Source organism: Pelobates fuscus, chromosome 1 (assembly GCF_036172605.1).
Source record: "Pelobates fuscus isolate aPelFus1 chromosome 1, aPelFus1.pri, whole genome shotgun sequence".
NCBI lineage: Eukaryota > Metazoa > Chordata > Amphibia > Anura > Pelobatidae > Pelobates > Pelobates fuscus.
In genome coordinates, this window is record NC_086317.1 from 66,775,731 (window position 1) to 67,022,327 (window position 246,597).

The following is a 246,597-nucleotide window of genomic DNA, read 5'->3' on the forward strand; positions in this document are numbered from 1 at the left end:
GAACAGTTCACTAGAGGGCTGGTAGCAATGGCCCTGAATATTTGTACACATTTAGAACATTCTTTATTCAGGTTCGTCTACTGTTTAATAATAATAATAATAATAATAATAATATTATTAATAATATATATATATATATACCTTCTTGAAAATTACTTTTTGGTTTTGTGCATTCAGGTTGGGGTATTTCAATTGATTTATTTATAAATTACAGTTTTATAATGGGTTAAATACACATTTTTAAACTGAATACGTTTCTTGCTCTTTGCTCAAATCGTTCTAATTTACTTTCATACTAATGAGGGCTCATTTGACCTGTAGGATGCAGGATTATTTTTGTTCTGTACATTGAATCTAATTTTCCCTGTTGAACAAATGTATTCAATTCCCTCTTTGAATATTCCAACCTCTCTGCATATCAATACAAACAATAATGTGCTATTAAAAGCTCTTCCAAGGACACAATGGTGAAAATTTGATAGAAGTAATAAAAAAATATCCTCTTGAAATCACAGATCCATGGTCGCCGTATCATATTAAAAATTCGAATTTTATTATTAAAAATAAATAGTCATGACAAGATTAAAGCCAGAGAATAAAATAACTGCAAAAACGTTAAAAAAAAGTTTTCAAGAAATTAAACATTATGTTTACACTACACTCAACAGCAGAAGTGGTCACGCTCATATGGCATATGCAAAAATATATGTATTAAAGTGTTTTATATAATGAAGAAATTTTGATCATTACGTTGATAATAGGTTTGGAAGGATGTCTACCAGACTCTGCAATTTTATACAGATTAGCAGTCCTTCCTGATTTATAATCCATTACGCCATCGTTTATCCTTTCCAGGGATCAGATGATGTTTGCTTTGTTCCTTCATGCATTTATCTGTAGATAATATCATTATATGTGCAAACTAGTGTGTTTCTCAGATGCTCTTAGTCCTGCATTGCAGAATATGGTTCCCATTGTATATTTTATTTGTGGTGGGGGGGGAGGGGGGGGATGCTGAAGCTGTATCATTCAGGCTACCACCATCAAACTTAGAGTTTGTTTCGATTCCCCACCATCCACAGTCAAGCTGCTTTATCAGGCAATCCACTGATATGGAGTAACATAGAAGCAGGTTCCTTGCTTGGCATGAAGGATGATGTGAATTGTAGTCCATTAACATTTATGGTTCTTTTATGCCTTGGGTGACTTGACATTGTGTTTTTTTGGGGTGTTTTTTTTTTTTAAATGAAGATGGTTGTATACAATATTTAAAAAGCAAAGGGTTCAACTAACTGGCATTGTAACAATACTCCAATATATGGTATGTTTCAAATAAATAATTTGTTGTTAGAGATCTGTGTTTTCCTTGTTACAGTAAACCTACATATCCGAAGTATAGAGGATGGCGATAGTAATCTAGGTGGTCAGAACCGCTTTCATGGTCAAATCATCGCTGGGTTCTTGTTCAGCTTTCGTTTCTGTGATGGTTTGCAGCGGTTCCCCAGCTTCATCTGGGACTTTCGCTCTGTCCGTTTTGAAAGAAACCAATGTCTTCCATTTCCTCGCTAAAATATAGCAAAACAGTTAATTACATGTATACTTTTGCCAACAAAGCAATAATGATAAAGAATTAAACGTATATGAGCAAAGGTAATCAAAAGAAAGGCACTGAAATTAGATATTTACTTATATTGTGCCTCCCAATCGTCAAGATGTCAGCGGGACAGTCACGATTTGAAACAGTGCTTCCTGTAGGGTCGGCTCTAAATGGGCCGGCTAAAATTATTGGCCGGCAGCCTAGTTTTCATAGTATTCATAGTATTCACACCAGGCCGACGTGCCACTAACTCCAGCATTCCCACCCTTTTTCCGGGACACAATCGCGTTTCAGGCCCACCCCCTTACATGCCCTATTCTCAAGATGTCGGAGTTGGGAGGTGTTACTTATATGTATGCATTTGCGAAATAATACACAAAGAGGTTGTACTATATTTAGCCTTTTATTTTCAGTAATAAATTATGATGACAGTTCTTCGTGACAGTATCATCTATTTGCTTTACTTTTATCTCCCGTCAATGAGGTCTATATATAATGTATGGCCAGCAAGGCAGAGGGCATTAAAATGCCACATTTTAAAGAAAAATGACAAAAAATTATTGACTATTTGACTCTATAGTTACTGGAAAATAACAGATTCAACATTCCTAGGTAATTTAATTACTACATCTAAGGAAATATTTGGTTTACTTTGAAGTATTGTAAGGCTTTAACATTTAATTCCTTTATATAATTAGCCACCATTTTGTACAGTCTAAGTAAATTGTGCACACCAATGATATGTCCAAGAACCAAATGTTAGGAAGTGCGTTTCCTGTTCTACATTCCTACAGCAAATACAGGGTGTTTACATTCAGTAGATTAGTAATAATAAACACGCAGCCTTCAGCAAATCATGTAACAGAGCCATAGATACTTACTTCTACCCCGACGGAATGAAGAACTCAAGACACGTTTAATTCCTTCACAGTTTCCAGGGTCCTCGTTGATTATCCCTAAGTTAGTGTTCCACTTGGTCCAGTTCACCTCATCGACCCTGCAGAGAAAGTTACTAATTATTTTAAATACTGTACATAAAACGATTCCCTGGGTCCTTTAAAACCGTCTGTTATAATGTTGGAATCTATTCTAGAGCTTTGAAAGCTATGGAGCCCAGGCTATTATAATACAGAACAGAAGTGTAACTAAGAACTTCTGGTAGGCTTTGAAAAGAATCCAAGAAAGGTCCTCTTGAGGGCCCCTGAGCAATACACCTGAGTGGGATGTGTGTGGTGGCTGTGTGTGGTTATGTGGGGGGGTGGCTGAATGTGATTGTGTGTGGGGCTTTGCTGAGTGTAATTGTGGTAGCTAGTTGAGTACACGTGCATTAAATTCCAGAATCACTCTGGATATCAAGAGTACTTGGCTGAAAACACAAAACAAAACACAGGCTTAAAGCATTAGTAATGATATCATCTGTCACAACATCAATGCTTAGAACAACCAATAAAGTTGGTTCAAGTATCACGCTGCAGTTGGAATGAGGTCACGTAAACAAACATGTCAACAACTGCATTACTGCTATGGAATTGTATTCACCTTGCAGATATTTACATCATAGAACCTTATTATTTAAGAAAACTGAAAATCTCAACATTCTTATTACATAAATACATTATCAATGTGGCCTGCGGTATCCACTGTGATATTGTATAATACGTTTATAGCAACGTATAGTTAATAATATAATAATAATAATAATAATAATAAGATAAACATAGTGTTTACTACTCTGTTCCATACCATATTATTAGTGAGCAAATACTTTTTTTTCTTCCAAGAGGGAAACAATGCAAGTTGTTTAATTCTTTTAACTGGCTCCATAGAAATTCATAAAACATTGTGTATGATAATATTATGTATTTATGTATTATGATGATACAAAGATAAAATATGTATAATTACAATATGATGTGCACTGTGTTTGCAATGTTAAAGGGACACTATAGTCACCCAGACCACTTCAGCTCAATTAAGTGGTCTGGGTGCCAGGTCCCCCAGGTTTTAACACTTCAGATGTAAACATAGCAGTTTCAGACAAACTATGTTTACATAGCAGGGTTAATCCAACCTCTAGTGGCTTCCAAACCTAGTCTGTCTTCCTGACAGACGCTAGAGGCGCTTCTGCGACGCTGGATGCGAAATTCACATCCAGCGTGCAGAACGTCCATACGAAATGCTTTCCTATGGACTGTTTGAATCCGCGCGCGGCTCTTGCCATGCATGCGCATTCCGCTCCACTCGGGAGCCGATGTCAGAGTGGGAGGAGTGGTCACCAGCACTGAGGGAGCCCAGCGCTGGATTAAGATAAGCAACTGAAGGAGTTTTAACCCCTTCAGCGCCATGGGAGGGGGGCCCTGAGGGTGGGGGGTCCTAAGGATGCTATAGTGTCAGGAAAACGAGTTTGTTTTCCTGACACTATAGTGATCCTTTAAATAATTTTTATTTATTTATTTTCACCTCTATTTTTGCTTACTATTTATATCCCCCATACATCCACATATACGTATCAGGTTACCTGAAGCACCACCTATAATCTTCCTTCCCGTCAGGTGTCAGTCCCACCAGCACAGATTTCCCTGATCTGAATGTGTTCCTCAAGCAGTTCATGAAGCTTTTCTCTATGTCCAATATAGTAATAGCTCTCTAGCAGACAAAAAAAAAAGAACTGTCACTCTGTACAATTAATAACATATTCTTTATTACAATGGGAATTTTACATTCTGGGTGATGTTCCTCTCATATCCTTTACCTGACTGACTTCTCATTGTTGCCTATGAATAATTTTTCATCTCTAACTAAACCATTGCACACAGCATCAGAGCAAACATAAAGTCTGCAGGTGATGATTTGCATTCATAATGTGTCTGGTCAGTAAACAAGATAAAATATGTGAATGGACTTTATGGGCCTTGATCAATGCGGTCCATACAGCCGTGAGCTGGATCCCTCCATCAGTACTGGCCCAGTAATTGCTTAGACCAGGCTTCCCCAAACTCCGGCCCTCCAGATGTTGCTGAACTACAACTCCCATGATTCTATGAATGACAAAGATAAACTGAGAATCATGGGAGTTGTAGTTCAGCAACATCTGGAGGGCTGGAGTTTGGGGAAGCCTAGCTTAGACTATAGAGCAGAGTTGTATTTCTGGAGGGACAAAGGTTTAAAAATAATATCAGGAAGTATGACTACTGAGAGGATAGTGGATGCATGGAATAGCCTTCCAGCTAAGGTGGTAGAGGTTAACACAATAAAGGAGTTTAAGCATGCGTGGGATAGGCGTAAGGCTATCCTAGCTATAAGATAAGGCCAGGGACTAATGAAAGTATTTAGAAAATTGGGCAGACTAGATGTGCTGAATGGTTCTTATCTGCCGTCCAATTCTATGATTCTATTTCTAACACAGCTATGAATATAATCATTGACAACCCATGCTATAGAGGATAAAGTACACTTATCACCAGCGTAGACTTACCTGCAATTTCCAGATACTTTTACTCTCCTGAGCAATCTTACTGACCGTTTCTCCCATCAGAGCTATCAACATGTTAAGTAGGAGGATGTAGGTAAGAATAACATATGTGATCAGAAGCAGGATAAATATGGGCTTATATTTGTAATTGTCAGTGAATTCCAAGTCTCCCATTCCGATTGCAAACTTAAACAGCTCCTGGCAGGTGTAGTACAAGTTGTTGTATGAGGACGGGCCAATTTTGCAAGGTCGTTTTGCAATAGTTTCTTCCTTGATTTCTCCATCTTCAATAAGTGTCACCAAAGCTGTAACGTAGCACAGAAATGTGTTAAACACATCATCCAAATCTAATATGGTAATAGAGTTGAATTACGCCCATTCATGTCAGATTATCTGTTCAAACAGCTTCCTGCCCGCCCACCCCTTGTAGTATTAGTTAGTCACAGCGAGCCCGGGGTATGTCCTTGCCAATTAAGTTTGAGGGGTTATGTTTGGAGTAAGTTTCATTATGTTTGCAGGTCTCAACCTCCCCTGCTTCAAAGGTTTAACATTAGGTTGCCTGAGGTGTCGTGCCCATCGAGCGTGGATAAGGTCGGCTGATGGCGGGCATTGGAAGGATATGATTTATGACGAAGGGGGAGGTGAGAGGAAGTGGTGATTAGGAACCACTGTATGTTTATTGGCAAGGACGGCTGGGTCACTGTATAACACTATGTGTTGAGTAATATATGCATATATGTTCATTTATGATTATTTATTTCTAACAATTTGGTTACAGAAAAGAAGAGTTTTAATAAATAAAGTTATGGATGTGTTATGCAGTAATTTATTTATGTTAAAATAAATGCTGTGGCCTGTTCATCCATACTAAGTTGTCTGTTGTTATTGGGGGGTTGAATGGGGTTAGTTATGTTTATGCTGCATCGTAATTCCCCACTACATACATACAAGGCTAGTGCGGTTAGACTATGTGTTAGCTGAGTGTTTAGAAAAGGCACAAAGACACTTGTCAAAATCCGGCCAGGCACTTGCGTCTGAACTTATATCATCAAACTTAGCTACCTAGGCAAGTAACATCAGACTAGAGAATGCTAAGAAGGTGTGTTTATGAGTAGACAAGCTAGTTAAACCGTGAGTATGCTATCAAACTTGCAAGCATTGTAACCGTAATATATACCACTGGTGCCCTCCGACATAACACTGTACATAATGTAGTCTACATGACTAGCTAAATAACATGACTAAGTACATTATATTTAAGCTGGGACTAGTGAATTAGCCACTGGTATCGGTTTCTGCGTTTGTTGAACTACTGCAAGTCATATGGTTATGGCAGCTGCAGGTGGATCACTTCCAGAAGGTCAGTTTAGTTAGAGAGCTTCATTACCCTCAGGTCTTCAGTTAGATCCAAACAGGCGGCTTCTGTGGGTGTCATGGAGTCCTGAGTACTGAGTGCCGGCCCCTGTGACGGTGAGCAGGTTCACGTTTAGCTCACTCCTGTAATTGGGAGGTTTAGGTGGTCCATGTGGTGGTCAAGGCATGCAGGTGGGCGGCTGGCTTGCGAGCTCCCCCGACTCCTGGCCTTAGTAAAAGCCAACGTCTGTAGTCCACGGGCTTGGTACCTTTGTGTGGCCAAGTCCATTCCCCCAAAGGGGCAGGTGGAAGGTCGAGGTGATGTCTGCCGCCAGCGGCGTGTGATCTTCCTCCTGTGTGGTTGACATCTTGAGGTCATGCCTCTGGTTGCTTTCGTCCTAGGCAGGCGATGGGTTGCGTAGTGGGTCATTTGGGTAGGCGCTTTGCCCTGGGGTACCTTTTCCGCCTTCCCTTGCGAGCCCTTCTCCGTCCCTTGTGCGGGTCGATTGGTGCTGGAACGTGCTTGCAGATTGTCCCAGAAGGCCTTGAATAATGCCTTTATCCTGGTGTCGAAGGAGTTGAAGTGTGCCTCATTTGTCAGGCTGGAGGTTTGCGAGTTCAGTGAAGGGGCCTCTGCCATCTTGTGCGGCCTGGGTGCCGCCTCGTGTCTGCTGTGCACGGTGTGCGGTAGGGTGGGAGCTGGGCCTCCAGTGGGGACCGGGATAACCCACACCGGTCCAAAGGGGGGGTAGGAGACCCTCAGTGTCGATTGTTGGGTCTGGCGCCAGGGAGAGCAGCCGCCTCCCCCAGCTCCATTTCCAGTAGGCCGCACGTGGTGTCCCGGTTCCCTGGCTTCGACCGGCTTCTGTGAGGCATCAAACGATTCAGAGGTGCACTTCCAGTGTGGGTAGTGCACCCCGGTAAGGCCGCCGATATTACCGCCGATATTACCCCAAATTTTGCCCGCTCGGTCGGAGCTCATGCCACTCGTGTCTGTTCAGCTCCGAGGTCAGGCTCCGCCCCCTACAGTGACATTTTTAAGTAAAAAAAATACAATGAGGTTGAGAGCAAAATTGTCAGAAAAAGTCAGAGATACAGCAATTTTTTTTGTATAAAACAGGAAAAACAATGATAAAAACTATACAATGCGTAGCGGTGATAATGAAAGAGGTTATGTTAAAGCAAATACATTTCCTAGGCACTGATATTGATTGTCACCAATAATGACAAGCTTAGTCAGAGTAAATAACTAGATAATGAGAATTAAGCTAAATAAAATCATGAGATAAGAACAAGTATGATTACCACTGGGTGTCAGCCGCAGGATTGTGTGTCACAGAAGAGAAAACGATAGGCAGAACTGCCCTAAAATAGTACACCAGAGAGGCTAAACCGAGGCATGGAAGCTGTTCCTGAATAGACAGGTGAATTAGCCTATGCCTGACAATTCATGTGTGCTGCCCCAACTGCAGTATAGCCCCAAGTCCCGCACCTCTGTACCCCGGCCAGCCCTGGGCTGCCATATAGTCCAATGTGCTGGAGCCACAAGTCCCTTCCTGAGCTTTGTCCAGGGTTTGGTCTCGGAGCCCTCCAAGATGTTGGTTCTGCTTACAGTGGTTGAGGAAGCCCAGAAGGTATGGGAATTGTGCAGAGAAGTGTCCCAATTTGGACCATGGTCTAGGAGGGTGGCAGTTCATGGGAGCACTGAGCTGCCTGTGTCAAAGTTCAGGATCACGAGCCCCTGGGTTCTCCGGAATCTGGTTGCCTTCCTGGGTGCGTGGACGGCGGTGCAGCAGATGGGGATCCGGCTCAGAACAAGGGCGAGTGGTCTGGACCACAGCATAGCTCATTTGCGCTGCAAAAGGTGATGGTAAGTGGTGGTTTTGCACCAAACTGGTCTCTGATTTGGAGGTGAGACAGGCTGCGTGGTAATTTGTTGTGAGCACTTGTATTTCATGAGGTGTATGTGGTTGCAGCAGCCTTGTACGGGATTCAACCCGGTGCCAGAAAGCTGTGCAGTTCTCGTCAAAAGCAGCTAGGAACTTGCTCCCAACTCCCATTGTGTCACAAATGACTCCATCTGAGTGTCGGCCATTTTGCCCATGCCATGAGGAACTGCTGCAGCTTGATAGGCTGTCATGGTAGTGCGAGGAGCATCTGCCCCACCGGTCCAGAGCGGGGGAATGGGGCAGATACTTCACACCTGTAGTTCCAGGCAGGGAGATCAGCCATTTCTCCCCTCCTTGGTGCACACAAGGTGAGTAGACCTTAGTAGCTATGTTAGGCTTGAAAGTGTGGCTCCAGAATTGCATCAAAGGGCTCCCCAACAGTCAGAGTCAGGCTAGTAGTCGCTTGGGTAGGTCTGTGGGATACCACTTCGCTTGAAAAGTTTGGATTACTCGGATTATGTGAGGAGCTCTCATGAAACACAGCCGTCGGCCATGATGGTTAGCCCCCACCCCTCTGGACACTCCAGATTTTTAGGGCTCCATCTCCACTGATGCTTTGGCAACATTAGAACTGTAAGAGCATTGTGGGAGATGTAGTCCAAAATATCTGGGGTGCTGAGAGAATCACATTTAGGATAGGTGTGGCTAGAGATGCATAAACAAAATTGTTTAACTCCTAAATGTCAGAGCACTGAGACTACAGGGACATTATCTATACTTCAAACCATTTAATCAAGCTAAAGTTGTTTTGGGGCTTAGAGTGTCCCTTTTATTTCTCACTGCTAAAGTTTAGTAATACTCAGGTTTCATACAGGTGTTTTATGCTGCCCTTCTCTGATTTTATCTAATATTGAACTTGAAACATATTCGGATACTTGAAAAGTTGGAAGAGGATCCAAGACAGTTGGAGGTCAGTTGGTTAAAGAGTGCTGCTGTGTGATGTAAATCCTATTTTAAGGTTCTAGTACAGCCCAACTTCCTACATGTCAATATTCCTGGAACCACTCCAACTTTGAAACATTTTTGTTGTTGTTGAGGAGTTGTTTTTTTATATAATAAAAGATATTCTGCTTTGAGATTACCTGCTGCAAATCCCACAAGAAATAGGATGTAGACAAACATAAATCTCAGCATGTCTCTTATGATCATCTGTAATGATAGCAAAAAAAAAGAGCTAATTACATGTAACACAAATTTGATTCAGATTATCAACTCTCGGATTAACCAAAACCAAAGACACATTTACAAATCAACATCATAAATAGAATGAATCACTGCAATTCTGAACGTGGCCATTAGACCGCCTTGCTGAGTCATTTTATTGCCGTCATATCTAGGGATGTGCATGGGCAAAAAATTTGGTTCGTTTTGGCACTTCGAAATTCGGGACTTCGGCAATTCAGCACTTCCGAAATTCGGGACTTCGGGAATTCTGCACTTTGGGACTTCGGGAATTTGGCACTTCGGGACTTTGGCACTTCAAGAAATCTAGACTTCAGCAACTCCCTAACATTACCCATAACCCTACCTCTAACCCTAACCCTAACCCCACCCGATAACCCTAACCCTAACCCTAACCCTACCCCTAACTCTATGCCTAACCCTACCTCTACTCCTAACCCTACCCCTACCTCTATCCTTAACCCTAACCCTACCTCTACCTCTAACCCTACGCCTTACCCTAACCCTAACCCTAACCCTACCTCTATTCTTAACCCTAACCCTATCTCTACCCTTAACCCTACCCCTAACCCTATCTCTCTACCTACCGCTACCTCTACTCCTAACCCTACCCCTATCCTTAACCCTAACCCTACCTCTACCCCATGCTCCATACCCTAACCCTAACCCTACCCCTAACCCAACTAAGGTTAGGATAAGGGTAGGGTTAAGTATAGGGTAAGGGTAGGTTTAGAGGAAGGTTGGGGTAAGGCTTAGGGCTAGGGTTAGATTCCTGTCATCATTCCCTTAATTTTACCTCCCTCTCCTGTTTTGCCCCTTTTCAGAAATCCGAAGCACTTCGGCACTTCTGAAATTCGGCACTTCGGCAATTCAGTTCGGAACTTCCAGAATTCGGGACTTCGTCAATTCGGTTCGGTTCGGTTCGGCACTTTGGCACTTCCGAAATTCAGGCAATTCAGACATTCGGAAGCATCCGAATGTCCGAATTGCAGAAATTCAGCCGAATCTAAATTCGTACCGAAACGAATTGCACATGTCTAGTCATATCTGAAGTTTAATTCTAGCTAGCTATCATGGACTAAGTAGAAGTTCTTTGGTCAATTTTTTTCTTTTTAATTGATGTTGCCTTACTCCAATTCTTTTTGTTTTAAATTCTTTATTTTTATTGTGCAAAGGTTAACATACATGCTTGATAGGCCACGATAGCTGTAGCAAGACGAGAGTACACAAGCATACATAGGTCAGGATCATGGCATACATAGTGACTGCGCATTTGTTTTGTTAGTGAGGTCACTGATTGGGTACCATAACTTGGATTCATAAATGTCGGTCAGCAAGTAAAACATGTCGATGTGGTATGCAAGCTATATTGACTGACCGGGTCTGGATTACTAAACTACTAACAGGCAGGCATGTAATTGTCTACATATTCGTGGGCAGTGTAGAAGTTAGCTGTAGAGTGTGAGATATATCATGTGTTTACTGCCTGACTGATAGTGCCACTAGCTCCTTGCGACGACCTCCCCCTGCTTCCAACTCGTCTCCTCCTCCTCTCTGTCTCCCCATCTGAACTTTCGCCCTGTTCTTCTTCTTGCCGAGCGGGCACCCACGTGACATCCATGGACGCATCATCATCATCAACTGCTTCACTTGTATCTGACAACTCAGCAAAGGAAGCAGCAGCGGGTACAACATCATCATCATCACACCGTACGTCCATGTGTGTAATGCTGCCTGACTGAGACATATCCATGTTATCTACATCCTCTGGCAATAATGGTTGCGCATCACTCATTTCTTCAAACGGATGTGTAAATAACTCCTCTGACAGATAATGTGAAGTGGCTGTGGTGCTAGTGTTGGTGGTGGCGGCAGCCGGGTGAGTGGTATCTTGAGAGGTGCCCGAAGCTAAGCTGGAGGAGGATGGTGCGTCAAGGTTCCGAGCGGAAGCTGTAGAAGATTGGGTGTCCTGTGTTAGCCAGTCAACTATGTCCTCAGAACTTTTCAAGTTCAGGGTACGTGGCCTCTGAAAACTGGACATTATTCTAGGGCAAAAGGGAATCACAGCACCACGACCACGATGACCCCTGCGGGGTGGCCTGCCTCTGCCTGTCATTTTTTTTTAGATTAGTGGTACTATGCGTGCAAGCTACTGTGAGACCAGATATGAGTGGCACTGTGCAGTGGCAGAAGTTGGCAGAGTACACGCTGTAGGCTTGACACACCCGCTTGAAGACAACTAACTACTATTCAATCTATAACAGTGAAAACATTTTTTGGTTTTAAATGCACGCTATTGTGACACCAGATATGAGTGGCAATGTGCACTGGCAGAGGTTGGCAGAGTACACGCTGTAGGCCTGACACACACGCTTGAAGACAACTAACTGCTATTCAATCTATAACAGTGTAAAAAAAAATTCGGTTTTAAATGCACGCTATTGTGACACCAGATATGAGTGGCAATGTGCACTGGCAGAGGTTGGCAGAGTATCCGCTGTAGGCCTGACACCCGCTTGAAGACAACTAACTGCTATTCAATCTATAACAGTGAAAAAAAAATTTTGTTTTTAAATGCAAGCTATTGTGACACCAGATATGAGTGGTGGCACTGGGCAAGTGGGCACAGTATCCACTGTGAGCCTGACAGAGAAGCTGGCAGGCAGGCAACTGCAATTAGATTACACAGGAAAAAAAAGCAGACTGATGTTCTAGACCTAAAAAGGGCTTTTTGGGGTGCTGTCCTTACAGCAGAGATCAGATGAGTCCTTCAGGACTGTAGTGGACACTGAATACACTAGCCTAGCTATCAATTTCCCTATTAACCCCTTAAGGACCAAACTTCTGGAATAAAAGGGAATCATGACATGTCACACATGTCATGTGTCCTTAAGGGGTTAAATAAGCAGCAGCTACACTGTCCTTCCTCTCACTAAGAATGCAGCTTCAGAATGAATCCAAAATGGATGCTGTACAGGAGGTGGGAGGGTCTGGAAGGGAGGGTCTGCTGCTGATTGGCTGGAATGTGTCTGCTGACTGTGAGGCACAGGGTCAAAGTTTACTCAATGATGACGAATAGGGGGCGGATCGAACCGCGCATATGTTTGCCCGCCGTTCCGTACATCACTAGTGATACGGCAGCTGTATATACCAAATTATGATAAGCAGCAAGTAGAGAAGTGCACCTTCAGGATTGTGTAAATAGATTGTGCCGATATAGGCAGGCTGAGGCGACAAGATAAAAATGGTGTTGAATGCTAAACAATAATAAACTGTAAATCAGCAGTATCTCTGTTACTTAGCTGCTGGGTACTAAGCGCCCTGTGGTGAGCAAATGTCCCCGCAGCGGTAGGGTAGGACGTTTCAGGGTAGTCTTTCATTCGATCCCACAGGTGGGCCAGCGGAGGCCAGCCGACTTCTTGTCCGGCAGGTGTGTGTCACTCAGAGGCAGGAGAGGATGTGTGCTGAGCCCGGTTCTCTGCTTGTGGGCCCTAGTAAGTGTGCCAAGTTGGGTTGTTACTGGGTGGGTCCCATTGTAGCCCCTCTGGCAGGTACTCCTATGTTCCCTGCCCCTGTCCGAGTGGCAAGTAGTGTGATGATGTGGAAACGAGGTGTCAGTCCTGCCCAGGGGTCTTGGAGGAGTTGGTACCTCTTGGTGGTGACCTTCTGGGGTCTGTGATCTTCCCGTTTGGGTGGGCATTGCATGCTCTCGGTTTAGGATGTCGTGTATATGTTGCAGCCCTCTGTGGGGGTAGTTTGTACTTGCCGATTAGGGCACTCTCCGCCCGGGTGGGTAGCATCTACTTGTTGTATGAGCTTGGGACATCTTCCCGCCTTCCAGGGGTTTCCCGCGCCTCATCCTGCCGTCTTTGCGTTCACCCGTGGATAACTCTTGTGTAGATGCAGTTTGCTCTGCCCTGTGTGACAGCTTTTCCCAAAATTTGTTAAAGATCTCCTCAATTGTGTCGGTCGCATTGGAATTAGGGCCTGCTGCCTCAGATTGCAATATTTGCATGCCGTGTGTAGTGGAGTTCGGCATGTCCGCCATCTTGGGTGCCGCCGCTCTTGTTCTGCCTGAGTGTGTTACCGCTTCCACTGATTTTTTCAGGGCCGCGGTCTCCCAAATCGGCAGGAACCGGGATATCCCCCACCGGTCCACAGGGGGGGGGAGGCGATGTGAGAGTGCTCCCTCTTCAGCCAGAGAACCGGGAGAGCGGCCGTCTCTCCTCAGCTCACACCCGTGTAGGCCGCAGGCTTCGATGTGGATGGTTCAGCCACGGGGGGTCTCAAATCTGGTATCCCCCAATGCAGCATCGCCTCCTGGTCTGGAATAACGTTGTCCACAGCTGGTACGCTCGGGTGGTCGGGCGTTAAAAACGAATCTTGGCCTCAGGCTCGGGAGCTCTTAACAGGCATGTCTGGTTTGCTTGGCAGGTAAGCCCAGCCCCCTTCCAATTATTTTTGCATAATCAGCATGTTTGGTATATTCAGGCACTTATTGGAGACACATGAGATTTAAGATGTGGTTTATAGACCCCAGCACTAATACAATTAAATTAAATTTGATCTTTCTTTATTAATGTTCACAAAGAATCAGTAAGCTTGTTTGAGCAGGATCCTCATCAACCTATTGTTCTTGTCAAAGTTTGTATTGGTTTCTGTGAGAAAACCCACCGGGAGTTCGGGGTTTTCTCTGAGCATTCGTCTGTTTGGTTTATTCGTTTAGTTTATGCCACCCTCCTGGCTCATTGACTTAAAGGATCCCGTCAATTAAGTTCTCTCTCAGGGTGTCCGCCATTTGTATATACGAATGCCACATGGCGGAGAAAACGGCGGCCATCTTGTTTGTTCTGGACAAAGGCAGCGAGACTTGGTTGTTGAGTGTCTGGAACTAAAATTGGACACTCGACTTCCCGAACACCGGTCTCAAACATACGAACGATGGAACTGTATTTCCCGAACAGCTAGGAGAGCGCTTTTCAGTATTTTGATGTATTCATATGAGGGGAACAATCGATCCTATGAGCCAGAAGGCTCTGTTCGTGGATTATGAAGTTATTTGACATTTTCAGAATTGACCGACCGCACACGCTGAATTCGTGGAACTATTTTGGGCAAGAGCTTCGTGTGTGGTTGGTAACTTAAGACTTCCACACTTTTTAAAAAACCCTGAACCGATCTGGGTGAAATTTGAATATGTTGTTCCCCCAGATCGGGGCTATTAGGGGATGTGACATTTGTGGGGATACCTTTAGCATAAAGGGGTGTTCTGAGTTTTTGGGAAAATGTGTGCACTTCGTCTGGAGATAATTGGGTTATTCCTTAACTTATCTCATTATCTCACAGGCGGAGACAGGGAGTGTTTAAGTGTAACTGTACCTTATGATTGGCTATTTGGTTTGTGTGCTGTGGGAGTTCCTCCTGCAAGGGAACCTCCATAAAAGCCTGTGTGGTCTCAATTAACATCAGTCTTGTTACACCCTTTATCATGTTTCGGCTGGTGTTTGGGTACCTGATTACTACTTGGGGAAAGCTGTACTAGAGGATTTCGTTTCTTTGGACTTTAACTACCAACCAGAAGAACCGAACGGCGAGCTATATTCACTCTGGCTCTCAGCCATTCGGCTCAAGTCATACAAACCCAGAGCTACCACTTCAGGGTTCATTACAGTTTCTATCATTTGTTGTTAAAGTCCCCTTAAAGGGACACTATGGGCAAACAGACCACCTCAGCTAATTGAAGAGGTTTGAGTACAGTGTCGTTATTGCACTTAAAGCGGCACTGTCATGCTGAACTTACCTTTCCCCAATCGATTCCTCTTCTCTACCTCTTTCAGGATCTGTTCTTCATTTCTTTAAAATCAAAAGACAAAATAGGGACTATTTGTCTTATGAAGGTTTGCTACGACTGACCAGCTATGACCAGCAAAGGGGCAAAGTGTGCTTCAATTCCGGTGATCAAAGCAATTTTCCCACAAATCTCACCTTTCCTCCATGATCTCACAATGCTTCCTGTCAGTATCGCCTAACGTCCTGTCATTTAGACAGGACGCCGGCGAAACTACCGAATTGCGTCTCCATTCGTGTTAGGACACAATTCGGGACTTTGTTCATATTCTAATGAATGAAACTCTTATCCTATTCGTGCCGTGGCTGCATCTTGCAGCCACTTAGTAGATAGCTCCCTAATTCAAATGGTATCAGGGAGCTATCTACCAAAAGAGTAAAGATTACTTAGTATTAGTAAATTCTGCCCCTACTCGCTATGCCTGTGACTGCTCACTGTTAAAAAAATAAAATAATAACCTGGTGTCACCCACCCGAGCCCCCACCCATGCCGCGCAAGTGGGGGCTATTAAACTGAAAGGGGGACCTATTGTCCCCCTCTGGCCCCCACTCCTGAGCGGCAGGTTGAAGCCCTAAATGACAATGGGGTGGACCTATTGTCCTTCACCCCGGTTCCCCCCCTATTTTCATTTTGGACCCCCACCCACCGCTCAGGGGTGTGGGCAGAGGGAGGGCAATAGGTCCCCTGTTCAGTTTAATAGCCCCCACTCGCCGGGCAAGGGTGGGTACTCGGAAGGGGAACACTAGGGTTTGTTTTGTTTTTTAATAGTGAGCAGCCACAGGCTGCTCACTGTTTAGTAGACATGCCCCTAATCGCGATATAGCAAGTAGGGGCAGAATTTACTAATACTAAGTAATCTTTACTTAGTATTAGTAAATTTGCCTGAAAGACCAATTTTAGTCTTTCAGCCTTTTGGTAGATAACTCCCTGATACCGTGGGAATTAGGGAGCTATCTACTAAGCGGCTGCAAGATGCAGCCGTGGCACGAATAGGATCAGAGTTTCATTCATTAGAATAAAATTCCGATATGAACAAAGTTCCAAATTGCGTCCTAACACGAATGGAAAAACTGTTCTCATTCTGTTAGGACGCAATTCGGTAGTTTCGACGGCATTCTGTCTAAATGACAGGACGTTCGGGAATACTGACAGGAAGCATCGCAAGATCACGGAGGAAAGGTGAGAATTGTGGGGTATTTGCTCTGACCACAGGAAATGAAGCACACTTTTCTCCTCCGCTGGTCATAGCTGGTCTGACGCAGGAAACCTCCATAAGACAAATAGTCCCTACTTTGTCTTATGATTTTAAAGAAAACTAGAGCAGACAGGAAGAAATGAAGAACAGAGAATCGAGAGAAGAGGAATCGATTGGGGTAAGTTCGGTATGACAGTGCCGCTTCAATTCTGCAATGTAAAACCGAGAAAGTTTTACTGAAGGCGCTTCCTGCGTCCGGTAACTGACGCTGGACGTCCTCATGCTCTGCATGAGGACATCCAGCGGCAGATTTTTCCCCATAGGAAATCATTGATTCAATGTTTTTCCTACGGGGAGGTCTAACCCACTCGTCGCAGGATGTAGGAAGAGGTAGAGTCGCTACACAGCACCGAGGGACACCGGCTATGGGATAAGGTAAGTAAATAAAGGATTTTTAACCCTTTATTCACCGGAGGGGGGGGGGGGCGAGGGAGTCAGGGGGAGCTGCCAGGAATATTGCTTTGTATGGCACTTATAGTATCCTTTTGTAAGGTATTCTGAGCAATAGCTGCCTCTTGAATTCAGTGCAAATAAGCTAACAAAACCAGGAAGTATTGGGACCTGTTGCTTACTTGTAAAGCCAGGGGATGTAACCGGTATAATTTATAAAAGTGTCACTTTCTACTAAAAACTGCACTTTTTCCAAAAAGCTTTACACACATAAAGCTTTTCAGCAAGCTAAAGTGTTTTAGGGGTCTGGTCCCTTTAAGTCAGCTATGCTTCCAGATCAGCAAATTTAGAATAAAAATTAAAATTCACTTTAAATTCACGCTGAATTCAAAACTTGCTTCTTCCTTCTGTACCAAAACTCCCTTTTTTTTTATAGGAACACACATTAAATAGAAGATAATCAAATAATGTTAAAGTTCAGTCACAAAGATAAGAGCACAACTCAGAAGTTATATGACCCATAATCATGTTTCCATTTAACCTTTAAAAGAACGCTATAAGTAAATATTAGCTGTAAACACACTAAAGCATTGTCAACATGGCAAAGCAGTTCTGACCTTCTCAATCATCACAGCGTAGATACCCATTTGTTGAAATCCTCGCGTGTAATACAGCACATTAACCCAGCTCATTGCTAAACATATCACCATAAAGGCCACATATTCGTTCCTTCCAGCGAAATACAGAATAGTAGATAAGAGCAGAAACAGGGACTGGGTGAAGCTGAAAATAAAGAGGGCATCTCTTAGGATAGACGAATTTGTAATTATCACTGCAAAAGTTAAGAAATTCTGAAAAAATAAAGAAATATTTTTTAACAAGTACTTAAGTACCACAGAATTCACCTTCATGAATGATTAATTATGTCTCTTTAAATAATTCTTGCTCAAGAAATCACTAACAGCACATGTAATGTGTGGGCACATATAGATGCATACCTCCCAACATTTCAAATACATAAATAGGGACACTTTAATTTTAGGGGTGTGATGGGGTGTGTGGTCGGGGGGGGGGGGGCTGTTTTGAAAAATGTAGGCAACTAAAATGTAATTTAGAACAATAACAAAGTATCACATCTACACAGACTGATTTTTTAAACACATTTATTGTATTTTAATTGCCTTTTATTGTATTACTTGGAGTATTATGGCTGTGGAGCTCTGTCGTACTCAGACTCACCAACAATGCTGAGCTCCTAGAAAAGAGTGACATTAGGACAGGAAAGAGAGACAGAGGGATTTGGGCTCAAAACAGGGCCTGTCCCTCTTAACTAGGGACACTCGCGAGGTATGTATATAGGGGGCATACCCAGAACATATTTCTGAGCAGCGGTGCTGCCGTAAAGTCCACAGTTTACACAAAATACAGATTAAGGAAGAGCACAAACAAGAATACAGTTTTAATCTTTACAAGGCTACTTTAAATCGCCTATGTCAGCAAACAAATATGGAGATTCAGTTCGACCATATGGCCAGATTGTGTTAAGCCCACCACTACGTCACAGTACCCCAATATCGAGTTCTACAATAATTTTAACATGGGAGACAAACGACAACTTAAATAGTACTAAATGAACATAACTTAAACTAAAGTGCATTTAATTAATCTATGGATTAATCTGTATTTTGTAATATTGGATTGGCTAATATTAACATTTAATACTTACAACAGAACCTCACTGTAGCTGTCGACAAGTATTGTCTTCAGAGATGGATGTCTCTGCATAAAATACTGAATCTAGAACAACCATAGAAACATTTTTAAGGCATATTATTTTCCTGTAACTCAAACTTAAAACTGTGGAATGACATTGAAAGGTGACATAATTTTTAACAAATTTATAAATTAATTAAAAAACAGTAAGTATTCATTAAAAATAAGAATTAAGCTAGTATCACAAAAATAAACCTACCATTCCCCCCCCTCCCCCCCCCCCCCCCGAAAATAAGCCTTAGCTGATATTCAGGGGATGCTTGTAATATAAGCACTATCCCGAAAATAAGCCCTTGCTAAGATCGTAGCATGTTCGCTAATCAACGTTCGGGGAATTTTCCCCGAACATAAATTCACAGGATTCCATGTGCTAGTACCTAATCTATGTTCGGGGAGGTTTCCCCAAACATAGATTTGCAGGATTCCATGTGCTAGTAAGGTAAGCTAATCTAAGTTTTCCCGATGCGCTAGTGAACTGGTCTATATTTGGGGGAATTACCTCGAATGTAGACCTGCTTTCTTGCACATGCTTTCTAGTGCATCCTCACATACCAGCGAATTCGCTTTATGACCGCGTCATAAGAACGGAATCCGGTCGGTAAGTGAGGACCACCTGTAATACATAAAAACAAGACATTCCCTGAAAATAAGCCCTAGTGCGTTTTTTGGAGCAAAAAATAATATAAGATCCGGTCTTATTTTCGGGGGAAACGGTATTATTATGAAAATCAAGCAACTATGGACCATATAATCCAGAGCAGTAAACAGAAACCCTGGTGCAGTATTTTGTGAAAACAAAATTTTAAGTACAATATAACAGAAACTTCAAACAGAAACTGGCTGTCAAAACAGAACCAGAATCTCATATGCTTGAAAATGTATTTAGATAAAGAGCAATGAGTTCAAGACATACAACTAAAGATTAATGTGTATTAAGGCACATCGACATCTGACTTTTCCTATTTTTTCTTTTTTAAAAGATTCCAGCTGTTTTATTTTCATATGTTACTCAGATAAAATGTAGCAATTCATATTAAGGAGATATTTTCTTTTTTAGCATTGCTATCTGGTATAAATATGTTTCAACCCCATGTACAATTGGTATTAATACAGAAATCCTCTGACTTTCTCTTCTTTTCAAAACATTTTGCATTAGTGAGGCCTCAAGTACAAAAATGTCTGAGAAAGCATGCCAACTTGTGTTAATCTGGAAATTAATATATTTTAGCAAATTTCTTGATGTGATCGCTCTTAGGCCAGTTCAGCTTGGTGTCACGCCCCACTTCCTAAAACTGCATTGAAGAAACCGGATGCCAGTTTGGACAGGGAGATCTGGCACTAGAGAGCCACCTTTCCTTCAGGTAAGAAAGCAGCAGGGACCTCGGGCACCATAACAACTTCACTTTCATGAGTCCCTATACAATTCCTTTAAAAACTTATAAACATTGTTCACATGGTCGGAGAGCAGTCAGCAAGACCACAAAATCTTTGTTATCTATAAAAACTAGTGAGTTTTGATAGGACGAAAATGTGAGGTGTATATAATACATTGATACTAAATGATACATTAAAATGTACGTACCCCTCTAAAAAAGAAATATATTCCTCCAAAAACAGTAAAAAGCTCCCCAGTGGATCGAAGGTAACTGTCACTCGTCAACGGAAAGGGAGGCTAAAAAGCATATAAAAACATAGATTATAATTTGGAATAACTGTATTACTTACAGTAATTCTATACACATTTGATCTTGTAGTACTTTTTTTTTTTACTCAATGTATACAATTTTGTGAAACTAGTGCATTACTGTGAGGTGTGATCTTTCATGAACAGTTAAAAGTCCATTCGATAACAATGCCCATAAACTAGATGTACAGATGCATGTGAAGAAGAGGCTTCGTCGAAAAAACACTTTGGTTAATTTTTTGTGCAACTGCAGTATATTCAGTTCTGATCTTCCATGAATCTCAATTAGCAAAAAAAGGTCAAATATCACACATTGAGTAAAATGTATTTAGAGGGATTTGAAGGACTTTTAGGATAATCGTAGTATATCCTTCCTTCTTTGCCGTACAGTTTTTTTTATATGCCTTAAGGATTGGATTTGTGAGGCTTCTGAATTGTTTTATGGATAAATGTTTTTTTCCTTTAGTGTTTTTCTAGATTAGGTAATAGAACGTTACCAAACATGCCTGAACAGACTTACCTCTTTTTAGAGCATCAGGGTTATTTACTAAAGTGAGAATTCAAAGTGAATTCAATGTGAATTTCACATTTTAGGCCAGATTAGTTGAACTGAAAGAATAGTTGGCTTGAAGAACTTTTCCAGTTCAGCTACTTTCATCTTAATTTGGAAATTCACCTTAAATTCACACTTTAGTGAATAACCATCTCCATGTCTCAGTATAAAAGTGACTCAAGGACTGTTGTTAGGCACATACAAAACTTTAACATGCAATACATTTGGTACATTTAGAGAATATGCACTGCTAAGTAAGCCAATGGTTGATGCAGCCACAGAATGGTTCTACAACATTTGGGGATCTATCTTTGGCTACCCGAGCATTAGTGGATAAATTCTGTGGACATTGGTTCCTTCCTACCAGGAAAAGCAACGTTTTAATCTTGTGGCTTGGGGTTTGACTCAGTAAAAATCAAAGGCATCATATAACAGATATAAGGAAGCCAATAATGCATGCAAAAAAATCGATTAGATTTGCTAAACTACAAAATGAGAAAATGATAGCTGAGGAGAGCAAAACCAACCCCAAAGTATTTTTTTTAAGTACATAAATTCTAAAAAGAAATACAAAGATTAAAGTGTAGGTACACTGACAGCTGGGATGGGGGTGTTAGTTAATGAAGACCAGGAAAAAGCAGAGATTTTAAACAACTATTTCTCCTCAGTATATATTAAGGAAGAACCTATGGCTGGAGATATAAAAAATGATTGCTGCAAAAAACTCACAGAAAATTTGTAATTGGATGACTCAAGACAAGGTGCTGCAGCAACTAAAGAAAGTTAATGTAAACAAATCTTCAGGACCTGATGGTATTCATCCATGAATACTTAAGGAACTAAGTGTGCAAATAAGTGAACCTCTGTTTTTAATCCTTCAAGATTCTTTTCTTTCAGGAATTATACTGGAGGATTGGAGGAAAGCAAAAAGGGTTCAAAATCCTTGCATGGAAATTATAGACCAGTGAGCTTAACTTCTGTGGCTGGAAAAGTATTTGAAAGGTTATTAAGGGATATTTTTTTTAGGAATTCATTAAGAAAAAAACATTATTAGCAAAAATTTGCATGGGTTTATGAAACTTAGGTGATACTATTTAACATATTTATAAATGATCTTGAAATAAGCATTGCAAGTCATGTTTCAGTGTTTGTAGGTTACACAAAACTCTGTAAAGTAATACAAAGTGAGCAAGATATTACTTTGCTGCAGAGGGATTTAAATAGATTAGGGGAAATTTAATGTAGAAAAATGCAAAGTTATGCACTTCAGGATAAAGAATGCACACGCAAACACAGCAGTAGTTAAGGCCAGTAAGGTATTGTGATGTATAAAAAGGGGCATTCATTCTCAGATGAGAACATAATTTTGCCTCTTTATAAATCACTGGTATGACCACATCTTGAATGTGCTGTGCAATTTTGGCACCTGTTCTAAAGAAGGATATTATGGCACTAGAAAAAGTGCAGAGGCAGGCTACAAAATTAACAAAAGGAATGGAATGTTTTAGTTATGAAGAAAGGTTAACAAATTGTAACCTTTTTCATTTAGAAAAACGGCACTTTAGAGGGGAGATGATAGCATTATACAAATATATCCGGGGACAATACAAACCATTGTCTCAATATCCATTCACAAATAGAACTATACATAGGAGACAAGGTCACACATTTAGACTGGAAGAAAGAGATTTAGTCTAAGGCATAGGAGAGGTTTTTTTTTACAGTAAGAACAATAAGGATGTGGAATTATCTAGCCCGAAGAAGTGGTTTTATCAGATTCTGTACAGATGTTTAAATAGCAACTAGGTGCATATGTGCAAAAAAATAATATTCAATTATATTATTTTTAAATTGGGGGTATTACCTTCTTGATCCAGGATAGACCTGACTGCCATTCTGGAGTCAAGAAGGAATTTATTCCTAGTTTGATGTAAAATCTGCAGAGCAAACAGTGGCTGATCGACAATTTTTTTATTTTTTTTTATTTAGTAAAATCAATAGACAATTTCCCATAAATAGTTAAATGGACCTACATTTCCATCCACTGGTCGGTAGTAGGCAGCTACAGTAAAGATGACAACATGTGCTACGTATGCCACAAAGTTGAAGTAGAAGACTCGTTTAGCAAAACGGTCCCATTTGTCTTGTAACAGTCTGTTGAGGGGCTCCACCAAAAGCATATCATGACGGTTCTGTGGAAGAAAAGAATATTCAGTCACTGTGAATAACTTGTGCTTTTATGTGTTGTACTTTAAATTATTACAATAAAAAAATATATTATTTATTGCTGTTAAATGTGTCAATGCAAAAAAACAACAACTGGATTTATTATAAAGAACCTGGGGTAGAGAAGACCACTCAGAATAAATCGAGGAATATAAAGACTCCCGATATCCGTAAAGAACGTAATATTGGAAATAACTTTTCATTTATTCGGCTTGAAAAATACCTTTGTACAGTTTGGTTATTAAGAGCTCCATTGCACAATACATGTTTTTTTTTTTCTATGTATGGACTTATTTTCAAGCATAGGGGCTTAAGAATTTTGAACTTCGGTGAAAATTATGAAAACAAAATAAGCAGGAAGCACAGATATAATTTTACTTTAATTTCTGGGAATCTGAGGCCAAGATAAACAGTTTATTTATTGATTAGGTTGCTTGGGGACCCATGATCCTATATGTAGATGGATGGGTAACATTTAAGATCCAATGACTAAGCTCATCCAATATGAATGGAGAGGAGATCAAAATTATAGGGCAGGTATATTGTATAGAGGAGAGTAGGACTGGCATTGTATCATCCTTTCATTTACAGCTAGAGGTGTAAGGGATTTCTAAACCTCGAAATGTATAGTACCCTCATACTAGTTATATACTGTCATGCCTTAATTATGGTATCCTCTTACTTCCTGGTTCCACGGAGCTTAGCCACACCTCTTTATGACACGGTCTCCCTATTTAATCCGACCGCACCAGCTGATCGACGCTGGATTATTGAACTACGTTCCGTACTCACGAACCGGCTGCAACATCGTTGTGAAAGCCCTCTGTTACCGGACCGGACTGGAAGACTTCAAGTTCCCTTCACCTTTCCTCATCCACGACTAAAGCTGAACTCTCTCCATTCAGGATAAACCGCCTCTGAGGAGATCTCGGGAACCAGTGTTCTATGTGCCGGAAGCTAAGTAAAACCTCTGTGATAAGCGTTGCATCTCAAAGCTGTTATTTCCTGTCTCCAAGGTCCTTCGTTAAAACAAACCCGTTACAGCTAACTTCAACTCATACTTTGTCTCAGTTAGCTGCATCTGTCTTGCTTCAGTTAAAGTCTATGGAACAGCTATTGTAACTTCTTTCACCTAAATCATTAATACTACTAAAGGACTCTTTCTGATTCAGTGCCTATAATTGTGGACTTCAGTTATCATTTACTACTTAAAGCTACAGTGCCTATAATTGTGGACTTCAGTTATCGTTTACTACTTAAAGCTACAGTGCCTATAATTGTGGACTTCAGTTATCGTTTACTACTTAAAGCTACAGTGCTTATAATTGTGGACTTCAGTTATCGTTTACTACTTAAAGCTACAGTGCCTATAATTGTGGACTTCAGTTATCATTTACTACTTAAAGCTACAGTGCCTATAATTGTGGACTTCAGTTATCGTTTATTACTTAAAGCTACAGTACCTGTAAATTGGAATTAAAGTCAATACCTTTTACTTTTTATAATAAATATTCAAACTATAAGAAATCTGCAGTTGTGTTCCTTCATAACAAATGTTTAGACGTGACAGAATAATCCAGCCATTGTAATGGATCCAGCAGATTTTGATTCTACTATAACTACGCTGAATCAAAGAGTTGATACACTAGCCCAAGGTGTGCAAGACCTGCAAGTTACTAACGAAAGAATTCTCACTTATGTCAGAGATCTACAAACTCATACTCCTCATACTATTCTGCACTCGGCTAGTGATCCTGCTGTATGTAACCCTGAAAAGTTCTCTGGAGATCGTTCAAAATACAGGGAGTTCCTCAACACCTGCAAATTATTAATTGCTTTGAAACCTAGATCTTATCCTACAGAAAGAACTAAAGTTTGTTCGGTTATTTCCTTTCTAAGAGGTGAACCTATGTCATGGGCCCATTCCTTTCTGGAAAACGATGACCCCATCTTAGACTCACTGGATGAATTTTTTGTAGCCATGTCTCTTCTCTATGAAGATCCTAACAAACAAGCTACAGCTGATTTAACAATCAGAACTCTACAACAAAGAAATAGACCCGTTGAAGATTACATTGCTGAATTTAAAAGATGGGCAGTAGAAACGCAATGGAATTACATCACATTGCGCAACCAATTTCGAATTGGTTTATCTGAAGCTGTAAAAGATGAACTATCTAGAACAGAACTCCCTACTACTTTGAACGCTCTAATTCACTTATCAATCAGCATTGACAGAAGATTAAGAGAAAGAAAGGCCGAAAAAGCCTTTTTACATTCTAAAGACCGTAAACCTTTTACTCCCTCAAAAGTTCCATAAAAAACTTCCTTACCAAGTGAACCTATGGAAATAGGGGTAATAAGAAGTCCTCTCACTCCTGCAGAGAAGAACCGAAGACGTCAATTAAACCTATGCATGTATTGTGCCTCTCAAGATCATCTGGTTTCTGATTGTCCCTTATTAAAACGGACAAAGGCCGGTAGGCAAGCCTATACCTCTGCGATCTTCAGTGCACTCCCCTCAACACCGACCACTCCGTTCACACCTATATCCCTTGTATTACAGTGGGATAAGGTGAGAATTGTTACTGAAGCTATCATCGATTCAGGTGCAAATGGAGTATTCATCGATTCAACCTTTGTAACAAAGAATAAAATTCCTTGTGTTCGAAAAACCATTTCTGTTCCTATTAAAGTGATTGACGGCTCCTTTATCTCCTCGGGACCGATTCTTCATGAAACCATCCCTCTAAAGGTAACCACCAATCATATTCATACTGAATTTCTAGTATTTGATGTTATTCCATCACCTCTCTATCCCGTTATAATAGGGATCAACTGGTTAAGGAACCACAACCCTCAAATTTCTTGGTCTCCTTTCTCTCTCACCTTTAACTCACATTATTGTAAAGAAACATGTTTACAGCAAATTCCTATTCTTCAGATCTCCAAAGAACCAACCATACCTTCTTGTTATTCAGACTTTTCAGATGTCTTCAGTAAAAAAGAAGCTGAAACGCTCCCACCTCATCGTTCCTACGATTGTCCTATAGACCTCATACCTGGTGCCCCAGTACCTTTTGGGCACATCTACCCTCTCTCTGAGGCTGAATTGCAAATTCTCAAAGAATATCTAGATGAAAATCTACGGAAAGGGTTCATTAGACCCTCTAGTTCACCTGCTGCCTCAAGTATGTTTTTTGTAAGAAACAAAGACCAGACTATACGTCCTATCATTGATTACAGAGCCTTAAACAAAATAACAGTTAAAAATCGTTATCCTCTTCCCCTCATCAATGAACTGGTTGAACGATTGAAAACTGCTACCATCTACACTAAGCTTGACCTTCGCGGGGCATATAATCTCATCAGGATAAAGGCTAATGATGAATGGAAAACTGCTTTCCGAACAAGATATGGCCTCTTCGAATATCTGGTGATGCCTTTTGGCCTCTGCAAAGCCCCTGCAACTTTTCAACATTTCATAAATGATATCTTTAGAGACCTATTGGACGTCTGTGTCATCATTTATTTAGATGATATTCTCATATACTCCAACACTCCTGAGGAACATAGAAAACATGTCAGATGGGTGTTATCCAGACTCAGAACTCACAAATTATTCGCTAAACCCGAAAAATGTATTTTTCACGTCAAAGAAATAACCTTCTTAGGTTATGTTATCTCCCCTCATTCAATAGGTATGGATAATTCAAAAGTCGATTGTATCATCAACTGGCCTGTTCCCTCTACAGTAAAAGAATTACAGCGATTTCTAGGGTTCGCCAACTTCTACAGAAAATTTATTAAAAACTATTCTGAGATAGCTCACCCACTCAATCAACTCAACAGTAAAAAACATCCCTTCGATTGGAACGAGAAGGCTCAAACTGCCTTCAATGAATTAAAGAGAAGGTTTACAACAGCTCCTATTCTTCAACTTCCAAATCCTTCATATCTTTATGTCCTTGAAACGGATGCTTCGGAAATTGCAATTGGAGCTGTCCTTTCTCAACACAAAACTCCTCAAGAACCTCTTCATCCTGTCGCCTTCTTCTCACGATCATTATCTCCTGCCGAAAAGAATTATCCTACAGGAGAAAAAGAATTATTAAGTATCAAAGTGGCTTTAGAAACCTGGAGACACCTTCTTGAAGGCGCTCAGAACTCTTTAATCATATATACTGACCATAAAAATCTCGAATATCTTCACTCCAATAAAACACTGTCTGCTCGACAAGTAAGATGGAATCTTTTTTTTTCCCGGTTCAACTTCCAAATCGTCTTTAGACCTGGGTCTAGAAACAAAAAGGCTGATGCCCTTTCCAGGATCCATAAAGACACTAAAATTGAACCTCCTTCGCCTAAAGTCATTGGAATCTTATCTTCTCTTATTGATGACATTAAAGATCTCAGTGAAGATGCTCTTGAACTTCCTAAATCAATTAAATTATCCAAGAAAAACGGTCTCTACTATTTTAAAGACCGGATTTATGTACCTCCCTCTTTCAGAATTAAAGTACTCGAATTTATTCATGATTCTCCTCTGGCAGGTCATCCAGGTATAAAAAAGACCCTTGAATTGTCTAAAAGATACTATTGGTGGCCTCGTCAAGACCAAACTATTGAATCGTATGTCAAATCTTGTTCTGTATGCCAAAGATCAAAACATGTCCATCATCAACCATTCGGTCAATTATTGAATTTACCAATTCCTGAACGACCTTGGCAATCCATTTCTATGGATTTCTTGGTAGAATTACCTCCTTCTCATCATCATACCACCATTTTAGTGGTAGTAGACCGCTTCACGAAAATGTCTCATTTCATTCCTTTAAAGAAGTTACCCTCATCCTCTGAACTTTCGAAAATATTTCTTGATAACATAGTTAAACTTCACGGACTGCCAGACGAAATCATTTCAGACCGAGGAACTCAATTTACCTCCAAATTCTGGAATGCATTATGTGCCACTCTTCATATCCAACGTAAACTATCATCTGCATATCATCCTCAAACAGATGGACAAACTGAAAGAGTCAACCAATGCTTAGAACAATATCTACGATGTTATTGCTCTCACTTACAAGACGATTGGATAACTTGGTTACCTATGGCAGAATTCGCATACAATAACTCTTTTCATACCAGCAGTAAAATGACTCCATTTCTATCCAATTATGGATTTCATCCTTCCTCATTTCCTGCTCAGACAGTTTCTTCATCTAATCTCTCCGATTCGAATCAAATCTCTCATATGTCCTCTTTATTCAAGAAATTGCATGAGAATCTAGAATTGGCCTCCTCCAATCAAAAGAAGTTTTTTGATACAAAAAGACAACCTTCACCCTCTTATAAAATCGGTGATCTTGTCTGGCTTTCCTCAAAGAACATCTCTACAAATCGTCCATCAAAGAAGTTAAGTTCTCTTTTTCTTGGTCCATTTCCAATAATATCAGTTATCAACCGTAATGTTGTTAAATTGAAACTTCCACCAACTTTAAAGCTACATCCTGTTTTTCATGTGTCCTTGTTGAAGCCTCATCATCCTGACCCTTTCCAAAGAAATGTCACTACTTCTCCTGATCCCATATTGGTCCAGGGTGAAGAAGAATACGAAATTCAAAGTATACTGGATTCAAGGATCCATCGTGGCTCCTTACAATACCTCATCAGATGGAAAGGATATGGAATTGATGAAGATACATGGGAAAACTCCTCTGTCGTTCATGCTGACAAATTGATTTCCAAATTTCACAAGCGTTACCCTTCTAAGCCAAGTCAATAGCACCCAGAGGTTGCTCATTAAGGAGGGGATACTGTCATGCCTTAATTATGGTATCCTCTTACTTCCTGGTTCCACGGAGCTTAGCCACACCTCTTTATGACACGGTCTCCCTATTTAATCCGACCGCACCAGCTGATCGACGCTGGATTATTGAACTACGTTCCGTACTCACGAACCGGCTGCAACATCGTTGTGAAAGCCCTCTGTTACCGGACCGGACTGGAAGACTTCAAGTTCCCTTCACCTTTCCTCATCCACGACTAAAGCTGAACTCTCTCCATTCAGGATAAACCGCCTCTGAGGAGATCTCGGGAACCAGTGTTCTATGTGCCGGAAGCTAAGTAAAACCTCTGTGATAAGCGTTGCATCTCAAAGCTGTTATTTCCTGTCTCCAAGGTCCTTCGTTAAAACAAACCCGTTACAGCTAACTTCAACTCATACTTTGTCTCAGTTAGCTGCATCTGTCTTGCTTCAGTTAAAGTCTATGGAACAGCTATTGTAACTTCTTTCACCTAAATCATTAATACTACTAAAGGACTCTTTCTGATTCAGTGCCTATAATTGTGGACTTCAGTTATCGTTTACTACTTAAAGCTACAGTGCCTATAATTGTGGACTTCAGTTATCGTTTACTACTTAAAGCTACAGTGCCTATAATTGTGGACTTCAGTTATCGTTTACTACTTAAAGCTACAGTGCTTATAATTGTGGACTTCAGTTATCGTTTACTACTTAAAGCTACAGTGCCTATAATTGTGGACTTCAGTTATCATTTACTACTTAAAGCTACAGTGCCTATAATTGTGGACTTCAGTTATCGTTTATTACTTAAAGCCACAGTACCTGTAAATTGGAATTAAAGTCAATACCTTTTACTTTTTATAATAAATATTCAAACTATAAGAAATCTGCAGTTGTGTTCCTTCATAACAAATGTTTAGACGTGACATATACATGTGGAAGAAAGTTAGAGGTATCTTCATACTACACATTCGGGACTTCGTCAATTCGGTCGGCACTTCTGAAATTCGGGACTTCGGCAATTCGCGAATTCGGCACTTCGGCAATTCCCTAACTCTACCCTTAACCCTAACCCTACCTCTACCACTACTCTTAACTCTAACCTTAACCCTAACCCTACCCCTAACTCTAACCTTAACCCTACCCCTAACCCTAACCCTATCCTTAAGGGGTAGTGTTAGGGGTAGGGTTAGATTCCTGTCAATATTCCCTTAATTTTCCCTCCCTCTTCTGTTTTGCCACTTTTCAGAAATCCGAAGCACTTCGGCACTTCCGAAATTCGGCACTTCGAGACTTCGGCAATTCGGCACTTCTGCAATTCGGTTCGGTTCAGCACTTCCGGAATTCGACACTTAGAAAATTCTGCAATTCGGACATTCGGAAGCATCCGAATGTCCGAATTGCCAAATATCGTCTGAATTTACAATCGGACCGAAACGAATTGCACCTGTCTATTGTTCCCTGTTCATTCAATGATTGGTCAGTCACTGGTCGATGCTGGTTATATGGGTCTGTTAGGACATGTAGCTGGAGTCCCTCTCAACAGAACAAATGTTTGATGTAACTATGGTCAAAATAGTCCTTTGAAGGGCACAGGTACAAGAGGTGATGCATGCCTGATCTTGAGGCCACATTTGAGGGCTGGTCAAATAGGGACTAAATATTCTGTAATTTCACAATATAGTGGTTTGTAAATTTTCCAAAGTACGAAAAATATACACAAAAACAAAATACGGTTCTAAAAAAACTATTACTCACTGGTGTCTCACTGCTGTAAGCGAGGATTTCAAGAACTGAGTTTTTATCAATGGTGTCCACACCAGAGAGATCATACAAAGAAGAATGCACTGGTCCATACGCCCATTCAGTAAACTTTCGTGAAAGATGTCTGCACTCTGGATTTTTAATCTCCCTCCTGAGGATATAGGCAAAAACCTCCAAGTAAAGAAAAGAAAAAATAATTGTGTAAAAGTTTTAATTTCTGCTTGTAGCAAAGTAACGTTAACAGTAGTACAGTGCATCTCCAGGCTACTTAGGGGGAGGAGATGGTGCCCCCAGGCGGCCTTTGGCAGGGAGTGTTAGGAAACAGAACTTTGCTGCATACCCATCTATTAGGTAGGGGAATGATTACATTGTGTATCTGACTGTACAGCACATGCTTCTTTCTGGCTGTGCTTTCATTGAGATCCTGGAGAGCTGGAGAGCAGTCTGTTCATGGGCAGCGGGCATGGGACGTGACATAAAAAGGAAGGGAAGCATCATATTTCCACCTCCCTGTTAGTGTAGGGGTCATTGCGTTTGCCTTTTACTATTTTCTCTTCCCTTTTTGTTCATTGTGTATAGCTTTAGATTTTTACAGCAGAACACAATGCGGGAGGGGTAAGGTAGTCTATAGTACGTTAACTAATATAATAAAACATATATCAACTTCTTCTTACAATGCACAAACTGTATATTTTGAGCAGGTGCATTGCTGGGGTGGGGAATTAGGGGGGTCGCCAGCCCTGAATAAATAGCTCTCTAGCCCCCAATCTTCTTCTGGTGTGGGAATGCATAGACCCAGACTATATAAATTTAAAAATTTTTGCATCTACAAGGTTAGGGTATGCTCAGGGGTGGAAAGTGGACAGCAGCCAATTAACTTGCTGAATCTCAGCTGGGGGCAGAAGTACCACAATAGAGCAGTTTACATAGAGATCCCAGGAATATGAAATTCGTACCATGTTACCGCATCTCTATCACTGAGCTGCTACAGCTCTCATCTGAGAGTAACAAGGACACCAGGAGAGAGAATAGCAAGGAGGCACACATATGGTGCCTGGAAGTGCAGGGCCACCTCTACAAAAGTTGTCTGTAAGTAATCACTTGTGAGTTTGTGTCTTTATATATGTATCTATGAGTGTTTCAAGACACATTTATTGCAATTGCTAAGAGGTGGAATTTGTGAGTTGTGGGGCTTTGAGGTGGTTTCACCGAATTCCAGTATTTTAACCTTAGCATCCTAATCTAAGAGGGCAACATAATTCTTATTTCAATTTATCATAATTTTCTTTAATCGACATTCCCTAAGAGGAAGTCATAACCCTGTATTTGCGTATTTAATATCTAATCCCCCATTTAAGCATTAAGACCAGATGAAAAAATAATATATCTAAATTGCTCTATCGCTAATCAAAACATTTCTACATTTATTTTATCATCTGCCCTAAATCAGAGATGTGTCTTGTCCCATGCAAACTGTTTCCCAAAGGTGGCAGGTTATGTGGAGAGGTAGCTGTCAAAAGCAACACATATACCTTAATAAAGATCTGAGAAGCATCTGTTTGGATTTATATGGAATTTGAGCCCAATCCATACAACAAGCAAATGAGGTTGTATAGCAGGATGAGTACTGGATGCAGGCCCGGACTGGCCATCGGGCACAGCAGGCATTGGTGGGCCGTGATGGCCATAGGCCAAGGCCAACAAGGGAGATCAAGAGATCTCCCCTCATAGGCGTGCACAGCCTATTGCATAAGGATGTGCACCGTAAAGCACAAACACACACACCGCGTGTGTATATATATATATATATAAATATATGCATACTCAGAGACACATACACTGCTGTGTGCATGCGTGTGTGAGGGTGCTGTGTGTGGGTGCTGTGTGTGGGTGTGGGTGTTATGTGTGTGTGGGCACTGTGTGTGTGTGTGTGAGGTCGCCGTGTGTGTGAGGGTGCAGTGTGTGTGTTTGTGAGGGTGGTGTGTGTGTGAGGGTGCTGCTAGTGTGTGTGTGAGGGAACTGTGTGTGTGTGAGGGTGCTGTTAGTGTGTGTGTATGTGTAAGGGTGCTGTGTGTGAGGGTGCTGTGTGTGTGTGTTTGTTAGGGTGGTGTGTGTAAGGGTGCTGTGTGTGTGTGAGGGTGCTGTTACTATGTGTGTGAGGGAACTGTGAGTGTGAGGGTGCTGTTAGTGTGTGTGTATATGTGTAAGGGTGCTGTGTGTGTGTGTATTTGTGAAGGTTGGTGTGTGTGTGTAAGGGTGCTGTGTGTGTGGGGGGGTGGGGCACTGTGAGTGTGTGAGGGTGCTGTTAGTGTGTGTGTAAGTGTAAGGGTGCTGTGTGTAAGGGTGATGTGTGTGTAAGGGTGCTATGTGTGTGAGGGTGCTGTTAGTGTGAGGGGCTGTTACAATGAGGGTGATGTTAGTGTGTGTGTGCTGTGTGTGTATGGGTGATGTATGTGTGTGGGTGCTGTATGTGTGAGGGTGCTGTTAGTGTGAGGGTGCTGTTAGTGTGTGTGTGCTGTGTAAGGGTGCTGTGTGGGTGCTGTTTGTGTGTATTGTGTGGGGGTGTGGGGACTGTTAATAGCCCCCCCTCCCTTCTTACCTTTTGTAGAGAGGGGGAACCGTGTTGCTGCCATCCCTGGTGGTCCAGTGGTGAGTAAACTCTAGCCTGCGGGGCTAGAGTTCACTCTCGCGAGATCTGAGCATTGCCATGGCTAGAGCTCCCCGGGTCCTCTCCTGCCTTCCTCCTTGCCTGTGGGCCGGTGAAGGAGATATTTGATCTCCCTTACCGGCCCATGGAGGCACATAGTGTGGGCCGCGGGGATTAGGGTGTGCTCAGGCACACCCGGCACACCCTGTGGGCACGCCTATGTCTCCCCTGCTGGCCCATGCAGAGCCGGCACTATCCAAGCGTCAGCCCTGCTGTTAACCTGCATGGGCCGGTGGGGAGGGAGTGTCCCACACAGGCACTGAGAGGCGGCCGTTGGCTGTGGAGGGAGGGAGACAGGAGAGGACCTGTAGGAGCTCTATCTTGCAGCTCCGTAGGGTTCCTCTCGCGACATTTGGAGCATTGCCGTGGTTATCATGGCAACGCTCCAATCTCGCGAGAGTGAACTCTAGCCCCGTGAGAGTTCACTCACCACTAGCACCATCAGGGATGGCAGCACGGTCCCCCCTCCCAGGCTAAAGGTAAGAAGGGAGGGGGGATATAATGCTTGTTTTGTTACTATTTATTTTTTTATTTAAAATGAATACATTCTTATATAGAGGCATTAATCTGCCTCCCCCAATAAACAATCACTCCTAACATATATACACACACACACACAACCCCCTCTCCCCCTGGCATTCCCGCTGAGGCTGGGGAGGGTCAACACCCTCTTCTCCCAGGCTCTCACCAGGCTGTTGTGGAGAAGGACCACCTATATCCTCCTCCGGTACTGCATCCGGCTGTTGGGGATCTGGGATGGCTGCCCAGCATCCTGTAGGTCTGGTGCAGAGACCTTGGTCACATCTGCACCATTCGTGTCAGATGTCCTGTCCCCGCATAACAGGCACCGCCGCTGGAGAGGGGAACCGGCTGTCCCCCCTCCAATGAGCTCCTACTGTGGTTTGGGAAAGTACCAGCTGTCTCCTCTCCCAGTATCTCCGGCTGCTGCTGGGAAAAGAGATTGGTTGTCTCCTTTCCCTGCAAGGTGCTGTTGCTGAGGAGTAGGACTGACTGTCCACACTCCTGGTATCTCCAACTGTGGTTAGGGAGAGGAGCCGGCGGTGTGCTATACTGGAAAGTCTCTCCTCCTGCCGAAGCTGGGCCCCCTCCAGGGCATCGTACCAGCGTTCCTTCCGGGCTACATCTTTCCATTCCAGGTCACTCTGCTCCTTGAATGGGAGCGCTGCCCGGGCCTAGCCTGTTCCATTCTCCAGAGTGCCTCGCCAGTCCTGCTTACTGCTGCTCCACTCTGGATCCAAGGAAGGGGACTATCCCACCGCTGCCACCAGATGTGGCGGTATACCTTCCTAAAGATGGGTTAATACCACGTGTGGTCACCTCTTCTAGTTGTGATCAGCTCCAGAGTGATTATAGCTGCTAAAGAGTGATTATAGTTACTGTCGAAGGGTAACCGCAGTAGCACCCAAACACTAGTCGAGATTGAGTGAAGGGTGAAGTAGATCTGTTTATTACCAGCCAACTGGCTCACATTTATACAGAATCTGGTACAGTAGACCCTCCCCAAAAACACGCAGGGCCGGCCTTAGGGGTGTGCGAGCTGTGCGGCCGCACAGGGCGCCATGGAGCAGGGGGCGCCGTGCGGCCGCACAGCCGGCCGGGATTTAAAAAAAAAAAATATATTTTTTTTTAATTTGCAGCGGGGGCGGAGCTTACCGTGCGGCGGGGGCGGAGCTAAAAGCGCCGGAAAACTGCTGCAGGGGAAGCAGGAAGGAGTCCCTGCTTCCCCACCAGTCACCAGGAGCTGCACTGCCTCCACAATGAACTCCACAGGTAACTGTGTGCTTGTCAGGTGAGTGTGACTCTCTGCCTGTGTGTATTACTGTCTGTGTGTGTGTGTGTATATGACTGTCTGCCTCTGTGTGTCTGTGTGTATTACTGTCTGTGTGTGTTTGTGTATATGACTCTCTGCCTGTGTGTGTGTATTACTGTCTGTGTATGTGTGTGTGTGTGACTGTCTGCCTCTGTGTGTCTGTGTGTATGACTGTCTGCCTGTGTGTGTGTATTACTGTCTGTGTATGTGTGTGTGTGACTGTCTGCCTCTGTGTGTCTGTGTATATGACTGTCTGCCTCTGTGTGTCTGTGTGTATGACTGTCTGCCTGTGTGTGTGTATTACTGTCTGTGTGTGTGTGTGTGTGTGTGTGTGACTGTCTGCCTCTGTGTGTCTGTGTGTGTGACTTTCTGCCTCTGTGTGTCTGTGTGTATGACTGTCTGCCTCTGTGTGTCTGTGTGTATGACTGTCTGCCTCTGTGTGTGTATTACTGCCTCTGTGTGTGTGTATTACTGTCTGTGTGTGTATTACTGTCTGTGTGTGTGTGTATGACTGTCTGCCTCTGTGTGTCTGTATGTATGACTGTCTGCCTGTGTGTGTGTGTTTGTGTGTATTACTGTCTGTGTGTGTGTATGACTGTCTGCCTCTGTGTGTGTCTGTGTGTATGACTGTGTGTGTCTGTGTGTATTACTGTCTGCCTCTGTGTGTGTCTGTGTGTATGACTGACTGTCTGCCTGTGTGTGTCTGTGTGTGTGTGTGATACTGTCTGCCTTTGTGTGTCTGTCTGTGTGTATGTGTATGACTGTCTGCCTGTGTGTGTGTGTGGATGTCTTCCTGTGTGTGTGTATGGCCGTCTGACTCTGTGTGTGTGTGTGTGTCACATACAACCAATAACATATCACACACTGTTAATACACCCATTACAAATATCACACGTAGCATACATATCACACACAGTCATCACACCTACTATCACATACACAGACAACACAAACATTACAGCATACATGGATGACGGGGGGGGGGGGCTGGGAAGATTTTTCGCACAGGGCGTCTAAATGCCTAAGGCCGGCCCTGAAAACACGCCTATGTTTGGACCATTTCACCATACATGTGTGTGCTCCGGGCAGGAGAGGAAATGGAGGCGGAGGGAGGGTTTTTAAAAACAAAACAAAAAAAAAACAATGAGCATGGAAAGAGAATGGACAGAGCGCAGTGTAGGAGGGAGGGTGAGACGGGAGAGCTTGCAAGGGGAGGTGCTCTGCAATGGGAAGATTTTCATGTCTGTTGTCAGTGTGTAGTGTGTGCTGACAACAGGCTTAATTTATGTACAGAATTGACTTGAATTGAATTAAGCATTCAATATCTCAGGATGTTTCCAGATGAAACACTGCACATCCAGACTCCTACCACAATGATCACTTCTAATCACTGAAGTGATCCCTGTGGTTGGAGTAATCCTTCAATCTGTAATTGTTTTGGTGCTTGGAGTATCTCTTTAAAGTGAAATACATATCGTCCACAAGTACAGCACTGACACTCTCGTGGAACACTTCTAAAACTGGCACTGACTGCATATCTATACATTTTAACACACTTACCCCAATTTTGCCAGTTTTTGCTGCGAGTGTCAGAGGAGTCAGACCTTTCTTGTTGCCTATATCTTCCAGTCTAAGTGAAGGTTCAATCTGAGCGCCCAAAACTAATATCTCGCTATACATCTTGGTCACAAACTTTGTGTTCTCCTGAGTGTTGTCCGCGATGTCTACCAGAGCATGCAGCACTGTATTTCCATAGCTATCCTGAGCAGCAATGTTGGCTGCAGAGTACTGGTTCTGTAGAAGGTATCGGACTATCTCAATTTGATTAGTGCAAGCTGCAAGGGACAGCGGCAGCTCACCTGTGTAGATTTATAGAATAGAAAATACACTAAATGTTATATTCGTTTTATTTTTTTTATCATTATCAATTATTATTTTATCATTTAACATGTCCGTGGACAGACATACTTCCCATTTCTGAATTTTCTTGCCTAAGAGACTCTCTCACCAAAATAGAATCCAGGTCTTCCTTTTGCTTTCCTGAAGAATTCCCCGTCTGCTCGTGCATGGACATCTGCTCCATGTTGTAACAACAGTTCAACAAGGTCCATGTTCCTTCTTTCAATAGCAATATGAAGAGCAGTCTGACCTTGGGAATGCAAGAGAACATATTCAATTTGGTTTCCAGTTAGCCACATTTTTTACAGTTAGTATCCTGGAGTGCCACTCGGCTTCATAGGAGTTTTTGCAACCATTCAATGTATTTTTGCTTTGTTCTGAGAGTAATTTGCATGAAACTTTAGGGAGGGAATTTGTGCCAGACTGTTATAGACGTATATGTACTCTATGACAGCGGTTCACAAAATGTGACAGGCACACAGGGGAGCCGCAAGACATTTTCACGGTGCTATGATCATAGCAACGGGAACTGTGGTCTCCCCTGCCGGCTCTGCAGGACTGGAGGGGAGATCGGAGATATCCCTCTCCGGCCAGCTAGAAATTTGCTGACAGCCGGCAGGGGAGGGAGAGAGGACCCAGGGGAGCTCTAACATGCAGCTCCGCCGGGTTCTCCTCTCGCGAGCTCGGAGCGTTGCAGCAGTTACCACGGCAATGCTCCAAACCTCCCAGGCAAAGGTAAACAGTGAGGGGGGATATCATTTTTATCTTTAATGAAAAAATAAATAAAAGTATATATTTATTAATTTGCACTCCAACCTCCACAGACCCCACACCACACAATAGCTCCCCTATACACACACACTGCCCCCATACACACACACACACTGCCCCCATACACACACACACTATCCCCCATACACACACACTACCCTCCCCATACACACAATTACCCCCATACACACACATTGCCCCCATACACACTCACTACCCCATACACACAATTACCCTCATACACACAATTACCCCATATACAAACTCTGCCCCCCCATACACACACACGGTACCCCTCACACACACTGCACCCCCCCACACACACACTGCACCCCCACACACACACACACTGTAGCCCTCACACAACCTGCCCCCCTCACAGACACACTGTACCCCTCATGCACAAACTTCCCCACATACACACACACTGCACCCCTCCCTCACACACACACACACACACAAACTACATCCTTCACAAACACAATGCACCCCTGTACATACACTGAACCCCTAACACACACACGCACACTGCACACCTGTACTCACACACACACCCCTCACACACACGCACTCTGCAACCTCCACACACACACTTCACCACTCACACACACATATTGCACCCCTCACACACACATATTGCCCCCCACACACACATGCACACACTACAGCCCCTATCCTGGCAGACCCCAGGTAAGTTGTCAAACTGTTCTTAAACAGTTTGACTACTTACCCTGGGAGGGCACTATGGCACTACTGGTACCATAACCACTACAACGTAATGTAGTGGTTATTGTGCCTGGATTGTTTCTTTTAATAATCTATCAGTGCCCCTCCCAAGATTAGGGGCCCAGTATATGCAACGCTGTACATATATACAACCTAGAAAATTGCTTTGACTTGGGGTGCCTTGGAGAAATATTGAAATATTAAGGGCACCTTGAACCTAAAAGTTTGGGAACAACTGCTCAAATTGTATTGAGTTGAAATCGACATGGTGTAATCAAGGATTACAAGGTTACAACTTGGCTACTTTAACCTGAATCTGGCAATTTGGGTTTCAGTTTGCTAAACTTGAGAGTTTAGTGAATAGTGTCCTCTCCTCCGTGTCTGAACAATTTCCTGACAAACAAGTTTTAGGTGAGTTTGAAGGAGTTCCCTGAGGAGCAATATGCAATTGTGTTTCTATTAGAGAATGCTCATTTTGCCATAAAAAACAAACAAACAAACAAACATAAAGCGTGGACAGGCTTACTGAACAAAATTCTCAGTGGACCACACCAGCCTGGGGCCATCTTGTGCTGCTTCTACTGAAACCTTCCTTTAATTTAAAAAAAAAAATAATTCTGGCCAATGGCAGGGTATGGCTGGCTATTTTTCCCGGGGGCAATTACAGACAGACCAAATCATCACTGTCCCACCACAATCCACTCCCTTTCTTGATTTTATATTAATATTTTATGCTAACACTGCATGTACTAGAATTCACAAATGGTAAAAGAATACAATATATTATAATTTTTTTTTGTAATGCAGCAGCCCCCAATCCTATCTATTCTAGTGGCCCAGGGGTAATTCCCAGCCCACCCCCCCGGATGGAAAAGTGTGAGGCAATGTATTGCAATGTATTGTGGCCGGTGGGCTACATGACATCATATCCAGGCATCACACTGTCATGAGAAAACTGAAACAGCTCAAGCTAAATCGCGAGACGTGATGCTCGTCCTGTAAGGGACTTGGACAGTGGATGGAAGAGTTTAATGAGAAATGAATACAAACCACAGCATAGTTATCAAATAGGTTAATTCATGTATTTTTCACAAAAACTCAGAAAAAAAAATCTATAAATGTTAATGGAACTTGTGTGGCCCTGCATGGGTTGTGTGGGCAGGGGGGAATATATCTTAATGCAGATGAGACATGGACAGGGGAACTCCTTGCACCATTACCACAGAAAACAGCACATGTACTTATGGTGTTTGGCACGTTCCATGTAAGGCAGTATTCATCTTGTACATGCTACAGTTGGATTTTCACAGAAGTAATTCAATAGGACCACATTAGTCTACTTACCTCTGTAGTAGGTGTCTGTGTAACATGAATTAATGAATTCTTTCAAATTACCGGTCTTCTCTGCGATCTCCAGTAACAGTTGGATAGTGCTATTTTTTCCGTTACTCAGATTTAACATAGCTTTAAGGAGGCACGTCTTGCCCGTTTCTGGTTCTGAGCAACACAGAAAATGTAACATCTTTGTAATGTCTGATTAGAATGAGGTAGCAAAGCACATAACACATGAGTCCTGCAGCTGTGACGACAACTGGTGACAGCGTGCATTAGAACAACAATACATCACATCCTTTATATTTATATATTTTTGTATACCAGTGCAGTAAGCCGCTAAGGATTCTGATCAAAGACACATATGAATATTAGGTGATTAGGCTGGTTATAAAACTGCTAATATTACTGTTTATAAATACTGTTATAGATAACATAAAAAATAAATAATTTATTGTAATCTTTATTCGAAAATGATGCACAAGTTAGTACGATAGATAAAGTCCAAAAGATATGTCTTCAGTAGATCCACAAGTGTCAGGATTTAGCAACAGTCCATGTTACAATTAGTTTTCATCTTTTACTGTGATATGTTAAAAGAACTACAATGGTTACTACTCAAACATAGATGTGCCCTTCACTTTCTCATACTTCCCAACATAGGGAAGTAAATAAATTGGCATGGCATGAGTACCCCTAAAAGTGGCAGACCAGTGATGCAATCTGCACTGCTGACACCCAAAGGTCGAGTCTGCCTGAGGAAGGGGTATGTCAGCCTAGCATGAATGCTAGCCAGCCCATTAGGGGCAGATCATATTGAGAGTACTGTTACAGTGCTCCCTGCATTGTCCTAATTCCGTTGGAGTAGTACATGTATGCCTAACCGCACTCTTCTGTTGCGCATTCTGGGGACACTTTTGGGGACATCAGGGAACAAACCCGGGGTGGTGGGACAAGAGTCTGAAACATGCACTGTCCCAACAAAATCGGGACAGTTGGGAGACCTGCTTATTTTTCCTGGTTCATAGACACTTCTCCAATAAGCTTCCTCACAGAGGACCAGCCCTGCTCTCCAGATAGTCTCCAGATCGCCCCTATTGTCTATGGTCTTCTCGCTACTCCCTTTTATATATCTCCATTATAACAATGAGCTCTGCAGCCATGGAATAAACTACCGCAAAGCATCAAATGTTCAACAAGTCTGCAATCTCTGATAATACCGGTAACAATTTTTCTCTCTCTATCTCCAATCACACCAAACCCATAACATCTACTAATTATTATGTTTTCCAAACATTGTACTATCTGAGTGTCCCAGGAGATGCTTGAAAATATAAAAAATCTTAATGTTTCCATCCTGGTAAAACATTTCTAAATAAATGAATGTGAACATTTTTAATGCAGAGTGGAATAAATTGAAATTTGTTGTGGTTGTTGCAATGTTTCTAATGGTTCTTAAAGAAGCACAACGTTAGAAATAAAAAAGATGTATTCCTAAAGCTAATGTGTTTTAATAACAATTTCGATTTTTCCACCCTCTCCCCCATAAAAAAAAAAAAACCTCTAAATGAAAGCATATTTACTAACCTACTATCCGCCGACACCGTGGCAATAACTTGTATCAAGGCTGAGGTGATCATTACAGATGATCTCAGCAAATCCATTGCTTTCCCATAGGGAAGCATTAAGAGAACGATGTACATGCATGTGATAATAAACGGTATCAACCTTATTTAAAGTCACATATAGACCACTTGTCTCACCCTAAAATAAAAACATTCCAATTGTGACCTAAAAACTCTGATAAGACAGAGAAACTGGCTGATCACCTTTGAACTCTTGATTAGTGAGGCGTTTGTGGGTTCTAAGCAAATACATCTGTAGATCATCAAGCTCATCACAGTCCCCGTAAGCTGCAGCTTCAAAAATCCTGTTCCGATCATACAGCTTAAATGTTCTGTCCTTGCAACTTGTGGTGGATTCCACGGAAGAACTTTGTCTGTCATATTAGCAAAAGAAAAAATAAATATGTTCAAGCTGTATATAAATAAACAGGGACTTCAAAATTATATCTACAAACAGAATCAACTACTAATGTGAGAATTAGTAGTGGCGATATAGTTGCCATGGTGCTTTGAGTGTTCGTTTAAGGCCGAAGTAGTCAATGTGGAAACATAACTGGCTTGCAGATTTTTTCCAGTTCAGCTATTATGATCTACTTGGGACTGTGAAAGATATGACATAGTTTTAAAATGTATGATCATGAGAAGGAGGAATGTTACAATGAAAGATCTACATTATAATGCTCATCTCGTCTTACATTCTATCGAGATCATGCTCTACAGTGTTTTCGACACATGGGTTTCTCGCTATTCACGTATGACTTTCTATCAATACAACAATGTTGAAACTAAACACACAAATACAACCTTCCTTCTTTGATTTTCACCCAGGGTTTTGGTCCACTTGACAAACATAATCTCAGTATGTATGGTGGAATGATGGATACTTCAGCCAAAATAACATTTTGCATCCTTCTTTTCTATCACTTGCCATACATTCTTTAATTTAAAGAGCAATTCTAAAGGGATACTATAGTCACCAAAACAAATTTACCTTAATGAAGCCGTCTTGGTGTATGGATCATGTACCTGCAGTCTTATTGCTCAGTTCTCTGTCATTTGGGAGTTAAATCACTTTGTTCATGCAGCCCTAGCCACATCTCCCTGCATGTGATTTGCACTGCATTCCTAAACACTTCCTGTTAAGAGTCATCTAATGTTTACACTTCCTTAATTGCAAATTCAGTTTAATTTTGAATTTCTTATCTCCTGCTATGTTAATAGTTTGTGAGACCCTGCAGGAGCCTTAAGTGTGTGATTCACAGAGCAGGAGATAAAAACTTTTAAAATAATTTGCATCTGATTTACAGTGAAACCAGGGCCGGCGCATCCATAAGGCGGCACAGGCGGCCGCCTTAGGGCGCAACAAGAGGGGGGGGCGCAAAATCCGAATCCTGGGCCCTTTGCCTGTGACTCACATTTTAAAAATATTTCCTGCTCCTGATTTGCTGCCCGGTTCCCAGTGCTGCTCTGATATGTCAGAGTAGTATGATGGGCGGGGCTTCCTCCTCCCTGCATTCCAACTCCCCGGCGGTCTCAGCTGAACGGAACTCAGGCCCAGTGTGCAGCTTCCCTGCATTGAGTCACTGCTGCACCTGGACAGGACACACACAGAGCTGTTGATGGGCCTGGCAGCATCACCAGTGAGCAGGTAAGGAGAGCAGCATGTAAATTTTTTAAATTAACCCCCTCATTACCCCATTCCTCTAGCTGTGTGTCACTTTGATCCCCTATAGCTCTGACAGGGGATTAGGGGGAAATGTGAGACAGAGTGAGGTTAGAGTCTTTAATTCCCTGTCATTGTTTGCCTAAGCCCTGTTTCAGTCTGTCCCAATAATTCCCTGACCACTAGCCCTGTGTCACTGTACCCCTAATCCCCTTAGCACTGTGTCACAGCCCCACTAATCCCCTGCCATGTGTCACTCTGCCCCCCCAGTCCTGTGTAACTATGCCCCCCTGCCCCCTAGGCACTGCCCCACTAATCCCCTGCCCCCTAGGCCTGTGTCTCTGTCCCCCTAGCCCTGTATCACTCTGTCCCCCTAGCCCTGTGTCACTATGTCCCCCTGCCCCCTAGGCCTGTGTCACTGCCCACTAATCCCCTGCCCCTAGGCCTGTATCACTCTGTCCCCCTAGCCCTGTATCACTCTGTCCCCCTAGCCCTGTGTCACTATGTCCCCCTGCCCCCTAGGCCTGTGTCACTGCCGACTAATCCCCTGCCCCTAGGCCTGTGTCACTGTCCCACTAATCCCCTGCCACCTAGCCCTGTGTCACTGTCCCCCTAGCCCTGTATCACTATGCCCCCCTTCTCCCTGGCCCTGTGTCACTGTCCCCCTGCCCCCTAGGCATGTGTCACTGCCCCACTAATCCCATGCCCCCTAGCTCTGTGTCACTCTGTACCCCTGCCCTTTAGCCCTGTGTCACCCCTAGCCCTGTGTCCTCCCTGCCCCCTAGGCCTGTGTCACTGTGTCACACTGTCCCCCTAGCCCTGTGTCACTATATCCCCCTGCACCCTAGGCCTGTGACCTCCCCACCAAACCCCTGCCTCCTAGCCCTATGTCACTATGTCCCCTTGCCCTCTAGGTCTGTGTAACTGCCCCACTAAACCCCTGCACTCTAGCCCTTTGTCACTATATCCCCCAGCCCCCTAGACCTGTGTCACTGGCCCACTAATCCCCTAACCCTGTGTCACTCTGTCCCCCTGCCCCCTAGCCCTGTGTCACTCTGTCCCCCTAATCCCTGCCCCATATTACTATTTCACTGTCCCCCAATCCCTACCCCCATAATCCCCTGCCCCCGTAGCCCTGTGTCACTCTGTCACCCTAGCCCTGTGTCATTGTAGCCATAATTCCCTGCCCTAGCCATGGGTCACTGTCTCCCTGCCCCCTAGCCCTGTGTCACTCTTTCTCCTAATCTCCTGCCCAATAAACCCTGTGTCACTCTATCCTCCTAATACACTGCTTCCCTAGACATGTATCACTTTGTCCCCCTAGCCCTGTGTCACTCTGTCCCCCTGATCCCCTGTCCGCATAGCCCTGTGCTAATCTGTCCCCCTAATACCCTGCCCCCTAGTCTTGTGTCACTCTGTCTCCCTAATCCCTTGTCCGCTTAGCCCTGTCACTCTGTCCCCCTAATCCCCAACCCTGCTATCACTTTTCCCCATAATTCCCTGTTACTCTCTGTCCCCCAACTTTGAGTTACTCTGTCCCAGTAACTTTGTTACTCTCCCTTGTGTCATTGTAATGCCCCGTCTCTCTAGCATTTTGTTCCCTTTGTTTAAATTTTTTTTTTCAATATATTACAAGATCAACAATTTAATAAATAAAAATTTAATTCCTTGTGAGCCGTAGGTGGAGTGCATGGTATGCACCTGTGTCTGGTGCAGACTATTATAATTACTGTCTCATGGTTTTGGTGCCCAGTTATAGAGTCAATGCACTCACACTGGGATTCCTAGCCTGAACTTTGACTCATAACAAGCACCAGACTAGAAGGAGGGGTCTGCAGTGCACCAGTCATAAGTACAGGACATGCGTTTTACCACCAGGCCACCAGGGAATTTAGTTCCCTCAATACAAAAAAAAGTAAACAGGAGTAGAGGTAAAACATATTTTTATTATATGAATTAAACACCCACTACACACAGCCAACACATAAAACATATTACACACAAACCAAACACAGCCATCACACATTACATTACATTATTATGAGGTTTATTATAGTGGAGCTCTGTGATAGTGTTATACAAAATGCACATTCATTTTTATAGGTGTGGAGCTCCGATTTGTGATACACTCAAAAAATACATTTTAGTTTTTTTTTGCTGTGGATCTCTGGGATTAACTCATACACAACACACAATACTGTGAATGTTAATGCCCAGGATCAAGGTAAATGAGGAATACCCAGTCCAAAGCAATAATCTTTGTGTTTGTAAGTGGCGCCTCTGTATACATCAAGGGAGTGATGGGGCGGCAAAATGCATCTCCGCCTGTGTACCTAAAAATTCTTGCACCGGCCCTGAGTGAAACCATTTTGTTTTCATGCAGGCTGTGTCAGTCACAGCCAGGAAAGGTGTGTCTAGGGCTGCATAAACAGAAACAAAAGTGATTTAACTCCTAAGTTGTAGAGATTTGAGCAGTTAAACTAAAGAGGCATGGTCTATACACGAAAACTGCTTCATTAAGCTAGAGTTGTTAAGGTGACTATAGTGTCCCTTTAAAAGAATACTAGAGTGCAAGGAATACAAAGCTTTATTCCTGGCACTACAGCTTCCTCTGACTCCCCCCTCCCTTGCACCACCGCTCTCCAGTAAATAAAGGGTTAAAAAACTGTTATTTACTTACCTGATCCCAGCGCCGATGTCCCTGGGCGTGGGTCGAAGCTCTTTTTCCTCCTCTTTCAAGTGATGAGAGGGCTCTAATGCATTGAATAAATGCTTTCCTATGGAGAAAAATCTGATGCTGGATTCAGAGAGTGAGAATGTTCAGCGTCACATACCGGACCAAAGGTCCGTTTCAAACCAGGAAGCCCTCTACTGGCTGTCTGGTAGAGAGCCACTATAAGCTGATTTTAGTGCTGCAATGTAAACATCGCAGTTTCTCTGGAACTGCAATGTTTAACATTGCAACACTAAGTGCAAAAGGGACACTGTACCCAGACCACTTCAATGAGATGAAGTGGTCTGGGTGCCTACAGTGTCCCTTTAACCACAAAATGTGTTCATAAAACGTATCTTATGTTTTAAAAAAAAAAAAACTGCTTCAAAACTACCTGTAATCTTTCAAAGTACCACAACGGAAAACAAGTTTTTGTTTTTTTTTTTACTTAAATTTGAGTTTAATCTCAAATCTGCTTATCAGATCATTACTGACGTTCCCTTTATTTCTTTGTATTTGTTATGTCAAAATGAGCCTTTTTTCAAAAAAGAAACAAAAAAACAATTTGACCCATCAACATGGATCATTGCCATATTCAGGCACATGTACAAGAGTACAGCAGTTATGTCATTTCTTGGTAGAAGAAGCGGTAGGAGCAGAAGACAACCAGACGGAAGAAAATTTCGGCACACTCTAGGAATAGGTTCAGGTACGTAAAACATCCAGGACACTGGACCCCCTGTGGCAATGTTACCACCTGGGATCTTTAGAAATGATAGAACGTCTCTAGACGGTGACAGATCCACTTTACAACCTCGGAACATCTAATGTTAATGAAACATTAAAGAGTTCCATTGAGAAGCAATAATCAAGGACAAGTGCTGGATACTGCTATGCAAGCCTGGAATGTAATATTATTATACCTGCATATATTAGTGTGACTTGAAGAAGATCACAATAAATAACCTAGTTCATGCACACACATTTCCAAATTGTTTAGCAAATGGACATTATGCAAATTGATTAACAAAAGACATGAAAAAAAAAAAGTGCTCTATGAATAAATATATATTCTCCTCACTCTTTCATCAAACAATTGTCGATTAAGTCACCATGTACTTACGTAATATTCTCATATTTTCCAAGTCATTGAGGCCAGTTGGTGCCATACTGGACACATGCTTAACCATCAAAAGCGGAATCAAATTTTTAGGTTTTATAAATGCAATCACTAATTTTAAAATAGGTCCAACTTGTAGCATACTAATAGGGGATAGGGTTTGACCCTTGTGCTTCTGTCTGATGTGCATTTAGAGATAGAAAGTAGTAATGTGAGTGGAGGTGGGGGAGATTTGACCGACGGCTGTATCCCTGATCTCTGGCATCCCACTGCACGTCTTTCCCATCAAATCAGGAAAAGCAACATGCCCATCTTTATCCTCTCCTGTTGTCCAGTCCATGGCCACTTTACACTTTAATGGTAGGATGAGGGTAGGGGGTACAAGGTTTCAGATGGAGGTTAAGAGGGACACCTGGGTGATAAAGACGAGGTTTAGAGACACACAGGGTAAGAGCTGATAAGAGACACACTAAGAGTAGGGTGTTAGGACACACACAATAAGGTAAGAAGGGTTAGACACATCCAAGAGGGTGAGGAGGTATAGAGACACACAACTGTAAAGTGGGTGCCAGCAGATCTTGCCAACCCAGGCGTTAAATAATTTCAGCATGCCTCGGGATCCAATAATAATGATTGGCATTCAGAACTAGTCCCTCTTACTAGGTTTGACTAGTAATTCCTGAGATCATCTATAGACGAGTTAAAATTTATAGTGATGTCTAGTGAAGCCGAAATAAGAATCAGGTTATGTTTTTTATTACCTATTATCTTCAAGCTCTGCACATCACTATCTTAAAACAATTATTTTCCTTAGGTTCTTCCTAATCCAGAACCCTCAAAGATATTTGTTATGTAATTAAGAAATGAACTAATTAATTCATTGTATGAGTATTGATGCGCCTTATTTATGATGATAAAATATTAAAGTGTATTAAATTAACACATAATACATTACAAACATTAAGTTTAAAAAAAAAGCAATACATCAAACATTATTAATATGTTGTTTTGTGGTCCTTGGGAAACCATTCCATTGAATGTCTTTACTCAACTAACCACACATAGATCAGGCAAGATCCAGATAACACTGGATATTTCTAAAAAAAAAAAAAAAAACACGAGTTTCTGAAGTGTTGATTATTTCTTTTTAATTTCACACCAGGAATTAATTACATTTACATACCTCATACTGCAGCACTTTTAAACCCTACTCTACAGAAAATTGAATTAATTGGCTTTGTGCAATGTTTTACTCATTCTTCTTGACGAAATTGCTCCAGCACGGTCAAGCTGAATGGGGACTATTGGCGATCAACATTTCTTTCTCAATAGTTTTTCCACAAATTGTCAATCCAATTAAGGTCTGGGCTTTTCTGACATGTAGACCCTTGGGTTTTAATATACCTCCCAACAACCCCAGATTTCGCAAAACAGTCTCGGTTTGGGGCACCCATCCTTCCATCCTTGCTTAGCCCTCGTTTTAATGTATCTGGAGACAACAGAGATCAGGCCATCTGAAAGCATAGTGCTCACGTCATTAGACTCACATATGCTGTTCAGAGTAAGCTCAGGGCATTGTGTCCCTGCGCGAGAGGACTTTAGAAGCTGTCTTCATTCAAGGCCGACACAGCTCATTTTGGAGTGGCCATCCCTCATGTCAATTCCTTGGTCTTCATGATGCTATTTGTTTATGTCTGTTTCTAACAAACCCTGAGCCTTTCAGAATAATGTGTATTTATTCATTTATGGCAGACGTACTTCATACAATGAATTATATGATGTCTGAAGGTAACTTGTGGCACCAGATTGTATACAGGAGATTTCATAGCACCAGGGCTAAAATATATATTCAGCCATACCTTTTTTATGATTGAGCCTTTGTATAACAAAAAATAATAATTTCTCACCTTCAGAGTGTTACGTAGGTCATGTAAATCTAATAGTAAAAGTTTCAATCAATTCTACTTTGTATAACAGATTGTAAAACTACAAAATGTGAAAACGTCCAATGGGATAAGGGTGAGTATACTTATGCAAGAGACTGTCTGACGGGTTGCCTACCATTTGTCTTTGGACACTTTATATCTGTGCTGAGCTTGTTACATGATTTGCTTTATTTCACTCAAATTATATAAAAGGCGTCAGGAATAATTCCAGCACCAGTTATTACCCCTTTCTTGGTGTTTGCAATATCAAAGGAGTGTCAGTTGTGGGTGAGTGGCATCCCTTTTTCTTCTCTGCTTCAGTACTAAAAAAATACACAATTTGTTATGTTTTTAACATGAACAATTGGAACATTGTAATCATGCTACCATCACCATCCACCCATCGGCCCATTCCAGCTCAAGAAGTGGTGACAAAGACAAATTTAATTTCCATACATCAATATAAGATCGATGAGGTCCAGAACTACCCACTAGAGGTTATTATTTACAAAACTGAGGAAAGTCGCTTAATCTGGAACATTATTGAACCTTTTTTCAGGTTAAGCTTAATAATCTTTCAAAATGATTTAATACTTTTCGATATACTTTCCAAATGGTTTATCTACAAAAATCCCCATATAATTTAATAATGAGTTCTGTAGATAAGGCATTTGAAAAGTTTTTTGTAAAAATATTGAATAATTTTAAGGATCCTGGTGTTTTAGATACCGGTACTTAATTCTGCCATTATTTTGTATTGCCATTGCCAACACTAATTGAGCTTTTCTTTGAACTAAAATGTACATTATCCTACTAGTTAGCAATTTGCAAGTTTCAGTTTTAAGTACCTCATGGGATGGACCTGCAGCTGAGGACTTTAATACGCCAAATTATATGTGATATAAACTGGAAATGGTGACCATATAAAAACTCCACATCAGGTACTTACTAGATTAGAACTACCAGATCATCAGTTGATTTATTTGGAAAACTATATAAAAAAAAAGTATACTTCAGTGATGTATTTAAATCACTGGTACCTTAAAGTATGCATTTTTACAGACCCCACTATATCAAATCATGATCTGGCTACCCTAATCTAGGTGTAACAAGCATAAACATGCATATATTAAATGGACAATGCAGCCATGTGTTAAATAATTTAATCATGCTTATTTTAACTTGGCATTGCAGAGATTAGGCCGTTATTAGGTGCTAGTAAAAACTGGCTATTTCAACCGTCTATAAAACCAAGTCCACATGCTTATATAAACTGGTTGATGCAAGCATTCCGGAACTTTGTATTGTAGTCACATGTAAAATCTGATGGAACCAATCAGATACAGTTGAAAACACAGCACACACAGTTGAGAATGCAGACGACTGTCTCATACACAACATTCAGTGCTGGCATGGTCAGGAGAGATTTTCTAATATCCCCACCTGGCCCCTGATTTTGTGCCACTTGGGGTGATAGTTGGTGCAGCACATTACACTCAAAGAAAAACACCATCTAAACTTAACTTTTAAAATACTAATTTACAAAATGAGGTATAAAGTAATATTTTTTCCTCATAACAAGGTTATGATTTTTTTCTACAAAATCAGTAGGATAACACAGATGCACACAAAGATGCCCGTAGATACCTAAACCCAGGAAAGGGAGGACAATTCATCTCTGCCTTATAATGTACCTAAGCACACCAAACATGTCCCTTGCGCACACATATGGCTGCGGACCAGCAGGAATGCTCATCTGAAGAGTTATCTCTCCCCTTCTCATAATGAAGTAGAGGAAATGGTGGAATGTTATCAGAGAACCAACTGCCACATACATGTTGCAGTATACAGCCGCCCAGAAAATGTGCAACTAGCCAATGTACAACTAACTAACACCCTCCTCAATGTACAGTAGTGAAGTAGATATTATGATACAGGGTACAGTACATACTTTGATATTAGGGTAGGGTATAATGGGAGTGGGAAGCATAAAAGTACAACCAGAGGACATAAATACAGTTCATGACAGCTCTGATAATGAATCCCATACTATGCATCTTTTCATGTAATTGTTTTAGTTATGGAGGATTGAGACATAGTGAATGCTGAGTGCGAGGCTTTAATGAGGGACATAGCCTAAGATTTGGAATGAAACACGGGACGGAAGGGAGTTAGAGTTGGAGGTAAAAAAGGAAATGTTTAATAAATGCAGGACGATATGGGAAGCAATGGGTAGATATTAGGGAAGCCATTATCGTGATGTAAGAAGTGCTCAGATAATGTATTGTCTGGAAGACAGAAAGAATGTTCTAGTGAGTGAGCAAAGAATGGATTGAAGAGGATACACATGAAAATCAGGTAAACAAAAAGTTAAAAAGATTCAGTACTCACAGGTTTGGCTTCAAAGCAAAAGGAAAATGGCAGATTTTTTTTTTTAAACTTATTTTTTTGCAATATCATATTTATTTATTAATATTTTGCAACATATACAATAAAGCAAAACTTTATTTTGCTAGTTCATGAATACCAGTATTAAAAGAAAGAAATTATTCCAGGTGTAGCCCTGGGTGCATAGTATAGATCTCTGTTATAGAATAATACTCTGTCTGTTATACATAAAAACTCAAACCATAGATAAAACATATTGCAAAGATCTACATGTTCTGGAGGGACCATTTTCCTCCAGATGTATTGAGATTGGCCTATTGAGTCATTAAGAATAAGCTTCCCTGGTAACCTTCCAGAACCAGATATTATAAGATTCCATTGGAATTTTGGACAAACACACCTGACTACTGTATCTAGATGGCAGCCAACCGGGCTGAAACAAATGTGGTTTCATTCAGTTCTTTATAAATAAATACAGACATAAACACACCAGAAAGAATCCACTAATAAGTAAAACTAGAGGTGAATGGACTATGCTGCACTGTATTTTTCAACTCCATGTCAATAAATGGGAGTCCAAAAACAGACATGCAGGGGTCCTTACAATTGAATCTTAAGGGGGTGACAATGGACCATGGATTGGAAAGGAGGCAGAGTTAGTATTTAGCATGGAGGTTATCTATCAGTACATTACATATCTGAAGGGAAGAGTAGGTATTTTAATGGCATAGTGGATTGTGTATAATTCGGTCTAGGTTACTCAATCACATGCCACCAAACCATCATAAACTGAAAAAATTCAAAACGTTAATAAATACTCTACATACACTACAGAGTCCAGAAAAGCAAAACCATGTCAGCAGGCAGAAAAACGTAGTCAAGGCAATCAGGGTTGTAGTGCACTTTGTTAATCAGACTAAGGACAGGTTTAAAAGAAAGCAGAGTAACAAACAGCAAGCAAGTCAAGCAAATGTCAGAATCAAGCTTGGACAAGCAGAAGAATTTATAATTATTCATAATCAGGAACAGAGAGGAATAAATAGTAAACTATTGATAGAAATTAGCTCTAGTTAGGGTAATTATTCAACACCTACCTGACCAACTGGTTACCATATTTCCCTCTATCAGAACTTATCTGGAACTTAATGGTTGGAGACATTTTGCTTTCTGTTTGGTACACAGAGTCCATAGGAGCCATATCTCTTTCGGTGTCTATTTTGCCAAAACGGCGTCCCTTGGGTTTTGGTGAGCTGAAGAAGGTATACTTGACATGTCGGTGCTTTGAATATTGAGATCCTTCCAGAGTTCCCAGATTGTTGTCATCACTGTGTGAGTCATCAGCTGATACAGTCTCCTCAGTGGGATCAGTTTCATCAATCTCAGAGGAACTTCCCATCTTTTTCATTTTTTTGGTCTGTGGCAAGAGACAGTGGGGATAGCTAGTACATGTCAAGTAAAATAACTGTGTTAAATACATTTTGGGACATATGGGACACTGAGGCTTCACAGTTAATACACTTTACATTTAATAGAATGTTGGGGAACACGCATGTTCCATCTATAAACTTATACACACACTTCAACACAGAAAAACTAGACAAGGAGATCTGTGATCCTGTTTAAATTTACAGGGAAAATCACACCAATATTTTTATTAATTTTGCATTTCATGGATCATAACACAGGATGAAAATTTGGTTCATGCCCATTATTTGAATGATTGGGCATTCCCTTGTAGTTTTACGATAAAGGTTGTAACTAAAATTGGGACACCAGAGAATCCCAATGTTTGTGTGGTGTATCTATGTGAGTTTGTGTGTGTGTGTGTGTGTGTGTTTGTATGTGTTATGGGATGAGAGGTGTTTTGTGGAAGTCTCAAACAATGAATGCTTTACTGAAAAGCTGAGTTTGTGTTTCCTATGCGATTGATTTCATGTCCATGTATATTTCATCAGGAGCCACAGGAAATGTTGCCATTACTAGGTATGAGCTCTGTCAATATGGATTTGAGTTTATGAAAGAACTTAGCTTAAGTAATATGTACGTAGTATTTACATTACTTTATTTTGATGGAGGTTCTTTTCCTGTTGCCTTTTTATTCTTTTCTTGAATGAGTGTACTGCTTGGTTTGCATCTGGCAATTGATCATTCCCAAAGCTTTGTCTACTAACATAACATAATATAATATTTCGTAGACAAGCACTGCCGAACCATCCACCTATTGATCTGCAGCTAGATCAAACAATTTAGTTGGTCACATAACAATGTTTATCACCCTACACCTTGCTGCTGAGATGTTTTCAGTTTTATAGAGTGAGCATGCATTTCATACCATGCCACACAAGAACATATATGAATAATGTGATGGGGAGATTTCCTCATCATGATGGTGCAAGTAGAAGGATTCCTCAATTCTGTCAATGTAAAACGCGTTTACAAAAACCTGTGGACAGAAGTTTCAAAGTACCATAAACCCTATATATACGTCTTTCAAGAAGAAAAATAGTGGTGATGTTGTTTGAAGTATCCTTTAAAATAAAAAAAAGTGACTTCTACAAGTACCTGGCTACTTTAATACACGTTGGAACCTTTTTTTAGTGATTTGGCAGAAAAACTGTGTATTCCCCAGTACTGTAAGCCCATTACATCTGTGGGGTTCTCTTCCTAATTATGCTTACACAATATATGCACAGCATGAGCATACATTATATGCCCATGTGAGCTCTGGGATATAAGAAAGTTTGCCACATTAAATCGGCACAGCCAAATTGTTGTTGACCTTTTCAAAGGGATCCCTTACTTGAAAATTATTTCGTAAAAATACTGAACTTCACCCGTAGAATCTGAGCACCATTACCGTTATATTAAGCTGTAGTGGCTATTCTATTTTTTTTTTTTTTTTTAATTCTTTATTTTTGTTCGTGCATACGGGTAACAGGCGAATTTGTACTGCCACAATAGCTGGTACAGTCAAGTTTGCATACAGTCTTAATCACATGGCATTAATGACATTGCACTTTTTTTTTTTTTTAAGTAGTTTTGTAAACAAGATAATATCGTAAGCTTAGTAGTGATAGCAAATTAAAGACTTAGACATAGACATAGACATAGACATAGAGAAACAGTTATGTGTCCTATTAACTTTGCACAGTTTTATGAGTTAATACAGGAATGTAGGAGCATGCTAAGTCTATTGAGGCTATGGAGTGTTATGCAGGCTGAACATTGTTATTATACATAGCCCTATAGAGTGTGTAGAGGTTGTGCTTTGTTAAAAGTTTGGCACATGTTTATACTAGTGTTGTTAGTCAATAGGCATACAAGAGAATTGCAGTGGGTTAGCGTGTGAGTTGCAGAGCATAGCATATGAGCATGAGAGTAACACTATATTTCTCAGGGGAACAAGAAAATGTCCTTAGTAGCAGGTAGGGACTTTATGAGGCATAGGGTGAATGACTCATCTGTGTTGTCAAATGTCCCGGTCAGCCAACACCTGCCAGGGGTATGTCACAGCCATATGTTTTGCCGCCTCTCGGGGGAGCGAGTGGACCAAACACTCCCGTTCGTTGGGCAGTGAGTTGGCTCCATGCTCCCTCTAGGCTTCCTGGTGGCTTGGAGTGCTGAGTGTTTGGGAGTCCTGTGTGTGCCTTTAGACCCGGAGGGTTGCTGTTCTGAGACGGAACCTGCCTGAGTGTGCTAGGCCGGTTCTTAGAGAGGCCTTTTTGTGGGTGAGAGGGGTGGTGTTGGGGCAGCCCTGGAGATCTTCTCCGTTGAGGCTTTGGGCAACTCACCAGCGCTGGGGCTTTCGGCGTTTCTTCCGCCTCTCACTCCCTGCTGTCTCGATCTTTCTCGGGTTCCGCACCGGAGCTGCAGGCTGCTGTGTAATTTCCTTTGTGGCTAATGCCGGTGGGACTTGTGTCCGGGTGTCTCTGCGGCTAGTGAGTTTGGCCCAAAAATCGCTGAATAGGCGGTCTAGCCGCTCCGACAGTGGAGGCAAGCTGGGCTTGGATGCTGAGATCCACGTGGTCTCCGCAATGTCGTGAGTCGGCGGTCCAGCGGTGCAAGGTGGCTGAGCTCGGTTTCTCCATCCTGATCCACATGCTCTGGTTGCCGGGATATCCCTTACCGGCAGGGGGGGGGGGGAGAGAGTGTTCAGGGGAGACCTCCTTTGTTACAGGCTGCGGTCGGCTGAGGGATCGGCCGTCTCCCCCATGCTTCCTGAGTAGGCCTCAGGTAGGCCTCAGGTCCATCCCCTGGAATCGGTCGCATTTTGTGGTCCCAGGCTCGGTTATGCATTGTCTAGATATTAAGCCCCAGTGTCTGGGGTGTAAAGGCATTGAATTTGCAGGTTTTGCAGCGATTTTGCTAGTTTTTCAGGCTATTTAGACAGGAGCTCTGCTGAGGTGCGACCACTCAGCTTGGCTGTCAAGCTCCGCCCCCCCGTGGCTATTCTATTTGTATTTACCATTTAACTATCTATTGAAGGGAATGTGATATACATGTTCATTACAAGGGATATTAAAGCTTTACTTTATAACTTTCAAAACATATACCCATGTTTGTCTTGAAATCAAAACATAAAAACACAGCCTGTAGAAACAACATAGAAAAATATATTTCACATGTAAAGTACTCACAAACATCTGCCAAGTAATAACACGTCCCCACATGTGACCCTCTGAGTAACACTAATCAAGATCCGTAGCTAAATTAGGGGCTATGATTTGGCCATTGGAAGCAAATATTGAAGTCAGAGGTGGTACGGTTGGTTTAACCAAACTAAATCCAATGGATAAAAACCAGAATCTGTAGGATATAAACAAAATATGTTAGAAGAAAATGGTGTAAACAAACATAAGGGGACATTTATATTTCTTCACAATCAGTGCGTAGTTATGCAACATGCTTATTGGTAATTTAAGAATGGATTTGTTATAAAGAGAAAAAAACAAAACAAAAAAAACTTTACTCAGCTTGCATAGAAACAATGAATCCAACATAAACTGGTCAACACGGTGCAGAGAAACAATGTGTGCCTAATTTAAACTGGGACAATGTATTTTTTAAAAGTATTTTCAATGTTTCAAGAGCACTGCTCAAATGGATTGTAGATTTTTGATGGTTTTTTTTTATATATGTAAATCAATGAAAGTATTGAAGAGCCACTTTATAGTGAATTTTCATTATACATTTCTTTATAAAAGCAATCAAAACCTATATTCTCTTTTAATCTTTTTTTTCCCATTCGTCCCAGTAGTGTCTAAGGTTATCTAACTGCAAAGAAGGTTGTCTGAGATTTTTGATATTTGTCATCCATTTTGGAATTTACATCCCCTTTTGTGAGGAAGGAGTATTTTGAGGTTCGTGGTGAGAATGAGCAAAAAACGGGTGTGTGAAGGAGGAAAGGAGGCATCTACTTCACATATTTTTAAAGTTTTATTCCTACTGAGGAGTTCCTCACTGGGCTACAAACATTAAATCAATGTGGAGATGGAACGTTTGTAAGTAAAGAAAGACTTGAGGAATCATGGCTTGGAAAAAAAAATGCATGCATCGGGTAGTCAACACTCAGCAATAGTCAGCCATTTTAAATGATGTGAAAATAGTGTGCTTATGTAGTAGACAGGGAAGAGTGTGTAGATGCTGACTCTGTCTGTAGACTAAGTAACTGCAATAACAAACATCAGCAGAGATACATTTTACATTCCATAGAACATTGTATGAAATGTCTAAACATAATCATGGTCAGAGTGAGCACGTTCACGGTAAAGACTTCTCTCAAACAAGCACCCAGGAATACGCACACTACTCTAGGATATTTAGAATGAAAAATCTGGCCTCTGAAAATATCACACCACCTTTACTGATGTCTGAACGGTACATTAGCTGATCCAATTTCTCTAGTTTAAATACTATAAATATTGATTCGGTCTTTTATATATTGTGCGCACTGCAGATTTCAACTGTATCATGTAGGAAGGATTTGAAAAAGGAGACAATGAGCCAGCAGTCAGGTAAAGAGGTGAAATGATTTCCTGATTTCTATTATTATTATTATTATTATTATTATATTATTTATAGAGTGCTTTACAATGGGTGGACGAACAGACATGTAGTTGTTACCAGACAAGTTGGACACACAGGAACAGAGGGGTTGAGGGCCCTGCTCAATGAGCTTACATGCTAGAGGGAGTGGGGTAAAATGACACAAAAGGTAAGGATCGTATTAGACTAGTGACAGTTGCAGAAGAGGAATCATTTGGGAGCTATTAAGAGTTTAATTGATACGCTTTTATGAAGAAGTGGGTTTTTAATGATTTTTTGAAGGAGTGGAGACTGGGTGAGCATCTAACGGAGGAGGGAAGCGAGTTCCACAGGAACGGTGCAGCCCTCGAGAAGTCTTGAAGGCGAGCATCAGAGGTGGGAGTATGGACAGAAGATAGACGTAAGTCTTCAGCAGATCGTAAGGGCCTAGACGGGACATACTTGTGTATAAGGGAGTATAGATAGGTGGGAGCAGCATTATGTAGAAATTTGAAAGCAAGAACCAGAATTTTAAATTGAGCTCTATATTTCATAGGAAGCCAATGTAGGGACTGACAGAAGGGTGAGGCATGGGAGGTGTGGGCGGACAGGAAGATGAGCCTCGCCGCCGCATTCATTATGGACTGTAACGGCGCAAGTTGGGATCACGTAAGACCACTGAGAAGCGGATTACAGTAGTCAAGGCGAGAAAGTACAGTGGAATGGACCAACACCTTAGTCGCATCTGGCGTTAAGTAGGGGCGGATGCGCGCAATGTTTTTGAGATGGAAATGACAGGATTTGGCGATAGAGTGAACATGAGGCTTGAAGGAGAGGTCAGAGTCAAAGAGAACACTTAGGCAACAAGCCTGCGTGGTGGAGCTGATGGTAGCACCATTGACTTGGAGGGAGACAGACACAGGAGTAACAACACTTGAGGGAGGAAAGACCAGAATTTCAGTTTTGGTCAAGTTTAGTTTAAGGAAGTGGGCAGCCATCCAGTTAGAAACAGCAGAGAGGCAGTCAGAGACACTAGTCAAGATGGACGGGGAGAGATCAGGAGAGGACAGGTAGATTTGCGTGTCATCTGCATTGAAATGATATTGGAAGCCAAAGGAGCTAATGAGTTTACCAAGAGAGGCAGTATAGATGGAGAACAGTAGGGGACCAAGGACTGAACCTTGAGGGACACCAACAGAGAGGAGTTGGGGAGAAGAAGCAGAGCCAGAGAAAGAAACACTGAAAGAGCGCTGGGAGAGGTAGGAGGAGCACCAGGAGAGAGCAATATCTTGTAGACCGATATTGCTAAGGATGAGAAGAAGCTGTTGATGATCAACAGTGTCAAAAGCCGCAGACAGGACAAGGAGAATTAGGATAGAGTAGTGACCACGAGATTTTGCAGTGAGTAGATCATTGGATACTTTGGTCAGTGCCGTTTCCACAGAGTGCTTAGCGCGGAAACCAGACTGAAGCGGGTCTAGCAGAGAGTTTGATTAGGGGAAGTCTGTCAATCTCGCATACACAATTCTTTCAAGGATCTTGGATGCAAAAGGCAGTAGCGAGATGGGACGATAGTTGGATGGGGAGTTAGGGTCAAGATTGGGCTTCTTTAGAATTGGGGTTACAGTTGTATGTTTGAAGGGCGATGGAAATATACCAGAGGAGAGAGAGAGATTGAGAATTTTAGTGAGAGGTGGAGAAAGAGAAGAAGACAGAGTATTGATGAGATGCGAGGGAATTGGATCTAGGGAGCAGGTGGTGGGTTGGGAGGACTGGAGCAGAGCAGAAACCTCTTCCAATGTAGCGGGTGCGAATGAACATAGAACAGCAGAGGGAGTGACGTTAGGGGAAGTTTTGCAAGGGGGAGGAGAAAGATGAGAGATCTCTTCTCTGATTGTAGAGATCTTGTCAGTGAAGTGAGTTGCAAAGTCTGAGGCAGTCAAGTTAGTAGGTGGAGGAGGTACAGCAGGGCGAAGAAGAAAGTTAAATGTGTGAAATAGTTGTTTGGGTTCGGGGGAGAGTGTGGTTATGAGGGTATTGAAGTAATTAACTTTTGCAGAGGAAAGAGCCAAGCTGTATGAGCTCAGCATAAATTTATAGTGGAGAAAGTCAGATGTTTGAAACACACAAGTCTATTGTTGTGAATATTGGTATTATAGAATATATTATAATATTATTAAAATTTTATATTATTACTTGATAAATATAAGTCAATATTTATCGGAACCCGAAATACTTTAAACTCTGCTAAAAAGTTTTATGGTCTTTAGTAATTCAAAACACTTTACAGAACACATAAACTGTACGGGGTAAATACGTACAAAAGCAATACAATACGTTTGTGAATTTTTTTATATCTGCGGTCCGCTTGTGTGTTAATGTGTCCCATTCTCATATGAGCAGTGTTGTGTATTCATTAATGATGGTCATTGTATTGGGTATACCACATTTCTGGTGGATTTAGGCTTAACATCACCCTTCACTATAATCCAGAATTTCTGCTACAAATCCCATGTTCCACTACACCCTGTGAGATCTCTTGGAGTGAGATCTAGAAACTGTGCTGTCCACTGGCATGAACAAGTAACTATCCTGGTTATCAAACCTACTTGAGATGATGCTGTCTTTGGGATACATTGGCATCCTGTAAAGTGAGACGGCAGTAGTCGGGGCAAGATCACTTGTGCCGCTCGATCGGGCAGACCTGCTCAGAAAGGGGACTGGTCTGTCTGAAGAAAAGATAGGCCTATCACGCATGTTGGACTATGAACTATCTCTGCAGAGTTCTAGTTCCCTGGACATAGTATGCGTCTATTGATGCATTCTTGCTAGGCTTTTTGAGGACTGTTCCCTGGTTGCCTGAAAAGCAGGACAGCAGGGGAGAAAGTCAGGATGGGGAAACAGAACTCTGAAATAGGGACTGACTGTCCCACCAAAATTGGGACAACCATGAAACTTAGATTTAGTGCATTATGCAGTAACCATTTAATTTTTGGATGGCAGGAACATGTATGGTCAGTAACAATGCTTTGTTATGAAATAATTCAAATAATGAATGCCTTGTTTTAAAGGAAATAGATTTCCCCAAACCATTACATAACCCAAACCAGCCTCTCCCGTAGGATGGATCCAAGGGCAGTTTATTTCTGGGCATTTCTGTTGTTATGATTGGTTATTTAAGTGGTTGTGGCTTTTTTCAATTCAAACAAGTCATGCTATTATCTTGTGACTCTTGTATCGAGATGTTTTTGCCATAAAACTTGCCAATGGGATTCACACGAAATCACTTATGTATACTTTAAGTCTTCTCCTTTCTAGTTTCAACAACACTTCAAAGTCTTGACCATGCCGCCATTCTTCATATATTGTGCTAGAGTCACATGATTCACTAATTACATATTTGCCTTAACAAACAAGTACATTTTATAAAGCGGTAATGGATTCATGTATTATTTATATATATATATATATAGCTTGTACCTTTAAAAAGGTTATTAGCCCACCCATTACTATGCATTATGTATGGCTTTGGATTTACATCCATGCTGGATGCATTATATGTCATGTAATAATAGAATTATAACAGAGTGCACTCCATAAAATAGCTATTAGTACTATATAATGTATATGTGGAACATTATAAATATGTGACATTTTCAGTTTTCTCTGCAGCTTAGGCTTTATGCTCACGTTTATTACCAAATGATTTTATATAATAACTTTGGTTCAATTTAAAATACTTAAATTTACTTTCAGAATATATATTTTCTCTGTATTAGTTATCGATAAATACAAGTTTTCACTCTACATATGAGATTTGATATTTATTCAGAATGATACATAAAAGAACACCAGGTTGTGATTTAAAAAAGGCTATCCTCTGCAAATGTACATTTAAAAAAAACATTTTTTGTTTTACTTAAAAGAACTATAATTATACAGATTTTTGTGTTACAGGCGAGGTCATCTAATCTATAATTTTACACAAAATTTCAGATTTAAATTGCAGATTTGCTGGTGATAGAATCTTTGATAACCATCCATTTATTATTAATGCAGTAACCTTTAAAAAAAAGTTTAAATGTTATGTTTCATACCATACATGTTAATCACTGTGTTCTTGTATTCATCATACATTGTGATATCTTCTGTATACAATTGCATTTTAGTTTTTATTAATATAAAGTACCTATATCTAAAAAGCCATAAACAGTCATATATTGCTCCTGTGTTCAATTAATTAAACGAATCACAGGCAAGGCTTATGCAATAAAACATTTAAAGTATTCTAATAGTCTTTTAAAATCAAACACACAGACAAATATTGAACATTGTAAAAATATTTCATAATATTTTTCTTTATACCGGCTTACTGTTTTCTTGTCTTCAAATAATATATTTCATATTTAACCTATAACATAGGATTTTTTTCAACCGATACAATATGTATGTCTGACATATGACAGTAATGTAATGCTTTTATCACAATTGTCATTTAAAAAAGAATGTGTTCTCAAATTAAATGTGCAATAACTCTGAACGACAGTGGGTGATATTGTCTAAACAAACATGCGAATATAGAAATATATTTACCTTTTTTTTTTTAATTCTTCTCAGTTTTTCTCACAAGCAAAACCTTAGGATCCCAGATAGAAGTTAATGTAAGATGTTGCCTATGATGTTTCAAAACCAACAGAAGATTCTTGGCCGTATTCAATCAGTTTCGATAACAGTTTTGCTACTTATCAATGGTCCAAGGCTGTATCAGTGATGCGGTTAGAGCTGATATCTAATGACTTTTTATTGCTCAGTCTGATTATAGAGGCAGGGCAGTGCTTGCCAGGATGACTTGTTAGCATATAAAGATGCTTGGCGTGAGCAGCAGATATGCTCAGCAAAATAATAATATGATGAGTGAAGAATATCCTGGAGAGAATGGAATTCCCAGGGGTAATCAAAGCTTTTAGCTGGAGCTCTGTCCATGTGAAATCTACATTTAGTAACATGGGTCTCTGTTAAAACTCCATGTTTAGATGATTACAACAAAGAAGTATATTGTAAGCCTTATGGGAACTCTTCTACTGGTTTCACGCAAATTAAAAATATTACCATCACCACTGAAGATTGCATGTCAATTACAGAACAAACATGATATTTAACCCTTTCTTTCTTCTTCTAGAAGGGAGAAAAAGTGCTTCACAGAGCAAAAGGTTGGACAAATCCTGTTATAGGATATAAGATTTTTTTTCTTCTTGTTTTCTGGATTCTATTTTGCTGTTAATAATGTATTTAAATGATTGGGTTATTATTTAAACAACTAATGAGATGTGTGCTCATTAAAGTTAAAGGAGAAAAAAACAGAAGTTAATAGTGGGGAAATAAGTGTCCTACTTTTATTATCCCAGTAAATGCCTTTGAAGTGTATATTGGGTTGAGATATGCTGAGAAATTAAAGGGTTACTCCAAGCCCACCGTGAGGGTTGTGAAGTGAGGAGTATCCTTGCCCTGTTTCTAGGTATTGGAGCAAACTATTGCTCTCTTACCACTGGGTGCTGAGGATCCTATAAGGCCATAGATGTTAGTTATTATTATTATTTTATTATTTATATAGCGCCATCAGATTCCATAGCGCTGTACAATGGGTGGACTAACAGACATGTAGGTGTAACCAGACAACTGGACGTATAGGACGTATGAGGGCCCTGATCAATGAGCTTACATGCTAGAGGGAGTGGGGTATAGTGACACAAAGGGTAAAAATAGAGGTATGAAGTAGGTTGTGAGAAAAGTATTTATTGAGGGCTTAGTAGGTCATTTTTGACAGTTGCAGTAGAGGAATCGTGGGGGTGGGGGGTAAAAACCTGCTAACAGTTTAATTGATATGATTTCTTGAAGAAGTGAGTTTTCAATGATTTTTTTGAATGAGTGTAGACTGGGTCCTGCTTCTCTAGAGCTGCAGGAGCCAGATGCCAATCTGCTCGGCCATTTATTGGCTAAGAGTGCCAGCTGACCACGCTCAGCCAATAAATGGCCCTAAGTGAATAACACTATGCACAGAACTGACATTAGCAGCCTGGAAATCTTGTTCCGGGCTGGTTAATGGCGCTTCATTGATAATGCCAGAGGTAGAGTTACATTTTATAACAACACTGCATGTACAGACTCCAGGCAGACTCCAGGCACTATGATCACTTGCAGTTACCCCTTAAATGTAAATAAATGTATTCCTGGGTATTGGTATCCATGTCAATATGCACTGCACACACGCACAATCATAAATAAAACTGTTTTTTTTTCTTAATAATTTTAAAAAATAAAATAAAGACAGCCTGTCGGTCCAGATGCTAGTAAAGTAATTAATTTGGGGAAAAAAGTCTTGAAGTGTAACATTTTGGTTTAGAAAGTCTACTCATGTCAGAAACCTTTCTCTCACAAGGCTGTATTTATGCATGCTGGACATTCATCCCTAGATGTTTATAGTATATGTATAATTTACTGAATTTACATGCACAACATTATGAGACTCCAGTTATTTACATAGTATGCCAGGCTGTGCCTTAACATCCTCACATGTGATTTTTATTAAAATAAAAAAATGAGATTACATTAGGAAAAATGCCCAAACTAAAACCTACTGCTACTTAGCTATTAGGTTGTGTGAAAGAGACATTAAACACAAACAGTATTAAAATGAACTATTTCATAATGTAGCATTGTCTTTGTGTTGCTGAATATAATGTTCTGCTGGCCTCATCTCCTGTTTGTGAATAAATATACATAATGCTATCCCCACACTTTCACCCCAGTTGAGATTTGGCAGACGTTCTACACTTAATTATGAAGTCATTACAATCATAGAGTTCTCAGGATATTACTGGACCCAATGAGCAGGCAATTGTGTATACCTCCATAAATAAGACGTTAATAATAACAAAAATAGTCTTTATTGGCACAGGCTGAGTCTTTGCAATATTGCAAACCTCATTAATAATTAGAGAACGTTAAGAAGACTCTTGGGGCCACACATTTTTCCTTCAATTGGCTTCTATGGTATAGCTCCAAAGAGATACCCAGCTAAACTCACTAATTAATTGTTGAAATGCTAAACTTAACAATAATAATAAAAGTGCTAAATGCTAAATTCGACAATATAGTGTAATCCTCACACCCTCGATATTTGTAAACTACAATTCCCATGATGCTCAGAAAGCCAAAAACATTAAGGCTTTTCAACAGAGTGCTGCATAAATAGAATTTGTGATCAAACCACATTTCTGGGGGGGAATGAAAGAGAAATATAAGAGAATTGCCGCTGACCAAATTCTTGGTCACGGGAAAAAAAATCAAAACATCTTTAGCATCAAATCATGTGACGACCAACAGTAATTGTGGTTGCTAAGTGCCTTTTAAGGTTCTGCAATCAATGAGGGGGGAGTTGAGTGGTACAGTATTTTTTTTCCCTTTTAAATTACAATAATATTAGTGGCGAAATGTTTCTTTCCAACAAATGGGATGTATCCAGTTGGTTTACAGGCCAGAAAATGAATCATTATAAATACAATAGTAGATTTTGCAACATTTAATACTCTACTACGCAATGACCAGATTAGATTATGCTAGATACAGTATGTTGGAAAATCATGATCTCCTGTTGTGTTTCTGAAAGCATAGTTTACTGTATACACCAATAGTTATTCTGATCATTTTGTTAACGTTTTATTCACTCATCAAACCAATATCTGCGCAACCATTCAGTGTCTTTCGCAAGTCATTTGGTGCACATAGAGTCCTGGCAAAGCACAAATTAAACACCTTATCGCAGGGTAAATTTTTTCTTGACTTTTTAACCAAAAATATAATATTTAATTTGTCTCCCATGTTAGAATTAGTGTAGGACCCACCAATATTGTGGTACTGTGAAGTAGTTATGGGCTTCACACGATATAACTATATGGTGGAACTGAGTCCCCATACTTGTTTGCTGAGAAAGGTGATTTTAAGTAGCCCTTAAAGAATTTAACACTGTATTATTATTGGTGCGCTGTTTCTTAATCTGTATATTGTATCTGCATGCGTGCCGGTGTGTGTATCAGTATCTATATATGTGTCAGTGTTTATGTCTGTATCTGCATTTGTCAACGTTTGTATATGGGTGTGTCTGTATGAGCATGTGTGTCAGTGTGTGTATCTATATCTATATGTGTGTCAGTGTTTATGTCTGTATCTGCATGTGTCAACGTTTGTATATGTGTGTGTCTGTATGAGCATGTGTGTCAGTGTGTGTATCTGTATCTATATGTGTGTCAGTGTTTATGTCTGTATTTGCATGTGTCAATGTTTGTATATGTGTGTGTCTGTATGAGCATGTGTAATAATATGCATGGGGCTGGTTTAAAAAAAACAATACTATAAATTCTGAGTGAGTGCTGTTTTGGATTGTGAACTATGCAGCCTAACAACATATGCATGTAATACAATTTTTTATTGAATACGTTAACTAGTTAGAATATTTTATTTTTAATCATTATCTTGCAACACAACTTCTTCATGTACAACAAATGCTAGAAAAAAAAAGTAGAGAATCAGATTTAATTATTGGATCTCTATTCCCTGAATGGTAGATCTAAATAAGCAGCATTAGTGTCCATAACTGTAGTGATTGATGAAACTGCATCTAGATTGCAGGTAAAGGACACTCCACTTAACATGATGAACGAGTTTTGTCATAAAGGCCAAATCCTTCTAGGGTAGAGCTGGAGTTATCTCAGGTACAAAGCAGCTCCAATGTGTGGAAATATTACTTTGGGCAAATGAGTATCTACAGGTCAGCAAAGCACAATGTGTGATATAATTCTACGACAGCTGGAGATCTATATTTTGACCTGCTGTTCAGTGTAGACGTCTGCAAAATACTGCCATCCTGTGGTGACCAGTGACGGTCCCAATAGGTAATCAAATGTTTTAGAATTACAGAAACCCATTTCTAGTCATTTGTTTCATGTTGTGAATTTTATAATTACAAGGGAACAAAAACAGAACGGGGCTTTGAGCCCTTGGAATGATTAGAATTGCCTGTATGGAGTCTGACAACACATTAACAGTATATAAATAGTCCATACTTCCAAATGTAATACTTTAGACTAGTGTAGCCCACCATGCTTTTGGTGAACAAATTCTACGGACTAGACCTGGTGTAGATCTGCTGACTTGTAAAGGAACACAATAAGTCTCTAGAACCAAAGGAAAAATAAACAATTTTATTGATAGAAGGATTTGCATTTTTATGAAGAAAAAAAATATCACTAGCCTATGTTCTTTTATTCAAATCAGTTGATCATTTAGTAGAGAAAGGAGGCTTCAAATTAGTAGGGATTTGTGTAGGTAGTAAAGATTTGCTGCCTTGCACTGACGTACAGCTACAATAATAACATGTAGAACAATATATACTATAAATAATATAGCATATATAAGACAGAAGTGACTAATGACTAAGTGATTGAAAGCTCTTTGAACAAAATTATGCAACATGTAACAGATTACAAGATGCATTTGTATTTCAAATCTGCCCCCTTAAAGTGCTTGCAAACTTACTTTGATAACACTATTCCCGCTCATGCCCACCATCTCCCTGTCCATTTTGCAATAATATCCCAAATGCCAATTTCTTTAAAAAAAACAAAAATACAATGCCCCAGCTACCTGCACTTTATCATCACCATAGCTACACCTACAGCTGAATCTACATCATTTCCATATACCACGGGGAATGGAAATATCCTTTCTACTTCCTGCCTTAACACATCATTCCTTGCTAGAGCACTGCCACTTCCGATCAGTCTTGTCACCCCAGACTCCCGAAGCCGATGGGCAGAAAGCATAGTGTGCAAGTTCTCGATGATCCCTCTGCAAAGTGCTCTAGTCACATGGCCCAAGGAAAGCTCAGAGGCTGTGATGTTTGATACAGAAGCCAGTGCGTCAGGAATGTGTCTTTCACCAAACAGTATGGGGCAAACTGTAAGACCACTCTCACTATGAGACAAGGCCGCTTTTATCACCTGGGTATATAGGCTGGAGTCGGAAATGTCAAGTCCTACAATAATGAAAAGAAAATGAAAAAAAAACGACTGGTTACACACTTTCATTACATGGAACGAAATTCATGAAATATATCAAGAGAAGACAAGCAATATATCTAAAACAAAAAGGTGGTGTAGCCTGGTTATACAATCAGGAGGAGCATATAAACATACTATCCCAGATCTCCGGGTCTGGTGTCATTGCATCGCAGGCAATGGCAGTCAGCACATAAACACAGACTAGGACAGGGGTGTGACAGATATTGCAGATATCAATTGTTTAACAAGTTGTAGAAAAATCTAAATGTAGGCAATGTTAGGATGCCTTAAATGTAACTGGTCATCTGATTTTGAAATCGACTCACTGTGAATAGCTCTGTAGATTACCTAGAGGTGGACATGTATAGCGCATTTTGCATTGTTCTAACGCACTGTCAACAGAGGACATTTTATCTCTATTAGAAAGTGTGTAGGTAGGCTGTGTGAGTCTCAGGGGAGCATGGCTAGGTTTGCCTAGATAAAGTAATTGAAAGGGACACTATAGTCACCAGAACAACTATAGCTTAATGGCGTTGTTCTGGTGTCTACTGCCCATCCCTGCAGGCTTTTCAGCTGTAAAAACTGCCTTTTCAGAGAAAAGGCAGTGTTTACATGGCTCCCTAGGTACACATTTAGTGGTAGTAACTCAGACAGCCACTAGAGGCACTTCTTGGGTTAATGCTGGAAAACGTGCGGCACTGACGTTCAGCATCTCCACGCTCTGCATGGAGACACTAAACTTTCCTAATTAAGATGCATTAAATCAATGGAGATGCTGATTGGCCAGCACAGTGTTTGGCTCCGCCCCAATAGGAAAGCATTGGATTGGCTGAGTTCGCCAATTCTGATGATCTCAACCAAAGGGCGGATTGGAGCAGGGCCAGCACTGGCAGACCCGCAAGGCACTGGAATAAAGGTAGTTTTTTAACTTCGTTAAGGGGGGCAAGATGTGGCCAACCACCTAAAAAGTGTTTTTAACACTATGAGGTCAGGAATACATGTTTGTGTGCCTGACCCTATAGTGTTCCTTTAACCTATAATGTTCCTTTAATTAGAAAAAAGTTGTTTTGGTGCATAGAGTTTCACTTTCAAAACACTTTATAAAACAGTTTAACCCCTTAAGGACCAACCTTCTGGAATAAAAGGGAATCATGACATGTCACACACGTCATGTGTCCTTAAGGGGTTAAAATCTTAATTAAGTGAAATATTCTGGTTTTCATCAGAATAAGAATTAAATATTTTATTTTAAACATGTTTGCTGAATTGTTTTGCCAGAAACATTTCTGAAAAAAAAAAATCAGAATACATGCTACTGTTAAAACATACATATAAGTAGCTGTGTAGTTTAGTAACATTTTCTGGTGAATACTTAGAATGGTCTTCCACGATAAAGCTGATACTTTTACAATACAGTAATTACAAGTGTACTCAATGTTTTAATTGGTGTTGTGTGCATGTATTTGCTTATATGAAGATATTTTGTATCTCACGCTCACGAGAAGCTGAGTGAAGCTACCAAAGAGATTAACTCCCATCAATCTGGAGCATGCCAGGACTCTTTCATTGCACAGTGCTGATCACACTATGTATTACTGTACTGATTTAATACACGTCACATTATCCAGTATCTAAAAATATGAACTGCTGTTAAAAGAAAAACCTGATCATGAAATATTTACAGCTATGAATCTCTCTATATACTGTACACCACACACCGTTTCACCTCCTTATCTTAGCCTCTCTAACTTACACTAATAGTTTCCACACTGATTTCTACTAATGAGTCCTTTTTTTCAGAAAAGCAAATGAAGCTGGAAAATTAAAAGGAGATAACACAATTAGATAAGTGCAGGCTCAACTCAAGGCATCTGTCATTTCCTGAAATCATTAGCTGATGTGTGGCACAGACAACAACTATACTCTATTCCTCTCATTTTTTATGGTAAAATGAAAAAATAAAAAAAAAATTCCCTTGGGCTTACTTGTTGCAGAGAAATCTGACTCTTAAAAACTGTGGATTTTTGTAAATCTACATTGTTTTTTTCTTTTTTGGCTTTTTTTGTATTTTTATTATGCACAGGTTTTAAATATTGACTGGAAGTACTCCTTATTTTTATTTTTTTTAAAGCTATAGGCTGTATCACCGGATACTCTACAATTTCCAAATTAATTAACAGAGGCTTATGATCACATATGTAATTTAGCAGATGTACAGATTCCTTCTGCAGTCCATTATTTACCCAAGAGCTCTGTAATACACTGTGCTGTTAACCATTTGACATTGAAAGATTAAAGGAACTCCTCAAACTCAATAAATCCTAGAAATAGTTATATTAGATATAGTTCTAGGAAGCGGTCTTTGAAACTGCGCCTTTTAAATATTTTGTGAGAAAATATCAAGAACTGACAAAAACAGGAAGGATATTTATAGTTTTTACTTCTAGATCACATTCTCTATAGAAATTAAGAAAAGAAAAAAAACAAAAAAACACGTTTCTCTGCTCTCTAAATATTATCTATCTATCTATCTATATATATATATATGGCTTTTTAATGGGCATTTGGTCCAGATGTCACCATAATGAATCTGGAAAAATCATCCTCTCTTGCAGTTCACCTGTTTATTAGCAGTCATGGCTTAAAGGACCACAAACTCGTTTTCCTGGCACTATAGTGTTACTAGGTCCCCCCCAACCTCATGGCCACCCTCCCGCCGTGCTCTGGGGGGAGGCTGGGGACTCTCCTCCCTCTTCTGCCGAATGCGCATGCATTCAGCCAGTCCATAGGAAAGCATTCTCAATGCTTTCCTATGGACGCTGGCGTCCTCTCACTGTGAAAATCACAGTGAGAAGCGCGGAAGTGCCTCTAGCGGCTGTCAATGAGACAGGCACTAGAGGCTGGATTAACCCATATGTAAACATAGCAGTTTCTGGTCCTTTAACCAAGTTTATTTTATTATCATGGACACAGGAATTAGAGTGCTGGATAAGACAAACATCCCTGTGCTTGTCCTTATTGGAATCCATAGGGACTCTTACCTAGTTCAGAGACCCATTGAGACAACATTGCAACAAATGAAGCAAACACGTTCCCTCCATTCAAAGAGGCTGCCACGGCAAGGTAACGTTCATTGAAGTATGGAAAGTACACCACTGCTTCTCCAGGGCTTGGATGGTCTTGTGGCTTGAAACCCTCTGGCATGGAAAATGTCAGCTGTGCCGACGTGCTGATATTAAGGACTTTCAAAAACATAGAGAATATAAGTTAAATTGTGGTAAAAAAACAACTGGACAGCTGCTAAATATATCTATGAAAAGTGTTGCAAATTGACGGGCTTCTTTCAAACGATGTGACATATTACTATGAGTTGGTAGCAGAGCATTCCTGGCACCATAACCACTACAGTGGGCTGTAGAATTTACGATACTTGGAGTGTTCCTTTAAAACTAGCTATGCTAGAATGATTCCTGCACTTCTTGCTTCACAGGTGAACTTAGAGAAAGCTACTTCATAGGTGATCTTGCTTAAAGGGACTCTATAGTCACCATATAAAAGCAAGAAAGACAGGTCCCCCAGCCTTCCTTCTTGCTTTTATATGAACTTTCATTCATTATTTCATTCAAAAAAAAAATTCGGTGTTTTTATATTAAAAACTTACCTCCGTTCCAGCGCCGAGCTCCCCGCTCGGCCGCGCCCCCCTTTTCGTCAAAATGACGAAATCGCGGGGCCCAATGGGACGGCTTCGCGCTGCACCAATCGCATTGAATGCCGCCCTATGAAGAACCTGAGCGCTTTACCGCACCCCTGTGCGGCGGGTGGGGGCCCTAAAATTATCAATGAGGGGGGGGACCTACTGCCCCCCCCGGCCCCCACCCCTGAGCGGCGGGTGGGGGCCCTAAAATTATCAATAAGGGGGGGACCTACTGTCCCCCCCCCGGCCCCCACCCCTGTGCGGCGGGTGGGGGCCCTAAAATTATCAATGAGGGGGGGACCTACTGTCCCCCCCCGGCCCCCACCCCTGAGCGGCGGGTGGGGGCCCTACAATTATCAATAAGGGGGGGACCTACTGTCCCCCCCGGCCCCCACCCCTGTGCGGCGGGTGGGGGCCCTAAAATTATCAATGAGGGGGGGGACTTACTGCCCCCCCCCCGGCCCCCACCCCCGAGCGGCGGGTGGGGGCCCTAAAATGATCAATGAGGGGGGGACCTACTGTCCCCCCCCGGCCCCCACCCCTGAGCGGCGGGTGGGGGCCCTACAATTATCAATAAGGGGGGGGACTTACTGTCCCCCCCCCCGGCCCCCACCCCTTAGCGGCAGGTGGGGGCCCTAAAATGATCAATGAGGGGGGGACCTACTGTCCCCCCCGGCCCCCACCCCTGAGCGGCGGGTGGGGGCCCTACAATTATCAATAAGGGGGGGACCTACTGTCCCCCCCGGCCCCCACCCCTGTGCGGCGGGTGGGGGCCCTAAAATTATCAATGAGGGGGGGGACTTACTGTCCCCCCCCCCTGAGCGGCGGGTGGGGGCCCTAAAATTATCAATGAGGGGGGGACCTACTGTCCCCCCCCGGCCCCCACCCCTGAGCGGCGGGTGGGGGCCCTACAATTATCAATAAGGGGGGGGACCTACTGTCCCCCCCCCGGCCCCCACCCCTGAGCGGCGGGTGGGGGCCCTACAATTATCAATAAGGGGGGGACCTACTGTCCCCCCCGGCCCCCACCCCTGTGCGGCGGGTGGGGGCCCTAAAATTATCAATGAGGGGGGGGGACTTACTGTCCCCCCCCCCCGGCCCCCACCCCTGAGCGGTGGGTGGGGGCCCTAAAATTATCAATAAGGGGGGGGGACCTACTGTCCCCCCCCGGCCCCCACCCCTGAGCGGCGGGTGGGGGCCCTAAAATTATCAATAAGGGGGGGGACCTATTGTCCCCCCCGGCCCCCACCCCTGAGCGGTGGGTGGGGGCCCTAAATACAAAGGGGGGGGGACCCTAGTTAACCCTCCCCCCCCCAAAAAAAAAATATCTCCCTACCTACCCCCCTCACCCTAAAAATAATGAGGAGGGACCATTAACTAAAAACCTGTAAAAAAGAAAAAATGAGATAAAATCAACTTACCATTCGATGTTTTCTTTCTTCTAAAATCTTCTTTCTTCAGCCCCAAAAAAGGCCAAATAAAAATCCATAATAACCAACGCAATTAAAAAAAAAAAAAAAAAAACGAGCGCAAAAAAAAATAATCCATCTTCACCCATGGAGGGCTCCGCGCAGACTGAGCTCCGCAGGGCGGGGGAAGGCTTATAAAGCCTTGCCCCGCCCTGCAATTATGCTAAGAACACTCTGATTGGTGGGTTTAAGCCAATCAGAGTGCTCTTTGTCATTTTACAAGCGTGGGAAAGTTCTTTGGAATTTTCCCACGCTTGTAAAATGACACAGAGCACTGTGATTGGATGGATTTCAAGCCATCCAATCACAGTGCTCTGTGTCATTTTACAAGCGTGGGAAAGTTCTTTGGAATTTTCCCACGCTTGTAAAATGACACAGAGCACTGTGATTGGATGGATTTCAAGCCATCCAATCACAGTGCTCTGTGTCATTTTACAAGCGTGGGAAAGTTCTTTGGAATTTTCCCACGCTTGTAAAATGACACAGAGCACTGTGATTGGATGGATTTCAAGCCATCCAATCACAGTGCTCTTTGTCATTTTACAAGCGTGGGAAAGTTCTTTGGAATTTTCCCACGCTTGTAAAATGACACAGAGCACTGTGATTGGATGGCTTTAAATCCATCCAATCACAGTGCTCTGTGTCATTTTACAAGCGTGGGAAAATTCCAAAGAACTTTCCCACGCTTGTAAAATGACAAAGAGCACTCTGATTGGTTTAAACCCACCAATCAGAGTGTTCTTAGCCTAATTGCAGGGCGGGGCAAGGCTTTATAAGCCTTCCCCACCCTGCGGAGCTCAGTCTGCGCGGAGCCCTCCATGGGTGAAGATGGATTATTTTTTTTGCGCTCGTTTTTTTTTTTTTTTTTTTATTGCGTCGGTTATTATGGATTTTTATTTGGCCTTTTTTGGGCTGAAGAAAGAAGATTTTAGAAGAAAGAAAACATCGAATGGTAAGTTTTTTTTTATCTCTTTTTTTTTTTTACAGGTTTTTAGTTAATGTTCCCCCCCTCATTATTTTTAGGGTGAGGGGGGTAGGTAGGGAGATAATTTTTTTTTAGGGGGGGGGGGGGGGGTTAACTAGGGTCCCCCCCCCTTTGTATTTAGGGCCCGCTCAGGGGTGGGGGCCGGGGGGGACAGTAGGTCCCCCCTTATTGATAATTTTAGGGCCCCCACCCGCCGCTCAGGGGTGGGGGCCGGGGGGGACAATAGGTCCCCCCCTTATTGATAATTTTAGGGCCCCCACCCGCCGCACAGGGGTGGGGGCCGGGGGGGGGGGACAGTAGGTGCCCCCCCTTATCGATAATTTTAGGGCCCCCACCCACCGCTCAGGGGTGGGGGCCGGGGGGGGACAATAGGTCCCCCCTTATTGATAATTTTAGGGCCCCCACCCGCCGCACAGGGGTGGGGGCCGGGGGTGGACAGTAGGCCCCCCCCCTTATTGATAATTTTAGGACCCCCACCCGCCGCACAGGGGTGGGGGCCGGGGGGGGGACAGTAGGTCCCCCCCCTTATCGATAATTTTAGGGCCCCCACCCACCGCTCAGGGGTGGGGACAATAGGTCCCCCCCTTATTGATAATTTTAGGGCCCCCACCCTTCAACCACTATTGTGGACCGTAAGCGTCCCTGTGGGTTCGGGCTTCAGCTGTCAGCTGAAGCTGAAGCTGTCAGCTGAAGCCACGCCCACAGCAGTGCTGACAGCCTCAGCACACAAAGCGCGTTCACAGTGCTTTGTGTGCTGATAGCCCGTCTGATGCATTCACCCAGAATGCATCGGACGAGAGGCCTTTTTAGGGCCTCTGAACTCGGAAGTCCCTCTGGTGGCCGTCTGATTGACTGCAACAAGAGGTGTTCCAAGCTTCCAATGTAAACACTGCATTTTCTCAGAAAATACAGTGCTTACAAGAAAAAGGCTCAGGGTAGCTGTAGCACTCACCTGAACAACCTCATTAAGCTGAAGTTGTTCAGGTGACTATAGTGTCCCTTTAAAGCAAAAAAAAAAAAAAAAAAATCCTTTAGATGTGAAACTTACATATTAAAGGACCACTATAGGCATCCAGACAACTTCAGCTCAATGAAGTGGTCTGGATGCCAGGCCCCCTAGTTTTAATCCTGCAGCTGAAAATGTTTACACTGCAGGGTTTATCCAGCCTCTAGTGTCTCCCTGACAGCCACTAGAGGTGCTTCCGCTATTTACACTGAGTAAATCGCAATTTGACGCTGGATGTCCTCACAGAGCCCAGCATCAAATAAGATTGAGTAATGCTTTCCTGTGGGCGGGTTTGAATGCGTGCCCCCCTCTGGCCGTGCATGCGCATTCGGCTCCACTCAAGAGCTGGCATCGGTGGGGGAGGAGAGGTCACCAGCGTCAGGCTCCACTGAATTAAGGTTAGTGGCTGAAGGGGTTTTAACCCCTTCAGTGCCGAGGGAGGGGGCACTCCAAGAGTCTATAGTGCCAGGAAAACGGGTTTGTTTTCCTGGCACTATAGGATCCCTTTAAGCATTTCCTGGATAACACACCTTTTTGTGTCTGCATATGTTGAGCACAATTGTAAACTTTATAGTCAGTAGGTTTCACAGTTCAATATTCTGGGAGCTTCAGAACCTCTAGTAGATATTTTATTTTATTGCATAATAATACAAAATATCCCTTTAAAAACAAATTGTAATAATTTTCAATCCTTTTAGGTTTATTGGAAAGATTTAGGACAAGTGATTTGACTTAATATTTTTAAAAAATATACCCATTACAATGGGCTAAACATATGATGCGTACCAGCATCCGTATTCTCAGTCATAGAAGAGTAAACAGAACACTGAAAGTCTCCCAGTGCAACTCCAACTTCAGTCCCTTGTGGAATGCCACACCAATCACAAGACAACTTTCCCGCTAAACATCCAGAATCCGCAATCTCGGGCAGCAAGGACACAGGAAAACCAGATGCTTCTAATCTAGAACATTGTTAAAATTTAGCCACTTGATTAAGGAATGCAAAAATAGAAGACAACAGCGTGAAAAAAGTCTGTAGATAAGCCCTGTCGTTTTAATGTAAATTATTAAATATTAGCTGATAGTCCCCCTAACTATATGATGGCAAATAGGCTCCTTGAAGGTTTTATATCACACATTCCCAGTGGATGTCAAACATCACATACCCCTTTAGGTTAATGTGAATTGTATGAATCATAGCATTATATGGTGCCGTGTTTCATCTATTGGAGTCCTATGACAGGAGAAGAGAAGACCAAGGGGATACTGGAAACACATTGTATTTGAGCTAGTATGTACTTACATGTCCGTATTCCAGGTTTTGGAACAGGTGTTAAAATATCCCCAGCTGGCAGCATTCTGAACAGACATTTTAGGCACTTCAAGTCCACATAGCATGGAAACGACATAATCCTGGATGGTTCCAGCTGCATCATAGTTTTGAAGAAAATCTGACCTAAATCAAATGAAAAATACCATATCTCCAATTTATGAGGAATCACATTTCCTCGACACACAGCATTTGCTACCAGTTTGACTAGCACATAGCGTTAATCTTATTCCTAATTATTTATTTTGGTGTGTCCAGCCTACTATGCTATGTTACTGGTACACTGGCAAAAAGAAACTTTGAAGGAGAATGAAGTAATGTTCAGGTTATTTAAACTTTTCATTTGCTGGCAATTATTTTTCAGCACAATTCACGCAGAGGTTCTTTTGTCAGGGACTCAAATTATGCACATGGCTTTATCTTGGTAACCCATTCTTCATTTGTAAAAAAAAATACAACAGCAGCACCGTCTACCCCAATATTATCAAAATCCCCTTGGATACTGCGAAGAGTTTAATGAATGTGTTTTGCATAAACACTAACTTTTGCAAACCACCTTCATTAGACTCTTCTCAGTGTCCAAGGGGTGTCTATCAAATTGGGGGGAACCAGGTGTTTGCTAGGCTCCAAACCGCCCCTTCCCCCAAAAAAGCAGATGACCCCTTCACTGACAGAGAGATCTGTCCACTAAGTAGCCTGACAGGGCACTATACTACCAATCTTTCTTTTTATAATGGGTAGAACCTGACTAATGTAAGATTAAAGATAAAAGAATACTAATATACTTCTGCTCCCTCCACAATCTGTAACGGTCCGGAGCTAAAAGACCCTTTAGCCCTCACCCCTTCCCCACTCCCCCTTAGCAAGCCTATGGTGGAGGTAGTATTGCTATGGTAAATAATTTATTCTCAGGCAGTTTTTTTGAACCTGAGGAATATGAAACATATTTTTCCAACCACGTTATCAAGTTTGGCGCGTCTCTTTAAAGTGAGTAAATACAATAATCAGTTTCCAAGCCTGGGTAGGTAGGTGGAAGCATGGTGAAAGGCATGGAGGGATAGATATGCCTAATTACTTTTTAGTAATTAACAGAACGCTCCAAATTTAAAAATAAATGTGTTTATTTCTGACATTTTGGATGTTCCATTTTGCAGAGCAGATTTAGGACCTTCGAGATTTCAATTAAAATAAACTGAAGTGCTTTAGAGGACCAGAGTGCTCCTTTAAATCGAGGAGATGTTTTTTAAGGTGTTTCAAGTTTTCTTTCAATGATATTACACATATCAAGATATAATAGAGAAAAACAACCTTTGCTATACTTATTAAAAGTTACTTTTACAATGGAGAATGATGAAAAATTGCTGCAAGGATGATATTGTGGCCACTGATACAGTATGGAACTAAAAAAAAAAAAAAAAAAAAAAACAAGCAAAAAGGCGCTAAAAGTGCAAAATATTGGTACAAATTATAAAAAAAAAAGGTAGAGCAGCACCTAAAAGTGTACAAGCTCACAAGACACCATACAGAATAATAATACAAATAAAAAGGTGCGCTGTACCTTTACAAATTTAAAGTGCGAATTAGTGCATCAAAATAGTGCAGAAAAGAGTGCATACACAATATAAACACACTCTATTGAATATACAATATGTGCAAAATTGCAAGTGAATAGTGAAAAAATTATTTCAAAATTAATAACTTACAGAAAATAATATCCTTTGGTGCTCCAAATCAAGTTAGAACATATATTAAAAAAAAAGCACAGAAAGGAGAAACATAGTATAATACTGTTTAAGAAATAAGTTTTAAAACCAACAATTTTAAGATTGGAATATCACTCACAAAGGAAGAGCAGTAGAAGCCTGCTCTAACTCATCCTTATACAGTATACACTGATCAGCCACAACAGTAAAAACACTGACAGATAAAGTAATTTATATTGATTATTTACAAGGGGTGGGATACATTAGGCAGTAAGTGAATTGTCATGTTTTTGAATTTCATGTGTTGGAAGCATGAAAAAAGAGCAACCAACTTTGACAAAGGCAAAATAATGATGGCTAGACGACTGGGCCAGAGCAATCCAAAGCAGGGTTGTTTTCGGTATGCAGTGGTTAGTACCTACCAAAAGTAGGTACCTACCAAAAGTGGTGCAAGAAAAGACAACCTGTGAACCGGTGTTAGGCTCATTGATGCACATGGGGAGCAAAAGCAAGCCTCTCTGGTCCAATCACACAGAAGAGCTATTGTAGCGCAAATTGCTGAAAAACTGGACATGATAGAAAGGTGTCAGAACACACAGTGCACCGCAGTTTGTGGAATAGCCATCAATGGACATGAGAGTCAGAACCGGGTCTTGGCATTCGTGTGGATGTAACTTTGACACGTACCCCCTACTTAGAGATTGTTGTAGACCACAGGATAGTGCATCCTGCTAGACTGCAAAAATTGTTCAGGAATGGTTTGGGGAACATGGCAAAGAGTTCAAGGTGATGCCTTGGCCTCCAAATCTCAATCCGATTGAGCATGTGTGGAATGTGCTGGTACAACAAATCTAATCCATGGAGGCACCACCTAGCAACTTGCAGGACGTAAAGGATCTGCTGCTAATATCCTGGTGCCAGATACCACAGTACACTTTCAAAAGTCTTGTGGAGTCCATGCCTCGACGCATCATACCAGTGTGCCTGCACGAGGAGAACCTACACAATATTATGTAAGTGGTTTTAATGTTGCGGCTAAGCAGTTTATGTTATAAAACACTAATCACCTGGCAAATTACACAAAGAACAACGTACTGTACTGTTTTACCATTAAAACTACATCTTTGATTTTATTCTATACTACTGTAGGCATAATCATCTTCCTTTGTTTATCCAAATTGCTATTCGAATTGAGAATGTTAACATGTAAGTCTTAAGAGCATTTATGTATATTTAATAGTGTATGTCAATTAAAAACAAATATTTACTAAATAAAAATGTTTCTTCTCTGTAAGCTCTGCTCCCTGGAGGTTAGTTGCCTAGAAAATGAGTCTTTGCAATAAAAGCACAGTCTGCATGATGACGTCTACGTTAACTCAGGGTAATATTTTGAATAATTTATAAAATTATAGATTCACTTGTTTTGGAATAATATTTCCACCTTTGGGATTCATTTACATAATATCTACTTTATGTTTCATGCAATCTCATGCCTTGAAGTGCATCTGACAAAACAAACATACTGTGGAAATACTTAAATCAATGTCAAAGCCTTCTTAAAGTTGAAATGTGCCTGCATTAAAGCCACTAAGGGGTGACCTGGCCAGGTTGTTTTTGTAATATTCAGAAGAAGATTGGTGTTGTGACCCCCTCAATGCAGGGGCGTATTAGCCGCGAGGCAAACAAGGCATTTGCCTTGGGCGGCATTTTCCAGGGGGCGGCAAAAAAAGCCGCCCCCAAATGCCCAAGGCAAATGTCTTGTTAGCCTTGCGGCTAACAGATATGCCGGCGGGCTGCTGGGCGGCGCTGGTGGGCGGCCGGCGAGGGAGCACTTCCCCTGAGCTGTCTGCTCAGCTCCCTCTCGCGCCGCACAGTGAGGCTGGGAGGCGGAGCCGGAGTATGACTTCATATTCAGGCTCCCAGCCTCACTCTGATGCGCGCGAGGGAGCTGAGCAGACAGCTCAGGGGAAGTGCTCCCTCGCCGGCCGCCCACCAGCGCCGCCCGACCGCCCAGCAGCCACTGGACCACCAGGGAGGAAGAGACACCCCCCCTCCCCAGCATTCCCAAAGGTAAGGAGGCTGGGGGGGGGGGGTGTTAAATTAAAAAAAAAAGTGTTAAAAATACATTTTTAAAAAAGTGTTAAAAATAAATGTAAAAAAATGTGTTAAAAATAAATGTATAAGTCAGCATGCTATACAACAATCTCATTCACGTCATAATTATTGTCAGCCCACAAGCTAGGTCCCAAGTATACCTGTTTTCATATCATTGTCTGACATACCATGTTCCTACTTGTATGCTACCTTTACAACAACAAAAAACAGAAAATGTGCAGCTCTTTTTATATGCCACATATATCTACCATGTGAAATGCTTGTATTCTACAATGTGTAATGGCATAACAAAAAGTCTGATTGCCAAACTATGGCACAACCAAAATAAAGAATTAAAAAAAAAAAAAATTAAAAAAAAATGTGTTAAAAAAAATGTGTTGGAGGGCGGAGCCTGACTGCCGATGAAGATGGCCGCGGTCTGAGAGAGCTCCGTGGCGGCAAACGCAACTTAAGCACATAAAACGGGCATTAACACCGGCAATCCACCCGTGAACCGAGCACTGCATACCCGACCCACACCGGAGCAAGCTGAAATGGGAGGCGGACGAAAATCCAAGTCCGGAACGGCCGTGGCACCAATCTTCAGAACCAGGTCAGACAGAGAGGCGCCATGCGCACACAGCATGCAGGCCTCGGACTCAGACTCTGACACCAGCATTACTAGCCATAGGAAGGAGACATCACCCCTTACCAGGCAAGACCTCAAGGAACTACTCACAGACATGAAATCCCTAGTGGCAGATGAACTTACTAAGCATCTGGCCCCAATCAATGAAGGCCTGACCGCCCTAACTAAGCGCACACACACGCTAGAATCCAAAATGGCTGACGTTACCGCCATGACCTCCAACCATGAGGACAAATTTAAAGACATGCAAGAGCAAATAGCCTACCTGGAAGACTTACAAGAAGACCTTAATAACCGGTCCAGGCGAAACAACATTCGCATAAGGGGCCTGCCTGAATCCGCTGCACCAGAAACCCTTAACGCCATGCTCCTTGAGGCCTTCAGCAGCCTGCTGCCAGACGCCTCGCCATCCGACCTCCTCCTAGACAGGGCACACAGAGCCCTTCGCCCACCCACAGCAGGCTCATCGCAACCCCGAGATATTATAGTTCGCTGCCACTACTTCCACATTAAGGAGGCGATCATGCGGGCCACCAGAGAGACCCCACTGCAGATTGAAGGCCACACGGTGCAACTGTACCAAGACCTAGCACCCTCGACCCTTCGCAAACGCAGAGAACTAAAACCGCTGACCCAAGCCCTCCAGGCACGGAGAATTCGCTACTCATGGGGCCATCCCTTCAAACTTATGGTGCGGCGAGACAACCACACATACACGCTATACAGACCATCGGAAGCCCAAGAATTCGCTACACAACTGGGCCTCCAAGACCTAATCCTAGATTCGAACGCTGCCCCACAACGACAACCAGCGGCCCAACACGGACCATGGGACCAACAGCCACAAAGGGAACGCGACAGAAGACAACGCCCTAGACAGCCTCCAGCCTAAACCGAAGCCCACTGTCACAGCCGCGTCTTGGCTCCACTCACGGCACCTTCGCTTCAAGCCCACCCTACTAACTGACCCCGGACACACAGAACTAATACCATCAGCACTGCCAAGCCGAAACTAACGACCTAACCGCAAACCCCAGAACCTGCCAAAATGCACTCAACACTTATACCTGCCCTCTGGCCCTCGGGACTCACTCAACATCACCAGGGCCTTATCCCGGCAGGCGCGACCACCCACCACAGCTACCCTTGCCGCCGGCCTTGAGACATACCGGCCTGCCGACCTTAACCTGAGGCCACAACAGGCTCCAGCGACCCACCCCAAGATCCACAAGATGCTGTTCATCATCCACAACCGCAGACGAAGACGACCTCACCCAGCGATGAAGCACTCCAACTCACACCCCAAGACCCGGCTGATAAAGATCGAACTGTGAAAACTCTAAGTACATTGGGACTACAGTAAGATTACAGCGGGGACAACTTTTTTGCCTTATTCCTACTGTTTGGGGTGGGGGGAGATGGACAGGGTGGAGGGACCCGGGGCCCTGGTGGTCCCCCCTCCCCCCCCCCCTCTTCTGAGGTGGGGGGACGGCGGGCCGCGACGGCCTCGGGCAGGGATGACATGATATGATATGTGCACCATGTGGCTCACACACAACTTCACTTGAGGCACTGGGGGGGCTGGGGGAGGCGGGCTTGATGGAACACAGTGGGACTCTGGCGGCCTTACCCCCCCTCCTCCCAACGGGGGTGGGGGGCGGCGGGCTGCGGAGGCCCAGTAACAGACAAGATAACGGCTCCCCTGAGTCACAGAGCACGCGACCTGGCTGGAGGACGGGAGTGCATAGACAGTAAATTACAGATGGTCTGGGCCCTGGCGGCCGTCCCCCCCCCCTCCCACGGGACGGGGGGGGCGGCGGGCCGCGACGGCCTAGAGCCACTCAGAAAAGGCATTCCCCGACAACTACAATGACCCCAGACACTCTCGGGAGGCACAATAGCCCCTCACGTCCCCAGAGAGACTGGGACCGGGGCAACACGACCCTCCAGCTTGGCCAGACCACCCACACCTAAAGAATGATCAGCCAGGTCAGTGCCACCATGCCCCAGACAATCTCAGACAAAAAATACTGACTACTAATTGATTAGTAGCTTAAGACAGGATAAAAAAGCCTGACAAACCATTGGGAGGTCAAAGGCAGGGATCCCTGCAGGGAGGTATTTCCCAGCCACTCACAACTACGGTGGTTTGATACTTTGACATCCCACCCACTTAAGGTATGAAAGCAGTTTCAACCTTGGCTGATCAAGCGTAGATACATGATGACAACCCAAACTATTCTTATCTTACACGCATGCCATACAGCTCCTTGTGATATATGTAACAACTTATGATAACTGTTAAAAATGCTTATTTTGCAGGACACTTATTGTATCCCACAATTTGTTCCCACAACTTGCTCCTGTGTGTCCCCCTCCCCCCCCCGGACAAAACAGAAAAGTAACAGAAGGGAAAAGCCAAAAACAAAAGACGCGACAACCTCTAAACTCCATTGTACATAGTTAAGAAGCCTACCTTCCAGGTTTCATTCTCCCCGGTTCCTTACTAAGACAAGACTGCCCATACGAACCTATTTGCCGTTTGCCGCCCACTCTCAGACGAACGACCATTACTCCCCCCACATAACCTGTTCCGTACCGCCGGTCTCCGATCACACTGACCAGTGAGACCCCCGGTACCACAGTTCACCTTTGCTGGCAATTGACGTAAGACCAGCACGTTTACCCCCCTCCCCATACACCTTACCCGTCCTCTGAATCCTCCTGCTGCCCTTCTGGGACCACCCGGGCCCAGACTTCCTCCCTTCCTCCCCATTGACCAGTCCTACACCCCCCTCATACGCTACGACACCTGACCAGACCATTCCTAACCATGCCACTCAACTTACATTGTATCTCCATTAACGCTAAGGGCCTTAACAATCCCAAAAAACGCCATGCCCTATTACGATGGGCACACAACCAAAAAGCAGACATTCTCCTACTCCAAGAGACTCACTTCACCCCCCACAAACACTTCCCACTCAGGAACAAACACTACAACCGCAGCTTTCTCGCCAACTCCCCAGAAGCTAAAACCAAAGGGGTGGCTATCATACTTAAAGCATCCTGCCCCCTGAACGACATCCAAGCCTTCCCAGATAAACAAGGTAGATACCTCACGCTCACAGGCAAAATAGGCTCCTCAACCTACTCCATCACCTCCCTATACGCCCCTACAACCCCAGACGCAACCTTCTGGCAAACATTCTCAGCACATCTCACTACGATCAAAGCCACATTCACCATTGTAGGTGGCGACTGCAACGCCACACACCACCCGTCCATTGACCGCACCACCAAAACTCAGAACGACCCAAGACCGTCACACAACGACGCTCCCTTCTCCCACTTCCTACACACACACAACCTCCTGGACATCTGGAGAGCCCAACACCCCTCAACTTTGGACTATACATTCTACTCCCACCCTCACAACACTTACTCCCGCATCGATTACTTCCTCATCTCCCCAAACATAACATCGAGAATCGCACACACTTCCATTGGTCACATAACCTGGTCGGACCATGCCGACATCTCCCTTACCCTCTCAATCCCCAACATGACACGCCCCTGGACTTGGAAACTTAACTCACAACTCCTACAAGACAAGCTCATAACCTCGTCCCTAGCAGATGACATTAAGGAATATTTCACCCTGAATGACCCCTCCGTGTCCTCCCCAATCACCCTATGGGCGGCCCACAAGCCAGTAATCAGAGGCAAACTCATAGCAATAGCCACAGCGCGTAAAAAGCAGCACAACAGACAACTAATGGATGCCATCTCAGAAATAGGCCGCCTAGAAACCCTCCACAAACGCCACCCGACCCCCTCACACCTTAACCAACTCACGACAGCGAGAGCCCTACTTAAATGCCTCTCCCTCTCAACCACGGCCAAAGCACTCACATGGACCAAACAAAGGTATTATGAAAAGGGCAACAAGGCAGACTCGATGTTAGCTAAACGCCTCAAAAACCTAATAGACACAAAACGAATCTCTAAGATCCGCACATCAGAAGGTACAATGAGCACTGACCCACACACAATCGGGAAAACCTTCCAGCAATACTTCACGTCCCTTTACAACCACACCCCGGACCCCCAAACTGACCTCACTCGATCCTTAACGGACGACTTCCTTAAGAAACTCTCCCTCCCCTCCCTCACTGACACAGCCAGAACACTTATCTCAGCAGACATATCCCCAGAAGAACTACAAGCAGCTATAAAATCCCTGAAACCCAATAAGAGCCCCGGACCTGACGGCTTCACAGCTATCTATTATAAAACATTCGGAGACATACTCACCCCACGACTATGCAAAGTCTTCAATGCAATGCTCAAAGGCAACCCTCTACCCCCCGACATGACACAAGCCAACATTACCCTCCTACCTAAACCCGGGAAATCCCATGAAGATCCAGGCCACTTCCGGCCCATTTCACTCTTAAACATAGACCTAAAACTCCTGACCAAAGTCATGACAACGAGAATTAATCCCCTCCTGCCAAAACTCATCAACCCAGACCAAGTAGGCTTCATCCCCCACAGACAGGCACAAGACAACACCAGACGGGTCATAGACCTAATCTGGTACGCCAACCATAAACGCCTCCCGACCGCCATACTCTCCCTAGATGCCGAGAAGGCCTTTGACCGCCTTCTATGGCCCTATCTATTCGAAGTCCTTCGCAAATTCAAATTCCCACAAGAACTCACCCACTTTCTCCAAGCCATGTACCACACCCCGACTGCGCAGCTACTAATCCCCAATATCACCCCCCCCTCTTTCCCTATACTGAACGGAACCCGACAAGGCTGCCCCCTGTCCCCCCTACTATTCGCTATATCCCTCGAACCACTGCTGGAGACCATACGTAACAACCCACACATCAAAGGACTCAAAATTAGGGACGACACATTCACCATCGCAGCATACGCAGACGACATCCTCCTCACCCTGACTGACCCCATCCCGACCCTGACCACCCTCATAACAACCCTACAAGACTACTCAAAGATATCGGGATACCAACTCAATGCCACCAAATCAGACCTCATGCCGCTCAACCTGACAGAACCCACTATCCACTCCCTAAAACAAGACCTCCCCTTTCGGATTTGCCCGACGGCAATCACTTACCTGGGAGTCCAAATCACTAGTGACACCACCGCCTTATACAAAACCAACTATCCCCCACTCTTCCAGAAAGCAACCCAAAACCTGGAGCGCTGGAAACAGATGAACATATCTTGGCTAGGAAGGATAGCTTCCGTTAAAATGAACCTCCTACCCAAATTCCTCTACGCCTTCCAAGCACTACCCATCCCCTGCAATAAAACTGACCTCAAAAGACTACAAACTGCCATAGACCGATTCATTTGGAACGGGAAAAAACCCCGCATCCGCAGAGCCACATTATATGTACCCAAACTCTCCGGAGGTCTAGGCCTCCCCAACCTTACACACTACCTACATGCAGCCCACCTGACACAAATCCAACATTGGCATCTCCCCCCCGCACACAAACGATGGGTAGACCTGGAACACCTCATCTTTGGCCGAGACCACCCCTCCCAATACATGTGGCTCCAAAGGCAATACAGGCCACTGCCACCCCCCACTTCCCCAGCAATCACCCACTCCCTAGACCTCTGGGACCGACTCAGCGACAAATTTGACCTGTCCACAGGCCTCTCACCCCTCACCCCAATCCTCCGCAACAAAATGTTCCAACCTGGCCTCACACCTCAACACTACGCCCATTTTGAAGACCGCGACATAGTTAGGTTGGGACACCTCTATCCCAATGGCAAGCTCCTGCAATACACAGAACTCCCCAACCCCGAAACCCTAACCACATTTGATCACTTCCGCTACCTCCAACTCCGAAGCTTCGCAGCGACCGACACGGTTCGCATAGCAGCCACCTCGTCCCTGACCAGGTTTGAAAGAGACACCCTTCAGTCACCATCCAGGGAGAGCCAAATATCATCTATCTACATAAACCTAACCACACACCACACACAGATAGCCCTCCCATATATCACGGCGTGGGAAAAAGATCTCGGACCCCCCGTGGACTCCACGGACTGGGCTGACATCTGGGCATCCATTAAATCTATCTCAATCTGCGTCACCCATCAAGAACAGGCATACAAAATGCTCTTCAGATGGTACCTCACCCCCTGCCGCCTGAAGGCCATGAAACAAAACCCCACCAACCTCTGCTGGAAAATGTGCGGAGAAACAGGCACATTCCTCCACTGCTGGTGGACATGCCCTAAACTTACACCCCTATGGAAAACTATGACGACCCTCCTATCCGGACTACTCAACAAACCAGTACCCCTTGACCCGTGGGCCCTTTTGCTCTCTAAGCCCCTGGACAGCTTCACCCGTAGTGAAAATAAGCTCATAGCAAGAATAGCCCTAGCCACACGCCGAGCAATCGCCGAAAACTGGTCCACAACACGTATACCCACTCACTCTCAAATACACACGAAAATCACAGACAGCATAGACATGGACAGACTAACAGCACAGATACATGACACCCCTAAATCATTCCACAAAGTCTGGGACCCATGGCTCGACGGAAACAATGCCCTCCCATGGTGACATACCAGACCCGACGACCTGCACCACCGACGCTAACCACGACTAGGGTGAAGCGCACAGCTTCAACCCACCCCTAACCCAACCCCGCCACCCTGGGCTCGGAGGGAATACCCAGAAGGACAGCAGCACTCTATTCACCCCTCCACAGTTCCTCTCCCTCCCCCTTAACTACCCCCCCTACTTAACACTACCCTCCCTGCACCACCCACCCTAACTTCCTGGCCCTACTGACACAACCACAATCTCTGACCGACTCGAAGGCCACACTCACCCAGACAGTTATCCCCATCCCCCCAACAATGGGACGACCACCACTGAAAGCTTCTGGCTAATGACCCTACGACCTCAACTATCTCTAATAACCGGAATATCCCGGAACAGGTACCTCGAAGGACGCTTCATAACCACCCCTAGAACCCTGTAACTCCACCTGACCGCAGGTAACACGATCCGAACGGTCACACACGTAGCTTTCCTGACTCAAGGTCCTCAAAAGAAAAGGTTATGAGAGATACCAAACCACAATGCCAGAAACATGTCCCACTAAAATATTTTGTATCCTATTGTAACCCCCTAACTAACCAACCTTTTTTTTCTGTAAAAACGTTCATTAACTTTTGTTCATGAAAACTGAAAAATGAAAAATAAAGAATCTTTAAAAAAAAAAAAAAATGTGTTAATGTGGGTGGGTGAGTGTGTTAGTGTGTGTCTGTGTCTGTTAGTGTGTGTGTGTGTGTCAGTGTGTGTGTGTCTGTTAGTGTTTGTGTCTGTTAGTGTGTGTGTCTGTTAGTGTTTGTGTCTGTTAGTGTGTGTGTGTGTGTGTCTGTTAGTGTGTGTGTCTGTTAGTGTGTGTGTCTGTTAGTGTGTGTGTCTGTTAGTGTGTGTGTCTGTGTCTGTTAGTGTGTGTGTCTGTTAGTGTGTGTGTGTCTGTGTCTGTGTCTGTTAGTGTGTGTGTGTTTGTTAGTGTGTGTGTCTGTGTCTGTTAGTGTGTGTGTATGTTAGTGAGTGTGTGTGTCTGCTAGTTTGTGTCTGCTAGTGAGTGAGTGTGTGTCTGTTAGTGAGTGTGTTTGTTTGTTACTGAGTGTGTCTGTTAGTTACTGAGTGTGTCTGTTAGTGTGTGTGTGTGTGTGTTTCTGTTAGCGAGTGTGTGTTTCTGTTAGCTAGTGTATGCGTATCTGTCAGTGAATGTGTGTGTGTGTATTTAGAATGTGGGGCGGGGGGAAAGGTTGGATGGGGGTGGCGCGGGGAGGGGGGGCACCTGAGTTTTGTCCTGCCTAGGGCAGCACAAAACCAGGATACACCACTGCCTCAATGGTTGCTGGTTGTTGCCTCTAAGTATATTTATTGCAAATGTAGTCTTCCTAAAATTGCTAGTTGATGAATAGGTGACACATTATTATATAGCAGCAACGGCTACAAATATGGCATTTAGGGGCAGCTGCAAGGGTCAAGCCGCCAGATCTAAGTGAAAAAGTTGCACTCTCAAAACATTCTTCTAGAGCAGGCTTCTCAAACTCTGGCCCTCCAGAGTGAACTGCAACTCCCATGATTCTATGAATGAAACAGAAAGGCTGAGAATCATGCGGGTTCCCCTCTGATGAGTTGTGGGCGAAACGCACGCGTCAGGGGCCATCGGGGATTCCTTGCATCAGCTTTATGTGTGGTCTTTTTACAAGTTATCGCCACACTTCCCTCTGAATCCCTAACTGCTTGGCCGTGTATACTGAGCTGGCGTATGGGGCAAGTTCCCCTTTTTCATTTCTATCAGCAGGCCGATCACATTTTGTTTATCGTCAGCCACATTAGGCTTTGCAGTTCACGTGCAACACTACAATGTATTCAATGTATTTACTAAATTGCAACATTGTCAGTTGCAATTCTTGACTTACCAGAGGTACACTGAAAACTTATGAACAGGTCCTCTGAGCTACTTATTTAAATGTTCAATTATATCTAGAGATCAATTGTGTTCCATTCAGTTTTAGGTAGAGATATACTTTTGATTTTTGATCTTTTCACTTTACTTGAGATCCCTAAGTTCTCTACATTTAACTAACGATACCTCCATCGTTCCATATTTCTACTGTCCTCAATAGATTGAGCCCAGGTTAACTGAGCTACAATAGGCAATTGCTACCTTATAACCACGGTAAAAACCATACCTGATTCTTCACTGCTCTACAATGTATTTGATCTTATGGACGGTATAATATGTACACAACGTTGTATCAGTTATCAGCTATCTCATAGTTACGTATTTTTCTGTATTCAACGGATAGCAATATATGTACATAATACTTTATTAAGAAAATGTCTCTCTCTTAGTCATTTTCTTTTTTGTGTTCTGGGACTGTATATTGTGTACACAACGCCCTATTAGTTAACAGCTATTTAACAGCCATTTGTTTCATAACTAAAACTTTTGGCTTTCTCTTTGTGTTAAACCAGACTTTGATCGCTTTATATTCCACGCACTCTCATATCTCTACCGGACTACATTTACTAACTAATGTGAACACAGTGTGAAAATCTCTATCTCTACTATACTTTTGAATTTATCAGAGTTTATATTTCTGAAATTACCAAAGTGAACACAGTGTTTCATTCTCAATTATCTATTCACTGTGTTATGAACATAGCGTCCTATTTATTAGCACTAATTTAGTGTGATAATCTTAGACATCCTGTTCATAGAGTTATATTAATAGCACTCTACATATTACCATCTTATCAGTCTTATTGTACTTATTAGACTGAGTAATATGTATATAGCGCTATTCTACTAAACAGCCTTCTTTATAGTCACTCCTTGTTCTAGAATCTGATATTTGGCTGTTTTTTATCTATGCTGTAAATCTTTGTGCACTTAGCACTCAGCTATTTCCCATTTTACTCTTATTCTATTAAAGTTATTTTTTATTTTCATTTGTCCTAGGGCACTCAAGTTTCTTTGTCTGTCTAATTACTACTTTGGTAGTGTATTGTGGGTTAACCCCACTACGAGTGTTTCCCTTTAGCTTCCAACTTTTCTTGTTTCTTCATGCGAGTTGTAGTTCAGCCACATCTGGAGGGCCGGAGTTCAGGGAAGCCTGTTCTAGAGTATTGTGACAAACGCACCTCCCACGTATGTTTGCCATGGACTCCTGGAAGATTGTAGAAGCTGGCCTCCTGCCCACCGAATATGGTCCAGGTCTGGGACACCATTTGGGAGTTACCCTGCCCAGCTGCCATTAGTAGCTTTCCCTGGGTGCCCCTGGTTCGGCACTTTCCCTTCATGCCAATAGAACCAAACGCTGGCTCTCTGGCGGCCGTTCGCATGAACCAAACCCACGAACAGTCCCAGTAGTACTTAGCCGCGACCAATATGGAACTAAATTCGGCATGAGGACTTCGCGGTTTCCCGGTCACCTCAGCGGGACTTCGCCACGAATGTTATGGAACTGTTTTCGGCATGAGGTTACCGTGCGGGTCCCGGACAACTTGGTTTGCGGTTTTGAACCACTTTGAAATCCGCCAGGAGACCGCTTTTCGGAGGGAAGGTGCCTAAGACTAAGGGGAACAAATGCTATGCAAGAGCCAGGTGGAGCACCCCGTATTGTGGCCGCAAGAGCTCCCGGAAGTTGACCTGCAAAAGCACCAAACACCTTGGAACTATTTGGGGAATAGGACCACGTGTGCGGCCGGTCAGAACTCTAACACAGTTGCGTTTCCCCTACACTGCATTGATCTGAGCGCTATTTGGAGAACTTGGGCACTCAGATCAGGGCTATTTAATGATGTATTATTTGTGGGGTTATTTTATGTTTTTATTATTTTTGGGGGATTTTTATGTTTTATATTTTTATGTTTGCCTCTCTGTTCCTGGGAGATAATTAGCTTACCAGTCTTTAACGCTATTATACTCCCAGGCCCAGAGATTACTGGTAAGGGCTTGTGGTGAAGACAATAGAGACCCCCTTGCTGGGGTCTGTGTATAAAAAGGCTGTGTGTGTATGCATTAAACCAGTTGTACTCCCAGAACTATGTGTCATCTAGTTACTGGGAGGGGAAGGGCTATAACTCTGCTTAGCACCTTGTTCCATCTCGTGGACGGTTTGGTGGAGAAAGTCTCTCTAAAGACTAGAGTTCCCAGGACTGTGTGTTGTCCAGTCCCTGGGAGGACAGAGAGCTAGTCCCCTATCCTGTTCCAGGACATGGAGGCTTCAGAGGACCCCAGTCAAGCCACGGCACTGGGGAAGAAGCGCTGAGGTTTTCCCCTGTTCCAGCTAGGAAGCGGTCCTTGTCGGAGGTACCCAGCCGGGGTACAGGGAACTCCACTACAAGTATATTTGCACTTTTAGTATCAATCAATTTAAGGAGGTGCAGCTGCATACCCCGTCGTTCCATCAATTTTATGGTCGGTTTGTTTAAGTAGATACTCCCCATTAAGCTGATACTGTATTGCAGGAACTGTGCCAAAAAAAGAGTCAGAAAACTGAAACAAAAAAAAATCACGTAACAAATATATTTTGTGGAATCTCTTCTTGGTTGCTGAAGAGTGAGTTGTAATCCAATAAGTGATCTCCCATACATTCTGTGAGTATTAATGAGCATAAACAAAAGTGATTTCAAGCAGTACAGTATATTTACTGCAAGTGCAGTCCCACTAAAAAAACTAGATGACAAAGTGAAACATTATTATATAGCAGTAACAACTACAAATATGACATCCAAGTGCAGCTGCAGGGGTCGCACTGCTGTTCCATCCTTTTTATATTGGCACTTCAGAGATGTAGGGATCCATGCGATTTTTAATTCAGCACTGTGCATCAAATGTGTGCAAGGACACATTTGATGCCACAACTAAAGTCAATGCAAGCTCACCCATCAATAATGTATATGTCAATACTGGATATTTATAGTGCATTTAAAAGGTATTTTCCTGTAATGGAAACTGAAATTACAAGTAAATTCCTCAACTTTAAAATAAATAAAATATATATTTTTATTGAAAATTATTTTCTTTTTTTTTTTTTTTAAACTTTTTAGCATTTTAATGATTTTCTACATTATGTATTTATGTATGTTATCTCCAGCCTGCACTGTCCCTTTAATAAAGGTCATTATTCTAACCCACTTGTATTTTGTTATACAATATACTTATATACAAAACAGTAATTTTATTTGTTCATGTTAATTATGACTGTTGATCACTTTCCAGCTGTGTTGCGGCAATCAATGACACAGTAGATGCTGCACACACAAAAAGGTCAGGGGCTGTGCATACTTAAAATATGTGTGTTTATAAGCATCCCCTGGGGCCAGAGGAATGGACCAGCTGTAGATACTAATCTTTAAAATCAAGTGTTACCAAGGGACTAATAAAAGCCCTTATTATGCACAGATATGATACACAAGCATTTAATGGTTACAGCAACCTAGATCAATTTAATTTAGAACAAACGCAAATAAAAACATTTATTCACATTAACGAATATTATATTTTGAAACAACGCATTGGGCTTAGTATGGACAAATGCATTTTACTTCCTCAAGAGGTATGCTAAAATTGTCGCCCATGTACAGATGAACTGGCATGCATAGTGCCAGCCATAGGACCAGTTTAAAGGGATACTATAGGCAACAAAACACCTTTAGCTTAATAAGCAGTTTTATAGAATGTGACATGGAAACATAGAATGTGACAGCAGATAAGAACCATTCGGCCCATAAAGTCTGCCCAATTTAATGTACAGATCATGCATTCCACTCTAACTGCTCAATTATCTGCCACTTAGATCTTAACTTACTTTAGTAGTTTTTATCTCCAGTTCTATCAATTGAACTTTCATCACACATGAGGCTCCTAAATGGTAAAGAATTGACCAGGGTAACTGCAGGGGCGTGATCTATACAGCAAAACTGCATCAATAAGCTAAAGATGTTCTGGAACCTGTAGTATCCTGTTAAAACATTTTTTGTTTTCTGCATTTTTAAGTGTTCCCTGGAGATTGCTAATGCTCATACAGGAATAGCACCATTCAGAAGAATCTAGTTCAGCAAAACACTAGCAAGGCAGGCAGTTTTAAAGATAAGTTCATTCTGAAAATTAAAAAGTATATATTTATTCAAATTTGAAGTATACTACTATATAAACAGGGTTATTCAATAAAGTGAGAATTACAAGTGAATTCCAAATTTAAGGTTAACAATATCAAACTAAAAAAATTCAGCTATGGTTTAAGGTCAGCTAGTTCTGGCCTTAAATTTGAAATTCACTTGGAATTCTCACTTAAGTGAATAACCCTGATAAAAAAAGATACAATTTTAAAAAGTGAATTATGTGTAAGTGTGTCTATTCTTAGTTCACTGGTCTTACCTGTTTCTTAAATACCAGAAGATAGTTGCACACCCAAATCCTGTGGCCACGCTGAGATGCGACTGTGGTTTTGGTAAAGAAGACAAGAATTCTGTGCTACAACGTCCATCTTCCCAGGTAATAAGACGACTGACGTCTTTAGCCTCGAAGGTTCTCACGTTTCCACTGTTTATCCAGTGGCACCCTTACAAAAGAAAAAAAAAAGCAAACGTTTAAAATATTTTGCTTTGTATGCAGGGGTCCTCAGATTTTATTGCTGAAAACATTCAGATTATGTTGTTTATGCATGATAAAAACCCCTAGAATAGATCCTGTAAGGGATTATGGGTAACTTTGCAGTGTCTTCTTGTTCACAGGACCCTGTGTTAGCTCAGGAATAACCACCACAATTGATATTTTCAATAACCACCATTTCATACTATTCATAAATTGGCACAACTCTGAGGCCAGACTTCAAAAAGTCTGAGTATGCACCGAGTATTAAATTTGAAAATGGAGATATGGTGAGTACGCACACATTGATTGATATTCTTGCATTAAGTAAATGATATTTACTGTGACCTGTGATATTTCACTTACCGGTATTTTTAGCGCCACCCTATTCTCTGTTTTTTGTTTGATTAAAATTAAATTGTCAAAATCGGGCAAACTCCTACAACTCAGGCTCAGATAGCATTGTGTAAACTGGGCTCCTAAACAGACCTGCATAGAGGGCAATTGGAACTCACCTATGTACAATGTGGGACAAGCAGAAGGTTTTTAGTGAAAAGTAAATGTTAGGTGGGAGGGAGATTGATTGCTAAGACCAAATGTCATAATCATAAAGTCATAGTTTTTAACTTTTAGGCAGAACAAGTAGCTGGGAAGACTATTTTAATTTCTATACATCTCTCTTGGAAAGGAATGAGGAGGATAATGAGCTTTACTAAATAATCTTCAGCTCACATTCAGAAGAGGGTTCAAGCCTAAACGTGAGGAAGGCTAAATGTACTTTATGTGTTAATAAAAGTAACAACAACCAGTAAAACTGATAAAAGGATCAGGAGTGGATATAAGATAGATAACAAGTCAATAGCCGGAACAAGTCAATTACAGTCCATCCAAGATTCACAATATGCATAAAAAGTCCCATAGCTGGTAACTGATAAAGAATAGGAATTATCGAAACAATTAATGCATTATATACCCTTTCTTGTGACACTTTCTACATTTAGTACTGTATTATTCAGCAAGAGGTGCTATTATTATTACTACAGTATATATTTCGTAGCACTTAAGAACATTATGCTACATTGTTTCTATTATCCCAACTAATTATCAACCACCAGGTTTGGGACTTTTTATGGATATTAGAAATATTGGATGGATTCTATCTATTTGACCTCATTTGGTTTTTACCTTATTTTTCTGTTATTGACTTGTTAATATGTTATATCAGCTCCTGGTCTATTATTATCAGTTTTACTGATTGGTGTTACTTTTATTTTATTAGGTGGTTTTATAGGGTGACATCATGACTAGTTTCAGAGCGATATTTAGTAGCCCTGTTTTTTATGTGGTTTTCCCTATAAGCTCTTTCTATTCTATTTATCATTTAGGAGTTACTAGGATCGATGATGCACATAATGAATTGTTCCACTGTCCAGTGTGCAGCAATTTTCTTGTTTGTGGCAGCTGAATGGAGGTTTATGGGATAAAATTTAGAACCCATTGACCGGGAATGCGAGACTTCTGATTGGTAGATGCTCTTCCTGTTGAGAGACTAGTTCACATGAAATTGCCGTTTGAGGATCTTAAAAAAAATAATTGTTCTCATTTAAATTTCATTGCCTTTTAATGCACTCCATATAATGTGTTAAACCAGAAGGCCACTACCATTGTTTGCCTTTAACCAGGGCCGGTGCAAGGATTTTTGGGTACATAGGCGAAGATGTATTTTTCCGCCCCCCCCCCCCCCCCCCCCCCATTCAAAAATGACATCTTCACCTATGTGCCTCTTAACCAGCCCCTCTCCCCGTCCATTATTGGTCCCCTCCCTTCCCTGTCCCTTAGTGTTCTTCTGACAGTCACACACACTCAATGACAAACACAGAGACTCACTGATCTGACACACACACACTGATTGACACTCATTGACAGACACACTGATAGTCACACACAGACTCAATGACAAAGATACTCTCACTGATTTGACAGACACTCACAAACACACACTGACAGACACACACATACACTGACACACTCACATGCAACACTCATACAATCACTCAGACACACATACACTCACTCACGCACACACTCAGTCACTCACGCACACACTCACACACTCACGCACACACTCACAGTCACTCACAGACACACATACACTCACGCACACACTCACAGACACACATACACTCACTCACGCACACACTCACAGTAACACATACACTCACTCACGCACACAGAGACACTCACAGACACTCACTCACACACACTGACACTCACACAGACACTCACTCACACAGAGACACATACACACTAAGACACACAGACACTCACTCACACAGAGACACATACACTCACTTAGTCACACACACTCACACACAGACACTCACACACTCACTCACAGACACACACACACTCTCACACAGAGACACATACTCACTCACAGACACACACACAGACACTCACTCACACACACACTCACAGACACTCACAGACACACAGACACTCACACACACACACTCTAACACAGACACTCACACACACACACTCTAACACAGACACTCACACACAGACACTCTCACACACAGACACTCTCACACACAGACACATCACATACATTCACAAATTATTTTAATAAATAAATAATATCCACCCAGCCTCCCTACCTGGAGAGCTGGTGTGGATCATTCCCTGGGGTCCAGTGGGGCTGCTGGGCGGCGTGCGGCAGTGCTGCGATCAGGCGCTGCGAGGGAGCTCTAACCTCTCTGCTCTGCTCCCTCGCGGGCTGTCTGCTGATGCCGCGGGAGCCGGAATATGACGTCATATTCCGGCTCCCGCGGCATCACTAGACAGCGCGCGAGGGAGCAGAGCAGAGAGGTTAGAGCTCCCTCGCAGCGCCTGATCGCAGCACTGCCGCGCCGGGGGCGGAGATGGTGGCCGGCAGGAGGGAGAGCTTCCCTCCTGCCGGTCACTGAAATCTTGCGCCCCCGGAGCCGGTGCGCCCTAAGGCGGCCGCCTGTGCCGCCTTATGGACGCGCCGGCCCTGCCTTTAACTGATACATTCATTTGGGAATACTTAAAAGAGAACATAAAGAATAAGCAATTGAGTAGAATATATTGATATTTTATAAATACTCTAAATAATGCACTTCAGAGTGTCTATAAACAATAATAATTAATACTGCGGCATATCCCACTCACGATGTGAACTAATTAATTACATAATAACCTTCTTAAGGCCGCTTCATTCCTTAAACCTCTAATTCAAAATAACCCTTACATGCATTCAACTATTGCACATAACAGTTACATAGTTACATGGCTGAAAAGAGACTTGCGTCCATCAAGTTCATCCTTCCTCACATGTTTTTGCTGTTGATCCAAAAGAAGGCAAAAAACTAGTCTGAAGCACTTCCAATTTTGCAACAAACTAGGAAAAAAATCATTCTTGACCCCAAAAATAGCAGTCTCCTTCAAGCAGCTATTACCCCACTAATTAGAAATGATATCCCTGTATGTTATGTTTTTGCAAGTATGTATCTAATTGCAGCTTAAACATCTGTATGGACTCTGATATTTGGTAGTGAAATACATACTCTGGCAATACACCAGGTGTGAGAATCATACATCAATTCCATCGCTTTAGATGTTAATCAGAAAATAATGCTTCAATCTTAATTCAATTTATACAGACTATAGATATTATACATAAGCTAAAACGTGATTTTGCATAGAATATATGAAGTATATACTCTGCAGCTCATCGGGGGCTGCCATTTGTTTATCTTTATCTGTGGTATGTCTGGTTTGTGGACATGTCCAAATTACAGCTGTATTCTGAGTGCACCATACTGCCACCAAGCAATCTGAAAACAGATATGATTAGCATTATCATAATTCCTTGTTGAGCTCTATATTGTTTGGGTCTGGGACCTTTTTGGTATATGCAAGCCCATTCGCTCCATTACATTTTCTCACCCCACCATATATTGAGTGTGGAAACAAGAAGGTTATTTATCATCTACTGCTTAACACAAACCCCTCGTTTCCTGCTCATCAGGTGAGGGGATAGGAAGCTCCTGCTTACTAATGGGTCATAATTTACTATAGTATTGCGTTAGGAGCTTCATGTGCCTGGAACAAATAATTACAGTGGGCCTAGTAGGCTTCACATACGTCCGGCTTTGGGCGGACATGTCCTCCTTTCTGAACATTTAGTCCTCTATCTGGCAGGCTGCTTAATTACACTATGATATGTCCAACCAAAAATGTTTTTGCGGGTTCCTGGGATAAGCCTCTACCACACAATTCATCCTACAAAACACTACATGGTACAATCCTAGGCAAATTAAGCTTGGAACACTTGCTTGGCTGCTTCCTGTATTTAGGATCCACAAGGGTGTTAACATAAAGCTTGATTTTATTCACAAGCCAAAATACAGATTTCACTGCTAGGCATACACATTGTAAATTAAACAAAAATAGTTGTAATAGGCATTGGACATCAGTCTACATCACTGAGTTCTAAACAATTGTCAATCATTAGACAAAAAGGCTGTGTCTTCTATGGTAAGAGACTCAGAGCTGTGCAGAAGAGGCTTACAGAGTGTCTTGCAATCTGTCCATAGGTCACTGTGATAAGCTTAGTTCTTAAAGAAGAATCATCACAAATGTAATTAGCTTTAATGAATTATCAGAGATTTTGTTATTTGCAATCCCTGCAATTGTGCACAGCTCTTTCAATAAAAATTCCAATATACAGATATTTACCCTTTACCAGCCAAAGAAATGCTTGCAAGTGACTATTCATTTCTCTGGCACTCATCCGGGGTCAAATTATTTCTTCCCAACTTAATTATCTTTTAGTAAATGTTTATTTTTAGAACATGCCCTCTTTTTTTTTTTTTTTACTCAAAAGTCATTTTTTATTTTAATATACAGCCCTCCTCAAAATTATTTCATCTGGTAATCATAAGCCATGGCTACCAACATATTAATAATAGCAGACAGACGCAAGGACATTAATTTAATGTTACACTCCTGACACCATCATCATTTCAGTTCCCTACAGTGGTTATGGTGCTTGTAATGCCCTGGTGCTCCCTCCAATGTAAGTGGTCAAACTGTGTAGTAAGCCCAGGTTTAGTGATAGGCTTACACTCTGCCAATGAGCTAAAATTGCAATGGACTTTGCTCAGGACTCCCTTCCAGCATTCACTTCCTGCAGAGAGGAGACACGGAGATGCAACCGCAGACACCGGGTAAGAAGCGAAACCATTACCAATCCGTTTGACTATTTACATTGGGAGCAACTTGGAAGTCTGTTTAGGGCACAGTAGGTAATAGGGCTTGTAAAGGAAAACAGCTGCATGGGCTAGTAAAGGGAAACAGACAGATCTCCCTTACTAGCCAGTGAATTAAAGAAAGAAAAAAAAAATGTGGAGAGAGTTCCGGCAGATTTAAGATGATCTGGGGCCCTATTGTGAATGGGTACAGGGCCACTTGAAACTAAAGTTGCAGAGTCTAGCACAATGTCCCCAAAGCCCTGGCAGGTTGTCCATGACGGTGCTGGTTTGGGATCTTGTACAGAGATAGTTATGAGCAGAGCTCAGTCCCCTTTCTCTTCCTGTCTTGAGTGTTATATCTAAACAGTGGGATAAGGGATTATGGGTCAGGGGAAATGTAATTGGGACTCTTGGGCATGAAGTGATGCTGGGATTATGGAACAGGGGATGAATGTGATTGGGACTATATGACTGTATGAGGGCACTGCTATATTAAAGGAGAGTGCAAAACTACAGGTGGACATGGAAATTAGGATAATGAGCTTGGCTTTGGGGACATATTGTGATAGGAAGTACGCTACAAGGAATTGCGTATTATTAGAGTGATAAGGCAATGGTAAAATATAGCTGTGGTGATGCAACACCCTTTAACCCCTTAAGGACCAAACTTCTGGAATAAAACGGAATCATGACAAGTCACACGTGTCATGTGTCCTTAAGGGGTTAAGTACCATAACCACTTCAGCTTATTGTAGTAGTTATGGTACTATCAAGTTGTGCCTGCCATCTTACTTCGAAATTCCCTGCGGTTTTCTCTCTTTTCTGCTAAATCGTCATTTTGAGACATATTACTTTGTGATTTTAAAAAATTATTTTATACTAAAAATGCAAGTTCCTAAAAATACAAGGACAGATGGCAGTGGTAGTTTACTGAAATGTGAATTGTCAGAAATAGAAAAAGAACTTTAAAATGTTAGGCTAAAATATTTTTTGGGGGGAATTTAGCTAATGGGACCTCATTTAACCCCTTAAGGACACATGACGTGTGTGACACGTCATGATTCCCTTTTATTCCAGAAGTTTGGTCCTTAAGGGGTTAAATTTGCTCACAATATATTTCTCACAATTTACATTTTAGGAAGGACAATCACTCATTTAATATTGTTCACTAAATAAAATAGGTTGTACATGCCTAGAAGGGTTTCCATAGAAACTGCGGTGTGCAATTACTTGATTATTTTGCTGTCAGCATGTTAATTCCACATACTGCTTGGCATCATTCCTCGTGTACCTACCAACAGTTTGTGCAATCTACAGCTGTCTAGAAAAACATGGCTGAGGTGATAGCTCAACAATCTACTTTAAAAGGAACACTCCAAGTACTATAACTACTACAGCTTGTCGTAGTGGTTACAGTGCCCTCCTGCGAGAAAATAGTCAAACCATTTAAGAACTTCTACTAACCCTCGTGGGCGTGTCCAACTTCCTCCAGGGTGTCCTTGTCACAGCTGTACTCTTGCGTACAACATTAAGGTCTATGGAGAATCCAGTTAGACCCTAATTAGATAGAGCCAATTCCTTGCAGCAGCCTTCACTGATAACAGCTAGGGGGATTGCTCTGCCCAGTGTTCCTACTCTGTCTTACTATGTCGCATGACTGGGTTGGAATTTCATTGAAATTCCAACACAGTCAGAATGAGTATTTCATAAAGTTTCTATCTTTATGAAATAGTAATTTTTCAGGGAGAGGGGGTGACAGGGATGCTTTAACAAAATATATATGTATACATTTTTGGGTCATTGAGTTTCCCTTTAACGGACTCTGAACTTATAACCTATATTCTCCTTTTCTGAGCATATCTAGTCTGTCCTGGGGCACTATGCTTTGGCTGCAGGATTCATTGTGAAGATCTTCTTCATGGAAGGTACAATCATGTCCATCAACTCTCTCTTTCAGCATACAGAAATATTATATCAGTGGTCTGTGCCAAAAGAGGCACGTTGTTCTATGTCCTGCAGTCTCAAAAATGAGGATGTACAGAATGCATAGGGAGCTGATGCCTCCCTGCCAGTGCAATTTAATTTCTGAATTCTAAAACATACAAGAAAATGTGCCCTGCTGTGAAGCACTTTGCACCACAACAAATCCTGAAAATTTGTTTTATGAGAATGAAGGTTACATGAATTTCAGTTAAAGACAAGGTCTAACGCTCAACAGAAAGCGCATGTTAGAGTTTTCATGATAATGTTAAATAGGAACATACAGACTAGCATACAGACTTGAATAACTGTTCTCCTTTGGGAGGGACAAAGTAAAAAGCTCAGTGTTTTCAATATTTCAGTCTTTGTGTGGGTTACATGGTTGTGGCAGCTTCAAAACTTGATGGCATTGAAAAAAGTGTATATAGATGTTCAATAGTATACTTTCTGTTTAGACCAGTGGTAGTCAACCACTAGATTTGAAGTGAAGGAAGGAAGAACATTTTAGAATCAAAAGAGATACATAAGTGGGCGGTAGGTATTAAAAAGGTTGACAACCCTGGTCTAGACAAATGGACACTATCTACAGGGGATTAAACAAAATACAAACCGAACAGTGATATTTGATTACAATAAGGGAAATGGATATATCAAGTCACACAAATTAAAATGTAATTTATTTATTTTTTCCAAATCTTTTTATTAACCTTTTATCAAAACAATGTAGATTTCAAAACAAACAAAAAAAAACATTAAATATGATTAATATGAATAAACCAACAAACAGCCAATTAAATATATACAAAAATAAAAATAAAAAAAAAATCAGGTTGAGGTTAGAATTTACATTTCAAATTAAGACATGCATCTGGCATATTGCTGTTAAGCCTTTTCACACTGGTTGTCATTCTCTACAGGTTTGCCAAAATATAGTGTGTAACCAGATATCACCAAAACTTGGCAGACTGCAGCAAGGATTTTTTTTTAATTTTTTTTTTTAGAAACAAATCTGCACTTTATCTTAAATAGAATAAAAAACAAAAACAAAAAAACACTCTTTACACACTGCATTACAGCAAGCTAAACTGCTTTGGGGTTCCAGAGTTTCCCTTTAAGTAGATTTCAGGTAACACATAGTGTAAAATATAGGGACTGAATGGTGTGAATTCACCATTAGAATATATATTTTATAATTTACTATCCTCTCCAGAATAATAACACTGGTGATTTATCACAACCCTCACTTCAATTTTACATCTTGAAAGGTAACACATACTGTGGTTTTGGTTTATTCACTTCTACCTTACATACTGACTATAAACTAAAGCATGGGTCCTCAAACTCCGGCCCCCCAGATGTTGCTGAACTACAACTCCCATGATTCTCTGGCTATCTATGGAATTCAAAGGATCATGGAAGTTGTAGTTCAACAACATCTGGGGGGCCGGAGTTTGAGGACCCATGAACTAAAGGGTCAATGATGTGGTGGGTGCCATGTCCCTGCAGTATAAAATAATGCAGGGTTTAAATGCTTCTAGTGAATGTCACTCCAACAGCCACAAGAGGAGCTACCAACAAAATAGAGTGAAACTCTGCTATTCCAATCAGATAATCTCAGAGTCCATCTGATTGACAGCGTTTTCAGCGTTTCCAGTGCAGCGTTTCCCTGCGAAGGCACACTAGCTTCCCAATTCTTTCCTACGGGAAAGAACTGGCTTGACTAAGAGCGTCAATCCCAATGATCTAAGACAGGAATGCATGGCCAGACCAGGACACAGCAGCCGGGTGTGGGAGAAAGGCCAAGTGAACTTAATTTTAGCTCCTTACAAAGAGGGCGGTGACCTAAACATTTAACATGGCGTTAGAATAAACATTTGTATTCCTAACGCTATAGTGTCTTTTTCATTTAAAATTATGTTTACATTATAAACACACATAGAAAGTGAAGCTATCACTTCTCCTGGCTCTAAGGCAACCACATGGAAACCACTATTTGTACTCTGCCCAATAGGTGAAGCAGAGATTTGTTAAAGGTAAGTTAACACTTCATGTAAAGAGGATAGGGGGCAAAGTTGGCCCAAAAGATAAAACATATCTCCTGTCCTACAAATAAATGTATTATTTTATGATGCTGGAGTGTTCCTTTAAAAGCAAGAGCTCACTGACACAACTGACCCTCCTCTGTACATAGTTTTTTACGGATATCACCTGAATGCTACACCTGCATTTCTTTTCCAGAACACAGCTCCGTGCATTTGTCCAGAGATCCCAATACGTGAGACCTTTGCAAGTCTTTCTCTGGGCAACGCTGTGAGACACCCATTCAGAGCTCCTATTATCTTGGAGACATCTTGTTCTTTCCCCTGCAAAGCAAAAAGACAATAATCACCTTCTAGCCACTTCCATCTAACCTTTTGCCAACCAATATAGAATACAGAGAAAATACTTGTTTTGCGTTGTAATATAAGAAAGATTGAAAAAAAAAAAAAAACCTCACTTCTCTTACCTGCTGCAGCATTTGTGGCTTAACAGAGAACCAACTTTAGCTGACAGTCTCTGTATTTTACACTGAGGCAAGATTTTTATTTTTTTTTGACAGGAACACTTCAAGAATCATAATCAGAACATATCACTTTCGTAGTTATGGTGCCAGAAGTGCCCTGACCCCCCTTCAAACCATTTTTGAACGATTTGATGAACAGCCTGGGATCCATCAGATGCTGATCCCCAACGTCACCTTTAAGGACAGAGTTGGAAGCTCTCGGTGTCTGACTAAAGCCCTGTAGTTTATTAGTTGATAGCAGTCAGCTGATTCTCTTAGTTGGACCTGCACTGCATAGCTCATGAGAGTTCATAGAAGGGGTAATTAAAGTTCAAATTATTTGAGCATGAAAAAGTGATACAGTATATTAAATAAAATCTATAGTCCCGAGAATAACACTTTTTCAGGACTATAAAGTCCCTGCCATTCTAGTGACTTCTGACCCTTTACTTACCCTTTTTCCAGCACTAAGACACAGCCGTTGCAGAAGCAATATCCACCTCTTTAGTTGTCATCAAACACGATGACTTATTGCAGACTTTTCCCCCCAATCATATGCTACCCATAGATAAACAGTGTGGATGAAAAATGCATGCCCGGTAAATGCCGCACTCTATGCTAATCTATGAGAAGCATCAGTGCTGCAGACATTGTGTTGATATGATGTTCAACGTGCTCAGTCTGTCTCAGTTGTTGGTGCAGAAGGCTGGGTGGACTCTTCTAATGCTGGTTGCTTTACAGTTCACATCACTCAGTACTGTCAGTGATTGAGCTGTGTGCATAACTTTGATAAATAAGGTTTTTTTTAGAGTGAAGGGCTGTGGCCAAAGGGGCAGTCTTATGGTGCGGCATTCTAAAAAAAACTAAACTTTTTTTTAATGCAAAAACTATAAAAATATTTTAGCGTGCAAAAAATACAGCATATTAATGAGCGAAAAACGTATCAAATCTATGAAAGTTGCATTGGTGCCTGGAGAATGCGTCAGTTCCAGAGTACTTTCAATATTTTGACAGTGACGGATCTGGTGTTGATATCATGCATGGGAAGTTTTACTTCCCTCAAGTTGTCCATTGCAGGTCCTCTTTAGCTGCTTGTGCTTCAGTTACCAGTAGCTGCTGTTCTTTGCTGTACTCTATGTCTGGTCAATGGCAGATCCCGCAAGATCCCCCCATAGATTGATGCCCGAATCCCACAGTCTTTACTTGTGACGGCTGCTGGGATTGGAAACAAGTTCATGGTGGAACACTGCATTTTGTTAACCTTAGACTAGTTCCCAACTTTGCTGTGCTTCCAGTTCAGCTGTTTTGGCCTTAAAGGGACGCTATAGGCACCCATAAACTTCATCTCATTTCCCTTAACCCTGCAATTGTATTTATTGCAGTTATTGATAAACTGCAATAATTACCTTGCAGTGTTAACTCCACCTCTTGTGGCTGTATACCTGGTATACAGACACTAGAGGCACATCCGGGTCGTTAGCGGACTTTTGATCCAATAAATGACGCTGGGCTCCTGACGCTCCACGTAAGGACATTCAGTGTCCCATGACGTAGTTCTAATGCGGTTGCAGCACTCGCCACACATTAGGTCCCTGAAGCAAAGCAGACGCTGAACCTGGACCAGCACTGAGGGATATCGGCGCTTGCATCAGGTAAAAGACAGAAGAGTTTTAACGCTTCCAGCGCCATGTGAGAGGGGGAGGGTGCGACCAAGAGGGAAATGGGGGGGAACTATTGGTCACAATAGAGCTAGGAAAACAACTTTGTTTTCCTAGCACTATAGTTTCCCTCTAAATTTTAAAGTCACTGTGAATTCCATACAATTCTCACTGTAATGCATAACTCTGTTTGTCTTACGGTATCTTGGGATTGCGTTGGATCCACTTTCACAAACAGAATACAAAAAAATAAATAAATGTTGAAGTAGGCATTCACTGTGAGCTGTTCACCTCTTTTTATTTATTTCACTTATTTCCCTTTCACAGATATTTATTTTATGCCGATGTAATTTGTAGAGCGGTGACGTCACGCCGGGGGATGTAATTTGTAGAGCGGTGACGTCACGCCGGGGGATGTAATTTGTAGAGCGGTGACGTCACGCCGGGGATGTAATTTGTAGAGCGGTGACGTCACGCCGGGGATGTAATTTGTAGAGCGGTGACGTCACGTCGGGGATGTAATTTGTAGAGCGGTGACGTCACGCCGGTGATGTAATAACCGTGTCCCCGGCTGGTGCCGCACTCGGGGCCATACTCACCCGCAGGCCGCTCTCGCTCTCCGCGCCGGCCCGGGTGTCCCGGCTCTGGCTGCTCACCACATGCCCGGAGCTGGCTGCCAGTAACACGGCCTTCACCGAGCTAGTGCCCACATCAACACCCAGCACCAGCGAGCTGTCCGCCATCTCCAAACACGGCCAGGTGGGACGGAAGCGGGCAGGGACACTTCGCGAATAGGGCGCAATGAGGAAAAACAGGGCAGCTGAGATCACGTGACCAGCGTTCAGAGTCACGTGACTGATTAGGAAGAGGAGGCAGCGCCTGGGGTCATGTGACTGAGTGGAGGCGGTGGTGATGCTGGCTTTAGAGTCATGTGACTGGTAAGTGAGAAGCAATATCTGTTTGGAGAAGCAGCAGCTGTGAACTGGTAAACCAGGGTGAGGGCAGCACTATTAATGTACTGTCTGTCAGCATAAGGATATATTGTTATTATTATTATTTATTATTGTTATAACTTTCTAACTTCACTAGGCTTCTTTCAAAGCCTCCAGTCCGTAATAAATCCATTAAAGCTGGTTTAAAGCGAATTACGTCTGTGTTTAACAGTATGTTTACATGGTTCACTTCTGTAGAGAATGTCTATACAAATCTCGCATATATATATATTAACTCTGAGGATAAAACTTTCAGCAGCTGCTAATTTCCAGTAGCTAAAAATGTAGTTTTGCATTTTGTGAATTTCTGTTACTCTATACTATTACAACAGCCTTTTAATTGAATAGCAGCGTATCAGTAAAAATGACCAACAATCTTCAAATCAAGCCCACATTTGGATACATTAATTTCACACTTGATACATTATGTATATAATCAGTAAGTTCTTATGTTACATTAAAAGGTCAGTCTAGTCACCATAACCACTACATGCTGTTATGGAGTCCCTGGGGTACTGCTCCTGTATACATAACAAAAATGAATAGTCAAAGGGCTATTTTGAAAGAAAGAAGAAAACACCAACTAAATGTTTTTATTTATTTTTTTGCCTTTATTTTAGTTACATAGCCCATTGACAGCTACAGAATCATGGATATCTTACTGAAACACTATAATTTGGCATTCATCTTGTGCTGCTTGCTGAAGTCATTCAAACATTGTGGTAAGTAGAAACTTAAATGGAAGCTTAGATGGATCTTCCACATTTACCTTTATTATATAAAGCAATTATTAGAAATACATGTAAAAAGGTGAAACCAGTGGTCGATATTTTATTGGTATTCTTTGATTTGAGCCAACTGCAGTCACTTGTTGACACAGTGGGTAGAAACCAAGAAACGGCTAACATCTCTCTCACGATCCTTGGTCTCACACACTAGATTCAATAATAAATTAGTTAGCATAGTGCTGTTGATATCTACTGCAGATGGTCTATATAGCTACAGTAGATATTTCAATAAAATGTTGCAATACTGGCAACATGAATGTGTTTTACTGTTTCTAAGATGCTAAAACACAACCACACCAGGTCTCTGCAATCATACATTAGTCAGTTCACTCAGGATTCCAAATATCCACCTGTCCTCTCATCTAGTGTAAGCGGAAAATGAGTTTCAGAAATGGAGTCTTATCTTACCGTCAGCCAGCAGGATTTTCATCTATGGTTCTATCTGAATGCTAAGCAGATTGCACTGTGCTGCTGGCATTGTAGACTGGCATCAGAATGACTGTGTACTACAGTCTGGTCATACATAACTGAGAAAAATGTGTATACTAAGTTTGGTCAGGAGGCAGAGTGAACCGCAGCACTCATTGCAAAAACTGATCTGAAAGCAGGCAAGCGGCTCAAGCTGTGCTCAGTTTGTTTGACAGTGATGTGAGTCCATGTGCTGCCTGTTTGCTGCCCTGATGCCACACACAAAGCCCATGTGCAGTTTTATGAATTCTGTGCAGCCTCCCATACTAAACCATTACCTGCTCTCTATCGCCTGCTCTTCCTTCTTCCATGGAAATCTTGCGGAGGAGCATAGTATCTTGCTGTGGGAAGGGAGAGTTACCAGGCAGTTCAGCTAACAGATTGTTTAGCACAAGCAGGGAGAGTGGAAAGTACCTCCAGCCAAAATGCAGTACAGATGTATAGAACTTAGTCTGGTAGAAAAGACAGCTTATACTTGTGTGTGTGTGTGTGTGTGTGTGTGAGATATTAGGTGCTTCTCTATGTCCAATTGATTTTTCAGTTTGGGAATGTATTTTGTATTTGTCTGTGCTGTGAAAGTTCTCTATAGATCCGAATCCCTCATAAATACATATATTTATACAGACATACAAATCTGCGCACATATATGTAAAGGCACACTAGCTTGCATGCTTTTATTTACATACAGACAACTCTACATATGTATAAAAGCAGACACCTCCATATGTATATATTTGTAGAGATAAAACAATACGCACCTATTAAGTTTGCATAATGATCTATAGCCCCACACACATTTACATAGACATACAACTTTAAACCTTGAATTCACACACGCACTATTCATCAATGTGCATTCACATTGTCATGCACTGACAATCCCCACACTAATACACCCTTGCATTCACACACTGTCCCATCACAAACACTGTCCCTCCACATATACGCCCTTGCTTTCCACACGACCCTTCACACTGCATTTGCATAGTAGACTTGCAATACTAACTGTCCACAAAATATATTTATATATTCACACACCGAATTAGCCCAGCACACAGACACACATCTGCCTTAATACACTCACTGCCACTCTGAGCTGTCAAAAAAATAAGGGTAAAAATTTTTTTTTTATTTATTACAAGCACTTTTCATAGCAAGCAACTAACTTTCCAGCCTCGCTAGTAGGTGGGAACTTGAAATTGTGAGTCATGACCTATTATATATCTTCTAATCTAACCAGTTGACATGTCTACATGCTTTATGTTGAGTTGCCGCTTCATGATTTGCTGTTTGGCTTTTTGCCAATCTTGCACCTTATAAAGTGGTCACTGATTGATGTAAACTCATAAATAAACAAACTGTGGGTTTGCAAGAGAACAGTGAAGTTAATGCCCATTACAATTATGTCCATTAAATAATTACAATCACAATTATGTCCACTGATAGGTAGGTACATATCATTTTAAAATTCCCATTTAGTGAATAACCCAATATATACTTATTTTGTAACACTTTGTTTTTGTAAAGTAAAGCATAAATTACAGACACAGTCTTATATTCTTTTTTTGCTTTTATCAGATGCCAGCTCTGAACTTTCTGTTCTGTGGTTTGATGCTGCCTCTGTGATTTCTTTACCAGAAGTGGTTACATTACAAAATGGAACCTCTACCAACATAAGTATTGCATCAAAGTAAGTGGTTCTGTTATCATTACCAGTTTAAGCATATATATTTGAAAGGAGAAATCAGTTTACTGTTAATCCCTCTTTATTTCATTAGAAGCCTCTAATGAGATGAAGACTAATTAACCATAGTAGTTGTGCTGTAAGCTCCTATTATATCGCAGAACTCTTAAATCCCTTGTGCCGTTTGGTGCCAGAGAACAAATTTAAAGGATGATGGTGGGACAGGAAGTTTATAAAACTATAAAAGAGCCAAACTGCTGCTCTGAACAAAACTGTGTATAAAGCGAACACATCTGGGGTATGTATGGCTGCAATAATTTTATAGAGCAGTTCCACTTATCATCATTCAGGGACGATGATCAATCCCCATAAATAAGAATGAGATGCTTCTGATTGGTAGAGCTACTTCCTGATGATGGAGAAGTCTGTCTAAAAGTACTGGGTCATGTTTTACCATTGTTTTTTGTAAACCTATAGCATTCAGAAAAACATAATTTTTGTGCCAATCGGGGCAATTTGCTACATTTTGGCCTGAGAAAGTGATTTGCCTTAATTGACGGTGTATTTTAATAACTTAGACAAAAAAAACCCACCTTATTAAACCACAGTGGCCCGTAGGTCACTGAGGTTTAGGATCTATGAAAGGTGGGGATTAATATATTGGATGTATCCGTAACAAAACAAGATAAAAAAAAAAAAAAAAAGGTCTATATTACACCTGGACCAATCCGATATGTGCTTGTGATAATACATACAGATACAAATGGTAGGTATCTTGAATTGGGAAAGTTATCACCCTACCCACCTGAAAAAGAGTTATCCCAATTGGGTATTTGCACTTGAAATGCAACTGCTTGTCTGAGGATGATTTTAATCTCTTCGTTTGGCCTTTAGACAGAAGGGGTATCCCAACATCCCTTATGTATAAAGCATATTTAAGAGCTGTGGAGAAAAAGAAGGAAACCCTTCTCTCTACTAGTTGTAGCCAAAAGAGGGAATCTAAATTAATTAGATTTGTTGCCACGTTTGACTAGAATTTGTACTTTTTAAATTATTTAAAAACATATTTATTTTTTTTTACTTTCCATTCTGTGTGTGACAAGCTGTTTCCTGCTGAGTTTTTATATAGGTAAATTAGCACCCATCTTTTCACCTTAGCCCTGACACTCTGTCCCAGGAAGGGGACTCCTCTCCTTGTAATATATCTATCTCTCCCCTTGAATATATATATATATAATGTGAATATATATATATATATATATATATATATATATATATATATATATATATATATATATATATATCCCAATTGTGTGATTATAGGAAGAGTTGCTTTGTTTATCCTACGTATAGAGGGTTTAGGCAATATGCCCCTTCATGTCACAATAGGAGGTATATTTACTAGTCTATGTTTTGTTTACCCTTAATGTAAGGGATTTAGGGCAATATGCCCCGTTATGCTATGAGAGGTATACTAACTAGTCTAGCTAGCTATATTCTTTTATGCTATAATGTGAGTTTAACCAACTAGGTTATGAATTGTTCTGTCTACCCTATGTTTCACTCGGGCTTACAGGGTTTAGGCAGTATGCCCTTTCATGTCAAAATAGGTGGTTTACTCTTTTTTGTTAGGAGAAGCCTCCTGTAGGCTGTTCCATAGGCTATATGAAGACCGTTAAAGTTCTGCTCCTGGGGGGGGGGGCGGGGGTCAAACTGTACATCAATGTGGTAAATGGTCATAATGTAGTTTATTTTATTTTCACTCTCAGGGTTCCATCAAATGAAACAGCGGTATTTGCTCTTAATATTACCTATTCTTCAAAGAACACAACCATTATCCAGCTTCCAGACCAAGTAAGACACTATCTGCATTTTACAAAAGTCAGTGGATTGTTTAAGATTAGTTTTTCTTTCCCTATCTTGGTCTTTCTGTCATAGTGCTTTTTTTTCTTTTTTTCTTTATTGTAAATCTCCAGTACCAACCAAGGGAATTTTATACGCTGATCAGCCACAACATTAAAACCACTGACACCTGACGCAAATAGCATCGATTCTATTGCTACAATAGCGCCTGTCAGTGGGTGGAATATATTAGACAGCAAGTGAACAATCTATTCTTGAATTTCATGTATTGGGAGCAGGAAAAATGGGCAAGCGAAAAGATCTGTGTGACTTTGATAAGGGCCAAAAGTGATGGATAGATGACTGGGTCAGAGCATTTCCAATACAGCAAGTCTTGTGTGCTGTTCCTGGTATGCAGTGGTTAGTACCCCCCAAAGGTGGTGCAAGGAAGGACAAGCGGTGAACCAGCATCAGAGTCAATGCTTAATGATGGATGTGGTGAGTGAAAGCTAGCCCATCTGGTCTGATCACACAGAAGAGCTGAAATTGCTCTAAAACGTAATGCTCCGATCACACAGAAGAGCTGCAGTAGCTGAAATTGCTATAAAACTTAATGCTGGCCGTAATAGAAAGGTGTCAGAACACACAGTGCATCGCAGTTTGCTTTGTATGGGGCTGCGTAGCTGCAGAGCAGTCAGAGTGCCCATGATAACTCATGCCCACAGCTGAAAGCATCTTCAGTGGGGTATGAGTGTCAGTACTGAGCCATGGAGCAATGGAAGAAGGTTGCCTGGTCACATTTTCTTTTAGATCAGGTAGATGGCCAGGTGCATTCTTTACCTGAAGAACAGATGACGGCAGAATGCACTATGGCAGCCAAACTAAATTCGGTGCTATTATTGTTGTCAACAAAATGTCATTTATTCTTTTGGTTACGTTAATTTCCGTTTGTTAAATGTAAATTGTATCCCCCTCGGGAAGCCACAGGAACTTCACTTACCGAGCTCGCGCAGAAGTATTTACTCAACAAACCTAGGTTGAAAATTAATATGAGACCTTCCGTCAATTTAGGAATAGTTCTATGAAATTTCTCACATTTAGGTTTTATTCTCTAAATTCCACATTTCGGCTTATTGAAATCCAAATGGCGAAATGCAGGCTATAACAGCCCAGCTGTGACGGTAACTGGGTTGGAGAATTTTACCAGATCAGCTATTTTAGCTTTGATGTTGCCATTCAGATTTCAATTTTGCTATAATTCAATGTGTAGTGAATAAATGTCATTGTGTTTCACATGTCTCCTATTAGTGGTGGAATGTGTGAAGAATTTGGACACAAATAGTTTTTTTTTTTACTTGGAATATTTTGTATAGTGAAACCATTGTACCACGTTACCAGGCCATGTTTTCAGTTTGCCCCCGTGTGGCTGGTTAGAAACAAATTTCAAAGCTCGCAACGATTGTATTGCTTAGAATGAGCTGATATAAAACCTGTTCTGCTTTGTGTACCGCAGTAGTGTTATGGGTGTATAATAATCACTTTAGCCACCAAACTCACTCTGAGTACGGATGGGAGTGCTTCATATTGTGACACCTAGCAATCTGCGTTCTGTGTCTTGTGCTCTGGTAACCGAAAAAAAAAATTAGGAAGTTTGTTATTTCAAAGTAGATCTATTAAGTTATAATTCAAACTAATTCTAGTCATAAACATTTTAAACTGACAGATTTTTATTGCTATTCATGCAACTCTACCAAGTGTGTTCCAGCTCAGTAAGGGCACACTACAAACTGAGATGATTTAACTTTTAAAGAATAATCTTATGACGATAACATATAGAGTGCAAAATAATGTATAGCAATTCAGTTACATGCACATCTAGATCAGGATGTGGCTGATAATCTAAGCCACTTCTGGCTCATCCATTGCTCTCTTAACAGGCGTTTCGATGGATATGTAGGACTCTATTAGGCAGTAGTGTCTTTAACCCCTTAAGGACACATGACGTGTGACATGTCAAGATTCCCTTTTATTCCAGACGTTTGGTCCCTAAGGGGTTAATGAAAATAAATAAATTAATCAAACCACAGTGAGATCTGATAGGAGTGACTTACATAAGATTGATGAATAATTTAATTGTGTTTTGTTTTTGTTTCATTACCATAGAGACACCTGTGAGCATCCCGAGCACTAGCTGTCTTAAAAGACTATGAGAAGACCTGTAAAAGATAGTGGGGATTTGTTTGGCATGCTCTCTCCATAATTGTGCAAGCATGGAATTCTAGCTGCAGAGATATTCATTTTTCTAAATCTTTACTATAAGAAGTCTGTTGTGGGAGACTTATGGAGCGTCATAGCAAAGAGCACACTGTCCTAGAAAGGAATGCTTTTAAGAAAGGGCTCAGACTGCTTTTAGCTAATTTTAACTTCCTTTGGTCTCATGTTCCCTTCCAGCGATTTGTTAAAATATATTAATTTAGAATGTCATATTTTTAGCTTATAATATATGGGAGCATTTTCTTGTCTTTGTAGATTGTTCTACCCGCAAAGGCAAATCATTCATTCTTTACAGTCGAAGCTGTTGATGTGGGACAAGTTACTGCATACTTGCAAGGCAACGATTCACATAAAACTGGGTGAGTTATCTTCTAAACTTAGAACAGTTGCCAACATCCTATATTGTGTACCAATGCATGTGAAACATCCTTATCAGTGTATTCCTTTTATTTTACTTCTGCTTTGATAGCTCTGTTGTGCAAAATACCCCCAGAGATATCAGCTAGAGGGGACAAAAACGTTAAATGCATGTAACAAGAAAATCATAAGGGTCTATCATTGTATTATTAGCATCCTTACTATTATTATTATTGTGCCAACATAAACTGCAGGACTAAAGCGAAAATCTAATTATTTACCTTGATTATTATTTAACTGAGTAGTTTAAACAGAAAGCAAAACATAAGGGTTTATGCATTAACTAATGAATTAAAAAACAAATTGCAAAATGTAGACCAGAATAGCTTGGAGGTTGGAATTAAATGTCGAATTTAGTCTATTTCACAACTTGGCTATCTTATTGTATTAGATTTTGCAGTTTAGTTTTCAGATACCCTCAGTCACTGTTTAGTGAATTCTCAAAGGATTGCAATAATCTGATAAACCATACAATCCGTCATCACCAGGGGATTAGTAATCGTGGATATTTAGTAAGGACAGTACTGTTTTCTAAATGTCTTCACTGTATTAGACAGTCTTACATACCGTACTTATATAGTGGCAGGTGAGGGGGTTATCATGAAACTGATGCCAGTGAACAATGTCCTTATGTTGCTAATGCTCGAACTTATTCATCATTTTGTTTAGACCACGGATTCGCTTTCAAGTGATTCACAGCCACTTTGTGGACATTTTAGGGCAGGTCATTGGTTGGATTTACTTTCTGGCCTGGTCTGTGAGCTTCTATCCTCAGGTGTTTGAAAACTTTCGGAGAAAAAGGTACCTGGTTTGTCTCTTATCTGCATATCCTTGAATGTATCATTTGTTGTTAAATTATGAAGCTATACTTACATTAATTGCCATTATGAGATTGGCACTTTTTAAAAAATTATTATTATTCTTTAGTCCTAAAACGCCAACACATTCCACAGCGCTGTTCCAACAATTGGAACAAGTAAAAAGACAAAAGTACAATAAATCTGAGACAATACAAAATTTGACAAACATACAGGAGGAGTTGAGGGCTCTCTTCTTATAAAAACATAAAACATCTAGATGGATAGGAGGTGTGAGGAACAGGAGTTAAGGTGAGAATGATTTTAATACAGATAGAGAGATAATGGCATTTATTAGTTACTGAGTTATGTGTTAGGCTGAACAAAAATTGTCTTTAGGGACCATTTAAGGGAAGGCAGACTTGGAGAAAGTCTGATAGTGCAGAGGCCGTGCATTCAAAAGGATTGGTACAACATGAGAGAAGTCCTGCACTAGCATGGGAAGAGGTGATGATAGAAGATGCAAGGAGCAGGTCATTGTTAGATCAGAAACTAGGCTGGAGTATATTTGTTGATTATTGAGGACAGGTAGTGGGGAGCAGCATTTGGATGGGCTCTGTAGGTCAGGGTGAGAATTATTTTTATTTCATTTGAGCAATATTAAAAAGATGTGTTTTTTTTTTTTGTATTCTTTTTTTGTAATTTATATTGTAGTATTTTTTTATAAGATGCATACAACATGTAATGTACAGTAAAGTCAGTAATCCATACTGTAGTTTTAAACAAGGGAATATCAAAACCACAACTATTTCAGCGGAAATAAAACAACAACTATACATTAATATCATAATCATATAGCAGAAACCTTCTGAGAGATCTTAATCAAGGAGAGGGGCAGGGTGTGCTCCCTGTGAGAAATCTGTATGCTTCAAATAATCTAAAGTACAATTATACAACATAAAATTATTAACGCAAAGAAATAGTCACGAAAAGTAGGTTCTTATACTCCTGCTTAGATCTGGGAGACCTCTCAGGTAACCGAAGAGACTGGAGATTATGTCCTAGCCACTGCAGTGACAGCAAGACAAAAGCACCATATGTTTTTAATGTCCCAACTTGGTGCTGCTGCGTGATTGGCCTATTTAAAGAGACCAAGTTCTCCCTTTGTATTCCCAGTGATTGAGTACATTTTCGCGCCTGCAAGGTAGTAGTAGTAAGGTGGAACAGTCGTCCTTGTCTGTTCAGACAGATTGCATCCTGAGCCCCATCGGTAGGGGATGTCCTTTTTCTGTTGAGGTTTAGCCATAGAGATTGCCTGTTTGTATGGTGGCAAGTCCTGTATTGAAGACATAAAATACTGCTTTTCCATCTCCCTGTAAAATCGTATGAGCAGGAGCCCTAGGGGGGTTTGCTATTGTGAAACGACAGTCAGTGTCTTTACCCCTTGCCTTAGTAAAAGACTGGAGTCCAGAAAAATACGTGAAAATGGAGTAGCTCTTATTTCAGAATACTTTTTGGCAAAACCTCTTCTCCTGTGATGCCACAATCATGTATTTTCTTGTTTTCAATGTTTGTGCTTGTTTAAGCATTCCACCTCAGCCCGCACGTCCCTTTGAGATTTTGTTTTGTCACTGACATCCTAAATCAGTCTTTTGATAAAGTTGTAATTCACCTTTGCTGGTCCATGTTGGCTCAGCCTGCAGTATATAGGTATTATGCTGAATGTACTATTGACATATTTAAATCTCCTCTCTTATTTTTGCAGTGTCGTCGGACTAAGCTTTGACTTTTTGGCCCTAAATCTCACCGGTTTTATAGCATACAGTGTTTTTAATGTTGGGCTTTTCTGGATACCGTATATTAGGGTAGGTTTGTGTTTCTTTAATACACACATTCTTTATTTAACGTCTTTAAATACTGTAGTGAAAATGAATAATTCACACTTTATATATTAATTGCAGGAAGAATTCCTTCAGATATATCCCAGTGGTGTGATTCCAGTGGATTCAAATGATGTGTTCTTCAGCCTCCATGCAGTGCTGCTCACACTCATCACCATCGTTCAGTGCTGTATATACGAGGTGAGTGACATCTTCTAGAATGGGTATGTGGTACCAAAGAATCATGCTGTAGGTCACTTACTGTTGCCTTTTATTAAACTTTACAGCTCTATAAATGAGGGCTGGGGGGCAGAGGGGGCTTATGAAATAGGAGACAAGAGCTGGAGTTAAAGGGACTCTCCAGTGACTTACCTGTATCCATCGCTGATGTCCCTCGGCGCTGGGTCAGGCTCCGCCTACGCTCCTTCCCTGCCAACGTCAGCCAGCGGGGGAGACCTATTGCGCATGCGTGGCCGGCGGCGGGGGAGACCTATTGCGCATGCGCGGCAATGCCAAACACGCGCATTAGACGCATTAGACCTCCCCATAGGAAAGCATTGAATAATGCTTTCAATGCTTTCCTATGGGGATTTCGGCGACACTGAAGGTCCTCACATTGCGTGAAGACGTCCAGCGTCGTTCTAACACACTTTTCGTGTTCTATCACAGAAGTGTCCTCTAGTGGCTGTCTAGTAGATAGCCACTAGAGGAGGAGTTAACCCTGCAATGTAAATATTGCAGTTTATGAAAACTGCAATATTTACAGTTGCAGGGTTAAGAGTAGTGGGAGTTGGCACCCAGACCACTCCAATGGGCAGAAGTAGTCTGGGTGCCTGGAGTGTCCCTTTTAAGGTGTATTCATGTATTCATTCATGCGTTTGGAATACTGCAATAAGAAAATCACAAAGGCTGTTTGCACAATGCAGCCTTGGGCACATGGCATTCCCTTTTAAAGGGATGCCTTCAGTTTCCTGGAAAATTTAAAAAGTAAAGGGAAATAACGGATCCCCTTTACATAAACGAGACGCTTAAATCAAGCAGCAACCCATTTGTTTTTCTCCTTACATCAAGTTATTAGTAAATCATTCCACCATAATAATATTAGTGATAATATTAATAAGTATATAAACAGTAAAAAGGCGTTTTTTCACTAAACTCTAAATCGCAAAATTATAGGCAAGGTTTGCTGTTTTGGCCTGTATTTTGCTCCCCCCGAATTTCAGTCTGCTACAGTTGGGGGTTTAGTGAACATAGCTAGAGCAGCCTCAATGTGCGGAGGGCTTGTGTATTAATATAAAGGATAAATCCATTCACATGCAGTAGTTCCTGCTGTTTAATTCTTTAAACGCAGGGACTGAGATCTGTTCTTTATGTCTGTAGTTTTATTTATAACTTTTTTTTTCTGAAAAGTCATCCAACTGTTTGTGCAGTACGGACAGGGCCAGGTTAACAGCCCAGTGGGCCTGGTGCTGACAATTATGACGGGCCTAATTACAGAATCATATCGACCAAAAACACTAAAACACTCCCAAGCGTCATGTATCTGATGGAGATGCTGTGTGTATATATATATATTTATTTTTTTTTTTTAAATCAATGGGCCTGGGCCTGGAGCTGCAGCTCCATCAGCCCCTATGTTAATCCGGCCCTGAGTACGGAGAATAATTATAAAACGTGTTGCTAACAGAGAAATGAGGCAGAGTTCAAAAGTGGGAAAAATCACCTTGGAAACCAGTTGAACCAACAGATACTTCCCATAGATTTCCATGGTGACCAGTCCACTTGTAGGATTTTACTCCAATTTTCCAGCTTCTCATTTATTTTTTATTTGAAATATTTGTGTGTGTGTGTTACAAAATCAAGCCTTACAAATAGCATGCAATTGTGCAGAAATACACCACGTTTGGCAGTCTATTCACTTGTCAGTGCTTGTTGTCTTGATGAGCAGTTTTTGATTTTTTTTCTCCGAAATAATAAAGCTTTTGTCTCCTCTTTTCTACACAAAACCAGTTATTAATAAAGAGCCAGTTCTGCTTTCACAGAAAAAACTCTGTCCTTTTCAGTTTTGTTCTAGAACAATTTGTGAATGATAACATTAAACTGTAATAGCAGGATACATTAAATGACCCATTTATTTTTGTTCTTCCCAGCGTGGAACTCAGAAAGTCTCCAGAGTGGCCATTGTTGTCCTTGTAGTTGCTTGGCTGTCTGCGTTTTGCATGTTGTTCGTGGCCCTGGGTGGGAAAATCACTTGGCTTCAGTTTCTATTCTGCTTCTCGTACATTAAGTTGGCCATCACGCTGATGAAGTACTTCCCACAGGTAAGCTCGTTCCGCTTGTTCTTTGAAATCGTGCATACCATTGTTTTCTTTTGTTATCACAAGATTCTAAAATGTATTTTCAATTACACATTTTTAAGAAAAAGGAAAGGAATAATATGTATAATGGAGTCAGTAATGTATATGGAGTTATTCACTAAACCGGGAATTAAACAAAGGAAATGCAAAAATTTTTTTACAAAAATCATAGGGTTGAGAGGGAGATGTCAGGAGTGAGTAGGGATGGAACGAAGGATGACTGAATGAATTGGAGAATACGCTAGTGCCCCATTTTTTTTTTATCCATTATGAAAATACATTATTAGTGTGCTAACCTTTAACCCAGATCCCATGATTGCATCACTTAAAGGGACACTCTAATCATGAAAACAACTTTTGCTCAATGACATGGTGCTCAGTTCTCTGCCATTTAAATTACTTTGTTTATACAGCCATAGCTATACCAAAGTCCCCATCCAGACCCAAATGCAAAGATCTGATCTCCTTGCTTGGAAACATTGACACCCTGTTGCCCTGGTACTAGCGTAACATTTTGTCGGTGGGTGAATGAGAGAAGAAAGAGCTGGGTGGTCATCTTCTGGTTTAACATCTGATATCCTCCTTTATTATTATATTGTTTTTTCTCTACCTCATATTGTTATATTGGTTTACAATCCCCTTTGCACTTTGTTTTATTATAGAAACAGAATATCGATTATATTTTAATTAGTTTTTTTTCATTAATTTTTATGAAAGCTAAATGTTGTGGTAAGATTTGAATTACACGCAAATTGATTTATTTCAGTGAATCATTTACAGAGTGTAGTATGTAACTCTAACAAAACCAACATATCTATAATAAAAGTGAGAACGTGTTTGACCCTTTTGTTGCATGGAGGACCACACCACATGTCTCTCTTCAAGTTCAGTTTTCACCCTTGACTGTATACTGATCATTTTTTCTAATTTACTTTTACAACCTTATAAGGGAAGAGCATTTATACTCGAAATTCCCTTCTCAGAATTGTCGTTCGTAAAAGTTCCATCAGTAAAAGCACATCCTAAACTTCTCTCTTTCATCTGGTGTTTTCCCTGCTCCCCTTAAGCATGCTACTGTTGTACCCATCTTTAAAAAGCCATCCCTAGACCCGTCTTACCCTTTCAACTATCGTCCCATATCCCTGCTTCCTTTTTCCTCAAAACTTCTAGAAAGAATTCCTAAATTCCAACTCCCTACTCGATCCTTTTCAATTTGACTTTCGTCCCCTCAACTCTACTGAGATTGCTCTTATTAAACTTACAAATGTAAAAAAACTTATAAAAGCGGTACACACAAAAATAACACAACAAAATAATCAAAAAAGAGAAGCAGCTCCAAACCCACTCTAGCGAATTGATGAGTTATACACTCAGAAATAGAAAATAGGGTGTGTGCGCTTATAAATATAAATATAAATAAATGATATAAAATAATTATCAAAACCTTTTATTAATTATCACAAATATAAAAAAAATTAATAAGCAGGGGGCCGATTCCAATCTCCACTGTTGTATCTAACCGGACAAATAAATACAAATGTATCACTACAAAAAGTAACAAAATATATATATAACACTAGATGTATCCACTAACTAACTTCACTAAATAGCCATTAAAGGTGGAAAGACCTAAATGTAAAATATATAAAAGATCAATGACTAAGTAGAGATAGAGCGGATACAACAAATAGCGAAATAAAACACAAAAAATAAAAATACCAGTGTACACAATAATAATAATATATAAAAAAATATACCTGACCTCGGTGTGGGCCCCCACCAGAGGTAAATATAACCAAAAAGAAAAAATTATAACACTCTAATATAAAAATAAAAAAACGGCAAACATCCAGAAGAATTTGCTGGGTCGGCAGAATATAAATGCTATCGGGCGGTTCCAAAAAGCAACCAGATGAACCCTGGTCGGGATCTTCAAAAAAGACCGTGGTGGAGATGGAGTAGGGAAAATAAAATAAATAGGTGCAGAGTGATGAAGGAACTGCCCGGATAGCAACAGCCCATAATCATATGCCGCGGTCGGGATCTTCAAAAAAGACCGCGGTATTCAGCCAAAGATAGAGACGGGACGTCAAACTCAGGGGGAAATGGAGAGGAGGCACAGCCCACAGATCGACGCGTTTTGTCCCAAGCTGTGGGACTTTATCAAGATCAGTACGTGTACGTAAACCCCCACCCAGGGTTTAAATACCTGCTCAAAATAGAACCAGCAGGTAATCCCCGGAGTGGATAATTATAGGTAATCAATCAAAATGAGTGAAACCTATTAAACATAAAACATACACTAATGGCATTTATAATATTAATAATTTAACAAACATATTAATAAAAATTAAAACACTTTGCAAAATAATTCTACAAAATCTGGTATAATACCAGCTTAAGAAGCTCTATTAAAAATTAACCAAATAATATAAAAAATTTATAATAATTTCTATTAGACAGCAAAAATCTAAATCAGGAAAAAGAAGGAAAAATCTACATACAAGATAGGTGTATGTAGATTTGCAGATATCACCCATATCGATATATCTCGGTCATACAGCTACATATATTTCTCTTAAGCAGACAAACTTGTGCCACATAAACCCAGAACAAACAAAAAAAAAGGAAAAAAAGGAGAGGCTCAAACTAGAAAAGTTCTAACTCCTCGTTTAAGTCATTTGGTGTAAGGGAATCTAATCTAAAAATCCCATAAGGACAGCCCTGATAAGGTGTCTTTTCCTGATAGCAGGATCCTTAGTGGGGGGTATATACTCTATTCCCATCACTTTAATCAATGCTGGGTCACTATTGTGGAACAACTCGAAGTGTCGTGCAACCGAAGATCTCCTATCTTTATTCAATGTGGCCAGTCTGTGCTCTCTAAATCGGAATTTAAGAGGTCTAGTGGTCTGTCCTAGATAATGCTGATTGCAAGGGCAAATCAAAAGGTATACAACAAAGGAGGTACTACATGTAATCCTATGAGTCACCACAAAAGTTTATTCTCCCCTATATGATTTAAAAGTGGACATATTATGGCAGATGTACCCACAGGTCAGACATCTACTCTGCCCACAGCGCATATTGTTGACACCATTCTTACTAGTAATTTGCCCATCCAAATTGTCCCTTAGTTTAAATGGAGCCAATTTTTTTTTTTTAAATTTAGGGCTTTCCTAAAAGTAATATTCGGGAGTTCTGAGATACTAAAACAAAGTAAAGGATCCTTTTTAAGAATAGACCAGTATTTATAAAAGACGCTAATAATGTCATCATAACACTTGTTGAAAACCGTAGTAAAGACAGGAGTAGTCCCTACTTAGTACTAATATTGTACTTAGCTCTCCTTTTTTGTGGGCAATTATACTCATCTAAAAGATTAAGGATAAGTTTGTGATTACTAGTGTGTGACACCCTCTCCAAGTGCAACTCCTGATCGAATGGCAGTACCCTATCCTTCAAAAGGCCTGATGGAGTAACAAGATCCTCCCTTTCTAATGCCCCTGACCTCAAATAGGCCCGTCTGATCTGTTTAGCAGGATAAGCTTTCTCTATGAAGCGACCGCATAATAAGAGGGACTCTCTCATAATCCAAAAGGGAGGAGCAGTTACGTCTTAACCTGACAAATTGGCCAGAAGGAATATTCTGGATCCAAGTCGGATGGTGGCCACTGTCAGCATGGAGGTACCCATTAACGTCAACACTCTTTTTATAGGCCCTAGTTAAAACTCTCCCCTGAGAACCTATCAGAGTGAGATCAAGAAAATCAATAGTGGACAGATGTCTATGGTAGGTAAAAGTAAGACCCCATTGGTTATTATTTAAATAGGAATGAAAGTATTCTATTTCCTCCCAACTTACAAATGACCTAATTGCAGCTTATTCCAAAGGCCACTACTCCATACTAATTCTTCTTGACCTCTCTTCTGCCTTTAACACTGTTGATCATGTCCTCCTTCTCCAAACTCTTCAATCCCTTGGTCTCTGTGACACTGTCCTCTCGTGGTTCTCCTCCTATCTCTCCCAACGTTCGTTTAGTGTCTCCTTTTGTAATAACAGCTCTTCCTCTTGCCCTGTCTCAGTTGGAGTTCCCTAAGGATCTGTTCTTGGTCCCCTTCTGTTCTCTCTTTATACTGCCTCTCTTAACTCCTTTGGATTCCGCTATCATCTGTATGCCGACGACACACAGATATAGCTCTCCTCCCCTGATCTCTCCCCTGCGGTCTTGCAACGTGTCACTGCTTGCCTTTTTTCAATTTCTGATTGGATGCCCTCCCGCTTTCTGAAACTCTAAAACTGAGCTTCTTATTTTCCCCCCTCAAAATGCTGATCCTCCTCCACTTTCCCTGCAAGTTGATGGCGCTTCCATCAGTCCATCGTTGTCTTGGTGTTATCTTTGATCCTGGCCTCACCTTTGCGCCGCCTATTCAGTATGTTGCTATAACCTGTCGATTCCTCCTCAAAAATATCACCTGCATCCGCCCTTTTTTCACGCAAGATGCTGCCAAGGAGCTTGTTTATGCTCTGGTAATCTCTCGCATTGATTACGGTAATTCTCTCCTACTTGGTCTCACCAAAAGCCGAACTGCCCTGCTACAATCTGTATTGAAAGCTGCAGCCAGGCTACTCTTTCTCACCCGTCGTTCCTCCCATATCTCGCCCCTCTGTCGATCCTTACACTGACTTCCTGTATCATATAGATGTCAATTCAAAATACTAACCCTTACCTGTAAAGCTCTAGCCTCTCTTACATTTCTTCCCTGATTCATAGATATGTCCCTTCTCGGTCTCTCCGCTCTGCCAGTGGCCTTCTCCTGTCCGCTGCTCGCATGCTTACTGCTAACTTGCGCTTGCAGGACTCGCGGGTAGCTCCCTTCTTTTGGAACAGCCTGCCTACCCCCATCAGACTCTCCTCTAGTCTCCAATTGTTTAAGAAGTCCCTCAAAACACATCTGTTCAGAAATACTTATGGACTCCCAGAGTAACAAATCTATATTTACCCAAGTCTGTCTCTTGCTCTCCTAAAGAGTCATACTCCACTCTCACCTCCAGCTCTGCTACTTTTCCACCTTGTTTGGTGGCTGTCACCCTTGCTGCCCCGTTGTGTATTTGTACCCCACCCACATTTACCTATTGTTCCTGTGTCACTGTGTAATTGTCTCATGTATTGTAAATTCCTCCCCTTTCATAATATTGTAAAGCGCTGCAGAATTAGTTGGCGCTGTATAAATACAAATAATAATAATATTAATAGAGCCATTTCCAGAGTGATTGCTCCATTTTTAGACCCAAAATTACTTTTGATAAATAATCTTCACTATACGGGTAGGAACCTGTGCTAAATATTTAAAGTTGTGCCCCAGAAATAGTGACCTAGATTGTATAAATGGCTCTATATCAAATCACCATGATCTTGATTTGCTTTAATCTCAGGCTTTTATGAATTTCCGTCGGAAAAGCACAGAAGGTTGGAGTATCGGAAACGTTCTGCTTGATTTCACTGGGGGAAGTTTCAGCATTATCCAGATGTTCTTACAGTCCTATAATAACGGTGAGTTTGAGAAAAGGCAAATCAGAAAGTTGTCCAATTTTTTTGCAGGCCCTTACACATTCACAATGTGAATTTAACAAATGAATCTGACGGGGGGAAAAAAAAGGATTTTAAAATCTTTGTCTACACTGTGACACCCCTATTTAACCTGGTATTTAAATGAATTATCCCTACTGAAGTAAGCATTGTGCTGCATGATTAACAGAGACAGCTATTCTAAAATCCTTTACCCATGCACTTGTATTTCCTTGTGCTATCACAGTTTATATATTGCTCCGTGTGCTCTTTACTGCAGTTTACCAGGTTTAATATTTTTTACAGTATGTTCCAGAAAGTGTTACTTTTAATAAAATAAACAGGGCAGGGAAATATATATCCCTAAATAGTAGCCTATATAACTGGCGTTCGTAACTGCTCGATAATAGTTCTTGACCTTTAGCCGGTATCACGGTTTGGGAAATCTGATTTGTGATCACTTTAAGTCAGTAACTTCGCCTAATTCAGAAAATATCATGATTTTACAACTGGGTCAAACCATGATTTCATCATTAATCTTGTGAAGTTGAGCTTGATTGGCCATTATTGCAAGGTTTACGATTAAGAAAAATTGTCGCTTTTGGAGTATTTTCATTTGCATCATTGGTTGAAGGTAACAGAATTTAAAGGAACACTACAGTTTCAGGATTACAAACATAAATTCCTGGCATTACAGTGCAGGAATCGCTGTTCAAGTTCCCGGCCCCGCTCTTCGTGGAGATTAAATGTTTTAATCTTCTCTTTCCTTTCATGTGGCGCCAGTCTGGCTTCGGCTGGACGTGCCTCTATGACTGAAATCATCAATCTTGATGATCTCAGCCAATAAAATGCTTTCCTGTCGGAAAGCATTGGGAGGCTTTTATGCATGCGCGGCAAAACACCCAGCTGCTCCAATCAGCATTGCCATATAGAGATGCATTGAATATAGAATCCCTTTAAATGTGTGTTATAGTTAACCCAGCATGTTTGCAGTGTTTGTGTTTCTTTAGTCTGTTCCAACAAGCCTTTCAGGTATTGTGCACATGTGCAATTGTTATGTTACTGGTTTTTCTACTTTTTCGTTTAGTTACAGGGTATATTTATTCTCTAATTGGTGTTACTGATTCAGTTGCATTTGCTTTGTTTTTGGTGGTTTCTTTAAAGTGTTGATATCATTTGTGCAATGGGATCCCCAAAACTAAAGTGTTGAACATAAGGTTAAAGGTCCCGACATCACACACCAATAATGGTAAAACTGGTTGGTGTAGAAAAGTTGTGGATAGGTAGGATCAATCACAGCTTATCAGCATGTTCATAAATATCGGATATGCAAATGGATTTCCACTAAAAAAGAAGTGGCAGTTAATACAATTTTGTTTAACTGTTTATGTTCTCAGTCATAATACTAAAATGTTTTTCTTTCTTTTACACAGATGAATGGAAGTTAATATTTGGTGACCCAACGAAGTTTGGTTTGGGAGTTTTCTCTATAATTTTCGACATTGTTTTTATCACACAGCACTACTGTTTATACAGAAAGAGCGATGGCTATGAACATGTTTACTAAACATTTATACACCTTTTTTGTTGTTTTGTTTCTTTAGACTCACTAATCTAGTGCTTTTGTAAGGAGTTTAAGGAGTTTTGGACTTTTTATCTTCTCTCAATTATTGTGCCTTAAAATGTGATCATTTTTAAAGAGACTTGAATTGCTTACCGACTACAGATGTTCAGATCCTATGCAATATCCTAAAGATATTTAATCCTGAACTATTTGGAAAGAGAATATTTATGGATCTTCTTTTCTCTGAACACCAGAAGCTCTTTAAACACAAGGGAATTTCATATCACTTTTCTCACAAACCAACTCACTTTTCTTTTTTTCTTTTTTTCATGGTGCTGCAGTGTCTAAATCAAATATCTTTTGGTATTGAAAACCAGGATATTATTCAGTATCATTACTTAAGGTTACCTCAGTGACTTATATTTTTAACCAGATTGTGCAATTATTCTTTAAAGTAGGTTTCTATGATATCCGGATTTCCAAAGGATGCGTTTCTTAACAACAAACATTTACAACAAAACAAAGACATGATTTTTTGAAAATAAAATTTCCCCTTCTTGATAGAAAGCGTGCGCCACAATGAAACAACGCATTGGATCTGAAGAAGCTCGTCTGTTACTGAAAATGAAATTGGGAATTTTTTCCCACTCATACCAGCGCGGGTTACTGTGTGATTGCCCAGCTGTATACATGCCAATATTGAGGGTACAGTTACAGTGTCACATGTTTAGCACCATAATCCCTACATGTTAATTAAGTGATTTGGGGATATAGATGCTGCCGCTGCAGCCTTGCAAATTAAAATCGTACTGTTTCTGACAAAGTACTGTGTTTAATTTTTCATTCAAACAGCCACTAGGAGCTCAGGACTGGAATAAATTCAATTATTGAAACTATTTGATGTCTGCATGCAAAATATGTGTGAACTGTGTGCGTCCAGTGCTTTGCTTTATGAGAATCATCTGACAAAATCAGCTGGATTAATGAGGTCACAGAAAGCAGATCAGTTATAGAAGATATGTCTGAAATAAAAGTACAGTATAATGGGTGTTTTGTGGGATTTTGTTTGGTTTTATATATTTATTTTAGAGGACCCATTAATCCAACACTTATAAAAGGAACACAAAAAAATATATATTTTTATTTTCTCAGTTTCTTTTAAGAATACTTGAAAAATGATCACTTGTTACAAATATGGTTCGAATGGATATATAGAGAGGTTGACATTTTGACAGACATTTAAACAATTAGATTTGGTGTTTTGTGGAACATAATTTGGGAGCTTTCCAGAGAACTGTCTAGGAACATATATATTTTTAAAAATAAGAGAATCTAGTTCAATAGTCTGCTTCTCATTGAAAATATCTACAGTGACAGTAGCTTGGGTCGAAATAGGTGAAAAGTTTGAGTAACCCTATAATATGTTGAAGAATCTTACATCGTGTATTTTATGACATCAGATTGTAAATAATGGTGCGTGCTCTTGGACTAGTTAATATGCCTTCCCATCAGATGCCTAGAATTTATAGTCACATTCTAAAGTGATTTTGTAGATTTACGTATTTATGCATTCATTCACTCCTTGCCAGGACTTAGGGTTAAAACGAGAATTCCTCCTATAGAACAAAAGGCGACATTTAAAGACCTCAAATAATATATTTTGTCTTCACATTTTCTATTTGTTTACACAAAAATCAATGATTTAAATTTTTACCAAAAATGTTTTTCTTACTGTACAATATGTGGGTGTTTTTTCTCCATTTCTCAATTTGTTTAAACTTCATCTGAATAAATATGCATTGGTCATAAAATTTTAGTATGTGGTGGAATTCATTTTTTTTTCACAAATAACGGTGTAAAAAGCTGTTTGATAAGTGTGGAAGGGTTTGCTGGGGGAGCAATTGCTTCCTGTGCCTCTACTACATGGCTTAACAAATCCCATGTGATAAGGAATTTGTCCTGGGTGTTTGTGAGTGAGTGTGTGTCTCAAATTAGTGAGCGTGTCTGTTTAGGTGACCGTCCCACCTCCAATCGCACGAGAGGCAATTTTACTCACCCTTTTTCCAACGCCATGGCTGAGATAATCTTGATGATCTCTGACAATCTGTTTGTTTTCCCATAGGAGGCTATTGCACATGTGCGGCAAAACAAACAAACCAAAAACACTGCACCACTTATCATCATCTCTATGGGGAACGTTCAGCACCTCCACGCAGATTGTGCAGATGCTGAACATAGGTGAAGCACATCTAGTGGCTGTCTGAGTGACTGCTTCTCTTAAAGGCAGTGTTTACATTGAAAACCCTCCAGGGGCAAGCTATAAAGAACATAACCACTACTTTAGGCTGCATTGGTTCTGGTGACTAGTGTCCCTTTAACAATTCTATTTTTGTCATTAAAAATAACCCTGTTAGTAGGAAAAACACCCAGCTCCTAACTTTTTTTAGCTGGGTTCTAGAATCACTGCAAATTTGTCAAGCCCTGCTCTACCAGATGTGCAGTGGGATGGATATTAGCAGAGCACTGCAGCAATGAGACAACAGGAAGGAATTGTGCTAGTTTAGCACTGTGGATTTTGTGTTTGGGCTGTAATCTCAATGTTCTCCAGGGCTGGACTGGTCCATTTGGATTGCTCCTCGGACAGTGCAGCATTTAGTTCTGCCAAACTATGGGTATGACGTGGAGGTGTTTGCAGGCAGCTATAAGTTTAGATGAGACATTGATGTCAATTAAGTCATACAAAATAGTAGTCTAATACTTATAACAGGCACAGATATCTGTGAATGTTCCCATATGTTGTGGCGTTCATACAAATGGATGTTGCTGGGATACACTTGCAACTTCTGAAGCTTCCGTTTAACAGATATATATTTAATTGTGCAGTAAGTAGGACCAGCCAGACAGCGGTCCACAAATTTCATGAGCAAAAGTTTTCAAGGTTTTTTTTACAGACCCTCTGGTCAAATAAAGCCAGTGAACACACTATGACAGTTTACTTTCTATGGCATCACATATAGACGTGTAAACCAATCACCTATTATCATTACAAGTGATTTTTTTTAGATTTTTTTTGTCATATAACAATTGAGAAGGGGATTGCATTTTTAACGAATAGTCCCAACAGTTCTTACAGGGATATTTAAAAGCAAGAACTGACCCCTGACTTTTACTGTGTTATATAAAGTAATTTAACAATATGTAAAAAAAAATTAAAAAAAAATTAGAGTTACTCCTTACGTAGGCCCCCAGTGGCTACATCTGTATTCTGCAGAAGCTGTAAGTTGAACCTGCTTGGCTGATAACATCAGCTGACCTTTCTCAGCTAATTAATGCACTTCTTGTGGATAGGCAGCATCATAGGGGTTAATGATATCCATATGACACTGGTGGAGGTGGAATTACACTTTTGGCAACAAAGGGGTTAAAACCAGTAAGTGCAGCATTTCACAGCAAGAATAACTCTTTAAAAATCCTTAAACCATTTTATTTGTACAGGTTGGTAGAAATTCCACATCTTTATTGTTCTTATTGTAAAAAAAAATCCTTTCCTTTGCTACCTCTTTATAGTTTATGTTTCTCCTATGCAGGGCCGTCATCTGGAGGCTACATTCCTAATGTGTACATTTATATAGAAAATGTCGCTTTACATATATGTACACACACATACATACATACATACATACACACATACACACACACCGCCAGCAGGCTGGTTTGCATAGTGAAAATGGTTACCTGGAGACTCAAAAGATCCACCTCTGGCAGGTCTTCTTGTGAGTCCGGGCTGTCAGTGCGATGCCACAGGTTACTACAGCAACAGTCCGACGTGGCTTCTATGCAAGGGCTCACGACAAAGGGAGAGGACCTGCCGGGGGTAATATTTGGAGACTCCTTGGACAAGGCAACTGGGAGCCTGCACAGTATCACTGAGTAATGTAGTGTACCCTGCTCCTTGGCCACACGAAAGTGGCAGGAATGGGAGAATAAGAAAAATAAAAAAACTCTAAACCTCTAAAACTGCTCACTCCCGCACAGAACAGTCTCACAAATCTGCATGCATTGCACATACATCCTCTGCATTCATTATACACACATGCACAGCATCCTTGTTGGTGGACTCCTGTGGAACACTGGGAAGTGACCAGAGCTTGAGCTATGTAAATCAATTCTGATGGTAGCCTTGCTCCTTTGACATGTGATAGACAGGGGCAGGGCCGTCCCGTCCATAGGACAGACTGGAGCCATGGCTCCAGGCAAAACTGTTACAGGGGCAGCATTTTTCTGCTCCGACGGTTAGGGACCCGGGCCACCTCTGCTGCATATATATGCAGCAAGTCGGCTCTCTAATTGGGCTATTTAGGCGGCTGCCTAAATCGCCTTAGGGCAGACTGACCTTTTGGGTCCTCTGTCTATGACGAGGGCCTGACCCCATGAGGGGCTCGCCCTGTATGCCCTCCGTTCAGTCTGCCTTAGGAGAGCCTCCTGTCTGCAGCTCTGCCGGGTGTGAGCGAGTGTTACCATGGCAACACTCTGACCAGAGTTCGCAACAACTCGAGCACTTGGTCTGCAGCTCACATTCGGCAGATGTCGTGTCCTATGTATAATCCAGTTTATGAATAGATTTCCAGATAACGATTTGTATTGGACTTGGATATATTTGTATAATGTTATAATATCCCCTCTGAGGTGCCGTTTTTCCAAACTAAAGAGATTTCAATTAGTTAACCTGTCTTCATGACTAAAATGATCCATTACTTTTATTATTTTGTAGCTTGCTGCTGCCCTTTTTCTAGTGCCATAATATTATTCTTTAGAACAGGTGCCAAAAATGGCACAGCTTTTCAAAGTGTGGTCTTACCAGTGATTTATAACATGGAATTGGTAATTTCTTGCTGAGAATTAAAGGGAAACTCCAGTGCCAGGAAAACAATCCGTTTTCCTGGCACTGCGGGTCCCCTCTCCCTCCCCCTCCCACCCCCTAATCCCTGGTAGCTGAAGGGGTGAAAACCCCTTCAGTCACTTACAAGAGGCAGCGACATGTCCCACGTCGCTGCTTCTTCCTCCGCCGCCACCGCTCCTCCCAGTGATTATGTCGGCCGGTGGGCGAGACTGATCCCGCCCACCGGTCGGGGAGACCTAATGCGCATGTGCAGCAATACCACGCATGCGCATTAGAGCTCCCCATAGGAAAGCATTAAAAATGCTTTCCTATGGGGAAATGAGCAACGCTGGAGGTCCTCACACAGCGTAAGGACGTCCAGCGACGCTCTAGCACAGGCTTTCTGTGCTATGATGCAGGAAGTGACCTTTAGTGGCTGGCAAGTAGACAGCCATTAGAGGTGGAGTTAACCCTGCAAGGTAATTATTGCAGTTTATAAAAAAAAAAAAATGCAATAATTACACTTGCAGGGTTAAGAGTAGTGGGAGTTGGCACCCAGACCACTCAAATGGGCAGAAGTGATCTGGGTGCCTGGAGTGTCCCTTTAAGGCCTCATTTTATAAATGTCAATACCTTACTGGCTTTAGCCCCCTTTTGATTGACATTGCACATTGTTGACTTCATTGTTTTGCAAGCAGAAATTAGGAGGTACAAAAAAGGTTGTCTTCCTTTAAAGGGAAACTCCAGTGCCAGAAAAACGATCCGTTTTTCTGGCACTGGAGGGTCCCTCTCCCTCCCACCCACCAATCCCCGGTTACTGAAGGGGTGAAAACCCCTTCAGTCACTTACCAGGGGCAGCGACAGGTCCCACGTCGCTGCTTCCTCCTCCCCCGCCGCTCCTCCTTCTGGTTACGTCGGCCGGTGGGCGAGACTGATCTCGCCCGCCGGCCGAGGAGACCTAATGCGCATGCGCGGCAATGCCGCGCATGCGCATTAGCGCACCCCATAGGAAAGCATTGAAAATGAATTTCAATGCTTCCCTATGGGGAATAGAGCGACGCTGGAGGTCCTCACACAGCGTGAGGACGTCCAGCGACGCTCTAGCACAGAAAACCTGTGCTATGAAGCAGGAAGTGTCCTCTAGTGGCTGTCTAATAGACAGCCACTAGGGGAGGACTTAACCCTGCAAGGTAAATATTGCAGTTTTAAAAAAACTGCAATAATTACACTTGCAGGGTTAAGGGTAGTGGGAGTTGGCACCCAGACCACTCCAATGAGCTGAAGTGGTCTGGGTGCCTGGAGTGTCCCTTTAAAGAGAAGTCTTGGAATTACAAGTGCAGCTGTTGATACAATTATATGATCTTTTTGCAGACTCCCAGATCTCACATGGTTCTATATAAATCTGCAAACGATGACAGCCACATGATTCATGGCTTTTGTGGGCAGAGATAATTCTGCATGTCAGCAGCTACAGCCAAGGCAGATAATAAACAGCCTGCAGGACCCCTAATACCAACAATTGAATATTTTATAGACTAAAATAGGACACATTACAAAGTATTACAGGCACGTGTTTTTAGTAAATCAGTTATATGATCAACTAGATCTTCAAAAATTCATTTAGGAATCAACATTTTTTTTTACCAGTAATCCCAGTAGTTTTTGGCCTTACTCCAATAACGTTACTGTCACAAAAGTAATCCGTTCCAGCCTTCAGTTTTGATATCTAAAGTTCAAACACACTTTTAAACAAGTGGTTCTTATCCAGGACTCATGTGCTTCCTTGGCTTTGTTAGCGGGTACCCAATGGGATCATATTCATCAGGCAGATATTTTGCTACTCACTATAACTGGTTCCTATAGCAACACTGGCTTCTTAGTGCAATGATAGTGGGAATAGTTTGATGATTGTAGCATACACAGTTATAGAATGGGTCACTGAGGTCATTTTTAAATTTGAGGAGGTATTAAAACTGATATCTTGACCAAATTAAATAAAATGACATCTTTATTAATAAAGTGAAAATAAAAATAGCAAATTTAGGATAAAATAGCCATTAAAAAGAAATAACAAAAATCTGTCATAGCTCACCTTATTAGCCCTAGAGTTTGCAATTTGATTTAAGTCACTGTTGTGTGCATAAAGTCAAACAAAGGTATACCCATTCTTAACAAGGAATGTGCAAAGGTTCAATAAATCAAAATCAGTGAACCAAGACACAGACATGCTGTCTTCATATCAACATCATGGCATCCTATATTCACTTTTAGGCGAGCAACACAGTTGCTGAGGCATTGACAGGAACCGAACAGCCTCAGAATATTCTCTGCCACGTGCTCAACAGCTTATATGGAATAGATCTCCAATCAACTGCATCTAGTGCAGGGATAGGCAACCTTCGGCACTAGATGTTGTGGACTACATCCCCCATAATGCTCTTACACCCATAATACTGGCAAAGCATCATGGTAGGTGTAGTCCAAAACATCTGGAGTGCCAGAGGTTGCATATGCATGACTAGTGGTTGACTAAACCTCATATGCATTTTAGTCTATAACAACTTTATATAACAAGCCATCATTTTAATGCACTTGAACTAATACAGCCCTTGAGTGTGTGATTTTTTTCTCTCTCAAATTGCAGTAAAAGCACCCATCTCTGAGAAACATTGCAATACATATTTGTCATCAGTGTTTCTTTGTGGGAAGCATTTGAGTGGACCATGACCAACAATAATGGATGTAAGTTTGGGACAAAAAGGGTGTGTGTCGTCATTAGCTTCAGAGGCTAATTCTGCAGTTATTTATAGGTGTTTTTTAAGGCTTGGTAAAATATTTTGTGCAACTATTAGCAAATTGTATATTTTTTTGCAAAAACTATCCATACTAAAAAAAAAAAAAAAAAAAGCACTTTTTGGATAGAGAATAATGGGCTGTTGGACCCTGCATGGAAACAATTGATTAATCCAGGTATATGGAGAGAATATTAGTATATTGGGATTAAACGTTTGGCAACACAGTGAATTGCATATTTTAGGTCAAACTAACAAAACACTCCATCTCCACTATAAAACCTTAAATTTGCAATTTCCTGGTTAATTCATAGTTTATTAAATGTGAGTGTAAATCACAGCCAGGATAGGAGGGGAGAGGGGGGCTAAGACTGCATGAACTTACCTCATCCTTTTCTCTCCTGCCTCAATCTCAATACAGGGGTGGGTGTTGCACTTCTGTAACCCCCATTTCCACTCCACATGGTCTCTTCAATGATTTCCCCTGTGTTGGAACACTTCCGCAGACAGGGCCAGCTAGGGAATTATAGCTAATGCAGTGCATGCGCTGTGATTGCTATGGACGGAGAGCACAAGGACCGTTTGGTGGAGGTCACTTCTGCTCTCCTTTATAAATCAATGCCTCTGCATAGTCTATGCCCACAAATTAATGTAAAATAGAACAAAAAAAGGTTGCGCCTAAAATATACAGTAAAACATATAAGAGAGTGTATATAATAAATAATATAAAATAATACAATTTAATATTAAATATTAAATGAAATATAAATGGATAATTGGCAATAGTCCAAAGCACTTATCATAAGTCCATAATGGTAGATGCCATGTATAAGAACAGGGATCCTGAAGCGTAAAATGGGGTGTGTCTTCACAAAGGTGTCCTTGAAATCCAGTGAAGTAATATGTGAAGAAAAAAGCAAGAGGAACTCCAATGGCACAGTATATAGAAGAATAAAATAAAAGTAGTCTTACTCACACTTTTCAGAGCTAGAACCTAGCTCTGATATAACGCACGTGAAGTGGAATAATCCCCACTCAAGGATATGCGGAGTAATATTGATCAATATTACTCCGCATATCCTTGAGTGGGGATTATTCCACTTCACGTGCGTTATATCAGAGCTAGGTTCTAGCTCTGAAAAGTGTGAGTAAGACTACTTTTATTTTATTTACCATTTTATTCATCTATATACTGTGCCATTGGAGTTCCTCTTGTTTTTTTCTTCACATATTACTTCACTGGATTTCAAGGACACCTTTGTGAAGACACACCCCATTTTACGCCTCAGGATCCCTGTTCTTATACACGGCATCTACCATTATGGACTTATGATAAGTGCTTTGGACTATTGCCAATTATCCATTTATATTTCATTTAATATTTAATATTAAATTGTATTATTTTATATTATTTATTATATACACTCTTATATGTTTTACTGTATATTTTAGGCGCAACCTTTTTTTGTTCTATTTTACATCATTTCTTATCATTAGGGGATTATAGGGGACTCCCCTTTAAGGATTGCAGCCTTACTATTATTATTTTCTTGTGTGGCAATCTAGCGCTGATTTTTTTTCTCTTTCCATTATGCCCACGAATTGATTGACAGGTGGGAGAAAAAGCCTATTTTAAATAGGTTTTTTCTCCCAAACTATAAATTTGCCATCAACACTTCTAGAGCAATGAAGAGCTGAAATGCCATGCACTTTAGAAATAGTTTAAATAATTTGGACCATGACAAGTGCCCTTTAATAATTTGATTTTTTTTTTAGTTTACCCAACATATTCCTATGATTGCAAGAATGTACATTAGATTTACCAATAAAATTAAGAGAACAAACAGATTTACAAGCAAGAGCAGATCTTTAATCAGCATAAACACATTGGAAAACAGTTTGACAAAGATTTTCCCCAATAATTTACAAAAAGGTTTAAAAATATTTGGCACCCAGAACAGAAATCTTGGACAGAAAGCCACAGCGCTATCTTCGTGATATGAGGTTTCATGCTTCCTGTGAGATTTGTGCTGCGTGAACAGATTACAAAAAGCACCACTTTAAACCAATACCCTAGACCTGCCATCTTAAATTTGAACAGCAAGGCACCGATCTAAGCTTGTGTGTTGGCTGCAATGCCCACTTTGGATATTGGACCTGCAACTGCTAGAGGGCGCTGTAACCCATCCGTTCTTTAACAGCAACCAGAGAATCTAAATTTACAGCTCGCAAAACTCTATAAACATGTAATGACTTGCCTTATGGCTGGCGAGTCATCAAGGGAAATGTAGTTCAGAAAAGTTGGAGTGCCAAAGTTGATCACCACTTTTTTTTTCCTTTTGTATATGGCCACATCCACAAGCAAAATTACTAATATTCCACAGGAGGCACTTGGACTTGCAGAAAGCAGTCTCGTTCGTTATTCCCTTCTTACATCTAGATGTGAATAGGCATCATAATATAGCAGGACTAAGACTATTAAAGATACAGTCAATATTAAGATACACTACATCTATTCTATCCTGAAGACGAATACAAGAACTAGCATGGTTTTTAACTATCTTGTGCCCTTTTCAATTGAATAATACATATGTGATTAAGCTCAGTTTACAAACAGTACCCAGTATTTAGTCTTGGTGTGTCAGAGGATGTGTGAAACACATACATATAAAAAAATGTACCCCCATCTTTTATTTTTACATTTAAAAAAAAAAAATATGTGCAATTCCCTTGTTAATTTCTCATAACTCCCTAATCTTATTTACATCCTAGTTATTCTCACACCTGTCGCTAAACTAACACAGTGGCAGAAAGGTAACGAAGCATCCGAATTTAAATAATTACCTTCTGAATGCTCACTGTTCATTTCTGACAGTTCCCTACCAAAATAAACATTGTAAAATATAAGCTTTTGGATCCTTCCGTTTCATGTTGGTGCCAATTGCATAAATTCTGTTATTGACCGTTCTAACTTTTCCTCTCAGAGGAAGTTGAAATACAAAATAACTGCTGTAAGGCATCCAAATTAACTGTACGTCTTCACGTATTTTATAGATCAGTGGTTTCCAATCCATGCCTCAGGGCACACTAATAGTCTGGGTTATGCTAGTATGCCCAATGGAACAAAAAAGAGAAATACCTACATCCTAGACCGTTTGTGTGCCTTGGGGACCGGGTTGAGAGAAATAAGAAGGGAAAGAATGGTTTTCAGTTAATCGGTGTTCTTCCATATAGAAATAGAGTTAAAAGGAAATCAAAGCCACCTCCAACCACCAGCAGATATTCCTGGTCATTACAATGCTATCTCAGGCGCACAAAAACAAACTGGCAGTTGTATATAGTATAACACAGGATTAAAATACACTATTGCTTGCATGCAATCAAATCAGGATACATAGTAACAAAACACAAGTGAAAGTGAATAAATCAAGTGATTATTGGTGAATTAAAGCATTAGAGTGCAAAATGTATCATCCGTAAAAAGTAGCTTTCACAAACACTACTTCACAGACTTTAGTGATGGCTACAACCTTGCCACTGAAGGCTGGCAGAGAATCATGGGAAATGTATTTCACGAACATCTGTCACATGACAAGATACACCATCACAGCTCTAGAGGAAAGTTTGAAGAAGTTAAATAATGTGACCAAACAATCCATCTGTACAAAGACCGAAAATAAACAATTTGTGAAATGTACAGAAGAGTGGTTAGCATAACTATTCTGTTTTTAGTTTAGAATACCCTACTGGGCTTTATTACTAAGTCCCCACCCCCCACACCACTTATAGACCTAAATTTAAAAAGTTAAACTTATATGGAAATCAGCGCTGCCTAACATGCCCTGTCTGAGGTGCGTGATCGCGGTTTGATCAAGTGCGCAATAGTGGTCCTATCAAATGCCTGCTTTAGGTCAGGCAGGGGAAGGACAGTTTGGACAAGGAAGGGGATTTTAAAAAAAAAATTATGAACAGGCAATGCAGGGAGGCGGGATGGAATGCTGGAAGGCACACTGTCTGCAATGGAATATCTCCTTAAATCTGTGGTCAGTACGTTGACGACTGATGTTAATTTTCCAGGCTGCCTAAGTCACATGTGCCCAGGATGCAACTAGCCCCCAGTGCAAATTTCAGAAACGCTGCACATACAGATTCCCATCACCATAACCATTTCTAAAAACAGAAATGGTCATTGTGGTTGGAGTAACACTTTAAGCATAAATTGCAGCACAAGCTATGCCATCACAGATAACCAAAGCATTTTTAGTTATACCACTGTATTACATACATCTTAGTATAATCCAGCAGCAGAGGGCTCCATGGATTTGTCTGATCCACCTCTACATCAGGCATGAGAAATGGACTCACAGTTATCTGGACAGCTACTCCCAGCATACTAGACTATGGATGATGTGAAAGCTGTAGTGTCTTTGGCCAACCTTCATTAAAAAAGTCATACCAAAGCGAACACAGATCAGGATCGGTTTGCAGGTTTTTCTGTTGTTGTTTTACCAGCAACAAAGAGGGACCCCACACCCCCTCCAAATAAAAAAAACAAAAAAAACAACTAGAAGAATGAGAAAGTAATTTACTCACATGCATATGCAAATGAGGAGAAAATATACATATATTTTTCCAGTAGAAATCCAGTAGGACCCAGCAAATTGGCAGATTTAGAACAAAATAAAACCGGTTTAGTTCTTATAAAAATACAAAACACAGGGCTTTCCATATTGGTTGGACCAAGTAGCAGAAGGTATGAAAAATAAACACCACCTCTTCAAATCTGTATACATATACATGTCTTATAGCAGCTGTGCTGTATCATCACAACCTGCTGGCTGGCACAATCTATGTTCATTATTAAAAACATCTGATGCACAATCAGCAAGGTCCACAAAGCATTCAATGAAAAGGATTTAGCACAATCTGATTGTATCAGGAACATCTAAGTGGTAGTGCACATACAGTGTTACAAGTAGGCACTTACAGTTTGTTACAAAAACATTCACAATACAAAGCTCGCCCATCAAGCTACACACGCCCGCAGTAAAGTTTTGGTTGTTAATATTTACAAATCACAAGAGAAAAATAGTAAGGCTAAAAAAAAATACAAATACAATCAGGTTACTTGTATACCTTTTGAAATTAGTGTCTGCAGAAATACAACACAGGCCTGTAGAGCACAAAGAGACTCAATTAGCATTTAGCCTAGCAACCATTTTACATTCTCCCAAATATTTGGTCCATTTAAAAATAAAAAATATCTTGTACACTCCCCTGGCTGTCAGACTAGTCATGTTACTTCCTGGTAATTTAGCTCAGTGGAGCTAAACACAAGAGAAAGGCAGTTGCTTAGAGCACCTGCCTTGCAAAGATGAATTGAATGAATGCATGCATGTTTTCATTGGGGTATATCAGTGATTTTAAGTGGAGTGTCCCATTAAGTAAATCATTTACTGAAAAGAATAGTAAATAGAACCAAATTGTAATATTTAGGTCACAATAGAGGATGTTTTGGCTAGGTTTTAAGAAAATACACTAATTGCCTGCTCAGTTTGCAAGTTAGATATAGATCTTGTGAGCTAAAAAGGTATAACTATTTAACATTCCATGGATTACACGGACTAAATCTTGGAATTTGCTTAGATTTTATAAATAATCTTTCGATCAATAATGATTGACCAGAGGGAGCAACTAAAAGTACAGGTGGTCTAATACTGTGAATAGGCTCTGCCAAGTCATAGATTTCCATGCAAAGTAAGCATTCCCTTTGTCAGGTCCCCAGTTCCTGAGACGGTCTCTCTCACAAGCTGGACTCGGATTTCTGGTTCTAAGCCCAGAACCATCAGCACTTTTGGTACTTTAGGTCTGATTTACAAACTAAAGTTGCAGGTCTTGGAAACAGGTGGAGAATATTAGTGCCTTAGTCGTCCCCCCTCCCCCCCCCCCCCCCATGCTGTCTGTTTGGTTTTTTTTATGTTTTGAGAAGTATATATTTTTTTCAAACTCTGCTGTAGTGTTTTTTTTAATGCTGCAGTCTGTCTTTGGTCTGTTGATCAATGCTACGGACACATCACATTTTTTTTTTTTTACTCTACTGAGCCATGAATGTGCGCTCTGGTAGCAAAAAAAATATGACCTGTGTAACTGAACAATGAAAAAGGCATTGGTTTTGCAATTTACCATATCCCAAAAATATTCCCAGATCTATTCATGACAACATCAATTTATGCTAAAGTTAACAATTCATAATGATTCTGATAAAATCTTAAAAGTGGTGCGGCTTTCATAGTGGAAATTACCGATTGTTTATTAAAACTAACCTCGCTCACTTCTATTTATGGAAATAACCACTGGTGCCAAGACTATCATTCACACTTTGATTGTTATGCAAATATATATGTTGGGTCTTAGCAAAATACATATATAAATATAACAAAGGACCACCAGAAATACAGCAGTCCATCTCACAAAGGAAGCCTTATTTCACTATATATCAAAAATATCTAAATTTAATAAACAGGGCAATGCGGACAAACATTGTTGCTTTTAACTGAAATGTTAAGCCTTGTTAATATGAGACCAAAGTGACAAAGCGGTTTTAGAGTAATTAGTGTGTGCAGAAAAAAACAAAAACAATCTTAGAATAGACTGCCCTTTGAAATTCTTCAGCAGCCAGGGATATCATTCTTTGAAACAAGGCTATCCAGGCAACACAAATGGCAAGCCTACTTTAGGTTAAGATATATTTGGAAATGTAGGCCAACAGCAGTAAAAGGAAGGCTGTTGCCCACTCTCAGGTTTGGAAGTCAGCAAGTCTGGTCGATCTCATCGCAAATCAGGCTCAACACAAGATGCATGCCAAGTTTGCTTAACTTCTCAAATATTTCAGGTCTTTGAAGGTCTTCCTTTAGGTAAAGTGGTGTCATAGTGTGAGATTTAGGTTGGCTCAGGTTGTCAAGCAAGATCCTCACTGTCTCATGGAGTGTCTCACTGCCTCTTGCAAAGACTTCCTTGTCACGAGGAGTCTGACAACTTCCTCATTTTTCTTGGTCAGTCGTTTTCGAGCTTGGTCATGTGTCACCATAGTCATGTCCCATCCATTTACCTGAAAGAAAAAGAAAAAAAAAATGAGCAAACCGATAAACCATCCTAATTCTTAATTACACATTTAAGAAACTTGTTCAATCTGCTTTTCTAAAGAAAACATGTGCAAGTTTAAAAACCCTATAATATATCGTATGAAGCTTATGTTTTCACTATCCTAAGTATATTTTGAAAGTTATGTTCTTGTTATGTCTTACTTAGATATTAATTCCATTCTCGTTTATTTTAAACTGTGTTTTTGTACATGAAAAGCCATTTCTTTGATGACAAAGTTATACACCTTCAGACATCAAAAATGATGAATACATAAAAAAAAAAAAAAAAAAAATTTCAGGATGGGTGGTGGAGAAAAAGAGTATTGATGGTTTGTGTATTCATGCTTGCACAAAGTTTCTGTTTTATCATTTTATGTGATACACATCCTTTATTTTAAATGTTATCACTTTTAAAAAAAATTGTTACGCATTAACAAGTCTTGCTTAGTTTACTTTCCCGGTTAAATTGAACTCTGGTAAATTTTTGTAAATTGGATTGAGAATCACTGCTCTGAAGCTTGCTTATTTAACCAAAAGCTAGAACGTTTTTTGTTGCTTTTATTTAAAGTATATATTGAAAGCACGTTATATTGGAGACCAGATTATGGTGGTTGGAACCTTAATGCACATACTAGGTGTTGTTGGAACCAAGATCATGCCATATTACACTATAGCACTCAGGATGCTAGAGATAGTAGGCTGAAGATGGTGGGTCTTTTTTCAAATCTCGAATAGCATGGTGCCCTTATTCTAACCAAACAACCAATATACAAGAAGAAAACAACAACAAAAAACAAAACAAGCATAACTACTATAAATGGATTGGGTAAGGAAGTATGTTCAGTCCACAAATATACCGTGGCAAGGGGAGATAACCCTGTTTAAATATCTAGCTTTAGTTTCTCCTATTTCATAATAAAGTTGAGAAATGGGTTTGTTATTCCAGAGCACACTGCATCATATTCAGAAATGCAGAGCACGGATGGCCCAATTTATGGGTTAGGGCTAATTTTCCTCTTGAAACAAGTGGCAGGCGAGTGATATTTAAAGGTAAACTTGCACCATTTGAGTTAAGTTGCATATCACAGGAGGAATCAGAATTCTGTGGCTGAAGATTACCAATCAGAAAATGTATATCAAGGAGTATTCAGACCTCTGCACACAGGGAATTTTTATCTTAAATATTTCATTTTTCTTTTAACAATTTTGAATATAACGATATATCCTTTAAATGATCATAGGAATGTTGTGTTTGTTTTTGTACAATTAAACGGAGCTATTAGAAAGATCTATTGTTTGCAGATTACTATTGCAGGAGTAGAATATGTATATATAGTTCGTTTTCATAGATTTTAATTTTTTTATGTGAAGGGTAATATTTACTTTGTTTTAATCCTGCTTGGAGAACATGTGGTTTTCTGTGACTGCTATTTGTTAATTTGTGCAGTTTAATGTTAACAATCTGCAGTTCTTGGAGCTGGGAAAAAACACACTGTGTGCTTCAAATGGAAATAGTCACAACAAATCCAAAGGAGGTAAGCTATTAAGCAAATGTACAGCTGTTACACTTCGCAGGCAATCCAAAGATCTTAAAGGAACATGTACCAAAACGCTTGTTATAATGTAGAACTTTATTATTATTATTTATATAGCGGCATCAGATGAGCTTACATTCTAGAGGGAGTGGGGTAAAGTGACTAAAAGTAGGGGTACGAAGTAGGTTATTAGAAAAGTATTCACTGACGGCTTAGTAGGTAATTTTTGATGGTTGCAGGAGAGAAGTCATGAGGGCGGGGGATAAAAACCTGCTAACAGTTTAATTAATATGCTTTCTTGAAGAAGTGAGTTTTCAATGATTCTTTGAATTAGTGGAGACTGGGTGAAAGTCTTACAGAGACGGGAAAGGAATTCCACAGAAGAGGTGCACCCCTGGAGAAATCTTGGAGGCTAGCATTAGAGGTGGGAGTAAGGACAGAGGATATATGTAGGTCTTTGGCAGAGCGTAGGGGCCTCAACGGGACATACTTTTATATTAGGGAGGATAGGTAGGTTGGAGCAGCATTATGTAGGGACTTGTAAGCAAGCACCATAATTTTAAATTGAGCCCTATATCTAACTGGAAGCCAATGCAGGGACTGACAGAGCGAGGAGGCGTGGGAGGTGCGAGCAGACAGGAAAATGAGCCTTCCCACCGCATTCATTATAGATTGCAGTGGTGCAATCTGGGAACACGTAAGACCACTGAGAAGGGTATTGCAGTAGTCAAGGCGAGAGAGAACCAGAGCATGGACCAGCACCTTAGCTGCATCCGGGGTTAAATAGGGGCGGATGCGCGCTATGTTTTTGAGATGGAAGCAACAGGATTTGGCAATTGATTGGACATGAGGGGTGAAGGAGAGGTTGGAGTCAAAAAGAAAACCCAAGTAGCGAGCCAGCGAGGTAGAGGTGATGGTAGCACCGTTGACTCGGAGACAGACAGACACGGGAGTAGTAACACTTGAGGGAGGAAAGACCAGAAGTTCTGTTTTGGATAGGTTGAGTTTAAGGAAGTGAGCCGCCATCCAGTTGGAAATCGAAGAGAGGCAGTCAGATACACGAGTCAAGATGGACAGAGAAAGATCAGGAGAGGACAAGTAGATTTGTCATCCGCATGGAAATGATAACGGAAGCCAAAGGAGCTGATGAGTTTACCAAGAGAGGCAGTTTAGATAGAGAACAGTAGGGGACCAAGGACAGAACCTTGGGTGATGCTGACAGAGTGGTTTGGGGGGGGGGGGGGGGAAGGCAGTCATAGAAAGAAACACTGAAAGAGCGCTGGGTGAGGAGCACCAGGAGAGAGTAGTATCCAGTAGACCAAAATTACGGAGAATGCAAAGAAGCTGTTGATGATCAACAGTGTCAAAGGCAGCAGAAAGATCAAGGAGAATTAGGATAGAGTAATGGCCACGAGATTTAGCAGCAATTGAATCGTTGGATACTTTGGTCACAGCCGTTTCGACAGAATGACCAGCGCGGAATCCAGACTGAAGGGGGTCAAGCAGAGAGTTGGATTCAAAAAAGTCAGTCAGTCTGGTGTACACAACTGTCTCGAGGATCTTGGAGGCATAGGGCAGTAGCTAGATAGGGCGGTAGTTGGATGGGGAGTTGGGGTCAAGGCTGGGATTTTTCAGAATTGGGGTTATTGTTCGTTAATGTAAATAGGCACAACATTCTAAGTAACATGTTCCCCTTGCCTGTATTTTTATGCACATAAGTACTGCCTATTACACACAGCCAATTGTGTTAAAGTGACACTCCAAAAATGTAACCACTTATGCTCCTTGCAGACATTATGGTGTAATGAGCTCTCTTTCCCAGTCTGCCTTCGTCCTAAATTACAGATATCAAAATGCCCAACCATTTCATCCAGTCATTATAGAAAAACAAAGTTTCTCCATAACCTGTACAGGATCTTGTACAGGATGCACACTATACAATTGCAAAGTAAAAGCTTCCTATGAAAGACCTTGCACATTAACCATGTGCTCTAATGGGCATATATATTCTCATTGAAGGAAAGGAAAAAGAACGAAAATAAAGTTACTCAGCAATGTAACAGAAGCTAAACGGAGTTTAATTTCAGTGTCCATAAATTAAAGCACATCAACTGAACTATATACGGTAATTAAAGATGGCTTTTCAGGTTAGAAAGGAGACCAATCCAATGTTGTGCCTCCAAAACTGTTACTAATATATCCAGTTATCAGCTCCTTATGCTGGAAAAAATGTGGACACAAAGGCATGTTTAGTCATACAATGTGTAATTATTTGGTTGTGAAATGTGGAAATTTGAGTTTTATTTAGTCCAATCCTTAACTGGATCTCAAGTCCCACACTGTGGAGATCGCCCTTCTGGACATTCCTCTCCCCCCATGATTTTTAGAGAAAAGGCATATCCTATGTCAACACATTTAAAATGTTGATAGCCAACACCTGGAAAAGTTAAGCAGTTCCTATTAAACTCCAAATATTGGATTACCTCTAGGCAAAAGGAATGTGTGGCCCTATATGAGACTGGCACTTTAAATAACGTTTTTAAAATGTGGAGATGATGGTTATTGGAACCTTAATGTACTTACTGGTTGTTGTTGGAACCTTAATGTACATACTAGCACATTTTTCCAGGTGGCAGAATCACACAGGCCCAATCCCCATTTCTGTGCATTGTATCAGAGACCTGTTCCTTCTTTATCTTGATCGTTTTTTTTTTGTGTTTTTTTTTTTTTTTTTTTAACAACTTCTTTTGCTTGTCCTTTTTATTTTCCTTATTTTGCAGTAGAATGTATTTTTACGGCTATGTTGAATAGCAAATTGAAGATGAGAGAATGTGTGAACCATTCTTAACTTTATTAAATATTTAATCATTTTAAAGGTTTTGCCAAAAATATTGAATTTGATCAAAGCAATAAGCTCATCCAAATATTTATTTAGAATACCTAAAATCCTACCACTGTACAGAGCCGTATTCTTCTGATGGGTAACCTGCTCTAGCTAGTGATAGTCATGAGCACCACCCAACTCACTAGACTATACATCCCCATAAACCTGATTTATAGGACCCCAAGCCATGCACGGACTACAGCTGAATAATCCCTACAGCTGAATACATCGCTGCAGAGGAGCAAGTCTTGTGCTTACACAAAGGACACTAAAAAATCAGAGTAAAATAAATGGCAATTTCAAATTTAAAATATGACGTCATTCTGGCCCGGCATTACTAAACTGTGTACGTGAGGGAGCAGGAAGGGAGACCTCCAGAGAGAAGATCCCCACTGGACCACAGGGAGAGGTCCCACACCAGCTCCCAAAGGAAGGGAGCAATCAGCAATAAATACAATGATGTGTATTTGATGAGTGTGTGCAAGAATGTGTGTGTGGGTCAGTCAGTGTCGTGATGTCCGCGGCTGGACTGTGGAGGACCTATAGGTGCACGGATGCACGCAACGCCACGCCACGTCACATTCTGATGTGACGTAGATGTGCTCTGCCTTCACAGGGTTTCAAGGAGTAGCGGAAGAATCCGTTTTGGCACAGTGTTCGGAAAGCTTCGCTTCATTGGGGATATACCAGTGGCCGGACTCCAGAGTTAGATACGGGCAGCGGCAATGTGAGTGGAGCGTGATTGTTGGAGGAGGGGGGAGGACTGCGATTTAGTAGAGATGGGGGGGGAACTGCGATTTAGTAGAGATGGGGGGGAACTGCGATTTAGTAGAGATGGGGGGGAAGTGCGATTTAGTAGAGGAGGGGGGGGAAGTGCGATTTAGTAGAGATGGGGGGGGGGGGAGTGCAATTTAGTAGAGATGGGGGGGGGGGAGTGCAATTTAGTAGATGAGGGGGGGAACTGCAATTTAGTAGATGAGGGGGGGGAACTGCAATTTAGTAGATGAGGGGGGGGAACTGCAATTTAGTAGATGAGGGGGGGGGAACTGCAATTTAGTAGATGAGGGGGGGGGAACTGCAATTTAGTAGATGAGGGGGGGGAACTGCAATTTAGTAGATGAGGGGGGGGAACTGCAATTTAGTAGATGAGGGGGGGGAACTGCAATTTAGTAGATGAGGGGGGGGAACTGCAATTTAGTAGATGAGGGGGGGAACTGCAATTTAGTAGATGAGGGGGGGAACTGCAATTTAGTAGATGAGGGGGGGAACTGCAATTTAGTAGATGGGGGGGGGAACTGCAATTTAGTAGATGGGGGGAACTGCGATTTAGTAGATGGGGGGAACTGCGATTTAGTAGATGGGGGGAAGTGCGATTTAGTAGAGGGGGGAAGTGCGATTTAGTAGAGGGGGGAAGTGCGATTTAGTAGAGGGGGGGGAAGTGCTATTTAGTAGAGGGGGGGGGAAGTGCGATTTAGTAGAGGGGGGGGAAGTGCGATTTAGTAGAGGGGGGGGAAGTGCGATTTAGTAGAGGGGGGGGAAGTGCGATTTAGTAGAGGGGGGGGAAGTGCGATTTAGTAGAGGGGGGGAAGTGCGATTTAGTAGAGGGGGGGAAGTGCGATTTAGTAGAGGGGGGAAGTGCGATTTAGTAGAGGGGGGGAAGTGCGATTTAGTAGAGGGGGGAAGTGCGATTTAGTAGAGGGGGGGAAGTGCGATTTAGTAGAGGGGGGGAAGTGCGATTTAGTAGAGGGGGGGAAGTGCGATTTAGTAGAGGGGGGGGAAGTGCGATTTAGTAGAGGGGGGGAAGTGCGATTTAGTAGAGGGGGGGAAGTGCGATTTAGTAGAGGGGGGGGAAGTGCGATTTAGTAGAGGGGGGGGAAGTGCGATTTAGTAGAGGGGGGGGAAGTGCGATTCAGTAGAGGGGGGGGAAGTGCGATTTAGTAGAGGGGGGGGAAGTGCGATTTAGTAGAGGGGGGGGAAGTGCGATTTAGTAGAGGGGGGGGAAGTGCGATTTAGTAGAGGGGGGAAGTGCAATTTAGTAGAGGGGGGGGAAGTGCGATTTAGTAGAGGGGGGGGAAGTGCGATTTAGTAGAGGGGGGGAAGTGCTATTTAGTAGAGGGGGGGGAAGTGCTATTTAGTAGAGGGGGGGAAGTGCTATTTAGTAGAGGGGGGGAGTGCGATTTAGTAGAGGGGGGAGTGCGATTTAGTAGAGGGGGGGAAGTGCGATTTAGTAGAGGGGGGAAGTGCGATTTAGTAGAGGGGGGAAGTGCGATTTAGTAGAGGGGGGGAAGTGCTATTTAGTAGAGGGGGGAAGTGCGATTTAGTAGAGGGGGGGACTGCAATTTAGTAGAGGGGGGAACTGCAATTTAGTAGAGGGGGGAACTGCGATTTAGTAGAGGAGGGGGGGGAACTGCGATCTAGTAGAGGAGGGGGGGAACTGCGATCTAGTAGAGGAGGGGGGGGAACTGCGATCTAGTAGAGGAGGGGGGGGAACTGCGATCTAGTAGAGGAGGGGGGGGAACTGCGATCTAGTAGAGGAGGGGGGGGAACTGCGATCTAGTAGAGGAGGGGGGGGAACTGCGATCTAGTAGAGGAGGGGGGGGAACTGCGATCTAGTAGAGGAGGGGGGGGAACTGCGATCTAGTAGAGGAGGGGGGGGAGACTGCGATTTAGTAGAGGGGGGGGGGGGAGACTGCGATTTAGTAGAGGAGGGGGGGAACTGCGATTTAGTAGAGGAGGGGGGGGGAACTGCGATTTAGTAGAGGGGGGGGGGGAACTGCGATTTAGTAGAGGAGGGGGGAACTGCGATTTAGTAGAGGGGGGGACAGCGATTTAGTAGAGGGGGGGACAGCGATTTAGTAGAGGGGGGGACAGCGATTTAGTAGAGGGGGGACAGCGATTTAGTAGAGGGGGGACTGCGATTTAGTAGAGGGGGGACTGCGATTTAGTAGAGGGGGACTGCGATTTAGTAGAGGGGGGACTGCGATTTAGTAGAGGGGGGACTGGTATTTAGTAGAGGGGGGACTGCGATTTAGTAGAGGGGGGACTGCGATTTAGTACAGGGGGGACTGCGATTTAGTAGGGGGGTGGGGGACTGCGATTTAGTAGAGGGGGGGACTGCGATTTAGTAGAGGGGGGGACTGCAATTTAGTAGAGGGGGGAACTGCAATTTAGTAGAGGGGGGAACTGCGATTTAGTAGAGGAGGGGGGGGAACTGCGATCTAGTAGAGGAGGGGGGGAACTGCGATCTAGTAGAGGAGGGGGGGGAACTGCGATCTAGTAGAGGGGGGGGGGAACTGCGATCTAGTAGAGGAGGGGGGGGAACTGCGATCTAGTAGAGGAGGGGGGGGAACTGCGATCTAGTAGAGGAGGGGGGGGAACTGCGATCTAGTAGAGGAGGGGGGGGAACTGCGATCTAGTAGAGGAGGGGGGGGAACTGCGATCTAGTAGAGGAGGGGGGGGAGACTGCGATTTAGTAGAGGGGGGGGGAGGAGACTGCGATTTAGTAGAGGAGGGGGGGAACTGCGATTTAGTAGAGGAGGGGGGGGGAACTGCGATTTAGTAGAGGAGGGGGGGAACTGCGATTTAGTAGAGGAGGGGGGAACTGCGATTTAGTAGAGGTGGGGACAGCGATTTAGTAGAGGGGGGGACAGCGATTTAGTAGAGGGGGGGACAGCGATTTAGTAGAGGGGGGACAGCGATTTAGTAGAGGGGGGACTGCGATTTAGTAGAGGGGGGACTGCGATTTAGTAGAGGGGGACTGCGATTTAGTAGAGGGGGGACTGCGATTTAGTAGAGGGGGGACTGCGATTTAGTAGAGGGGGGACTGCGATTTAGTACAGGGGGGACTGCGATTTAGTACAGGGGGGACTGCGATTTAGTAGGGGGGTGGGGGACTGCGATTTAGTAGAGGGGGGGACTGCGATTTAGTAGAGGGGGGGACTGCGATTTAGTAGAGGGGGGGACTGCGATTTAGTAGAGGGGGGGACTGCGATTTAGTAGAGGGGGGGACTGCGATTTAGTAGAGGGGGGGACTGCGATTTAGTAGAGGGGGGACTGCGATTTAGTAGAGGGGGGGACTGCGATTTAGTAGAGGGGGGGACTGCGATTTAGTAGAGGGGGGGACTGCGATTTAGTAGAGGGGGGGACTGCGATTTAGTAGAGGGGGGGACTGCGATTTAGTAGAGGGGGGGACTGCGATTTAGTAGAGGGGGGGACTGCGATTTAGTAGAGGGGGGGACTGCGATTTAGTAGAGGGGGGGACTGCGATTTAGTAGAGGGGGGGACTGCGATTTAGTAGAGGGGGGGACTGCGATTTAGTAGAGGGGGGACTGCGATTTAGTAGAGGGGGGGGACTGCGATTTAGTAGAGGGGGGGGACTGCGATTTAGTAGAGGGGGGGGACTGCGATTTAGTAGAGGGGGGGACTGCGATTTAGTAGAGGGGGGGACTGCGATTTAGTAGAGGGGGGGACTGCGATTTAGTAGAGGGGGGGGACTGCGATTTAGTAGAGGGGGGGGACTGCGATTTAGTAGAGGGGGGGGACTGCGATTTAGTAGAGGGGGGCAGGGATTTAGTAGAGGGGGGCAGGGATTTAGTAGAGGGGGGCAGGGATTTAGTAGAGGGGGGGCAGGGATTTAGTAGAGGAGGGTGCTTTTTTTTTATACTGTACTTTTCAAAATAAACCTACATTTCTATAAAAATTTATGTTTTTTTGCGGCCCACATAAACTGAAATCTATTCATTTGGCCCGTGCTAACCCTTGAGTTTGACATGCTTGACTTAGGAGCACTGGTAGCATGACATTAGCAGGAGAAGCCAGTTGCACGTTTTTATTTTTAAATGTCCTTTTCTATCCACTAGGTCTGTAGTTACCTGCATTATTTTGTCCCCCATTTGAAGTCCAGCCACCTCTGCAGGTCCTCCTTCGCTTACTCTCGTGACATAGATGCCCTGCAATACAAGGTAAATTATCAAACATTCATCTCAAACATAGTTTACAAAAAGGTTTATAGTATAACCTTAATTAACAGATGTAACTGATCATCCCAGATATTTAATAACCAGTGAATCACATCCCAGTATAAAATCAGTCTTCTAAATGCTTGAATTGTTATAATTATGTTCACTTTCTATTCTGAAAAGATTATTCTTTTAATATAGAACATCAAGGTCACACCTTATCTGTCTTGTCCTCTGAGAACGGGTTCTGGGCAGAATCTTGGTCAATGCCACCTCCGATGCTGAAACCAAGAATTAGGTTTTCCCCCTGGCGAAGTTTGTGGATTTCAACACGTTGCTAAAAAAAAAAAAAAAAAAAAATCAGGATACATATACTAAGTTTGAAATGTTATTTGTAATATACCAACTATTTCTCCACTCAAGGTAAAATAGAAAAAAAAAAAAATACCTCACTCTACACACAATGTAGCATATACAATTTTACTGGTCCCCTCTGTAGAAAGGGAGTTTCAATCTAGAGTATTTATTTTTCTATTAAGTCTCACCTATAAGTCACCTCCTTTGTAAGTAACAAATAATATTAATCGCCAATTGTTGCTTGGACAGTGATCTTTTTAAAACAGAAAAAAAAATGGAAATAAGGTGGGGTCTAGACTGCTTTCCCGAAAAGGGAAGGTGTATGAAGTAGCCGTCGGCCTCCATATATGGCTAGGAAGACTGAAGCACTGATGTGTATGAGATACAGAAAGGGAAGTGGACAATATTGTAAATTGCCCTAGATGCAGAAAAACTAAACTCTGCTAAAAAGTGGAAGCTCTGCACAGTAATGCTGGAATGCAAGAAAAGCTGATGAAAAAAAGCAATGATGAGGAGTGAAGAGCAGAGCATCGCTAGTACCTGCACGTGTCCATATAAGCACAATATTGGGCTAATCGTTAGATTCTTTACACTTGTATAAGTAATGATTAAACCAGCATTAAGCCCAATGCACTGTACAATTTTAGGACCAACTCTACTACTAAACTTTTAACGGACTTGTTTTGTCAGATCGATGCATGGATAAAATTGTGATGGAGACATGGAATGCCTAAATGTTTACCCAAGCTCTGGATACAGTGTAAAATTCCATACAATAAGAAAATAAAATCAAAGATAGGATACAGTTTTTCCCATATGAAATATGGATTTTAATTTATTTTTTTGTTTCTTTTTTTTTTTTAAATAAGAAAGGAAAAGTAAAGTTAACTGGCACAGACTTGGGAGTAAAACAACTGCTTGTCCCACTGCTCTATTTTACAGAAACTCCTATGGATCCGAGTGGATATATCCCCAAGCCTTTGTGAACTTTGGAAACTGGAATTTATTGCAATAACTCTATAGGCAATGCTGTGACATGCCCCAACTGGCTGGTCTGAGAGCAGGCAAGCAACCCAGCCTCTGTTATCACTGTGAATGTAATGTATCCAGGCAACAGCAGAGCAGCACTCCGTGTCAGCATGCAACATCAAAATGGCATGATCTATGAATTGGGGGGGATGGAAACCATCCACCGAGGATCTAGACAAGAATGTAGTGATTAGTGTCTCACTAAATTTGGAAGAACTGATAAAGGAAATGGATACGTTTTCAAATTTATTTTTTATTAGGGTTTAAAAGTTGCAATTCCCAGTTTAGCAAATAACTCCATAATATAACACACTATGCTACACATTTATATTTAGGGATTTATCTATAAATTGTAGTAAACTGAAGCAAGAATTCCAAAGCGTGGTCCAAGATAGTTGAATTGAAATCCATCTGTTTTCCAAACTGGGATAATCTGGCCGAAATTTAGCAATAAAAAAATAAATAAATCTAAAAGTAGAACTATTTGAATAAATCATGTTCGTTTCATCCCAAAAGCTGGCAGAGGATCATGGGAAAAGTATTCCAGAACATCTGCAGTGCCAAAGGTTAGCCATTTCTGGAATATATTAGCATACGTCTAAAATGTCACAAAGCTCCTTTATTCTTCTAGAAGATGAATATAAAAGGACTCTCGAGCTGTGGTGATAAGTACCATGACTTGGCTGAAGTGAGTGCTTGAATGCTATTTTTAGTTTGCCTATAGACTGAAGCCAGAAATATTTGGATAATAGATAAGGAAGGGCTCTCTGGATTAAGAGTTCTTAAAGTGGTGCATGGAATGTTACACATAGTGCAAAAAGAAGCAAGTTGGTGCAACAAATAAAAGGAAAACTAATTTATTCACACACAAACCTACACGTAGAATGGTCACTAGTGAGATTTGTGTACAAGCTCATAGTGGTTACCTATAGCTTGCCTGTGTCATTTATTTATTTATTTATTTAGCGTATTCTTAAACTTACATGTCCTACCATGCAAAGCATGTAAACTACTTTAACCTCTGCAGTGCCATGCAAAAGTTACATGGTTACATAGGCTGAAAAGAGACTTGTGTTGTCAAGTTTAGACGCACATGTTTTTTCTGTTGATCAAAAAGAATGCAAAAAAAAAACCATCAGTTTGAAGCACTTCCAATTTTGCATCAAACTAGGAAACAAATCATTCTTTGCCCCAGAATGCCAGTCAAATTTCTCCTTGGGTCAAGAAGCTATAGCCCACTAATTAGAAACAATATCCCTGTATATTAAGTTTTTTATCTAGTTGCAGTTTAAACATATGTACAGACTAAAATTAAACCACCTATTCAGGCAGATAATTCCACACCCTTTTTCTTGCTGTAAAACAAAACAAAACAAAAAAACACACAACCTTTCCTTTGCCTTAGACTAAATCTCCGTTTTCAAAGTCTAAATGAGTGACCTTGTGTCCTATGTCTAATCCTGTTTATGAATAACTTTCCAGCCAATGGTTTGTATTGACCCTGAATATATTTGTATAATTTTATCATTTCCCTCTGAGGCATCATTTTTCCAAACTAAAAAAGTTTAAATTAGTTTACATTTCTTCATAACTAAAATGTTCCATTCCTTTTATCATGGCACTTGTTCTAGTGTCATAATAACCTGATTTAGAACAGGTACCCAAAATTGCACAGCATATTCAAGGTGTGGTCTTACCATTAATTTATAAAGAAGCAAAACTATATTTTCATCCTGAGAACGAATGCCTCTTTTTATACATGGCAATACCTTACTGGCTTTAGCAACTGTCTATTGGCATTGCACACCATTTCCTAGTGTGAGGTCTATAACAATTCCCAAATTCTTCTTGTGTTGTTTTCTTTATTCACTACCGTTTAGGGTGTAAATTGCTTGTGCATTATTTTCCCTGAAGTGCTAAGCTTTCTATTTATCGACATTAAATTGTATCTGCCATTTGATGCCCAAGTCTATCTAAATCCCTATGCAGCAGAGCAATATCTTGCTCACATTGTTTTGTGCCATCTGCAAACACTGAAATATGGCTTTTAATGCCTAGTTCAAAATAATGTGTAAATATGGTAAATAGAAGCAGTCCTAAAACAGAACCCTGAGGGACATCACTTACCACTTTTGTTCGGCTTGAGAATTTACCATCAATGACAACTCCCTGTACTCTGTCTTTAAGCCAATGTTCTACCCAAGAACAAAGATTTTCATCTAGACCAATTTATTTTAGTTTGAGCACTAACCTATTGTGAGGAACCATATTGAATGCCTTGGCAAAAACCAAGTAGATCACATCCAATACAACACCCTGATCTATACTTCTTCGTACAAGACAATTCAGCTAGTTTGACATGGCCTATGTTTCATAAAACCATGCTTATGTTTGCCAATATTGCTCTTCCCAATTAATTTGTGAATATTATTCCTTAATAATCCTTCATACTTTCATTACTTTCCCAGCCACAGAAATTAAGTTCACAGGTCTATAATTTCTAGGCAAGTAATTCTGAAGGAATGCTTCAGCTGGCATGTACATTTTTCTGTAGATGCCCAAGAGCACTTAAGAGCAACCTCAAGTCAACCAAGTTGTCATGAGCAGTGGAGGTAAATGTGTGTGTACTTGGCCTATTGTATTATTAAAGAAACTGTAGGGTTAATAATACAAAGCCCCCTCAACCCTCCCGTCATCCCCCGCACAATTATAGGTGCCAGTGCATAGGGACCTACTAAATCACCTCTACCAATGTCAGCACAGAGGGGGAACCTAATGGGCATGAGCGGCGAGCACCGTGTGTGCATTAGGCTTTCCCCATAGGAAAGCATTGAAGGGTGAGAGGGTAGTATAGTGCTAGGAATACAACTTTATATTCCTAGCACAATAGTTTCCCTTTAATGGAGGTAAGGTAATAAACAACCATCAATTATGCTATATTACAGAATGCAAACATTACAAATAAATAGATTACAGATTTGGCATAACTCCCAATTGTTCTAAGTTTGGAAACCGTATCTTTACTTCTTTCCTCGCGTTCTCACTTATTCTGGAGACTTCAAATTTTACTGCTCTGGAAACTACTATACACGATCTTATAATCAACCTAACTTTATCATTGTTAATAAAACAAGATGGATAAAGTATCTATACCACTAGCCTCAACCCAAAACATGGCTGCAGGCAGTTGGATCAAAACTGAGGGTTAATCAAAGGACTTTACACTTTGTATTGGTAATATGCAAGCTCCAGGTTCATTTCTGTGTCTCCATGGATTTACCAAAGTCTGATTTATGCTCTGTATATAGGTTATAGTGCAAGGAGCTTCTCTCAGTCTTCCATCATCCTGATCCTTGTATAAAGAGAATAGCAAAAAAATCACAGCAGGTGTGCCGCCATCCCCTACTATGTAAAGGCAGCAGGGCCGTGGTGCCCTGGTTGTACGTCTTACGTGTCGATTGCATTCAGTTTCTACATGCACTAAATGAGAACGTCAAATACATAAACATCCTATGTACCAAGTACTCATCTTGTTTTACCTATTGTACGGTGCTGCAGATTATTTTGGCACTATAGCAATTATTTTAAGTAACTTGAATGGGTTCTCTCACAGCCCTCTGTGAGAGTGTGTGAACTGTAGCCGTGAGTAGCATTATCAATAAGAAATAAAAACTGTGCAAGCTAACAAAATCCAGTCTGGGGATACTTGTTACAAAAGTAGTTTTTATTCACATTGTTCACAAAACTACATATCCCATAAATCTGTGATCAGCATATGCCCTGCACTTCCACTTAAAACAATGGAAGAGCAATGGCTGACTGACAACCACTATATTTCCTGGTTCCTGTAGAAAAAAAAAACATTTTTTTCTGTCTGGTTTTTATGGAAACCTTATTGAATTTAATGCCAGGCAATAATTTAAAGGGGGGAAAAAAAAAATCACTCTTTGTAGATGTACCCCCAATGAAACATATGTATGGAAGTATGCATTTTTTATTGACCGTCTCTGGTCTGGAGCCTTTGCAGGTTCTTCCCTGTTTCCCCAGGCCAGACTTTTAGTCAGTGCCGGTGAAATGGGAAATGACCAAAGGCTGTTCACTGAAAAGACTGATTTCAAACTATGTGTGCGGCAAGCAACAGAATGCAGGGACCAGCCAGGGATACAGAAGTAAAATTAGCCCTGTGACAGTGGGCGTTTCTGATTTCAAATAGAATTCTGCACTTTTGCAAACTGCGATTAAAATGAGCATATACTGACAAAGCACTTCAGAAAGCTGAAGTGCTTTAAATGTGTGGAGTGTTCATTTAAATACTTTGATGGAAAGGTTAGAGCTTTATACGCAGATACATAAATTGACTGTATAGTAATGCCAAGAAAGTCTATTGAAGTACACTCCAAACACCATAACCACTACAATTGTTTGTAGTGATCATAGTGCAAGGAGTGCCATAGTGCCATCTCAAATACAAGAAGTCAAACTGTTTAGTAATGGTTTGACCCCTTATCAGCGGTCCATCAGTCTCTGCTCCCTATCTCCTCTCAGTTGGAAACTCTCAGCTCTGTGCGAAGACTGGCATTGCAGTCAATGAGGTGGCCCTGCCCTACAGAGCTTCGACCAAGAGAGCTTTAGGCAGAAGCCAACACTCTTACTTCAGCTTGACAGTAGGTGGGTAGCAGCCCAGCAGACCCCTGGTAAAAAGTCAAACCATTACTAAATGGTTTGACTATTTACATTAGAGGGGAGCGGAGTGCTCCTGTCACCATAACTACTACAGGTTCAGCTTTGAGTGACCCTTTAATGATAACATTGGTTTTGTCAAGAAGCATTAACTCCTTTGGACTCAATGACAATACATGCCCTTTTCACAGACCTAAAAGAAATACAAGCAAAGCCTAGATCAATGATTTGCCTTCAGCAACTCTATATCACCCACCTAATCAGAAGGACAGTCTACATCAGGTTACCCACAGGTGTAGGCAACCTTGAGCACGTTAGATATTATGGACTACATCTCCCCTGATGCTTTGCCAGCATTATGGCTGTAAGAACATTATAAGAAATGTAGTCCACAACATCTGGTGTACCGAATAACGCCTACACCAGGTTAGGGTTTCAATGGGTCAGACTAACAAAACTGACATGGGGTAAGCAGAATTTTAGTAGTACTGTGCCAAAATAAGAGTCCTTTGGCGTGCTAGTCCTATTTTTTTTTTTTTTTTAGACTGCAGTGTGTATGTTATCGTATTGTGCTTGTGGTATTTAGGTGTGCGGCAGTTACTTTGTAGGGTTGTATATGTGCATATGTGGGCTGTTCTACTGTATACATTCATGAGTAGTTTGTGGTATTGCGTATGATACATATGAATGTGGGCTGTGTATGGGGGCTGCTTGTGAAATTGTGTGTGGTTGATGTGTCATATTGTGTGTTTGGAGGTCTGTATGTGTGTGGGGCTGCATGTGAGAGGCTGCTTGTGAGGTTGTGTGTGTGTGTGTGTATTGTCAGTGGTGTGTGGGCTGTTTGTATTAAATATATGAGGGGGAGGCTTATTCTGCAGCTCTCTGTACATCTAGCAGTGTGGTCGGCTTCCCAGTGGGGAATGGGCAGGCCAGGAGCAGTGATAGCTGCTGCAGGCTGCTCTACTCCAGTTTATCTTCCCATTCACAGGTTTTCTGAGATCACTTCCTCCAAGTGATGCAATATATAAATTGAGGATTGCCCCTCACCCTCTGCAATCACTGCTCAATTTGAATGAGCAGATATCGATAGTCAGACCGGGACTTCTAGTAGGCCAGAGTTTGGTTCTAGTACCCTTGAGTGCCGTGCAAAGACACCTCAAGTACCATAGGTTGCTGACCCTTGATATAGACCTTTAATTGTTACTAACTGGATAGAGTAAACATTTTCCTTTGGCAGTTTCCCTTTAAAAGCTACATATCTGCTGTTTACTATAGCCATTTTCTATCTGTAGATAAAATCATATACACACAAAGGTGCGCTCAGGATTAGTAAGCCTTCCTTAAACATCACACCAATACAAAAAGGGAAGGGCAGTCTGTAGTGACCTTTGATCGCCTGACGTGTGTACAGCACAAACATAACTGCACAAACTAAAAAAAAAAAAGCTGATTCCATCAGCGTGATTAACATAGGCTGATCAGTATTGGCTTCTCTCTTGGGTAAGGAACCAAATACAGGTGCCCATGCAATTTAATTAGGTCCTCAAATTGCTGGAGCAAATGATATTCATTATGCCCCGCATAAGTGCTCATAATAAGTTGCAGGAAGTGAATGTCACTACAGCAGCCAATGAAGACCCCCTATGGCATTGACAAAAGTCTTACTACAACGTGTTTTGCAAAAACATTTTTATAACCATAATAAAAAACACGTGGCACTTAAAAAATGGGTACAGAGTTCATTTTACAGTGGAAGAATGGGTCACTGAGCTAGTGTCTTAATGCCATCTAGATTCCTGTAAAAAAATGTTCAATTAGCTCTGTCATCATTTGTTCTTTAGAGCATTTAATAAGGATACAATTTTTTAGGACGTGCTCATAGAGACTGCTTTGGAACTTCATTGAAATTACCACTCAGTCAAAAGACATCACGAGACCAAGTGGGGACTACTTTGTCTTATGATAAGGCCTCACGTTGATAAAACTTTTTTAAAAGGCAGAGCTTCAGCTGTCAAGTACTGTACTGTCAATTCCCGCAGTCATCGAGAGTGCCGCACTGGCATAGGCTACCGACAGAGAAAGATGATGCCAAAGCTGCAGTTGGAAACATTTGCAGGGGACTCAACCCCATGTCAATGCACTTCAAATGGCAAAATCACAACCAGGTTTTTTTTTTAATAAAATACACAAAGACCCCGAATATAGACGACACGCCGCTGCATATCATCGGAACATGACACATTGCACAGTGAAACAATCTCTGTATAAGTAGGGGCATAAGAAAAGATTTACACAGCATGGCAGCAGCCAAGTGAATAATACACATGAACCAGGTTCACTTAACTGCCATTCATTATAAGAAACTCCACAGGCAAAATACACAATAAAGCACATTAGAAGTAAGGTGTCAGAATACGAATGATTTATTTGACTGATCTACGAGCATAGCATGAAAATTATAATGAATAACAATTATCTATTGTACTAAAGAACACGTATCTTGAAATGACTATTTTAGAGATTTGCAGAACATGCTCAATAAGAACACTGATCAGTATAAAAAAAGAAAAAAAAATGCAATATCTTTGAGGACATTCTTAAGTAAAATACTAGTTTCCCCCAGGCATTTCAGCAAATATTTCATTCTTTTCTAAGAAAGACCTTACAAGCCACTGGCCTGGTTGACAGATTGAATCTATAGAACTTTTGCCTGGTTACGTTACACAAGTAATGGCCAACTAGCATTCCAGATGGTTTAAAAGTACTCTCTTGGGAGTCAGGTGGACACAGCAGGTCTGGAGGGATCACACTGCAGGTGTGGAGTGGGTCTGACAGTTCCGATGCCAGATGATAAGTGTATCTAAGGGGGGTTCCGATGGGGGGAGGGGTTTAGAATTCAGATGTCAGGTTCAGAGTGGATCTGTGTGTTTAAAGATGGTGGTGTGGAGTGGATGGAGTCAGTACAGATGACGGGTGTGGATTGTGTCCCGGGTGTATTGATAATTGACAGGTGTGGATTGAGTATAGGTGTAGAGACAGCAGGTGTGAAGTGGGATTGAGGTATCAGATGTGGAGTGGTTCAGGGGGTATAAATGAAAGGTGTGGAGTGGATATGGGGGTACAGAGGACAGGTGTGGTGTGTTTGAGAGTGTATATATAACGGTATGGATTGAGTGTCATAGTGAGGCTCACTGTGTCTTATAGGAGACTGTAGTTATTGGAGGCTCTGCATGGGGCTCTGTATAATACAAGGGGCTGTGTACTTATATAGGTGGCTGTGTCGTTATTGGAGGCTGTGCAGGGGGGGCTCACTGTATTATATGAGGCAGTGTACCTATTGGAGCGTGCATAGTTATATAGGGGACTGTGTATTATTTTAGGGGCTGTGTAGTTATATAGGGAGGGGCTGTGTAGTTATATAGGGAGGGGCTGTGTAGTTATATAGGGAGGGGCTGTGTAGTTATATAGGGAGGCTCTGCATAAGGGCTCATTGTGTAGTTATATAGGGGGGCTAACTGTAGTTGCACAGGGAGGCTCTGCAAAGGCACTCATTGTGTAGGTATATAGGGGGCTGTGTAGTGATCTAGGGAAGATGTGCAGGGAGCTTACTGTGTAGCTACAGGAGATGGGTGGGGGGATTCTCCATAGGAGGCTGTTTAGCTATAGGAGATGGGTGCAGTATTACTCGGAGCTAGCAGTGGGGATGCAGGATAGTGGTGGCAGTGGGGACGCAGGATGGTTGTGGCGGCAGTGGGGATGGTGGCAGTGGGGATGGTGGTGGTGGCAGTGGGGATGCTGGTGGCAGTGGGGATGCAGGACGGTTGTGGCGGCGGCAGTGGGGATGATGATGGCGGTGGTGGTAGTGGGGATGCGGGATAGTGGTGGCAGTGGGGATAGTGGTGATGGTGTGGGGAGGCGGGATGGTTGCAGTGTGGATAGTGGTGGCAGTGTGGATATTCCCGGTGAGGTTCCTGGTAAAGTTTGGGTGGGGTTGAAGGTTCGGTCACTCTGTGTTACTCCCTTCCCCCAGCCATAACCCATTCCCCAGCTCACCACCACCGCGGTGACCGGCTGTCCCGGGATGAAAGACATGGCTCCAGCCGCTCCGCTAACCCGAACACCCGCCGCACAGGACAAAGCCAGCTCGGGCCCCGGCCACGCCCCTCACCATAACACTAACAGCACAAACCACGCCCCTTCACAGCCACACCCACTTCTTAGGAGAGGAAAAAAATCTCTGAGCCCCACCCATAATCCGAAACACGCTCAGTCCCTCCTCCTCACTGCCCTACCCACTCAAACCACGCCCTCATAAAGCCTCATCCAATAGCAATCGCCGTTCAGTGCGAGCTATGAGCAGGCAGTACGGCAGGCTATGATTGGCGGAACATACTTCCCTTGATGCTCATTAGGCAGGATTGCTGAGCATCACGGGAAATGTAGTCCAAAATGGAGGTTAGAGGCTTCTTCCTGAGGGAAATGAGTGAGGGGGTGAAAGTTCATTTCCGGTTATTTTTCCAAGATGGCGGAAAGCCTAGTGTAGACAGTGCTGCCAGTCTTCAGAGCGGATAACGTGAGCAGGCGGATTGCGGAGCCTGGAATTGGCAAGATCAGAGCCACAGGTAAAGCATACTCAAACCATCACCGTCCACCTGGGCTGTTTGTCAATATTGGCACCTTTCAACAAGCATAGCTTTATTGACAATATTGTCACAAAGGGCTGCTGGTTCTGTTAGCCCAATGACTGAGCCAGGATTCTGATCCCTGCTGATATAAATATCACTAAATACCTTGGAAGCAGGATTGGTATCCATTAATGTCATCATCTTGGGCAGGGGTCCTCAAACTCCGCCCCCCCCCCCCCATGTTGCTGAACTACAACTTCCATGATTCTCTGGCTATCTATGTAATTCAAAGAATCATGGGAGTTGTAGTTCAGCAACATCTGGAGGGCCACAGTTTGAGGACCTCTGATCTTGGGTCTCAAAGCCATGTAGGGTGGAGAATGTATCACCTACTTGTTTTTAAATGACACAATGTATTTCATGTTTTACATGTTTAATCAGACAGCCCTGCTTGGTCATTTTAATTTTGTATTTATTAGGGGTTTGATTTTTACATCGCTTCCAATAGGCACTACAAAAATCTGCATGTTTTTTTGGTTTTTTTTTCTGCATACAGAATGAAAGACAACGAAAAATACATTTTTTGTTTAGATGCATTGCTAACCCCCATTCACAAAGCATGGTATAGGGTTCCGAGTCTGGTTTTGCTCAGCAGTTATCCAAAAAGAAAATTAATGTCATTAGTAGTAATATATAAAATAGCGAGTAACCCGTTGGCTTACTGTGATGTGTATGTATTAGATTATGGGGACACCGCAAGCGTCTTAACCATTGTCTCTGTCGTTACGTGTACAAATTAGGGATCGACCAATATAATTTTTCCAGAGCTAATGCAGATACAGATTGTCAGTCGCCTTTCTGGGTGATTGCCGATTATTCTGTACATTTAAAGTTTTGAAAAAGCAACAAGGCGGGATTTAACTATATAAATAGGACAATTACAAGAAAACTTACAGGAATGATGGGTTGAAGAGGGCCCTGCTCAAACGAGCTTACAGTCTATAGGAGTGCTTGCTGTCGGCTATTTTACTCCTATCATTCTCAGCCAGCCCAGTACATTAAAGTCGATTATTCACTGTCTCATCTCTTTGCCTTCTGCTGGGCTTTACATGCGGTAACTCACAGTAAGGGGTGATGTGAGGTCACAGCGTATGGCTTCACTGGCTGGCTGCTGGAGTTTCCAGTTGTGGCTAGGAGGGGTGAGTAAGTTATCTGGTCAAATATATGCGGAATATCGGGTCTAATAATTGGCAGAACCGATAATCTGACTATCCTTAGTACAAATTACTTTGATTTGGCCTCGCTGTTATTAACACAGATTTCTGTATTGTTTCTACAGGACCAAAAAGTTTAATAGCAGCAGAGTCACGTAGAGAAGTTGATATCATATGACTATGGGTGCTAGGGCATTCTCCATTTTTAGTTAAACTGCTTGAAAATAGTTTGACAAAGCAATAGCACATGCTACCTTAGAGTCCTTGCATAGTTACTACAATAAGCTGCAACACTTATGATGCTTGGAGTGTCTAGTGAAAAGTTGCACCCCTACCACTGAAACAGGTAAAACAAATAATAAAGAATTTTGCATTATTGCAAATTGCATGGTACTTGAGTTTTTTGAGTTTCCTTTCATTGGTGAAAGTGTCTTGCAGAAGCTGTAATTTGTAAAAGAAAATGAACACTGCCATGATAAGACAGTCCACAGGAGTTTTCAATCAAGCAGCACAGAACACTTAATTCCAGACTTACCAGTGTTCTCTTGTAAAGTGACAGCTGATCTGCAGATATGCGTGAGCTATAGCTTTTCCAGTACTAAATCGAAGCTTGGGTCACTAATGGTGGATCAGGCTGCATATAAGCTGATAGTAGAGCTATGACTTCTATCCGTTTAATTGAGCAGTTCTAATCACCCTGTGTGATGATTGGAACTACTCTTTGGGACAAAACTACCAGTGCTTATCCCATAATATCCTTGTTGTGCAGTGGATTTTGGTATAATGTATATCACCATAGAACAAGATGGAGCAAGCATCTTATCCTGGGGGGGGATCTCAATTTTACTTTGATAATTACATTAGTTAGTGGTAAAGGTAATTAAGAAAAAAGGGTGGGATATATTAGGCAGTGAATGAATAGTCAGTTCTTGAATTTCATGTATTGGAAGCAAAATAAAAAAGGTGCAAGATCTGAGCGACTTTCACAAGGGCCAAATAAAGATGGCTAGACGACTGTGTCAGAGCGTCTTCAAAACCACAAGTCTTGTGGGTTGTTAATGATATGCAGTGGTTAGTACCTACCAAAAGTAATGCAAGGAAGGACAGCCAATGTCAGGATCATTTGCACCCAAGGCTCATTGAAACATGTGGGAAGGAAAGGCTAGTCCGTCTGGTTTGATCACACAGAAGATCTACTGTTGCTTTAAATTGCTGAAAAACGTAATGCTGGCCATGATAGAAAGATGTAGAGCATCCCAGTATGGGGTTGCGTAGCCGCAGACCGGTCAGAGTGCCTATAATGACCCCTGTACACTATGGAAAGTGCCTACAATAGGGATGTGAGCATTAGCACTGAACCATGGAGCAATGGAAGAAGGTTGCCTGTTTTTGAGTCACGTTTTCTTTCATTTATGGCAATGGTGTTTCCTGATGGCAATGCTCCCTGCTACACTGCAAAAAATGTTTAGGAATAGTTTGAGGAACATGACAAATAGTTCAAGGTGTTGCCTTGGTCTCCAAATTCCCCAGATCTCAAACCAGCTGACCATCTGTTGGAACAACAAATCCGATTCATGGAGGCACAACCTCACAACTTGCAGGACTTAAAGAATCTGCTGGTAATGTTTTGGTGCCAGATACCACAAGACAAGTTCAGAGGATTTGTGGAGTCCATGCCTTAATGCATCAGAACTTTTTTGGGAGCACAAGTGGAATATACATGATATTTGGAAGGTGGTTTTCATGTTGTGTCTGCATAGCTCACTGCAAGAACCTGCAAACTGTAGAGATTTCTATCAAAGTAATGGTCTATTTTGGTTTTATAATTTAAATTTAATTAAATGTTCTGCTTTTTTAATGCCTTATCTATATAATGTATAAAAATGAATCTGCACCAGCCTATCATGTTATTTAAAGGGAAAATTCCCAAACTAAACAAAAAAATGTGGCATATTTTTAAATAAAAAGCTACAGCTATTCTAACTTTGTAAACGGACGGGGGAATTAAGACACATGAGGGGGGAGGTGGGGGGCGGCTTGGGGAAATGAGACCCGTGTGGGGAGGGCTGGGTGAAATGAGACACGTGGAAGGTTCTGTTGAATACTCCAATACATTTTTAACATGAGGCTCTTTGACATAAAGGTTGACAACCCTAACATTTAAAGTGCATTTGGTGATTTGGACTTTACATATTCCATTGAATTGTAGATACATTTAATTCAATATACGTTTTCTTCGCTTTTCCAATATTAACATAACTTTTTTTAATATATTGTAGAGTTGTATCTAAAGGACACAGAATGGCAGCAATGGCTGCAGTGACCATGAAGAGAGAGGGCCCCCAGTTTATCAGCGAAGTTGCAGTGAGAGGGAATGCTGCAGTCCTTGACTATTGCCGAACATCTGTATCTGCCCTGTCTGGGGCCACAGCTGGGATCCTTGGCTTAACCGGCCTATATGGCTTCATCTTTTATTTCCTGGCTTCATTCCTACTTTCCTTGCTCTTGGTATTAAAATCTGGTAGACGGTGGAGCAAATATTTTAAATCAAGGAGGCCATTTTTCGCAGGGGGTCTTATCGGAGGCCTGTTCACATATGTCCTATTTTGGACCTTTCTCTATGGCATGGTGCACGTCTACTGAGTCTACCATCATCATGGCACAGTCCCTTGGAAACACACTTTTTAATGGAATTTGAGAACTCCTACCCCACGGTTCATTTGAAGTTATAACTAGTTTTTAAATTAAAGTAAAATATTGCTTGGTCTCTGCTAGTAACTTATATTGTTCACATCCCTGTTATGATTTCTTTAATTAAATACATTCTAACCCTCTAGATGTCTTGTATCTTGTCATTTATAATTCTCGATCGGTGTTGGAAGCATTCCAAAATACTGATCATCGGAGTGTGAGGAGAAGGAGGTCTTTGTAACAAACATATCTGTTGATTGCTCTCTTAATTTATACATATTCAGTTGTGTTTATCTCCATATTCTGAATATTTCAAATCCAGTATAACTGAATATTTCAAATCCATTGTTCCATCTGTCTTGGTTGCATTGTCTTTTTAAAAAATAATACAAATTGGTTATATGTGTAGATCATTCAATATATTTTTTCATAGAAATATATTTTTTACATAGTGGGTGTCAAAAAGGAGTGCATTCTCTCTGTGCAAACATTTTTCTTATTTATTTTGTTATTGGGGTGGAGGCTGGTTAATTTTCAATTGTTTTATTTTATGTTTGTGATGTTATTGGTACCTGGAATTATTTGTTTTTATTTATTTGTCAATAATACATATTCCTGGCCCTGTGCAAGGAATTCTTATTAGTTCTAGAGTGACCCACAGAACGATGTTATACAATCCTATCCTTTAACATGGTTTCCATTACTTTGCCCACTACTGAAGTAAGGCAACAACTTTGGATGTATTCCATCAGGTCCCATTGACTTCTTTGTCTTTACTTTTGACAGTGGAAAAGAACCTCTTCCTCTGTAAACTCACATATAACAAATGACCCGTTTGTCCTTTTTCCTAAATGAGGCCCCTTTCCTTCATTCTCAGCTGTAAATACTGAACAAAAATATTCATTGAGGAAGTCGGCTTTTATCCTCTTCTACATTCCTTCCTTTATTTGTTTTTAATCTAAATAATCTGTGTTTTACAATTCATATTTAAATTTTAAATGCCCCTTTCTTATTTTCAATTTCTTGGTTTACCTTCCCACTAAGACACCTTAGTTTCAATTTGTTTATTTTATATTTATTCCCCTATGATACATACTGAGATGTGTACATTTCTAATATTTGTTTGAAGATATTCCATTTTTCCTGAGGGTTTTTTTTTTTTTCACTAAAGAGATGCAGTTAAAACGAAGAACTTGAGGTGGCATTGTCATATTACTTCTTATACTAATGTCCCACATTATTGTTTTCTAATGAAGTGTGAACACTGTAGGTAAAGTTGCTAGGAACAGGAGCCAGATTTACCACCAAAATCTCCAGGTACTTCATTAATTGGAATGCAATTCCCTTTAGAGAGAACTGAAATGCAGCACCTGAATGTACGTTCTATATTAGTAGTTATATAAAAATACACTACATCTAGCCAGTTTGACTATAATTATTCACTAACAATAAACCTAGCTTGGCACATTTTTATAGTTTGGTTCATTTGGCCTGAAATTTGAAGTTTATTTTGACTTACCACCAATTTTCCTCCCTGAAGCCTTTCTTTGCTTGGCTTCTATCTCCTCCTGCAGTGTTTGGAAATCCAGGATTACCAGTGTTTGAATTGGAGAAAAGAGGCAGTTTTGACTGATTTCTGCTTTGTGAATTTTAACCCCCTAAGAACCAATGAATTATTCCGTCATGGTTGTCCTTCCCTTAAGGACCCATGACGGAATTATTCCACCATGCGGTATTTTACCAGCTGGGACCATTTCGCTGCTGGTAACTGTGAAACAGAGGTATCAATTTATACCTGTTCAAATCTGCCATCTGGGGCCAGAATTAGTGGCCCCAGACTAACCAATGCTCTGTTTACAGCGCTCAAAGTGAGCTTGGCAAACAGGCATTTATATAGGGATTCTACAATACGGTGTGAGCAGGGTTAAATCCCCAGGCTGTATTTAGCGCTGAAAGTCTGCGCTGCATACACCCCTCTCACTAAGAATGCCATGGCTGAGCAATCAGTCTCTACCTTGTTTTTTTTTTTTTTTTTCTTTCTGTGAAGATGGTGGTTGGGAGATCAAGAGGGTCTGGACAGACGATTAAGGCTCTGCCTCCATGCCGCAATGCCATTTTGATTGGTCCTTAGGATTTGCCACTTACTCAGGAATGATGGCAAGACATTGGGCATATTTTTTCAGGTCAACAGGTATCTGCCTGTCATACTGAAAATAGCCAGTAGATGGCCACAACATACAACTTTGGCTTTGAATTTATTTTGCTAGAATCAGTACTGATATTAGTAGAGGGAAACCCTTGGGTTTAGGGTTAGATTTAAATTAGGTTTAGAATTAATTTTAGGATTCGGTTTCAGATTAGGGCCAGCAAGGAAATTCCTCTGCTGGCATTTGCAATAGGAATCCTTCTAACACTATTGCTAGGGTTTGGATTGAGGTTACACATATGATTGGGGTAAGGATTTGCAGTTAGGATTTGATTTAGAGTTATGGTTATACTTTAGGATGAGGGATAGGATTAAGATTGTTATTTTTGCAACGGTATACCTATGTTATACGCATTGTACTTGGGAGATGTTGCTGATTACAGTTAATTTATTAAAGGGACTCTCCAGGGAGGTGATTTTACTCACCTCGTTCCAGCGCCGGGAGCCTCGTGAAGCCGCGCCCCCTATTTCGTCAAAATGACGAAATAGGCGGGCGCGAGCAGGGAGCAATATGCGCACATGCGCACATACTTAAGAGGGCGGCATTCATGCCGCCCTCTGAAGTGCTGAGCGCACTACCGCGCATGCGCGCGGTGTGCGCAGCCGCGAGCTGAGCGGAGTGACAGCTCAGCTCGCGGTCTTTGCCCGCCCCCCTCCTCCGCTGACAGGCTGGAGAGAGAAGGCGCGCACACAGTGCCTTCTCTCTCCTGAACACGTCAGACGTATTTTAATACGTCTGACGTGTACAGGGCCTTTTTAGGGCCCTGCGTGATAGGAAGTCCCTCTAGTGGCCGTCTGAGTGACGGCCACTGGAGGTATTCCTATCAATCAATGTAAACACTGTATTTTCTCTGAAAATACAGTGTTTACATTAGATTGCCTGCAGGGAGCTATAGATAATACCTGAACAACTACATAAAGCTGAAGTTGTTCAGGTGACTATAGATTTTTTTATTACAGTGGCACACATGAGATTTAAAAAAAAAAAAATAAGCAGGGATCCTTTAAGTCTTGCAAGTTGCGAGGTGGGGCCTCGATGGATCAGATTTGTTGTTTAAAGGGACACTCCAGGCACCCAGACCACTTCTGCTCATTGGAGTGGTCTGGGTGCCAACTCCCACTACCCTTAACCCTGCAACTGTAATTATTGCAGTTTTTCATAAACTGCAATATTTACATTGCAGGGTTAACTCCACCTCTAGTGGCTGTCTATTAGACAGCCACTAGAGGTCACTTCCTTGTTTCTAGCACAGGTTTCCTGTGCTAGAGCGTCGCTGGACGTCCTCACGCTGTGTGAGGACCTCCAGCGTCGCTCTATTCCCCATAGGAAAGCATTGAAATTATTTTTCAATGCTTTCCTATGGGGAGACGTAATGCGCATGCGTGGCATTTCCGAGCATGCGCATTAGGTCTCCTCGGCCGGTGAGCGAGATTAGTCTCGCCCACCGGCCGACGTAATCACTAGGAGGAGCGTCGCGGAGACAGCGGCGAGGGACATCGCCGCTGTCCCAGGTAAGTGACTGAAGGGGTTTTCACCCCTTCAGTAACCGGGGATTGGTGGGTGGGAGGGAGAGGGACCCTCCAGTGCCAGAAAAACGGATCGTTTTTCTGGCACTGGAGTTTCCCTTTAAGCACATGCCACAGATGCTCCATTGGATTGAGTTCAGGGGAAGTTGGAGGCCAAAGTAACACCTTAAACTCTGTCGTATTCCTCAAATTATTGCTGAACAATTTTTGCTGTGTGGCAGGGTGCCAGCAGGGAACACCATTGTCATGAAGGGGTGTATGGGGTCTGCAAAAATTTCTAGGTAGATGGTATGTGTTAAAGTAACATCCACATAAAGGCCAGGACGCACGTTTTCCTATGGCCTCCGTTGGCCTGCCTTCTTCCCGCATTCCTTCCGCCAACTCTTTCCCAGGTAAATGATGCACATGTACCTGGCCATTCACCTGATCTAAAAGAAAACATTATTCTTCAGACCAGGCAGCCTTCTTCCATTGCTCCATGGTCCAGTTCTGACCCTCACAGTCCCATTGAAGGTGCTTTCGGAGGAGGAGAGGGTTTTTTTTTTGTTTGTTTTGTGTTGTTTTTTAAAATCTGTGTGAAATGCTGCATATGTACTAGGAGCATAACAGAGCTCCTGCTGATCAATGAAGCCTTACGGGTGCCCTAAAAGGTGACTATCGGCTCTCCTTCCCTCCTCCCTCCCCCCCCCCCCTCTAGAGTGATGGGGTTATAGTACTCATAATTAATGAGACCAAACAAAAGGTCACTGATCTGAGCAGATAAGTAAAGCTGCCCTCTGCACAAATGGCATCTCACATGCACCCCACGGTAAGCTAATCAACACTTTTAGTAGAGCCGTCCACGGCTTCATGCACTGACAAGCACGTACCATGTCACAACTAACCGTTCCAAACACCTCTAGTTCCATTGGATCCCAGGTGACTCAAACATCATACTAGCCACAGTTACACCACTACCTTAATCTACAGCAAACAAAAAAGGAACTGGCCTCTTACATCCTAAAGTTTATCCTAGACATAACAGGGTTTTTAATTAACTATTGTTTAGGGTCTTTGTTTAACTGTGCAAGATGCGAGGTATTGGGCCACTGCAGCAATGACACAGCCCGCTCGATCACTGCTCCAATGGCCTATACACCACCGGTATTCTCACACTAAAAGCCCTCCTCACAACCAGCTCTGGCTGACTCTCACAATATGTCGAGAAGTTTCAAGTAAGAGGGACCAGCAAACGTTTCAACCACTGACTACTAACCGGTCAGCCATCACCTGTGTTATATTTATTGTATTCCATTGTAGTACCGCACACCTTAAATACTTGTTTTCTTCATGTTGCATTTTGGTACCCGTCTTGCAACGTGAGGTAGTGGTAGGGGCATTGGTGTATTTTGGAATTGTGCTGCCCTAGGCACAACTAAATTCAGGCACCGCCTAATCTAAATTTGCCTCACCAATTTATGTCAGGGCCATTTTTGTTACTGACAGACACACGCCCTCATTGATACATGCACTGACATACACTCACTGACAGATGCAGTCATTGGCACACACACTGTTTAACCAACACACACTTTCAATGAGACACACACTGACACACCCTCTCACTGACAGATGCATACTCTCAGATACACATACACTGACAGACACACACATCCTCACTGATTTGACATACTCTGACAGACAAACACACATTCACTCACTCACAGACTCACACTGACAGCTACACTCACTGACACACACACTCACAATGACAGACATACACTCACTGACAGACACACACATTCACTGACAGGCGCGCACACACACACACGCACACACACTCACTGACAGGCACCAACATACACACATTTTCTCATACACTCATAACACTCACAAATTTAATATTTTTTTTTTTATTTAAATCCACCCAGCCTCCCTACCGTTGGTAGAGCTGAAGTGAATGCTGTCCCTGACAGCTGCTGGGCTGGCTCGGCAGGCTCTTTGTTGGCTTCTGTTGACTAGGCTGGGGCTGTTGACTGGGCTGGGACTAATGGCTGGGCTGGCTCTGCTGGGGCTGCTAGTGCTCAATGGAGGCGGTGAGGGAACGGAGCTCTTATTGCTCAGCTTCCTCTGCACCACTTGGCTCTTGGGCCCACAAGGACACAAGGCATTTGCCTGGGTGCTTGGGGTGGTGTTTTTCTGCTGCTTCCCCCTGAAAGTGCCGCCCTAGGCAAATGTCTTGTTTGCCTTGTGGTAAATACAGCCCTGTGTAGGGGTAACACTCTCCTGGAACTATCTACATGGTACTTGTTACGTGTATATAGGTTCTACTGATAGCAATGTCTCTAAGTGTGCATCTTCCTCTGCACATATTACCCTTGTGAATTAAACCTACTTAAAGGGACACTATAGTCACCAGAACAACTACAGCTTATTGAATTTGTTCTGGCGAGTAGAATCATTACCTTCAGGCTTTTTGCTGTAAACACTGTCTTTTCAGAGAAAATGCAGTGTTTACATTACAGCCTAGTGATAACTTCACTGGCCACTTCTTAGATGGCTGTTAGAGATCCTTCCTGGGTCATGGCTGCCTAAAATGCATCCATACATTCAGTGTCTCCACCTTCTGCATGCAGACACTGAACTTTCCTCATAGAGATTCATTGATTCAATTCATATCTATGAGGAGATGCTGATTGGCCAGGGCTGTGTTTGAATCATGCTGGTTCTGCCCCTGATTTGCCTCTTTGTCAGTCTCGGCCAATCCTATGGGGAAGCATTGTGATTGGATCAGACTACCACTTCTGATGAGGTCAGCAGACAGCTTGCTTTTCTGTGGCAAACAGCATGCAGAGTTACAGCTTCAGTCTTGAATACAGTAAGATTTTGCTATATTTATGGAGGCATGAGGGGCCCAGGGGGGCTAGACGGTGGTTTAAACACCATAGGGTCAGGAATACAGGTTTGTGTTCCTGACCCTATAGTGATCCTTTAAATGCATTCTGTTCTACCTTACACTACTATTTTAAAAAGACTACAAGACAAACATACCATTCTAAAATTGTTCAACATTGAAATTTTATTTTACTCCTTGAATTTTGTGACCTGTCATTACCAAAAATCAACTGAAACCCTAGGAATATGATATACTCTGTAAGACAGGGCAAATAAATAAATTTATTTTGAATTACTTTTCTTAAGCTGCAATAATTATGCACACATTATTATTGCAAAAAAGTGGTAGGGTGGGGGTGGAAACGAGAATGTATATATGTATACGTCACATCAAAAGTCTATTAAAAACGGTATATAATTTGGGGCACTGAATAAGAAAGATGGAAGTTGCAGATGACACACACATAGCAAAAATTGGTTTGGTACACCGAACAACTTTAGCATACTGAAGCAGTTTTGCTGTATAGATCATGCCCCTGCCATAATACTGCTCAATTCTCTGCCATTTAGGAGTTAAAGGGACACTATAGTCACCTAAATTACTTTGGCTAAATAAAGCTGTTTTAGTGTATAGATAATTCCCTTGAAATTTCACTGCTCAATTCACTGTCATTTAGGAGTTAAATTACTTTGTTTCTGTTTATGCAGCCCTAGCCACACCTCCCCTGGCTATGATTGACAGAGCCTGCATGAAAAAAAAAACTGGTTTCACTTTCAAACAGATGTAATTTACCTTAAATAATTGTAACTCAATCTCTAAATTGAACTTTAATCACATACAGGAGGCTCTTGCAGGGTCTAGCAAGCTATTAACATAGCAGGGGATAAGAAAATCTTAATTAAACAGAACTTGCAATAAAGAAAGCCTAAATAGGGCTCTCTTTACAGGAAGTGTTTATGGAAGGCTGTGCAAGTCACATGCAGGGAGGTGTGACTAGGGTTCATAAACAAAGTGATTTAACTCCTAAATGGCAGAGGATTGAGCAGTGAGGCGGCAGTGGCATGTTCTATACACCAAAACTGCTTCATTAAGCTAAAGTTGTTCAGGTGACTATAGTGTTCCTTTAAATCACTTTGTTTATGCAGCCCTAGTCACACCTCCCTGCATGTGACTTGCACAGCCTTCCTAAACACTTCCTTTAATGCAAATTATGTTACTGTTAGAATTTCTTATCTCCTGCTCTATTGGTAGCATGCTAGACCTTGCAGTAACCTCCAGTAGGTCATTAAAGTTCAATTTATGGAGCAGGGAATACAAACTTCTGAAGTAAGTTAACATCTGACTGAAAGTGGAAAAAAACATCCTGTGCATTGAAAAAGGGCTTGTGCACTTAGACACGTCACAGCCACACTTATTAATTACACACCTATCGTAATGTTTAAACGCAAACAATTTTTTCACAGTTCACCTCTCGCAGCGCCTTAGCTTACACGTTTTCCTATTCTTTAAAACCGTGCTGCTGTATCTGCTGCACATTGTTTTATTTTATTCTCTCTCGCGCTGAAGACACAATAGTTCAGCAGGGTTTGTTCAAATTATGAAACTCTTGCATCCTCAATATATAGTTCCAGGGACCCCGTCCACAGACAGACGAACCGGCGAAACAGGGGCACCACAACATAAAAGCATATATGTTATATTTTAGATTAGGCTTGTCGCCTACCTATGCTACACACGTCTCTCCACTACACCAACTGGTAATAGACGAGCAGGCTTATATACCTAGAACGCACTTGTCTTGCTCGATAGCAAGTATATACCATCACAAGTCGTTTCTAATTAATGTATAGGCGTGAGGACTACAACGCGAGGCCTTAACCAGGAATGCCAATCTACTTCCACCCATTTATGCTTATAGTTAGTTACAGCATGGTTTACCGTATTATTATTTTACTCCTTTAAAATGTATGCATACTCATCAAGTCTCAACTGTTATAATATGTACATGAAAATCGAGCCTGCTAATGCTGTTGGGGCGAAACAGGCACGGTTGTACCTACCTGCATACCAAAAATAAAGAATTTAAAAAAAAAGAAAAAGAAAAAGGGCTTGTGCCCGAAATGTTTGCCCGTCTTTAATGTCCTTCAAATAAATGCTTGGAAGCACATTGGTGCACACTACAACTGGAAGCGCAGACCTAATATATTCCATGTTTATTTGGTTTACACTGCTAGAACTACAGTGGGAGGAGCTGCAGTTTAGGAGAAATGGTTTGTATGTTCATTCCTTTTGGTATTGCAATTACCTATGCCTCTACTCCTTTTCAATTACATTGATTGTTTTCCAGAGAAATAACTTATTCTAAAACTAAAAATGTAAAGCACAGTGGAAGGAAAAACTGCAAATTTTAATGATTTCAGTCGTCTTTTTTTTTTTTTTTTTTTAAATATAGTTCCTTTCAATGAAACAAGTACATACATAAATTAGCTGAGATTTCACATGAGTTATTACATTACAATAAAATGAACAGTTGAAAGTAATCATTTTGTAGCAATAACACATTTTTAGACTGGAATTGCTTTATAAGGCCCCCAATCTAACATGCATTTTGCGTTGAATAGTTCCTTTAATTAGAGAATATTTATCCCTTTTTTTTCTTTTAGTTAATGTTGGTGCGTGTGTTCTCTGTTTGTTTATAGTCATCCTGCTTCTGGATGGTTGTGATAACGCTAACTAATTGGGAATCATTAAGAATTGGCAAAATGCTATTGCAAAAGATAGACCACAATAGCTGAACTGGTAAAAAAAAAAACAAATATCCAACAAAGCTGTTTTTCCAGTTTGGCTATTTTAACATAAAAATGCCATTCCCTGATCAGTTTCCCACAATTGCCAGTTTAGTGAATAATACTGGAGCAGATTTTATTCCAATAGACTTATCAGAAATATCCAGTACGTCCTTGAGCCTTAAACCAAGTGTCTTTACATACACTGCCTATAGATGTTTACATGCACAATTTGCATATTTTGGAATCTTGGCTCGGAGTCGCATTTCATGGAGCTTTAATTACTGATGAAAGAATTAACCCTGTCAGGGCCGGGATTAGGGAAATCCCCTACTAGCAGCATAGTCAACGTCAATGGTCCTACAGAGATTAATCAGATGAGCTTTTCCCATTCTTTTAATTTAGTTTTATGATGCAAGGAAAGCATTTCTGTAGGTTGAAATGGTTTGGTTGCCATGCCTGCAAAAAAAAAATTGCATAAGTGTCCCTGTGCTGGTGTTTACAAAAATGCCGGGATAGAAAGAGATTACAAATAGTCTCATTCTTCCCATTACTGTTTAGCAGTGCCTTGACAAAGTAGTCTTCAGTTTATTGTCCTGAAAGGATTACTCCAACCACCATGACCACTCCTGCTTTTACATGTGGTCACGGTAGTAGGAATCCGTATGTGCAGTGTTTCTGCTTCAAACGCTGCACATTCACAGGTGTTTGCATTTTTCTGCCGGGGGTCAGTTACATCCCTGGACCATGTGACTTAGTGAGCCCTTAACTCTGTTCCAGACTTCCTAATGTCAATTCTGTGCAAAAAATACTCCTGTTGTCAGCACACACTGCGCGCTGGCGACAGATGTTAGCCTCTCCGTTTCCGGGCAAGCCAGGGAAGGCTTGATCCCCCTCCCTCCTCCTTTATTCGAGCCATCCCTGCCGTTCTAGCCTTCCTATAGTGATCCTCTTTTTTTTCTTGCCTGTGACTACCCCCACTCATTCCCTCCCTGGCTCAGCGAGAACATTTGCCTTCAGAGTCAGGAGAATGGTTTAATCTGTCCCCCTGTGGCAGTTTGCTCCACCCCTTTCAGTGTCATCATGGCACAGGACATTGGTCCAATCCCAGGCATCTCATTTGGAAGCATTGTGGACCATAAGCGCATGCACAGCTCACTGCAATGAATTTGCTCTCATTTGTATGCTATAGTTCTCTATGTGAATTCGCTAATTCTAGACGCGTAGAAGCATAAATCTGACATCAGCATGCTACCCGTGTTTAGAAAAAAGAGGAATTGGGGGGGGGGGGGGACACACACAGAACATGTATTTAGCTGTAATGGTGCTGCCATAAAGACCAATATTTACACAAAATCGAGATTAAGGGAACAGCACACACAAAAATACAGGTATACAATTTACAAGTCCATTTAAATTAACCTATTTCAGCAAACAAATATGGGATTTGGTTCCACCATATGGCCATATCATGTTAAATTAACACTATTGGATTAGGAATACAAACCTTTCCCTAACTTAGTAGGTACTCCCCCTCCACAAGAAAACCCTTTTAACACTTACCTCTTTCCAGTGCCAAGTTCCTTTGGTGCTAGATTTGCCTCCTCCCCCCCGCAACATCATGCCAATGGGGGAACCTAAAGAGCAGGAGCGTCAAACACAGCACGCACATTAGAGCGTTCCCGCAGGAAATGTTGAATCCTTTCCTGTAGGAATTTTCGAGATGCTGGTCGTCCTCATGCAAAGCGTGAGGATATCCAACTGCTTTTCACGGAATTAAACTTTAAGTACCACAGTTTGCCTTAACCCTGCAATGTAAACAATGTTTTACATTGCAAGGTTAAGGGAACATGGGCACTGTGCCTATAGTGTCACCTTTAAGCTCACCACTATGTCACAGTACCCCATTATCCGTGGGTCCTAATTTTAATATGACAGACCAATAGTGCTAGATGAATATAACTTGAACTAAAGTGCATTTAATTATTTAATTGCAGGTACGCTGTTAATATATCACTCAAAGTATTTTACCCTTGTTGACTTCACAGTATGATTAAATATGAAAGTCAGGAAGTTACAGTCCCGACTTGGAGGTATGGCTTAAAGCTTTCAAGCCTTCAAACAATTGAGCCAGATCGAGTTGGAGGATCAATAAGAATAAGTTGTTGTAGTGCCTACAGTGTTCCTTTAAAGATATATGACATATGAAAAGAAACAGTCCAAAGTAGATACAGAATAGTTTACGTATATAACTGGTGTGGAATAATTGCATTATTCAGCTGGAGACCATATAATAATGAGGTTAGTCTTCCTAGTTGGTCAACGCAATCAATAGAATGCAAGCATTAATCTACAGGATTTACTGTATATAAAATGCCTAAATAATAGAGTTTATAAGTAAACCCAGCGGGGGATGTGGGACACTGTAGTTTGCTCTCAGTTCATCGGGTGACAAAATGTGTAGCCCATCTACGGCCAAAATATGAACAAGCTTTTCCTGGATATAGGAGTGCATTAGGTCCTGGGACATAACTTAAAGATAAAAGAACAAGTCTCTCCAATCACTGTTTCCTAGTCTTGTAAGGTGGTTAGTCTTGCAAACGCCAGCAGCAGGTTGGTGAGGAGATCCATGCCTTTGGGTCTGGTACATGGTGCATCCCAAAAAATAATTATTTGGGGAAAGAAGAGAGCGAGGGCCGCAGGAGAAGGCCTCTTAACCCCTTAAGGACACATGACGTGTGTGACATGTCATGATTCCCTTTTATTCCAGAAGTTTGGTCCTTAACCTCTTAAGGACACATGACATGTGTGACATGTCATGATTCCCTTTTATTCCAGAAGTTTGGTCCTTAAGGGGTTAAGGGGTTAAATAAACAAGTTAGATGTGTTCCTTTACTAGATTAGATTGTTGGGTTCTTCTTTTTTAGAAAAACATTCTATTTCTTCTCGATTTTCAATTCAATGAGAAGCATTGGAAGCGCATCCAATATCAACATGCTGACACCGGACATAATAGATTTCATTTTAGTGGATGCTCCTAAACACTGTCTAAATGACAGCCACTAGAGGTGAGGGATTTGCAAAATACAGGCAGTGCCATTTCCCAGAAATGACACTTTTTTTTCATCAGCAAGTCCACAAATTAAAAATAACCAACTTATGTGCTCAGACTGTCTCTTTAACTATTTTTAGAGGAGGCTGTTGTCTAGCACAAGAAAAACGTCCATTAAAAATGGACTCTATCATGCCATCCCATAGAGTTGGGTACAGTACATATTAATAAGTGTAAGACAAGCCTAGGGACAGGCAAACTCTAGCACTCCAGCCTGTCATTCACACTATGTTAGAGGACACCTTTCCCTTTTGCTTCCAAGATCAATATATAATACTATAATTGTGTGAGTGCTGCATTACCTAGCTAGTAATGTAGCAGGTGCAATGTAAAGGTGACATTGATGTTATTTGTTATACTAAGCTCCTGTCCAGTGAATGACAGCAACACAGCAGCGTGGAGATATGTAGCTGGTGGAACGTAGAATTTGTATAACATGTCAGCTGCTTGGACTGGATTGTGTTCCCTTTCCTTCAAATCAGCCACTGCTTTCTTCTCTGTATCCTTATTCTATGCTCCTGTAAAAGCAGTCATTAGGTCTCCACTGATTGTAGTTGCTTTAAATGGTCCAGTGTATCAAGGCTACTCGATTTCTTCTGTCCATTGACTTTGACTTGTATAGGTTTTTTAGTAGAAGACCTGTTGGGACACAAGCATCTGAATTCAGCAAAAAAGTTGCACAAAAACATGTTTTAAACTGATATGTACTTACTGCTTAAAGGGACACCATAACAACTTATCATTCATAGATATTTACAGTGATAGCCCTATGCTTTTCCCTATCTGTCTAAGTAGCTGTAAAGACGCATGTTATATCCCAATTTCTATAACAGGCTCCTTTATAGCTATAATCACAAAACGGTGAGTGAAGCAGTAATTAAACTTACAGGAAGATTATAACGTTAAGAATACAAATCAATCACAGCCATCCATTGCTGTTAGGGCTAATGCTTTCTTAGTAGCAGTGTTGGATGCACTGTTGGGGACTCTAGTCTAGCATGATTAAACCATTAAAAAATGTTTGTCTCTGAATGGAATGACAGTGCCAGCGGACTCTAGACACCATAGTGAGACGAAGCAGTTACACTGCCTACAGTGTCCCTTTAAAGCAACAGTTTCACTTGTTTTATCTGATAACTGCAACTGTTGCCAAGTGCTGAACTACATATCCCATGAACCCTTGCTGACAAGTGTGAGCAGTACTCCTGAGACCCAAGGATTTGCTGTTAGCCTGTGAACTTAAAAGTGGGTATTATTGAATGTATTTATTCTATTTTATTTTAATATAAGGCTAGAAATTAAAGCCCCTGTACTACTTACACTCAACGGAGGTGAATTTCTGCTCACCAGGGCTGATAGATGGGGTGAACATTTTTGAGACCTGTTTTAAAATATTGACTATATTATTTATTTTAAAATCAGGGGTCAATTGTCAGATCCTACTAAAAGGTTCCTCAGACAGACTGGATGTTGTGAAAGACTTTTCAGGTCCATGTCCTTCCTGTAGGCACTAACAGGACAGTTGTGGTGTGAATTTATATTGTTTATTATAAATATACCAATGTTGAATCAGACTAGATGCTAACACTGGCTTAAAAAACTAAGAAACAGTAAAACTATTAATATACTAAACGTATGAACAACTTCAGCACTAGTATTGTAAAATAAATATACCAGCAAAAAGCAGAGATTACATACTGATTAATTAATAACTGAGATGGAGCCAGAATATACTACGCTATCTTTACCAGAAGATTCATTATTACCATAAATCCTAATACAAATTAAGTTGCTATGGTGCGAGGAAGTCCTGGGTGCCGACTTACCTTAAAGAGTTAACCTGTTAACGCATGGTTTAACCCAAAAGTCTTCAGTATGGCGTCCATCAGCACCGCCCCTCCACTTCCATTTAAAGCTAATGCTTTCAGCCTATCAGCGAAGCCCAGTTCATGCCTTCTTGATTGAAACCTTGGACTCAAACAGAAGTAGAGGGGAAGAGCTGACTCTTAAAGGTAAGTCGGCACCTGGGTCCACCCTGCACCGTAACAACTTCATCCCATTGTACAGAATGTCAGTCATTGGCTGAGAGAGGCTTCCAGCTTCTGCAAATCCGCCAGAAGCGTGGCTCCACACTATCAGGGAGCCTTAGAGCCCAGCGGGGACCCAAGAAAGGTGGCTAACTGTTTCTAACTGTTGGGAACTGGTCCATGGTACTCCTGGCATCATAACAGCTACAATGGATTGGAGTAACCCTTTAAAACACTGACAATAATTCCAGATAGATCTGTAATGCTGACCCTTAACTAATGGTTAGTGGTAACCGTTTTTATCAGTTTGTTCAAAGAGGATTATAAATGTGTTAAACTATATTTTTTTTCTGAAAAATAAACTCAGTCAGAATTATTGACTAAACTGTGAATTGTTGGGAATATGCAATAATACAGGAACTTCACTCTTCTTGGTTACTGTATTACAATAATTCCTGTTTATGGATATTTGATGAATAGTGCATGATGCCATCGAGTGGTTAAGGATAGAAATACTACAAAGCTGTAAAATAACCCCATCTCATACCAATTAGTGTAGGAGCCAGGAGGGGTTCGTTGGGATTTAAATTGCCAGAAGTTTATTTTGTTTTGCCTTTTTTTAACTATAGTATAGTGTTAAAGAAAATGGTCACATGTTCTGAATGGTGGAAATTATTGAGAAAAGTCCACCAGCTTGAATACGTAATACCAGATTTAAATATTTATCATTAATATATATATAGATTTTTTTAATATAGGGTTGTTGTATATAATTTCATATGTTTTCAGACACGCTGAAGTAAAAAAAAAAAAAAAAAAAAAAAAGTGCTCCAAATGTACAAACTGATGTAAACCTTATATTTATATGAAATTCTCATATACACAAAGTGCTATGCATTTCATGAAAATCGAAAAGTAAAATACAAAATTGTATAACATATTTGACATTGAAATATAAATTATACTCTTTACATTTGCAAAATGCACATAAAGTTATCTGGCAGGTGCAGAGAGATACAAATTCACATGGTATCAAATGTTCCATTAAAATCTCCTCCTTCTAATATGCAGCCATTTTGTAGTGGGCCCAGTGATGGTTTTCCCTGCATCACATTCATGTGTAGCCTTGAATATATGTGTGCTTGATATGAAAGAACACTGCTGAGGAAGTTTTGCTTTGTAGTACTGTTCAAATTTTACCTCATGACAGTTTCTTTCATCTCATTGAATTGGTTATAGTACATGCACTGTCCCTTCATTTGGTGTTAAACCATTTTTGGGGAGGTCAACTTTAACCCCTTAAGGACCAAACTTCTGGAATAAAAGGGAATCATGACATGTCACACATGTCATGTGTCCTTAAGGGGTTAAATAAGAGCCACTGGCTTCCCATAGCCCCGACTCCACAGAATGCGTGGCTAAGGCTGACATGACACACTTCCTTCTAGCCATACCAACTCATAGCTGACACTGAGTGAATCACAGTCACTCATTGATGCTCAGGCTCGTTAGTTCGAGCTGCACAAGGGTATGAAATGCTTGGAACGTTTGTTTTAGCATTAAAACTTTAAATATGGTATACCACCAAATGGAAGGACAGCTGCAGGGGACTCTGGACACTGTAGTCACTTCAATGAGATGAAGCAGTTACAGAGTACCAAGGGGTATAGTGCTGTTTTATCAGTGTTTTCCATCTGTTTCATTACCCTATCAATAGCTTCCTCACATTCACAATGAAGTGATGTTACCAAAACCTTCTATAAATTTGAAGCATATCTTTGAGTTCCGTTTTAGGACTCTTCACAAAAAGGTTTTTCACTGCTTTCCCGATTCACAATACAGCCAATAACTAGTTCCTGAAAATGGGCTTTGTTTAGGCTTGAACCCCAGAAGTTATCCATGTTTACACGAAATAGGATAAACTTTTTTTCCCTGCAGGAATTATTTCCAGTTTTCAATACTTTTCTCTTCATAAAAGTCAAAAACAATATTAAAGGAACACTATACTGTCAGGAACACAAACATAGTGCTGGTTTGGCTGTGTTGGGGACTGGTACCACTCTGATCACCCTAAAAGGTACATTTTCTCACCTTTTCTCCCACACCGCACAGTTCTTGCCATGGCTGGCTCCACCTACATGGTTGATATCATCAATCTTGATGTTCTTAACCAGTGCAAGAAAACATTGTGAAGCTATTGCTCATGTGCGGCAAAACGTTGCACTGCGCCATTCAGAATCTCCTCATAGAGATGCATTTAATTAAAATATCTCTGTGGGGAACATGCACAATGTGCAGCACTGGACTAGGAAGTACCTCTAGTGGCCGTCTGAGTAACTGCCACTAGAGGTGTTACTTGGCAGCAATGTATAAATACATAAAGGGAATCAACACAGTAAAGGAGGAGACTATATTTAAAAGACGAAAAACTACCACAACAAGAGGACATAGTCTTAAATTAGAGGGGCAAAGGTTTAAAAATAATTTCAGGAAGTATTACTTTACTGAGAGGGTAGTGGACGCATGGAATAGCCTTGCAGCTGAAGTGGTAGAGGTTAACACAGTGAGGAATTTTAAGCATGCGTGGGATCGGCATAAGGCTATCCTAGACTTAAGATAAGGCTAGGGACTAACTAAAAATATTTAGAAAATTGGGCAGACTAGATGGGCCGAATGGTTCTTATCTGCTGTCTCATTCTATGTATATATCCCATTTTCTCTGAAAAGGCAGCGTTTACATTGAAAAGCCTACAGCGACAGAACCACTACATTAAGCTGTAGGTTATCTGGTGACTATAGTGTCCCTTTAATGTGCAAGCAGCCTTCTGAACGTTTTAAGAATCTTTTCTACAAGTAGTCAAATTATCTCCAAGTGTCTTACATATGAGCCATGTGACATACATTTTTCACGCATGTGCCAGCTGTTCTCTCCTAGTAGCTGAGTAATTACATCTTCCTTGGTAAAAAATAGTCTATGTTTTTTAAGTTCTTTGCTGAGTTGTGCTTTATCTGTCATCCTGCACATGTTAGGTAGTAATCTGTGGATGTCAGATTTTATTTCAGTGTCTTTGTATCTGAATCTGTAGAAGGTCCCACTTCCATGCAATGAAGAGCATGGTTTCTTGGAATGAAATAGAATATAGGCTATCTTTGGACTTTCTAGTCATTCTTTCGTTAAACGTTTTGTAGCTTTTACCTCCCTTTTCTTGTACTGGGACTAGGTAATTAGCTACTAGTGGATCCATATTTGTTCCAGTCATGAGGTTTGATATTCCACAGTTGTCAACTTTCAAGAATGGATTCCTTGATCAAGCACAAAACAACTTTGAAATACTCTGTTGATCTTGAATTGGTAGAGACTTGGCAAACTTTTGATGGAGACCAAATTCCTCATATTTGTCAAGGCCGCAAAGTGTTCGTATAAAATGTGTAAGGCTTTCTTTTTCTTGTTTGCTAAGATTGTGCTTTGTTACGGCTTACTTTCATCTTGTAATTCTGATTAAGGCGTCCAGATCCCTTCGCTGGCTTATTGATTCAAGACAACGCTGCTGTCACTTTTGCTAATAAGTTGACCTGTAAAATGACCAAGTCTTTATCGATCATAGTGTTACAAGCAATCATTGTAATATAGAGGGCACCATCGTGTATAATTTGTTCTGTCAAATGAGAAGAAAAGTGGCAAACACTCTCTTGTGCTACAGGCATCCAGGTCCCAGTTATTTTTTCTTAAATCCCAAGATAATGGGACTGCACATTGGATGCAGTGAGCGATATAAGTCCAATGTTGGTGCTACCGTACAGAGGAGTGGCAGGACCTTTTATATCCCCACAATAGTCAAAATAAGCCTAGCACACTTTCACTGGGTAAGTGCAGACTTTAATTGGATCACCAATATACAATGACAACATTTTGTCCTTTGTCAAGTCATTATCAAGTATTTTCTATTACTCCTTGGTGGAGACTGTTGCAATTCCACAGTGTAATGTTTTATGTTCCATTACAAATCAAAAATATCCTGAAACAGAAAAGATTTATACTTTTTTTTTTTTTTAGCAAATTGCAAAAATTCAGGTTCTGAAGAAAGGTTCTGTTCTAGCCATTATAAACTTTTTTCTCACAGATTTTTATGAAATCCACACTTTTATCTATCACTTTTAGTGAATTCCTTAAGATTTCATAAAACTCTGCATACCTGATAACCATAAAATGATATACAACAACCTGACATTAACCACAATTTTTTTTTTAAGAAGGAAATCAGGGGGGAGGGGGGGGGGGGATCAAGAAGGCAGCAATAATTCAAAAATGACCACTAGAAGAATTTTGGACTTACAGCGCATGTGGCAACCGAGATCTGCCAATCCAATGAATTAGCCTTATTCAGCGTCACCAAGCTGTGTGCGATGACGGCAAAAGTGGAGACCTTTGAAAAGTGATCATTTTAATGGAGGGAGCGCTCCTGTTGGCTGTCTATCAAACAGTTAGCGGTGTGATTTTTTTTGACACATGTATGTGTATATTAATATGAGTAAACATTTCTGAGATTTGGTGGTTTTGGTGCTTAGAATCGCATAATTATTTACTAAATAAAAAAGTAATAATTGTGTGATTAACTGCAAAATATTTCAAATGTAAAACGTATCATACAATTGCGGTGACTTTACTTATAAAATAAACTTGACAAATATTATGGTTAATACATGAATCAAAATCTACTTACCTTGCTTCTTCGAATTTCTTGTCCCTGTAAAAATTACTCTTTTTGATCAAATATAACAGCACAAGGTCACAGAAGAACGCCCCCTGCAAAGTAGGTGGAAAATAGATTAAATGTGTTTGCTGACATACATGTGCCTATGCCAACAGTCTTTATAAGATACCAGAATCAGACAAATATTTAACGTTCGGTAAGGAGGAATACATATTGTAAAGGAAAATACTGGAATTCCTCAGTTGTATGGATATTGGGCCAAATACAGAGTAAACCATGTGTTCTAGATGTTTCTTTTTGACTGCATCACATCTAGAACATGAAAGAAGTACTAGAAGCCAATGTGTAGCTGGATAAATTAGCCATGACTATGTGGTATCTACAGTGTATCTATGATCTATTCATAGGCGTGCGCACGGGGTGTGCCGGGTGTGCCTGGGCACACCCTAATCCCCGCGGCACGCCTATGGATTGAGTCCTGCAGGAACGGAGTTCCTGCACTTTTTTTGTGCAGGAACGCCGTTCCTGCAGGCACTCAGCGCCCCCCTTCCTCCCCCCATGTCCCCCCTGTCATGGATGGGAGGGGGGGGTCAAAAGGTTATGGACCCCCCCCCCAGTCGGCTCTCTCAATATCAGCCGCGGCGAGGGAGCTGTGAGCTTTCTGCTCCCTCTCGCCGCGCGCTGCTTGCTGATGCTGGGAGCCGGAATATGACGTCATATTCCGGCTCCCAGCTACAGCAGACAGCCCACGCGGCGAGAGGGAGCAGAGAGCTCACAGCTCCCTCACCGCGTCTGAGATGGACACAGGCATCCGACCCACTGGACCCCAGGGACAAGTCCACGCCAGCACTCCAGGTAGGGAGGCTGGGTGGACATTTTTTTAATTAAAAAAATAATCATTTGTGTGTGTGTGAATGTGTGTGTGTGTGTGTGTGTGTGTGTCTGTGACTGTGTGTGTGTGTCTGTGACTGTGTTTGTGTGTCTGTTTGTGTGTGTGTGTCTGTTTGTGTGTTTGTGAATGTGTGTGTGTGTCTGTGTGTCTGTGACTGTGTTTGTGTCTGTGTGTGTGTCTGTTTGTGTGTGTGTGTGTCTTTGACTGTGTATGTGTGTGTCTGTGTGTGTGTGTCTGTGAATGTGTGTGTGTATGTGAATATGTGTGTGTCTGTGAATGTGTGTGTGTGTGTCTGTGAATGTGTGTATGTGTATCTGTGAATGTGTGTCTGTGAATGTGTGTCTGTGAATGTGTATGTGTGTCAGTGTATGTGAATGTGTGTGTGTGTCTGTGAATGTGTGTGTGTGTCTGTGAATGTATGAGTGTGTCTGTGAATGTGTGTGTGTGTCTGTGAATGTGTGTGTGTGTCTGTGAATGTGTGTGTGTTTGAGTATGCGTGTCAGTGTGTGTGTGTATATATATATATATATATATATATATATATATATACACACACACACACACACACACACACATATACATATACATATACATACACACACTGGAGTGTATATTATTTTTTTGGGGGGGTGGGAATCTTGGTTCCCACACTTTATTCCCCAGGACTTTATTCTCCCCTGTCGGCTCACGCAGAACCGGCGCTGAGTGTCGGCTCTGCTCTAAGCCTCCATGGGCCGGCGGCCCACAGCAGCATGAAGGGAGGCAGGAGAGGACCCGGGGAGCTCTAGACAGCAGCTCCGCCAGGTTCCTCTGGCGAGATCTGAGCGTTGCCGCGGCAACGCTCAGATCTCACGAGAGTTAACTCTAGCCCCGCAGGCTAGAGTTCACTCTCCACTGGACCACCAGGGATGGCACATGGCAGCAAGGATCCCCCCTCCCTACATAAGGTAAGAAGGGAGGGGGGATATTTACTAATCTGCCCCCACCTCCACAATCTGTCCAAACATACAGCACCCACACACACACACACACACACACAAACATACAGCACCCACACACAAAAAGCACCTACAGACATACAGCACTCTCACACAAACAGCACACACACAGCACCCAAACAGCACCCACACACATACAGTACACATACAGCACCCTCACACACACAGTACACTAACCGCACCCTCACAAACACACACAGCAACTTTACAAACACACAACACCCTCACACACAGCACACTAACAACACCCTCGCAAACACACACACACAAACAGCACCCTCAGAAATACACGACACCCACACACATCACACAAACAGCACCCTCACACACACACACACATCACACAAACAGCACCCTCACACACAGCACCCTAACACACACACACACACACACAAACACCCTCACACACAAACAGCACCCTCACACACAAACAGCACCCTCACACACAAACAGCACCCTCACACACACACAGCACCCTCACACACACACAAACACCCTCACCCACATAGCACACTACCAGCACCCTCACACATACACACACACAGCAGCACCCTTACACAGCACACTAACAGCACACACACACACACACAGCAGTGTATGTATATATGTGTGTATATATATATATATATATATATATATATATATATATATATATACACATATACATGCGGCGTGTGTTTGTGCTTTAGGGTGCACACCCTAATGCAATAGGCTGCGCACGCCTATGGATCTATTCAAAACAAAAAAACAAATACTGCCACCATTGTTATTATTATAGAACATAGAAAAAAAAAACCTGTGTATTATTTCATAAGCCATACATATAAGCATAAGTACGTTCCTGTTTCAGTGCATTTACAGGTTTAACCTTAGGGGCGGCCATCTTGAAATCCTCTTTGGTTATCCATCGAAAGATAAGAACAATTAAAGGGAAACTGTCACTCCAGATTGTGTTACAATGAAACCAGCTCAAAGCATATCTATGGTATAAGGATTAAGTAACATGGACTAACTATCTAAAATGTATATTTCCTTTGGCCTCTCAGGCATAGAAAACAATCAGAATTATTCACTACAGTGAGAATTTAATGTGAATTCAAAGTAAATTTAAAATTGAAAGAAAAATTAGCCAAACTGGAAAAATTCGGCTACTTTGGCCTTAAGCCTGAAATTCACTTTGAATTCTCACTTTGGGATATAACCCTGTTAAAGATGGCTGCCTCCAAGGAGCAAGGATGAACCAAGAAACACATTAAGAAGTGATGTTTACTTAAATATATGCTCTAAAATTCCGTACAGAGAGACTTTAATACATGCAATCTTTTTAAAATAATCATACAATAATAATGGTAGTTTTCCTTTAATACAAGTGTCTCAGATATTCCTCATATATAAATGTTGTTCGGTTGTTAAAGCCATTTGGCTGTCAACAGCGGCTCTGTACATTCTTTGTGGTTTTCCTATTAAAAGGTTGATATGAAGAGCTTCAAGATCAGCTCACAGTGTATTTACGCTAATGTTATATGAGGTTTTACTTAGCTCCATGATGGAACATTAATAATACTTAGCACAGGGCCAACCAAAACAACCAAGCTTTTCAGCTTTTACCAATAGTCTAACAGAACACATGCTGATGGCTGTTCGAGATGTACTGCCTTAGAACACCCCAGCCACTATATTAACAACCGAAGTCGTTATCATTCTTCTTCCTCAAGTTTTCAGTTGTCCTTACCGCTCCCATTAGTGCCAGCCCAGATCCAATGTTGATAATTGTTGGAATAATGTTAAATTTTCCTGCCTGCAAGTGGATACAAAATATATATTAAAATTAAGTAACATTCTAGAAGACCTTTATTTTATCTACAATTTATGACCTGGCACATAGGCGTGCGCATGGGGTGTGCCGGGTGTGCCTGGGCACACCCTAATCCCCGTGGCACGCCTATGGATTGAGTCCTGCAGGAACGGAGTTCCTGCACTTTTTTTGTGCAGGAACGCCGTTCCTGCAGGCACTCAGCGCCCCCCTTCCTCCCCCCATGTCCCCCCTGTCATGGATGGGAGGGGGGGGTCAAAAGGTTATGGACCCCCCCCCCAGTCGGCTCTCTCAATATCAGCCGCGGCGAGGGAGCTGTGAGCTTTCTGCTCCCTCTCGCCGCGCGCTGCTTGCTGATGCTGGGAGCCGGAATATGACGTCATATTCCGGCTCCCAGCTACAGCAGACAGCCCACGCGGCGAGAGGGAGCAGAGAGCTCACAGCTCCCTCACCGCGTCTGAGATGGACACAGGCATCCGACCCACTGGACCCCAGGGACAAGTCCACGCCAGCACTCCAGGTAGGGAGGCTGGGTGGACATTTTTTTAATTAAAAAAATAATCATTTGTGTGTGTGTGAATGTGTGTGTGTGTGTGTCTGTGACTGTGTGTGTGTGTCTGTGACTGTGTTTGTGTGTCTGTTTGTGTGTGTGTGTCTGTTTGTGTGTTTGTGAATGTGTGTGTGTGTCTGTGTGTCTGTGACTGTGTTTGTGTCTGTGTGTGTGTCTGTTTGTGTGTGTGTGTGTCTTTGACTGTGTATGTGTGTGTCTGTGAATGTGTGTGTGAATGTGTGTGTGTATGTGAATATGTGTGTGTCTGTGAATGTGTGTGTGTGTGTCTGTGAATGTGTGTATGTGTATCTGTGAATGTGTGTCTGTGAATGTGTCTGTGAATGTGTATGTGTGTCAGTGTATGTGAATGTGTGTCAGTGTATGTGAATGTGTGTGTGTGTCTGTGAATGTGTGTGTGTGTCTGTGAATGTATGAGTGTGTCTGTGAATGTGTGTGTGTGTCTGTGAATGTGTGTGTGTTTGAGTATGCGTGTCAGTGTGTGTGTGTATATATATATATATATATATATATATATATATATACACACACATACACACACACACACACACACACACACATATACATATACATACACACACTGGAGTGTATATTATTTTTTGGGGGGGGTGGGAATCTTGGTTCCCACACTTTATTCCCCAGGACTTTATTCTCCCCTGTCGGCTCACGCAGAACCGGCGCTGAGTGTCGGCTCTGCTCTAAGCCTCCATGGGCCGGCGGCCCACAGCAGCATGAAGGGAGGCAGGAGAGGACCCGGGGAGCTCTAGACAGCAGCTCCGCCAGGTTCCTCTGGCGAGATCTGAGCGTTGCCGCGGCAACGCTCAGATCTCACGAGAGTTAACTCTAGCCCCGCAGGCTAGAGTTCACTCTCCACTGGACCACCAGGGATGGCACATGGCAGCAAGGATCCCCCCTCCCTACATAAGGTAAGAAGGGAGGAGGGATATTTACTAATCTGCCCCCACCTCCACAATCTGTCCAAACATACAGCACCCACACACACACACACACACACACAAACATACAGCACCCACACACAAAAAGCACCTACAGACATACAGCACTCTCACACAAACAGCACACACACAGCACCCAAACAGCACCCACACACATACAGTACACATACAGCACCCTCACACACACAGTACACTAACCGCACCCTCACAAACACACACAGCAACTTTACAAACACACAACACCCTCACACACAGCACACTAACAACACCCTCGCAAACACACACACACAAACAGCACCCTCAGAAATACACGACACCCACACACATCACACAAACAGCACCCTCACACACACACACACATCACACAAACAGCACCCTCACACACAGCACCCTAACACACACACACACACACAAACACCCTCACACACAAACAGCACCCTCACACACAAACAGCACCCTCACACACAAACAGCACCCTCACACACACACAGCACCCTCACACACACACAAACACCCTCACCCACATAGCACACTACCAGCACCCTCACACATACACACACACAGCAGCACCCTTACACAGCACACTAACAGCACACACACACACACACAGCAGTGTATGTATATATGTGTGTATATATATATATATATATATATATACACATATACATGCGGCGTGTGTTTGTGCTTTAGGGTGCACACCCTAATGCAATAGGCTGCGCACGCCTATGACCTGGCAGTTAATTTAACAATTTTAGGAGCAATAGTACTCTATACCGTCAATGTTTACAGATATGATTTCAGCAAGGAAAGTACTAGTTATTTAACAGCAGCTCTTATGTATATTTAGAGTAATCAAGATCACTGCTTCACCCTGGTCATGCGTGGAAGCAGCAAATCTATTAAAGTAACAGTGTTATTTGTTGCAGCTAAGAGATGTGGTTTCTGTGTGGAAGACGTTAGGAGACGTCTAGGCTAGTAATGAGAATGCTGCTATATCACGTTTGTTGCTGGCCCTCGCTGATGACTATTACCATCCGTGACAGCTAATACCACTACTGCCAGCCATTGTAGCCACTGCTACTATTACCATTGGCACTGCTATCTATAACTATCACTTCAGCTATATAGTGCCACAATTGTCAACAAAGACCACTGTATACAACTATCAATGACAAATTCCACCAGTAACAATCACCACCACTGACGACTAATACTACTACCCTCAATACAATATAATAATATACTCTGCTAATTACTACTGCCATTACCAACTATTTCCACCACTGCCAAGCATCTGTATTGACAACTACTACTACTGCTACAACTGGAAACAACCACCAGTGACAACTACTACAACAAACACCACTGACAACTATGATAACTGTCATCACTGCACTCTACTATAACTACTGCCTAATAATACTAGTACCAATGACAACTATAACCACCAATGCCAACAACTACTACTGCAAGCTACTCTTGCCACTGACCACCATCACTGGCAACTGGCCCCATTGACCAACCACCACATCTACCACCACTGACCAACCTCCATTGGCCGATGGTGGTAAAATTAGGACTGCAAAGGAAATTATTTCAATGCAAACATTGTTTAACACACAATGATAATCTGATATAGCATGATAATCCGTTAACTGAAAATCAAGATCGCGCTCCATAAATTAAAATGATATTGACACAATGCATACCTTGCCATTCACTAGGATGTCGAAGCGAATGCCGTAAGCTTTAATCATCGTCCTATAATCTGTTCCACTTGCATCTCTGTAATATTTTGCAAATCTGGAATTCAAATACAAAGTAATTATTTACTGGTATAAAAGGCAAAAAAAAAAGCTAAATTAGAAAAAATATATATTTGGTTAATATTGAGATTTTGCGTCACTTCAGGTATCCTTTTTACAATATGTATGAATAATAAGTGATGATGTCAGATTGTCCTTTAACATAGGTGGAAAAAAACTCTCAAGTTCAGCCTTTCGCTTGTTGTTCTCACTGTTGATCCAAAAACTGAGGAAAAATAAAATCTGAAGCAATTTCTATGATAACTACAAAGGTGAGCACATGCGTATTTTCATTCTAAATAAGACCTTCCATTCTAGATTTTGACAAAATGCTTGAAGAATTAGGTAGCATTTCTCATTTGTTGCATCAGTGGGTATTTTTTAAGATAATGATTATATATGTCAATGAACTTATTTAATACGTATATATCTGCAAATATTTTGGGAATTAATAATGCCTAACCCATGGACAAAATTATACCATTAGGAGATGTCCAGTTTAGGGTAAGAGAGCAGTCATGACAAAAACAAAACAATTATAGCTTCTAAGGCAGGCTTCCTCAAACTCCGGCCCAACAGATGTTGCTGAACTACAACTCCCATGATTCTATGAATGAAATAGATTGGCTGAAAATCATGGGAGTTGTAGTTCAGCAACATCTGGAGGGACAGAGTTTGAGGAAGCCTGTTCTAAGGTAACTAAAAAAGAAAGCAAGGGACAGTCAATATGATAGGAGGGAAGAAATATTTGTTATTTTGTAACATACTAGATAAGATAGACATTCTTGATGTGTATAAGAGAATGCCCAGCACACCTTGAATCAGGGACACATTTTCCACCTTGTCCCCTAATTTACTTCCTTACCAAGACGTTGGGTTAGTTTATAATCTCAAAATTAAGAACATAAAATCTCATTATTTTTCTTGTCTAGTTATTACTGGAGTGATTTTCTTTGTAAAGGAAAACATATATGGTCATTTCAAAAAGTCCTATTATTTGTTATGTTTAAATTAAAATGAACGTCCTTTATGACTCAGCATTCAAAAAAATACTGCCTTTTCTTTCAAATATAATTCTTTGACTATATGTGATAAAATAGTGTGCAGCCTATGCATACATTGTTGTATCATATCTCCCTATTGATTTCTTCATTCTATTCTTACTTTCTATACTGGTTAAATGCTGGCAGTCTGTCAATACCTGAAATTGTACCCAGAAGACACCGATTTCTCTGTAAATTTATTATCTAGACGAGTGAAGGAATAGTGCGGATGGCATTCCGATGCATCTTTGTCAAGGTCACAGTCCCATTCAATTCGAATTCCAATGACCCCACCCTGATAAAAGAGAGACATGTTTACAATGAGTGATGAACACGCACTGTGCTTATACTTCAAAGAATTAGAGAAACACCCCAACTTTCAACTTTAGGGGTTCTCTATAATGGTATGACTTGTGTGGACCTCCCTTAGATTCTCCTCCAGTCTCTAATCCTTTCAATACATTGCTAAATTTGGCCTTTTTTAAAAAGAGCATATCGAGGTCTATTGCTTTCCAAACCTATAGACTCTTTCACCAGAGCAGAAAACACCAGAGCATGGTCTACTCGCAGAGCAGCAATAGGAGAGATGTGGGCCAACGTAGGGATCCGTTCCATGGCTAGGATAGTGAAGAAAACACAAGAAGCCATAGAAATGGATAAACTTAGATCACAACAACATGACGCCCTTAAATCATTTCACAAAATGTGGGATCCTTGGCTCAATGGAAATATCCGATTTCCTTGATAAAGCTGAGAACACAAATCTTCTTCTGTATTATAGCCTATAGGGGGACTCCTCTTCTACTTCTACTCTCTATCTTTCTGCCTCTGTCTTCTAATCTTTCAATCTACTTATCTCTTATATCTTGTGTGAGCTCAGGCATTCCATTCCGTTCTTTTCCTCTGATTCCTACACTTCTATTATCTCTTTAACTCGTCTTTAATTCTGAACCCGCTCTGTGAACAATACTGCTTTCCATGTTTCTAATGTACTCCTTGTCTTGTCTGAAATTAGCCCCACATTTAAGGCATTCATCACAGCCTGGTAGTAAAGGCACTAGAAGGGCCCAATATTAAAGGAACGTTATAGTCACCAGAACAACTACAGTTTAATGTAATTGTTCTGGTGTCTATAGCCTGTCCCTGCAGGCGTTTCGATGTAAATGCTGCCTTTTCAGAGAAAAGCTGTTCTCATTCTTATTAAAACTGTCACCAAATAACCAAAAAAAATACAAACATACTAAGTAATAGAAATGGGTTTTTGGTTATGCAATTTTACGAAACCTAAACAAATCCTACAGTTAGAGCAGTCCCAATGACATCTATAGAGTACTGAGTACACATTTAGTAATATATTACGTGTATCAAACCTAGTGTTGGGCTATAGACCAGTGGGTCTGGTCTATATATTAACATTTGTTACCATATTACATACATGACATTAGTTTGGCCATCCATTGTTCAGTAATAACATTCTGGAAAACACCTTAATTAGACTCTTCCGAGTATCACATGGGTCTCCACAATGCACTGGGTACAGTGTTGCTACAGTACGTTGTCTGAGGCTAGATGATGAACGAGTTCAAATTAAAAGAGACTTGCTAACGTACATCCTATACTATGATTGTGCCATGGCAGCCTCGCACACACTTATTGTTATCTGTAAGTCAGTAATTGATTGTTTAAAAATAAATAAACAAACAAACAAACAGAGAAGTGATAAAAGTTTCCCATATTTGAGTAGTAGCCTCTGAACTGCAAATTACAAGTAAAAACAATCATGATTTACTCCTCATCATTTACACATACTCATCAACCTTCATTCAGAAAACGTAAACTGTGAATGCAGCTATGGCAAAACACCACAAGGTGGAGTCTGAAATCAGTGAAAGATTTCTGCAGGAGACCTTGCAAGCATTTCACAGTTATTCACTTACCTGTCATGAGATCACCCTCCATTAATATCTGAGATTTTTTTGAAGTAGTCAAGACATATTAATGTAAAATGAGGTATAATAAGTGTAAGAAATAGATATGCCCCTATCATAACAATGTTGTCTGTAACCAGGCACGGACTGGCCAACGGGAAAACCGGGAAAATGCCTGATGGGTCGTGATGACCATAGGCCGAGGAAGACAGCCCATGAGCCAGCTCTGCCAGCCCATGAGCCAGCTCTGCTTTCATGGGTTGGTTTTGAGATCAAAGATGCAGTTCAGCTCGGGGCTTTGCTGTGGCTGCAACAGGAAAAGTCCACCAGTGCAGGATCTTACGAGAGTGAGCTGAAGGATAGAGTCACTCAATACCAACGGACCCCCAGGGCTTGCAATGTCCCCCCTCCCTGGCCAAAGGTAAGAAGGGAGGGGGGATATTTACTTTTTGAAATAACATATATCACGATTCGGGAACCTAACACGCTAACAGGTCACAGATAGTAAAGGGTGCAATACCGGTCCTTAGAATGGCTGGGTTAAGCACACTAAGAATAGTCAGGAGACAAGCCAAGTAAAGGGAGCCAGAAAACAGGAGAACAAGAAACAAGCCAAGGTCAAAGGAATGGAGAAAGCAGGAGAATCGGAATAACAAGCCAAATATTCTGTAACCAGAGAGAAACACGAGCAAATAGCAATACAGGTATAATAAGACCACAACAGGGCACTGAGAGACAGGAAAGGTGAGTATTTAAATCCTGTGCTTAATTCTGATTGGATAACTTCCAATCACAATTATCAATCACACGTGGGGGATATCTATACCTCCCACTGTGATTATTGTGCTGTTGCTTTAACGCCGGGTCACATGAGTGACCCCGGCGTTTAGATAAATGTGCCGGCTCCCAGCGTGCAGCGTTATACATGCTGCCGCTGGGAGGAGAGGAGGAGGATGCGAGCGGCACGTCAAGCAGAGAGGACGCCGCTCGCCGACAGGTAGGGGAAGAGGGGAGCCCTGACAACATAATAATAAACAAACGCACGTTTGATTAACGACACCACACACAATACAGGCCTTATACCTCCCAGCACTTCCATACATTGTACCTCTCACACACTGCACCCTTAGTCCTCACATTACACCCCTCGGGCACACACTGCACCTTTCACACACACGCTGCACCCATCAAACACATTGCAATTCTAACAAACACACTCTGGATCCCCTATGCACACACTACTTTCCCTGTACGCAAACACACACTACATTCCATAAATACACTAACTATAGCCTCTACATCCACTACATCACCTATACACACAGACAACAGCCCTTATACACATATACACTACAGCCCCTATACACACTATGCCCAACACCCCCTATACACACTATGCCCCATATACACATACACTACAGCCCCTATACACACACTATGCCCAACACCCCCTATACACACTATGCCCCATATACACTACACCCCCTATACACACTATGCCCCATATACACATACACTACAGCCCCTATACACACTATGCCCCATGTACACATACACTACAGCCCCTATACACACTATGCCCCATGTACACATACACTACAGCCCCTATACACACTATGCCCCATGTACACATACACTACAGCCCCTATACACACTATGCCCCATGTACACTACAGCCTCTATACGCACTATGCCCCAAGTACACATACACTACAGCCCCTATACACACTATGCCCCACATACACTACAGCCCCTATACACACTATGCCCCATGTACACTACAGCCCCTATACACACTATGCCCCATGTACACTACAGCCCCATATACACACTATGCCCCACATACACTACAGCCCCTATACACACTATGCCCCATGTACACTACAGCCCCTATACACACTATGCCCCATGTACACATACACTACAGCCCCTATACACACTATGCCCCACATACACTACAGCCCCTATACACACTATGCCCCACATACACTACAGCCTCTATACGCACTATGCCCCAAGTACACATACCCTCTCTCGTTCTTTATAGACCTGAGTCACACATATTACACCAAAAAGACAACACAGCTTAAACCTACCTATTTACACAAAACAACAAACCACAGTCAGCTCACTCTACACACACACAATCCGAAAAGCAGCCTCCAAACACTTTCCTGGCCCTTTTGTCTCTGGTATCCTACTTATGGAAACACCAGAAACAAGTCACAAGCAAATGCAGCACAAGTGTTATTAAATTTGCACTGCACACAACAAATACACTGCCTTTTTCTCATGCGAGAGCTCTTCAGCGGGGAACAGTCACTTCTGTTTTAGTTTTTTTGTTGCACTATCCAATAATTGATTGGATTAATTGAAAATGAACAATGGGTTTGTGCTTGACAATGATGTAACCCCAATGATGATAGTGCTGAAGAATGCAGGCATTTGTATGGCTACCTCAAGCTTACGGAGCACACAGAGCTTCACTGTATGATGACATCACCCATACCTGGAAGCACAGTGGAAAACATTTTTTGTTTATAAAACAACTGAGATTTACCTCAACTGCCATGTCTTGAAAGTTGCTCCCAGCCCAGGATACAATCTTCCCCAGGTGAAATATGGGGCAGTAATGGTTCTCTTCACTGAATCGGCAGTTTTTCAGAAATGAGTCGTTGTCTGTGTCTAATATATTTGTCCTTAACAGAGAAAGTGTAGAAACAAAATCATGTCATCCTGACTAGGTCATCTACTTACTTAAAAAAATAAAATAAAAAAAATACCCACTTCATATCTGCCATTGATTTATTTCTTCCATTGCATATCATTTAGATATAGACATATCACACATCATTTAGATATAGACATTCTACTTCTCCATATCTGCAGTGAAGCCCTTATACCTCAGTTTGACTCAACTCTTGGGAAACACATAGTTCTATTGTATCATGCGTTTGGAATGTCTATGAATGTTGCTGATTCTGTGAGCATCCTATCATATTAGTGAAACGGGGACTTTATTTCTTGTTCCTTTCAACCAATCCAAATGCAGAAGAGGTAATAGCTGGGGGGAGTGGTATGAATTATATATATAAACTAAAAATAAAAACAGAGCAATATTAGGCTTCAATCATTTCTTCCCACCATTACATTTTAGTCTATTGAAATCTAGGGTTTGTCTTAGCTATGATAATTGAATCTTCAAAACAAGAAAGTTATTTTTTTGTGTGTCTGATTTGCCTTGTCTGTTTGAAGCAATTGGCCACTTACTTTGAAAAATTAAACTTTGGGAAGCGTATAGAGTTTTTAATGTAGACCGTGAAGTTCTCTGCTTTTCCTAATAGTGGAATCCTATGGGTGGAAAAAAAGTTGAATAATCCACATAAATAATATTTAAAGCTGCCAAAATAAAAACAAACTAAAATCTCTCGTTATTCACTAAAGTGAGAATTCTGGGTAAATTCAAAGTGAATTTCAAATTTAACATGAAAAAAAAATGAAAAATTCTCTAATTCAGCTTTGCTTCCAGTTCAGCAACCTTGAACCTAAATTGGAAATTCACTAATCACTATCAATTCACTTTTCGAATCCTCACTTTAGTAAAAAAAAAAACCCTGTTACTTGCTTAGTCCACACAACCTAATTATTAAACAATTTAAATGATTAAGCAAAATAAAATCAATGGGAGACATCTTTACATTTGTGCATCTTACATTACACAAATGCACATTATCATTTCACCATTCAATGCGAGAATCTTAAAGCAAGCGTGGCTGATAAAACTACTACTAAGAGACTAACATACACAGGAAGGGATTTAATGATTCAATTACCGTAGATCCATGTTTTATTGACTGAATATTTATTAAGCACTATTTACTGTAAGCTCGTTTGAGCAGGTTCCTCTTCAACCTATCGTTCCTGTAAGTTTTCTTGTCCTATTTATAGTTAAATCCCCCCCTCTTATAATATTGTAAAGCGCTACGGAATCTGTTGGCGCTATATAAATGGCGATAATAATAATAATAATAATAATATACAATACCTTTAAAATCAGTGGATGTTTTTTTTTCAGACTGGATTGCCCTCTTATACCATTGACGGTTAATATATTAAGCTTTTGTTTACCAGTTGCTCATTGTACGGTTTCCACCCAAATAAGTTGCAAATCACTATTTATGCTTTTCTGTGGTCAGCTAACAGTGACATCCGTTGCCGCAAGAATAATAGAAGTATCTGTGTAATGGGCAGATTGTGTTACAGCTTTGTTAAGTTCAGCCAGCTTTTAATTTGCATTCTCTATATTGATTCAGTGTCTCAAAGGCTTTTTATACTGTAGAGGTGAGTAAAATACAGATTTAAAGGCTATTTGGATAAATCAATTTAAAATATATTACCCCAAATAATTGATAAATATGACTCTTCAATTTCATGCCTTTTAGTGGCAGACGGTTGTGCAAATCATAACTTTCCTTCCCACTTTCCTAGCACTGACTGCAATAATTTGCGTGCCAATATATATATATATATTTTATTTGATGTCTTTTTCACATACTTTGGCCTTTTCTTCTTCTCTACGGGACACCAGGCAAATATTTCACAGATTCCAGTGGTGTTCACCGGTCCGGATTTCAAGCAACGACCTGTCTTAACCCCTGTAAACAAAGTTAAATATCTTATCTATTTCCCATATCATTCTTTTACATTGGTCTTATAGCATTTTCCAAAATCTTTTTTTTTTTTTTTTTTTTTGGGTCAGCTAAAATATTTTCATGCTATTAGACAAACATACAAATAGTGCAGTTTGTTTGTAAACATGCCAGTTCCTATAGGTTACTCCATGTGCGATAAAGAACCCCATCATGCTTTTTTTTAAAAATGATCTTAACATAACTTTTTGTTATAGTACACCATCTAATTATTTTATTTTAATTCATGTATATTGATTTTTTATTTTTATTTTTTTTTTTATAAATTCCTTGCATACCTTCCCCACTCCTTGTTTTCGACAGCCATCTTTATGCACCTTCGGTCAGATTGTCAGTTATCTGACCCTATTTTGCAAACATCTGCTGCTTTTCAAAATTCCCAGACAGAAAATGTTTCAGACACAAAGCACGCCATTTTTGAAAAGCCACAGACAGCTACAAAATAGTGAACAATCAGATATCTGACAATCTGACCGAGAATGAATAACAAAATGGCTGTCAGAAAGATGGACGGACACATGTAGAGATTTCTGCACAAATCCAATACACAGGAATTTAAAAAGAATAATGAGATGGTGTATTATAACATAAAGATTATATTAACATAGTTTTAAAACATTGAAGGCACTGTTCCTTTAAGTAATTAAATAAAAAATAATAATTGATGCCCCTTGAGCAATATAAACATTTTACATACTGTTGATCAGCCCTTTCCATTTACTGCCTTACAGCAGACAAAATGTCTATTAAACAATTAGGCTGGTTGGTACATGACACAACGTATTCCCTACTTTCTAAAAAACTCATTGCAGTCTACATAGATTTTAGACAAAACATTTGGGTATCCCTAAGAACTGTGCACAACAAATGTATTCACATTTGCTGCCGTGCATAAGATTTATTCACTAAATAGAAAACTGTAAAATTTAGATTGATTGAAACAGCCAATTTAAAGAAGTAAAGAAGTTGTTTTGAAATAGATTTAGTCAATTCACAACAATTCCATATTTAGTGAATAAGTCCCGTAGAAGGCAGATTTGATTATTATTTTATCCAGCGTAACTCTGAATCATGCATTTTTAAAAGCTTCCCTAAGTGAAATGCTATTGCAGTCTTTTTTCAACACTGTATGCAATTCTTTAACTCATCAATGACTAATGACAGTCTGTGTCATCTAAACAATTCAGTTCTTGAAGACTCTACACTGGCAAAGGCACCAAAGTGTGACATGTCATGAAATCAAAGAGAATTTCACATGTTAGGCCAGAGTATCCGAATTGGAAACATAACTGGCTAAGAAAATTGTTTCCAGTTGGTCTCTTTTGGCGTAAAAAGTGGAATTCAAGTGAATTCTGATAAATTTACATGCAAATAAATCTAAAAAAAAATGTTTTGTTTCTTTATTAAAAGCTGGGCTCTATCAAGGTTTTTGCTAAATCAGAACTATGCTCCAGATGTTTTGTACTTACATTTCCCATGATGCTTAGCTAACCTTAAAGTTGTAGTCCAAGAATATCTAGGCAGGCATAGTCATCACTGGAATAGGGTCTTCACGGACCAAACTTAGATGATGGTAAATTATGTAAAGTGGTCTGCAGTAGGTGAAAATGGACGCTTGCCCATAAAATCTTTGTTGGCTTGAATTCTCCCTCAAAGAAAAGTACTAGTCTTTCTGATTGTAGCAATCTGTGCAATGTGTATACTTGGGTTAAGGAAAATCTCTGCATACCATTCATATTTATTTTATATATTGCATCTTGTGGCAATTGGCACTAAATAATTCAATTAATAAATGCAATTTCCTCTATGGTTTTATTACTTTCCTATTTTTAGTAATGTAATTTGCGCAATGAAAATGTGATGTTGCCAGCCCATTAGCAAGAGTCCATTAATTGAGAGCAATATATTACTTCTTACCATTGCCAGCTATAACTGGTTCACCTTCTGTGCAGTCTGTGTTTTTGGAACACACGGCATCTGGGATCCCATAACTCTGAAGGTTGAATTAAAAAATATATATATAATTTCAAATCTATTCTATCCTTTCCTATGATAGTTTTCATTGATTAATTGTATCTGTATACATATATATCTACAAAATGAACATATCAAGATCAATTACTAAACATGCAATTGTAAGGAATCGGAAAACAAATTGTTGGGGAGATTTGGGAGATTTTTTGGAATTCGTGACGTGCTACAGCAGCAGATTAACTCAGCAATTTCAGCTGCACTTGGCTAGGGACATGAAGGATAGACTACAGTGAGCTTGTGATCATCAAAACTGGAGAAATCACGTTTTAGCTTCCTTCCACATCCAGTAAGCCATAAAGTCAGACCAAAGTAGCAGGTTCTGAGACTCGTTTATTGATCTAAAAAGACTCTGTAACTGTCTGTGGTCTTTGCATATTTTTTTAAAGATCGCTGATGGTGACTACTCAGCTTGGTGTTAAGTGGATACTGGTGGTGCAGGAAAAGGTAAACTTAATTTACCTGAATCTGTCCCTTGTGGCCGTGGCCATCTTCATCTGGTTTGTCCTCTTCTGTTCCTGGCACTTGAACTAGGAGCCCATATCATTGTTGTACTCTCGCGCATGTACATATGTACAACACTGGAGGATCCCATGAGACCACAGGATTCTTCATAGAAAATGCCCCTTTCCCTGCAGCATTCACTAATGAGAACTGGGGGGAATGACAAAACTTAACGGCAGTAGCTCTGCCTTTTGTCAAGTCTTGTCAAGCATAGGGAATAAATTAAGACAAAGTAGCTACTACTTTATCAAAGTATGTGTTTTGACTGGGTTGGAATTTCAGTAAAATTCCAAAACCGTAAATGTGAGAATTTTAAAAGGATTTTAAATCATTTTGAAGGGGGAATGGGGTGACAGAATCACTTTAATACAGATAAGAATGTCTGTGATTATCTAGGGGAATTCAATACATATGCAATATATATATATATATAGATATACATAGTTACATAGAAAATGATAGTGTATACATGTGGCCAAAAATTGGCATATTTAACTTGGTTCTTCACCTTGTACACAAATTATATCTTAAATAACTTCTTAAACCATTATGATTCAAGTTTTACAACAATGCTGTTTTGGTTTCATTTATGTGGTAATGTGACTGCAAAATCCTGCCAAATTAGTAAACAATCGTATTTTTCTGCTAACAGTAATGTTAAAACCCATAGCAAGTAAAATATTTTTATATTTTATTTTTTTTAAATTCTTTATTTTTGCACTGATAGAAATGCGGCAGTACGACAGTATAGGCATATGCAAAAGCCAAGTGATAATACATGTATCTTTTTGGTTACAGAAGGAAAGGTCATTTTGTTAGTGCATGTAACATTTCATAGTGATATTTGACTTGTGTGCATTCCATCAGCGTTTTACCCTTTAGTAGTGGAAAGTATAGAAAACATACAAGATAACAGAAAAACTTAAAAAATATGAAGTGCAATGAAATAAATGAAGTACGATGAAGTACATTCCTCCTGCCCGCCATCCACGGGCTCCCCCAAGAGTCCTTCCGCTTGGGATCCTTCGTGGGCGTGAGTCGTGACCAGGGGCGGACTGACCACTCAGGCACATCGGTCATTAACCGAGGGCCCGAGACAGCCAGGGGCCTGGCCGCACAACCATGCTCCAGCTGGAGAGATCAGAGATCTCTCCAACTGGAACAGCAAAAAAAAAAAATCTATTTCATTGATAGGTTGTGGGGGCCACAACGGAGCGCCAGGGCACCCCTCTCCCCCTACCCCTGGCCAAAACAAAAGAATGCTGCAGTCATAATTGAGTTGCCCCTGATACCCTCGAGAGCTCTCAGGATCAGGGCCGGCCTTAGGGGTGTGCGAGCTGTGCGGCCGCACAGGGCGCCATGGCAACAGGGGCGCCGGGCAGCCGACACAGCTCGCACTCAGTCACTCACAGGCCGAGTCATGTGCAGAGCAAGTCAAGTGCATTGTGCTGTGCACTTGACTTGCAAATTATGAAGACAGCAGCGGCCGGGAGAGAGAGGAGGTCAGGAGCACGGAGGAAGAGCATGCTCCGCATTCACAGTCATTCGCGGAAGGATCTGCACAGTGAGTGTGAGGGAGGTGGTCAGTGCTGGTATCAAGGTCGGCAGACTGGGACACTGTCAGGAGGGTCCAGGGAGCAGCAAGATTTAATGTGAGTCTGCTTATTCTTGTTGTAACTATTGTTTTTCTTTTATTAAATAGATTGTTGTTTTTGTGTGTGGGGGGTTTGCAGAACGAGAGCAGAGGTTTTCTGGCTGGGATTTTGGGGAAGGGGTTTTGTAGAAGGGGAGGGGTTTTGGTTTAGGGAGGAGCAGAGGTTTTATACAAGGGGTTAGGGGTTTTGGTGTAGGGAAGGGGTTTTGTAGAAGAGGGGGCAGGCATTTTTGGTGAAGTGGCAGGGGAAAGGATTTTGTGGAGGGGGCATGGGTTTTGTTGAAGGGGGAGCAGGGGGTTTGTAGAGGGAACAGGGGCTTAGTATAAGGGGGGCAGGAGTTTAGTATAAGGGGCAGGGGTTTAGTATAAGGGGAGCAGGGGCTTAGTATAAGGGGGCAGGAGTTTAGTATAAGGGGGCAGGAGTTTAGTATAAGGGGGACAGGGGTTTAGTATAAGGGGGCAGGGGCTTAGTATAAGGGGGCAGGGGTTTAGTATAAGGGGGACAGGGGTTTAGTATAAGGGGGACAGGGGTTTAGTATAAGGGGGCAGGGGTTTATGTAGAATGAGTACAGCGCTTTTGTAGAGGGTGGCAGTGGTTTTGGTGGAGGGGGAAGGTTTTAGTGATATTATGTGTACATTGCTATATAGTTGATATATATAATGATAGCATGTGTTTTGTTAAAGGGGGAGAAAAAACTTTGTAGAAGGGTGGGCAGGGGTTGTATTAAAGGGAGAGCAGGGGTTTTGTAGACGGGGCAGGTGTTTTGTAAATAGGAGGGCAGGGTTTTTGTAGAAAGGGAGGCGGGGGTTTTGTGGAAGGGTTTTGTAGTAGGCGGAACAGGGCTATTGTAGAAGGGGCAGGGGTTTTGCTGAAGGGGGGGGGGCGCCATATGTTGGGCTCGCACAGGGTGTCTGATCACCTAAGGCCGGCCCTGCTCAGGATCGTGCGCTTGACTCCCAGATATCCTCCCATTCCACCCCCTCTAATTGTTCCCAAAGGTCAGCCTCCTATTGGTCTGTAGAGCGCATTTCCCCCCATTCGTTGGATTCTGAACTAATGTGACAGTACAGCAGTGATATCAGTCCCTGAGGTGTCTTTTCTTGGAAGCAAATTTTCTCAAAGATTGTCAAAGGGGTCGTGGCCACCGTGTGTACCTCTTTCAGCAAAAAGGTATCGGAAAAAGTCCCTGATCTGAAGGGGGGCTAGTTCCTTTAATCTATCATAAGTGACTATCTTGTTGCCTATGTACAGGTGTACATATCTTTGGAGTCCTATGTGTTCAATCCCCCTAAAGTCCTGTGCGTTTAGACCCATGAGGGAATGCCCTGTTCCTGAGAACTGGGGTCATCGGGGTGGGTAGTTTACTAAGGTGATACTTGGATGTGATCAAGTCCCATATCCTGACGGAATTGAGTATTGCTGGGCATGTTGTTCCAAGAAAGGTCCTGCTAATTTTGGGTACCCATATCAAAAAATGGGGAAGATCTACTCCCACTAGTAGTGATTCGATAGGTACCAAACATTTCTATTCTGGGGGTGAATGCCAGTGAACTATTTGAGCCAGTTGAGCTCTGAGATAGTATAGATATAAGTGTGGTAACCCCAAGTCCCCCCTGTTCTTGGGTAAAGCAGGGCGCGTGCTACTCTGGGGCGCTTTCTTTTCCAAATTAAAGTGTCTATGGCGTGCTGTAAAGGAGCTAGATCCCCTCGTGTGACTTTCACCTGTAGTGACTGGAGTAGGAAGAGGAGCCGAGGCATTACGTTCATTATTACTGTATGTAGTCACCTGATCCAAGAGATAGTTTTTTCTCTCCAAATCCCAGATCAGGGTGTTAAGCAGTGGTGGATAGTTGTATTTGTATAATTGTGTGTGGTCTGATGTAAGCTTTACCCCTAATTATTGGAGTGTATCTCTGGCTATGTGCAGTTTAATTTTAGTGTATATCAGTGCCATGTCCGGAGCCGAAAGGTGGAACGGCAACGCCATAGACTTTGTCAACTATACCTTATATCCTGAGACACTACTGTACTGGTCTAGGAGCTCGGTCAGGTGCATCAGCGATTGTATCCGTTCTGTAAGGGTCAGGAGGACGTCATCCGCGTATGTGGAAACCTTGAACTGTTTACCAGCCAAAGTAACCCTTTTATCAGTGGATGTCGCCTGGAGAAGTGGCTCCAGTGAGAGTGAGAACAGTAGTAGAGACAGCGGGCATCTTTTGCCTTGTTCCGTTGTGTAAGGGGAATGGGGAATGCTTAGCTCCTGTGATGATGGTCTTAGGTTTGAGTATAGGGCTCAGATCGGTGTCGTGTATGCCTCCGGGAAGCCCCATGCTATGAGAAGGCCAAACAGATAAGGCCACTTCACACTGTCGAAGGCCTTCTCGGCGTCCATAGAGAGCATCGGAGAAGGCCTCCCCGATGCTCCCATGTGCCATGTTAAGACCGTGCTTCGTCTAGTGTTGTCATATTATTGCCTCCCAGGCATGAAGCCCACTTTGTTTGGGTGTATGAGTTGTGTTAAGAGTGACGTAAGCCTAGAGGCCAGTATGCTTGCATATAGTTTCAAGTCTGAGTTGATCAGGGATATAGGTCTGTAGTTAGCCGCCTGTGCTGCGTCCCTGTCTGGTTTGGGCAGGAGAACGATGTTTGCGAGGGCCATATGTGAGTCCAGAGTCCACCCTTTCATGAAGTGGTTAAAGAGGTTAGTGAGATGAAGGGTTAGAATGGCCCTGAATTTTTTTGTAGTATCCCGCACCATATCCGTCCGGTCTCAGAGCTTACCTTTAAGGGCTTTTACTACTAGAGGTGTGATTGGTGCCTTTAGTGTCTCCGTGTCTTCCCCTGTCACCCTTGGCAAGTCCGTGCCAGAGAAGAAAGAACCGCTGTATATTCGGGGTTAATCCCGTCTTGGAGTGGGGAATGATTGTAGGGTGTCGAATAGTAGACTTTGTTAATGTTGTCTGGAGTTTCTGTTGTGTCCCCTGACTGTGTGAGGATATTAGTTATGTGCTGGAACCCTTGTCTTGGTTGTAGTGACCGTGCCAATAGAGTGTCCATTTTGTTGGACTTCTCGTAAAATGTGCGTCTGGACCATAGGATGGAGCGGGCCACTCCCTCCAGTGAAAGCTCTTAATGGAATGTCTGAGGGCATTACGTTTGTTCAGTTTGGCTGCTGTGGGATTTGCCTTGTGCTGGAGCTCTGCTTTCCTCAGGGCTGTCTGTAATTCTAGTAACTGTTTAGTTGTTTGTCTTTTTTACCTTCATCATCTAGTAAGCTCGTGTTTAATCTCCAAGTCCAATAAGAGGTGTTTTTGAGTCTATCAAGAGTGACCGTGATATCTGCATGGTCTGACCATGTAATACTGACTGTTAATTTTGGAGTGTAGGACATTGGCTTTTCCTGGTCTGTTGATTAAAATATTGTCTATTCTAGAGTAGGTGTGATGGGGTACCGGATAAAATGTATAATCCAGTGTGTCTGAGTGTTGTAGCCACCACATGTCAAGTAGTCCTGTGTGCCCTAGGAAGGTGTGCATCAGTTTGTTCTGTGTTCCTCTCCTGTGAGATCGCAGCACGCCCGTCTTGAGCTCCTGACGGCTGCTGGACACGGCACTGCATTAAAATCTTCCCCTAACATGACCACTCCCCCTCACCTTGTGATGAAAATATTTTTTTTAATGACAGAGGAAGATATATTGTCCTTACCTCGGAGCATGTTCCCTGCCTCTGATTAGGTGTCACAATCAAGTTTGTTACTACAAAAAATACATTTTCTCCCTAAAAAAGAAAAACAATGAAATCAGTTCTATTTATTGTTTTATTTTTGTCTCTTTTATCTATAGTTCTGTACTGACCTGAGGCGGTATGACATAATCCACCACATCCCACAGTTTCTCGCCAAGTTCAGTGGTATTGGTGTATGCCACTCCCTTCAGTTTGGTAATGACGGAACTTTGGATGGATGTATCCGTGTCCTGGTAACCTTTCTTTACCACAAATACCCATCTGGAAAGAAAATTGAAAAAGTTAGTTATTACTAGTGCAAGACAAATGCATAACTTCTCATTTCAAATAGACAAAGAAGGCACTCTAATTTTAGAGGTGAATGGGGATGAGTCCAATGGTGGGGTTTGTGCTGAGAAATTTTAGGCGACTTACTAATAACAATTTATGCAACTAAGATATAGAACAAGAACAATGTATCTTATTTACACAGACTGATTATTAAACACATTTTAGTTTAAAGAGGCATTACTGAGTATTGTTGCTGAGGAGCTCTGTTATACTTACTAGTACCACACATTTCAACAGGCCCCATGCTTACCCTACTGCATGGATATCTTGTCCTCCATCCAGAATACCCAGCCAATGGTGTCCATAGCAAGAGTGACCCCTCTTCTATAAATAAGAATCCTTCCATGGTTACCCCAGTACCTCCTACACAGAGGTAGGGTTAACAGATTGCCATACCATGCCATACCATGACTGGGTTTGAAAGTACTGCCCAGCAGTATGAAGAATGCATGATGAAGTCTAACATTAAATTAATTAAGTAATCCGGGTTGTTCATTTACCATCTCAGCTATGATTAGTTAGTTAATTGATTACATACTGGGAGCTAAGAAATAATCTGACAGTCCGACACTCAAGTTAACACATTGTCTGAGTAGAATACACCTATTTTTAATTTTAACAATGCAAGAAGATATGACATTTTGATGTATGATTGGAGCTGAGCCCAACACAAATTATAATTAAATATAAGCTTGGAAGGAAAATACGTGTTGGACCCAGCAGAACAGTTATTCAGTATGCAATATACGTTCGTCTAGCTTTATAATTCTGCATTAGAGTTTCACCGTGACATTTCACTTATTCTACACAATACCTGTCTGTGCAAACGAGAAGCCCAACACAAACATATATCTAATATTAATACAATATGTACCAACAATAACAATAATAATAACATTGATAAAAAGAAGTATATATGACATATTTTAAAATGGTCTATTTCTGGCTAGACTGCATATACAGAATGAACACATTCCCCTAGATCCTTTTTTACTCTGAGCCATTTCTGGTCCCAGTTGCCAACTCAAATCTTAGTAGGTTTCAAAAGGGCATCCTATTGATTTGGCACCATAGGTTCCCTTACCTCTTCTGTAAAGTCCTGTAAGACGAAGCTTGCTGTAAGCCTTTTGGTTCAAAACCTGAAGCTTTTTATTGTGCAGCCCATCTCATTCGTACAATGGAACAATACGATGGAGCGGTGTAATTGGATCTAGAGGATGTATTTTATCTCCTCTGCCTCTAAATTTCCACTCGCAAACAAAAGATTGTCTGATATCCAACATACGTATCATTTCTGGTCTTATGGTGCCTCCGTGATTCTCTCCAGTAGCCCACGTTACCTCTCACATGTCTTTTCTGTAACCAACCCTTTCAGATAAATCTACTTTTGAGTCTAAACACAATGTACGGTGGCACAGACGAAGATTCACTATGGAGGTCAAACTATTAGTTAATTTCCCCACACCCCCTAATCCTTTGAACGACTGTACTTTAAAGAAGTTTCACGACTGGCCAAATACCATCCAACTATATCATTATGGGCAAGCTAGTACCTCAGTTGGCAATGGAACATTATTATTATTATGCTATCAAAAACAAAATCACCATTTTTTAACCTGATGAAAGATAATTGTTATAAAACTCAGTTGTTATTTGCATCCTGAGATTCCAGCACCTTAACCTGTAAACGGACAGCTTGTGCCATAGGGGTTGCAAACAGCAGGGACCATGGCACCATGTCTGGTGGCTTTACAGTACGATTGTCTCTTTTTTTTTTTTATTATTTTTTAGTTTAAGACACAGGTTGCCCTAAGTTATTGCTTTAAACATGTTTTTTAGCAGAAAAAAAGCCTTTTTTTCTACAATACCAGGTATGTGTAGGAAAGATGGAAATATAAAATAGTGGTATATGGGGTTGCGCTTCATCATTTTTGGGACCGCCAAACAAAGCATCTGAAAACTGTCCCACGAACTTAAAAAAATTCTCAGCTATATCAGTTATGCTTCCAGTTCTGCTATTTGGCCTTGGATTTGAAATTCACTCTAATTCATGATAATCCTCCCTTTAGTGAATAACACTATCAGGGTTATATATATTTAATCAACAACCTCTGACAGATAGAGGTTAAGGCTATTGACAGATTTACACCATTTAACATAAACCACATTTTAGATTGTGTTGCTTGAAAGGTTTCATCTAGGAATGGAAGAGCAATCAATTACACTATACATGCCTAATCATACGCATGCACTCACACACACATATTATAATGTGAAGACTTGATTTTATTTGTGTTATATTAAATCTCAAAAATACAGTTTTTCTAAGCTCAATATCTGCACACTGAACTCGGACATAATAGGTAAATAAAATGTAAACAATTGGCTATTTATTTAAGGATATTTCAGTTCTATTTGAGGTAGCTCAGAGACTGCAGAAAACATGAGGTCATGGAAGGAAGACATTTATGAAACGCCGAAGTGTTCACTTTGTTGGTGGATTTTAGCACAACAAAGGCAAACACGTATTCCTATCCTGATTCCTGACCCTTTAGTGTTAAAACCACCATCTAGCCCTCCACCTCCCCCGAAAATATAATAAAAATAAAATCGTACTTTTATTCCAGTCTGCTGCTGTTCGCTCTGCCCCTGATCTGCCTGCTTGGCTGACATCATCAGATGGAAAGCATTGAATTGGCTAAGCTTGTCAAGGAGGCAGATCAGGGGCAGAGCCAGCACAAGTCAAACACAGCCCTGGCCAATCAGCATCTCCTCATATAGAGGCACTGAATCAATGCATTTCTATGAGGAAAGTACAGTATCTCCACGCAGAGGAAGGAGGCACTGAATGGCAGTGCTGCACAGTGTACAGCACTGCCCCAGGAAGCCCCTCTACTAGCCAGCTGAGGAGTGGTCAGTGGAGGTAATAACTAGGCTGTAATACAAATACTGCATTTACTCTGAAAAAACTGTGCAAAAAGCCTGAAAGGAACAATCATACTCACCAGAACAAATACAATAAGCTGTAGCTGTTCTAGTGACTATAGTGTCTCTTTATTTTTTTTTCTTTTACATTAAACTACCAGGGAACAGAGCTCCTGTTCCCCACCTCTCAAACCTTTATTTTTTCCATTATCACAAAATATAAAAGAGAATCTCATTAAAAGAACAAGCCTTTAACCCCTTAAGGACCAAACTTCTGGAATAAAAGGGAATCATGACATGTCACACATGTGTGTCACGTGTCCTTAAGGGGTTAAAGATCATATAAAATACTGGAACAGAGAGAGGAGTCTGAAAGGACCTACAGTAAGCACTGGGAAGTAAGACGAAACAGGTGGGAGGGGGAATGAGCATTTCTGATGACGGTCCTGTCTGCACCTAAACATCATTTGACATAGTGATGTCATGTCCCTTTAAAAAAAAATTGTATAGGAAAAACTGTGAAAAACACACACAAATAAAACATTTTACTGACATATTTTAATGCTACTTATAGAAAAAGCCTCCTTGAAGTCATTACTAATGCCATACTAATGGAAGTATGCTGTTCCCATTGTTCTCTACAGTCCTTTAGCAGTGGATTATTTCAGTTTGGCATACCTTGACCTTGCTATGCACGGACCCATACACTATCTCACAGGCTGATACTCCGCCAGCGTTCTCAATGTACGTGTTCAAATCGACACCTCCCTTACAAAATCAACGCATGAGTTATGGCACAAGACAGTCAATGTGCTACATCACATAAAATCTCATCCTGCTGCAGTATCAATCAGAGAAGGCATGACTTTCTATATTGAACTGGGTAGCAGCTATACAATCACAGACACAAGTCTAATGAAAATCTGTAGCCTTCTTGTAAATCAGCATTGGAAACATTTATGAACATCTTGACACACATATACACAAACTGGCACATACACACACTCGCGCATACACACAGATACAAACTGACACACATATACAGACATTGACACACACTCACAGATATACACACTGAAACATACACACACTCAGATACACACACTGGCACATACACACACTGACATACAGATACACACTGCCACATACACGCACACACAGTCAGATACACACTGATATAAAGATACACACTGAGACATACACACAGATACAAACACTGGCACAAACACACACACTCAGATACCAAAACTGACATACAGATACACACTGGCACATACACACACTGACACATTACACACAGATACATACTGCCACATACACGCACACACACTCAGATACACACTGACATGCATGCACAGACTTACACACAGATCCACAAAAACTGACACACATCACAGTCACAACCTTTGCTGACCAGGTACTTCTGCCATTGTGTGTTATTTTTTTACAAAAGTGCCCATTTCAATTAAAGCTGGCTTTTTTTATTAATAGATCGTGTTACACTCCTTGACTGTCGATCAAACAACCAGTCCTGTTACTTCTGGATATTAAGCTCATAAGAAATCTGCAACTTTTGCAAGCTGTGATTAGATATACCCCCAATAATATAATGCATAATTAAATACATGCATGGTTTTGTAAAGGGTATATCTATTAAACAGTGTAAGGGGTAGAGGGGGCGGGTATTTGATTTCTTTTTTTTATTTGGGCTGTGGGGTGTCCCTTTAAACTTGCTGCATCCAAATCTCAGTATTTGCTGCATATGAATCCAACCTGCTATTTTAAGTAGGTTTCTTACTTTAACTCTACCAAGTAGCTAACTAAAACTACTGGCTGTGTTGAAGAAGGTTTTTTACAATTCTCTTTAGTCATTTATATCTTAAGTGGCATACCTAGCCGGACAAAGTACCATTTCCCTTTGCTGTAACCCTAGCCAAAGACATAATTTAAGCCCCAACCCATCATAATTCTAATAGTTTATTCACTTATAAAAGGGAATACAAGAGAATGGACCAGATATGTTACCAAACTAACACACCTAGTAAAATTCTGGATAAAGATTGGAGACTTCCCTGATGTCCTTTGTTGTGGGACACCAAGGAACTAACCCGGGACGAGACTCCAAAAATGTGACTATCGTGCCAAAATCAGGACTTTTGGGGATTTTGCACTTGTCTTTTTGTAAATCCTTTATTTTTTTAAACAGATTTCCTCAGGAGAACTCAATGCTAGCAGACCATTTTGTTTTAGATATATATCATATATCATATACATATCATTTATGTATTTAAACTCCTACGCAACACATGAGCTTACTAATTTTAGTTTATGTCTGGGCTGAGATTAAGCAGCTGCTTTAAACAGAGCATGGTGAAAAGTACGTTCTCAGTGAACCATTTAATAATTTAATAATTTAATAATGAACTATTGTAGCTTTTACACAAAACATTCATTCTAACCTTCTCTAACTAGCTATTCCTCACATCATAAATCTAATACTAAATAACAGCCAAAAATAACAAGTGTCTAACCTCACATGCATAATGCGTTTCTCTCTACCCTGGATCGGAGAGAAGCGCGTTATGCATTTGAGGCTAGACAAGACTGTAAGAGAGGAAGAGCTGCTGAGCGATAAATGATTTACAGAGATCCTTTCAAGGTTGTTTTTTTTTTTTTTTTTAATTCTTTATTTTATTTGTGGATATGCACATGCAATAAGAGGTACAGTAATCTTGTTTTTTTTTGTAAATCTGTTTATTAAGAGAAAATAGACAGCAAAGGGTTGGCTCGCAGGCCATGCAAAGATACAATAATACCGGTATGTAGCAGAGCGAGCATGAGGGTTTCGAGAACCAACATAATACAATTAAACATGACTTTAAAATTTCAAGAACAGGAGTACTGAATATTGCCCAAATGACGAGCTCCATGTTTCCCTTCCACCTAAATACAGTAATCTTGTCATCCACTTTTTAAAATGGTAAGTACGGTAACAAAAACATGCATAGTTAACTTTACAGCAGCAAAATAGCATATGTTCGGTTAGTTTGCAGGAGTTGGGTTTTGCTACTGTGTTGTGGTATGTGAGCTAATCCCTCTGGGGCTTAACATGTTGCTCGGGAGGTTGTCGCATGTTGAAGCTGAGTACTCCCTCGGCATGGGTAGTTGTTAGTGCGTGTGCTGGTGTCTACTGAGGCTCTGGGTTAGTGTGTAGGAGGTGGGTGCCGGGTGAAACGGGCTTGGGGTTGTGTGAGTGCTTAAGGTGGCCAGCGCTCTTGTATGCGGAGCGCACAGGCATCGCTGCTAAACTAAGTGTCGCCTCTGGCTAGGTCCTCCTGTGCTTCGTCTGGGTGTCATCCCTACTGTCCTTTGGGTGGAAGCAGACATGAGGTAAGCATGGAGGGGGTGCGAGTTGGTTGGGAATGGCATATATGTTGGCTTGCTGGTATGTGCTGTTGCCAGGCTTGCGGTCTGGCCACAGATGGCACGTGTTCTGTGCAGGTAATTCTCGGGCTGAGTTCTGTGGATGAAATTATCTATGCATGCAGACATTCTAAACGGTAACTAGGTTAGTGCGGAGTAGTCCAAACCGGGGTTTGGACCTGACCATGGTGGGAGAAGGCGTGTAACTTGGGTGAATGTCCCGTGCCTCTGCGAGGCCAGGTAGTGATAGTCTCTTGAGTTTAGTCCCCTGGGTCAGTTGTAGATGGTTAGGAACCTCTCCTTGGCTCAAACGGGGTGATGTTGTTCACATCCCATTGTTGTCTCCTGGGGCTGCCCTTCCTATGTTCCGTCTGCGTTGTGATGCCCCGCTGGGTCAGGAGCAGTTGGCCCTCCGTTGGTGAGTGTAGCTTATGCATTGTTCCCTCCACAGTGACCTGGAGGGAGCGTGGTGTGCCCCAGCGATATGGGATCCTCTTCTGCCTCAGCACACTGGTAACAGGGCGCATTGTTTGCCGCCAGAGCATGGTGGGCTTTGATAAGTCATTGTAAAATGTCAGTGTGTTGCTCGAAGGACAGGGAGGGTGAGTCCCTGACCGCTGTCATGATTGCCGCTTTGTCCAAGTATGTGACAAGCTGTATTATGACATCGCTTTGTGGTTGCTGGGGCAGTCTGCCCTGCCTGCGGACTCTGTAAATATTGTCCACCAGGATACTTTTAGCCTGCTTGTGGGGAAATATTTGCTGAAGCAGGTGTCTTATATATTGTGGCAGTTCCGTTTTCTCTACCGTGGTAGGTATGCCTTTAATCTTGATGTTTTTGCTGCGGCTGCGGTCTTCAAATTCGGTCAGTCTCAGGGACATGGTGGCTGAGTCTGCTAGCCGTTTCTGCTCTGCGGCAAGTGTTCTTTGCTCGGCTTTGAGGTGGTTGGATGTCTCCTCTGCAGTCTTTATTCGCCCTGTGATTGAGAGCATCTTCTCTCAGTATTGCTAGGTCCGCCTGGAACATCTTGCGGATATTGCGGAGTAAAGATTTAATATCTCCATTTGTGGTTGGGATGTTGTTCTCCTCATCCGAGGACTCCTCATGCAGGCCACCGGCTTGGGGGATCACATCTAATGCCTCCAGAGAGGGTTCCTCCTCGGACGACGAGATATCAGCTTGTTGGTCCGCCATTTTGGGCACCATGCGCAGGAGTCCTCCCTGCATGTAGTCTCCGATATTTCGGGATCCCGTGGCCAGGGCTGCTTTAATCTTCTTTGCCCGGTTTCCCATTGCAGTTTGGGGGTGCTGGTCTATGTATCGGCGATTTATCGACCGGTTTGCTGCCGTTTTTGGGCCTATTGGTATGGAGCTATCTCTCTGCATGTCTGTTCTGTGTGCTGGCTTGGCTCCGCCCCCCCCCCCCCCCTTTCAAGGTTTTTAATACTTGATTTTTTTTTATTTTTTTTTATAATTCTTTATTTTTCGTGCAATGGATTGTACAGCAAGCCTGCGGTGCCACGACAGCAAGTACAGGCATCGGAAGGCATACATTATCATGACATGTTTCACTTGCACATTTTTTTTTAGAACAAGATGTATACATATGGTTAGTGGTAATAGGTTGAGTAATGCATATTGAGAAATAACAAAGAGCTTAAACTTTACCATTAAGACTAACTAGATGCTTAATAACTGAAGATAATCATGCTAGATGGTCTGAGGGGACACACACGAGGACTATGTTAAGGACTTTGGGTATCCGTCGTGGAGCTTAGATGCGTCGCTGGGTCTGGAAGTGGGACAGCTGGGGTAAACAATATTCAACCTGACCGTAGCAATTATAAATCCCGCTGCATGTGTGGTAGGGACACTTAAGGTCCTGGTTAATAAGTGATTGGGGGTTAATAGCCTGCCGGGCTTATGTTGGTTGATCAAGCTTATGGTGCTTTCTATTTTGCGCATGGCAGGGTCACAGGGGAGATCCTAGGAAGCTACCCTCGTCTAGAATGTGGGTTTTCCCTAAAACATTGCTACATAAGATATAATAATACATTGCTGGCCCCACGGCTTGCAGTGTCTGCGGGTGTGATGGTGTTCCGTCTCAGCCAGCAATGATATGTTTTTCAGCTTGACGACGAGATCAGCCGATGCCCCGTCGAGGGGTTACAGAGTCCCGTGACAGTTCAAGAAGTGTGCTCCGTGGCTTGTCTGAGTGGGGGTTTGCATCTGTGTGAGGTACGTGGTTGTGGTTCGACGGGTGCCGCCCGGATCTCCCTGGCCCTGCCGGGTCCCATCTCTGAGTTGGGGGTTGGTGTTGGAGGGTCCCCTCTGTGTGTCGTGTGTGCAGACTGGGTATGGTAGGGTTTTTGTTTCCGCGGAGCCCCGTCCTCGGTAAGGTCAGTCGTTTGTGTTTTCGGGAGCCTCGTCTGTTTTGGCGGCTTTTTCGTGTTTTGCCTTTAGGAGGGAGTATGCGTCTGTGTTGGGAGCATGTCGGCAGCGCCAAGGGTGAGTGTTTAGTTGGTTTGTGTACCTCAGTTTGCTGCTCCCTGGCTGCCATTTTCCTCCAGAATTTAGCGATTAGCTCGTCCAGCTTAGCCATGTAGTCAGGCTGTTCTGCTTGTCTAGCCCATTTTGCAGGGCCGCATTTCGACTTGCTGCTCGCGTGACTCTTTCTGTGGGGTCTCCACATAGGCATATCCCCTCAGAGTTGGACCGGGATAACCCCCACCAGTCCGGGGGGGGGGGGGCAGGGTCTCAGTGGGTCTGGGTCTCCAGCGCATAGACTGGGAGAGTGGCCCTCTCTCCCCTTCTACGTCGTCCGCAGGCCACGTACAGCTACTTTGGGCTCTCGATCTCCAAGACGCTCGGGAAAGATATCAGACATGTCACCAGGTCCTCCCCTGTTCAGGTAGCGTATTCCGGTATATTGTTTATATCGAGTTTGGTGAGTATTTGTAGGAGATCGGCAAGCTGAACGGGAGCTCAGCCTACATGCGACCGCTTAGCTTGCTGGCTTGGCCCCGCCCCCCAATACTTGATTTGTTTTAAAAAGAAATTGTGTGAATTTTGTTTATAACTCTACTTGAAAAACATTAAATGCTTTAATAAATCTATCTGCAGTCCGGTATATGCCTGGTGGATCCACCAAACTCAACGAGCTTGATCCCTCCACGGCTCTTAAAGTGAGAGCGATACACAATCCACTCAAATGCAGTGAATTTGATACCATAAGATTTGATCTGATTATATGTTTTTAAAGTGTATAGATGTTCTGCACTAGATGTTATATATTTTTTTGTCTTATAGTTACACAAATAATCATAAAATAATGCTTTATATAAGTCATCAAGTTTGTATACATTTGTTTTGCGTGCCAACTTTTTGGATGATAAATCTAATACTCACTACAAACACTAACACTTACACACTGCCACTTCCACTACAGTGACTAGCATACGCCATGCCAATCCCACTGTGCAATTGATCCCCTACCAATATTCTATTTCTCGAGACGCAGTCATATCCTAGAAATTGGATATAGTGACACGCAATGTGCAATAGTTGTAGAACAGAAGCGGAATCATTAGGTGTATTTACTCCCATCTCCCATTCCTTTTAAAGACACGTCACGTGTTTCAGTCCAACATTAGCTGGAGATTCACTGGCTAGTCAGCCGTCCAGGATTCTTTAACAGCCAAAATAAAATATCCTGGGAGAGGTGAAGAAAATGCAAGGCCTGATCATCAAGGTTATTTTGTTTCCCTCTTGCTGTTTATTTGGCTCTGGCAGTAGACTTCAGTTCCTGTCTAGCACACTCTCCTTCCATTACTTGAAGCTTAGTGTCCGATCAACTTTCAAAAGGATTTACTTTCTCTTCTGACACACTTGTCCAACTACTGGGTGAGCTATGAATCAATGGATCTCAGAAACTCATTCGGTTAAGGGAAAAGAACCTTCATGTACAGTAAGAACATAAAACTTCATACCTTACATTAAATGTGGCTCTTAGGAAAACCGTAAATGAATGTAAGTACCTAAAGGGTTACTCTAAGCATCAAAATCACTACAGCCCACCAGGAGCCCAGTTGCCTGGTGATTAGACTGAACCATTTAGTAACAGTTTGCCCTGTTGCCGGGGTCTCTGCTGGATTCCGAGACTCCCTGCTGCTGGAGAGCTGCAGATACACAGCGTCCCACTGTACAAAAAATCATTTTAATAGAATTAAAATTATCCAGCCTGGAACTCTAGTTCCGAGCTGGCTGTTGACACACCATGATTCTCCCAAGGTAGAGCTACATCTCTGTGCTGTCAAGGGATTAAACTCCATATTTGCAGCCATTCACGGCAAAACACTAGACACAGCCTTCAGGCACAGTGACCACTTCAAATCACTGAAGTGGTCATGGTGCTCTGAGGGACCCTTCAAGGGATGGCAAGGGTAGTTTCCAGCCTCCGAAAACAAAAATGCATATGGATGTCCCAAATACCAATTTGTAAGCACATAGCAAATATAGCAGTTTTTCATTTGGTTGCTCATTTTTGGAGATTTTGTTCACATCATTTCTCTACTATATTAAAGGGGAAGTAAGGTTTAATGTTAACACCATAAGCGGACTTTAAGATCAAGAAGAGATGAGTCAAGTGATCTTACATGTTAGTTGTAAATGTAGGTCAATTGGTGGGATAAAGTTTGCCCTCTTTACTCTCTGAGGTTATGTGATCTGTGTTCAATATGGAGAATGTGTCTGTGTGAAAAAAACTTTGTTGTTCGTAGTTATTTAGTAATGTTTTCTGCCCATTATGCGCCTGTACCTGAGTTGAATTAGGAATTTGAAGAAATGTAAGAAAGTGACGAAGCAATAACTAGGGGTAAAGGTGGGATAAAGAAGGAAGGGGTTGTATTTCCAGTCCCTTGTATGCCTTGGTAGAGACACAGTGATGACTCGATGTAAGAGATGTTTTTAGTCCTGCTATGTATCCGTCAGTAATGTGATTATGTTATTTGAGGGTCATTAAGCCAAGGATCCCATGTTTGATGGAAGTGTTTCGATGTCTCATGGATCTTTGCTATCACTGTATTACAAGTTAATTAAAGAAATTCTATCAGAATTATGACCTTTAGGACAGAGTGTGACCTCCCTGAAACTAAACCCCTTATACGATCATACAGGACCAAATCTAACTATACTAAAGACAAAGCATTATAGTTTTTGTTTTTGTTTCAAGAAAATGACTGAATAATCATACAAATAACTTAAAACCTGCTGTAAAATTCCTTAATGAATGAAACACAAGTTAAATTATTTCTCTTATTGCAGCTGCAGAAGAATTGCAATTGATACCGGTTCATTCGGAAATCTTATCCGGAGGATTATTTTGTCTCTCGTGTTGTCCCATAATAACCCTGAACAAACCTTAGCAGCATGTTATAAATAAACAGAGAAGCCAGCATGCAAACGTGGAGAATTAATAACGTTAAAAGGATCGAGGACTCGATACAATGACCATTCAATAAGTACAGAGTAGGAATGTAGACTGTCAGTAAAGCTGTCACAACATACTGGAAACATCGGAATTAACATTTGTTGTGTTTGAGTTGTTGTAGAATTATTAACCCCTTATAACTTATATCCATTATTAGGCCCCTTATAAACTATATAATCCTTACTGGGCCCCTTTTAATACTATATTCTCATATTCAGCTCTCAGGCCTCGTAGTTTAAACTTTACAAGATTCCTTTGTTCATAGAAACAGCATGTCAGCAGAAAATGCTAGAATCTTCTGATTCAAATAACACACTGTAGCAGATAGTATTGATAGAGTGTATAATTGCCAAAGAGGCCTTGAGAATACTGAGGATACTAACCTTGAAAGACTAAAGGTACCAGCTACACTTTATGGATAGCTGCCAAAATGCCCCCTCCCATCGAAAGAACTCCTCGTGCTAGCAAGATGGCGCTGAAATCTGGAGGTGAACTTTATGACGTCAGTTATGATGTAAGACGTAACACCCAACAGGGAGGGCATTTAACTAACCACTTCTTCTCTTAGCCAATTGACAATGTTTCCTCACTTTTTATCTTGATTTTACAATGATGTAATTTTATCTTTAAAAAGGACTTGCAAGCCTGCTTTGTTCAGATGCTAATAAATTTCCTGAAGTTCTTTCATTTAACCTGAACCTTGTGTCAGTGTGAATTTACTTCTGCGTATACGCAATTTAAACATCTCTAATTTGGACAGGAACAGATAGTCATTCAAACTTCTTTGTTTGCTTAAAAGAATCCTTATCAGCGTAACCAGCGAAAAATCACTGGGGGACAAATGCAAAACTGACCGGTCAGCCTCATTCACTTAATTCAAGAGAGCATGCTACCAACTAGTTTGTGCTAAACAGGGCATGACAATGGTAGCTAAAGGGCTATCTCCAAGCTATGTTTGTAAATTACTGACCTTCTCTTTGTACACCCATACAGTCACATTTAGGGTGACCACATTTCAAAAATGCCATTCAGGGACACTTCCTTGCCCCTCCCAGACCTCCTCTTCACACCGGACACAGGGGCGTAGCGTTGTTTTAATCGTCCATTCCCCCCCATATTTCATGTACACCCCCCATTTCATGTCCATCCCCCCTATTTCCTATCCCCCCATATTTCATGTCCATCCCCCCCCCCCCCCCATTTCATGTCTGTTCCCCCATTTCATGTCCACCCCCCCACTACTGGCACACTGAGAGGAAGGTGGGTGAAATCTTTATCATCACTAGTAGTACACATGGGCACCCTAGTCACATTCCCCTCTTTTACTGTCTTTCAGCCTTGCTAATCTTCTCTCTACCCTTCATTCTCACCCCAGCATATCTTAAAAACAGGGCTCAAGATTGCCATTCACCCACTAGCCACGGCGAGTGTAAATTAAAACTCTGGCAAATAGAAATTCATCCTTTGTGAGTGTGTCATGTACACTACAGGCCTGCAGTAATTTTTAGCCCTGTCTAGTAAGGTAGGACCCATTTAAAGCCATGTCTTTCCTATTCACAGGACTGTGACAGAACAGTTACCAAAACAGAAGATTTAAATGTAATTTTAGATTCATCAGTTATATCTTTTTGGGGTAGTGGAAAGATTGAGATTGAGTACAGATGCTGCAGGGTTTCAAAGTGCCTTCCAATCGGCCTCTATATTATTTTAAATAGTGATATGCCACAACCATCAACTAATTCCTCTCAGTTCTCCACACAAAGGAAATACAATAGAGGGTGGGCTGGGGACAGGGCAGGAATGGTCACTGGGCAAACCAGGCAAATATCTGGGACCACAATTGCCACGGGCTAAGGTTGGCCATGGTAATCACAGGAAATTCCCTACTAACCAATAACGGGCAGGGTCTCTCTGTCCATCATGGGCCAAAGTTGGGACTCCAGCACCCAAGACTACTGTGCCTGGATTTCTTCTTCTCTGCACTGCAATATAAGGAAGGAAAAGACTTGCGGCAGGTAACTGAGACTGAGAGCATCACTAGTGTACTATTTAGAGATATAGTATGTACTTCTGTATGTAATTAATGTTCAACTAACAGAGCAGGTGATTATAACTTCTAAAGTAAATACACAGTGCTGTGAAAAGTTTATCTTTTTCCATGGAGACTGTGTGAGTGTCAGGCAGGGGAGGTGTGGCTGCATAAACAAAGTTATTTAAGGCTTACATTATACAGAAATGAGCAGTGAAACAACAGGGACATGATCTATATACACCAAAACTGTATCATTAAACTAAAGTTGTTGTGGTGCTTGGAGTGTCCCTTTAAGAATTAAAATCATTCAGCGATGAGCCATCATAAACAAATAAAAAAAAAAGAGGAAGATACACTTTTCTATCACTGGAGAGTATGGATGTATCACATTGAACCATTTACATGGTAAACGAGTACCCCACAAATTAACTTATAATTTGCTTGAGGTACTTTTTTTTTTTTTTATTCTTTATTTTTGCGAGTATTGGCAAACAATATAACAGATTTTGTGATCAGCAGGTAAAACATTTTACAGTACATGGATACTTTTGCCACCTAGCTTAGTCTACTCAATTTAAATTTTTTAGTATAGGTGGGTTTACCCAGGTTTCCCTGTCGGTGGTCCTCGAGCTTGTGACTGGGTGGGGCGGTAAACTTGGGCCGTATGACGGCCCAAGTTTAAGTACGCCCTGATACCTATGCAAGAGTGAGGCACGTAGTTATGGTATTATTGGGTATGGGAGCCCTCGAAGCCGGGTGTGAGTTCCCATTTTGTTATGCTGTAACTGAAGGTGGGGGTTATGCTCTGGGCACCCGGAGGGCTGCTATTTTTGCGCTGGCGTGGCGCTTGAGGGGGGGGGGGGGGTGCTTTGGTACTGAGCTAGGTCTAAGGCAACATAACATAACAGATATAAAATATAGAAACATATATAAACATGGTCAACTTTCGTTCCCTTTTAAGCTTGAGGTACTTTTATTTGCATGAGTGCTCTAAAAAAACAAACAAAAAAAATCATTTACATGAGTTCATTTTGCATTTAATGAAACTTAGGGAAGTGTAATTTTAAATTAATTAAATATGTTTCCTGGACATCTTTGCAGTTACGAACACAAAAAAAAACAAATTTGCATTTTTGACGAATGGAATTGTCTGCCCAATTTGCACCATGGATCAAATAACCGCATAGAGGGAAAATATTAAATTACATCTGGAATTTACTTACTAAAGCAGGAATATTTAGGCCGAACAAATCAAACTGGAAATCGTATCCTACCTCTTTTACAGCTGAACTAGTTTGGCCAAATATGTTCAATTCCCTTGCCAGTTACTGAAAAAAAAAACCTTAATTGTTTATCTAAAGTAAAATATATATAATAATTCAGCTTCACCATGAAAATTGATATGTATTGCATGCCACAGGACTGTCAGTAAATGCAATATCAAACAATACAACGCTGAATGCATGTCCAACAATTTAACATTGGTTTATCAAACTATTTGGCCTAATCTTTGCTCCCTCATTTAAAGGAACGTTAAAAGCACCATAATCACTGAATTAGTTATAGTGCCAGAAGGTAAGACATCAAAATATTTTAGCAGTCTGCCAACTTACTGGGTCCCACATATCTTCCATTAAATCAGGCCTTCTCCAGAAAGAGAGCAAACCAGGACTAAAATCAGTGGGACAGCACCATGTAGCAGGCAATAGTGGTTATTGTGCTTGGAGTCAGGCTTGCAAATTCCAGGTTGGCGCGATGAAAATGGGTTAAGGCCGACAGAGGATCTCCCCTGCCAGCCCATACAGAGCAGGCCTTCCTGTGTGCCCTCTAGAGAGGAGTGAACTCTGCCTGCAGCCAAATAAAATGAAGGCAAGAGTAACTCACCCCCACTGGACCACCAGGGCCTGCAATGTTCCCCCTCCCTGTTAAAAAGGTATGAAAAAGGTAGGGGGATATAAATCTTTTTTTTTTTAAAATAGAAATAATAAAAAAAATACATTTGCTCACCCCCACCCCTACCCCTCAACACCCCTATCCTACACTCTGGATCTCCTGCACACAGTAGATCGTCTTTAAACACACACTGCACCACTTACACACACTACATTCCTGACAAACACACTACATCTCCTATACGCAGACTACAAAAACATGCACTACATTCCCTAAACACACACTCTCTAAGCCCCTACACACACAATGTAACCTATATACACATACATTACAGCCCCATACACACAATGTAACATATATACATTACAGCCCCTACACACACACACACACACACAATGTAACCTATATACACATACATTACAGCCCCATACACACAATGTAACATATATACATTACAGGCCCTACACACACAATGTAACCTATATACACATACACTACAGCCCCGTTACACACAATGTAACCTATACACATATACATTACAGCCCCTACACACACAATGTAACCTATACACATACATTACAGCCCCTGCACACACTATGTAACCTATATACATTACAGCCCCTACACACACAATGTAACCTATATACATTACAGATCCTACACACACAATGTAACATATATACACATACACTACAGCCCTTACACACATAATGTAACCTATATACATATACACTACAGCCCCTACACACACAATGTAACCTATATACACATACATTACAGCGCCTATGCACAGCCCTGTACACACACTATGCCCCTATAAACACAGCATACACACACACTACAGCACCTATTTACACATACACTACAACGCCTATGCACACCCTTGCTGCATCCCCTGTACACACACTATGCCCCCTATACACACACACACACACTATACACACAACAGCAGCTATACACACACTTTCTGCAGCCCCATGTCACACATATTATACCACAAGCAAAAATTATTCCTGGAGCTTCTCAGAACAAATACAGGGCATTTTTTCTCATTTAAGAGCTCTTCAGCGAGGCTTTGATCAAAGGCTGCCCTAGCAGAGCATTGAACCAACATGCTCACTCTGAGAGGTCATGCTTGTCATTGGTGATGACACAAACCACCCCTCTGGTCTCATCCCCTTGCCACTGGGCTGCTGTGAGTAAAATATGCCTGGGCCGTATTTTTTTTTACAGTCTGACCTTGCTTGGGCTGTTCTTTTAATTGTGGGCAATACCACCTCATTTTACAATCACCCAACAAAACAACGGCTTATCTGAGGGTTGGCACATGGATCTTGAAAATGGAAGGAGTTTTTAGGATAGAGACAAACTGTTACTATGTTTTACTGCTTGTGGCTATAACCACTTACACTTTATAATTTCTCATTGTCTTGCTCATCCATCATTTATTCCAGGAAACAAATGCTGAAAATGCTAAGTAAAGCTTAACCCCTTAAGGACCAAACTTCTGAAATAAAAGGGAATCATGACATGTCACACATGTCATGTGTCCTTAAGGGGCTAAAGTTGCTCTGTCACCTCAAACCTCCTTTTTTAGAATCTGTTCTTCTTTTCTTCATTTCTGATATATTTTCCTTAAAAACATAAATAGGGAACTATTTTTTTCCTACGCTTGACATCCTTGACAAAGGGTGGAGCTTAAGGCATGCTTTGCCCTTTGTTAACTTGAGAAAGGCAGTGGACCTTGCCTTAAGCTCCACCCCTTTGTCACAATTGTCTAGCACAGGGGTTCCCAATTAATTTTTCCCATGGAACCCTTTGACATAATGCGCCAACATGGAACTCCAAAATATTTGTATCGCCGTAGCGCAGATGGTAAACAGATAGTAGTACTTAGGAACAGGTGTGCTTTTCTGTGTAAGGTTAGTGTTTGTATATAATGTTAGTGTTTTGATACAGGGGTGTGTTTGTATGTAATGTTTGCATTTGCGTGCAGGCGTGTGTTTGTATGTAATGTTTGCATTTGCGTGCAGGCGTGTTAGCTTTTAAATGCGGATGTCCGTTTGTGAAAAGGCAGTGTTTACATTAAAAAGTCTGCAGGGACTGACTATACTCACCAGAACAATTACTTTACGTTGTAGTTGTTGTGGTGACTATATGTTTGAGGTGACAGAGCCACTTTAAACGAGCGTTCCAAGAACCGTGACCACTACAGGACACAGTGGTTATAGTGTCAAGGATAACAATCCAATCATAAGCTTATAAACCACTATAGCACTGTTTGACACATACCTTGGGCCTACCAGGAGCTCGCACGGCGTCTAGTCTTCTCACAGCTGGAGAACCCAGCTGTCAGTTTGTTCAGAACAGCTACTCATTCATCTCATTATTGGCAGAGAGTGCTGAGATGAGACTCTCAGCCAATAAATGCACACCCACAATAATACATCAGGATCCAGCTTCTCCCATTCAAGTAGACTAGAAGCAGGGCTGGCACCCAGTGGGACCCAGGGTCAAATCAATTTGACAGATTACTCTGGGACTAGATCAGAGCACTCCGGACACCATAACCACTACAGCAGGCTGTAGTGGTTATGGTGCTGGGAGCGTTTCTTTAGAAGTCTGCCTGCAAGATTAATGGTTTCTAAACATAGCTCTTTTAAAGAATTGTAATGGCAGATACAAGAACTAGCAAAACCGACCACATGTGTGAATAATGGTCTACAAAAAAAAATTATCATACTAATTACTTTCATTGAAATTAAAGAGATATTACTCGACTGTCTCATTTAGATAAGTCAATTACACTATTATGACTTCACTCTGACACTTATAAACAAGATTGGAATACACAATAATGACTCCAAACACAGTCGGCACAGTAATTTGTAACAACAGGAACCATTCACTGAACAGCGAATAGACACACCTCAACAATCAGCTTCCAAAATTCAGGTCAAAATACCCACATTGGAAAAGTAAAACAACAACCCTTTAAGCTGGTTTAAAGAAATCTGCAAGTTGCCCTTTAAATTCATTAGAGCTCACTGCTTAGCTTATATACCCCATGCACCCACAATAGAAAGAAGTGACCTCTCTGAATAAAGCTGTAAATATATATATATATTTATTCATTGTCTCTTATTCTCCTTCACTTTTCCCCTTCTTCAGTTCATTGAGTGGTTCGGAGGGCAGACCGTTTGGGACTTTAGTCTTGTTATTTAATAATCGAGTTTCTAAGACTTCTGCTATAAGATTTTACCTTTTCTCATTAGGTTCATGGTTACCCCTACTACCCACTCATGTTTTAATCAACATGTTATTATTAACTTCATTTTTTTCTATATGCAGATATTCCCATTTGTACATTTCAATTAGTTTCTATAGTTTAGTACACCTTTAGTATACATTCAATAAAGTTATTTTCAATCTTTATTTTTTTATTTTATTTTATTCTGTAGCCAATTTTGCTGTTTAGATTTATGTACCTAATCGATGGTTTATACTACTGAATTAGTTTCATACATGTGTACAAGCCCAATCCTTTAGGGATGCAGATTTAGTGACTACTGTTTGTTAATTTGTAGTTTGTTGAACTATCTGAATATAAAAGTGTCTTAGCCATCACACATATTATATCGCTGTGGTAATTAAATGGGATAGGCAGAAGGCCAGGAGCCGAAACAAGATAAGATGGATGGATAGATGGATAAATAGGTAGGTAGATAGGTAGGAGGTAGGTAGATAGTTAGGTTGGAGGTAGATAGATGGATGGATGGATAGATGGATAGATGGATGGATGGATAGATGGATAGATGGATGGATGGATAGATGGATAGATGGATGGATGGATAGATAGATAGAACTTGAAAATTTAGGATACTGTTAATTTATGAGAATGCATGAATGGTTTGCTCTTATCCAGTGAGTTACTAATGCCAGTTACATTTATTCTATCACTCTATGACAAATCCTGTAAACGAGACAGTCTGACAGAAACCTATTTATTTTGTATCCAGTTTAGACATTCTCTCTGCAGTCCCCGTACACCTAATCATCCCATGCTTTCCATGCTGCAGTGTGGATCCTATGCAGACACAGACACTCATATTAAAGCATGCAGGACACACTACAAAGATAACACACAGACACAGAGCATTGAAAAAAGAAGTGAGTTCTCCTTACCCCACTAGGTATGCCAGAATGGACAGCTGGACAATACGGAATAAAACCCCCACCTTTTTGTTCTTGGCAATTACATATTTCTCAGTCTTATAGTCAAAAAGTGACAGGAACATGCCTTTCCAAGCGACCTGCCCCATTCTCCCAGAGCCTGTTCACATTGCAGCAGTGAGGGAGAGGGCATGGAGTGCAGGGGAATGCAGCTCTGATTCAGCCTGAAACATGAGATACAGACAGCAGCTGAGACAGGCTTACACCGTATCCTCTGCTCTCACTGCTCACTATCTGCTACTTCAACCTATAACAAGGACTGTAGCCAAGTGTGCAGACCAGTTGGCTGTCAGTCAAAGGCTGGGCGGTGACGTCACCCGTCCACTGACACATTCTCCTGAAGATTCTCTTTAATAAAAGTGTCCATTCCCTGCCCTGTGAGACAGGCAAGTGTTGCAATCATTTGCATTCATTAAATAGACATTATACTGTATATATTAATGGAAAGTATAAAGAAAAAAGTTATTTGCCATTAGATTTAGTTACTATACAAACTAATCAAAGGGACATTCTAAGCAGCAAACAACTTCAGTTTAACCCCTTAAGGACCAAACTTCTGGAATAAAAGGGAATCATGACATGTCACACATGTCATGTGTCCTTAAGAGGTTAAGGAAGACCCTGTGTTTCAGCAAAATGTCTAAAACCATGCCTCTAGTGGCTATTAGGAGCACAAAGATGGAAATGCCGTAAGATAAGACCTGGTGGGATGACAATGTAAGAGATAAGTTGAAATGTTTGGGGCGGGTAGACTATAGGGATGCTGGCAGGGGCGTACCGTGTTGTTGGCCAGACCGGCGCACGCCGGGGGGAAGGCAGAGGGGGGGCGCAAAAGTCACTTGTCATACTGACAAGTGATTGTTGCGCCCCTCGGCTTGTGCTCCTGGCACCCCCCAGGCTGCGGTCGGTTTAATAAGGGAACCAAAGCAGCTGCACCTTGAGCCTGCAATATTTGTTTCTTCATGCAGCCTTTCGGCCGCCGGACATTGCGGTGGGAGAGCTGGGACCAGGGGGCCAATCAACATTAAAGACGGCCATGGCCATGGCCCAAGGCAGCACTTTTGCAGGGGCTGCTGGAGGGGAAGATGAGACTCATGAGCAGGGCCGCCATAAGGGAGTTCTGGGGACTTGCGCCCTCTACGCTGGTACCTTCTGTACCTGCTTAATGGACTGTACAAGACAAGTCCAGCTATTGCCACACTTTTAACCTTTCTGCCGGCAGCAGCAGGGTATAACTTGCCAGTCACAATGCACACTTTTTCATGGGTAGTGATTATTATTCATCCAAACACAGTTTATATTTTGTTATATACTAACTGCATTGATAACAAACAAAAATGTTGTAAAATGCCTTTTGAAAATGCACTTTACAAAATGTTCTGTATTCTTCCATGCAGTAAGTGACCCTTTTAATGCATTAAAAATAGGCAAAAGTAGGGGGCGGAGTCTAACTGCGAAGCAGAGTGGTCGCATGGCGGAGGAGCTCCTGAGCAATTACTGCAAAAAGCGCTGCTACAGCCCGAAAAAAACGCTAAATATAACCACGACCACCAGCACGAGAGAGCAGAGAGAATATGGGTCGCAAATCTAAAAAACCAAAGCCGGATCGGCCGAGCCAGAACCATGACATCGGGGCAATGTGGAGACAGGTCCTCGAAACCTCAGGGCCCAATATGGCGACCTTCGCCGACCACTTCTCTGACCTGTCGGATGAATACTCCCTGGAAGAGGACCCGATAGCAACACCGAGACAACCGGTGGCCGTGCCCAAACCCCAGGATCCTGATGGAGCACCCATCACAACGGCGGTGCTAAAAAACCTGCTTGCAGGCCTGCAAACCACACTCCAGGGGGACATAGCCGCGCTCCGCACGGAGCTTCAAGGCATCACCACGAGGCTGGACACCCTGGAAGTCACCTCAACAGCTCACGACCAATCTATCACATCCCTACAATCGGAGATTACCCTCCTTAAGCAAAAGACCACGGTCCTCGAGCGGCGGTTCACCACAGCGGAAGACGGGCGCAGAGCCGCCAACATAAAGGTACGGGGGATACCGGACGATTTGCCCACCGAAGAGCTGCCCCATTACGTACGCAGGCTACTTACCGGCCTCCACACACCAAAAGCAGCCAAGGCCATTCCACTGGAAAGTATATTCCGGATCCCAAAGCCGGCCAAAGCCCCAGCGACGTCTTCCCGCGACCTCATAATCCGCTTTCAGCACCGAAAAGACAAGGCCGCAACCATGGCAGCAGCCAGAGAGAGGGCGCAACTTATATTTGAAGGACATACACTAGCTTTCTTCCCGGATCTAACGGGCGACACATTGGCCTGGAGAGGCTCACTAAAGCCCTTTACCACGCTCCTCAGACAGAAGAATATACCATACAGATGGCGCCCAGACCGTTCTCTTCTCATCGTAAGGGGCGAAAACAAGCACGTGGTCCACGACCTTCAAGACGCCCGAAACATACTGCCAGTGTTGGGCTTACCTCAGGACAGCATGCAACAGGCGGTGTCTCAGAAGACCGCAAGACCCACGCACGACTGGAACCCGGAGAGGGCAACATTTTTTGTGCCACGACAATCGAGGCTGGAACCCCCTGAAGGGGCTGGTGCACGAGCACCCTGAAAGACACTCAAGTTACACATTGTCTATATTGGGACTTTGTATGACACCTTGTTCAGCTATTGCCCCTTGGCACCATGATCTGACCTGCTTATAGCCCTTCATTTGATTTTGTGACCGCAGCTAACCTGCGGAAAACGGCCCCAGGAGGCTATTAACATAGTCGCCTCTTTGCTCCCACCATTCACCACTCATAGCCAACACGACAGGACACACGCAGACTTCCCTCCCCCTCCCCGTTGGTCTAGTGGCCCTCGGGGTGACTCACGAGGAACAACAACACGCACCATGACTGCTTATGCATACACCAACTTAAACTGAGCACTGACCGGCCTGACGCTCACCACATAAGCACAAGCCCAACCCCAGACATATTGTAAAAGTCAGCATGTTAAGCAATACTAGCAGACAGGTTGACCGAATGTGTAAAATGTCTAGCTCAACTAAGCTTCACTAGCCGACTACCCGACCGTGACTCTCTTGGGCCTCCACAATTACTCCCACATATGGCATCAAGCTGTCAATCTATTCTACCCCAACGTCAGCCACCAACGACGCTAATTTCGAGTATCAAATATCAAAAGTAGGCAGTTTTTTATTATTGACCGTTAATATAATATAAAAATGTGCAATGTTTATATGCCACTACTATCTCACAATGTGAAATGTTCAAGCTTATGACTGCTGTCGTGGCAGAGTAAGCTATGTTGTATTTTTATGGGACACTATAGTCACCAGAACAACTACAACTTAATGAAGTTGCTCTGGTGAGTATAGTCTGTAGTATAGTCTATACCTGCAGGTATTTTCATGTAAACACTGCCTTTTCAGAGAAAAGGCAGTGTTTACATTACTGCCTAGGGACACCTCTAGTGGCAGTCACTCAGACGGTCACTAGAGGTGCTTCCTGGGTCAGCGTCTCCACACTATGCATTGAGGCCTCTGAATTGATGTTAACACAGATTTCATTGGCATTATTGGGAGAGCATTGTATTTGGAGTTTTGCAATTCCATGTGCACTAGCAGATGGAAGGGTTTTGTAGGAGTTCTCCTTACACTGATTTCAATAGAGGGCTATGGATGACTGGCAGGGTTCTGTTCCTAAGAAACCTCAGGAACTTTTATTTCATTTTTATTATATTTTTTTTTTATGGGACAGGGATGATTAGACAACAAAATATATGATATATCTGTTTTTATAGCTTCCATTTACATGGTGGCGCACTTATATATGATTCTTACTAAGTGGAACGGCACCTACAAAAAGGTTGTGCAGAGGGTGGATTGGGGGGTGGGGTGATACAGCTCCTCGCCAAGGGCGCTGGAGGCCCTAGGTACACCTCTGGATGTTGGGGGCTATACCTCATTAAAGACAGAACCCCTTTAAAAATCTAAAGTTTGGCTTCAATACACCCAGCGTGATTGCTCAAAAGAGAAACTTTGGATTCAATTGCGGATGACTTTGCAGGAGGTGGAGTGGCTAATTCAAGGATACTGACCCAGCACCGCTATAAAGATTAGATTTAGAATTTTTTTTTTTTTAAATTAAAATATTGGGAATGGGACAGTAATCACTAGCACATGCATACAACAAGAACACACTGACATTAAAAATAACTATATTTATTTTAACATTAGAGGGCTCCTTTAGCAACCTGACTGTGACGGTACCAGTCGATTTACAAATGATGCATTGTTATTTTGATAACTCTGTAGCGCCCTCTGTTAACCGAATGGAAATGTGTCAATTTACCTATTGTTAGTACGCAAATTAGTGCAACCATATAGGCATTTAAATATATATATTTTGGCTTTTTTATGTGTGGGTTACTTGTCTTATATATATTTTGATGTATTAATTATGGTTGCTTGTTTTACAATATTCTGTATATTTGTATCGCAAAACGGTTTTCACCACATGTTAAAGAGCAAGACACCAAAGGCTAGTCCTTGTTCAAAAATTAAGAATTGTGTTGTAGTTCCATCGGATAATGTGTGTCCTGTCTGTTTTGTTCAGAGTCCAGCAGCAGAGTTTTCGAACCTGTTTGATGGCTGCACTGGTCCCTAGTCCTGATGACATATTAAGAAAGAGCTCAGCCTCGGAGACACTAGTGTCTAATGTGGAAGTGAACTTCAGTATTAGCCTTTAACTACGAAAGGCTGAGAGCAATGGGGATGGATAGCTACCAATAGTTAATTTAATCAACTAACATAATTAGCCACAGTAGAGGAGTTGAGCCTTTTGTGCAGGGAGAGCCCTGTTCTGTATCTGCAGAGACAGCGCCAAAACACTCCTTCTACAATAACCACTACAATAAACCGTAATGGTTTTTGTGCTTAGAGTAACCCTCCGACTCCTGCAATGCTGTTTTCAGAGGGTCTGGTTTCCCTATTAGTCAAGCCACAGAGATCTACAATAAGTTATTTAATACTTTACCCAGTGCAATAAAACCCTTAAATGTTGCCAAGTGTGCTAGTAATTTATTTTAGTATATATCACAAATAAAGAGTAGAGGAGAATCATTGCAACTTCCAGTTAACCTATCATAGATCGTGTGGTTTACAATTTCAGGGGCAGTTGGTCACAGACTTTTTTTATACATTGTACTTTGAATCACCAAACCTATGTTTAGCCTTAGTTACTGACCTTCCCTTATAGTACTTGGTCTAGAAAGATCCTTGGACATTCTTGTACTGCATCGGTGTGACATCCCGGCTAGAACTCATTTGTAATGAAAACAGGAGCCTCCCATAGGTGGGAATTTGGGATGACAGTTAAGCGGGGGAAGGGCTGGCAACTTGTCTGGAGGCAAGTACAAACAAATTGCCATTTTTCCCCTCAAAATTACCCTGTTTTCCATGACACCAAACTTGCAAACACCTCCATGTTACCTCCATGTTACACATAGTAGACATGTGCAATTCATTTAGTTCTGAACCAAGTTTTGTCCAAATGCATCCAAATTTATCAGTTTGGAAGCATCCAAACTTCTTATAAAACAAAATGAAAACAAATGAATTTGAAATGACTTGAAACAAATTGAAACAAATGAAGGAGCAGTTGTGTTTAGAAGATTGTTCCCATATTTAGTATTCTTAATATGGAAATCTCACGTAAGGATAGCAAATTAGGGAGATATCTACTAAACAGATGAAAGAGCAAAATTAAGAAAAATGCCCATGCTCTGTCGACCAAAATCATTGGCTTTGCTGGGTGTATACAGTGTAAAAGTCTAGTTACATGATTTTACCTCGACCCTGTCTTCTAATCAGTCGGCTATTTAAATCCCATCTTAGACACATACTCTAACTCAGGGGTTCCCAATACATTTTTCCAGTGGAACCCTTTGGCATAATGCACTAACAATGTGGAACCCCAAAAAATGTTTGGCACCATAGCGCAGATAGTAAAGAGATAGTAGTGCTTAGGAGCAGGTGTGCTTTTGTGTGTACAGTTGGTGTTTGTATATAATATTCCAGGTTTGTATGTAATGTTTGCCTTTGCGTGCAGGGGTGTGTTTGTATGTAATATTTGCATTTGCGTTAAGGGGTGTTAGCTTTTAAATGAAGATGTACATTTGTGTGTAGTATTAGTGTTTGAGTAAAGGGTGTGTTTGAGTGTTTGTTAATAAATTTTAATTCAGGGGTTTTTGTATGTAATGTTTGTGTTTGCAGGAATGTGTTTGCATATTGTGTTGCTGCTTGACTGCTGGGATGTATGCACATATTTGTGTTTGATTGTTGGGATGGTGTTTGATTGCTGGGATGTTGTTTGATTTCTGGGCTGTATGCACATATGATTGCTGTAAGTATGCCACCTACGTAAATACACAAACAAATTAACACACAGACACACATATAAAACCATTGACACATACACACACATTCATATAAACACTGACATATACACACAGACACAAAGATACCCACCTTGAAACATGCACAGACCTTGACACACAGATACACACTGGCACATACACACACACACACACAAACCAATACACACATACTGACATACACACACACTCACTCAGGTACACACAGTGACACATACACAAACCTTGACACACAGATACACACACTCAGACACAGATACTCTTTGACAGACACCCATCCACTCTCACTGACAAACACACATGCTCTTTGACAGACACACATACAAAAACATATACATTCTCACTGACAAGCACACATACACACTCACTGACAAGCACACACACACTCTCACTGACAAACACACAAACACATTCAATGACAAACACACATACACACTCCCTGACAAACACACACACACACACACTCACTGACAAACACACACACTCACTGACACACACATATACACTCTCAGTGACAAACACACATACACACGCACACACTGACAAGCAAACATGCTCTTTCACTGACAAGCACACATACACTCTAACAAGCACACATACACACTCACTGACAAGCACACATACACACTCACTGACAAACACACATACGCACAAACACTCACTGACAAACACACATACAAACTCCTTAACAGACACACACATTTTTTTTACTTTTTTTTTATTTCACTCTAACCAGCCTCCCTACCTCTGGGAGTGGTGGCATGGAGTTTCTATTTCCCTGGGGTCCAGTGGGGCTGCTGGGCTGAGCAGCTGGTGTGTGGTCCCTGGGGTTCAATGGAGCTGCTGGGCTGAGCGGCTGGCATGTGGGCAGTGAGGCAGCAGTGGTCTTCCTGCTCAGCTCCCTTGCGCGCCTCTTAGTGATGCTGGGGCCAGAGTGACGTGATTTTCTGGCTCTGGCATCACTGCGGTGCGTGTGAGGGAGCTGAGCAGGGGAGAGTACTCCCTTGCTGCCCATCTCAATTATCAGCAGTGGCCATTTTGTTTCCCGAAATTGCGGCGGAACCCCATTTGAACACCAATTGGCAAACACTGCTCTAACCAGTGTCAGTTTCTTAGATCACTATTGACTTCCAGTTCTGTGTGTCATCACCAGATTCAATTGTGGATCCAATTGTGTGTTGGCTTTGCTAGACTTAACCCCTTAAGGACCACTGACGGTTCAGGACCGTCAGCGGTAAAACGTACGTTTGGACCGCTGACGGTCCTGAACCGTCATAACGGTCTTGGGCAACTTACCTGATCGCCGTCGGTCCCACGGCGGCGATCAGCTCTCCTCCCGGTCCAGGGGGACTGCCTGTCTGCCCGGGCAGTCCCCCCTCGGCAGATCAGGACCCCACGGCCATGTGATCACTCGATCACATGACCGCAATAGGGGTCCATGTGTCTGCCTGCAGGGGGACTGTCTGTGCTGACAGGCAGTCTCCCTGCAAGTGAAAAATCACAAATAAAGTTTAAAAAAAAAAAACCAGTGTAAAAAAATATATAATATGTATATATATATATATATGATATATATACATGTATTATATCTATATATACCTATATATAATATAGGTATATATATCATATATCTAATGTCATACTAAGTGTATTTTTATATTTACCGGTATATATACATATATTAATATAAAAATACACTTATATTTAAATTACACACGAATATATACAATATATATAATAACTATATATATGGTATATATATATTATTGTAAAATACAAATAATATGTTAATAAACATAAATAACAAAAAATAAAAATAATTTTTAATAATTTAAAAAAAATTATATATATATGCAATTTTATTCTAACAGTATTTTGATATTGATATATATATATTTATATCAAAATACACTTAGAATGTAATGATATATATATCTATGTATAAATAAATAAATAAAAATAATACGAAATATACATATGTCCACATACATAATTACATAAATAATTTCATAAATATACACGTAGACGTCAAATATGTAAATATGTATATATATTAAAATTATACGTGCATATTTATGTAATATTTTTACCTAATTAAGTAATTTTAATGATTGCAATTCGAGGGACCTGCCTGCCAACCCAGGCCAAAAGTCCAGATAATTTAATTTGCTAGCACTGTGTTTAACCCTGTAACTTTCTATGACACCCTAAATCCTGTACATGGGGGTACTGTTTTACTCGGGAGACTTCGCTGAACACAAATATTAGTGTTTCAAAACAGTAAAACATATCACAGCGATGATATTGACAGTGAAAGTGAAGTTTTTGCATTTTTCACACACAAACAGCTCTTTCACTGAGGATATTATTGCTGTGATATATTTTACTATTCTGATACACTAATATTTGTGTTCAGCGAAGTCTCCTGAGTATAACAGTACCCCACATGTAGATGTTTTATAGTGTTTGTGAAAGTTACAAGGTCAAATATAAGGCTTAATTTTACTTTTTTTTTTTTTATTGAAATTTGTCAGATTGGTTAGGTTGCCTTTGAGAGCGTATGGTAGCCAAGGAATGAGAATTAGCCCCATGATGGCATACCATTTGCAAAAGAAGACAACCCAAGGTATTGCAAATGGGGTATGTTCAGCCTTTTTTAGTAGCCACCTAGTCACAAACACTGGCCAAAGTTAGCGTTTTTTGCATTTTTAACACACAAACAAATATAAATGCTAACTTTGGCCAGTGTTTGTGACTAGGTGGCTACTAAAAAAGACTGGACATACCCCATTTTGAATACCCTGGGTTGTCTACTTTAAAAAAATATCTACATGTTAGGTGTGTTTCAGGCATTTATGACAGATAACGGTGTTACAATGTCACTATGGATACATTTAAAATATATCTATACTGAAACAGCAATTTCCTACTTGTATTTATAGGCCTATAACTTGCAAAAAAAGCAATAAAGCATGTAAATACTGGGTGTTTTTAAACTCGGGACACATTTTTTTTATCTATTTAGCAGTTTTTTTCATTAGCTTTTGTAGATAAGTAAAAGATGTTTCAAGTAAAAGTCCAAAAACATTTTTTTTTAAAAAAAAATTTCACCATATTTTTTTTTTTAATACAATATATGACATAATACAAATAATGGTATGTAAAGAAAGCCCTTCTCGCCGTGAAAAAAACAATATATAACTTGTATGGGAACCGTAAATGAGAGAGCGGAAAATTACAGCTAAACACAAACACCACAAAAGTGTTAAAACTGCTCTGGTCCTTAACGTACAAACATCGCAAAAACAGGACGGTCCTTAAGGGGTTAAGAGATGCCCATCAAGTTAGTTAATATTTTGTTCTCCAGACTCAGGTTTGTTTACATCCACTCATATACTTGCTGTCCTTGACCTGGCTTGTTTATCTGATATTGACTGTTTTCGTCATTGTAGGCTTCCTAACAACGTCCTTCTAGCTACACGCTCTGACCTTTTCACCTCTGTGACTGTCCCCTCAAAGTACAAGTTAATAGCATTCTGTCCCGTTTTCCTGAGAAGTTGTATCACTCATTTTTTGCTTCCACTTTTGGTCTCTCTATCCCACATCTGATATCCTAAGCACTATAAACGGCCTACATTGGGGCAAAGAGAGAAACTTGATTTGGGTTCATGAATATATCTAAACACCAAATATCTAACCATTTTTGTTTTAATTATAGATGCTCCTGATATATTTCAATACCCCTTGGTATGAAAGCCCATACCTTACCAAAAGTACAAAAAAGGGGTTTTGGCTCGAAAACTTTATTTCTGTGCTTTATTCAAATGTATATATTTTCCAATATTTTTAATTTAAGAATCTCCAAATCTTCATTTTATGAGCCGCTGGACTGGGTTTACATGTGGATAAAAGCATTGTTCGTGGATAAAAGTGTTGGTCATTTGATGAGGTGTACAAACCTTATCCCCAATGCATCTTGACCATTTTTGCTTCCTCTCGGGGTAAAGATTTAGTGTACGCCTTGTAGGCATATATATCAGTAATGCTTGCTATATTACAACCAACCAATTTGATTTTAATCAAAAAAAGGATCCCCAAATGTCAAAGGTTGCTGGAAGGGAGAATAAATTCAGCCTCCAACACACATTAACCAGAGGTGTGCCCATGCAGAGGAGTATATGGCTCAATTACCATGTTTATACTGGATCACAAGAAAAATAAAAAAACTTTAATATAGAAATACATATAGACAACAGAAAAACAGTAAAAAAGTGAGGAAAAACAGTGCTGCCCTCTAGGGGTCTAGGTCGTAGATGGAGTCTTACTTGGTATAGTGCAGGGGTAGGCAACCTACGGCACTAGTGCCATGCACGGCACTCGAGGTGCCTTTGCACGGCACTCAAGGCTGCTAGAGCCAAACAGACTCTGGCCTATCAGGAGTTCCAATAAAACTTCAGATTTCTGCTAATCCGAAAAGGTGGTGAAGGACAATCCTCAATTTATGCATTGCAGCACGTAGAGGAAGTGATCTCAGATCACTTCCTCCCAGCACTTGTGAATGACAATCCACACAGTAGTAGAGCAGCACGCAGTTTCTGTTGCAGCTCCTGTCCTTGACATGTACCTGGCCGGCCTGGTCCCCACTGGAACCCAGGGAAGCCACCCACACTGCTAGATATACACAGAAATGCATAATAACCGTTCCCTCATACAAATAATACGGACAGCCCACACACAAACGCAACACCACTAACAATCCACATACATGCACACTACTCCACATGCAGCCTCTCACATACAATACCCCAAACAGCCCCACACACTACCAAACACACAATGTGACATATCCATCCACACACACAATTCCACAAGCAGCCCCCATACACAGCTTACATTCATAAGTATCATACACAATACCATAAACTACTCATGAACATATACAATATAATAGCTCATCCAGAGGGGGCCCCAAGCAAATGCTTTGCCCAGGGTCCAGTCAATATTAAAGACGGCCCTGCATATACGCACATATACAACGATACAAAGCAATTACAGTAAAAATAACACAAGCAGAATACCGCAGCATACACACCTCAATTTAAAAAAAATAGGACTGCACGCTACGGGACATCACAATCCTATATCGGCACAGTGCTGCTAAAAGGTTGCCTACCCCTGGTATAGTGCAATGAATTGTGGCGAATGCCTAGTGTCAATAGGTTATTGAAATAAATCTGGATAATGGAGGAGGAGGTCACTCCTCTATATATTGGAGATAATAGGGACGGAAAAAGAAAAATGTCTACCTATAGAGTGAGTGCATCTGGTATATGGTATAGACAAGTGCTGCTAGTAGTAAGGGCAACCCTGAAATAGTATATGAGCCAGAATGCACATCCCTCTTAGTTGTACCTGTAAACTAAGCTGTATGCTTATAAACAGAACTCCGTATGTTAGAGGCAGGTAGAGAGGGCAACGTCAGATCAATAGGTATGTTAATAAACAAAAAAATAAAAAAATTGACTCTCAACCTGAAGTGCCAAATATCTCACACCTGAAATACGTGTGTCTGTGGCCACCGTGGGAACGGGTCCAAGGGTGGCGAAAAAGCAGCCACTAATTTATAGGACTTAAATCCATATAATAGAGTCAGGTAAAGAAGGCAGCTCCAAATTGATTAATATGTTAATATATCAAGTTTAACTATTAATTGTAGAAGTGCCCAATATCTTATACCTAAGACAAATTTGCAGTGGCTGCCACCAGTAAATTAAACACCCAAAATGCCACCCTTATAAGAAGTGGCTAAAGCAGTGTCCGAAAAGCTAATATACAGCTTAGAAAACCTTATATAGAAAGTAGACTTGTAGAAAGACCCTAGATCTCTTATCTCATAGCATTATAAGGTCGGCAAAGGGCAAAAAAAGAACCCAAATGCACCTGTCTAATAGTAATTGCTAGCTGAACCCTATTAAACACTGATGGTTCCAAAATAGGAACTGACTAGACCATCCATCACGACCCATAACCCGTGAAGATAACCCCAAACGTGAAAAAAATAATAAAAAAGCTAACTAGGAGCCTAAGTTGGCATCGTAATTGCCTAGTAGCCTAAATCTAGCGTCTTTGCAAAATCTAGCGTCCTTGCTGACGCGCGTTTCGGCGCTATGTGGCGCCTTTCTCAGAAGCAGAAGGATACCTGTACTCCGCCGGGCTTTTTAAACGGTGGGGCCCCGCCCATCCGTGTGCGTCATGCGGCCAATCGTGAGCCGCCACGGAGCTAGGAGGGGAGGGGCTACCGTCCGACAGTAACCGTCCAGTAATCAGGATAATATTCATTCTGTGAAAATGACCCACCATATACCATCTATGCATAACACATTATAAGTTACACATTTATCATTGGTAGGCTACCTAGCTCATTATACTCCCCATGTTTTCTAATATGTACATCTTTAATTTCTTAGAAAACATAGCAACAGTCCACCTTCAGGGCGCTATGAAAATCTTATTGCCCCCACTTACTATACCTATCTAGGTTGAGAGACTGTGTTCCTCCCTATTTTCATCCCTATTTGGCCCTTAAGTACATACTTGCTTCAATACAATATAGATACATGTCTTGTATCTTTGTTATGTACCTTTCGCCGTTTATAACTAGGGACTTCAGGGGTTAATATACACCATTGCTTGATACAGCGATCTGTTCGCTGTTACATGCCCCCCTCGGACATACTATCCTATCCGACTCTGTCGGACGGTAGCCCCTCCCCTCCTAGCTCCGTGGCGGCTCACGATTGGCCGCATGACGCACACGGATGGGCGGGGCCCCACCGTTTAAAAAGCCCGGCGGAGTACAGGTATCCTTCTGCTTCTGAGAAAGGCGCCACATAGCGCCGAAACGCGCGTCAGCAAGGACGCTAGATTTAGCAAAGACGCTAGATTTAGGCTACTAGGCAATTACGATGCCAACTTAGGCTCCTAGTTAGCTTTTTTATTATTTTTTTCACGTTTGGGGTTATCTTCACGGGTTATGGGTCGTGATGGATGGTCTAGTCAGTTCCTATTTTGGAACCATCAGTGTTTAATAGGGTTCAGCTAGCAATTACTATTAGACAGGTGCATTTGGGTTCTTTTTTTGCCCTTTGCCGACCTTATAATGCTATGAGATAAGAGATCTAGGGTCTTTCTACAAGTCTACTTTCTATATAAGGTTTTCTAAGCTGTATATTAGCTTTTCGGACACTGCTTTAGCCACTTCTTATAAGGGTGGCATTTTGGGTGTTTAATTTACTGGTGGCAGCCACTGCAAATTTGTCTTAGGTATAAGATATTGGGCACTTCTACAATTAATAGTTAAACTTGATATATTAACATATTAATCAATTTGGAGCTGCCTTCTTTACCTGACTCTATTATATGGATTTAAGTCCTATAAATTAGTGGCTGCTTTTTCGCCACCCTTGGACCCGTTCCCACGGTGGCCACAGACACACGTATTTCAGGTGTGAGATATTTGGCACTTCAGGTTGAGAGTCAATTTTTTTATTTTTTTGTTTATTAACATACCTATTGATCTGACGTTGCCCTCTCTACCTGCCTCTAACATACGGAGTTCTGTTTATAAGCATACAGCTTAGTTTACAGGTACAACTAAGAGGGATGTGCATTCTGGCTCATATACTATTTCAGGGTTGCCCTTACTACTAGCAGCACTTGTCTATACCATATACCAGATGCACTCACTCTATAGGTAGACATTTTTCTTTTTCCGTCCCTATTATCTCCAATATATAGAGGAGTGACTTCCTCCTCCATTATCCAGATTTATTTCAATAACCTTTTGACACTAGGCATTCGCCACAATTCATTGCACTATACCAAGTAAGACTCCATCTACGACCTAGACCCCTAGAGGGCAGCACTGTTTTTCCTCACTTTTTTACTGTTTTTCTGTTGTCTATATGTATTTCTATATTAAAGTTTTTTAATTTTTCTTGTGATCCAGTATAAACATGGTAATTGAGCCATATACTCCTCTGCATGGGCACACCTCTGGTTAATGTGTGTTGGAGGCTGAATTTATTCTCCCTTCCAGCAACCTTTGACATTTGGGGATCCTTTTTTTGATTTACTGCTCTGGGTTATGCCCATTTCGTTGCCCATTTAGTCCTATTTGTGACTCGAGGGTTGGACGCTGTCTAACCCTTCAGCCATTTTTTTCTATACAATTTGATTTTAACCCTGCCCTAAAGTATCATGGCTCCAGTGGTTGCTACTACAACTGTTACCTATGGCTGGTCTACAATTGATACTATCACTAAAGTGAAGATTAAAAGTGAATTTCACATTTTAAACCAAAATAGTTTAACTGAATTCTCACTTTAGTGCATGACTCCGTGTATGTTCGATTCCCATATGAACAATGTTCTGAATGTTAGACTGTACGTTATCTGTTTTTTTTGTTTGTTTTTTTGTCCTTAGACCTTGCTTTTTCATTTGCTGGTCTCTCTGTACTGTTATTGAAAAACATGTTGTAAAAAAAATTACACATGAAAAAAAACTGCTCACTATTGGCAGATAATCACATTTTTTTAAATACTCGAAATGTTTCTCACATATCAAGTCTGTTTACATATTTTATTTTCTCAGTGGCATTCCCAGAGTTTGTAAATGTAATACTAATATTGCCTGCTATAAAGATATCAGTGAACAGACAGATGTCAAAATGAGACTTGGACTCTTGTCACGAGCTTTGAGTTGAGTCAAAGCCAAGATGAAATATTTAGCTAATGTCTTAGATGCTGCTGACATGGCAGTGATTAAGGCCTTTGACATGGTTTTAGAAGCGTTCATTGAAGCTCATCAGAAAAGCTATAGCTCACATCCATCTCACTAATTATCTCAACAGATCCAGATGGATTGACTTATTGGGCATTTCGGCAAACTATTACAATATATGGTGTCTTCGACAAATTTTCAAACCTCTGACTATTTCTCAGATATCACCGGCCAACAAACAGTAGACTGAAGTTGCTATGCTATTCATTTTTTAAACCATGGAAAATCAAAATCTATTTTTTGAGGTGGTTTTATTTTGGAAATATAATAAACTGAAAATGTTTGCCGGTGTAAGTATTCAACCCCTCTGCTGTGTGAGTTCCAAGTTTTGAAAGAAGAAAGAAAACTGAGTTATCCTGTGATTTTCCTGAATCATTTCATGGTTGCCACAATATTTGGGGGATAAAACATTAAAAGGGTCGTTGGTCGGGCTATGTCTCCGAAGAAAAATTAAGAACATCTATAATATATTCGACTGTTTAGATATACCAGGAATCACGGTTTGATCAATAAACAGGAAGTGGATGTTGCATGAAACTCAGGCACATTCGAAGAAAGGCATTTGCAAACTCAGAACTCCAACTAGAATACTTGTGAGAGAAGGCATTGAGGGGCCAGTAGTAACGTGGATTTGTGGTTGTGAAACTGAATTATGGTGCACCAGTAAGACATATCATATATCACTGGTTAGTATGGATCTACGGCATAAAAGACTTTATATAATATCCAACTTTATTTTATTTCAAACTAGAAAATGTTTTAAATATTATAAATAATAAATCCATTGATATCTGAATATGTGTTTAATTTTAAATATATATATATATATATATATATATATATATATATATATATATATATATATATTAGATGTTCTCCCAAATAAAACGGGCATGTCTTTTTGTCTGCATGTTTTCCTTGGCAGTTTACGTAAAAAAAGCTGGCAAATGCTGCTGCAGCCTTTGCAAGCCCTTCCATTTTTCCCAGACACAGACTTTCAGTATATGCTGGGGAATACTCCAATCATAGTCTTCTCAAAGGTGCCCATGAGTGCAGTGTTCCTATGCTTCTGAGAGCTGTAATGCAGCCCATTGATAAGGGGGAGGACAGGCACGCTCTAGCCCAGCACACCTGTTAGCTTTGTAGAGCAGAAGAAAGCATCCCTGGCTATCCCTATCTAATCAACAGCCAGGGAAGTATTTCGGCTTCGAATTGTAAAAGAGTCGATTTCTATAAGAATCGTCTTTTTTAGACTCCAGCAATCTGAAGTGCGTTATGTGTGTGGAGTGTTCCTAAATCTTGTGTTGTAGATTTCCAGGTGAAAATAGAAGAACTTATAACAATAATTGGCTGCAAGTCAAGATGGAGCCGATTACGTCCAGATGGGGTCAAGATGGAGCCGCTTACGTCTAGATGGGGTCAAGATGGAGCCGCTTACATCCAGATGGAGTCGCTTACAGCAGTGTTCATTTCTACATTTCAGGTTTTTTTTTCAAACCTCAAAACCCCATATTTCTTAAATATAGGGATAAATAAACATATTATTATAAATCGTAGGACGGAAGGCAGAACCTTCATGACCCCCATGCTGACCATGCTGTACATTGCAGTATGAAGATTGCTCTGGTGGCTGTCTACCAGACTAGAATTGGGTAAGCGAATAAAGAGTTATGTAAGTTGTAACCCTTTACATCGCTGGGTCCCGGACAAGGTAGGGGGGGATTGTGGGGGCAGAGAAAAATTTTAGGAATGCATCTTTAAATTCTAATTTAAAAAAAAAGAATAGCCCTTCAGTGCTAACTGTCAGGATCCCGCGGGTGGCTGCGAGGGGAGGCTGCAGTCCGCTCGCAGCACTCACCCTCCAGCCGTCCGCGGTCCCCTTCTTGTTGTGCGCTCGGCGGGCGGCATCCTCCCAGCCACGGATGCCGCCCGCGTCTTCCTCTCCGTCCCCCAGCGGCAGCATGCATGACGCTGCACGCTGGGAGACCGCCCAGTTTTATAAACGCCGATAAACGCAGTTTTATAAACGAAATGATCCAATCAGAATTAATCAATAGGTTTAAATACTTACCTTCCCTGTCTCTCCCTGCCCTGTTGTGGTCTTTGCTTGCTAGTATTGCTACTGAAACTTTTGCTTCTGGTTACGTACTCTCTGGCTTGTTTATCTGACTTTGTGACTTTCTCCTACCCTTTGACCTCGGCTTGTTTCTCTTTATTCTGTCTTCTGGTTCCCCTTACTCGGCTTGTCTCCTGACTATTCTTTGTGTGCTTAGCCCGGCCACTCTAAGGTCCGGTACAGCACCTTTTCTGTGTGTGTGTTAGCGTGTTTGGTTCCCAGAATCGTGACATTACAACAGGGCCATAATGGAACCTGCTGACATTCCACAGCTCCTAGTTAATCAGGAGGCTAGAATGGATGGTTTAGACCACCGTATGGATCAGTTTGCTCAAGCTTTACAAACCATACTGGCTCGTACTGCACACTTGCAACCTGCCGTTCAGGAGGCTGCTGTTGCTGTGCCTGAATTCATTCCCACTCCGGTACCCGTTCCTGCTCATGTAGTTCATATGACGCCGCCACAGCGCTACAGCGGTGACCCAGCATAGTGTTGTGGGTTCCTCAACCAAATTGATATCCATTTGGTGATGAATCCACGTTCCTATCCCACTGACAGATCCAAAATTGCCTTTTTGATAAACCACTTGTCCGGGAGAGCTTTAGCATGGGCCAACCCCATGTGGGAGAATATGTCTCCTATGTCCTTTGCAGATTTTTTTGACAGCTTTCAAACGCACGTTTGATCAACCCAGTAGGGTTGCTTCTGCTGGCAAAGCTCTGCTTAGGGTCCGACAGGGTAACAGATCTGTAGCGGATTATACTATCGAATTCCGCACTCTAGCAGCTGAAGTGGTTTGGAATAATGACGCCCTCGTAACAGCCTTTCAGGAGGGTTTGGCCGCTTACATACTGGATGAAATAGCATCCAGGGAATTGCCTGTTCTTCTGGATGATGTTATAGACTATATGATTCTTATTGATAACCGTATTAGAGAGAGGCGTAGTCAAAGACGGCTGGATACATGGGTGTTACCTGCTCTACCCAGTACTGCATTACTAGCATTACCCACTCCTAGGCAACCATCCCCTGAACCCATGCAATTGGGTGCTACGGGGTTAACTGAGGCTGAAAGAGCGTATCGTAGAAGGGAGGGGTTATGTCTTTATTGTGGAAAGAGGGGGCACCACTGTAATACCTGCCCTAAAGTACAGGGAAACTACAGCACCTAAGGCCTAGAGAGGGGTCGGCTTTGGGTGTTATGACTTTGTCCCCTCATGTGTCCATCTCCAGACCGTTTATTACGGTTTCTCTTTTGGTCAATAAAACCACTATAACAACCAAAGCCTTGATCAATTCAGGTGCGGCAGACAACCTTATGGATGAGAACTTTGCCAAAACCGCAGCCTTGACTTTGATCCAAAAGGCCACACCCTTGGCCGTTGAGGCCATAGATGGTAGACCACTTGAGAAACCTCTGGTGACCCATGAAACCCAAGAAATAGTTATGTCTGTGGGTGCTTTGCACAAGGAAAGGTTAACCTTCCAAATAATTGACTCCCCTACTGCCTCCATCGTTCTGGGTTTTTCCTGGTTAGTTAAACACAACCCTGTACTTGATTGGGGTTGTTTAGATATACTCTCCTGGGGGGAATCTTGTCAACGAGACTGTATGGCTCATGTACGTCCTGTTTGTTTACTCAACGTGCCCACGGCTAAACCACTTTCTGTTTCTGTCCCTTCTGTATATGCAGACCTTGCATTGGTTTTTGAAAAAAGGGAGGCAGATAAGCTACCTCCACATCGTGACTATGACTGTGCCATAAACCTGTTACCGGGTACTATGCCTCCTAGGGGTAAGGTCTACCCTCTTTCTGAGAAAGAAAACCAAGTCATGGAGGAGTACATACGGGAATCCTTAAGTAAAGGTTTTATTAGAAGGTCCTCCTCTCCTGCTGGTGCTGGTTTCTTTTTTGTGGCAAAGAAGGAGGGCGATTTGAGGCCATGTATAGACTACAGGGGTCTGAACAATATAATGATTAAAAACGCCTACCCTATCCCCCTCATCACTGAGTTGTTTGATCGTGTTAAAGGTTCTAAGTACTTCACTAAATTAGACCTCAGGGGGGCTTATAACCTTGTCCGTATAAAGGAGAATGACGAGTGAAAGACAGCGTTCAATACGCGTAGTGGGCATTACGAATATCTGGTCATGCCTTTTGGACTGTGTAATACTCCTGCTGTGTTTCAGGACCTCATAAATGATGTCCTTAGGGATCTATTGCATGTCTGTGCCGTGGTGTACCTTGA

General features: G+C 41.4%; 6 protein-coding genes across 8 annotated transcripts; 2 read left to right on the forward strand and 4 right to left on the reverse strand.

Moving 5' to 3' along the window:
• Nucleotides 1-1,006: 1,006 nt before the first annotated feature.
• Nucleotides 1,007-56,355, reverse strand: TRPV1 (transient receptor potential cation channel subfamily V member 1). The gene is made up of 16 exons (XM_063443523.1): nucleotides 56,193-56,355; nucleotides 52,650-52,969; nucleotides 41,951-42,120; nucleotides 40,134-40,286; nucleotides 37,402-37,542; nucleotides 36,954-37,252; nucleotides 30,850-31,026; nucleotides 23,090-23,248; nucleotides 20,402-20,491; nucleotides 18,773-18,843; nucleotides 17,664-17,829; nucleotides 9,454-9,520; nucleotides 5,073-5,374; nucleotides 4,116-4,243; nucleotides 2,479-2,594; nucleotides 1,007-1,565 (listed from the first exon to the last, which is right to left on the reverse strand). Exons 1-16 carry the CDS (start codon nucleotides 56,223-56,225, stop codon nucleotides 1,417-1,419), a joined length of 2,541 nt encoding a protein of 846 aa, XP_063299593.1. The 5' UTR covers nucleotides 56,226-56,355; the 3' UTR covers nucleotides 1,007-1,416.
• A 10,580-nt stretch (nucleotides 56,356-66,935) lies between these two features.
• SHPK (sedoheptulokinase) lies at nucleotides 66,936-106,108 on the reverse strand. The gene is made up of 7 exons (XM_063449306.1): nucleotides 105,885-106,108; nucleotides 103,307-103,448; nucleotides 93,614-93,797; nucleotides 76,152-76,304; nucleotides 75,635-75,810; nucleotides 70,736-70,936; nucleotides 66,936-67,669 (listed from the first exon to the last, which is right to left on the reverse strand). Exons 1-7 carry the CDS (start codon nucleotides 106,026-106,028, stop codon nucleotides 67,275-67,277), a joined length of 1,395 nt encoding a protein of 464 aa, XP_063305376.1. The 5' UTR covers nucleotides 106,029-106,108; the 3' UTR covers nucleotides 66,936-67,274.
• Nucleotides 106,109-106,247: 139 nt separating this feature from the next.
• CTNS (cystinosin, lysosomal cystine transporter) lies at nucleotides 106,248-126,161 on the forward strand. Of its 2 annotated transcripts, none has more exons than XM_063449319.1 (11): nucleotides 106,248-106,280; nucleotides 106,898-106,999; nucleotides 109,112-109,223; nucleotides 110,987-111,071; nucleotides 113,589-113,692; nucleotides 114,420-114,551; nucleotides 116,313-116,412; nucleotides 116,509-116,628; nucleotides 118,578-118,748; nucleotides 124,222-124,339; nucleotides 125,788-126,161. In XM_063449319.1, the coding sequence occupies exons 2-11, from the start codon at nucleotides 106,927-106,929 to the stop codon at nucleotides 125,919-125,921; spliced, it is 1,149 nt and encodes a 382-aa protein (XP_063305389.1). In that variant the 5' UTR covers nucleotides 106,248-106,280; nucleotides 106,898-106,926; the 3' UTR covers nucleotides 125,922-126,161. The 2 variants fall into 2 exon arrangements, with proteins under 2 accessions (XP_063305389.1, XP_063305398.1); XM_063449328.1 differs by having other exon boundaries at nucleotides 106,248-106,270.
• Nucleotides 126,162-138,197: 12,036 nt separating this feature from the next.
• On the reverse strand, nucleotides 138,198-160,387 carry TAX1BP3 (Tax1 binding protein 3). Its single transcript, XM_063449363.1, has 4 exons — nucleotides 160,228-160,387; nucleotides 150,326-150,445; nucleotides 150,022-150,099; nucleotides 138,198-140,697 (listed from the first exon to the last, which is right to left on the reverse strand). The coding sequence occupies exons 1-4, from the start codon at nucleotides 160,264-160,266 to the stop codon at nucleotides 140,560-140,562; spliced, it is 375 nt and encodes a 124-aa protein (XP_063305433.1). The 5' UTR covers nucleotides 160,267-160,387; the 3' UTR covers nucleotides 138,198-140,559.
• A 263-nt stretch (nucleotides 160,388-160,650) lies between these two features.
• Nucleotides 160,651-164,849, forward strand: EMC6 (ER membrane protein complex subunit 6). Its single transcript, XM_063443535.1, has 2 exons — nucleotides 160,651-160,796; nucleotides 164,293-164,849. The coding sequence occupies exon 2, from the start codon at nucleotides 164,315-164,317 to the stop codon at nucleotides 164,654-164,656; it is 342 nt and encodes a 113-aa protein (XP_063299605.1). The 5' UTR covers nucleotides 160,651-160,796; nucleotides 164,293-164,314; the 3' UTR covers nucleotides 164,657-164,849.
• Nucleotides 164,850-176,969: 12,120 nt separating this feature from the next.
• On the reverse strand, nucleotides 176,970-227,138 carry P2RX5 (purinergic receptor P2X 5). 2 transcript variants are annotated; one of them, XM_063443547.1, is made up of 12 exons: nucleotides 226,873-227,138; nucleotides 206,706-206,856; nucleotides 206,557-206,628; nucleotides 200,579-200,654; nucleotides 198,508-198,607; nucleotides 197,223-197,303; nucleotides 196,513-196,651; nucleotides 192,183-192,319; nucleotides 190,886-190,979; nucleotides 187,572-187,637; nucleotides 183,959-184,041; nucleotides 176,970-177,849 (listed from the first exon to the last, which is right to left on the reverse strand). In XM_063443547.1, exons 1-12 carry the CDS (start codon nucleotides 227,007-227,009, stop codon nucleotides 177,744-177,746), a joined length of 1,242 nt encoding a protein of 413 aa, XP_063299617.1. In that variant the 5' UTR covers nucleotides 227,010-227,138; the 3' UTR covers nucleotides 176,970-177,743. The 2 variants fall into 2 exon arrangements, with proteins under 2 accessions (XP_063299617.1, XP_063299626.1); XM_063443556.1 differs by lacking the exon at nucleotides 176,970-177,849 and adding an exon at nucleotides 183,205-183,253.
• Between the last annotated feature and the right edge of the window lie 19,459 nt (nucleotides 227,139-246,597).

Excerpts from the sequence above, each read along its gene's own strand:
- TRPV1 (XM_063443523.1), bottom strand. The coding sequence starts at position 56,225 with ATGTGGGGACGTGTTATTACTTGGCAGATGTTT. Across the intron at positions 52,970-56,192 it reads TTATTACTTGGCAGATGTTT|ACCAAAAAAATGAAAAAGAT; the intron begins GTGAGTACTTTA and ends CTCTTGCCACAG. Across the intron at positions 17,830-18,772 it reads AGCTACAGTGAGGTTCTGTT|CTTCACCCAGTCCCTGTTTC; the intron begins GTAAGTATTAAA and ends CTTTATTTTCAG.
- SHPK (XM_063449306.1), bottom strand. The coding sequence starts at position 106,028 with ATGGCGGACAGCTCGCTGGTGCTGGGTGTTGATGTGGGCACTAGCTCG. Across the intron at positions 103,449-105,884 it reads AGAGCGAGAGCGGCCTGCGG|GGGAAAGAACAAGATGTCTC; the intron begins GTGAGTATGGCC and ends TTTGCTTTGCAG. Across the intron at positions 70,937-75,634 it reads GACTGAGAATACGGATGCTG|TCCTTAATATCAGCACGTCG; the intron begins GTACGCATCATA and ends TGTTTTTGAAAG.
- CTNS (XM_063449319.1), top strand. The coding sequence starts at position 106,927 with ATGGATATCTTACTGAAACACTATAATTTGGCATTCATCTTGTGCTGC. Across the intron at positions 109,224-110,986 it reads AACATAAGTATTGCATCAAA|GGTTCCATCAAATGAAACAG; the intron begins GTAAGTGGTTCT and ends TTTCACTCTCAG. Across the intron at positions 124,340-125,787 it reads CTTACAGTCCTATAATAACG|ATGAATGGAAGTTAATATTT; the intron begins GTGAGTTTGAGA and ends TCTTTTACACAG.
- TAX1BP3 (XM_063449363.1), bottom strand. The coding sequence starts at position 160,266 with ATGTCTTTCATCCCGGGACAGCCGGTCACCGCGGTGGTG. Across the intron at positions 150,446-160,227 it reads AGCCGGTCACCGCGGTGGTG|CAACGTGTTGAAATCCACAA; the intron begins GTGAGCTGGGGA and ends TTTTTTTTTTAG. Across the intron at positions 150,100-150,325 it reads CAGAGGACAAGACAGATAAG|GGCATCTATGTCACGAGAGT; the intron begins GTGTGACCTTGA and ends CTTGTATTGCAG.
- EMC6 (XM_063443535.1), top strand. The coding sequence starts at position 164,315 with ATGGCAGCAATGGCTGCAGTGACCATGAAGAGAGAGGGCCCCCAGTTT.
- P2RX5 (XM_063443547.1), bottom strand. The coding sequence starts at position 227,009 with ATGGGGCAGGTCGCTTGGAAAGGCATGTTCCTGTCACTTTTTGACTAT. Across the intron at positions 187,638-190,885 it reads ACATCCTAGTGAATGGCAAG|GCAGGAAAATTTAACATTAT; the intron begins GTATGCATTGTG and ends ATCCACTTGCAG. Across the intron at positions 184,042-187,571 it reads GGCTGGCACTAATGGGAGCG|GGGGCGTTCTTCTGTGACCT; the intron begins GTAAGGACAACT and ends CCTACTTTGCAG.